Here is a 288,358-nt window from a genome sequence, read left to right on the forward strand (position 1 = left end):
TATCTTATTTCCTCTCCTTTTACTGGATGCCCAGCAAGAACTGTTTTAAGAAGAGCCCAAAGCAACCCTAGTGGTAGAACCCCAGTGGGCTAATAGAAGGGTTCCTGTGAGCAGTGGGGTCCTAACCTGAGGATGATTCTCCAGAAGGAAGCCTCACCTTCCCACCCTCACTGCCCACATCCCCAGCAGGGTGAGTGCTCATCTCCAAGGCCAAGGGTGAAAAGCCAATCCCTCCACTAAGACTTTAGGCCTCCACTAAGCTTTAGTGATGTGTCATTCACACCTGATGGTCAACAGCTTCAACTTAGAAAGGCAGTTTCTAAGAGAAGGGAGAGAGAATGAGGAGGCATATCGCACTTCACATGGTGAAGAAGCGTTTCCATGGGAAGAGGACAAATGTCACCGACAAGTTTTACAAACTTTCATGAAGCCCAGGAGTTTTTCCAAGAGCAAATATTGCCCAAGCTTGAGCAGCACCATCCTTAATTGTTTTATTTTTACCAAATAAGAACTGACAGAAAGCTTTCCAGCAGTTGGGAGGTTGTACTGTCCATGAAATAAGCCCCCCCATGACACTCTAATGAGAAAACAGAGCCTATTTGTTCAGCCAGCCAGAACCAGCATTTACTCTGCTCAGCCCTAATAATGATTAAGAAAGCAAAACTTGCCTCAGAAGCTGTTCTTCCTGATAGAAGAAACACGGCACAGGCCAGCATTCATTGTTTCTGTCTGAAGCTCAAGCAATGGTTCCTTTTTTCTTTCTGCTAAAAGAAAAACAAAAACAAACAAACAAAAACAAAAAAATAATAATAATGGTTATCAACTGTTAATTATATCTTGTAATAGTCATAATCCCAGAGACTTTGATCATTAACATAGTTAATGACCATTTTGTGAGGGTGTTAACTGCTCTCTGCTCCATCCTGGGATACACAATTAGCAAGCCACTCATTAAATACTAGTAATGACTAATTATTCCAGGATTAAAAGCTTAAATATAAATAAAAATGAGACTGAACCTCTTTAAACCAATGGGTTAATGTGAATTCTCTTTACCGTGGTTGTACTGTATATTATGTTCCTATGAACAATGTTATTTCTAGAGGGGATAGGGCTGCTTCCAAGTGGGACTCAATTTATGGCTGCAGCAGATGTTTATTCTGCCACATACTGGCTATTGTTTTACAAGTCCCCGCATTTCCCCTTAATGCAATCTCCTTAACTCACATATTCCTCAGGTCTTCAGGGAGTCGTTCTGGGGTGTTCAGGTTCATATTGGGGTGTTTTTTTGTTTGTTTGTTTGCTTTGGGTTTTTGTTCGTTTGTTTTCTTTTGTTCTTTACTTTGCCCTCATGTTCCAATTTTAAAGTTTTATTCCTTCCTCAAGCTTCATTAGCCTCAGGATGACATACACACAGACACCTCTGCCACATTATCAATGTCATTATTGTCAACCAATATCGACTTCACATAAGCTTGGTCCATGGCTCTCTCAACAGAGCAATATATTACCTTCGGATAGAATTTTCTTTTATCAAAATGATTTTAGGTCCAGTCACATAAATGTGGATTCATATGTCTCCTCTGATCCACAAAGCATATCTGAGATGGAAAGCGTCAGATTTATATTAGCCCCATTTTTTTTTTTAAACAAGAAAGCCAAGGCAAAGAGAGGTCACATGAACTGCCCGGGGCCACACAGCAGGTTTCTGTCAGAGCAAGAGTTAAGAGTAAGTGGTAGAGTGGAAGGAGCCCCGGGCTGGGATCAAGGGACCTGATTCTTTCCTTAGCTCTGTCAAGCCAGAAATATGTGTAAACTTTGAGGGCTCCAGCTTTTAGACTGCAGCTTCCTCACAAGTGAAATGAGGTTTTAAACTTGATAACCTCCCAAGGTTTCCCCCACTGCCGCCTCCGTAATTTACAGGTCTGTCTGGTATTACACCATAAGGCAGTTTAATTAAAACCGTGATAGAACTCAGTTGTGTAAAGGAAATGCATTAAGGTGAACTGAATTAATTGAGGACACATTTATAAAGAAGAAAAGACATGGCCCAAGTCCTAAATGACAGGTTGTGGGGAATAAAGGAAAGCATTTTCGGTGTAGGGGATGTTAAAACGTGGCAAAGGAAACAGGACAAATCCACATATAAGCAAGACAACTACATGATGAGGAAATATCACAACTCTATTTTAGTCGTTTAAATTCTGTACGGCTTCTGAAATGGAGACATCAACAGGCTTGTCTCATAGCCGATGGCATTTCTGTCCTCATCACAGTGTGAGTGAAAATCTTTTTGGACAACTCTCCCTCTTCCTTGTGTTACATTCTCAGCCGGTCAGCTAGCTCGGTCGGCTAGCTTCAGAGCCAAATCGGATCATTCCAATGAAAACTCCAAGCATTTCCAATAGTTCACAAACTCCCTAATTCTGCCCAGAGACACATGCATGCATGAAGACGCACGTTTCTCCCCCCCCCCCCGAAAAAATAATGATGTAAGTACATGGCAGAATCAAAGTTTGAGATAGGAGAGCATCTCATGGATAAAACAGGTTGAGAAAGTTACTGACAAACCAAAGAAACCCAATCATCTAAGTTATTTGGTCAATATTGACATTCTTTCCTAAACTTGTCTGATTCCTAAACTGCTTTATGCTTTTCAAAGCCTTTTTTCAGTGATGTGTCACTGAGTAAGCACAAAGCCCTCTGAGGCTGGTAAATTTAGCATCAGGATTCCTAGTTTATACACATCTCAAAGTAGAGTTGGATGCTCTTCCCAATGAGAACCACACAAATGTGTTCATCTCATCCCTGAAATGTATGGAACCCAACTGAAAAACCTACTTACTGAACTTCTAATATAAAAATATACTTTAAACTGTACCTTTAGTTGAACTAAAAAGAAAAAAAAGTTTCCAGTGAGGTGACTCTGACTAAGCCTAACCAAGGCTATGATTATTTTAAACTGTTGAGTTAGAAAAAAATAAAATGACTGTAATATTGTCAAATCTGAACCCAAGGGGAACTGAGAGTCTGTTTTTGTAATAATCCACTGCAGCCATTGATTCTTATTGACTTGATCCATTAATTCGTGTGGAGTTTCACAATAATATATCAGCTAGAGAACTTCTACAAAGAAACACTTCTATTCGGTAACCCAGGGGTTCCATTTGTATTTATTGTTGTTTTCATTATTTATTGTTGTATTTATTGTTGTGATTTTTATGGTTTTAGTCCTGATAATTAAAGAAGGTAGTTGTGGTCATGCACGGTAGGGGGATGGTTTCTGAAAATCATGGGATAAAATGAGGGCAGTGAAAAGGCAAAAAGATAAATGACAAATTCAGAAAATATAGTTGCAACTTACATATCAGAGAAATGATTAATGTCCCTGAAATATTAATAGCTTCTAAAACCCAAAAACCCTATAGAAAAATGGGCTGGAGAAATGAATAGCCAGCCACAGAAACAGAAATTCAAATGGCTTTTAGGCATATAAAAAGATGCTCGACCTCGTTCCCTTAAAGAGAAATGCAACTTGAAACCACAATCAGGTATCACTTCCGATATATTAGGTTGCCAAAAATCTGATGTTGACTGCACACTCTGTGAGTGAGGCTGCGGGGAAACATATGCTCTCATCTATTCCTGGTGGGAAGGAAGGCACAACCACAATGGAATTTGGGAAAAGGTGCTTTTGCCTTAAGACCTAGCAATTTCAACGCCAGGAATCTGACCCAACATTCACTAATAAAAATGCAAAAAGACGTACGTAAGGTATTCACTTCTAGTCTATTTAGTAATAGCAAGAGATAAGATGCTAGATACTATGCAAATGTCTACCCCTAGAAGACGGATTGGAAAGACCACAGAACATCGGGCACATGACAGAGGACGGCACAGCTGTGAAAACAAAACATGAGAACTCTCTCTCTGTGCCACCGGGCAGTGATAGCCAAGTAATACTGTAAGCAAACAATAGGAGAGAAAGTACACTCCAATTTATTAAGAAAGAGTGGAATACAAATATATAAGTATATATAATAAATATGCAATGCATGTTTATATATTATCTGTTTGCAATTTTAAAATCCCAGTACGAAGAAATGGTATTTAAAATAAAAAAGGGAGGGTGGGGAATCAGGATGAAGTGACAAAGGAAGTGTCAATCTTCTTTCAATATACTTTGTTTTGTTGATTTGACTTTGCAGCCATGTAAATATTCCATATATTAATACAACAGACTTAAATTTTGAAAAAGCAATCCCTAAAATTGAAAATAAAATTAAACAAATGTGCCAGAATGTATATCCAGTTGGTATCATAATAGGAAAATATTCCAAGAGATTTTAAAACACAGTATTTTTACCATATGGCTCTACTCAGATTTTGAAAACAAAAACCAATACAAAATATAAAATAAAACCTCTTAAACAGTTTCCAGGTATTACATTGTTTTGCTGATCCTATTATTGGTCTAGCGTGGGATGAAGCTAAGGAGTCTTAGAATCGAAGAGGTTGCAGATACAAAATGGATGAAATTCTGTAAAATCCCAATAGTTCTGAATTTCATTTGCTGCATTTTAGATTTTAAAGGTAGTCCCAGTTCTGTCCTCAGAAAAGACCTAGAAATAAAAACCAACCTTCTAGCCATGAGTACCTCTAGCACCTAAACTATAGTTTCTAAATACTGTTCTCCATTAAAGGGACAAAAGATCCTAAGGAAGATGTTAAATTTAGATCTGGAGCAAGATGGACTCAAAAATGCATTGATTGGGCGCCTGGGTGGCTCAGTGGGTTAAGCCGCTGCCTTCGGCTCGGGTCATGATCTCAGGGTGCTGGGATCGAGTCCCACATCGGGCTCTCTGCTCAGCGGGGAGCCTGCTTCCTCCTCTCTCTCTGCCTGCCTCTCTGCCTACTTGTGATCTCTCTCTGTCAAATAAATAAATAAAAAATCTTTAAAAAAAATGCATTGGTTTGCTGCACTGGTACTATAGACAAAGAGGGTCTTGTCATAAGGAGCAAAAAATGACTGAGGAGTGGTCAACAGGAAGACATTCTGATCACTGGTAATGGAAAGTATTGGGATGGATCAAAACATGTGTTTCAGTCAATGAGCTCCTAATATTTTTAAAATTAGTTCATTGGAATTCATTAGAAGATGATAGCAGTTTGAATCATTCTTTTGAAAACGGGTCAATGAATCTGACTTTCCTATACAGACTGAACCACCGGGTTACCAAATAGTGTTTCCTTGTAGAAGTTCCCTAGCTGATATACTATTATGAAACTCCACATGAATTAATGAATCAAGTCAATAAGAATCAATGGCTGCAAACATCATAAAAAGAGAGAGCCAGATAGCAAATTTCTCCTGGTGGAAGAAAACACCACTATCTTGAGTTTATGGTTGGGGGTGGGTGGGGGTGGTGGAGATAATGGACCAAAAATTAAAGAACAGAGGATGAAGTGTTCAGTGACATGACAGTGTTGCAATCAGAAAAATCTTGACTGTGGAAAATTCTACAGGACAAATGACCCAATCTCTCTTGCAAATAATATTCAAGGGAAATAAAGGGATGGAAGGAGAAATTGTCAATTAAAAAGGTGCTTATTAAATCTAGTTATCAGTAGGGGCACCTGAATGGCTCAGACAGGTTTGTGTTAGACACTTGATTTCGACTCAGGTCATGACCCAAGCTCAGCAGGGAGTCTGCTTCTCTCCCTTTCTCCTCCCCCTTTGCCTCTGCCACCAGCCATCCTTCTCCTTTCTCTCTCTCTCTCTCTCAAATAAATCTTTAATAAGTAAATACAGTTATCAGAAACAATGCATGACAACCTTATTTGGATCCTTATTCAAATGAATGGGAGGGGAGCCATAATTACGAAACCATTATAAATTTCGATACTGACTGGCTACTGAAGGTCTTTAAGAAACTATTTCAACTGGTTCTACATGTGATAACAGTGTGGTTATGGTTTTTAAAAGTTGGCTTTTAGAGATGCATCATCAAGTATTACAGAAGGGATGGGGTTTCTGGAAGAAGCAGGTCTGGACACAATACTGTCCATGAATTGATACACTTTGAACACAAGGATACACGCAAGAAGTTTCATTGTAGTATTCCATTTTGGTGTATGTTTTAAATAATAAAATGCTTTTCAAAATGTGGGCTAAGAGATAGTAGAATGAGTCTATTTTTATGGTTATCAAAATGTCCCCTATTTAACTTTTCCCATTTCACTGGTTAACCAATGATATGTAGTTATGTGGACACAATCCTAAGCTCTTTATAAACAATTTTTGTTAGACAAATATCTGAATCTCACATATTTTTTTATATACATCACAGAGCTTTCCATGAAAATTAGTACAAATAAATCTCCATATATCCATGTAGTTCCCTAAGCCTGGTAATTAAAACACCCTCATTTGAGCAGCTTCCACCGAGGGGTCCCTGGCAGCCAAAAACGAACTTCATTCAGAATTCCCCCTAAAAGGATTTTGTACAAGGAGGCCTTGGTCATGTTGTAAAGGGGGTCTGAATTTTTTATTTATTTTTTTAATAGCTGATACGCAAGGCCAGACTCGTAAGTGCTTCATGAGCCTCTGAAGAAAGGATAAGGGACAGTTGGTGTGGAACAGAGATTCAGAGCATCGGTTTTGTATTTTGGAGATTGAAGTTTGAATCCGAGCTGCGCTGCTGGGGAATCATAAAATGTAGCCTCGTAGGGGGACTGGGGAACATTAGTACGTGACGGCACACATGCAGGATGCTAGCCAGTGCCATCCGGCAGAGAGGCAATGATACAGATACTGATGTTTCAGAAAATGTCCAAGGAAACGTGACATATATGATTCCCCTGTAGACAGACAGATGAGTGGGTGGATGATGTAGATGATGCCACAAGGGAAGCACCGGAAGACTGAACTTGTGTGCCGGGCAAGGAACTGGATTTAGAACTTGACTCTGCCATGAATTACAAACTTGACATTGGACAAAGCACTTAACCTCACTGTGCCTGACAAAGTTAAAAACACAATAACAGGATTTATTTAAATGCCATGACTAGTTCAGCAGTTCAGTCTTTGGACATGAAATATTTAGCATAAGGCAGATATAGATCACCAGAGCATAGAAAAGTTGCTGCTATTTATGTCTTTCCTAAGCAATAAAAGCACACAGTTAGCTGTAGGACTCGGGTCTCCTAACTGTAGTTTACACATTTTAGTAGGAGATGTTCCTCTCCTGTGAATCACTAGGCCAGCTGACCATGCATGCTAGCTTATATTGCAATGAGCCTAGAGAATGCAGGGAAGGTGAATTAATTGGCATCTAGAAGGCAGGGTGGGGTGGACAGAAATTCTTACTGTAGAAGCCCAGACTAATCCAAGACATCTCCCAAACCCTGGTCTCCTTAGGCTTAACCTGACTAGCTAATGCTACCCCAAAGTGTTGGTCCTGGTATCCAAAAAACATACATGGACAAGAAGTGTAGCTATGAGTTCATAGATATCTTCACAGCCTCTAGTGACAAAGTCCCCAAATCCTCTGTCAGTGACTAGACCAATACAGAACTGCTGAGATGAGCTGGGTTTCCTGTGGCTCTCATTCTGTGACATTTACACATCAAACTGCAAATACCCCAGAGAGGATAATGTCAGATGGAAATTTTAGTTTTGCAGTATTAGCTATGATTTTACACAACAAGGACTCTAGTATCCAAGAGCTAGGCCCTAATTAGATAAAGAACGGGGTTCCCAGGGCCCAGAATCCATGCTGACCTTTCTACTTGGTCCTTCCACAGAAGTTAATTAGGTTGTAAGCAGGCAACTGGTCAGACTATGTCCTCCAGAAAATAGTGTTTTCCTTCTAATATCCTGGAAAAGAAAAATAACTAAAACCTTTTGTTAAGTACTCAGCATCAAATGGAGAGACAGACTAACATCTAAGCTTCAATTCTGGGTCCAGCCCGAGTATTGTCAGATATCCATAGAAGATTCACCATTTTTTTCCGGCCCGCATGGATGCCTGGGGCTGAGAGGCTGCAAAATCATAAGCAGATCGAGAAGCAAACAGGCCCAGCAGGCCGACCTCCTCACAGTGTAGTAGAGAGAACTCTCTCCATTGCCTCTCCCCACAGTAGATCTCTTGGCCTCTCAAGAAGCAGCACCCAAACCTCCAAAAATACCAGAAAAAGAATCCCATCTCAGCGACCCTTTGCTAAGGGGTGGGGGCGTGACTTGTGTGGCCAGTGAGGTTAAGGAGGAGGAACAGAGCAGAGCTGGCCCCGCATCTCCTGGGCTCGCTCACAAGCCAGCGCATATGCTGGACTGGTGTCTGTTTTACTCCTGCCCTCTGCTGGGTGAACTCAACAGGGCAATCGTGCAGGTCTCCCTGCTACCAGGAGGCCGGGCGGTCCTTCTCTCACTGTTCCCACTGGCAGGACTCACAGGGAGAAGGCGGGGATGCTGCAGAAGGGTTTTTGCTTTGCACGCCCATCCTCTCCCTTTACAGAGACTAACTGTGGGTGTCGGGGGCAGAGGAATCATACCAGGACTTTAACGTGAGGGACGCTGTTAAAGATAAGCAGCTCTGACCATTAAGTCTGTACTGCATTCTTCAAACGAGCTTTCCCAATAATATTCATCTCTCTGACACCCATGTCTCATTCTCACTCAGTTCTTGAACTGTGGAAGTAAAGAGAAGGTTCTTATTTACTCCCTCGCCTCCAGAAAACAAACACTAGCCAACAATCTTGAGCAGAGCTGAAGAGTTCACTGCTTTAGGGAGACCTGTCCTGTCGCCTCATTCCATGCACACGCCCAGAGAGATGTAGGAAAACACTGCAGCCAGTACCTAATGCCGGGGTCCAAAGAACGTCTCGCTGTTTGAGGCTGTCAGAGCTGTGTCCCCATGCAAGTCACTGGTTTTCTTCTGAAAAATGGAAGTAAGGACAGACATGAAGCTGATGCAAAGTCCCTCCCAGATCTAACATTCTCCAAATCCACATACCAGAGAGACAATAAGGGGAAGACGGAGTCAGAAAAGACAATGCACAGTAGTCACGGAGGAGCCAGACCTGAAGCTGGCACGGTTGAAGGGGAAAATACAGACACACAGAAAGTCGGGGAAGGTATTTTAAATGGGTGATGCAGCCTGAACAAAGCGGGGATGAAACAACCTCAGAGACCTCTGGCTTACAAGTATCACAAGTGGTCTGTTTTTTTAAACAGATAATTGTTGGGAAATTCATGCTCAGCAAAGTAGAAGGATCCTGTAGCTAGAGAAGTGCAGGGTCAGAATTCGCTCCCCCAACTGCTCCACTACTGACCAGGAGACAGAGGGATGGAGAACTCGCATCTAGAAGGGTTGTAGGGACTGAGACTGATTGAACGGAGCAGAGGATTCAGAGAGAGCAACATGGTCAGATTGATTGCTTCCAGGTCAATCATCAAATGAGGATTCGGAGTGCCTTAGGGTCTATCTAATTCTCTCATTAAGATGACTGAAATAACCAGGCCACTAAACAGTCAATATGGTTATTTCATTCATCTTAATGACCCAATCACATCAACTCTTGGGAGATCTTCAACACCAACCCTAGAGGGAAGAAATCCTACAAACATAACAGCAGCTTTTGTTGTGCTCTCGCAGTTTAATGATGGACTTAGTCCTGGAGATCCCTAGAGGAATGGAAGATGACCATTTATTGCATATAAACAAAGATACTAAAGGCTGTATCTTAAGCAAAAGGAGGACACTGTAATTTCAGTAAATGGACAAAGACAGGAATGAGCAAAATACAGAGGATCGAAGGCACATTTCTTTGACCAGCATAGTATGTCCACGTCACAAAAGTATAAAAAGGTAAAAGAAGGCAGATTAGATGAGCAAGCTGATTGGAGAAGAAGAAGGTCAAATGTATGATGCCTGAATGTATAGTCAACTGAGCTCAGAACCTAAAAACACAGAGATATTTCAATAAACATTGGTTACAATAATATTAAAGATAGTGTGATGATTCTAATTATAGTAATAATGTCATCTATTGGCAAGAAGGAACAAGAATAATCAAAGACCAATGCAAAAATTATGAAAGAGGCCTGGGAAAATTTCTATTAGCAAAAATGAGACTAGTATCAGAGGTAACCAGACCTGTAAAGCAGGTAATGATATAGCAAAAAGAATAAGCAATTGAGAAGTTTGTTACCAACAGAACTGTATATCACCAAAATTCATGTATTGAAGCCCTAACCCCTGATGTGACTAAGTTTGAAGATAGGGCCTTCAAGGAAATAATTAAGATTAAAATGAGGTCCTAGCATGGGGCCTTAATCCCACAGGAATGGCATCCATTTATGAAGAGGAACAGAAACCAGGAGCACGCACACAGAGGAAAGGATGTTTGAACACACACTGAGATGGTGGCCATCTGTGAGCGGAGGAGAAAGGCCCCAGGAAAAACCAGCCATGCAAGCACCTTTACCTTAGACTTCTAGCCTCCAGAACGAGAAGTAAATAGATTCTGTTGCTTAAGCTACCCAGTCTTTGGTATTTTGTTATGGCAGCCCAAGCTGACTAATACAGAGACCAATCCCAATTGTCTCTGAAAACACAAGTTTGTGCAGTTTGACATGAAGAAGTAATCTGCTTGGAAATAGTCTCAGGTAAGGAGAAAGCCCTGCCAGATTTACAATGAACGAAGTACACTAAGTTCCTAGTATCACCATGGCAATCCAGACCTTTTCTAAGAATTTTCTAAGAATTTTAAAGGATACAAACCTGGCCTCCAATATTTGGACAATCTAACACCAAATACAGATGTTCGGAAACCTCAGAATATAAGGCTGGTTTGTTTTGTTTTGTTTTGTTTTTTCCCCTTTAGCTTCTTTATCAATACTAATCCAGCCAAACAGTTGGAACTATACCATTAATGGTTATACATGTGTCAGAAAAGTATAAGACCAAGGCAGAAACGGCCACCAAATTTCAGTTATTTATTTCTATCAAATTTGTTTTTCTCATTCACAAGTCTTCCTTGTACCAAACTCAGGGATATTAGCTAGAGGGGCCAATGTATTGCATTTCTATATCAGAGTACAGGTCTGTGTGGTTGAGAAAATGAAAGGTCATGTGCCAGCAATTACAAGCTTAAGCCGGGGGGGTGGGGGGAAAGCAGAAGAAACCTTAAGCCAGGAAATGGCATATAACACCTGTGTTCTCAGCTCCTTACCAGTAGTCACTGGCTCCGCCTACCTGCAGCAACTGGGGGGAAGCCTCATTCTCCCAAATGCAACAGTGGGTATATCACAACCACTGGGACGGCTTGTGAAACTCAGATCTCTGGGCCCACCCTGGAACTTTGACTCTGAGGGAGAGGACTGAATTTGCATTTCTAGCAAGTTCACAAGAAAGGCTGCTGCTGCTGGTCCTAGGAACCCCCTTTGAGGAGTCCTATTAGATCAATGGTTCTCAATCCTGGCTGCACATAAGAATAACCTGGGCAACTAGTAAAAAGATACATGCTGAGACCCTACCCCTTGACACTGATTTAATTGGACAAGAGTGATGCCTTGCCATCTAAAAATGCCCCTGTACAGCCAGGATTTCTAGTTCACAGGAAGATAATTTAAGTATGGAAGGGGGACAGGTAATTCTTCCAAGAGCTCATACTACAGATGAACAAATTCATTACCACATGAACAGTGGTACCTTCAGGCCTAAAAACCGAATGCCGGGCTCCTAGGTGGCTCCACTTCCCTTAATGGGACAGCACCCAAAACAAGCAGTATTGTTTTAAAATCAATTTACTCCCCACATTTCTCTCACTCTGCTTAAAATGCATCTGCCACTCTCCAGACAGAGCCTGGCTCTCAAGGCAGTAGCTGCTGTGTCTGTATCTGGGAGCAGTGGGTCAGGTCCGTTTCCAGTTCTGTGTAGCAGAGCATGAAGCCCAGGAGAGGATACCAGGGAGCTCTCCTTCCGGCTCTGTCCCATCCGTCAACTTGGCCCACCATGCTCTGGTTCCTGACCCAGCCCCACACAGGCTGCCTCTGCCCCAGGAGCTGGGGGCCAAAGTGGCTGACGCTGGAGGAGGAGCCCACTTCTAAAGAAATGTAAAAGAAAATGAACAAAGCTGCTGTCCGAGTGCCCTTTGGTCCCACACTGACTACATCCAGAAGGCAGCACAAGAGGAATCTCATTTTAAAAAGCAACTGCAGAAGATAAAACCAACCTACCCAACCATCTAAGATTCAGGTCTTCCTCTGCTCCCATTCCCAGCACACACACACACAGTGTTCATTTGCCCATTATGGAATTTTACTGAATTCATCAACTCTAAGTAAAAATAAATAAATAAGAGCTGATCTACCGTGCCTTTACAGATTTTGAGCTGATTTAACAGCCATCTGATAAACACGCCCTGCATCTCTAATGGCCTCCGGCCTGACACCTTGGTATAAAACTAAGAAACATCGCCATCTGCTGGCCAGCACACCCACATGCGTGGAAATTTCCACCTCCGTCACCTCCAAAAGCAGTGCCTGTGGAAGGCCCGGCAGGTCTGGTAATTCTATGAACAGGCTGAAATTAACTGCCAATCACTCTATTCTTTTCACCAAACTGTGAACTAGAACATGAAATTTTGGTGGACTTTCCAGTGTGTTATGTATGTGTATAGAGGAGATGGCGAGGGGAGGCTCTTTGCACATTACTCTATTTGGCTTTGTTTTGTTCCCCTTTTTCTTGAAATTCTCAATGATGGGAATTACACAGGTCCATCTAACCAACATCAACTGAGCTTCTTCCTGCCTTAAGTATCCACTCCAGAAGAATCAAATGACAGAGACCAAGGAGAGGAAAATGGAATTTCTGGGTCTATTGACTGGAAAACTGAGGTTCTGTGCTTTTGATCTCCACACGGCTCTCCAGTGAAACACATAGATCAACACATCGAAAGGGGGCCTTTAGCACAACCAGGTGATTTATCCTTAACAGTGAAAATAATACACTCTTGTGGCTTCTTCTGTACTATATCCTTCTTAGAAAATAGAGGGGGCACTTCAAAGAAGGGTGTTTTGGGGATCCCTGCATGGCTCAGTTGGTTAAGCATCTGTGTTGGGCTCAGGTCATGATCCTGAGGTCAGCAGGAAGCCTGCTTCTCCCCCCCCTGCTTGTGTGTACGTGAGGCTCACTCTCTGACAAATAAAATCTTTGAAGAAAAAAAAAAAAAAGGAGGGGGAAGGCTGTTTTGGTCCATGATCTCTGTGTTCCTGATTCCTACTTCTTTCCCTCCTCTCCCAGTCTTCAGGTAACTCCCCAACCAAGTCTACCTCTCCATTCTCCTTCTACTCGTCAGTCCTGACCGCTGACAGCCCAAAATCAAGTTGTCTAGTGTGGCTGTTCTTGCTTTAAAGCTTATTCTAGTGGAACTTTTTAAAAATGCATAGGATGATTAATAGGGAGAAGTAAGGGAGGGAGTGCCTACACAGCATGCCAGGTAGGGAAGTGGGAACTGTTTTTATCTTCGGTGATGAGGCCTGGGGGCGAGTGAGGGTTTGCAAGCTGATGATGCTTTTATCCCAGGAGGGACTCTGCATACAGCCTCACTGACTGTGGGGTAGTTTCCCCCCACCCCATCTCTTTTTTTTTTTTTTTTTTTTTTTAAAGGAGAGGTGCACAAGTGGGAATCCAAGGTCCTCAATCCTGGCTGTGCAGAGCCCTGGGAACAGCTCTTCCTACTTCTCTACAGCCTCTTCTCTGCACTTGCCACACCTTCTCTATCCCAAACAGGCCAAGGAGGAACCCAGTCTCACATGACTTGAAGCAAGGAACCAACAGGAATATGTAGAATTAATGCCAGGCTCTCTAACAATTCCCTGCCTGGATGAGCTGCCTTAGGGGCAGAGTCACTTGCTTTGTCACTCAGAAATGACTCAACATAAAAAACCGGAAGAGAGCTCACTGGGCACATGCAGGGGAGGGAGAGTCCAAGCCTGCCCATATTGTCCTGTGCAGATGGTTAACTATTCTACCTTCCTGGAACACTGGTCCTGTTGGGAGAAACAACCTTTGAAATCCACAACAGGGGTGCCTGGATGTCGCAGTCGGTTGAGTGGCCAACTCGTGGTTTCAGCTCAGGTCATGATCTCAGGGTCCTGGGATTGAGCCCCCTGCTCAGGATGGAGTCTGCTTCCGGGTCTCCCTCTTCCTGTGCCCCTCCCTGGAGCTCGCTCTAAAATGAATAAATAAATCTTTAAAAAAAAAGTTAAAAAATTCCAAGACTGAGCAAGAAGAAAACAAAGATGATCACACAGATAAAGCCAAGGTCCTCAGAAGGAAGGTAATTTGTCCAAGTTAACACAGTGTATAAGCAGCAGGGCTGAGTCTCCAGCCACTCAAGCAAGATTTTCCCCTATAATCTGCTGCTTTGTCACAAAATGGGGCAATGCCACTGGCCATAAGAAAACTTTGACGCTGATCATCTTGAGAAGCCCTAGACTTTTATTTTTTAAATCACCTACCTTAATCAACCCTCCAACCCCAGGACCTCCTTTTCCTGAATGTCTCCTTGCATCAGAGGACAGCAATTAAAGTAATTCATACTGAAGCTTTAGAGATCCAGGTCACATAAGTATTTTTCAGCATTGAGGGTGGCAATTCTAATAATAAGCACCCAAGAGGAAAGTACAGGGAAATAGGCCATCTTCTATAAAGAGTTGGTATTGTTCAGTGAGCACTATCTCAGATTCTGAAAGCAAAATGCTGGAGATGGTATTCTGGATGGGACCCCTGAGATCTGAGAAAATTATTCAACCTCTGGTAGTGTTGTAGTAAGGATAGCAGAAATTAATTCAGCTACGGTATTTTGAACAGTGTGTGGCACATGGTAAGCAGTCAATATTAGCTTTTGTTTTTATTGTTATTACTAAGTGAGTGATCAGCTATTCATCATTTAATCTCATTTTGTAGCAATACTCTTTCCTTCCAAGGATGATGAATTAAAAAGAAAAAAGCAACCATTAAGTCCTTAGAACTTTTATAAGGAAGTTCTAAAGTAAGGGGCTAACATTCAGAATAAGTATGCTTTACAACCAAACCCAATAGCGAACCCTCTGCAAAACTCTTGTTTCCATTTTCCCCCCAAATTATACTGTTTGTTTTCAGCAACAATTAGGAACATGATTCAAAAACCTGTATGGGTCTCAAGAGATGATCCTAGAATCAGAGCCCAGCCACACAGGAAAGACCTTTGAAATCAAGCTACCTGAAGGTATATGCATTTAAGATCGCTGAAGAGCCTAAAAGTGAGTTCTAATACCACAATCACACCAAACTTTCTATCAAGTAGTTAGTGGACCTCTCTGGGCCTCAGTTTCCTCTTCTGTAAAGTGAACACTGGACTAGGTTATATCTTCAGTCCCTTGGAGTTTTCTGGTTATACCACTCCTGGAAATATTTTTATTCATATAAAAGTATTAAAAGACAAATCTAAGGAAGGGATGAATTATTCAAAGTATTAGAGGAACTGAAATATTGATAAATTATTGGTGACAAATGTCTATCTGTCAAGGTTAATGTTCAACCCAGTTTGCATATTTTCCATAGTATGTGATCAATCCATATGGCCACTCTCTTGTGTGTCTTCCTGGCTGCTTAATGTTTAGCTCATGCAGACCTGCCCTTCCTAGAACCACCCCATTGCCCGCAAATCTGACCACTAAACCTCACAGGTCATTTGTCTCCATACTGCTTTCTCCCCTTCCTGAGCTCAACCTAGTGAGCCTTCCCTGTTTAGTCCTCCAGTGGCATCTGTCAGATCTAGATACATAAGATCCCCTGAAGTTAAAATACGATATGAAATCTGGTAGCATAGACTTAATTTCCCTGGAGGATATTTTTGTACTTGAAGTCTACACCCCCCAAATGCACATTTAATCACTGCTTTTGATACACAGATGTACCCATGATTTGGTATTTGTTTGGCACCATAAACAACATTCTTAAAATGACAACTGGTCTTTGGATGCGATGCTAAACGACTTGATTTTTCTTTGACAAAACCAATAGGGTGGGTGAGTAGTACCTGAGTGTTTCAAGAATTATTCTAACTGTGTGTCAAACTGATCTACCTGAATCCTTTTGTAGGATACTTCATCTTGATAAACTAACCTGGATTTCTGTGGCTTTGCCCAATTTACCTGGGTTAGGAAAGTTATGGTCAACCTGTCTGAGGACATCTATCAGTCTAATCATCTGCAACAATGTGAACCAATGCAGGTGGCTTCACTCCTCAGAAGTCAGCTCACATAGGTCTGTCCTTGCTGGGAATTTTAATCAAACACAATTCTGCAAAAGGCTATTTGAGTCCATCTCAGATCCCGTTTTCACTCAACGATGGGGAGTAGGTGTACAGAAGCTGTTTCACATCCTTGTTGTGAAGCATTTTTTCCCTTACTTTGAAAGGTCAACGTGCATCTTCCCGCCTTTTGGTCTTAGGGAGCACAAGGTGTCCGAATTTTTATGAGCTGCAGCTGGAGTTGTGGGAGCCATCCACTGCAACATCAGTGTGATTTGTGTAGCATTAATAGCCCTTTTGTTCCACGAACTTCAATTCCCTTTGAAATAGAAGAGTATTGAACTCCCCATTTCATATGGAGAATGGAGGAAAACGTGCACCTGGATGTGAGCTTATGTGCTATGATTATTGATACTGACATCAAGATCACACTCCATGCCAGTCCTCGGGCTCCAGGGAGCTCAGAGCATTGATTTGGGGGATGTAGGATGTGTTACAGGTCAGACTGAAAAGCACGAAGTTACAGCACTGCTCTTAATAGCAGGGTTCTGTGGGGTGCTGCTATGCCGAGTCCATTTAACCAGCCACAACCAAAATACTGCACACATATCAAGGTCTCACATGTGAGTAAGTGTTGTAGCAACAAAGGGGTATTCAACTTTGAGCCTCTTGCTACAAAAATAAAAAGCAGTATCTAGTCTGGGTCAGTATTTTTAAAGGAATTTTGTTTTTTATAGCTGCCTCTCAAACCGATCATAGCAGATTAGGAGTGGAGTTCACATGAAAACACACACACACACACACACACACACACACACACACACACAGTTGCTTTGTTTCAAAGTATGCTCTGGAGGAACTGTTCAACAGAACTCAGCCTCCTCAAAGTAATGCCAAAGGAGAACTGTGAAGAATCAAATTATTTCCAGAAAGCAGAAGTTAAAGTAAGGCAAACAATCACCATATGCTCAATAAAGGTGCACTGAGCTTTAAATAAGTGAAGGGGAAAAAATTGATCTTGTGTTGATTGATGCCAGGGTCTCCCCTACTAAAATAACCCTTGAAATTCCCCCCTGCACCAGCCACTCTTTTGCTCTCCAACTTCCAGAGCAACTGCCAAACTTCCACACCGAGCTCTCAAGGGCCTCCTAATGGAGCCCCAATTAATTACCCAGCCTTTTCTTAAGCACCAGGCTGCTCCTCCCACCACCCCCATCATGAAGCCCTTGCTTGTTGTCGACCCCCAGCACACTAACAACTGCTCAGGTAAGCAGCCAAAGGCTATTTTTATTGGGCCCTAACTAAGCCATGTCCTATGCTAAGTGCCTGTTGAGACATACAAAAAAATAAGCTACCATTCTTAAGAGGAAGGGATTTCTAAAAGGAAAATATTCTGGGATAGGGTGATGCTTGTCAAATTTTGTTTAACAAAGACTGGGGAATCCTCATCAATACTCAAGGGCCCTGAAGGAAATAAATAGCGTTTAGGGGGTTTAGTTTGGGTCAAATTATTAAAGGATCTTGAATAAATTGTATTGTTCTTTCAACACTCAACTCAAACACAAACGTTTTCCTATTCACTTCAGAAACCCACTTCTTCCACAAAGAGTTCTTTAAAACCCTCAACACTTAAAGGTGCCATCTTTTTCTTTTCTAATCTCTTAAGGATTAAATTATGGTCTGCGCTGTACATACGCCCTCGATTTTAATGCCTTAAAGGTTTTTCCAGTCAGCTTTTTATCCATTTTATTGAAATAAAATTTATATGCCAGTTATCCATTTTAAGTATACTACTCAATGGTTTTTAGTAAACCTAAGGAGTTGGGCAACTATCTGACAACCTCGTTTTAGAATATTATCACCACTCCCAAAAAGAAAACTCATCAACCATCTGCAGTCACCTTCACCTCCCCAAATGAAGACAACATTATGTTTAATTTCATCTCATGGAACTCCCCTTCTCTGTGACATTTCCTTTGCAGGGGATCATACAATATGTGGTCTTCCATGTCTCCTCCCACTTAGTCTAATGTTCTTGAGGTTCATCCACACTGTAGCATGTGTTGGTACTCACTCCTTGATTGCGGAATAATATTCCCTTGTATGGATACACCGTGTTTAAGTGCGCATTTGCCAGTGAACCGACATTCAAATTGTTTCCCTCTTTGGGCTATGATGAGTGAGTGATGTTGCCATGAACATTCATACACAGATCTTTTGTGTGGACACACATTTTCATTTCTCTTGGGTAGATACATAGAGGAGTAGAATTGCTGGATCATAAAATAAATCTATGCATAGCATCTTAAGAAACTACCGATCTGTTTTCCAAAGTGGCTGCACCATTGTATGTGTCCACCTGTCAGGCATGATGGATCTGTTTTCCAAAGTGGCTGCACCATTGTATGTGTCCACCTGTCAGTTCCTAGATGGATTTTTAACCTAATGGGAATTTTTTATGAAAAAAGTGTTTGACTACCCTGTCAAAAGTATTTTTACCAAAAGCACTCTAAAAATACATATGTCATTTTTCACTTTTCAAAGGGCAAAGATGGGTGACAGGGACCAAATTCCCCACTGTGAGTTGGTCTTACCAAGCCTAGGGAAATGCAAGAGACAAACTACCAAAGTGGAGACCTTATATAGAGTAAATATCTACGTAGGTCTAACCGTTTCTTTGAATCTAACTCTCAACTTGTCAGTGCAGTCCAGGCTCCACAGGAAGATTAATCTTGCTACTTTATAGTCACACCATCTATAATATCACAGGATTGTTGTTGTCAAGAAGAGGTCAATCTGAGCTAGTGAAAGATTAGAATTATAGAATATTTGAAAAGAACTACGAATAATTTTAAATTCATGCAGCCTCCTCAACTAGAAGATAACGCCAACTCCTCAGCACAATGGTGAATGCCATCCACACTGACCCCTGCTCAGCTGACTTTATTTGTTCCCAGGGGCAAGTTTATCAACTGCGCTCCAGATTCCTGAAGGTCTCTAGGCTTCTGCTCATTGTTTTTTGTTTTTGTAATGTGCTCTTTCTTCTTTCCTCTTTTCTAAATATTAATGCATGTCTCACATTTCAAGTCTCCATTCAGAAGCCATCCTTCCTAGATTTTTCCCCAATCTTGGGACTTAATACCTTGCATTTTTGAATATATCTAGTATAAAATTCTTCACCGATATCTCATTTAATTGCATAAAGTGAGTATTATTTTACAGATGACAAAACCAGGGTTTAAGGGAATCTGGATGAGCTGCTATGCATCACACAAAGAAACAGTAGAGTCAGAGTTCAAACCCAAGTTTCAAACCCCAAAATTTCAGGCTCCTCACCAGGGCATTGCCTAATCCTCTAGTTTTACCTTATTTCACTGTTATTTAATCCTTCTTTGGGTTCTCCTGAGTGGTTTATTTCCAGTTCTCTGCTACTGCTTGTCATTGTAAAGGAGGAAGAGTTCCATTTCATTCATTTCTGTATTACAGAACTTTCTAGCACAGAGCCTTTGAATAGTCAAGATTTGGTAAAAATGCACCAAATGGATACAGATGTACAGTCAATAGGCCACCAACCAGACCTTCTAGAAGACCACTTTACTCAACACATTCCCTTGCAGCTAAGTAGTTGATATCAAAGGCTCAAAACAAGTTTTTTTAAATTCAAATTGCCATTTACATTAAAACCCTATCAGAAACAGAATAGAGGTAAGTTTCGTGGAGTTCTCCCCAAATAACCATTATTTCAAAAGTGAGGAGTTTGACATTTCTGAGGCCATGACACGTACATTTATTGTTACTAGGACACCTGCGTGGTTCAAATGGTTAGGTGTCCAACTCTTGGTTTCAGCTAAGATCATGATCTCATGGGACATGAGATTGTCTCAGCTGGGTTCCATGTTCAGCAGGGTGTCCGCTTGAGATTCTCTCCCTCTGGCTCTCCCTGCCCCCCTGCTAAAATAAATAAGTATTTTAAAAGAAGAAAAATGTACTGCTACCTTGAATATAAGAGAAATCCTGGTTCCCAGCTGGTTTTCAAAATAAGAAAACAGAACCACGTAGTACCAGCATACTGCTCTACTTCATATGGCTAATCAGCAGCAAAACAGTCCTGTGACTCACAGCCATTGCATCAGATACAAATGATGTGAGGTTGTGTGAGGAGTCAGGGTGTTCTCAGGACTGTTTCCAGCTCTTCTGCCACTTCTATGACCTTGGCCAAGTCACTGAACTCTCTCTCTCCCTCTCTCTATAAAATAAGGATAATGCAGCTATTTGAAAAGCACTTTGAGTCACTGATTAAAGATGCCATTTAAAGTGCCAGGTGCCTTTCCATAAATAAATGGAAAAAAAAAAAGTAGCAAGAGAAAAACTGCAGTCAATCACCTAGCCTCATCTGTCCCCAGACTCTCCAGGCACCAGGCAAGCACTTAGTCACATGGAAGGACAGAGCTAAGCAGAGGATGATTAACCTTGGATCAAACCTCCTCAGCACAAGATAATAATTAAAATATTCCATTGCAATCTCCCTCACATACTATTTGCTAGAACACATGATTACTTCCAGATCATTATTTTGCCTTTTTCTTTTAATTGGAGAAATGTGATTGAATCATTCTGAGCAGTATATAGCCAATTGGATATTTGACAATGACTTTGAGATTGTGTCTGAACACATGGAAAACTGCACCGTCCCCAGATAAGGAAAGCTGGGCAGTTATTCTGAATGTTGCTAGGATATGTATAAGGAGTGATCCAATACAGTTCAGTTAGGAGAGGACTGTGTGCCTCATACAAAACTCTGGGGAGAATCAATAGGCCAGTTCATTTTCGTTCTCTGTTGTGACACTATAGCAACTATTATCCTGAATGGTTAAAACAAATGTTAGGTAAGTTCACATATAAAATTAGTAAGCAGGACTAACATAGTAAAACCCAGTTTTGACTTTTCCTTTCTCTATTCTTCGTCAGTTTAGTGGTAAGCTCGATAATGGACTGGAAACGCCATTGAGGAGGCTAAGAGAATAAAATACAGGCTTCAAGATCTGACCTACAGTCGCTCATACAATTCATTAATACTTAACTGCGATGCAGGATATTCCGTGGACAGAACCTGGCACAGCACTTGGTAAATGTGAGCACTCAACCAAGATGGCCTAATGAGGGCACCTGGGTGGCTCAGTGGGTTAAGGCCTCTGCCTCCCGCTCAGGTCATGATCTCAGGGTCCTGGGATCAAGCCCCACATCAGGTTCTCTGCTCAGCGGGGAGCCTGCTTCCTCCTCTCTCTCTCTCTGCCTGCCTCTCTGCTTACTTGTGATCTCTCTCTGTCAAATAAATAAATAAAATATTAAAAAAAAAAGATGGCCTAATAAACAAATTAACCCAAAAGAAAAAAACTGTGTTCATTACTTCTGAATCAAGGAATGAGCTACAATTTTTTTTTTTTTTTTAAGAAAACTAATCTCTCTTGATTTGTTTATGTACAGAGAAATTCAACTCCACGGGTTTACTTTTCAGAACGCAAGTTTCAAAAGGATTCAGGTTTACATCTGTGTCCATATAGGACTTCACTGAACTCCCCAATATACCGTGAGTTATTGACCCTCTTTACCTGTAATGTTCCTTCTTCTTTCCTCTCCGCGGACGGGACAGTAGTTGTTCTCTAGGCCCCTGCTTCAAACTGACATCGCCCATGATCCCTCCTCAGAAGTATGGCCTCCTGAACCTCCAGAAGCCTTATTCTGTCACATATATCGCAGCTTTTTTCATTCTTTCATGATCTTTGTGCATATGAGTGCCTGAGGCACAGTGTGTCAATCTTTGATTCAGGACATCTTTTTCAGAAGTCTCCACAACCTCAGGTAACAATGCTGTGCCTCTGGGAGAAACTGGTACGTGACGGAATACAGGGAGGAAGGCAGCGAGAAGGAGGAAGATAAGAGGGAAAAGAAGACGGGGAAACGGTTAGGCCAACACAGCCGCAACATTGTGACCAACTTCACAGACGGCATAACCAGAAAATATTTTCCTGATAGGCAACGGTTTCTAGGTAGTTAAAATAGAGTTAAGGAATCATCTCATGAAGGTGAGGATTGTTAATAGTCCATCTGTATAAATCACATACATAGGACATTTTCCCTAATTATCACATGGTGTTGTCAACATATTCTAGGCCAGTCTGGTATGTGTATGCATGTGTGTTTTGGGGGTGTTTGTGGTGGTGTTTGGAAGGGATGGCACGAATGCTTCCCCCAATACCACATCCTATCTAAGCCCCCGCTCACGAAACAGCATTATGTTACACTTTCGTTGTAGCAAGGAAAAAAAGAAATCCTTGTTTTCAGCACAGCAACAGTGTTTTCAAAGGCATGAGGTAGAGAAGAGAGCTCCCCATCCAGGGGAGGTTTTTTTTTTTTTTTTTTATCTCCCACCAGTTTAGTTATTGATGGGAGATAAAAGGAAGAAAGGATGGAACCAATTTTAGAAAAGCCTTGAGTGAAGCAAAGGAATTTCTATTTTAGTCTATAAAGAGCTATAAATAGTATCTTGCTCAGGGATGTGACTTAAAGAACAATGCCTTGCTTCTAAGAACTAGTTCCCCGGTCGTGGAGTGATGGAAGACCAGCATCATGAAAGAATCCGGGCAGTGGGACTGCGAGGAGGAACCAGTGTTGGGAGAAAGTCCGGGAGAACTGAAAAGAGACAGCAGGTCCCAGAGATATTCTGAGCGAGAAGCAAAAGAACCTAGTGACTGGTTAGATGCTCATGGTGGGAAAAAAGGAACCATGCATGTGTCCAGGTGTGCACAACACAGGCCCTGGCCCGTGTTCTGGGCAGTGGGTCCAGCAGGTAGGAAGTGGATAGGCCCATAGGAGCACAGCCCTTCCACGTGGTTTTCCAAAGGAAAACTAGGATTTCTCTATATGATAGGTTCAAAGGACAGAGAGGGGTCTATTCTAGAATAAACAAAGGACAGAGAGGGGTCTATTCTAGAATAAACAAGAAGAACAGAGATGTGCCAACACAGCCCCTATGAGGAATGGCCTTTGCAATTCGTTTGTTTTCTGGGAATATTTCTCTGTTGCCATTTCCTCTGGTTCCTCCTAAACTTTTAGCAATAACTGTCACTCAACATAGTCTTGGGCCAATGGTGCTCTCAGGACTGAGGTTAATATTCTCCATTTTTCCCATGGAAGCCAATAGGGCAACAGCCATAGGTAGAATGGTCAGCAGCAAGGTGAATGGAGTGCTAAGGGGCAGCAAGGTGACCCTTATACAAGAAGAGAAGAGGAGGGGAGAGGAGAAGTCAAAACCATACTGAGATACCATCTCACACCAGTCAGAATGGCTAAAATTAACAAGTCAGGAAACGTCAGATGCTGGCAAGGATGCAGAGAAAGGGGAACCCTCCTACACTATTGGTGGGAATGAAAGCTGGTGCAACACTCTGGAAAACAGTATGGAAGCTCCTCAAAAAGTTGAAAATAGAGCTACCCTATGACCTACCAATCGCACTACTGGGTAGTTACCCTAAAGATACAAATGTAGTGATCCAAAGGGGCACGTGCACCCGAATGTTTATAGCAGCAATGTCCACAATAGCCAAACTATGGAAAGAACCTAGATGTCCATCAACAGATGAATGGAAAAGATGTGGTGTGTACACACAGATACACACACAAAGGAATGCTATGCAGCCATCAAAACCCCCCCAAAATCTTGCCATTTGCAACGACATGGATGGGACTTAGAGGGTATTATGCCAAGCAAAATAAGTCGATCAGAGAAAAACAATTATCATATGATCTCCCTGATATGAGGAATTTGAGAGGCAGGGTCGGGTGTCATGGCGGGTAGGGAGGAACAAGATGTAACAAGATGCTACCAGGGAGGGAGACAAACCATAAGAGACTCTTAATCTCAGGAAACAAAGTGAGGGTTGCTGGGGATGTGTGGGGGGGGGGGGGGTAGAGAGAGGGTGGTTTGTATATGGACATTGGGGAGGGTATATGCTATGGTGAGTGCTGTGAATTACATAGGACTGATGATTCACAGACCTGTACCTTGAAGCAAATAATACATTATATGTTAATAAAAATAAATATAAAGAACATATATATGAGGGAAAAAATCATATTGTTGATGTCTTTTGGTGAATATGATATTGAAGTGGTCATTTAGGAGGTTGTCAAGCGTGATGTGGTTGGGTTACAAGTTTGATCGTGTGTGTATATTTGTAATCTGGAATTCATTTATCCCTAGAAACAGAATTACAAAGAAACCCTACTGCATCCTGCCTTTGCCTCGGATTCCAGCCACCACAGACACACTAGCAGCTGTCTCCACATGCAGTTGCATGTACCTCCTCCTATGCCTTTGCCCACACCAAGGCTTGATCTGAACCCCTCCTCCCACCAGCACTTCCCCAACCCCTCTTCAGTCTGAAAAACTCACTGAGCCTCAGAAAGCAGCTTAGGTGTCCCCCTAGCAGGAAGCTTTCCTCACTATTTCCTCTGTCCCACACTATTATCAAATGCCCAGTATGTATCCCCATCATCTTCCAGGGATTATAATGAGTTGTACACGTTTTTATCAAATATTTATACAAAAAGAACTTTCTTCATGGTGACACAGAAACCGAATCTAAAGCCAACAATGCTTACTATATTATGCTACAAGACCATTAGATGCTCATTTTAAGAATTTGCTGCTGTTCAATGTCCACAATAGCCAAACTATGGAAAGAACCTAGATGTCCATCAACAGATGAATGGATAAAGAAGATGTGGTATATATACACAATGGAAAACGATGCAGCCATCAAAAGAAATGAAATCTTGCCATTTGCGACAACATGGATGGAACTAGAGCATATCATGCTTAGCAAAGTAAGTCAAGCAGAGAAAGACAACTATCATATGATCTCCCTGATATGAGGAAGTGGTGATGCAACATGGGGCTTAAGTGGGTAGGAGAAGAATCAATGAAACAAGATGGGATTGGGAGGGAGACAAACCATAAGTGACTCTTAATCTCACAAAACAAACTGAGGGTTGCTGGGGGGAGGGGGGTTGGGAGAAGGGGGGTGGGGTTATGGACATTGGGGAGGGTATGTGCTTTGGTGAGTGCTGTGAAGTGTGTAAACCTGGCGATTCACAGACCTGTACCCCTGGAGATAAAAATATATGTTTATAAAAACTAAAAAATTTAAAAAAAAAAGAATTTGCTGCTGTTGCAATTAAAACATGTTTTTCATAATTTTCTATTTCATTTAAGAAGTTTTCTTATAAAACTTCTCATTACTTGCCAAGGAGTTCTCTGGGGGTCACAGTACCTAATTTCTTAATCTATAGTTGAATTAGTTGAGGACAAGAAACTTGACCCAGGATGAGCCCGAGAACTTCAGAATGAGAAAGAGAAGTATCTGGTGGCCCAGACTAACACATGCACAGCTAGGAAGAGTCTGTGCTCAAATTTCCTACCCTGTAAATGAGAGAAGCTAAGAAAGTCAATCTGTGGGGAGACAGACTAAAGCAGCAGACAGAGTAACAAGAGGAAAAATGAGACCCTATCTTTGGTCTCAATACCCAGCACATTTGCACTCTTGGGCCTTCCCAGTAAACTTAAATTCCCCTTTGGGTTCCCCCCATCCCAAGATTCATTCACTTATTTTATAGAGAACACGCAAGCAGTGGGAAGGGCAGAGAGAGAATCTCAGACAGACTCCCTGCTGAGCAGGGATTCCCTACACAGGGGCTCCACACTGGGGCTCCATCTCACGAACCATGAGATCACGACTTGAGCCGAAATCACAACTCAGACACTTAACCAACTGAGCCACCCAGGCACCCCTGAATTTAACGAGTTCTTTGGGTTCAAGTCTGAACCAAGCAGGAGTTGCCGCTCGAGCCACAGTGACACTCCTATACCCACACTCTCCATAGAAACCTAGGGGATATGTCCAGCTGGAACCTGCATCCCAGCCCTCCCAAATCCCTTGTAGGACCTCTTCTTTGTCCTGTCCCCTCAAGGGTGAACCAAGTTGTAGATGTGGATAACCCCAGTCCCAACCCCACCCTTTAAGTGTGGACAACCACAGTCTAGGGAAGCTGTGGCAACACTGTCGGTAAAGCTTGAACTGGGTCATCTATTCATGTCCATGTGTGGTCTCTCATAGTGTAGAACAGAGCTGTGGGTAGGAAATGAAAGTGTGGCCTTAGTCCACTGGGGATATTCAGGGAGTTAAACTCAAACCAGTCATTCTAAATTATGAAAATATATTAGCCAAAGAGGGAGAATAGAATGTGTTAGCATTAATTCACTAGCTTTGTGTGCAACTGTTAAATATACAGACACATGGACTCTGAGCCTCTATTTTTATCTTACCTTGATGCTCTAAATGTCAGGGGCAGGCCTAACACATTGGGATAAAGAAGAACTTGGATTCAACCACAATGAGGTATATATCATGCTCCTAGCACTACACTAGGCTCTGTGCCGGGCTTAAAATTCAAAGTCCTGAAAGATGTGGAACTTCAGATGCTACCTTCCCAGGAATAGTAAAATTCTCATAGATCATACTAAATCAGCGCCAGTTATAGAAAGACCCTGAGTGAAACAAAACTAAGGAGAAAAGTTAGCACCTTGCATATGGATGTAGGTCTCTTGACAGAATAAAGGAATACAGTTTCATATTTTAAGAATTATTCCCATGATCCTTAATTATGGACCAAACTATTAACCATGCAACCTAAATACATATCCAGTTATCCTTATCCCTAGAATCTGATCCTATCAATTTTGCCTGTAATTCACATTTGATAAAAATCAATAAATTTCATTTATCCAAGGCCTAAAATGCCAACTGACTTTAACATTCTGCCTTCAATGAACAGGGCTTAATGTTCTTATAAAGATTTTGATCAACTTCTGATACAGAATGAAATCATAGAAATATAACTGAAATGAAACCAAAGACTACTGGGGTGGGAAGATGCAACCCTAGAATCCTTTAGCTCAACTCCATCACTGCCCCTGTAGAGAGAATAAAGTTGAGCCCCACAGAAGTTTAGTCACTGTCCCAAAGTAACAACTTGTAGCTGACAATCCTTACTGTATTTTTTATCCATCTTTAAATATCACAAGTCTATTTTTAAAACAGTTGCTTTTTAAATTTAAAAACAAAATGTCATCTAAAAATAATTCATAGGACACTAAAAATACTCAAAGCAGCTTGGAAATCAGTTTTCTGCTAAATGACTTTTCAACAAATATTCCTTTAATGGTACCATTTCCACAAACACTTAGCATGAAACTTTCCTCAAATTTATCATCTACATAAGTACTTGTAAGTAGCCTTGAAATATCTTTCTAAAGTAGTGCTCTTTACTCCTGGCTTGGATCATGCCTCCTGCTTGACTTCAGAATCGATAGTACTGTTTCAAGGATCCTATCAGACTTTTTTTCTGCAATCGTTGTACACATTTTGGAAAATATTTGGTGGCCACCACAAAGAAAAAAAAGTGCTAAAAATAAAGAATGTAGGGGGGCCTGGGTGGATCAACTCAGATCATGATCCCAAGGTTCTGAGATCAAGCCCCAATCGAGCTCCCTGCTCAGCGGATACCTCCCATCCCTTGTGATGATCTACTGTCCAGGTTTTGCCCAGACTGAGGGATCTGACAGGATGCAGGACTTTCAGCACTAAAACTGGGAAGATTTCAAGCAGACACAGAACTGTTGGTCACCAACTGGAAAGACATGAGCCCCAAACAGCCTGTGGAAGAAGCCCATCTCCAGTCAAAAAAAAAAAAAAAACAAAAAACAAAAACAAGTTAGGGGGAAAAAAAAAATGGAGCCAGTATACAGAGAGAATACAGGAGAGGAAGGAAGTGCTGATGGGCTTTAGTCTTTAGACTGAATTGTTTTCCCAAACCAGCCACTCTTCTGGTACACTCATGTTTGATCTGACGCTATTCCAGTGGCTCTCCTTATACTACTAGTGCACAAGGCAAACTCCCCAATCTTAGCTATTACTCTAACGTCTGGGGAATGATTTGGGTGTGCAGACAGGTAAACGTCTACTTGGGAAATAAGTTTTTCAAAGTGAGAAACATGATTGTTTATGCAGATTCAAAACCCAGAAGTTCTCCCTGGTTATTTTGTTCATTCAGAATTGCTTGGAGTTGGAAGATAATGTGTCTCACCACCCAAAAAATTATCTGCAATTTTAATTAGTTTCCATTTCAGAATTTATTGGACAATGATTTTCTGCACTTGGCGTACCTGGGTGGCTCAGTCTGTTAAGCAGCTGCCTTCAGCTCAGGTCATGATCTCTGGGTCCTGGGATTGAGCCCCATATCTGGCTCCCTGCTCAGTGAGGAACCTGCTTCCCCCCTCCTTTGTCCCTCTCCCTGCTTGTGCTCTCGAGAACATGTTCTCTCTAAAATCTTAACAGTATCAAGATTCAGCTCTTTCTACATTATTTCCTAACTTGAACTAGAATATTTTCAGAAGAAATTAACTTATCAGAAAATCACTCATCAGAATTTATTTGTAGATGCCCAGTCAACACTTTCTAATCTCTCACTTTCATTTATTGAATTTTTTTAAAACCAGAAAACTTTATTAAAAGTTTTTAATTCAATCAAGTATTTAACAAATCCAACAGAAGTTAGTATGTAGGTGTTCCCAGCTTTCCTTTCACTATCAATTCAAGGAAAGTTTTGGCTTTGCACTTGTGGTTTACCCACTCTCACACCCTGTACCCCGAGCTCTGCCTTGTCAGATAAGTTCTTCAGGGGGCTTATGGTATAAAATGGGAAAGCAAAAACGTAAAAACACATTCAATTAGGGAAGAAGAAGAAGTGAAGTTTGAGAAATTGGGGAAAAGCACAGAAATTAGTTGCTATCCTTTGTGAGAGGAGCTAAAAACAGGAAAAATCAACATTTTAGGAAGCATTATTGTAGGGACGCCTAGGTGGCTCAGTAGGTTAAGTGCCTTTGGTTCAGGTCAAGGCCCTGGAGCCCTGGGGTGGAGTCCCTTGTCAGGCTCCCTGCTCAGTGGGGAGCCTACTTATCCTTCTTCCCCTGCTGGTTCCCCCTGCTTTTGTACTCTCACTCTCTAATAGATAAATAAAATCTTTTAAAAATTAAAATAAATACAAGAAGCATCGTTGTAGACTCTGTATCCTTTTCCATGCATTGGAGAAATGTATGCAAAGGCATTGCATTAGTTCACAGTTATCTGAGAATGAGGCACTTCTTTACTACCATTCAGAGTCAACCACATGAATCAGCTTCCATCAGGTTACTAAGCCCACATTTATTTAACATGAATATGGGTCTAGTTTAGAGTGAGTGTCCATTAGCAAGCAAAAGAGGCTTAGCACCTGGACCTCAGCAGGCAAAAATGATATGTAATTCTCTGGGAATAAGAAAGTTTTAAATAAGACTAAGGGAAAATACAGAGAAATATAACAAGGAGAAGTATTAATCTGCAGGTTTTTCAATATCTTTGAAATTACACAATGAAGTCAGCAAATTCTTCTTCTAAAATTAACATAGCCATCTCCATAAGCCATTTATCAAATATATTTTATGAGTTAGACAATATGCTAAGCACTTCTCTTGGATTATCTCATTTCATTCCCATATCCCATTAGGTAGATGTTCTAATATTTGTTAGACCCAAATAACAAGTAAGCCATGGACTGACCGACTCTCTGGGTCACCTACTACCTTGCCCTCTAAAGAAGGACTTAGCAGTTGACTCCCCTTTGACCAGTCATGACCTAGCTCCTTCCCATCTTCACACATGTGGGCTGGCAGAGCTGCATGTGCATATAACATACAAACTTCCAGAGTGGTTTTCGACTTCAGGAGGGCCCCCCTCCTCATTTTCCAAATTCAAGTATCAATTCCAAACTCCCTCAGTAACTCATTTTGGAGTGAGTTTGCTATCTTCCAGTTACAGCAACTGGGAAGTATAAAAACATTTGGGGCCAACATTTTAGAGAGTGCCCCAGTGACCCAAGTCTACATGTTTTATATCAGTTTTTATGTGGAATGTGTATCATTTAAGAAAAACACCACTAAAAATCACTGAAATTTACACACAGTTAGCAGGTAACAAAACCCAGGCTTTCTTATCCCAGTCTAGCCCCCTTGCCCCTCCTACAACACCAAGTTCAGCGTCAGGTCATAGAATTGGCTTCCGAGGTATTTACAATAGCAATTATCCAAATACCCTCCCTCGACTCCATCTAACACTTAGTAGACCCACGTTCCTCGTCTTCCACCGTCAATCACCACATAAAATCCAGACAGAGAGCTGAAGAAGTCTTGGTAGATGAGCTCTTGCAAATCTGCTTTGTGCCTTCAGGATGCTGCCCAAGGACAGAGTGGGTTTTCCCAGAAGCTTCTTCCATCTCCCTCCTCCCCACAAGTTACAACATGGCCATAAAAAGCATTAGTATTTGAGTAGAGTAGAAAATAGCAATTTTAAATGATTAAAAAAGAATCGTTTAAAAAATTACCATCATCTTTTTATTTGAGAGGAAGAGAAATATATTGTGAATCAATAGAAGCCTTGGCCCCCAGTCTCTGAGCCTTATTTATCTGGGAGTTGTTTATCTCCCTGAGTTCTCCCTCAGAGGAAAGAATAATTATTGCTTAATTACAGCAGAAGTGAATTTTCTCTTCCAGTTCTAAAGATGACTCATAGCTCTTTTACACAAAGAAGTATCTTGGGGTGGGGGGAGGTGAAAATTTTTAAAGTCTAATTATTGAAGGGGCTACAGGTCCCCGTCTGGGACAGCAACATGGCATGCATCTCTTCTAAATGACAACAGAGCCACAGCCACCTGGTTTTAAGTCTTGCCAGTGAGTGATCTTCACATCTCTAAGAAGTGAAGTCACAAGATGCATCTTCCAGCAGGGACCATCTTTCTGCTTCTCATGACCTCACCAGCAAGAAGAAATCCCTCTAGAGGAAACCACTAGTCCCTTAAAACTGTTCCAGATGAGCTACCGAGTTACTACGTTGTAACTATCCTTAGAGCAACACAGGAGCCCATCCAGGTATATTGTGTTCTATAGTAAACTTGCGCTGTACAAGTCAATGATTCAGTTTCTGTTTATGCTCTGTGAACCTGGCCTTAGGTTTGTGTTCTCAACCTCCAACCCCAGCAGGGTCCCTCAGCCCCGCATTCGAGGCCCTGTCTTCCCTCCCTAGCCTCATTAGGAAGATTTAAGGTTCAGCCAGCTCCACTCTAGTCCTGAGTCTTTAGAAATCATGGTGATGTCACCTGCATTCATTTCCAAGAAAATGGAACAAAGACTAAAAGAAAATTCAGCAAGGAACCATGGTATTGGATATATTACTTCCTGAACATCTCATTTGCCAGAAATAATATTAGTGTATTGTGTTATACTGAACTTTCTTGTAACTTCTAATTTAAAATGTAGACTGAATTGGGACCTCTCCTAGCTGCCAGGCTTCCTGGGGTGGTGGCGGGGGTGGGGCGGGGGGATGTGCAGGCACATCAAAGGAAAACCAATGGGAAGATTCAGACGTGATACAGAACTGCCTGTTGACTATGAAGTCCTGAAGTCTAACATTTGCTTTTGGGATCCAGTAAGGAGGCAGACAGGATTTTCTTTTTGTGCCTGAAGGCAAGAACACCCAGTGTGTTGAAGGGCACAATGGTGATTGTACAGTGCCAGCAAAGAAGGACCCTCAGGCCAGCAGAATCAACACACCCATCAAACACTGTACCTGGCAGCCTGGCCTTAGTACCTCCAGGTAAGTATCACTCACCTCAGAATACTAATGAATATCATAGTTTAAAAAAAAAAAAAAAAGTTTTGCAATTTAGACAGTAAGACAAACACTGCTAGGAAAGGTAACAGGTCATCATTAATATCTTAGTGTGATAAATTTAAACAATAATTAGGCACCTACAAAAAGGTATGAAGAAAAAGAAAATTCTAGAAAACGGGGCTGCTGGCACAGTTTGCCTATGTGTTTATTTTACCAAGGACTCAGCCTGGCTCAAGATAGAAGCACTCTCTCCCACCAAAACCAACACAACACAGATCTTGCCCACTACATAACCCACATCTTGAATCCGTTACCTAATCATTAAAGTTGTATAAGTACCCACATGCTAACACCTTTGGGAGCTGGGAAAAGAAAAGTTTACCATACTGATCTTGTCGTCTGTGGCAGGCTCGATTTTAACAGCATTTTCTGAAGAGAACAGAATAATACTCTTTCGTTTTTCTCCCTTGACCTATTTTAGCATATTCTGCCCCACTTACTATTCTCCTTCTTTTGCATTCTCCCTCTTGCGTGTTATGCAAACGAGCTGCTGAGCTGGAGAAAATAAAGCGCATTTGTCTTTCTGCACCCCTCCCTGAAGGGTGGTAGAGAAACCAGAACGCACGCATTGATCATGCCTCCCGCAGTGCATGGATTGGCTGCATTAGGCACACATCTCACAGAAGAGCAATGTATTAAAAACACATTAGGGAATTTCAAATGAGCCACTCGAGCCCCACCATCTTCCTTAGGTCTTCCCATTTCTTTATCCCACCTAGAACAGGCCTACCTAGACCTTGTCTCAGAACATTCATGAGCCCACTTTATACTTGTTTAGCTCTCTCCCCTCCAGTACCTCACTCACGCTCACAGGAAAGAGGATGGGCTGGCAATGTCTTTCCTCTCCATGAAGCTCAGTTTGCGTGTTGGCTGTGGGTCCCCCAGCTCAGAAGGGGCAAAACTGGGGCTCGCGTCAGATTTTATGACTCCTAAATCAGGGCTCTTTTCTCATGATGCTGTTTATCTACTTGGGAATGTGTTTTCCATCAATAATCTGGGTCCTACTTTCTGAAACTTTAGATTTAGAAGAAAGAACAGTTAAGTAATGATTAGTCAATCTACATGACTGTGACAGAGCAAGTCACTGATTTCCAAGATGTCTGATGAAAAGAATGAGCAGGCTTTGAATACTCACTTCTTTTGCTCGTGGCCTGGCAAGATGTGGCTGTGGTCCAGCGGTACTGGTATCACCTAGGATTTTTTTTTTTTTTTAAGAGAAATGAAGGCTCTCAGGCCCACCCAGGAATACCAGACCAGAGCCTACGTTTTTAACAAGACCCACAGCAGATTCATACACACATGATGACAGCTTGAAAAGCCTTAACCAAGTTGCCCACGAAAACTGTTCCTTGTTGTACCTAACTACCTCAATGAAAAACTTACTGTCCAAAGTGTTCCAAGGGGCCACTTAGTAAATAGGGCAGATTCATCCCACCATGGGTCCTGCCAGACACACCAAAAGGAAAGGTGTCTGGGCTTTGTCTTCCAGCTACTGAAGGCTGCTGACACCTGCACCCAGCACTACTCTTCCCAGGAGACACCATGGCATTTAAACAGCACACTGGGTCAGTCCAATGGTTTCCCACTGTTTTTTTTCCTGCACCAAGTCAATTCATCTTCATGTAACTGAACCAATGCATTTGCACCATTCCAAGGACCTAAGCCACTTCAGTAAAGTAATGCTTTTCTCAAGATTTAATTGTGAGCCTTCTCTAGTGCATTACTAAATCACTCGTAAGCTGGTGCACTGATGGTCCTAGAAGTAAATATCAAGATGTCACATCCAGTCACAACGCACTGTAGGTCCACCCCCTGAAACCTAGAACTTCTGCCTTCACCCCTGATGGTGTCTATACAGTAGCTGGCCAGTGAGCTATGTGGGAGCCAGAGATGTTCACGGCACCAGTCAACTGACTACAGAGAGGGCTCACCTAACCCATTCACTTGGGCCAATATCTAAAGAGAAACCATCCTTTCTTTATCCAGTCCAATGATTCACATTCGGCTTCACAAACCTACAGAAAGATTTAAGTAGTAGCTGAAATCAATAATAGCAGGGACATCAAATATCCCAAGCATGGAAAGTTATGCACAGCCTCAAGAGCACGAAAGGAACAGTTAAAATACTTTTCAAACAGGGCTATTTGGTTGAAGTCCAGGATATCTGACTACAGCGGTCTAATTTACGAAGGTTGTGAGGTAGCTAAAGCTGATCTTGGAGGCCTACCGCCTTTTCTTTACCGTGCCCCACTCACCCCAATCCAGGTAGCTTTTCATTTTTATCTCGGATCCTCTTTTCTGTATTTAAAAATTAATACTTAAAAATTAATTAGATCACCCCTCTTTCCTGCCTTCTCAGACAAAAACAAACAAACAAACAAAAAAAAAAAAACACTTCTCAGGAAAGAAAGAATCTCATTCACTTACGTAAGTTACCAACACTAATGCTACCTTAAACTGTAGCGACTCTTCAGAACCCCTAAACTCACCCCATAGGGGCTATGCCAGTTAGCCTATAAAGTCTAGCTTAGATAGGAATATGTACTCCCTAACCTTTCAGATATCAAAGCCCAATACTTTGTTATGAAGAAAATCACTTTTCAGCTAATATTTTTGAGTCATTATTTTTGGTGGTTGCTCTTCTTTGGAGAAGACATTCCAGTGGATTATTATGCAATACTGAGATTCTTCAACTTTCAGTCAACATCTTGGAATTATTGTATCTATTATAGTAAGAGAGAAAGACAGCTACATTATGCCGAGCTCAGAAAGACAAAATCAAGCCCTATCATATTTATAGGAAAAAAAAAAAATCGGGGCACCTAGATGGTTGAGTCTTTGAGCATCTGCCTTTGGTTCAAGTCATGATCCCAGGGTCCTGGGATTGAGTCCCCCAACCGACTCCCTGCAGTGGATTTACTTATTTAAAAAGAAAAAAAAGAAAGATTTAAAATCTTTTTAAAATAAATCAATAAAAATCTTTTTAAGATTTTTATTGATTTATTTGAAAAAAGAGAGAAAGAGAGCACACAAGCACAGGCAACTGCAGGCAGAGGGAGAGGGAGAAGCAGGCTCCCTGCTGAGCAGCGAGCCCAATGCGGGGCTTGATCCCAGGATTCCAGGATCACGACCAAAGCCAAAGGCAGAGGCTTAACCAACTGAGCCAAATAAACAAACAAACAAATAAATAAATAAATAAATAAAATCTTTTAAAAGATTCTTAAAATAAATAATAAAATAAATAAATAAAATCTTTTTAAAAATAAATAAATAAATCGATGTGGAATTCTTAGCAATTACTTTGGGGAAGTGTCCTAACACCAACTGTTAATTCTTTACACAAGAGACATGAAGAATGTCCTGCAGACCTCCAGAAGGTTGGTTCCCACATGGTTCACAAGAGCTGCCATTGCTCGTGCTACCCCGTGATCACCATCTGAATACATGCAAGCAGCATGCATCCAGCCTATTGATTTTATTGCTGAACTTTCATTGACTTTACAGCAAGTCCTATTTTCTTGTTGTGTGTGGGTTTTTTTTTTTTGTTTTTTTTTTAAAGATTTTATTTATTTATTTGACAGACAGAGATCACAAGTAGGCAGAGAGGCAGGCTGAAAGAGAGAGAGAGGAAGAAGCAGGCTCCCTGCCGAGCAGAGAGCCCGATGTGGGACTCGATCCCAGGACCCTGGGATCATGACCTGAGCCGAAGGCAGTGGCTTAATCCACTGAGCCAACCAGGAGCCCTGTTGTGTGTGTTCTGATAAAAGTTACATATTTGGGGGGGCATGAGGGTGGCATAGTCAGTGGAGTATCAATTCTTGGTTTCGGCTCAGGTTGTGATCTCAGGATGTTTGGGATCAAAAGACCCACATCAGATTCTACACTGAGCACAAGACTCTCCTTCTGCCCTTCCCTGCTCCCCCACCAAGCAAGTGCATTCATTGTACCTCTCAAATTTTTTTAAAAAGTCACATATTTTTAAGTAATCCCATCTGGTTATACAGCCTATCTTTCCATCCAGCAACACTCCTCAGAAACATTATCAAAAGTATCTGAAGTTTAAGATAAGTTAATTTTATTCTCTGACTTTGCTTATCAATAGTGGCCTTCCTCTCTATAATTTAGGTTGAATCTCCCTATAAATGCCAGTTGCCAGGACCTTCATGCTATTTCACAATTGAAAACGATGGTGTGGGGCTGGTTCCTCATGCAGTCTTCTGGAGCTATGTACCTCAAGAAGTGCTAAGAGGAGGATTCCTTTTAGCCTAAAGCAACATCCTCCTCCCAAATGCCCAGGTGTGGATACTCTAAGATATCCTCAAATTCCTTCCCTTCTCATCCCTCAAATCCCATTTGTAGTCAACCCCTGATCATTTTCTTCCATTATGCCCACGTCTTTCAACCATCACTTCCTTGTTGTAGGTAGAGTTCCCCGGGGAAACAGACTCCAAGCTGGGATTTGCGTTCATAAAGTTGATTGTGAAGTGGTCTCAGGAACAACATCTCTTGGGGGAAATGCATTAGTTAGAGAGAGCAGGTGAACCATGGTGTGCTCACAACAAAGGCTTTTAGCCAACCACATGGTAAGTGGTAGAGTTGGGATGGCTCAATAGAGATATCCTCAATTAGAGAAAGAGAAGAGGCCTTTCTACTCCAGTCTTGACCCATCATTGAGTGAAGAACAACCTAGAAAGCAGACTTAACCTTAGGCAAGGCCTGCCCTTAGCAGAGGCCTATTTCAGAAAGGGACCCATCTGTGAGCTATCAGGAGCCATTACTCCCAGGAACTAGGCAAAGTCAATGCCTTGGTCTTTAAAAAGGGGTCTGAGAGGCCCACCACAGCACCCACTATTATTTGTAAACTTACAAATCTTTGTTAGAAAAATGTTCTATGAGGAGTTCTTTATAGATCTCGGATATCAGCCCTTTGTCCGTAGTGTCAATTGCGAATATCTTCCCCCATTCCATGGACTGCCTCTTTGTTTTGCTGACTGTTTCCTTTGCTGTGAAGAAGATTTTGATCTTAATGGAGTCCCAAAGTTCATTTTCACATGTTTTCTTTGCCTTTGGAGACCTATCTTGAAAGAAGTTGCTGTGGCCAATGTCGAGTTTACTGCCTATGTTCTCCTCTAGGATTTTGATAAATTCCTGCCTCACGTTGAGGTCTCTTATCCATTTTGAGTTTATCTTTGTGTATGGTGTAAGAGAATGGTTGAGTTTCATTCTTCTACACATAGCTGTCCAATTTTCCCAGCAACATTTATTGAATAGACTTTTTTCTACTGGATATTTTTTCCTGCTTTGTTGAAGATTATTTGATCATAGAGTTGAGGGTCCATATCTGGGTCCATATCTGGGTTCTCTACTCTGTTCCACTGGTCTATGTGTCTGGTTTTTTTGTCAGTACCATGCTATCTTGGTGATCACAGCTTTATAGTAAAGCTTGAAATCAGGCAATGTGATGCCCCCAGTTTTTTCTTTTTCAACACTTCTTTAGCAATTTGGGGTCTCTTCTGGTTCCATAAAAATTTTAAGACTATTTGTTTCAGCTCTCTGAAAAATGCAGGTGGAATTTTGATCAGGATGGCATTGAAAGTATAGATTGCTCTAGGCAGTATAGACATTTTAACAATGTTTATTCTTCCTATCCATGAGCATGGAATGGTCTTCCATCTCTTTGTGTCTTCCTCAATTTCTTTCATAAGTGTCCTGTAGTTTCTCAAGTACAGATCCTTTACTTCTTTGGTTAGGAACTCCTCAAACTCAACACACACAAAACACATAATCATGTCAAAAAATGGGCAGAAGACCTGAACAGACACTTCTCCAAACAAGACCTACAAATGGCTAATAGACACATGAAAAAATGGTCATCATTAGCCATCAGGGAGATTCAAATCAAAACCACACTGAAATACCACTTTATACCAGTTTGGTGGGAATGAAAATTGGTGCAGCCACTTTGGAAAACAGTGTGGAGATTCTTCAAAAAATTAAAAATAGATTTACTCTATGACCCTGCAATTGCGCTACTAGGTGTTTACCCCAAAGATACAGATGTAGTGAATAGAAAGGCCATCAGTACCCCAATGTTCATAACAGCAATGGCCATAGTCACCAAACTGTGGAAAGAACCAAGATGCCTTCAATGGACAAATGGATAAAGAAGATATGGTCCATATATGCAATGGAGTATTATGCCTCCATCAGAAAGGATGAATACCCAACTTTCATATCAACATGGACGGGACTGGAAGAGATTATGCTGAGCGAAATAAGTCAAGCAGAGAGAGTCAATTATCTTATGGTTTCACTTACTTATGGAGCAGAAGGAATAACATGGAGGACATAGGGAGATGGAGAGGAGAAGTGAGATAGGGGAAATCAGAGGGGGAGACAAACCATGAGAGACTATAGAGTCTGGGAAACAAACTGCAGGCTTTGGAGAGGAAGGGGGAGGCGGGTGGAGGGTTGGTTAAGCCTGGTAGTGGGTATTATGGAGGGCACGTATTGCATGGAGCATTGGGTGTGGTGCACAAACAATGAATTTAGAAACACTGAAAAGAAATAAAATAAAATGGAAAAAAAAAGGAAAATGTTCTATAAGCTATAGGATTCATCAAAAGAAAAAAGGACTCTAGTTTTAAATCATTGTTTTTCCACCACTGTTTTGAGGAACTAACATTATTACTCCACTTTGCACATACCTTTTAAGCCATTTCAAATTAAAAAGAAAAAAGGAAATAAAATGTCAAAGTATAATTTTTACCTTAAGGATCTGTAGCTGAACTGCAGACATATATTTTCTAGGAGCATTCCACTGGTCAAATGTCACCAAAACAATTTCCAGGCTATCCTGCCCTCATTAGTTCTCTGAGATCTTGATTACAAATTTATAAGAAACCTGCCCCAGACATCCAGAGAGCACCTTCGAGACAGCCATCCTGTTGGCCCTCAGCATTTCCCACTGGGAACATTAGAAAACTTGCCCATCAACCAAAATAAACAGCTCTTCTCATGAATAGACCCAATAAAGGTCCTATAAATCATAGCTGTCAAAAATGTCAGTAGCATTGCAGAAGACAGAAATCAATCCAAAATTCATTAGTTTGCCTGACAAGAGCTTAATCTCATTGTTTTAATACCAACCATGGCACCTCGGGTAGAATAGGAAGCTGCAAGAGATCATCTTGGTTACCTGTCACAGAAACGTTTAATGTTTATGGCTTCATCTTCTCTTCGGACCATTCCCATTCTGTGGGCAGAAACCCTTGCCCCCTGCTTGGGGTCAAGTTGCCTGTGGTAGGAGACAGGAATCATTCTGGTATTGTTACCATTTTTCACAGATATTAGTGTCATGGTTGGATGGTTTGCAGGCATTTCAGGTAAAAAGGACATAGAGGTGACAGTGTAAGTGAAGTGCTTCTGTATGTACATGAGTCAAAGTTTAAACAGTTTTCTCATTATCAAAAACACTCCTGCTGACCAGAGGGCAGCATGAACACCTTCTTCCCCTTCACATAACCCCTGATAGAACAGCTCTTTTGTGGCTACAATTCTTTTTTGTGACTGCCCAAGTTCATTTTAATCAGATTTCAACTGCATTGCAAATACTCAGGATTAGTAGTGTTGATGGGGTGGTGAGCAGGGGTTGGAGGAGAAAGGAAGCCTACAGATGGATGGATTGTGACCTCACCCAGGTAACAGCCTCCTATGCACAGAAAATGGTCAATTCCTTTTTTTTAAGTACAAAAAGAACCCTACAAACTGGCAAATATTCTGGCTGGGTTAACCTCCCAAATATCCTCCCTGACCTAACCTACATAACTTCTCTTATCAATCCCGCTGGAATGACTTGGCTTCTTCACTACCTGTTCAACACTTTCTAAGGACATAAGCTCCTTAGAATACCTCATTTCTGCTCACATTAATGTATTCCATTAATAACTCTCCAGGGCTTATATTGTCTGTATACCTCATGGCCCTTCATACTCTCTTGTACTGTCACTGTCTTTTCAAAAGAAAAGTGTTGATTACTAAAGACCTTGTTAAATACCAAAGTTGTTGAATCCATTATTCATTTTGACTAAGGATATAGAGATTTCCATTTACCAGCTGAAGTATGATCACCATGAGATGAATGCTTTATTTCACTCTGCAGTTTCCTTTAAAATTATGCAATATTTGATAAACATTTTAATAATGCAAAATGTTTCAAATAGAACCATCTACCCCAGTACACACACTGCGTCAAAAATCTGGAGTAGGAATTGTAACCCCTACCCATGAGTGCTCTACTCCATCATCTAATACATAGAATTTGACAGTATGTTTACTATCAACTATTTTTAGAAATGTTGAAACTCTCTATTTTTATTGATGTCACACATGACTAATTATTATATTAATGTCACATGACTTAAGTTAGAGTAAAAAGAGACATAATGGAAACTCAGTGTGGCTTATCTTCACAAATTGGGGATGCAAGGTTATCTTGGGTTAGGTTTCCAAATGATATTTGTTTAGCAAGTGTCTGTACAAGGTTTCACAAAGTGTGAGTTTGCATAAAAACAGCCCAAACATGGAAAATAGAAGTTCCCAACAGTAATTACTTGAAATGGTAATGCACTAAATTCTCTAATTAACATGACCCATCTATATACTGCCTATAAAAGACTCACTTGAGGTAGAAGGATACACACACACACTCAAAAAGGTGGAAAAAGATATTCCATGTGAAGGAAAACCAAAAAAAAAGTGAAAACAATAGATAATCAGATAACACAGGCTTTAAAACCAAGACTATAGTAAGAGACAGAGGATGGCATTATATAATGATAAAAGGGTCAATCCAATGAGAGAATATAACATTTGTATGTATTTATGCAGCCAACAGGCATACTTAAATATATAAAGCTAATATTAACAGACCTAAAAGGAGAACTAGACACCAACACAATAGGGGACTTCAGTACCCCACCTGCATCAATGGCTAAATCATCCAGACAGGGGAAAAAAAAAGTAAGAAAAAATTAATAGAAAAACTTCAGCTTTGAACATATTAGACTGCAAGGACTTAAAGATATACATATAACATTCCATCCAAAAGAAACAGAATACATATTCTTCTCAAGCGCACATGTTAAACACTCTCCAGCAAAGATCATGTTAGGCCACAAAACAAGTTTTAATAAATTTAGAAAAACTACTATCACAGCCAGCCAGCATATTTTTTTCAACCATAATACTAAAGATCATAAAATACTTAATTCTAGACCAACAAATTTGACATCCTAAGAGATTAATTCCTAGAAACATAAAAGCTACCAAGCTCAAAGCATGAAGAAATAGGTAAACTGAACAAACTGATTTTACTAGTAAGGAGATTTCATGGGTAATCAAAAAACTTCCAATTAAAGTCTAGAACCAGACAGCTTTACTAAATTCTGCCAAACATCCAAATTAGAATACCAATCCTTCTCAAACTCCTCCAAAATAGAGAAAATGAGTGAACATTTTCAAAGTCATTTCAAAGCCAGAATTACCCTGATATCAAAACCTGACAAGGATGCCACAAGGAAAAAAAAAATTACAGGTCAATATCCCTGATGAACATAGATATAAAATCCTCAAATACTAGCAAATCAAATTCAACAAAATTAAAAGAATCACACGGGTGATCCAGAGGTGCAAGGATGGTTCAATTTCCACAAATCAGCATGATACACTTCTGCTCCACAAATCAGCATGATACACTTCTGCTCCACAAATCAGCATGATACACTTCTGCTCCACAAATCAGCATGATACACTTCTGCAACAAAATGAAGGTAGAATCATAACTATTTCAATAGACACAGAAAAAAAGGTTTAACAAAATTCCAGTCCATTTACAATAAGAACTCCAAAGTTGTTATAAAGTAACACCCAACATAATGAAGGACATAAATGACAAGCTCACAATATCAGACTAAATAGTGCAAAGCTGAAAGCTTTTTCTCTAAGATTAGGAATAAGAGAAGAGTGTCTACTGTTACCAATTTTATTCAGCATAGTATTAGGAGTACTAGCCAGAGCTATCAGGACAAAAAAATGAAAGTTATCCAAACTGGAAAGAAATCCTGTAACTATCTTCATGTGACATATTTTATATAGAAAATGTTAAAGACTCCACCAAGAAACTATTAAAATAAATGAATTCATCAAGTTTCAGGGCACAAAATCAATTTATGAAAATCTCATGTTTCTATATTGTAATAAGCTAATATCAAGAGAGAACTTAAGGGGCACCTGGGTGGCTCAGTGGGTTAGAGCCTCTGCCTTTGGCTTGGGTCATGGTCTCAGGGTCCTGATATCGATCCCCATATCAGGCTCTCTGCTCAGGAGGAGTCTGCTTCCTCCTCTCTCCCTACCTGCTTCTCTGACTACTTGTAATCTCTGTCTATCAAATAAATTAATAAAATCTTTAAAAAAAAGAGAGAGAGAACTTAAACCCATTTACAGTTTAATTAAAAAATACTTAATAGGGTGCCTGGGTGGCTCGGTGGGTTAAGCCGCTGCCTTCGGCTCAGGTCATGATCTCAGGGTCCTGGGATCGAGTCCCGCATCGGGCTCTCTGCTCGGCAGGGAGCCTGCTTCCTCCTCTCTCTCTCTCTCTGCCTGCCTCTCTGCCTACTTGTGATTTCTCTCTGTCAAATAAATAAATAAAATCTTTAAAAAAAAATACTTAATAAATTTAAATAAAAACTCAAAAAAACTGAAGACCGATAAATGGAAAGATATTTCACACTCATAAGGAATTCTGTTAAAATGTTCAGACTACCCAAAGTGAACTACAGATTCAATGCAATCCCTATCAAAATTCCAATGGTATTTTTCACAGAACTGGAACAATCTTAACATTCGTATGGAACTAAGATAAACTCCAAATAGCTAAAGCAATCTTGAGAAAAAAGAACAAAACTGGAGACATCATACTATGATTTCAAACCAATAACAAAGCTGTATTAATCAAAACAATGAGGTATTAGCATAAAAACAGACACAAGATCAATAGAACAGAATAGAGTCCAGAAATAAACACACACACACACACACACACACACACACACACACACACGCATATATGGTTAATTAATTTATGACAAGGGAAGCACAAATATACAGTAGGCAAAGGACACCCCATTCAATAAATGTTGGGAAAACTGAGCTACCATGTGCAAAAGATTGAAACCTGGACCACTAACTTACATCATTAAAAAAAAAATTAACTCAAAATGGATCAAAGACTTGAATGTTAAACTCAAAACTGTAACACTCCTAAAAGAAACCATATGTACCAGTCCTGGCAATGTTTTTGTGTGTGTGTATGTGTGTGTGTGTGTATTGGTTGGGGATTATTTTTGGATCTGACACCAAAAAGCAAAGGCAACAAAAGCAATGATACAGAAGACTACATCAAACTAAAAAGCTGCACAAAGGAAAATAACAAGAAATGAAAAGGCAACCTACTGAATGGGAAAAAAATATCTGCAAAGCATATTTCTGGTAAGGCATTAGTATTCAAAATATACAAAGAACTCATACGATTTCTTAGCAAAAAGTGATCAATAAGTGGACAGAGATCTGTACAGACATTTTTCCAAAGAAAACATACATAAAGCCAACAAATACATGAAAAAATGTTCAACATTATTAATCTTCAGGGAAATGGAAATCGAAACCACAATTAGCTATCACCTCACAGTTGTTGAAATAGCCATTATCTAAAAGATGAGAATTAAGTGCTGGTGAGGACGTGAAGAAAGGGGAACACTCATGTTGCGTTTCCAAGACAAAGAATACCAAGGGATGGACTGAAGTCCATAGTAACCTGGATAGGCAAAAACTACCAGAAAACTCCTACTTCTCAAAATATCAGTCTTGTGTACTCCATCATTATAAGTATCATTTTGATTAATGAGTCCTCTTTTTGAAAAAAAAAATTCCTAAAAGGTTAAATACAATTCATTCATTTTGAATTAAAGTAACAAATTTCTTAAGCTTTTCTGCTAATGACTAGCAAGGACCACCCATAGTCCCACTTTATTGCTGTATTAGGTTTCTGTTGCTGCTGTAACACAACCAACCACAAGTTGGCAACTTTCAACACCCATATGTTACCTCAGAGATCCAACAGTATTATTACTCTGGGGTTCACAAGACTGAAATCAAGGGGTCCATAGTGGAAGCTTTATGTATAAATCTTCTTCCATGTTCATTTAGACTGTAGGCAGAATTCCATGCAAATGGAGAAATGAGGTCCTGTTATTCCTAACTTCTAGAAGCTGCTCACATCCCTTGACTTTCAGGCCTCTTCCTTATCTTCAAAGTCAGCAACCTTGGGTTGAAGCTCTCTCATGCTTTGAGTCTTTCTGAACTCTCCTTCAGTAAATGTCTAGAATTTCCTATGTGCGTGCCTCTACTGGGAGACTCATACAGTTTAACTAGACTCACCCAGAAAATTCAGGATAAGCTCTCTGTACCTTAAAGTCAGCTGATTCATAATTCCATATGTAAGTCCCTTCACAGTAGTATTTACCTTAGGGCTTAATTAACAGAGGATATGAATATTGAATTGTATCTTTGGAATTCTGCCTAACATGATTAAGGAAGTCAGGATTAAAGGTCATTTGGTTCTTGGGACGATCTGGTGATATGGGAGGAAAACTTTAGGCCAGTTATCTATGAATGTGACAATCAATTTTAGAAAGTTATTAACTCCCATCAGAATGATCCAAAAAACTTTAGCCTGCTTTGTGTGTTGGTGCTAAACCTCTAAAAATTAAGGTGCTATAAATATTCTCTTTCTACTAAATCATTTTCCTATCATAAGGATATTTACTTCTAGAATTCTTTGGTTTTATCCTTTTTTCCAATGTCTTTGGAAACTAGAGAAATGTTAGTAATGAAAAGAAACGGTCATCGCTTCTCGGCCTTTTGGCTAAGATCAAGTGTAGGAGTCCACTGCATTCAGCCCCTACTAGCCCCCTCCTTGAAATAATGCTATTGCCAGTGCAAAACCTGAGAACTTGAACTGAGAAGGAACGATGAAGTCATTTAACACAACCTTCTCCCATCCACACACTGCCACTGGTAGCAGAGGCACACCCAGACCTCCCTACCAGATGGTCTTCTAACCTAAGTCTGAACACTTTTTAGTAATTTCCAACCTGTAGTTTTCAAAATCACCTATGACCAACACTAACATGATAATCCTTGGAAGGTTGGATCATGGCTATCTGGTCTCTTCATGAGTCTTATATTTTCTAGGTTTCCCCCCACCCTATATACTTCTCCATAAATAGCTACTCAGCTGCACCCCCCTTCTGTCACACAGGACCCAGAGTTTAAAACAAACAAACAAACAAACAAATAAAAAACCTTCAGATGTGCTCTACAATAAAAGTTTATCACAAACTCCTAAGTCCCCATGTAACAATACTAATGTCCCTTTATATCACAAAAACTCCTTGATCTCTTACTTCTTTTCTGAATTAACATTACCTGGCCATTTTTTCTACCTATTAGTCACAATCAACCAAAGGGCTGATAAATATTTACAACCTAATTAAAATATGAAAATATTGAAGACACTTTAAATGAATTTCCCTGATTTCCCTTTAAATTCATTATTGCTAAAGCTGCAATTTCCAATTGAATTATAGAATTTGTAAGTTGCCAAAAGAGGAAAATACAACCAATAATCATACTGTTCATTGGTGAGCTGTCTTCAAACTATTTTCAACCATTGGCTGATGAATTGTCTTACTGATCTGGGTTTTTGCGCCTGAAGGAGATAGTAATTAAAAGATTGTACAATTTAAATAGATCAGAAGCTTCAGAGAAAAACTCCCTTATTATTACTGCCAATGCTTTGTTCATGGGTTTCTGTTTTGTTTGTTTGTTTTTTGGGGGGGGTTCCTTCAAGTGAATTAGACCTGTACATTTCTCCTTATACTCATTCCGGGAAGACTAAATTATTTTCATCATAGCAAGATGTAAGAAGTCTTGAAAAAAGGTAGGAATGTCGTCTTTGCCCCAACTCATCCTGCTCTCCCTAGTGATCTGTGCTTTCCTTGTTCTATTTTGCACAAAAGTTCTGTGCTCTAGTCTTACTTCTTATCACACAACTGTCCTCACTGCCAGTCCACACCACTTCCTTTGTCAAGATTTCACAGGGAATATTTTGGTAATGTCATTTTTTTATGGGACTAAAGCATCTGTAAAATTTCAGTGCATGAGTTTTATCAGCTGATAGTAGGGGGAAACTGTTTGGATCTCTTCAGTTTTTGAAATAAAGGAGGCACAGCTTGAGAATCAGAGATTGGAGTTCTAGTCCTACCCCCATTTGGGGCCTCATTTCCTCAAGGAATAATACATAGTATCATAGGGAATATACAAAGATGTGTATAAAATCTTGGCATACCTCCAGGCACTTAAATCTCAACAGTGTATTCTTTACCATTATTAGTTGCAAAGGAAATGCTAGATCATGCAGTCTGGGGTTAGGAGTCACACCTTCCTGCATGGTTCTTTCTGCTTGTGTAACTAAGTCTAGACTATCTCAGGTGTCTTTAGAAGACCTTTTATGCTCTGGCTTTAGGAGGACTGCTTATTTTGAGAAAGGAAATGGGATATTGGGGCTACAGTGGCAAAAGGAAGCAGAGAACCAATCAGTTCAGGCAATCTCCATACACCCTCAAACAATCAATCAAGGCAATCTTTGTATACCCTTCAAAGCTCCGAGGGCAGTGGCCTAGGTTCATGGGGTCTCGGATGAGGGACCACTCCAGCTCTGGAAAGTGGGGTCCTGTGCAGAGTACAGGCAGAGTGCAGAGTACTATATCCCTGGCGCTGGGATATAGTAACATGGCTGAGCTGAATTAATAAACACGCAGGCCCCTGGACTCATGCGGCTCTATCGCGCTGATAGGCGTCATAAGCAAACCAAAATGTACATCTGAAAAGCCTCAAGGTTACCAAGTCAGAATGCTAAGGATGACTGATCACAGACAACTAGCCTTCAAGTTATGTAACCAATCAATTTCCTTTCTTTGCTTCCACCTCTTATCGGTCAAAGTCTCTCCCTAAGCTCCTGCTGGGGGAGCCCTCCTGACCACTTCTGGTTCGGCACTGCCCGGCTGGAACTGATTTTTGCACAGATAAGCTCTTAAGATTAACATGTCTTATTTTGTTTTTTGTTTTTTTGTTTTTTTAAACAATACAGAGGTAGAAGTCTTTGAAAAACTATCATATCAGTGAGAGGGGAGGACTATAAATTGTTTTTCTCTTTCTCCTTTATCCCTTAGTTCTGTTTCTTCCTTCACAGAAATGACTGGTGTCAGAAATCAAATGCTACTGCTTTCTTGGGCGCCTGGGTGACTCAGTTGTTAAGCAACTGACTCTGGTTCAGCTCATGAACTTGGGGTCCTGCAATCCAGCCCAGCATCAGGCTCCCCACTTAGCCAGAGTCTGCTTCTCTCTCTCTCTGTTTGCCCCTCCCCCCGCTCATGCACATTTTCTCTCCTGCTCTCTCTCACGGCTTTTAAAAAAAAAATGTTTCTATTTTCTCAAACCACAGAACACTTAGAAACAACAATGTTTTCCAAATGCAAGGTAAAGAACAGTTTTTTGTTTTTAAGTTTTTATTTACGTAACCTCCACACCCAACATGGGGGCTGGAACTCATGACCTAGAAATCAAGAGTTGCACGCACCTCTGAGACAGCCAGTGCCCCTCAAGGTAAAGAATAGTTAAAAACAAATGAAACAAACAAATCAGCTCTAATGTCTTAAAATTTACACATAAATTTTGAGATAGAAGTTCCACGTCTCATGTTTTTTATATTGCTGTAATGCTTAAGTTAAAACCACATATATGCAAAATTTTATGAGTAACAAATAAGCTTGCTAGGTGGTTTGACTTTTCTGTATTTCATTAAACAAATTCTCCAGTTGTTTTTCCAATAAGAGTATAGCCATGATGCTAATACTGAAAACATTAAATACTTGCCAGAAAAAAAAAAAAAATGCTATTTCCATTGTTTTCCTTATCCTAAGTTTTTTGCTTAATAAAATTGCTCTGGAAACATTCTTCTCCCCTCAAGTGCCTGAAGGGATGAAGTCTGATATCACAGAAGACCAAGTGCTGCATATTTTCCAGCTGGTCTTGGCCCTGCTGTGTGATCTGATAGGAATGGAGACGCTTTGTACAAGTCACCTGGGAATATTACCTTATGGAGACAGATGTAACAGAACCTCCTCCACTTCACACGAAGCAACAGGAGGCTCCCAGGACTCTCACTGGAGTACAGAACAAATTCAATCCAAATTGTTTCCCATCATTTTCACTTACAATGCAATATCCTGTGGCTCTACTTTGTCCTGTGCCTTCGAGAGCAAAATTCAGCAATCTAAATCTTTACCAAGTTCAACAATACCATTAAGAGATTTCCACAGAAGTGATGGGAGAGAAAAACCAGAGGTTCTAAAAGCAGGGGGAAACGGAGTAATTCCAAGCCAGACCTAACAAGATGCATGTGATTTGAGACAGAGAAAACGTTCTCTGGCTCAGGTTGTAAAATGGGGGAATGAGTTTTCTGCTCCTCCGCATCCCTGGTACGTCATTGCATGTTCCACTTCCATCTCAGGGCACCTTTAGTTTTCTTTTGTTCAACAGAGTTTGGTTTTTCTTGGCATGAATGAAGGGACAAGTCTATACACACCAGAGTGAAACCATTCCATACCATGCCTTTCACAGGGTGCTCAGTTTTACAAGACAGATAGGGGTTGAAGCCAGAAACTAACACAATTCCAGAGAGCAAGCTGGAGAGGGACTCTGAGCCAGAAGTGTTCCAGGACTTCCAAAGCACAGAGGCAACACCATTTCCTACCCCACCCTCCCCCGCAAGATCACACAATCCTCGTTCATATTTTTTGAAGGCCACTGGAGGTCTCATTATTTTTCTAAAATTAGTTTAAAACCAAGCCACCTAAATTTGTTGATCCCTGGTATTTTCTTTGTAGCTCTAAAACATCTATGCAGTTTCCTGCCTTGGCCAGTCCAAAATGGGGGGTTAGAGGAGTGGAAATGGGTTTTTCTTGCTCAAGGTGGAACATCCCAAAGAAACCCCTTGCTTGAACAGGCTTCTTCTATTGTGACCAGAAGTGGAGACAGGATTGCAGTTGGCCGGAATCTCTATTGACCTCTAAGACATAACCATAAAGCATGTTTTCCTTTTTAATAAAGCCCTAAAATAAACTTTAAAACATTTACTCTTTCTCAAGGTGGTTTCAGGGAGAAAGGCTCTATGGGGCAAGTCAGTTTCATCAGCTGGTTTGACTTTAATTTAAAAGGAGTTGCACATTTCCCCTTAGGCTTGTGAGAAATCATCCAATAAAATGTTTAATGTTTAAAGAAAACCAGTGATGCTCTAACTGGTTCCAAAGCAAAGACACTGTTGTACCTATTGAAACTTCCTATAAACCCTCCACTGAAGCCCTCATGAGGAGACAGGGGCAGGTAACGGATCTGGGACATTCTACCTCAGTCCCCTACTGCACTCGCTGACGCATGTTATAAATGGCTTAAGCCAAAAGCGAAACATCTGAGGGAGCAACCCTGCTATTCCTAAAAACTAAGAGCTCCCTTTGTTTCTATTCACCTAATTAGAAAAATTATAAGCATGAAGGGAAAAAATCCTGTTTTTATTACAGAGTGGATGCTATTGATAAAGGTGGAATGAGATACTGGTCATCACAAGTGAGCAGAGTCCGTCAGATCAAGCAACAATGTGAAAAGCGTAAGTCAAGCAGAGAGTCAATTATCATATGGTTTCACTTATTTGTGGAGCGTAAGGAATAACACGGAGGACATGGGGAGATGGGGAGGAGAAGTGAGTTGGGAGAAACTGGAGGGGGAGATGAACCACGAGAGACTGTGGACACTGAGAAACAAAATGAGGGTTTTAGAGGGGTTGGGGTGGGAGATTGGTTGAGTCTGGTGGTGGATATTAAGGAGGGCACGTATTGCATGGAGCACTGGGCGTGGTGCTTAAACAATGAATTCTGGAACACTGAAAAAATAAACAAAACAAACAAACAAAATGCAATGTGAAAAGCATCTGTCTGACACAAATCCTTCCTGCTCTAGCCAAAAGGAGCAGGGCAATTCAAAACAGCATTACTTCCATCCAGCAGCCCTGTTAGAAGCTCCTTTTGAAACCACACACAAGGGAAAAAAAAGTGAAAGGAGCTGCACCGGGGTGGCTCAGTCAGTTAAGTATCTGTCTTCAGCTCAGGACATGATCCCAAGGTCCTGGGATCGAGCCTCACATAGGGCTCCCTGCTCATGAAGCCTGTTCTCCCTCTCCCTCTGCATCCTGCTTGTGCTTTTTCTCTGGCTCTCTATAAATAAAACCTTAAGAAAAAAAAAAAATAGAAGAAAAGAAAAAAAATTTGAAGGAGAAACAGAAGGTCAAAACAGACAAGTGACTTCGATAGTCCAGGCCAGGACTGGGGAGGCGGTCCAGGTTCTGGATTGATTATAAAGCCAGTATCAAAGTGATGACTTACCCCTTGGATTTCATGGTCCTGCATTTAGCTCCTTATAAAACAATCCTTTCTTAAAAACTACAATATTGTTCCTTTTGTTTTCCTTTTCCAAAATTTCTGTAATGCCCAGTGCCCCCTAAAACAATTCATATACATGCTTACAGAAGAAACCTCATATTTCCCTACATTAACATGCATATTCTTGGGGTACCTGGGTGGCTCAGTGGGTTAAAGCCTCTGCCTTCGGGTCATGATCTCGGGTCATGATCTCAGGGTCCTGGGATCAAGCCCCGCGACCGGCTCTCTGCTTGGCACAGAGCCTGCTTCCCTTCCTCTCTCTGCATGCCTCTCTGCCTACTTGTGATCTCTGTCTGTCAAATAAATAAATAAATCTTTTTTAAAATGCATATTCTTGGTTAGTTTTGCATTCCTTTCTCTTCCAACTAGGTAATTCCAATGGGCCCATCTAAGTGCTCTTAAAAATATAAGAGAAATGTAGGATATAGTCCCCCACCTTGGAGCTTATGATTTAGTTAGAAATAAGTATTAGCAAATTCACAACAAAGGAAAGTCACTGCTCTCCACAGGCTGCCTAAGACAATCTGTCACCTGTCCAGGTACCCTCAGCCTTTCTCATCCATAGCCTGGAAGTTTACCTGGCCTCCTCTTTCTCATTTTTCAAAACCCACACCTTTCAAAATGAAACCAACTTTGGCAACATGTGTTTTAAGAAGAGTTATCCAAAACTTGGTAATAAGAAAAAGAATTACAAGTCCCTACAATATTATACTTAGGTAGTAATGGGTCTTGCCCCAAATTATTCAATTCTCTATGATAATGTGCTTGTTTTGATGTAGAATTTGTCACTAATTAGATTCCAGGCCTAAGGTACATGTTATCAACTTTCGTCTGTTAGAGATAAAAGTGGTTTCTGTCCGATAGAGAAGATAAACCCAAACTTAGAGCTAGAGTGTTCTGAAATACTGTCTCCTAATTAGTAACCTTACATCAAAATGCTTTTCCCTTCTAAATACGTAAACACGTGCTCTTCAAATACCATTGAACCAGCTGGTGGTTTACTATCGATGGTTTTCCTCATAATTGAGTTGACATGTGTCGCATCTTTGAGTCATGTTTTTGAGTTTTGTGAAATGTAAAATGGCGGATGTGGTACTATGGTCATGTTCACTGCTGTCCTATTTATAACAACAACAAGAAATAAATCAAGTATCATTAGGCAGTAGGGAAATAAACAATATATATGTCAACCAGGCGACGAAGCAGTTGATGAAACTGATGGTTGTGTCAACTTAATGTTGAAAAAAGCAGCTTTCAAAACAGCATACATGGTAGGATTCTTTCATAACTTCATCAACGTATGCGTATATCTACAGAACGATTTCTGGAAAAGTGTTCCCTAAGATGTGATGCAATAATGGCTTCTGAAAGGGTAGATTTCATATAATGTTTTAAGTTTTTTATTTAAGTTCAATTAGCATATACTGTATTATTAGTTTCCGAGGTGGAGTTCAAGGATTCATTGATGACATGCAACACCCAGAGCAATTTACTTCAAGGGACCTCCTTAAAGCCCATCCCCCAATTACACCATCCCCTCCTGCAACCCTCGGTTCCTGAAAGTTAAGAGGAAAAAAGAGGGAAGCAAATAATGTAACTTTTAAAACGCTATTTGTATGTCTTCTTTTGTAAATATTTTTTCCTATAAAGTTATTTCAATAAAAGGGTCATTTCCTAGGTTGAAAAGGTAGATCTCTACTGAAAACCCAAGTAGAATGGACCCTTCTCTCTTGTGGCCTGCTGGAAGTGGGGTATTTCTGGGAGAGCACCTTTTTTTTTTTAAATTTTATTTATTTATTTGACAGAGAGAGATCACAAGTAAGCAGAGAGAGGAGGAAGCAGGCTGCCTGCTGAGCAGAGAGCCCTATGCAGGGCTTGATCCCAGGACCCTGAGATCATGACCTGAGCTGAAGGCAAAGGCTCAACCCACTGAGCCATCCCGGCGCCCCTGGGAGAGCACCTTTAATACATCAGTGCTCCAACAGGTCTGTCTCCTCCATACTCGACCAAACTGTCAGGAGCCCCAGTGTCCCTATAGTTCATCTTTAGCCATGTCAAATACGTGTTTGTGTTTGGGCCATAGTCTTAAAGTCCAAAAAACCACAGTTCAGTTCTCTACTCTTCCAAACAATTTGACTGGGTACACTCTTGACTTTACGTCTTCCTCTTCAATAGCAATACCACTAAAATTTAGACACTTGCTAAAGTGGCTAAACCCACAATGGCTAGTCTAGATCCTTCTAGCTCTTTACCTCTGTGCCTAGTCTCCTCTTCATACTCTGAAGTTGGTAGGGGCCCCACAACTTATTTTTCAAAGAGACTCCAAATGTTGCAAAAATAGTTTATTAATGTAGTTTGTAGTTGTTCTGCACTGGTCAGACCCCCAACTGCTGAACCCTACCTCATATTAGGCACTGTCGATGAGACCACTTTTATTCACTCACTTATGAAATATTTGTCATCAACCATATGCCAGGCACTTGACTGGGATCTGGAAATTTGAGGTTGACCAAGATGGTTCTTCCCATTACTGAGCACAGAGTCCAGTTAGGAAAACCCTCATTTTCTAAGTAAGTATTCCACAGGGTCAGAGAACAGATTACTTTTTACTGGTGGGTTTGGCCCCACGAGGATAGTCAATCAATCCATGGCTTTCCCAATCGCCATGAGCATTTCATGAAACCAGGTCTCTTCCTCCTTCCCTTCAGCTGTCTTACTGATAGGTTTCCCACATTAACTCTCACTTGAGTCATTTTATTGAATTCCAGAGAGCACGGAGGGAAAACCTAATGTGGATTCACTTCATACCCTCTTCTCTTGGGATTTTCAGGACATACTAATCCCTTCTATAAAGTAAAAAAATTCCTCACATATAAAGACAGAGTTAATGATCCAAATGTCCACCCCATAAGAATTAGCAACCACAGTATGTCAGTCACTGTGCAGAGATACTCATCTGTATTTGCAGGACACACACTTTGAGTTAAGACACATCTACAGTGAAATAGCTCCAGGCTCCCTTCTAGGGTTATCCAAGATCAAAAGGCTCCTTGAGAAAGCAGGAGCAAGGAACAGAATTTGTGGTCCTTTAAGAGAATAAAGTTAACTGAACAGTGTGGAGTCAACTCTAACTCATGACTCGGGTTTTGGTAGTATCATGCTCTATTTATACTAATAATTCACTGAGCTACAAAACTTACCCAAGTCATGCTGACCCCGAATCCCCATATGGACACACTCAAGACTTCTCCATAGTATTAAATCATTAAAACAGAAATCTAGAGCCTTGACACTGTTCTCCTGCCCCAGATCCTGTCACCAAACCTTGATTTTTCTTCTAGACTTATCTCTCTCCATCTCCACAGCTACCATTCCAGCCCAACATACCCTTCTCTTCTCTCTCACCTGGACTACTCAATCAACTACCAAATAATTCTGAAGAAAACCTTCTTAGGCCCCTCCTATCTGCTTTCCTAAATCTACATCAGATGTGTTTCCACCTACATAAAATCTTGCAAGGATTTTGAAAAGTCAAGGTTGTTAGGCAAAGACCATAATCCTTAGAATGGCCTGCAAGATTTTATAACTGTCTGGCTCCTGCCTGTTTTTTCTCAAACACATCTCTCATCTCCCCACCTGTCAGCCCTATCAAGTTAGGATTTTTGATCCTGACCTTAAGGAACCACATTCCTGCCCTTACAAGTCCTTGGATTAAGGACTTACTATGTATTATTTTCACTCATCATAGTCTAATATGGTGAATGGTATCTAAAAGATACGCATTTAGACCTCTTTTACAAGTCAGTATGATATATACACTCACTGCTCAGAGTGAAAGCATTTTGAAGACAGGGCAGTTTTGCTCTATTCTAAAAGATGTTTTTGAAATGTGTCAATTCAGGGCGCTTGGATGGCTCAGTGGGTCGACTCAGGTCATGATCCCAGAGTCCTGGGATCGAGCCCCGACTCGGGCTCTCTGCTCAGCTGGAAGCCTGCTTCCCCTGCTCTCTCTCTCTCTGCCTGCCTCTCTGCCTACTTGTGATCTCTGTATGTCAAATAAATAAATAAAATCTTTAAAAAGAAAGAAGGAAAGAAAGAAATGTGTCAATTCATTTGAAAGGTATAATGAAAAACCCACTGACATTAATTGCCAAGTAGTTGAGTTCAATGAAAATATTTTTCTAGTCTGAAGAAATTAGCAAGTAACCAATCTGGTGAATTGTGTCCCTCTGAAACAAATATTTGAAAGAATTTTTGACATTAAGTAGGGGAAGACCATAAAGAGATTCCTCATAAGTAACGGATCATCCTTAAATTAGGCAATAGCAAATGAGAGATTATACATTTCCAGTCCTTTGAATCAAGTCCATTTGCTGACATAAGACACTGACAAAGTGTCCCCCCCACAAAAAAAAAAAAAGGAAGGGGAGAAACTGTTACACAACTCTGCCCTGAGATATCTCAGAAACTTTAGGCCTTACGAAGCTTACTTGGTTTTATTAACATGCACAGTGTTTATCTTAAGTGTTTTAGCCCTTATCCAGTAGTTGAATTGTACAATTCCACTGTTCCTCACACTAGGATGAATGGCTGTACCAAGCCTTTTCTCTCTTCCTCCTACATAAGGTGTCTCTCTCTCTTTTTTTTTTTTTTTTTTGCCTGTCTTTGCTTTTTTCCCTCAACTACTATAGCATTTTCCTCATTAATCCTTGTCTCCTGCTTGGACAGGCCAGGCAACCAAAAAAAAGGAGTCTAGAAGCCTCGCTGTTTTAGGAGAAATTAGAATTAGAAGTGAAATTGGTAAAAACAAGATTTATGTCACATGGGATAGCCTCTTTCAAATATCTCAACCCTAAAATGGGAGATACACTTAAGGCTAGCCCAGTAATTGCATGAGCTTCTGCTAATGAGACTGAGCCTTTGTTTCTCACTGTAGAGTGTAAAACATCTTTTGGATGAGGAGGTGAAAAACACTAGTTTTGTTAACAAGTTACTGAAAGTGTTTAACAAGGAAGCAGCCTATTATTTTCATTAAAAAAGAAAAAAAGCAACAATTTGTTTTTGCCTCTTCTTGTGAGCAGCTTGCTTCCTTCAATTTCAGGGAAATAACTCAATCATGATCCAAAAATGGGATACTTACCCATGTCAACAGTGAACCAAAAGAAACTGTAGTCTGCTATTGTTCAGGAATATTGAGATGCTGGCAATCACATTGGGAATAGAAAAAGTTAAAGACTAGTTTATAAAATACAGTGCAATCTCACACAGAGGCATTTACTGTCTATAATTTAACCAAGTATGTTTACAAACAAAAGAACAAACAAAAAACAAGAGAGCAGTTTAACTAGTGTGGGCCATCTACCCAGCCATTCCTCTCTATGAACACCAGCCTCCAAGTGCGCTGAGGCGAGAGCCATCGTCTGCTGCTCCTCAGTCTGGTCTTAGCAACCTTAAGTTAACATGACTGTGTCTCCTATCACTTGGGTGAAACTCTAGTGAGAAGGGAATATCTTTTAAATACAGCCGAAAACCCAAGGTGACCCCTTCATATAGAACTCAACCTAAGAAACCGACATGCTTCAATGCTCAAGATGTTATTGTTCTATTTAACAAGAAATGGTGTGCCTACCTCCAATATGGCACCTTCCCTTAGCACCTCTAAAATATCTACTCCCATTCACAGGACTGACCTAAGTTTGTTGTCAAGTTTACCATCCTATCAAGTTGGTAGGCTGCTGTCATCCTTAAATGTCCCACAAAAGAAAAACAAATGTGCTAATTCATATGAGGTCTATACAGTAAGGGTTTAGGAAAAGGGGGATCAAAGAAATAATCATTATTATCCTAGCTTTGTCTTGGACTTATACCTCTAAGTTACTTGCTTCTTCTGGGGTTTTCTCTTCTGATTAAACCTCTCTCCTGTGCTGGTCTCTCATGACCATTGTCTTCCTCAAGATTGTAACAATAATGATGTTAGAGTATAAATATTCTATTCATCTGACAATTCTAGGGAAGAGCATTTTTCAAGGTTGTTACAACACTGTCTCAATCAGTATCAATTTTTTTAAAATGGCTAAATTTTGAGGTTTTTTTTCCTTTATTTTCCCACAAATGTATTTACAGTCCAGTTGTCCAATTCTATGGAAAAACCTGCCAAGACTGTGTTTTGGGATTGCACTGAATCCACGAAGAAGTTTGGGAATTAACCTCTTTACATTACTGTATCTTTCAATATTAGACTCAGTAGTAATATGGTATACTCTTTATTAATTTCTTTTAATCTGTTTTTTTTTAATTTTCAGTACAGGGAAAAGAACTGAATGCCAAGCATCTAGTCATTGATGCTCTATAAAATTATGTAAAGTTGGTGTTGGTTTTATCTTCCATCTATTTTTGCCAGTTGATAGAAATACAATTGGTTTTAACAGGTATACTTTGTATCAATATATACAAAGAAGCATTGCTAAATTCATTTAAGTTTAATAGTTTGAAGATTCTTTCAGATTTCACACATACCTCATTATGCCTGTTTCTCTAAAAATGCCTGAGACCTCCAACAGAATTTTGAACAGAAGTGATTCCCAGTGTTAGAGAAAAGCTTTTAATATTTTACCATTAAGTATACATGTTGTTTGGCAGTATCTGCTGGAACGCAACATACACATACCCTAGGATACAGCCATTCTGTTCCTAGGTACATATGTTCACTGTCAAATATTTCTAAGGCTTATCATTGCAGCATTGGTATTCTTTTCAAACTAAAAACCATGAATATGCCAACCAACACTAGAATAGAGGCAGATAGTCTTTGTTACAATACAGCAAAGAGAACGAACTCACTTCAACCGTATACATCAAGATCAGACTTATAAGAGCAAAAGGAGGCAGATACAGAAAAGTACACTCTGCATGATTCCATTTATGTACAAGATCAAAATGAGGTAGAACTAGTCTATGCTCTTAGAAGTCAGAGGAGTAGTTATCAGTGGAGGAGCTAGTAAATGTAGAGGACAGAAAAAAAAAAAAAAACTTCTGGGGGGTCTGGTAATGTTTTGTTTCTTGATCTAGGTGCCGGTAACAAGTGTATCAGCTTGTGATCATTCATTGAGCTTAACATTTATGGCTGGGGCATCAATTCCTACTTGAAATTGGATAGATGGGGCTCCACTGGTTTCCAGATAAAATCCAAAATCGGAATGGCCTGGGAGGCCCACAGAAGCTCCCCTAACCACTTGCTGCCACCCAACCTTTTGCTTTATGATCAAGCCACATACATGGGGCTCCCTGAATGTTTCATGTACTTTGTTTGCTTTCCACATGATTTCGCCTTAGTAAATTGTATCAGAGGCAGTATATGGTCACAAAAGCAATGACTAGGATAAATTTGCTAGGTTTGAACTCAGGCTCTGTCACTTCTTAGTTCTGTAACCCTGGGCAATTCATACAACTTTTCTGTGCGGGTTTCTCCCTCTAGAAAATAAGGATCGTAATAGAGTTGCCTCATAGATTAGGCTCAAAGGCCAGCTCTCTGTCTTGTCTGAACTCTTAAACTTGGGGCTCCTACTCGGTGCTTCTTTACCACCCAAGGCTAACTTCCCTATCACAACTCTAATTGAACTATTATTATGTATTAGTTTGCTAGGACCACCTTATAGAAGTATCCTCAGAGTAGGGGGCTTAAACAAGAAGTTTGTTTCCTCATAGTTCTGGAGCCTATCTCAAGATCAAGATGTAGGCAGACTGGATTTCATTCCAAGGAAACAGGCCTTTGTCTTTACCTGGTCTTTCATCCATGCATGTCTGTGTCCTAATGTCATCTTCTTTTAAGAATACCTCTCCTATCGGATGAAGACCCACCCCAACATTCTCATTGTTTCTTCAAATAGAGTCACATTCTGAGGTACTCGAGTTTAGGACTTCGTACCAATTTGGTGGTTGGGGGGGCAATTCAGCACATTCAAAGATATTTATTCATTTCTCCCTTCCTCCTAGTTATGATCTCCTAAAAGATTTTTCTTATTATCTCCAGCCCTCACCACAGCCTTTGATACACAAGAGACTCTTAATAGAAGAGCTACAGAGGTAAGGAAGTTCACATTAACACGCTCATGGGAATAGAACTCATCATTTCTTAAAAGTCACCAACCTAAAGAAACCAGGAGAGTTTCATCCAATTAAATAAACTATTAGAGTTGAAAACACAAGCCAGGAATGCAACATACTGACCCAGTTGGGGCTGACAGAGGCAGAGCTGTATTTCTAGGTCAATCGCTCTGAAGTAAAGCTCGATTTGTCCTTAATAACAGCTCTTTAATCCTGATTATCCAGTAACTCCCACTCCTCCTTTCTGGTTATAAGCCAACAGGGATGACCTTCATAATTTCTTTCTTTAATTATATTTAGATATGCAGTTCATTCACTTAAAACAGAATGAGGTAGATACTAAGAAATATTCTCACTTCTGTCCCAGTCTACACTTTTCTCAACTCCACTCACACTCATGGTCTCTCCATGCAAATGAAAGCATATGAAAATATTGTATCTCCTTTTTAAAACAAAGGATAGCATGCTATACAAGCTGTTCTGAATTTTGCCCTTTTTACACTTGCCAGTATATCCTGGCAACACTTCCTGTCCCAAAATAGCCTCCCGCATTATTTTGCTCAGCTATAAGTCCCTCGTTGTACAGATCATGTTTCATTTCACATCCCTCTAGTAATGGATCCTTGGAATGCCTCCTACAGGATACTATTCCAGGCAGTGCTAAAAGTGAGAATTTTGTCCACGTTATCATTTCAAACATGTGCAGTGCGTCCAAACAAACTGTAGCTGTGGCTTTCTGAGGTCAAAGTTTAAACAGCTAAGTTTTAGTATTTCCTGCTCGACATAAAATTATATTTTCACACTGATGCATGACAGCTCCTGTTTTTTCCCACAGTTTCACTAAGGATTATCAAACTTGAGTTTTTGCCCATCTGATAGGTGAAAAAAAATTATTTCTCTGACCTATCCAAACACAGACAAGGCCACATTGTGTTACAGTGTATTTGATCTGATAGGTAAGTCTCAGCTAAGGTTAGATCATCACAAACTAGAAGTCAAGCCAATTGAGAAGTTAGTGATAAGACTTGATGAAATAAGACTGAAGCAAAGAGACTGGAGGAAAGAGATCATGGGAGCTGGAGTAAAAACTTTGCAGGGATCTAGTTCTGGAAGCAGTATACATCACTTTTACCCACATTCCACGGCACAGATCTAGTCCTATGTCCCACAGAAATGCCAAAAGCTAGAAAAATATCCTTAAATGAGTATGCACTTCCCAGAAACAAGCCTCCGATGTGGAAGGGAAGAAATAATGTTTGGAAGACAATTGGCAGGCTCCGCTACCGAGATGCATTACTATGTTTCTATTATTATTTAAGTCCTTTAGCAAACACTCAATCACATATATCACTCTTATAAAGCTGTGGAATTGTATGTTTTTAGAAATGTGTTTACTTCCCAGAACAATTTCTTCAAAACTGGTCATTCTTTAAACACCTTGGCTTCAACGTCCTCCACCACCAAGCTCACGTTACAGCTAGTTCTTTTTTCTATTCTTCCTGGTATATTTCTATCCTTCCCTAGGAATATAACCTCATTTTAACAGGAGCCTAATGTTAGGGAGGCAAAGATTGGTATATCCCCAAGTCTCTCTACACTTCTCAAATCAAACAGATTCCCCATTTACTGAATTATCGTGAGCCAAGATCTTACAAATAAAGGGCTTCAGTTAAACCAAAGAAATATTTATTAAGTCCCATTATAAGAGCTCATAAAGTACCTACTTTTTCTCCAGTACTCAATTGTACTGTTGTTACCAAGACCAACAATACTTAAACTTGCAAGATGTGTATGTTCTGACTGAAGAACATTCAAAGGATAAAGAGGCCTAAAAACAGAGCCCCTGACCCAAACGAACTTAGATTTTTCTCCCAGTGTATCAGGCATATCCACGTGAAAATAGCAAGTGACAAATGATTTTCTGCCAAAATGAGTAAACAGGGAGAACAAATAGTACAAATGGGGGCGGTGAGAGACCTGACCTGAATGGCTTTTCAGAGATCAAGATGATGTCCAAATTCTTTGTAATGTTTAGTATGAAGGAAGCATAAGCCTGAGTAAGCAATTCCCAGCCATGCAAAGCACACTTGTCCTCTCTTGGGGTTCTGCCCTCTAGGTAACCGAGATCAAGGCTCCTTCCATTCCTGCCTGTAATCAGCCCCTTGGTGGAAGATGGGAAATATCTGCTTGTCAATCATGTGTTCTTATCGGGGGGAGACCAAAACCCATGCAGTCCAAGAGAATCTTTTCAGTCATGGATAAAACTCAGAAAGATCAAAGATTATCTGTGCCTTGAATAGAGAGAACTAAGAAAACTTCCATTAACTTCACCTCCATCCTCCTCCTGTTGACACAGTGGATAGTCCAGGGCATGTACCATGATTTCCCATTACCATCTGACTTATAAAAAGAAAGAAAGAAAGAAAGAAAGAAAGAAAGAAAGAAAGAAAGAAAGAAAGACAGACATCAGTTAAGTGTAAATTGAAATACTGAGTCTTACTAAAAACAACAAGCTTAGGAAACTATCATCAACCCTCATCTGTCCCCACCTTCCTCAACAGCCATCAGATAACACAAGTTCTGGTTATGGAGGACTTCAGAACCAGACCAGTTTTGGGAATGAGAGTCAGTCATGTGTAATGGAGTGGTTTCCCTTACTGTAAATAAAGTAAAGGGGGAATTTATAACCTTAGTTTGATAGACAAAAAACTTGAAACATAATTTGGTTACATTAGTAGATCAAAGTTCAAAAATGTTCTAAGTGAAGGTAGGGCTAGAACCCTAGTCTTTTGATTCTAAGTTCGATGTTTTTCCTACCATATCTCACTGTTGGGATGCCCTTTCTTCTACCCTACAGCAGAAAATGCGGTAGTCAACACAACGGCATGTAAAGCAGGTCAATGTTACAACACACAAGTCCAAGGACTCCACATGAGGCCTATTATTTGATCAGTTCCTTTCAGATCTAATTGATACTTAAGCTATCCTGTCCAACCCCCTTCATTTTATGGGTGGGGACACAAAGTTGCCATAACATTAAGGAAATCACACAAGATCAAATTTTGTGTAATTGTCCAGACTTTGCCCTAAGCCATGAACTTGCTGTATATTTTGTCATATTGTTTCCTGTTGCAAGTTCTCCCCTTCCTTGCTGATAACAGTTTAAAACAAACTGCATTTCTCTTGTGGATGTACATAATTCATTCTTATTGACATCTCCCTCTCCTTTCCTCCCTCCCAATCATCTGCCTACCCTTTCTGTTTCCTCATTCAGACTGCATGTAATCCTCGGAGCAAAAACAAACAGGCTCAGGCTTGCAGAAAATCAGGCTAGGGAGCCACCGAGCAAAGGAAAAAGGACAACAATTGGTTCTGGTAAGTAGAAAGTGAGCACAAATGCGTCAACAACAGAATAGACACAGTACACAATGAACAGATCCTTAGCTAGAAGTGGGCTGGCTGCAAAGCATGCATGTTTTAAGGCATCTTGAAATACACCCTCCACTTGGAAGACACTGTTAATAAATACTTCATTGCTATCGTCTTAATAATAAGAGACTCATTTCTTTCATTACATTTTTTAACGTACCTGTAATGATTGGACGGATGGGGTTGGGGGATAGATGTTATTTATGCCTTAGTGGGATGCAATTTAATTAAATTGTTCTTCCTAACACATATTGGAGCTCAGCCCCAGGAGGGGTTTAATAGCTGTAACTGGAAACGTAAGGAAGTAATTTCGAAAGGTGGGCAGTTCTGGAAAGGGCAGGCTCGCACTAGGGAAATGTAGTATGAGGTTTTGGTAATATGCACATGTTGATCCATTGGGAGCTAAGATTTAGAGCTGAGACACGCGAGAGGGAGAGGGTGTCACAGAAGAGGGAAAGGGGAACTGAAGGCGAAGGGAGGTAGCCACAGGTGGATGCTTAGGAAAGGTCCCCAATTTTCAAATCTCAGAGTTTGGGTTGTTTTGGAGGTCTCTGGAACTTGAAGATTTAAGGCCTCCTGCTTCTTTATTTGCCTTCTGGATAAGGTCTGTCAGGCACTTTACCCTCCCACAAAATAAACAGAAAGGTTTATGAGGGGGAGGCCAAGCAATATACTGCCGGCCAAACAGAGCTGCCGGACGCCTACACTCACTAGTCACTCACAGCAGCTGCCAGCGAGGAAGGAACGTTTTTAAATTGTCATTTGGCTCTCTTGGCCTCAACAGATTTTATTAACCCCCTGTAGCATTGAGCAATGGTTTCCTTCCAAGGGCAATTCCTTTTTACTGGAAGAAAAGTGTGGTTGAACCATGGGCAGGGGGTCAGGGGTTTAAAAGCCAACCGAAACCAACTCGGTCACTTTGTCAACTGATTAATACGTGATCGTTCTCAAAGGCAACCTTGATCATAATTCTTCCATGCTGAAGCTTTCAGTGGCCTCCAGTTGCCTAGCTGGAAAGAGCTACACTCCTCAGTGGCCTGATATGGTTCAGGCCTCATGGCTGAGCATCCCTTGCTCCAACCCTTCCCCTGAGCAAAGATCACACCCACCTCACCCTCCCACAGTCAATTTCCTGAATCTCCCCAAAATTGAGTACCCTTGAACTTCCAAGGTTTGACTATCCCATATGCTCTACCCAAAAGGAGTTCCTCCTCTGCATCCTTCAATTCTAAATTCAAAGGTAGCCTCCTCGGTATAGTGAGACACAGGCAGAGGAAGACCACCTGAGCTCCAATTTTAGTTCACCAGCTGGGCAAGCTACACCTTGTGTCTCACTGCTTCCATCCCATCATCTGCAAGGTGGGAATAGTACCTCCTTCTTGGAGTGTTGTGTAGATGAAATAAATTAACCCATGTAGGGACTTAAAGGAGAGCATAAGGTTTGCGGAGTTCTAATTAAGTATTAGCTAGGATTTGGGGGGATGCCTTTAAGTAAGGATGAGCTAATGGTTCTCTGCCACATTTTACATCTATCCAAGTACATGGAAGGTTGGTCCTCAACTGATACCTTATTTCAATCCAAGAAGACACCATTTTAGGTAGACAGTGGTTTCACTTTAAATTTTTTAAAAGTCAGTCTGTCTTCCCATGGGTTGTAAACTCCTCAACAGCGAAGGTTTTAGCTTAGGCTTTGTTTCTTTAGGCCTACCTAGACCAGTGGCAGGCATGTATCAGATGCGCAGTAAATGTCTGTACAGCAGGATAGGATTATTCAAGAAGAATGGGTGGAATGAAGTGGGGAGCTCATTCATGACCTGGCCTCTGATTTTTTGTTTCATCTTAACTACACTTTTCTTGGCCTCATTTTCCTCATTCTGTAAGGGGGGGGGGTGGGGAGTGGAGTCAGGAAGATAGGTCAGGAACAGCTTGGGAAAGATCCTCATGAATTCAACTTATAGAACATTTTTTTTCTATAACACAAATAAGGTCCAATGCGGGACCAATCTATTGTACTCATGTTTAAAAATGAGACTCATATTCAAAGTTCCTGGTATGGTGTCTCATATAGAGTAAATCCTTAATGCATGGTAGCTATGACTACCTATTGTTAAAATCTTATTCTACGCAAACTTTCTAACTATGTAGCTTATTTAACCACATTAAAATCAAGGATTTTTCCCTCCAATTTTCTCTATTTAAAAACATTGCAATGAATCTCTTTGAATATCCATTTTAGTTTACTTTTATAAAACTATTACTTCTGTTATAGATTTTGAAGAATATGAAAGGTTTAAGGTTTTGACACTTATTATCAAACAGCTTCCCAATTCTTAGGAGATTTCCTGCCAGTTCTGTGTGGGTTGTTCATGTTTCTGCATCTTCATCAGCAGTACATTTTATTGACCCTCAAGTTTTTGCCAACTTAATGAGTAAAAGTTCCACTGTTCATGCTCTTTTTTAGTTACCAATGAGATGAAATCTTTCATATTCCCTCGTCATTTATCTTTTAGATTTTCTTCATGTTCATTATGACTAAAATAACATTTGGTTAGCCAAGAAAAAGAAAATGACCAACAGTCAAGCCAAAAAGTTAAGATGCACACAGGTTATCCAGAAACTCTTATCCCACATTTTGATTTTCATCACTGATTATCTCATTCTGTTTTCTCAAACAAAATTAGTTCTTCCCCCTCAATGCAAGCAGGTCTCTGTCTGCCTTTCCCAGGGCTCTCTTCTAGTGCTTCCCGCACCAGGAAACTTTCCTCTTGTTGCTTTTTGTTTCCAACTAGACTGTAAGAAACTTGGGTGCTATATTCTTTATAACTACCCACCTACAAGATCATTGTCAGGGCTAGGCTTGAAACAGGTCTTTACTGCCTGGAAGATTGCCTATTGTCAGTTTCACCGACAAGAGTTCAGACTTGGAGAAAAGCAAGACAAGCATCCACTCTATGGCCAACTCACAGGATTAAATCCATCCCACCTAAGGGCCATGTTGTCTGATGGACTAGAACTACACCATCAATTGTTAAAGACCGATAAAGCATATATTATTGAAAAAGGAGAATGATGATGGCTAGCCTATGTTCAAACATCTTCAAATGAAGATGGCTAGCCTATGTTCAAAACTTGAGAAGCAGGAGCACAGATGGTCCACATCCCAGAGTGAGGGCTCTGATTGGACACCATCACCAACCCTGGGGAGGGCCATCTTCTTTACTCAGTCCACCAACTCAAATGCTAATCTCTTCTAAAACCATTCTTACAGACACACCCAGAAGTATTATTTAACCAGATTATCTGGGCATCCATGACCTACTCCAGTTGACACAGTAAGATTAACCACCAAAGTCTTCTATTATTTGTGACCTGTTGCCCTAGAAGCATGGAAGTGAGGGGGGAAATAGTTTATTTCCCTAGGATCTAAGGATGCCCAAAACCTAGCCATTTATCACTTCTGCAGAAGAACCTCATAACCTTTACAGTGCTAAAAGGCATTTGAACCAATATTGGTATCCTTTTAAGCACCAACTCCAAAATCTGAATGGAAGGAAACTAACTGGACTTAATTTCATCTGGAATGTTTACTGGTGTCCTAGGACCTGGAAGTCAATTTGCAGAGATTGGTTTGGGAACACAGGTGCAGTTAACACTTGGAGCTCTACAGATGCCCAGCCCACCATATAACCTGAGAGCATAATATGCAGCCCAAGCCCAGGTAGGAAAACCACAAAACCTCCAACAACTCCTTGTATGCCCAGGTAATTCCAGATCAGAATGTTCAACTCCACAAAATAGGCAAATCAGAGATGAGAGAAGATCTATAGATGGTAAAACCATCAAGTTTATTCATCTGCAGAATGTAGGATTAGGTCATCCAGGGAGCTCCAACACAGGTAAGTACTAGTTTTAGATTACCAACAACTGATAGAAAAGCACTGAAAGAAAAGGGGATATACATCATAGTATTTAAAAAGTATTAAAAGAGCCTGACCCCTGAAGAGAAATCCAGCACAAAGATGTAGCACAGCATAATTCAGCTGCCAAAGTCAGGAGACACTAGGAGAGCCACATGGGTTTGAGGTCCAACTTCCACTTTCTGATTACATATGTGACCCTGCACAGATTATTTGATCTCTCCTAGCTTCATGACCCTCTTTATATAAATAATCTATACTCTTATTTAGGGTTTGTCTCCATTTAGAATCCCAACATTACATTATTCTAGTTCTGGCTTTAATACTAAATGATCTCTCTTGGTTTTTGTCCGTTAGTGGACTTGTCTATAAAGAAACGGTGGTAAAAACACTTAACTGAAGTGTCATGGGAGATCATGGCTGTGTAAGTGCTTAGAAATGCTCTAAGTCATCCTTGAGCAGCAGGATTGCCACTATTTTTAAAACCTCTAGCTTTTGAAATGACTGGAATTCAAGATTGTCACTTCATTGTGTCTTTCAACCAAGAAGAGTCTTAGTCTTGCCTGGATTTCCCCAAAAAGATAAGGAGAGGAGCTGGCTCAGAAGAAACGTCGGACACAAGACTATCTTCCTACCAGCACAATGAAGATAACATTTATAATTACCTAAACCTTGTCAAAGAGCTTTCTCAAACATTGTTTTATTCGGTCTTCACAGCCCTAAAGATGCTTATCCACATGTTAGTGATAAGAAAGCTGAAGCATTAAGAAGTTAAACTTTTCTAAACTCACCCAGTTCTTTGGAAGACCTGGAAGCAAACCACAATGTCCTAACATATGGCCCACATTGATTAGGAAATGATGGGGCCTGATGTCCACTCTTGGTCACCTTTTAAGTAAGTTTTGTCTTATTTTAACCTTTTTAAAGATTTATTTGGAAAAAATCATGCACACACAAGAGAGTGAATGAGCAGCAGTGGGGTGGGGGGTGTGCAGAAACTGAGGGAGAGAGAGAATCCTCAAGCAGACTCCCTGTTGAGCAAAGAGCCTAAATGCAGGGCTCAAACCCAGGACCCCCAGATCATGACCTTAACCAAAATCAAGAGTTGGCCACGTACCCCACTGAGCCATGAGCAGCCCCTGTCTTACTTCTATCAGCTATGAAGTTTCTCCTTCCTCCCCAGAGGCCACAATAAACCCTTCTTCGTGGACTCCATAATTTTTCTTACAAATTTTTAATAAAACCCATTCACATGGCTATGTGTTTATCTTCTTTCTTACTGGACTATGAGGTTTCTAAGCCCAGAAACCACACTGCTAGCCATAGCTAACACACTGGTTAAAAGGAGCTGGGGCCCAGCAAATGATCATGGAATAAATGACCAACAAAAAGGCCATAAAAAGTTTAGGAGAAGGAAGAGAAAGAAACTGGGGCAGGGAGGAAAGAAGGAGCCGGGGGGAGAGAGAGGAGGAGGCAGAGAGGCAGGCTGGCTGGTTCTATCTGACCATGTTCCCACGCCAAAAAGCACACTGTAAATGTTTAGCTACTGAGTTTGCCTACCCACATTCTGTTCACCACCATTAATGAGAACAGTTAAGAGTTGGTGTATTTGCAAACATTTCCACCCAAACACAACAAAAACTGGCAAAAATGAAGAGGGTGTCCCAGCGTTTGTGTTAGTCATTTACCACGACTGTCCAGAAAGCCCTAGATTTTCCAGAGCTAAGATATGGGGAACTTTTTTCTGGGGTCAGAACAAAGAAGCCCAATAATTTAACTAGAAATGGGGAACATGGGACAAAGACAATGTCTGTCATCTTGCTCCACAGAAGAAACGCAGTTAGTTTTATAGACACACACACACACACACACACAGGCTTAGTAAGCTGAAATATACTCATGAAAAATTATGAAGTACCTCATTCACCCACTCACTCTCCTCCATCTGTGCCTCATAGCACAGTGCCTGTCATATAACAGGCACTCAAGAAATAAGTGACTGAACTCAATTGGGCACAAAAGAAATAGGAACAAGTAAGAACATTGGGTTATCGGAGTCTTCTTGTTATTTCAATGTCATTACCCTTCATACGTGAAAACTAAAGTAATGTCTGTTTTCCCAAAATGATCAGTCTCTACTAATAGCTCAATAGGTCATCTGAAGAAGAAGAATGAAACAAACAATTTTGTGTGCATTCTCACACAATTGTCAGGTACACCCATAATTACAACTCAAGTATAAACAGTTAACCAGCCTTCCATCAGTAGGTGTTTTTTTTTAATTATCATATATTGAAAATCCACGTGTCAGAGTCTGTGTGGGGTGTTAGGAATAGAGGATTAAGACAGATGTGATCTCTACTTCTCTTTAAGTGGAGAAGATGGAGAACAAAAATCCTAACTATAAATGACAAGGCAAAAAACAACAAATGTTGGAGAAGTTGTGGAGAAAGGGGAACCCTCTTACACTGTCGGTGGGAATGAAAATTGGTGCAGTCACTCTGGAAAACAGTATGGAAGTTCCTCAAAAATTTAAATATAGAGCTATCCTATGGCCCAGCAATTACACTATTGTGTATTTACCCCAAAGGTACAGATTTAGTGAAAAGAAGGGCAAAATGTACCCTAATGTTCATAGCATCAATGTCCAGAATAGCCAAACTATGAAAGGAGCGGAGATACCCTTCAGCAGATGAATGGATAAAGAAGATGTGGTCCACATATACAAAGGAATATTACTTATCCATCAGAAAAGGTAAATACCCAACTTTTGCATCAACTTGGATGGGACTGGAGGAGATTATGCTGGTGAAATAAGTCAACCAGAGAAAGTCGATTATTATATGGTTTCACTTATTTGTGGAACATACGGAATATCATGGAGGACTTTAGGAGAAGGGGAAAATGAAGGGGGAGAAATCAGAGTGGGAGATGAACCATGAGAGACTATGGACTCTGAGAAAGAAACAGTTTTAGAGCAGAGGGAGGTGGGGGATGGGTGAGCCTGGTGATGGGTATTAAAGGAGGGCTCGGATTGCATGGAGCACTAGATGTGATACACAAACAATGAGTCATAGAACACTACATCAGTGACGAATGATGTACTGTATGGTGACTAACATAACACAATAAGAATAAATAAGTAATAAAAAAAGAAATTGTTAAATTACAACATCATTTAATTCACCTTATATATCCCTTTGTACTGCACAAGTATATTATACATTACCATAATTCTTTTCCCTTACATGAAAAGGAAAACTAAATTCACTTCTCTCTCAATAAATACATCTTGTGTTTCAGGGAAGCAAGAAATTACATTGTTCAGCCCTTGTCACTCTGGAAGCATTTACATCACTGTCAAATGCTCTAGAAGTTCTATTTTATCCCCTTTCACTCTGGAGAGGATACTTTGAAGAGCAGGTCTCCCTCCTTACAAGGTGGAGGACACCAAACTTTACTGAATTAAACTACCTTAATACCTAAAAACCACCCACGAACCAGCCTACACTCTTCTAACACCGAGAATCACCCAGCAGCTTTAGCGAGTGCTCAATTACCAAGTGACATTTATCGTTCAGGTCACAGACACAAAGTGATACTTCAACTGGTGAAGATGAAAACTCACACAGTAAAAATATGTGCCTGTTCTTCAGAAGTGACAGCTTTCCAGAATACTAATAAATTGGTTATCTCATTTCCCAGCCCACGTCAGATTAGAAATAGCTAAGAGGGAGGTACAAGAGGAAGCAGCCAGATGTAGGCACAATCAGAGCAGAGAACGTCAAGAGCCTCAACAATCATCACAGGCACAGGCCGTGAGTGGTTATGTGCTAAGCACTTTACTAAGTTATCTATTCTCATTCTCTCAACAAGCCCGTGAGGCAGCTGCTCTCAGAAGTTACCTACTGTATGCCAGGAGTTCCGCACAATTACTCTAATCCTTAGAACAACCTGGCATTATTGTCACCCAATTTGCAAGTGAGAAAACTGCGGTTCATACCATCTAAAGGACTTGGAGCAAGACTCTTTAACTAGCAAGTAACTGGGCCAGAACTTGGACTTGGTTCAAAGTCAAGTGACCCTACTCCCTAGCCTGAGGCAGCTGCATTTTGCTCCATTGTCCTGCTTAATTAGAAGTCATGTCCCATTTCACCCTCTAGAGTGTCCTGCTTTGAATGAGGAGTTCTATGGTCCCCTATGCCTAAGGGACACACCCTCTCCTTTCGGCCATACCTTCTCCATACCTAGAGGCTTGACACTGAGGCAAGAGAAACCTACTATGAAAAAGAGGCTCAAACATTCAAAATGCATGGCAATTTTAAGTCATTTGGTGGGGGAGCAAATTATTCAGTTTAATTACTCCCAGGCACAAGAATCAAAGTAATACTCTCAAAATGATGCTGTCACAAGAAAGTTTTTGTTTTGTTTTGTTTTTTTAAAGATTTTGTTTATTTATTTGACAGACAGAGATCACAAGGAGGCAGAGAGGCAGGTGAGGGGGCGTGCAGGGAAGCAGGCTCCCTGCTGAGCAGAGAGCACAATGCGGGCCGATCCCAGGACCTGGAGATCATAACCCGAGCCAAAGGCAGAGACTTAACCAACTGAGCTACCCAGGTGCCCCAGAAAGTTTTAAGTTGAATGTGAAAAGAAAAATGTTTAACATGTCCTAAAAAATTTTTATCTTCAGTTGTTAAAATTTTCCCTTTTGAGCCCAAAGAGAATAAACTTCAGTTATCTAGAAAATGCATTGGTTTTTTTTTTTTTATTTTTAACTTTTCCTTCATCATGCCAGAAAGAGGAATCACTTTTATTCCTTTTCCTCCTAGATATACCCACCAAGAAAAGCAGCAGTGCTTCCAAGCCTGGTCTCAAGTATGACAACTTCAGTTCAAAAACTCACTATGCACTGTAAGACCTTAGATGGGTTACCTGCCCTCCCTGCCATTCATCTCGTCTAGAGAATAGAAACAATCCATCATCACTGCAATGCGGGGACAGCAGCATAAAATAATGCCCGTGAACACTTCAAAGGGTGAGTAGTGTTGGCACACAAATGCTGAGTAGGTTTACTTACAATATTAACATTACTAAGATCATTTAAGTCAACCCTAGTTCAAGTCCTTCTCCCTTTGAAAAATGAAGGTGTAAGTAGAAGAAACAAGATGGAAATCTAGCCAAAATGATGTATTCAATACTCTTTATAAGTGATATTATTGTTACTATTAGAATTAGACTATTCGTAGAGGACATCTGTAAGATCTACCCCAAACTAAGCTCAAAACTTAAAGCTAAAGGGGTCCTTAAAATCATGCAATCCAACAAGATTTTACAGAAAAGGAAAATGGAGCCAAGGAGTTGTTGGTCACCCCTGAGCCAGACCTATAACCACCTGAGGGCAAAGCCAGACAGGGATGTTGAATCTGAAAAGTCCCGACTATGGACACAGCATGGGACTGGGTCATGAACAAAGCTCATCCTTTGTAGTCGTTAAACTTTGGGCAAGTTTACTTTCCATCTCTGAAGCTTGTAATTCTCAGTTGATGAAAATAAGGATTAGTTCTTTTTTGTCAGAGTCTTCTGAGAACTAAAAAAGTAACATGCAAAGAGCCTGGAGTCGCTGCTGCACTCCCTATGGTGGACAGATGAAGTGGGAGGACTGCCTGAAGGGAATCTGTGTCTACCAAAACAAATGCACAGATCCTTCAACATTGGAATTAGACTCTGAGAAGTGCATCCTATGGGCACATGTATGCCTAATGATGTTCACTCCAGTTTTACCTGTGATAACAAAATTAAGTCTCTACATCAAGAGGGAAATGCTAAAAAAAAAAAAAAAAAAAAATGTTTTCAATAACGTGGCAATAATAAACCTTTCAAAGCATGTTAAAATAGAAGGTCATTGAATCATAGGTGGACTAGAATTTTGAGCCAGTTTTTGTCAAAATAAGAAACTATAAATACATATTAGCATATACAGATTGAGTTCTTATGAAGCCTCTTACAAGGCCAGTGGTGTTTGGAGGGTTGTTAGGGAGGGAAGAGGGAAATCAAGATAATTTTCATATTTTATTATATACACCCCTGTCTTTTAAAATGTTTATTACAGTAATGCATTCCTTTAAGAGAAAACTTAGATCCTCTAGCACATAGCTGATACTGAAGTTTCTTTCTGTCCACAGACCTCTATTCTTAGTTTTAAAATTTGATACGAGATTGCGCGTCCTATTATGGTCATTGTAAGTTCAGACAGTTTTAAAAAACAAGTATTATTCCAGGGACCATTCTGCCCCATTAAAGAGCTTTTCCACAGTGCTTCAGATCTGGCTGTTCGTTTATGACTGTACTAAAGGCCTACATCCCACAACCTGAGCTAGGAGCTGACAAAGGTTAATAAAAATACATAAAGGAAAGGCAAGGGCTGTCTGCCTCATCTCTGTTTGCTGTGTCATTTGTCTCCCTGTTAAATTGCAATAAAGACAATAAAAGGAAATCGGCTGTGAAAAATGAAAGAGCCCTCTATTCATAAAACAGTTCAAATGAGAAAAGCCTTTTAATGGGAAAAGGACCACTACCATGCAAAGCAGTGAGTGGGAGAGTGACACATAAAACCCTTCAGACAATTCATTAACCACAAATTATTGTAGGCAACTCAAATCCTTTCCCCCAAATCAGGTTTATGTTCTAACCATCAGAGTGATGGATATCTTCACGCAAATTCTAGGACTGAGGTCTATATAGCAAAGAGTAGGCAATGGCAGTATGTTTGATTATAGGATCGGCCCTACTGATAGGAAAGAAAGGTGGCCCCATAATGGGCATGGAGACGATGTGGTGTCCATGGCAGGCCAACTGGCTGACAAACAGATCCGACTATTCCCTCCATTTAAACCAAGTCATCCTCCTGAGTGAATGTATCAATGATCCTACAAAAGCTAACCACCTCATCCAAAATAAGGGTAGTAACATAGGTCTCACCTAGTTCTCAAAGCTGTTATGATGCTTAGATGATAAAATATCAAGACTCCAAATTGCTCTCCTCAAACTATGCCAGCCACCCAGACCCCACATTCAGCACACACTGGAAGAAGGGGGTTTGTTCGCAGCACTAATTGTGGACTCCTCCCTTTACCGCCTCTACCTTCCACCTCGTTCTTCACTTGTGACTTCCCAGGATTTCCGATTAAGTAGTACGCTGAACACCTATGTGATGGGCACAAAGACAACTTTATATTTTTATTCCTCTGTCCTAAAGTACTAGCCTCAGATAAAACCTCTGGCAGACTCTTTTCCGCCCAAATTGATTCACGGCAAATCTGCTCTTAGCCTCTGTGGGACTAACCCTGAAATCATCCCAGTGGTCTTCTTGGAATTGGATTCAGTTAATGTACTGATAGATTCAGACTCATCTTCTTACCCTGCCTTCCCTCCGTTCACGAACCACACTTTGCAAGGTGAATGAAATCTACTTTCAGTAATAGGACCCTACCATTTGGCATGGGTTTGAACTGACAAAGAAACACTTAGTTGTGTTTGATTAGACTGAGGCATGAGGGAGGGTTAGTCGATTGGAAAGGACTTTTGTCAAAGGTAGACACCACTGAGCTCTAGAAGACCATCTCTACTCTGCCACTAACTAGACTTCTAAGAACAAGAGGTTCCCACTCAGACATCTATTCTCTATAGCTACAGATTTTACTGAGTGAATGGGACAAAAATATATGTCTTTCCTACTACATACTGCCCCCCACACACATCCACACCCTGAGGTTGTCGCCCCTGAGCCAGATCAGATTTCACTAAGTCATCTTTCCCATTCACGCTCTCCTTAAGCAGTTTTGCTGTTGACTATCAAAGTGACACCAAGAAGATCAACTGAAAGTGTCTGAGATGCTATGTTAAGCCAACAGGCAACCTTCCTAGGAGAGAAAGTAAAGCTTATTTTACAAATAAAGGATTTGAATCAGTGAGCTGTCAGACAATGCTTTGGAGGTGGGGTGGGGGGTGGAGGCAAAAATAAACCACAGTAGCTCTGCCTTAGGCATATCCGCTTTATAGATTCAGATAGCTCTCGGTTGGTTATGACTAAATGCTGGATCTACCATGAGTATCAGTGGCCTACTTGTAAAATGACTAGGAGTTTTATCTTCTCTAAGATTGTTTCCAGATCTAAAATTCCATCACTCTGTAGGATGCAGATTTTTAAAATTTATCCTGCAGTTTTGTAACTGAAGTACTTGTTCACCTACAGGAAAATACATGATCTTCTGCCCCCCACCGCAGGTTTGGATGGCTAGTTCTTCATGAGAAGCAAGGGTCAGGTACCATAAATTTGAGAATACACTGAAGAAATCTAAGGGATGCCACAGGAACAGTAGGTGCATGTCCTTTCCCTCCTATGGGCAATATGCTTTATTTTCCCCCCCTCATTTCTAAAGGTCTTTTTTTTTTTTAAGATTGTCACTAGAATGCAAGCTCCATGAAGCCAAGGGTTTTTCCTTCTATTTTCCGCTGTCTCCTTTTTTAAAAAACCACTGAGATATAATTTAAAACTCAATTTAAGGGCACCCGGGTGGCTCAGTCAGTTAAGCACCAGACTGGTGATTTTGACTCAGGTCATGATCTCCTGGGTTGTGAGGTGGAGCCCCTTATCAGGCTCCAGGTTTAGTGGGGAGGTCTCCTGGAGGTTCTCTCTCCCTCTCCTCCTCTCTCACTCATACTCTCTAAAACAAATCTTTAAAGAAACTCAGTTTAAAGTGTACCATAATTTCTAGTCTAGTCAGTGTTGTGACAGTCACAAGGTCTTTGCCTGGGGTCATAAATTCTGGGTTTAGATAGCAATGGTTGTTGTACAACACCATGAATATTACTGAATTGTACCCTTTGAGATAGTTACAATGGCAAATTGTATGTTATTTGTATTTTAACACAAAAAATGCACAAAAGCTCACTAAAGCACTTTAAACATTATTTGTGTTTCTACTTTTCAGTTTAGGTATCACTGTTTATGGTTCTATAAACTTTGGAAGAGAAAACAATAACATCAACACACTTGAAATCACTTGGACATTGGTTCTCTCCAGGCAATGGAATCACCTCATTTCCCCCCCACTTTTTCTTATCTGTCTCTATTTTTTAATAAGCATGTGTAACTTTTTGACAGACCATTATGGTATTTTTAAAAACTATACTGACAATGTATCTGGTTATATCTTTTGTACAAAGGACCTCAAACTTTAAGTTTGAGAATATTAACTATTTGGGAATACTGCCTTGGGTATATTTTCTTATGACATTCCAGAGCCTGTTTTTGTTTATGGCTTTTTCATGATGTGTAACATTTTGAATTTATCCTGCATTTCCTATACAAAGTATACCACTGGGTTTCTAAAAATTCCACTTAGAGGTATATTTCAGAAATAGATCTTTACACACAACTATATATATATATCTAATTTTAGACCCAGTGAGTTACAACAGTCCCATTTTGTAACTTTTAACGAATTAATGGATCAAGTCATGGACCATTAACAGCTAATAAAAGAGAGACATCCAGACAGCAACTGCCAAAAGGTTGGGGGGGAAAAAAATCATTTATCAAGTAGCACTGCCTTAAAAAATATATTTACCTAAATCTGATCACTCAATTCTCAATTTGCAGAAGATACAGAGACCAGAGGAACATATTAAATACACCAGAGGAACATGTTAAATATAACAATGGGGGATACAATCCTCAAAATCCAGACTGAAATTCTGTAGGACAAGTGGCCTTGTTCCATCAACAAGGCAAAATTCTAAAATTTCAGACCTAGTTCATACACATTATTTAAAACTTATGATACATAGGGGAATTTAAAGTTTGAATAAGGACTACTTATTTGATGATGTTAAGTTATTGAAAGGGGGTCCAAAATGGCAGCATAGGAAGATCCTAAACTCAATCCTCCCATCGGACACACCAGTCTATAGCTACATAAGGATCCTTTTCTTTTGAGTAAGATCTGAAACTACTAAAACTGCTCTCTACAACAAAGGAAAAAAAGGACCACATCAAGATAGAGAGGCAGAAACAATCTCACAAAAAAAATAAATAAAATAAAATAAAATAAAATAAAATAAAATAAAATAAAAACACAACAACAAAAAACACTCTACCCTCAGCATAGCAACCCACAATGGGAAAGGATCTCGCCAGAAAGACTTTCTCCCAGAGGAGTGAGGGATTGGCACCCACCACACTGAGCATTCCAGGCCCTGGGACCTGCCTGTATCAGAGAGGGGAGTCCCCAGAAAATTAGGCTTGGGAAACCAATGGGGCTGAAGTCCAGGGATCCATAGTACAAGAGGAACCATTCCTCTCTTTGAGGGTTCATGTGTGGGCTCACACACCCGTGGGTGAGGAAGGAGTGGTAAAAACAGCAGTCTGAAAAATACTTCTACTATATATAAATGAGTCTTGTTTGCTGATCTAGGGGTATGGGCTGGAGGGGCAGCAGACAGCTAAGACACTCCCTAGAGAAGGAGGTGCTGCCAGACACAATGGCTGCATTCTCCACAGTTGGCTAGCACAGGCAGGGGAGCTCAGATGCATCTCCTGTTGCCTTGCTGTGGTAGGCTGGGGCAAGCAGCCCCCCACACCTGCTAAGGCAGAAGAGCACAAAGTCACCATACTCCCCCGCTCCCTATCTAGCACTGGTAAAGGCAAGTGGTTCTGGCTTTCTCCCACCTCCAGCCTAAGCCAGGGCTCCTGTACAGAAAAGGCACTCTGTCACTGCACTGCTGAAGCCCAGGGTGGGTGAGGGTAATCATCCACCTCCCTGCCTTTCCAAAGAGATTAAGACTGTTAAACATCCTGCACTGTCCAACTGTCCAGCTAAAGCCAGCAAACACACACAATCCACACAGGGGACACCCTTTTCTCTCCTGGTCTTGGTGGCCAAGACAGCTGGTGTGCCTGAGCTCCAAAGGACTATAATAATCATAAAGATAGTACTTGGCAAGCCAAAACCCCAGAGCCCTGCACGGACAGTAGAATAAAACACAACCCCAGTCTTCTTGTGAAAAAGGCTTATTTAACTGGCCCAGAGCTTCTACCTGAGGATTCAGGTTTCCACGTATCTTGAGACCAAGGAGGCACTTCCAAGGAATTTAAGCAAGGAGATACCATCCTTGTACATACCCTTGGCTTCACCTACAGCTTGAGCACACTTTCTAGAAAAAGTTTCTGGAGACCCACTTTTTGCCAGTCATCCAGGGAACACATCCAAATCTCCTGGTCTGGAAGCGCACAGGGATTACTATTGCTGCCTGTGCCACAAAAAAATATTTACATACTTTAAAAGCTGCTGCCTGAGGATCTGGCTTATCGTCACTCTGAAACTAGGTGCTACAAGAGATCTCTCCCCTTGGATCAAGGACAGGTTGTGGTCTATCTTCAAAAATTGAGGCATATCAAGAATAAGTCAAGCAATTTAGACAATCACAAAGGTTCAAGAGATAAGCAAGAGCTAGGGCAAGTTTGAGCAAGAAGGATCATCTCCTACCAAGACACTCCAAGACAGAAGCAGTTGTCTTAGAAACACAGAGTTAACCAAAATAAGGAAACAAAACATCTGCAACAAAAGAATAAGACAAAATTTAAAAGACATAGATGATAGGAAAAGAAGTAATCAACCTGATAATGAATTTGAAGTAATGGTCACAAAGATGCTCACTGAACTAGGGAGAGGAAGGGATGAACACAGTAAGAACTTAAAGCAATGGAAAACAATTAAGTACCAAACAGAAGTCAGAGCTGAAGAATATTTTAAAGTGAAAAATATACTAGAGGTGTTCAATAGACTGCGTAAAGAAGAATGGCTCATCTCTATAAGCTAGAAGACAAAGCGATGGAACTCTGAGCAACAAAAAGAAAGTCTTACAAAAATGAAGATAATGTTTAAGAGGTCCCCTAAGTTAAGTAGCATAACGTTTGTATTACAGGGGTCCCAGAAGGAGAAGCAAGAAATAAAGGAGAGAACTTACTTGAAGAAATAATAACGGAAAAGTTTTAACCTGGTGAAGGCAACATCCATCCAGGTCCAGAGACCAGAGAGTTCCAAATAAGGTAAATGCAAGGACAGCCACATGAAGACACATTATAATTAAAATGTCGAAAGTTAAAGATAACCTTAAAAGTAGTGAAAGAAAAACAAATTGTTATATACAAGAGAAATCCCATAATGCTATCAAATTTCTTGGCAACAACTTTGCAGATCAGAAGGGTGTGACAGAACATATTCAAAGTGCTAAAAGAAAACATTTTCCAACCAAGAATATTCTACTCAGCAAGTTTATCTCTCAGATTTGAGGGAGAGATCAAGAGTTTCCCAGACAAGCAAAATAATAATAATAATAATAAATAAAAATAAATAAATAAAAGTCCATCACTATTAAACCTGCCTTACTAAAAAATATTAAAGGTGCTTCATTAAGCTGAGAAGAAATAGCACTAGTAATGTAAAAAGTAAAAATCTCACTGGAAAGGTAAATATAGAGTAAAGATAGTGGATTAATAACCTAGGAAGCTCCTAAAGTTAAAGAAAAAAATTGTAAAATTAAGTATAACCTGAAGGGATAGATAAAAATGTAAAAAGTGACATCAGCAAAAAGTGGCTAAGGTGGGCAATAAAAATGCATGGTTTTGAAGATGTTCAAAATTAAGTTGCTATCAACTTAAAATAGACTCTAATATACAAAGAACAATATATGTGAAACTCAGAGTACTCCAAACAAAAACCTTAGAAAATACATTAAAAAAACCAGGAATTTAAACACAACGCTCAAGAAAGTTATCAAAGCAGACAAGCAAAGAGAAAAAGATATGGATAACTATAAAAACAGAAAACAATTAGCAAAATGGCAATAATTACATACCTATCAATAAATTAAATGTAAAAGGACTTAATTCTCCAATCAAAAGATAATACCTGGATTGTGGATTAACACACACAAGACCCATCTATATGCCACCTACAAGGGAATCACTTAAGAACAAAAGAACACATACTGAAAATAAAGGAATTGGAAAACAGCTTATGCAAATGGAGACTAAAAGAAACCCAGGGTAGCTATATTCACCACACAACATAGAATTTAAAACAAATACAGTAATAGACAAAAAGGGCCACCACATAATAAAAAAGGGTCAATCCAGAAAGAAGATGGAACATATATAAACGAACATGTACCCAACACATGAGTATCAAAATATATAAAGTACTAACAGAACTAATGGGAGAAGTAGCAATACAAGACTGTTGGGGGATTTCAACACCCCACTTACAAAATAAATACATCATCCAGACAGAAAATCAATAGGGAAACATCAGACTTAAATGACACATGAGGCCAGATGGAATTAATGGATATATAGAATATTTCATCCAAAAGCAGAATATAAATTAAAGTATACGTAGAACATTCTGCAGGACAGATCCATATTAGGCCATAAAGAAATCATGTTCAAGAAGATTGAAATCACCTCAAGCATCTTTCTAGATGATAATGGTATCAAACTATACACATAAGAAAACTGGAAAAACCACAAATGTGGAGATTAAACAGGCTACTGAACAACTACTGGATCACAGAAGAAACAAAAGGGAAAAAATTATCTAGAGACAAATGAAAGCAGGAAAAACAAACCAAACTATGGGACACACAGAAACAGTTGTAATAGAGAAGTTTATAGCAATATAGGCCTACAAAAGAAATAGGAGAAATATTTAATTTTACACTTAAAGGAAGTAGAAAAAAAGATGGATGAGGCCCAAAGATAGTAGAGGGGAAAAAAAGTAAAATCAGAAGTAATGAAATATATACTAAAAAGATAAAATATCCATGAAACTAAGCTGCTTCTTTGAAAAGATACACCAAAATGGCCAACCTTTAGCTAGCCTCCCCCAGACAAAAAGTTTCAGATAAGTTAAAACTTACACTACATAAATAAAAAAAAAAAATCAAACTATGAACAATTATATCCCAAATTGAGCAATCTACCAAAAAAAAAAAAAAAAGTAGATTCCTAGAAATTTACAACCTTCCAAGACTGAATCAAAATGAGAATGTGAAGAGTGATTACTGATTTAATTACTAGACAAAAACTTCCCAAGAAACTGAAGTCCAGAACCAGGCGGCTTCCGGATGAATTCCATCAAACCTTCAGTGCAGCATTCATACCTATCTTTCTCAATCTTCCAAAATATTTAAGTGGAAACGAAGCTTACAAATTCATTTCACGAGGACAGTATTACCCCAATACCAAAAATCAGACATGCACACACCACATTGCCCCACCAAAAAAAGTGACAGGAAGTCATCATCCCTGATGAATAAAGAAACAAAATTCCTCAATAAATTCAACCATACATTAAACAAACCATACACCATGATCAAATGAAATTTATTTCAAGGATGCAAGCATGGCCCATTACCTGCAAGTCAACATGACACACCACATTGACAAAATAAAAGAAAAAAACTTATCAACTCAATACATGCAGAAGGGGCGCCTGGGTGGCTGAGTCAGTTAAGTATGACTTCGGTTCAGGTCACGATCTCAGGGTCCTCGGATACAGCCCCACATGGCATCTGGCTCCCCACTCAGTTCTTCCCTCTGCCTCTCCCCCCACTCATGCTCCCTCTTGCTCTCTGTGAAATAATAAAATCTTTAAAAAAAAGATGAAGTTCTAATAAGATTCAAAGCCCATATAGGATAAAAGAGATAAAAATGTCCATAGAGGAAACACATCTCAACATAATAAAGCCATATATAACAAACCCGCAGCTAACATCATACTCAATGGTGAAATACTGAGAACTTTTCCTCTAAGATCACGATCAAGACAAGAATTCCCACTCTTGCCACTTTTATTCAACTTAATATTGAAGTCCTAGCCATAGCCATCAGGCAAGAAATAAAAGGCATACCAATTAGAAGTATGACTGTCATAATTTACAGATGATACCACACATATACCAACCCTTAAAATTCCCCCCAAAACTATTAGAATCGGTTAAGTTATAGGATACCAGATCAACATACAAGAATCTGTTGTGTTTTCTATACACTAGTGAACTATCAGAAAGAGACATCAAGAAACCCGTTTACAATTGCATCAAAAAGAATACACCTAGGAATAAATTTAACCAAAGAGGTGAAACACTGAAAGCTTTCAGATCTTGATCAAAAAAACTGAAGACAAATGAAAGATTTTCCATACTCATGGATCAAAAAGATTAATATTGTTAAAAGGCCCACAGTACCCCCAAATAATCTACAGGTTCAAAGCAATTCCTAACAAAATTCCAATAAAATTTTCACAGAACGAGAACAGACAGGTCTAAAGCCTTTAGGAAACCACAGAAGCCCCTGAATAACCAAAATAATGTTGAAGGATAAAAAGTAAATTCAAGGTTTCACACTCCCAGATTTCTTTTTTTTTTTAATTTATTTTTTATTTTTATTTTTTATAAACATATAATATATTTTTATCCCCAGAGGTACAGGTCTGTGAATCGCCAGGTTTACACACTTCACAGCACTCACCCCAGCACATACCCTCCCCAATGTCCATAACCCCACCCCCTCTCCCAACCCCCCTCCCCCCAGCAACCCTCAGTTTGTTTTGTGAGACTACAAGTCACTTATGGTTTGTCTCCCTCCCAATCCCATCTTGTTTCATTTATTCTTCTCCTACCCCCTTAACCCCCCCTGTTGCATCCCCACTCCCTCATATCAGGGAGATCATATGATAGTTGTCTTTCTCTGATTGACTTACTTCGCTAAGCATGATACCCTCTGTTCCATGCACGTCGTTGCAAATGGCAAGATTTCATTTCTTTTGATGGCTGCATAGTATTCCATTGTGTATATATACCACATCTTCTTTATCCATTCATCTGTCGATGGACATCTAGGTTCTTTCCATAGTTTGGCTATTTCAAACAATACTATAAAGCTATAGTCATCAAGAGTATGGTATTGGCATAAAAACAGACACTTAGGTCTAGAATATAGAACCCAAAAATAAACTCATGCATATGTGGTCAATTCACTTATGACCAAAAAAAGCCAAGAATATACAATGGGGAAATGAGAGTCCAATAAATGCTGGGAAAACTGGATGGCTACATGCAAAAGAATGAAACTGACCCACTCATACCATACACAAAAATTAACTCAAAACGCATTAAAAACTTGAAGACAAACCTGAAAGTATAAAATCTCTATGAGAAAACACAGTTGGTAATCTCTTTGACATCAGTCTTAGCTACCTATTGGATCTGACTGGAAGCCAGAGGCAAGAATAAAGTATTGGGACTGCATTACACTAAAAAGCTCTACACAACAAAGGAAATCAACAAAATGAAAGGCAAATCATATCCAGGAAAGGGCTAATATCCAAAATACAGAAAGAATGTAGACAACTCAACAGAAAAATAAAAACCAATTTTTTTAAAAAGGCAGAGGATCTGAAAGGACTCTCTGTCCCCCTCCCCACCCACCCAAAAAAAGAAGACCTCCAGGTAGCTAATAGACACAGGAAAAGATGACTGACACCATTAATCAGGGAAATGCAAATCAAAACCACCTATTACCTTACACTGTCAGAATGACTATTATCAAAAAGACAAGTACTAGTTGTTGGAAAGGACACAGAAAAAAGGAAACCCTTATGCACTGTTGGTGGAAATGTAAGCTGATACAGCTACTACGGAAAATAGAAAATAGTACTATTTTCCATAGTAGCTCAAAAAAATAAAAGAACTGTCATATGAACCAGGAATCCCACACCAGGCATCTAAGCAAAAATGAAAAAACTATTCCACAAAGATATGTCCCTATGTTCACTGAAGTATTAGTAACAATAGCAAAAATATAGGGAGAAAAAACCTAAGTGCCCATCAATGGATGAATGAAGATGTGTATGTATACACAACGGAATACTAATCAGCCATACAAAGAAATCTTGTCATTTTGAGACTATGAATGGATCTTAAGGGTAGTATGCTATGTGAAGGCCGACCAAGGAAGAAATGTGTTTTCTTCTCTATGTGGAATCTAAAAACCAAACAACAACAACAAAAAAAACCCAGACTCCGATTCAGAGAACAGATTGGTAATTACTGAGGGGTGGGGTAGTGTAAAATGGGTGAAGGGAATAAGTACAAACTTTCAGTTGTAAGTCACAGGAATGTAATACACTGAACGAGGAATGTTGTATTACATTACAATGTAATACACTGAATGAGTCAATGTATTAACGTTGTAAGGTGACAAGTGTACCTAGAATTACTGTGGTAACCATTTTGCAATGTACACAAATGAATCATCATGCCGTACACCTGAAACTAATGTTTTTGAAAACTGTACTTTTTTTTTAAGCTGTGACAATATTTTGAAGAAATAGAAGCATAGTTGCATTATCCTTTGGCAATACTGAACAATGTTTACAAAATTTGGTATCCAGTGTTGGATTGAAACAAACTGAATGAAGGTCAGTGGATGGAGGTCTTAATTAAACAACAGTTTAGGATTTCTGAAGGTGCACAGTGAGTACATGGGAGTTTATTTTTACTATCTCTATTCCTGCATCATTTAAAATTTAGGGAAAGTTCAAATAAAAATTTTCCTAATTAATAAAAATTTATGTTGGACAGGGTCACTTGTAGGTTGTTTTTATTCTTTTGAATTTGGAACAAGGTATAATTCACTCGAGTAAAATTCTGTAGCTATGATCCTCCACCTACCACTGTCATGTATAGAAACCAAGAGTCCTTCATGATCTGCCTTCCTGGAATTGCAAAGATGTGATAGATCCATAACACTCTAAATGGTCTATATTCCAATGCCATGCGGCTCACATACATGGAAAGCTATAAAGGGGCACAAAATACCCAATTTTACAAACTACTTTTGAAAATCTTTAATATTCAGTATTCTAAAAGTACATTAGTACATCTGACATAAAGCTGGAACATAAACTCTATCAGGTTTTGAGAATTATGGTGTCATAAAAGTGTGCAGCAAAACTGGACAGTGGAAAAGCTCTCCAAATCTCATTGAAATGTGTTCTGCTATCAATCATGGATATAAAACAGCATGCTTAAGAATTTGGCAAGATAGAATACACAGATTTTTCCCCCCTAGGATACACAAATATATCCTGACTCATGTAGCAAATACATATACAACAGGAAAAAAATTAAGTATCGGCCTCTGGATTTTACTATAAAAACATACACTACAGTGCAAAAAAAAAAAGCTATTTTAAGTAACTGTATTTTGACCCTGTTGGTATTATTCTGAGACAGGTACATTTATACTGTGAGATAAAGGAATTATGTTGGTGCTATTGAGAACCATACTTTTAGCATAGGAGAGAGAACATATAGATGTTAAAATCAAAGATTACATTTTTTAAAACCCCATCATCCTACATTTGAATTGGAAGTGTCAGTGTGAACTTGATATACTATATGCATATAAAAACAGGAACTAAACCGATAGCGGTATTCCCAGCAAAAAGATGGTCTATAACTTCCTAATAAAAAGATTCTAGGAAAGGAGCCTTACAGCTATAGAGAAGTGGTGAGTTTTTGTTTGTTTATTTGTTTTTAAGATTTTACTTATTTGACAAAGAGAGAGAGCAAGAGAACACAAGCAGTGGGAGCTGCAGAGGGAGAAGCAGGTCCCCTGTTATGCAGGGAGCCTGATGCATCAGGATTCAGGTCCTGGGATCATAGCCTGAGCTGAAAGCATTCGCTTAACCAACTGAGCCACCCAGGCAACCCTTGGAAAACTATAGCTTTAGAGGCCAACAATTCCTTTCCCTACCCCCACCAAAAAGGATAAAATTGTTTAATAACTATTTGGGACTCAGAAAAAAACTAGCCAAATGCAAACAAGTAGAAATTTATGGAAAACTTGCAGTCCTTCAACTAAAATCAGTATGCATCCTCCTTGTCTGGGGCTAAAACCGACCGCCCACCTTCAGTTTGGTCAATGATAATGGCAACGTTGGCAATGCAGAACTAGCCAAGACATGAGTAGCTCTCTCTACCAGAAAGAGTGAACCTAATTCCAGACAAAAATTTGACAGCAGACAGCATTGTGAGGATAAAAATGGGTAACTGACAGATCTACTAGCCTAAGGATGTGGTCCTGGTTGGACCAAGAAGTGAACCAGCCAGAAATGTAGAGGAAAGATCTTGCAAATAACAACCATAGGAGAGAAACTTCCCACACGTCCATGACTGGCAATGTATGCACATGTGCAAAACATATCCGAGAGAGCTGAATTGAGAGTAGAAGGCACCTCTTCTCAAATTAGTATTTTCATTTTCTTTGGTTAATTACCCAGTAGTGGAATTACTGTATCATATGGTAATTCTATTTTTAACTTTTTTTGAGGTAGAATTTAAAAAGCAAAAATTAAAGTAAAAAAGACAAAAAGAAAAAAAAAACAGACTTCAATGTAGAGAACAAACTGGTGGTTGCCACAGGGGAGATGGGTAGGAGGATGGGGGAAATGAAGGGGATGAAGAGTACACTTATCCTGAAGCACATAGAACTGTTGAATCATTACACTCTACACCTGAAACTAATATAATACCATGTTATTTATACCTGAATAATTACTGATAAGCTAAAAGAAAAAAAAAAAAGTAAAGCTAAAGACAACTTGAGAACTGGCACAACACTGAATGTGCTCCCCATCCCACCCTAAGATGAGCAGGAGGAGGAAGATTCGCTGGCTTAACATAATTGAGCACCACTTATTCCTCAACCACTGGCTGACCAATAAGCTATACAGATGCTGGGTGACTTCTAGGAAGCCAGGAAAAATAAGACATCTGAGCAGAGACATCATCAACTACAGACTGAAGGGGTCATAAATTCTATAGCTTAAGTCCAGGTAAGTTAGAGAAAACAAGACAAAAAAGAAAAAGTAAAATTAGAATATAAAATTTCTGTAATATACGATCTGAACTGTTTAGTTTAACAAAACATTACAGGATAGGCAAACAAAAACAAAAACAAAACAGGCAAGTGTGACCCATACACTTATGGAAAAAAATAAACCACTCCATGAGAAGGAGTAAACTAGATAGAAGTTAGCAGCCCCAAACTTTAATGCAGCCATTCTAATGTCCAAAGAGTTAAAGGAAGTCATATTCTAAGTACTGAAGGAAAAGCTGATGACAAGACTCAAGTAGCGCATCTAACTAAAGAGCAAGTTCAAAAAAGATCCAAATGAAAATTTAAATTAAAAATACAGTACAAAAATGAAAAATTTACCAGATGGCCTCCACAGATTTGTGATGGCAAGAGAAAGAAATTAACCTTCCTGAATAGAACGATTAAAGAAAAACTGAGACTCACCATGAAATAGCAACAAACTTGTAATGTGACTTCCAGAAGAAGTGGCAAAAACGAACAAACAAAAAAACCTTATGTGATGTGAACGTCTAGTTTCAGCTCCTGCAGAAAAAGATCATAGAAATCATTACTCCCATCCTTATAGAAGAGGAGATTTAAAAAAAAAAAAAGAAGAAGAAGAAGAAGAAGAAGCTTTAAAAAAGTGAACATCACCTTTTCTAGACTCAGAACTGTTTTCAAAGGGCAAATTACTCTGCATCTGGAGAGACAGTTGAATGTAGAGACTTACAGAAATATCTGTTGACCTGAGCAGAAGCCACTGGAGCTATTAACTGGTTGGAATATTTAAATGGTGATTTAGATGAATTCTAGAACCTAGAGACTAGCTTGAGAGTGACAGACTCCTGGGGATCTGGAGAGACAGTTGAATGTAGAGACTTACAGAAATATCTGTTGACCTGAGCAGAAGCCACTGGAGCTATTAACTGGTTGGAATACTTAAATGGTGATTTAGATGAATTCTAGAACCTAGAGATTAGCTTGAGAGTGACAGACTCCTGGGGATGCATCAGTAGAGGAAACTTTATTCCTTACTATCAGGAACCCAACCATGCTTTTAGAGTGAGGAACTAACAAAGACCTCGTGTGGCTCTGGCAGAAGAAGAGTAAAAGTAACCACTGTGACATGTGCCCAGAGCAGTCTCCACTACAAAGATGCACTCTACAAAGGGAGAGACTATCCGACTTTCCCACCTTATCCACCTGGGAGAAAGTCATTTCCACAACTCGAGCTCCATCTGGCCCTTCCCCACTCTCTTAAGTGAACAATAAAATCCCAACAAGCTCTTTGGTAATATTGACAAGCAGATTCTCAAGTATGTTATCTGAAAGGGAAAAGGTCTAGAATCACCAACACAGAATTGAAGAAGGTAGTCAGAATTAAGGAACAGTACGCAATTTCAAGGATCATTACCCAGCTGCAATAATCAAGATAGCATGGTATTGGCAAGAAGATACATTTATCATTAGGATATGTGGCTCAGAAGTAGACCCACCCAAATACAGTCCATTGCCCTTTGACAAAAGAACAAAGGCAAGCCAATACAGAAAGGATAGTCCTTTCAACAAATGGTGCTGAAACAAGTAGGCATCCACATATGAAAGAAAATTTATACAGACCTCCTATCTCACAAAGATAGAAAAAAGACCATTGATCTAAATGTAAAATGTCAGACAATAAAATTTAGATGAAAACATAGGAGAATATCTAGATGACCTTGGCCTGGCAATGAGTTTTCAGATATAGTAGCAATAGCATGATCCATGAAAGAAAAAATAAATTCGACTTTATTAAATTCTCTTGGGGCACCTGGTGGGCTCAATGGGTAGAACACGTGACTCTTGATCTCAGGGTTTTGAGTTCAAGCCCCACATTGGGTGTAGATACTACTTAAAATCTTTTTTAAAAAATTCCCTCTTGGACACTTTAAATGAAAACACAAAACAGTGGGAGCAAATATTTGCAAGACACACATTTGATAAATTGCTTGTATCCAATACATGAAGAACTCTTAAAACCCAGCCCAAAAAATAAAATCCAGCTACCTTTCTGAAGAAATATAGATGACAAAAATATGGAAAAGATGGACATTTGTCATTAAGGAATTATGAATTAAAACAGTGAGTTACCACGACACACAGATTAGCCAAAATCCAAAAATCCACCGATACTAATTGCTGGCAAGTGCATAAAATAACAGGAATTCATTCATTTCCTGGTGGGAATGCAAAAATGGTAGAGCCACTGTGGAAGACAGTTTGGCAGTTTCTTATTAAACTGGACATAGGCTTAGCATATGATCCAACAACCTCATATCTAGGTGTTTATTCAAATGATTTGGGGTAAACATGACCATACAAAACCCTGCACCTGAGTATCTATAGTAGGTTTATCCATTATCAAGAACCAGAAGCAACCAAATTTCCCAGAATAGGTTAAATACTCAAATAGTGGTAGACCCATACAATGGAATATTATTCAGTGATAAGAAATGAGCTATCAAACCATGAAAATGCCTGGATGAATACTAACTGCAAAATGTTAAGTGAAACAATTTGAGAAGAATCTGTAAAGACTACATACTCCAATTTCAGTTATTTGACATTGTAGAAAAGGCTAAAGTATAACAGTGAAAAGATCAGTGGCTTTCATAGGTTCAGGGAGAGGAGCAGGAGGGTTGAGGAGGTGAACCACAGAATTTTAGAATTATGAAATTAGTCCATAAGATACACCAATAGTAAATACATGACATTATGCATTTGTCAAAAACCTATCAAACTCCACAGCACAAAGAGTACACCTTAAGGTATGTAAAATTTTCAAAGTCATTGAAGGTATTGGGGGAATCCCAGTATGGAATATAGACTGTGAGTCAACAATCTGTGTAACAAACGTAAAATAAAACCTCAGTGAGTGGGGTCTGGAAAAGCATGCTGCTCTAGGCAATTCTGGCAATAAGTCTGTAAAACTAGTGGCAAAAGAGATTATACATAAGCACTGCACTTTAATTGATAAAAGTGGCTCCCATGGGAATAGGAGTTAATTCCAGTAGAAGACACACACACAGACACACACACATATGTATATACTGGATCTGAACAATTAAGAAAGTGGATGCTGGGAGCCAGGTCCCCTATTATTGTAGTCAAAGTTCACAAATAAGCATGTGGGAAGAAGCACGTAAAACCCACACGGCAATGGATTGGAGTCAGAGACGTCAGTATGAATTCATGTTTAGCTTAATATACAGATGATTACATAGGGAATTACTTCTAGATATGTGCATATAAGGGAACTAGTAAAAACACATGTATTTCCTTGCTTCATTAGCTGAGAGGACCTACAAGCAATGATACTCCAGTTAAAAAGTACAACTAGTAATTAAATCTTAGTTGCTAATACCATTCCTAAGTACATGCATGCACACAGGTCTCCTTGGAGGAATGGCTGATTCTATGATTGGGGAAGGAAACAGACAAGGGGAGCCTGAAGCACAAAGTGCCATAAAGTAGGAAAATGAAAAACAAACAGCAACAAAACACAATGAGGAGGTATGTCAAAAGGACATAGGATCAACTGACTGAGTTCCCAACGGCAAAAACTGGAAGTACTAGAGAATGAAAATAAGCATAGGATTTGCACTCTCTGTAGTCCATCTGAAAGGGGCCTATGGCTCCCAATGCACATAACCATACACTGGAGAAAGAATAACCAGGGATTTCCAAAGAAGCTGCCTACTTAGAATATGAGGTGACACTGAGAAGCAGGGACCCCAAGAGTCCTTATGCTCTCCTGTTAGTCCTTATGCTCTCAGCACATGGGGCTCACAGAGTAAAAGAAAACTGACCCAGATCCATTTCAGTGTATCCAATATGCCTATGAGCACATCTGGTAAGAATTTCTCAGTTCCAAAATGTTTATTAAAGGGATATGCATAACAGTTCAGAAAAGCAACAGCTAGTATAGTAGAAAAAATCAAACGGAAGTACCTGAAACTTCTCTCTTCAGTCAAGACAGGAATCAACAGTATTATATCCTGAAGGGAGATGTGATCAGTGCCACTTTCAGAGACTTCTTTTAGTAATGGTGGTGCCATCTTGCCCTATTCAATTCACCAACGAGGCTCCTCCAAGAAGCCCAGTGAAACACAGAAATAGAGTAGACCACTGCACACCTAATCAAGTAGCAGTCCCAAATATAGCTGCTATAGCAGATATGTTATCTTTGGTAGAACAGATGAACACATCCCTGGTTATAGGATAATTTTATGCCAGCCAGGAATCTCTACGAATGCAATCATTTAGTATCCATCAGAAAGAAAAATTAGAAGCAGTTTGTTTTTGCTTGGGACCAGCCATATACATTTGTGGTCTTGAGGAGTCAACTTAATTCCCCTTTCTGTCAAAATGTCGTTCAATGGGAATTGAATCATCTGGACATTCTGCAGAACATCACACTGCCCAATATACATATTCGATATTTATCAAACCTGGTAATATTGGCAATTACAGATGCCTTGGTAAAATAAATGCATCCCAGAATGTGAAAGATACACCTCAGAGGTTTAGGGACCTGCCACACCGATCAAGATTTTAGGGGTCTGGTGATCCAGAGCATTCTGGAACAGCCCCTTCAAAGTAAAGTTACTGCACTGTGCAACTCCTACCATTAGCAGCTCTTGGTAAGCCTCCAAGTTTTGGAAAACACACTTAGGAATATTGCTCAATCCCATTCATCAGGTGGCACAGAAGACTAGAAAGTTTTAAGTGAGGCAATAACTCATCATAAGGCAGAAACAATTTCAGGTATCAGGTTTGGGCTAGTCCAGAGCATTCACACGTATTATCTCATGAGACATTCTCAATCACCAACTAGAGGAAGAGGAAGACATCTAAACTTGGTTCATAGGTAAATCAGCTTGGTTTGCGACTACAAGCCAAAACGGACCGCTACCTAACTACAGGCCCACTCAGGTAGATCTTTGAAAGATGACAGTGAAGAGAGATACTCCCAATGGCAGGGATTCAAGCGGAACAGTTGCTGTTCACTTTGTGGAGAAAGTAAGGTGGTCCCAAATTAAGACATACATGCACTTTCATGAAGTGGTACATGACCTATCTCATTAGAGGCCTTGAAGTTGCAATATTAGAAAACTGAATGTAAGAATATCCAAGAGGCCAATGCTGGATTTAGAGGAGTGGGCACAAAATGTGACAATTTTTGGATTGCACATAAATGCCCAACAGAAATGATCAACTGTGGAATAGGTCCAAGCAACCGACTGGACATGTCTTTATCAGGTGTCAACCAGTTTCTTTCCTCCAGAAAGGCCTTGCCTGATGTGATCAAGACTGAATTAAGCCAAGTAACAGACATAGGGGCTGTGGATGGCCCATAGTATTCATGTCACTAAGGCTGATATAGTCACTGCTCAATGTTTAATACCTGAGCAACAGAAGCCAATGCTGAGAGCCTCCAATAAGATACCAAATCGCAAGTAGACCAGTGTCTCAGTGGTAAGCTGATTTACTGAACACTTTTTTTTTTTAAGATTTTAATTATTTATTTGACAGAGATCACTTATTTATAAGTAGGCAGAGAGGCAGGCAGAGAGAGAGGAGGAAAGCAGGCTCCCTGCCAAGGAGAGAGCCTAATGTGGGACTCGATCCCAGGACCCTGAGATCATGACCTCTGCCAAAGGCAGAGGCCCAACCCACTGAGCCACCCAGGCGCCCCTATTGGACACCTTCTAATTTAAAGAGAATGTTTTGTTTTGGCTGGCTCATATTCTAGATAGTTCATTTACCTTTTCTACCCACAAAGCCTTAGCCAGCATGACCATCCATATTAGTTTCCTAGGGCTCTCACAGACTAGAGACGTCAAACAACAAAAATCTATTCTTTCACAGTTCTAGAGGCCAGAACATTGAAATCAAGGTGTTGGCAATTTGGGTTCTTTCTGGATGTTCTGAGAATGAATCTCTTCCAGGCCTGTCTCCTAACTTTAAGGAACTAGTGACAATCCTTGGCATTCCTCAGTCTGCAGGCACATCACTTCAAACTGTTTTTGCATTGCCTCCTCTCACTAGTCTTCCCTTCACTTTTCCTACAAGGATACTTGTTACTGGATTTAGGGTCTACCCTACTCCAAGATGATGAGTTCTGTCTGATCATTTTGGGCTCTTTAAGCCAAAGAGCTCATAGGCACAAAATGGAGTCACCTTGCTGACAGTGGTAATTACCCCAATCATTATAAAAAGGTACAACTAATACTACATAATGGAGGAAGGAAGAAATTTGAGACTCAGTGAATCCACTGGAACATTTTGGTAACTACACCCAACTATAAATTTTTTAAGATTTTATTTATTTATTTGACAAAGAGAGAGCACAAGCAAGAAGAGCAGCAGGTAGAGGGAGAGAAAGAAGCAGACTCTCTGCTGATCAGGGAACCCAGTGTAGGGCTCAATCCCAGGTCTCTGAGATCACGACTTGATATGAAGGTAGCTGTTTAACTGACTGAGACACTCAGGCACCCCCTACCCCCAATTCTAACTTTATTATTTTTTTTTAATTTCTTTTCAGTGTAACAGAATTCATTGTTGATGTACCACACCCAGTGCTCCATGCAATACATGCCCTCCATAATACCCACCAGCTGGCTCCCCCAACCTCCCACCCCTCTCCCCTCCAAAACCCTCAGATTGTTTTTCAGAGTCCACAGTCTCTCATGGTTCATCTCCCCCTTCCAATTTCCCTCAACTCCCTTCTCCTCTCCATCTCCCCATGTCCTCTGTGTTATTTGTTATGCTCCACAAATAAGTGAAACCATATGATAATTGACTCTCTCTGCTTGACTTATTTCACTCAGCATAATCTCTTCCAGTCCCATCCATGTTGACACAAAAGTTGGGTATTCATCCTTTCTGATGGAGGCATAATACTAACTTTAAATGGGCAAATTCAGAGACTGTAGTCTAATAAGGATATGGTAAAGGGACTAAGACACCAGAGTAATGAGGGTCTGGGTGTCTCACCCTATTAAGCTAGCCATGGACGCCAGAAGAGATAGCTAATTAGGAGGAAAACCTAGAATGAGTAACGGGGAAGAAAGAGAAGTTACAATTCAGTTTCAAACTTAGGACCAATTTAATCCAACTCTTCTCCTTGCTTTTTAAAACAAGATTATCCAGAAATTGGGACAAACCACAATGCTGACAAAGTTGTATCTCAATAAAGTCATCTGAACATGAGAAGGGAACATAATTGTGCAAGGACTGTACTTCAGTGGAACCCCTTGGTGGCTTGAGCCAAATCCCCTTCACTGAGCTGGTACACACAGTCCCACCCATTGTTAGTGTTGGCTGATAATCACTCATAGCTGCCCCTTTCTCCAAATTTTCCTTGACTAAATGCAAACCAGGAGCAGTCTCATTCAAGAGATTAAGTCTTGCCCCCAATGGTGGTCAGGGACAAGATAGGTACACAAGGCTTGTCTCCTTCAAGTAGGGACCAGATCTCTGGTGGGATTTGTGCTATAGAGTTTAAGACCAAGATACAGCTAATCTTTAGCCAAGATTATTTTTCTTGCTTGGTGTTTCTTCTCTTGCTATGACTTTCCTTCCTCAAAAATCTTGAGAGTAGGGGTGCCTGGGTGGCTCAGAAGGCTAAAGCCTCTGCCTTCGGCTCAGAACATGATCCCAGAATCCCAAGTCAAGTCCCAGATCAGGCTCCCAGCTCTGCAGGGAGTCTGCTTCTCCCTCTGACCTTCTCTGCTCTCATGCTTACTCTCTTTCTCTCTCTCAAATAAATAAATAAAATCTTTAAAAAGAAAGTAAGTAAGTAAGAAAAAGAAATGGTATCCAGAGCCCACAGAATAGAAGGATCCTGGTAAAGATTTCAAGCTTTTACTTAGGACATTAAAGAGCTATACACTTAACTTCTAACTAGCTCAATTCCTAACTGAATTAAAGGGATCTGCCACTATCTTCTCTGTAGTGAGACTAGAACTTCTATCATTTTTCATAAACAATGTCTAGTTTTCAATGACTAGGCACAGGGAAAAAAAAAAAAGGACCAAGAGTTAAAATAACAAGTAGAAATAGACCCACAAATGATCCAAATTTTCAAGTCAACAATGAAAATATTATGGTCAAGAAAATAAACAAGATATGGTATTTTTAGTCCACCACTATTTTTTAAATAAAGTGAAAATTCTAGAACTGAAAAACAATTGAAATTAAGGAGTTTAACTAAGTTGACAATGATGAAAGGAATAAAAAATGGGATTACGGGGTAAACACAAGCTTTCAAACTGAAATGAGAAGAGAAAACCAGAGGATATATGGAATACAGATTTTTATAGGTATAATATACATATAATCTAGTGGTTAACTTCAGTTTTGCCCTCCTACCCTAGAGAATATGTGGCAGTATCCTAAAGTTTGGTTTTTTGTTTCTGTTTTTTCCAATAACAACTTCTCCAGGTTGCTACTGGCATCTGGTAGGTAGAGACCAAAGATCCTGTTAAACATCCTTCAATAAACAGGACAGACTCCCAGAAATATGAATTATCTGATACAAAAATATCCATAGAGCTGCTGTTGACAAGATAAAAAGAGTCCAAGGAAAAGAGGAGAATCTGGCAGAAGCAGTATTTAAAGAGATAATGAATATTCTTCCAAAACTAACAAAACATAACACAACTGCTTAAAAGAAGCCTAAGTCTCAGGTCGGCTCACCACAACACATGGACTTATCTGATTCTAGACCAGACAGGCCAAAGAAAAGTCTGTCAGGGAAGTTTTAACACTGGCTAAACCATGGTTTAAAAAATCATTTTTAATACTTGCCTACCTAATACAGTCATCATCATGACACCTGCTTTGAAATTCAGCAGCTGGATACACTTCCAGTCCAGACCACCCACCTACTTCCAGACACCCTACCAAACTACCCTGACTGCATCTTTCAGTCACATGGACTGAAAGCACAGTCACCAAAGATACTGAATTAAAGTATTAGTACATCTGAGTGAGACACAGTGTCCCATTGGCTCCTACCTCCCTAAACACTCTCTAAAATTAGGCCTTCCCACACCAAGTGCTAAGCACATATGCTGGTGCTAAGTATGTGCTAATTGTGACTAGCTAAAATTTTGTGTGAACAACTGTAAAACCTTATACTGATATGTCCAATTATTTATACAATTATTAAAAATAATTCTTTAACCCTTCTTCATCTTCAACCCTTATCAGACCCTTTAATTACCCTTCTCATGCATATTGGCCATCCTCATTTCCAGGGACCAAATACCCTCCCATTGGCACACAATCGCCCATGGTCCTCATGATCAGAGTAATCCTTCCCATATTCTCCAGAAAAATACAGACTATTTCTCATTTTGAAGGGATCTATCCCCAGCTCTTTGTCCTTTCAGTGTCCACTTATCCATATTTAATCTCTTCACTATCCATATTTAATACTAGGTAGCACAATGCTATGCACACACATTACTTGTTAAATACTTGTTGAATAGTTGAATAAGTAAATGAATACACAAATATGTGAAAGTATTTATGTCCCTCCAAAATAGAAGGGAATTATTCAGTATAAATTAATGATGTCAAATCATTGCCCCACAGAGTAAAGGACATGAATTTGTTAAATTGATGTTCTACTTGGATGGAGGCCACTTTCCAAATGAATGTGTCCAAATTCCCATTATGAGTGCTTGTATATGGTGCCATGCTGTGTTTTCTGTAGAAAGCAATTGTTAAGACTGCCAAAAAAGAACTCCCGTGAAACCTGGTGGGACCTTCATTTTATCCAGTTTCCAGATTGTAAAGTGATTGCTTTGGGTTTCTACTATTTCCCATTCTCATTACACTCTTTGTCACCAGAATGGATTTATGTGGTGCCATATTCCGCACACATTACAATGTTTGTCAAGATAATGAATAGTCTGAAAATTTGAATTTCCAATACAGCCAGTGAATTATGAAAGTGTGTCTTAAACTACTTCCTCATTCTGCTCACTCACCCAATAGGCTCAGTTCTCCCTCCTCTCAAAAACCTAACTGTTGCCAGGAAGAGGTCTAAGAGGTCAGTGAAGCAAAGATTAGAATACTGAAAAGGTCAGTGTGGCATGGCTACTTCTTTAATTCACACCACATATCAGACATTAAAATTCTAGGTTCTCACTCTTCTGACAAATGAGAATAGAAAAATAGCATAAAATTAATCGGCAACACTTTTTAAAGTGACAAATGGTTATTAATTCCTTTGGTATTCGTTACAATAACATTAATCATAAACTCTTTGAACGTAAAAGTAGCTGTGTGCAGTTCCATAGGAATTTGGTGGTAATTTAGCATTTATTAATGTCCATTTACAATGAAGTGTTACTATATTAATCCTCTTTCCTGTGACAAAACCTGTAATAGGCAAAAGACAAAGTCTGCTCCCTCTGTAGACTTTCCATGTCAATTGTGAAGCCAACTTATGTCTTTAGTTAAGACTCTAATTTTAAGTGGTCTCTTATTATGGTTAGCCCAAGTCCAAGGTTCAAAGAATGTGAAAAATTAGGATACCTCTGGATATCAAGGAGCAGAATACATTTTTTTAAATTTATGTCCATGAGGTTTTGTATTAGCTTCAAGTTACTCTAGCAACTCAATGACACTAAATATAGGATTCAATCTTTTTAGAGGTAAGTAGCTAGTCCATGCATAAGCCCTAAGCTTAATTCTGCCTTGTCATCTTGCTGCCAGTTATTAAAACGGAAGGATAATGTCCATTCTGGTTACAGAGCATGTAAAGTAAATGGAAAATAGAAACCCAAAGCAAAGACTATGGTCTAGTAATTGGTTAAAGCTAAAATCCCTTCAGATTCATTGCCATTGTTTATTCCCCTGAATCCAACTCCACTTAAAAAAAAAAGACACCACCAGTCTACTGGAGTACTAGTCAGCTTCTTAGTAACACCTATAACATCAGCTTGTTGTTATTAACAACAATTTATCATCATTAGTGAATACTGGGAGACACTACACTAGGCACTATTTCAAGTAAATAATGTGCATTAACTAAGTCCATCCCCTCAACCCTAGGCAAACAGCATTATCGTCATCAGCCCTATTTTATACAGATGAGGAGAGGAACACAGCCTATGGAGCTAGCAATGGGCTGAGATTTGGAACCTGTCAGTCAGGCACTAGAGTCTACCCTCTGAGAAATTACACTTTGCTGCCTCTTGTCTTCCCAAATGGGTGGTTTGCAGGAACCTCTAGTATCATGGTAGACTAGGGTATAGAAACATAAAAGGAAGATCCATTTCCTACAAATTCAGAAAGAATAATAATTACCCCTCTAAATTAGAACTTTCAATATATAATTTATTTTTATATATGTATATAAATTTTATATATATATAAATAAATTTTATATTTATATATATTTACTTATATATAATATATAATATATTTTTATATATATCAATCAATCAACAGGTACCAGGAGTTACTGATCCTTTCAGCTCTGGGGCAGCCAGATGAGGTTTCGCATAGCCGAAGCCAACAGGCCAGTTTTCAAGCTCCTTGGAGCACAGCGGAGAAGAGCAGGGTCTGAAGGACCAGGTACCTCCCAGCCACTGGCAAGGTAAGTGATGCCAGTCCTGTGCTGCTGTGTGCACCGTGAGGCTGAATGTAGATGGAAGGTGCTGTGCTATTTGGCAATATATTTCAGGAGGCCAGGTGCAGAGCATGGCCCTGCTATTGAAGTGAAAAGCCAACAAAACTGGGAAAGGTCCTATTCTGGGTAAACACGGAGCATTTCCATCTGTAGTGCCCAGTGCAGCCACATGAGGGTGAGGTGGGGGCCCAGGAGGAAGCGCCCGGTTCTACAAGTCTCAAGGCAGCATCCTGAACCCCTGCCTTCATAGATGTTCAGAAGCCTCTCAACTTGCAGCTGCTGGGCCCTTTTATTAGCACCCATGCTATCTGCAGAGTGACAGCTCTAACAATCCACGCACGTTCTGCAAATTGGAACTGCATTATTATTTCTAAATACTTAACGTCAGAAAGTTCAACTACATTTTCATCTTTTCACATTATCACAAGAAATGTCAACATTGAGCCCATGAAAGAAAAGACCTGTTAGAGCCTTACATGTAATTTCAGCTGTTTTAAATTGTAAGATAATTGCAAAAATTGTTTTAAGTTTTTCCTGAAACCATTTGTGGCATAAAATGTCTTTGTTGACAAAGGCAATTGACAATGTAAAAGGCGTCACTAAAAAATCTTCATCAGAAATTGTTTGTGGTCATTGCAAACACTAAACCTTATATTAAAAGCTGATGTGAGCTCAGATTTCTCAACAAAACTGAAAAAAGTATGTGGAATTTTATAAACACGTAATATTTACTATAGTTTAATTCTTTTTCTCATAGGAAAGCAGAACAGATAATGACTGTTTTTACCATTTCATAGACAATTCCCTCAAATCATCTTCAATATACCCCAGAATACCATACAAATATTCCCAGCAATAGGTGGGGAAGAACTGTTCCAGAAGGTACCTGCTAATGAAGACACAGCAGGAGCGAGCTCATAAAAACCTGAAGCAAAATCATCTTAGGAAGAAAGGAGCTTTAAAGTTCCCAACTTTCTAAACGTTCTAAAATATTTATCATGCCCATGAAGACCTTAAAAGTGATAAATTCTCACCAGATTCAAAAAGTAAAGCTGAGAATAGGGAATCAGGTTTTGAACTTGACAGGTCAGGGAATGCTTCAGGGAGGCTGACAAACACCTCTCTTTGAAGATACTTGTGATGCACACACAAGCGGCTGGCACCATGCACTGGGGAAGAGACATTCGTTTTCATTCTGATTCTGACAATTCTGCCCTCCTGGAACTCAGCTGTGCGCCCTCAGCATCTCCACTTGGTTACCCCTTTTGTAACAAAGCAAATGAACACGCGTTCTGATGCTGCCTGTGGAGCCCTGGGGGTCTGGTGACATGTGTCTTTGGGCCATCCCAAACCATCCGGTGATCCTGCCTCACATTCCCACCTCCCCTAGGTGGGCAGAGGCCATTGCTGAGGACACAGTCTTCTGGATTGAGAGCTCCTTGCAGGGAGGTTTATCCCCTACTCACTCCCTCCCTCCCCCTGCCCACCACCCCACAGCCCCCCACCAAAGTTCAGATGGCATATGGACTCCCTCTGCCACACATTAGCAGCCTCTCATTATACAAAGTACTTAACTATATTGAGATGGGTATAACTACCTATGTTAGAAGGCCTTTGAAAGATGAGGGAGGTACAGTTCATTAGACCTAAAACTGTAAAGAACTTGATACATTTTAACCAATATAAGGACAGCTATTAATGGTTGTTGAACTGAAGCGTTAAAAGGTATTATTTGAAGTACTAACTAATGTCAAAAGTTCTATTCCTACCTGGCATATCTTCACGAGATAACGGGGATAAATTAAAGTGAGGATTTTGTTATCCAAGCAGCAGGCTCTGTAACCCTCTAACTTAGGTCTAAAAATCTCAGGTGAGTTTCAGTTTCTGATTCCCTCTACTTCATGCCCTGACAGGAGGTGGTCACAAGAATCAGCCCACGCTGGTTCCTCTTTCTGCCACACCACGCCTCGCCACGCCATGTCATGCCTCCCGCAAGGGGTTTGGATTGGACACATCTGAAGCCTATGACCCACCTTCCATCCTGAAGTCTCCACTTTTTTTTTTTAATATTTTATTTATTTGATAGAGAGAGACAGTGAGAGAGGGAATACACGGAGGGGAAGTGAAAGAGGGAGAAGCAGGCTTCCCGCCGAGCAGGGACCCCAGTGCTGGGCTCGATCCCATGACACTGGGATCATGACCTGAGCCAAAGGCAGACACTTAACAACTGAGCCATCCAGGTGCTCCTCCACTGATCTTAATATTCAGTGCTACCCCAACACTGACCCAGGACCAGCTCGCTTTTCTTAAATGTCTTGTTTTTTTTTCTTTCTCTGAGCTTATGAATACTCAATCTTCCTTGCATCAGCTAATAAGTTTAATTTACTGTTTTCCCTGATTCACAGTTCTCCACTTATTAGCAACCCCCTTGTCATTCATTCATTGTCCTCATTTCCTGATTTCTTCAGCCTAGCATGCCCTCAGTTTTGAGGCCTCCAAGGCCTTATGCACTAGTCACCAGACTCAAACATTCCCTATGCCCACCATCAAGGTACAGAACTTGTCACCCTGTCATTGGAGCCACTTAGCACTTCACCGTTCTTTGGCCCCCTCTCTTCCACCGGCCCTCCCTCCACCAGGAGAGCTATAGGGAAAACTTCAGTTCTTTCCTACAGAGGAGCAGATCAAGCTTAAACTGGAAGCCAGAACAGTGACTTCTCCCTCTTGTCTTTGCTTTAGTCAGCCAGCATGGAATTGCAGGAAGCCTGCACTACAATGTTCATTGAAAAAGCAAGATAATAAACTTACAAAATTTTCTAATTATGTAAAATCAGCTGCTTGCCTGTGTTTTTCTTGTGCCTACCACAGTTGCCTACACACTGAGGGTATTCCAAAATTGATTTAAAAATTAGTTAATGGATGTATTGATAAAATACTGGAAATATGCCAAAATTATTGTCTTTGATAGGAGTAGGAATGGTCTTTCCTTCTTATTTTTCTATACTTTTCAAATTTTCTATATTGAACAAGTAGGATATAGAACTATAAAAAGCAATAGCAACAAATCTGAACAACAGCCAAATACAGATCCTTGTTGGTACATTAGAAAATTTTCTTTAGAAAATTTATTTTTGGGGGGCACCTGGGTGGCTCAGTGGGTTAAGCCTCAGCCTTCGGCTCAGGTCATGATCTCAGTGTCTGGGGATCGAGCCCCACGTCGAGCTCTCTGCTCCGTGGGGAGCCTGCTTTCCCCTCTCTCTCTGCCTACTTGTGATCTCTATCAAATAAATAAAAGCTTTTAAATAAAAAAAGAAAATATACTTTTTGAAGCCCAACATAAGAGTACATACTGAATTATTACAGAAATTTCAAAACCAAACAAAACTAATCCATGGTACTATAAAACAGTTGTTACCTTTGTGGGGACAGGGTGTGGATACTGATGGAAAAGGGCACTAGAGACTTCTGGAACTGGACATTTTTGACTTTCACATGGTTCTGGTTACAATAGGTCTGTTCACTGGGGAAACGGAGATGTACATTTATATGTACCTTTCTGCATTAAACTTTAATAGAAAGTTTACTTTTAAAACGTAGAAACAATTTTAAATGAACTCAGAGGAAAAAAGTTTAATTTTGAAGTTTGGATCAGATTCTAACTTCACTCTGTTTGTATAAGGAAAATACAAGTATGAAAGGAGTAAGTATCACAGCAGAGTACTGAGTAATATTTGAAACTGAAAGCTATTAAATGGGTCAAAGAGTGCTTATTGCTATATCAAAACTATAGTTTTCAATCTTTAAAATTATGCAATCCTCGGGACGCCTGGGTGGCTCAGTTGGTTAAGCAGCAGCCTTCGGCTCAGGTCATGATCCCAGCGTCCTGGGATCGAGTCCCACATCGGGCTCCTTGCTCAGCGGGGAGCCTGCTTCTCCCTCTGCCTCTGCCTGCCATTCTGTCTGCCTTTGCTCACTCTCTCCCCCTCTCTCTCTCTGATAAATAAATAAAATCTTTAAAAAAATAAATAAAATAAAATTATGCAATCCTCTAACATACAAATACACTAAGAATAGGTATTAAGTAATATTTGTTGTGGTTTTTTAGTTACAGGATTTAGCAGGTATCTGATCCCTCTCCTTGTCTCTCCCAAAACCAAAATCCTTCTATTATCTGCATGTTAGAATTAAGACTTTAACACCTTCCCACAGCCTCATTAGCACCAAAATGCTCTTGTTGGGGTCACCCAGATCTTATCTTGTCTAGCGCCTTACATTTACAATGCTTGCAAGTCCCTTCTTTTATTTGGGTCCCGTGGATACACAAGCATGTTCTCCAATTAATGATGCCCCCACTCTGGAAACATTACCTAGACAGCCTGGTAAGAAGTAAGCTGGTGCTGGGGGTGGGGGGGAGGTCCTTCCAAGCAAGGCAGGTGATGTACCAACCCAATTTCTCACCAAGAAAGCAGGTGCCAACAGCCAACATCTAAGGTCAAAGTGCTTGGGGCTGAGGTAGCCTGCTTGTCTCCAGTTGCAAAAGCCATTCTAATAATCTCCGTATTAAAAGGAAAAGCAACAGATGGTCAAATCCCTGAGCAAAACTCCATGGAAAGTCCAGCTAGATGAGGTTCAAATACTGGCCCATGAGGGCAGTGAGGGAGTTCACCTGAGCCCTTTGCATACGAGACCTCCTCCACTCCCACACACAAACAACCACGTAGAACATAGAGAATTATCCCCTTTTAGACAGACTCGGTCTTAAAGCTAATTGTAGCATCACCAAGAATACAAGCTGTAACCTAAACTTCATCCATCATCGGGAGGAAGACATGTTTGGTAGGTAGACATCAAAAAATTTCAAAGGTAGGTAAAGCAGTAAAGAACAGGGAAAAGAAGTTTATGAAGAAATGCCAAAGACATCGGTAAACAGTTCACTTTACCAGTCATGAAAAATGACAATAAACACATGATACAACTTTGCATCAGAGTCAAAATAATTACAAAATAATTAGGCCATGACTATATTACTATAAGCTTGCCACATGAAGACAACCCCTTTGGAATGCAATATGGATACACCAGCTTCTCACACAGCAATAGGCCTTTTTTACCCAAGTTTCTGGAAATTAATAATAGTTTTTTCAATAGTAACTGTGGCACCTCAACTATATACTTCTTAAATACATAAACCATTACACACAAAATATAATTTTTAAAAAATGACAATGAACTCTAAGTAACTACAAGGGAAAATGTTTTTAATATACCATTAACTAAAAAATTCAGGTCAGAAATGTATCATTCCTATAATTATAGTTACATAAAACATGGATATTTATGAACCAAAACTAAAAATATGCTAAACTGAAATCAACCCTTCGGTTGGAGCTGTGAAATAAGAGAATTTCTTTCTTTTTAAAAGCCATTTAACGCCATTTATTTATGCGTGTGCAATAAAAATACATTTAACTAGACAATTAGCTCTTGGGCATTACTGCAAATTCTATAAACAGTAAAATACAGCCTATTTCATTACACGCCAAAGACAATGAAATCAAAAGGTATTTTGTTTAAATACTTAGAAATTATAATGATGATGGCTGAGTCACCTACCCTTTCTGGGTCTTTATTTCCTCATTTACAAAATGGATAGGATAATGCCTATCACTCTTATCTCCTAGATCTTACACAGCTCAAATGAGTTGATACATATAAAAGCACTTGTTAATCATATTATCTTAGTCCACTGGGCTGCTATAACAAAATGTCATAAATGAGGTGATTTATAGACAAAAACATCTATTTCTCACCATCCCGGAAGCTGGGAAGTCCAAGACGGAGGCACCAGCAGATACCCTCTCCACACCCTCACGAAATGGAAAAAAGGGCAAGGAAGCATGCTCTCACTGCTTTTATAAGGACACTAATCACATTTGAGATGACAGACAACACCTGGCGGAGCCAGAATTCAAGTGAAAATTCCCAGTTGATCTCAAGCCCAAAATCAACCAAGTAGGTGACACTGGTTTTCTACAGCTTGTGCAATCTTAGCTAATATTAAAAGTGGAATATTTTAAGCACAGGTGACAGTATTACCACCATCCTCCGTGCTCACCCAAGAGCTAACATGTGGAAGCCATTTTTTGAGAAGACACAGCAATATACAATAAAACCAGAAAAGCAGACATGATAGTAAGGTGTTTGGAAACCAGACAAAAGAAGCAGCAGTTGGAGGAACAGGGGACCGTTTGGTAATGAGAAGAGAAAAAGAAAGATGTAATTACAGGGTTTCCATCTTGAAGTGAACATCTGTTGTTCTTTGGGCATGAAGAACTACGAGATGGTGACTGGCATGGGAGATCGCATTACCTCCTTTCTAAGAATGAAAGATGTCTTCTTAGTCAGTGAGCTAATAGTAAAAGTCCTTGTTACTGATTGCAGCCCAGCTTAAACTCTGAACTATGGAACGGACCAATGCAGGACTTCCTGGACGAGCTCGTGTGTGCATGTTTGTGTCCATGTGGGAATGGTCAGCGCAAGACACTAAAGACTCAAGACCTTACCCACCAGGTAAATTAGATTTAATTACACGCAAAGAAGGTGGTTTATGAAACATAAAGGGAAAGAGTAACGGGCCTATAAATACATTGTGAAAATGCATGCGCCCACCATCTTAAAGATCATGTGAACAAGACAGCATATATAAAAGAAGAAGTGAAATGAAATAGTACATCCTTTAGAGGAAAGAGAACTCCACAACCAACCCAGGAAACTTGCATGCGGGAATTTGCCTGTACGTGTACTAATGCTCTGTCCAAATTCCCAGGCTGAACGTCATCAGACGGTAACTAATCTATACTTAGAGGTTTTACACAGACGCTGACATACCTACTGCAGCGGAGAAAAATGCCTGCAAAGGCCTAAAAATGGACTCACAGCACCTCAAAGCTTTCAAACCTCAATACACAGTAATTCAGTGATTTGGATATTTTCAATTATTTTCCCCTTCCGAAGAAGGTACACATTATCCTCACAGTTATTCCAGGTTAAACCAAGGTTGCCTGAAGTCTGTGTAAATAAGGGTTGGGCCGGAGATCTGATGGAACAGACACAAAAAATAGAGAAACGGGGGCATTTTTTTTTTTCCATTTGGATCCGTTTCTTCCTCAGCTTGAATGATCTTTCTCAGTCATTTCATTCGTGTCTCTACTGCCTTCAACACAGTAAGAAATACTTTAAATCCAACCTGTACTGCATACAGCCAGTTCAGGAGCTAGTGCAAAAATCTGTATTAAACAAGAATACCATGTATACTTACAGAGTAGATACGTGAATGAAATGGCAAGACAACAAGTATGCTTGATTTCCCTGTTTAAAAATATAAATGTTGGGACGCCTGTGGGACAGTTGGTCGGGCAACCAACTCTTGGTTTCAGCTTGGGTCGTGATCTCAGGGTCGTGGGATTGACCTGTATCAGGCTCCACACTGAGCGGGAGGTCTGTTTAGGATTCTCTCTCTCAAATATATATATATATATATATACACACACATATACATATATCTAATTATTCATATATTATATATATATATCATTCCTATTTTATAGTCATTATTGCCTTCATAAGTTTTCAATTAAGTTACATCCACCTGAGGGCATGTGGATGGCTCAGTTGGTCAAGTATCTGAGTCATGGTTTTGGCCTGGGTCATGATTTCCGGGGTCATGAGATCAGATGGAGCCCCATGTGGGCTCTGTGCTCAGGGGGGAGTCTGCTTGAAAATTCTACCCCTCTGTCCCTCCCCCTGCTCACACACACACACACTTCCTCTTTCTCTCAAAGCAATAAATCTTTAAAAAAAAAAATAAATTATATCTGCCTGAAATTCCTATGTTGAAGCCCTAATCCACAATGCGAAGGTTTCTGGACAGAGGGCCTTTAAGGAGATAACAAAGGTTAAGTGTAGTCAGAAGGGTGGGGCCCTAATCCATTAAGATTGTTATCTTTAAAAGGAGACACCAGAGACTGGCCTCTTGCACACACAAAGGAAATGTCTTTACAAGACCAGTGCTCTAACCCCTGAGCTATGGAGCCTAGGAAATGTCTTTAGAGAACACAGCAAGGAGGGCACTTGGAAGCCAGGAAAAGAGCTCTGACCATGAGAGACTATGGACTCTGAAAAACAATCTGAGGGGTTTGAAGTGGCAGGGGGGGTGGGGGGGTTGAGGGAACCAGGTGGTGGGTATTAGAGAGGGCGCGGATTGCATGGAGCACTGGGTGTGGTACAAAAATAAGGAATACTGTTATGCTGAAAATAAATTAAAAAAATTTTTAAAATCACTGAAAAAAAAAAAAGAGCTCTGACCAAAAACCAACGCTGAGGGCACCTTGATGTTGGAGGTTTGGCTTCCAGAATGTGAGAAAATAAATTTCTGTTGTGTAAGCCACCCATCTGTGGTATTTTGTTATGGCAGGCTCAGCAACTAAGACACCCAGCTACAAGATTTCAAGATCATCCTTAGAGTTGGGGATGAAGCGGGCAAGCATCTCCACAGCATTGTTAAAAAGTGAAATGTTCTTGCAGAGCTTCATAGGCTCACAGGAAGATGGAGCAAGAGATTACATACAGGGTGTAATATCAGAAGCTGGAATCACCACCCCTGTCAAGTATTTTAGAACTGTTCTTCTCTTCACTTCTCTTTCCTTTCCCTATTAAGTTCACTCGTCCAAGTAGGGACAGACTTCCTGGTCCCATCAACACCATGTTCTGCCACTGACGGACCTTTCAGCGTGCCCTCAGTGTACAGACGTGTATCTTCACACAGCCTCCTTCCCCACTCTGCCTGTGTAAATAACTCTGCTGAAAATACAATTACTAAACAAAGAAAGGCATATTGTCATGTGTTTTCCCTTCAACTACATGTCTTGAGTTGTAAGCAAGTCTTTAAATCCTGCCACAACACAAAAATATGTGTGTCATCATTTAGAAGCTATAATTGCTGGTTAGTCTGAAGCAGCACTTTTACTTATGAATGAGCACAAAACATTCTATACAATGGCTGGTGGACTTGGAACTGCTTTGAGGCTTCACACAGAGCTGATTTTCTACTGAGGAATCATTGAATGCACTACAAGCAACCCTCAGAGGCTTAAAGTAGAGATTCTCCCTCCAAGAGCCCTTCCCAAATGTAATGACGTGGGATTTGTTGATGTCTACGTTGGCCTTCCCCTCACAGCAGCTGCGAACAGAAGAAAGCTGGCTGTCAAATATAACCCTCCTTCTTGACATCTCTGTCTGCGGAAGTGCCCTGTTTGATAGCATACCACTTTAGTCCTTGATAACTAACACCCGTCAAGGTTTTAGGGAGTGATTCTCCCAGGAACATGTGAATCCTAATAGAAGGCTCCAGAGAAAGCATCGCTTCAACTCATAGTTCACAGGTGTGAACTATGCGTACATGCCCACAAACAAGGATCGTGAGAACAAGATTCAAGTGCAATAGTTTATTTGGAAGGTGATCTGAGAAAACATTGGTATGGGTGTGGAGAGAGGTGACAGGAAAGAAAAGTCCCAATAAAAGGCTTGTCAAGCAAGTCATGGCAGCGGACAACTGCAGCTTAATTCATCCATATTACTGGAAAATCATTTAGAACATGGGTCTCAGATTATTCTATGGGGGAAGGAGCTGGGCTATTTACTACCCACCTGAAGGGGAGCGAGGAATGTCTGAGCAATTCTGCCTTGTTCAGTGGGCAGCCAAAGCAGGTGCCAACAGCCAGAGAGACCACCCAGGCAGAGTCACAGGTGCTGCTAGGTGGAAATTTGGAAGGCACACATAGAAGAAGCATTATTGCCACAAGCATGTGCATAGGGAACTGACAGCATCAGCTACAGGGTCCTACTGCTTATTGATTTACTCATGGTAGCCTGTCTCCTTTTAAAAATGATTTGAATCTCAAAAATTTACATTTAATGAAGAGATGAAATTGAATAGCATGGTTATTACAAGCCTAACAGCCTCCAACGAATGAGAAATTTTAAAGCATATATGGATTCTTGAAGAGGTTAATATCCTTGAATATTTTAAGGAGCTCCATTAGAATCACAGCACAATCTGCTTAGCTATTTTGAAGGAGGATTTTCTAAACAAATGGCAAACTTCAGTCCAAACATGATTTGAACACAAATTCCAAACAAATCAAAACTGAATTTGTGGTTTTTAAATTTGTGTGTTGGCTGTTTGTTTTTCATTATGACAGCCACATTTCAAGTAGTCAGTAAATCACGGCTTGCAGAAATTTAGCTGCTTTACATTTTTTTCAGCTAAGAATGCAGCTTTTAACCAATGGTCTCTGCCTAGCCTACAGCCTGCTGTATCTCCTTGCTGCTTTCCTAGTAGTATATAAAGGACTTTCCATCAGATCCAATCAACCCTTGGGAAAAAAACAGCCTTTAAGTGTCAACCACAGCTTCGCAATGCCTGAGGCTATCAGAAAACATTTCTATGGACTTACTGAAGACATTTAAAAATAGCATAGTTGTACTCTTTTCCCTGTAGCTTCCTGGGCTTTCATATCAGACTAAGGAGGCAAAAGGAACCGTTTGAAAGCAATGCCATCAACAGCACATTCCATATGGAAGAGTTTCTTGAGGCCTAAAGAAGATATTTGCTGTTGAATACCTGAACATCTGCTTTATTAAATTAATTAAACCTTTTTTTTTCCTGGATTAAGGAAATATGCATTTGGACAAATTCATGACTGAACTTTCCAAATAATTATGTTTTTCCCATGCAAAAATTCATAATAGAGAGTCTCATTTTATGATTAAATCTTAACTGGTTGCTTTGCGTGTATGGGGAAGTTCACATTTCTATAAGTAACTTCTATAAGTACTGAATATATAATTATTTTAACAGTTACATTACTCCAATGTGCTCTAGTTACATGTACTAGAAGTTTGCTCTTATTTCATGCCAAGACTTAAAAAATGGGATTGGAGGGATGCCTGAGTGCCTCAGTCATTTAAACCTCTGCCTCCAGCTCCGGCCATCCTAGAGTCCTGGGATCGAGTCCCGCATCAGGCTCCTTGCTCAGACGGGAGTCCGCATCTCCCTCTCCCTCTGTCCCTTACCTCTACTCCTATTCTCTTGCTCTCTGTCCCTCTCTCTCTGACAAATAAACACATAATCTTTTAAAAAATGGGGTTGGAAAGTTCTTGATTCAGTGTTTTAGACTCCTTTACGAACTGGACCAAAATAAGCAAATGGTGATTGATTCCAACAACAGGATTTATTGAGCACTTCTGACACGAGTGCTTGGCTTTGTAGAGAAGACAGAAGAGAAGGGAAGTGATCCCATGGGATCACTGTGTTGGCTGCTTCACCAGCATCATGTAACCTTCCCATCAGTCTTCTTTCTTTTTTCGAAAGAGAAAACTAAAAAGTTCTGACACTCAAAAGAACTCACACAGGGCCCTCATCTGGGAAGGCGCAAAGCAGTGGTATCAATTCATATCTACTTAACCCAGGAGCCCCTTTTCTTTCTATGACAACATCTGCCCTCCAAACAGAAACCAGCAGATTACTTTGAAGCTACAAACCAGAGGGCAAGTATATCATTTGGAGAGAATATCATTTGGAGAGTCGTTTCTCTTAACAGTTGTATTGAGCAATTTGATGTATAGTAAAATATATAAGATTGAAGCGTAGAATTCGACCAATTTTAACATATATATTCCCCCATGAAACCATCATCACAACTAAGAAATGAAAACCCTCAAGTCACCATCCCCAAATTTGCCTCATGATTATTTGGAATTCCTTCCTCCTGTCCCTCCCCACTCCCCCAAGCAATCACTGATCTACTCTTCTTCATCATATTTTGGCTCACAGTTTCTAGAACTTCACATAAATCAAATTATACAGCATATATTCTTTTTCGTCTGACTCCTTTCAAGCAGCATAATTATTTTGAGATTTATTCAGGCATGTATCAATAGTTTATTCTAGTTTGTAGCTAAATAGGGATCTTCAGTAGGAATCTACTATGAGTTGTGTACCTCTTCTTGTCCTTGTTTTGAGCTACTGAAAATAATGCTGCTGTGAAAATAAGTGTCTAAGTCTTTGTGTGAATGCATGCATTCTTCTGTTTCCTTGGATAAATACCAAAGAGTGAACGTTTGGATCATATGGAAGGTACATTTTTAACTTTTTGAGAAACCATCCAACAGGTTTTCAAGGTAGCTACACCATCTTACATTCCCAGCAGCAGTGAGCATATGAGGACCCCAGTTGTTCCACATTCTTGGTACTGTCAGTCTTTGCTATTTTAATCATTTTAATGAGACTGTAGTGGTAGCTTCCTAAGGTTTTAATCTGCATTTCCTTGATGACTAATGACTTAAAACATCTTGTCATGTGTTTATTTGCCATTTGTAGATTTGTACATTTTCTATGGTAAAGTATCTTTAGACTCTCTTCCTCTTTTTTTTTTAATTGTGTGTTTTCCTCTTATTGAGTTGTAAGAATATATATTCTAGATACAAGACCTGTATTAGACATATGCTTTGCGATACTTTATCCCAAAGTGCACTTTGCCTTAAGTGTCTTAAGTGTCTTCTGAAAAGCACTTTTTTCTTAATTTTGATAAGGTCGAACTTTTTTTTACTTCAATGCTTTTGCTTTTATGGGTTGTGCCTTTCCCATGGTATCTCAGAATTACTAGCCAAACTCAAAGGCACTAAGATTTTTCCTCTGTTTTATAGATTTAGTTATTGTATCTAGGAATATAATCCATTTCAAGATAATTTTTCTATACAATGTTAGGTAAAAGTGAGGGTTCTTTTTTGGCTTGTTTACATATAGCCATCCAATTATTCTAGCACTATTTGTTGAAAAGATTACCAGTTCCAATGGAATTTCTTTGGCGCCTCTGTCAAACATAAATTCAGCATATATGTATACATCTGTCTTGAAAAAGAAACTCCAGGGTTCTCTTTTGTTTTTTATCTTCTACACCCCCTTTATTTTAAAAAAGTACTTAAGGTGATACAACAGCAAAAAAAAAAAAAAAAAAAAAAAAAAGAAAGAAAGAAACAAAGAAGGAAATCCAAGTAAACAGAATGACAAACTCACTAAACAGTGGCAGCTGGCTATAAACCAAGACATAAAGAAAGAGTGAGAAAGAAGTTGAGAACATGGAAGATTCTCTGTCAAATTGCAAAATCAATCATCACGTAGAATATTGTTCCTCAACAGGAAAAAATTTTGCTTTGGGACAATTTGGCAATGTCAGGGAACATTTTTGATTTTCACAAACTCAAAGTAGGGAGTAGGTTATGTTACTCACTAGATGCTAATCTAGTGAGTAGAGGTCAGGACTACTGCCCAATATCCTTTAATACACAGGACAGACCGCAGTAACAAGAACAATCTGGCCCACAATATCAAGAGTACTAAGATTGAGACACTCTTAGGTAGAATATTACAGTTTTTTTCATCTCGGATCAAGGCATACTGATTAATTCTATATAAATGACACCTAATAATTATAGCAATAATATCAAGAGTCCCTGAGATTCTTTTAGTGTAAAAAAACAGACTGAAAATATCAGTTTGGCCAACAGATATTTATTTATTTATTTATTTATTTATTTATTTATTTATTTATTTGGCAACAAATTTTTAAAAAGTATTTTGGGGGGAGTTGCCTTGGTGGCTCAGTCAGTTAAGTGTCTGACTCTTGATTTCCACTCAGGTCATGAGGTAAGGCCCTGCCTAAGATTCTTTCTCTCCTCCCTCTGCCCCTTCCCACTTGTACACATGCTTTCTTAAAAAAAATAAATAAATAAAGTAAAATTCCCTTTTTTCTGGCCTAATTCTATTCTATCATAACTTTTGCTTTGAATCAGAAATGTTCATTAAAAATTTCACAAATTTGGCACCAAAAAATTGTCAAAAAGCTCAAGTCTGGGGCACTGGGTGGCTCAGTGGTTTAAGCCTTTGCCTTTGGCTCAGGTCATGGTCTCAGGGTCCTGGGATCAAGCCCCCCATTGGGCTCTCCGTTTGGCAGGGAGCCTGCTTCTCCCTTTCTATCTCTCTGCCTGCTTGTGGTCTCTGTCTGTCAAATAAATAAAATCTTAAAAAAAAAAAAAAAAAAAAAGCTCAAGTCCTATCTTCAAGGGATTCACAGGCCAGAAGAAATAGGAGATGTACTTATGCATGCTTATCATATCAAGTAGAAAGTGAGAAGATGTATAGCTAAAAGTATTTAAAGAGATTAAGGTAGATGAGAGCATATTCCCACTGAAGGCAATCAGGGGAGTCTTCCCACCAAAGGAGGATTTGAGGTAGACCTTGACAGACTAGTAGGATTTGGTTATACAGTATCGCCCTCGACCCGCAAGGATGACAAGAAGCCCCAGTTCAGATGTATCTTCTCTCTCTTTATTTCGGCAAGTCTACACACTTATATACGTTTACATGACCAATCAGCGAGCAGGGTACAGGAGGGAGCGAATCAGGCTGTGCACCTAAAGGAACAACTTCGCTAGCAACCAATGCTGTTTACTTCCTCTTTGGGCGTTCTGCTTAGTCTCACGAGGCAATCCTAACCTGGCAACTAGACAGGTGCCATCTTTTAATGGCGGAGGCCGCCCTGGCCAGGGGCCTGCCTCCGACAACACAGAACTGCAGAAGAGTGAATTCCAGAAGGACTAGAAAGCAGATACATGAAGATGAAAATGCATGAGACACATTACAAGAATGGATATTTAAGCTGAAGAAAACATGTGAGGTATCGTATGTTTTTCATTCCAGATGTTCTGTACAGGTAAGGATGTTTAAAGTGCTGCATAAGTAATTAAATAAATAAATAAATAAACCGTGTTGACTTATCAGGGAGAAAATGAACTGAAGAACAGAATTCCAAATCCCAATATCCCAACCCAACCCACCATACGCATTCAATTAAGCAACTGAAAATTAAAAATTAAAAGAAAATAGCTTTTTTCCTTAAAGCAGTTAATTTCAGGTAGAATATATACAAAACTAAATACTCAGTCAAAGCACCTTTCTCCACCTTTCTCTGGATTTTTTCAGACCCTGACAACTCTGTTCTCCTCTGAACACTACCTCCATTCTAGTGACTTTCAAGGAAATACCTCGGACCATTAGCCACCCTCCTGCATGTTTATTCTTGCCTCCTAAATAAATATGTCTCTTCCTTGTTTAAATACACATTTCCTACTTTCTGACTGATAAAATTTCTCACAGTATACCCTAAAATATAACATATATGCAGGGGATATTTTTGTTTTGTGATCCATCAGTAAAACCTGGATGCTGTTAGAATTAAGGTTATTTCTTGCAGACTCGTCTGTGTGTGGTTTGTCTTGAACCACATGCTTGCATCCTTTTTATAGCTCCACATCAGGTTTATGTATAATTCAATCAATACCTTGGGGCACACTATTTGATGATTACAATAAAAAAAAAAAAGATCTATTTTGTTGTTCTTTGTGAGGGTACTTTCATTATCACATGTCACTCGGTTACAAGAGTTTATGGGACCATTTACACCCAATGGACACTGTAAACATACAGTTTTTATGACAACTAAATGCCAAGATAAATGAAAACATTTTAGAAAGATATTAGGATCCTTTCCCTGGTCTTTGATTGATATGAATTAGGGCAGTAAAAAGGGTTTTCTTGTGTATTGTCCTGCCTGATACAAGGAGCTAGAGAAATGGAGCTGAGATGAAGTAATCCAAATAGCTCATGGCCCACACTTGCTCACTCATTATCAACAGGGCCTCCAAACCTAAGAATAAAAAATATGAAAAACAAGCAAATGATTTGTTAATAAATGTTCAAATACTTTGGGTCAATTAAACAAATATTTTTTGGACACTTCCCAAAAAAGTAGGCATTTATCCAGTCAATGGTTACCCCTCTTCTCCCAGATAGCAGCCCCACAACCTGTAGTTCTGCAACACTCTCATTCTTTTGAGTCATAGACTGTTTTGGTTTCAGCAGAGTCATTTGAAAAGCAAGCCCCTGCACTGGTAGAAATCTGAGCATGAACTACATATTAGATGGTACAATTACATCAAAGTTAAATTTCTTGACTTTGAGACCTGCACTGTGATTATGTTAAAAAAAAAAAAAAAATGCCTGTATTCTCGGGAAGCATGTGCTGAAGGAAAGAAGAGTCATGACTTCTACAAATCACTTCAAACGGTTCAGCAAAATGATATGATTATTATAATAACTATAGGGGCACCTAGGTGGCTCAGTCGGTTAAGTGGCTGACTCTGATTTCAGCCCGGGTCATGATCTCAGGGTCCTGGGATTGAGCCCAGCATGGGCCTTCTTTGTTTGAGGATTCTCTCCCTCTGCCCCCCACCCCCCACCACACCCCCGGTTCATGCATGCACAATCCCTCTAAAATAAATAAGCAAATATCTTTTAAAATTCATTATAATTACTATAAGAATGATACTTTGGATATCTTATCTAAGAAAGAGATAAGAGAAAGCAAATGTGACCACATCGGTTGAATTTAGGTGAAGGATTTATGGAAGTACAATGTAATATTCTTGAGACTTTTATGTAGATTTGAAAGCTTTTTAAATAAAAATTTAATTGACTAGGATTAGAGATCTGTCTGATCAAAGAAGAACCCATATAAAATGGTGTCCAGATGGTATCTAAAGGAACAAATGACCCTGCAATGCTCCTTGGCAATTTCTTTCTTTATACTAAGTCGTTGCTGTGTTGCATTTCTTCAGTGGTTCTAAACTTCTAGAATCCCCAAATATATCCTTTCTAGTCACTCCTATTTCATGCCTTAGTGACGTTTCTTTACTTCTAGGTTAACCTATTAATAATATCTATTCTAACTTGCTGCCCCCGCCCCCCCCCCCCCCCCCCCCCCGGCAAAGTCAAGCACATATTCCAGCTTTCTTCCTCCAGGAGCTGCTCCAGGTGACAATCAACCCTCCTCTCCTCGGCCTCTTCCTGGGTACCCCCTCCTCTTGACCCCCCTGCCTCCCAGCATATATACACGTATAATCTCCTTTCATAGTTCTTAAGGCATCAAGATCACAATGAGAAGCTCCTCACCGAGAACCTGGGCTGGAGGGGCAGGGGTGGAGAGATGAGTTATACTAGGATCACATAAAATTACATGTTACGGGTTGAAGTGAAAATCTACAAAACTACCTGAAAGAGACACAATGGCTCTAAGGTCACAAAGACTTGGAGAATATGAGATTCGTAATATTAACACAGATATAGAAACTACGTAATTAGACTGTGATTTCAGAATTACAGCGGAAAGGAGAAACAGAGGAAACTGCGGTGATGGAGAGCAGACCCGGGGTTACAAGGAGTCCGGTGGGGGGATGGGAATAGAGTGCAGGGAACATTTTAAGGTGATAGAACTGGTCGACATCTTGATCTTATGATATATACAAAGCTATATACATTTTTCTTTTTTTTTTTTAAGATTTTATTTATTTATTTGACAGACAGAGATCACAAGTAGGCAGAGAGGCAAGCAGAGGGAGAGAAGGAAGCGGGATCCCTGCTGAGCAAAGAGCCCAACATGGGGCTCGATCCCAGGACCCTGGAATCATGACTCCAGCCAAAGGCAGAGGCTTTAACCCACCGAGCCACCCAGGCGCCCCCACATTTTTCAAAAATCATCAAATTCTACTTGAAAATCAGTGAAGGTAAATTATAATCCAACCAAGTTCATTTTTTAAAATTGGGGTCATCCCATACACATACACGAGTGTCCGTTAGCAGTAACAAAACTGGGAGAACATATGTCACAACTGAATCACTACCCACCCGTGGGACGACACCCTGCTTACGATGCCAAGTATTGAGAATGGGTGCTCCACTCTGCTCGGCCCCCACCCTGTCTGTGGCAGTTGCTCTGAAACTCCTTTTCTCTGGGAGCTTCTAGTTCTGCACAAAAGCCTTACTACATGGTATCACGATAAAATTATCCTTACTTTATCTGAATATATTGAGAATCTCCCTCCTGCACAGAGTGTACTCAGGCATTACAGCTTTTTTTTTTTTTTTTTTCCAGAGAGCTAAAAGGACACACACTAAACCTTTTATTTGTTATCAGATATTATCCATCCATATTGGGCTTAAAATTACCAATAACAGCAGTAAAATTCTGTCCTTCACATTTTTTTCTTCTATTTGTCTGGGGGGAAAAAAAGACAACGAAAAATGATCTAATTGCATCCAGGATGGATTTTTCCCTTTTGTTACGCTCAAATAACAAACCTAGGAAATTCTAAATCCTAGAAGCCCGTCTGCCAGCATCTAGCTCCCCAGAGACCAAAAGAATGCTTTCATTTAGCTGAAGGCTGCTATAGGCAGTCACCTGCCCGCCTGGGAAAATACATCATTTTTTGCAAGTCTGAAAATGACTGCTAAGGGGACCCGGAGCCCTAGTTACATGCCCCATTGCAGAGCCTTCAGCCCCAGCTTCGGGGACCAAATAGGACAGTGATTCAGAAATTCCATTTCTGCTTGACATCTTCGCAATCCCTAAGCCACATGGAAGGAGAAATACTTCTTTCACCAGCTCAGAAAAATCATCGATGGCAGGCATGGCTCCGAAGGAGTCACTGTCAGCCCCTCACTCAGCTTCCCCAGGCTGGATCCCTCTGAGAACTAGGGATGCTCTCATTAAAGGTGGTTCTAGACCCAAAGTCTCTCCTCTCTCCTCAGCATCCAGCTAAAGCACCCAGGCCATCCTGGCTGTTTCTCATTCCCTGGCCCTCCATCCCTGACCCTCATCTGTACTCTCAGTCTCTGCCATCTCCCTCCCCAACAGCTTCTCAAACCCCCCTACTTAGCAAGACTGAACAGGCCCAGGCCCGACAGGATTCCACGGCACCTCTGATCATCTAATTATGTTCACAGATTTTGACGACTGCCTGGGTTTGCAAATAGCACTTTAGCATATCGTGTCTGCCATAAAATGTAGTCAATTCTAAAGAGAAAATGTTCCGTACCTCCTTCAGACCTTTCACACAAATCACTGTCACAGGATAAGGATGAAAAAGGAAACACTCGGCCACGGTGAGTTACAAATACCGGGTAGTCATCCGGGTCCACACGGACGCAAAACTACAATGACCAGGCTTTTTGCACCTGCTTCTCAGCATGTACAAACCAGGTGCAAGTGGCCAGAGAGCTCCGAGCCCTTCCTAAACAGAGAAGGCAGGGGCTCTCAGAACCCTGAGAGCCCTCCACCACCACCCGCTGTCCTCTGGCAGGCCCATCCCAGCTCCAACTAGAGAGTGGCAGCCTCAGCTGTATCAAGTTCCCACCATGACCACTGGCTCCTGAGCCCACCCACCCTCCTGCTGAAGGGGTGCCCAGCTTTACATAAAGGCAAACAAAGCTGGCTGCGATGGAGATATTCCAATGGAGAAGCCCTCACCACAGCCAGAGGTACCGCATTTCCCTTTCCTGCAGGTTAGAAGTTTGCCAGTTATTTCCAGTCCTGTCTTGTGATGGACTGTTATTAGTTTCACTGACATTTTTCTCTGCAAAATCGTGTTTTCTCTCCACGTCCTCCTCTTAGGCCAGTCCTCTAGGATGGCCTCTTAGGCCATCAAGTCATCACTGGATTATCCTGCCAACCCTTTTGGGGTTTTCTTCCCACTCTCAACCCCAAAAGCCAGATGTATCCTAAAGCATCACCTTTATCTTTTATATTATTTTTGAGAAACATCGGGGGATCCCTTTGGTCTGAAATATCAACTCCAAATATCTCAGCCAGGCTTTTGATGACTGCCAACATCTTCCTCCCCCCCCCCCACTTCCCAGCACTTCCCTGCAGCTCCTGCCAGCCATATTTACTTCCCTGTTTCCTCTCTTGTTACCTCTGGAATCGAACACACCCATTTCTATGGGACAAGACTTGGTTTCTCTATAAAGCTTCCCTACAATTTCTTCAGCTAACACTGTCCTTCCCTCCCTTTCTGGGGCCCTAATGCAACTGGAATGCGCACCATATGGGTTTTCATGTTACTGTTTGCAAATTATTTCACTTGTGTGCTTCTGTATACTTTGAAACTTACCCTCTATCTCTCTAGTACCTGGAAAACTGCTGGAAATGCATGAAAGCCTTTCCTACTGATTTCTAAGCTGAAACACTTTGAGAAAATTGTTGCCAGCTACTTCCTTGTATCTTAAAAAAAAAAAAAAAAAAGAATTACACCTAATCCACTCAGAGTGATGCTCAAAATTCAATAATCACCCTGTGAAATATTTCCATTCCCCATGTGATTTGACATTTTTCCCCAGGAGAACATCTCTCATCTTCTACGCTGCTACTCTATGGCTTTGACAAATAGAATTCACCTAGAATCTCCCTTCAAACCATATTTAAACCTCCACCCTTTGAGCAACGTCTCCAGGCTGGATCTTATGGAGCCAGTTGGCTTTGCTAATTTGTAACCAATTTTTGATTTACTAAATGCCAGCGTTCAGCTGGAGGACAGATGGAAAAGCCCCAGGTAACTGCTGACCTTCTGATTAGAGGAGTAAGATAACCATAGCCGATTTCGCATTCAGATATCTACAGAGATGGGATGTAAAAGATCTTTCCCAGGGTTAGAGGGAGGAAGGAAAGCATATGGCCCCAAAATGGCATGTGGTTAAAGGATTTATGAATTAACAGAAGAAGGGATTTATTTTAACCTTCGAAGCTGATAAGAAATATGCTGGTGCTGGGCTTTTCTGAAAACTTAGCATTCTGTAGAGGCTCGCTCTAACAGGGGGCTTTTGCTTTATGCCGAAGTGGAATATACTACTCACAAGAAGGGGTTCTGCCCTTAATGAGAGGGACGGGTGGGGAGAGGAACACCTGTGGCTGCTGTGTGGCAAGCAGGGCTAGCTCAAGGCAAAATCAGATGACAGAAGCCATTCAGTTTGGTTCTTTTCTGCTCTCTAGGTGTGTGTACCTGTCCCAAACCCTCTCTCCATTCCCTTCATGGACATCTCCCATATTAACCACCTCACCGCTGTGTACCTTTTTTCTCCCTTTTGGGCCTACCACAAACTTAGCCCAGCTCAGTGTGAGATTCACGCTATTGAAAATAGATGGCTGGACGCGCGTCCTCCCCAGGAGCACGTGCTTTTGAACAGGGAGAAGACAGACATCACCCAGAGAAGTAACATTTACAGCTGCATTTCAAAGGTATTTTGGCTCGAAGGCTCTCTAAACACAAATTACACTGCGCACCATCTGGGTGTACGACAGCTCTGGAAACACACGGCAGGCTCTTTTGCAGTGACCCTGAGGAGCAGCACCCAATGTACTCCGGGGACAGCTGCAGCTGGGCTGAGTCAGAGAAGGCTGCGGGCCACACAGACCAGCTGGCTTGGGGACAGCAGCAAGGAGGACTCTGGGGAAGAATGAGTGTTGTCGATGTCACATCTGACTCACAGCGGGGAGCAGGGGGAGGGAAGACCTCTGCCTATTCCACAGAGGCCCCGGGGGAAACCACAATAAGGAGCAGCACTGACTCATCACAAATAAATTTCCACCTCTGTGGGGAACCAAGGCTCTCTGTATGGTTCCACAGCCGGCAGAGTGACAGAAACATTCCTGAACTTCAACATTTTTTAAAATAGTAAGTATTTCTATTCCTGCATGTCCCAAGGAAATGCAGAATTTCATCTTCAGTCAGGTTCAGTCTTTCTTTTTGCTGAGTCTATTTTTGTATCCAGCACGGACTAAGAATGTTTCTACTTCAGAGATTCTCTAGGAAGATGGCACTGTCATCGGAGGTTCCAAGATGGAAATAATGTGGAACGAGTACAGGAATGGGACGATGCCAAGGGTATTCTTGGACTGGAAAAGACAACAGTGAGTAGAAACTGTGTGAACTGCGTTAGGGAGACGTAAGAGACGAGCCTGGAAGGCCATGTCTGAGTCTGCAGACCAAGAGAGTTCACTGTTGAATACAGAGATTGTTACCCAGCGAAGCACCTTCCCTTATTACTTTCTGTGACCCACAGAGCAACCTCACAGGACTGGTGTTTTGCTTCTTCTCACTTGTAGATTCAGAAACAGCCTCAGAGATACTAAGCGCCTTGCTCAAGATTAAGAGAGCAACCCAATGACAGATCCAGGATTCGAACCCACTCCCACACACCTCACTCCAGGATTCGAACCCACTCCCACACACCTGACTCTAGCCAGTAGGTCTCTGAACAATGGAGAAACTGAAAAAAGTGATTTGGAAACATATAAGGGGAAGTTAGTTGAATAATGGGAAACCATATGCCCAGGGAGGTGCATTAAGAACCACCTACTTATCTGCTATTTTAGGGGAAAATTTTAGTTTGACTTACCAACAAATATCTTAAATCCCAAAAGACTGAGAGAAGGAATTTCATACTCTTGAATGGTAATGCTTTCTTATTTTTCTGTTGTTCTGATTGCTCCTTAGTCTCACCTAAGTTCTCCTAGGTATAAAAGAATTGCTACTGCTTAACTGAATGCTAAAACAAATGTTTTTGCTGCCATTTTTACTTACTGTGCAATCTACTCAGTTCCTAAGAACGTGCCTTAGACTCACTGCCTTTTCAAAATATGGACCATCTAAGTTTATATATGCTCAATAACCCTCTAAGTGTGTTTATTCAAGCACCCTTCTCCTAATTATTAAGTTTGGGTGTATTTCAAGGGACATTTAATCTATCTGAGTCATTTATTTTTGAGCTCTTTCAAACCATTCGGAAGTAGACCGCAGGTATTATTTGTATTTTAGGTAGGATGAGAGCCACCACATACCTTAAAACTTGGTTCACTGGACCAAGATAAAATGAAAATGTCCATTTTCAAGCAAAATTTTTAATTTTGAGGTTGAAAGAACAGGTTGTTGGCAGACAAATACATCCTAACTTTATCTTCTGTGCTAAAATCTATAGCCCCTGTACAACATCAAGAAGCGTGCAAGAGGCAAAGGAAGGAGTTAATTTGTGTTGGTTGCTGACATACTCGTGGCATCAGCTCTCCTGCCCTGTATTCATGTCCCTGGGTCAGTATTCATGGTTTTGCCCTGAGGCCAAACTCTGTTCTTTTTTTTTTTTTTTTCTATGCAGCACATTTCCACATGAACCTCTTAGGAAAAGACAGCATTTGATAAAGAAAAGCCAAGTCAGAAATAAATCATAATATTAAGTTACAGAGGAGCAAAGCTGAATACTGAACAACTGGTATACCAGGATAACACAATTTAGGGCAGCTATAAGTAATATCCAGGTCAGCATCAGGAAGTCATACAGGCTGTTCCTTGCTGAACACAGAGTAACTATGTAAATCAGAAATCAAAGGAAGACTACATGTAGGATATTTTATCCCATCTGAAGATCAACTTTCCCAGAGCCGCATAAATGATATTTTTCCCTGTGATATTGGACTGGGAAAGAAAAATCAGTGATCTCCCAACTAGGATGGGTCTTCCAAGTTTGTTATTGAAATGGTTCAGAAAAATACAAAATCCCTCAGCGGAATAATGCAATGACCAGGGCTGGATCTTAAGATGCTTTAGATGTGGGACATACTGTGACCTGAGTTTGCTTTTTTCCTTTGGGTTTATGGACAACCACAGACTTCCTAACTGGCAAAAGTGATCTTGTCGTTCCAGGTTTGAATCTTCTGTCGGCCATACAATTCCCCCAATATTCAGTTTGACCTATCGGGTCCTGAATGGCCTGCCCCTCCTTATTTCTCATACTCTCCTCCAGCCACTTGGTTTCAGGCAGACCAAAATTTCCAAAACAGACTATGATCTTTTTGGATTCTGTGGCACATCCAACTAGGAAATCCTTTTATTTCCTTTATGCCCCCCAAAATTTTACGAATCTAATCAGTTGGACTGATTGAACAAAGGACACAGTGTAGGTACCTTCATGCCTCTAACTCCAAATAAAGGGCCTGGAACCCTCTAGGAACCCTGCTAGATATAAAAAATAAGGAGGAAAAAAAAAACAGTACTAGATATAAGCTGAATAAAAGCTCCCTCATATGACCTCATAACCAAGACTTTCCACAGCACTCTCAGCCAAGAGGAATCTCATACTTTTAAGGCTTTGAATAATAACTTACTTTGCTACTCATTTTTTTTTTAAGATTTTTATTTATGTGACAGAGAGAGAGAGAGATCACAAGTAGGCAGAGAGAGAGAGAGAAGAAGGCTCCCCACTGAGCAAAGAGCCTGATGCAGGGCTTGATCCCAGGACACTGAGATCATGACCTGAGCTGAAGGCAGCGGCTTAATCCACTGAGCCACCCAGGCGCCCCGCTACTCGTTTTATTAACATTCCTATTATTTGGCTAGAGGTGAGGTCAAAATTGTCTACATATTCTAGAAATATCACTGCAAGTCTGTAAATGGGGGGAAATAATTCACTGTGACCTCAGAGCTGCAGGCTGGTTGATGACTTCTCAGTTGATGGCCATGTTGGATGTGAGGGGGAGCTCAGAGAACCCCCAGTTAAGAAATGGATTCTGTAGTTCTACTGTTATACTTATTTAGGAAATAGATTATGTTAAAGATCAAGCTCTAATCACTTATTGTAAATGGGACTGTATTGAAATGACTCATGGGGGAATTTTAACGTTTCATCATGGCAATGTATCCACAAGTTGGCAAAAAGTCACTGGATTCTTACTACGTATCTGGTGCAGTAAGGGGCCAAAAGTCATTTTTTTCTTTTTCCTACACTGGTTGTTCTCCAAATTCCAGAATTTCAATTTTTTAGTAAAAATAGGAAACAAATTCTTTTTCAGAACACACAATTAAGGTAAAGAGACCAAGTTGGGAGTCTTCAAATTTTGAGAATATTATGGAGAACAATCTATGCAATTCTGAAGTAATTTACAGACTTTGTGCTACAAGACACACTAATCATTGCCCTCTACTTAAAGAGGGAAAATCAATTCTCTTTCCCTGAATCTTGCCTTCCTAAATCCTGCTGAATGCATGTGATAGCAATCCTCTTTAGAGAGATTTTATCATGGTAGAAGAGCATTGCCAATACAGTGGCATTAATAACTATTAAAGAAATGTAAGCTGAGAGCTCAGAGGGAAATCTATTCTGACAAGCATCTCTGGAGAGGAATTATCATTCACTTAGAGAGTTAAAATCCTCCCTCACCACTTCATCCCGCACAGGTAGCCTGGTCTTGAGGAACCCTCCATAAAGAAGGCCTGATGGACTGATTAGGGCTTTCTCCAAATTAATGGCAGATTCTCTAGGCTTTGCCTTTCTGATAAGCAAGGGAGGTTGCAACCCAATTCTCTCCTGGAATAGGAAAATAAAATTGGCTTTCTCAATGATGTGCATCCCCGGGGCCTTTGTGATGAATCAGCTTTCATAGATTCCTTCTTTGACCTTATTAAGGACAGGCACAGCAGATAATTTTAATAATGCAGCCTTCAATAGATCAAGAGTATTGCTTCCAAAGACTGCATAGCTGAAAAGACTAATTAATGTTGTTTCTTTGGGGGAGGGAGCTGGGAAAGTAGTGAGAAGGTGGGGCCATTTAACCAGAGCTTAGACAATAAAATGCTGGCCTTAATATTCCTTTTTCTTATCTGGCTGCCTCACACTATGAATCGAAAGCAGCACATTTAGCCTGGCATGTGGAACCATAACCAGCCCACAATCAATGGATTCCTAATGAGAACAGCCAGCTGAGCACTCACAATAATCACCTTTTGGACAATCGATACAGAAGGAAATGTGAAAACAGTTTGATATCAGGTATTCTCTAATCACCCCTAATCACCCCTAATCAGAGGGGTATGGTGCGTATTCCAGAGACCTCTGATAAGTAGACAACATTGGAATCTTTTCAAATAATTGCATAATTAAGATGTATGGACTACTTGGCCTGAGACACATAAAACAGCAGGGGCCGGGAACCACATGCCGTCTTGAAGGCAGAAGCCGTGTTCCTTCCCTGAGGCTGGATAGGACAAACCAAGTGCCCAATCTGACTTTACCAGAAAAGAAGATCTGAAAGAAGATGCAAATGCAAATGCATTTGGTCAAATATCAACCCATAACTACAATGAAAGCAACCATCAAAAACCACCGCCAGAAAACGAGCCAGCGATTGATGGAGGACACTTTCAGCCAGACACCCAAATATCCCAGGACGGCTGCAAATCCCTGACGCTCCTCAGTCACCCCGCCTCAGCGCATTCTTTTTGAAGCAAGAACTCTGGCTTCCCCTCACCAGCAAGAGCATCAAAAATCAGAGAGTGATGCATGCTTTGCCCGCAGTCTACTGCGGGAGTTTGTCTTCTGCAGCTGTGTGACTTTTGACCAGTCACTTAACCCCTCTGAGCCTCAACTTCTTCATCACCAAAATGAGGATGTGACAAGCACCCAAGCTTTTCTCAGATTTACAACTCAGGATCTGCAGAAATGTCTATCTGAACAGTCTGCTTATGGCTTCATTTTCACTCCAAGAGTAAATTCTCTTCACCATGAGCTGCAGCTGAACACTTGGCAGGTCTGGCCCTGCTGCCCCTCCAGAGGAAGCATGAAGCCAGATGAGTACTAGTCATATATGGTGAGGGAAAAAAATTAAACACTGGAAGATGAGAATGTTTTGGCTATTTCCAATCCCACATCTAAATGACAGATGCCAGACACACAAACCATCCAGATAATTTAATGAAGAGTTTCTTTTTTTCCTCATTTTCTCATATTGTACAAACAGGAACAACCTGGATTACACTGTTAGCCCTCATTTCTCTCACTATTGCTCTTGTGCTCTAGTGAAAACCAGCACTCTGGTTGATGCAGAAAGTCACAAGCAAGTGAGAACCGAGGGCATCACTAAGACAGTAGGAACATACCACTGCTTCCAGCTGCTCCATTTCTGTTTGCTGTCCAAGAAACTAGAACCAGACCATGTACTTTGGAAGAACCAAAAAGTGGTCAAATGACATAAATATTTTCATTTAAAAATCCTTGTAGATCACTTTCCATGAGGCCAGCTTAAGGAATGCAAGCCGAAGGATAGCAGAATATGTCACCCCAAAATGTGCCACTTTAAGAAATGATTATTTCGGCTGTAGGCATTTGAAATGCCTATAGCAAATGCTGGGAGAGGCCTTCTCTGAACTCTCCTTAACTGCCTAAGGACAGATCCTCTGAAAGGAACACACCTGTCAGAAATCCCCTTCCCAGGAGTTTTACCAACCGGGAAGGACTGAGTGTTATCAGAGGAGAGAAGACTAGAAGTCAACATCACCCCCTGATAAACTTTGCTAGACACGATCATATCTCCCATCTATTCTTCTAAGGGTCCAGCCACCTCTTTGGGTTACTCATTTTTCCTAGGTCTCTCTCATGGATACATGAGGTATCCATATTAATAAACTTTGGTTTTTCTCTTGTTAATCGGGCTTTATCGCAGGAATTTCAGCCAAGAACTCAGAAAGGTTATTATTTCTCTCTCATACAGAGCTGCGAGCCCATATTTCACAAAAACAGCAAAGTATTAAGTCAGCTAATAGTGACCAGTGTGTGGTTCAATGCCAACAGATCCTGTTTTCCACATCCCCTTTCCTAGGATTGTCGTATACAGTGCTCCCCCTCCCCCACCCCCTACCTGTGGTTTCATTTTCTATAGTTTCAGTTACCCTTGAAGTTCTAGAAGCAGATGATCCTCCTTCTGATTTCTCCTTAGGTCAGTGGTATCCTAACACTACATCACACTGCCCACATCGTCTCATCACTCAGACGTTTTATCACCTCCCATCCTCACAGGAAGGGTGAGTGCAGTACAGTAAGATATTCTGAGACCAAGAGACCACCTTCCTATAACCTTTATTACCGTATATTCTTATTAGTTCATTCTTAACCCTTATTATAGCATATTCTTATATATTCTTTTTTTTTTAATTTTTATTTATTTGTTTGACAGACAGATTACAAGTAGGCGGAGAGGCTGGCAGAGAGAGAGAGAGGAGGAAGCAGGCTCCCCGCTGAGCAGGCAGCCAGATGCCGGGCTCGATCCCAGGACCCCGGGACCATGACTCAAGCTGAAGGCAGAGGCTTTAACCACTGAGCCACCCAGGTGCCCCGCATATTCTTATATATTCTTAATCTTTATTATAGTATATTCTAATAATAATCATTTCATTAGTCATTATTAATAACCTCTTACTGTGCCCATTTTACAAAGTAAACATTATCATAGGAATGTATGTACAGGTATATACAGGGCTCAGTACTCTCTATGGTTCCAGGTATCCACTGAAGGCCTTGGAACATACTCTGTTAATGGGGAGGGGGTAGAGAAACTACCGTAATTTGTCTGCCAAATCAGGACACATTTGAGACTGAAAAGGGACACTGGTAATAATTATACCCGGTCAGTAAGAGTAAATGAGGAATGAGCCAGACAAACCGGACTATAAGTCACACTACCCATGTCCCATGATCTAAAGGCTCTGAGTCACAAACAATATCCCCATCTTCTCTAAAACATTTGAAGAGTCTCAACCAAGAGCTCAAGGACTACAACTGCACTGTACTTTCTGTATTCAGTCCTTCCTCCTTCTCGTCTCTTCCTTCCTTCCTTCCTTCTTTCTTCTACCAGTATGTACTTAGCACTACTATTTGCTAGTACCTGTGCAGAAACCGGGTATCGGTCAGGAATGGTCTCTGCATTCAGGTGGTCAGAGGGAATACAGCAGTTGTAAACTAAGCACACACATAAAAGTTGAATTATGAAAGGGCCACAAGTGGAGGTTTAGGAGCACAGTGCTTAGGACATGCATATGGAACACATATGTGTGCTTAAATGCTTCTGGAAGTAAGGGGTCATGCTGGCCGTCTCCATGAAAGTGCCTCCTTCCTGCTGGTTAATGCCACAAGGCAGAATGAACGCTCCTCAAGAAAACTTCATTTTCCAAACTTGTTTTCATGAATCCCAAGAGTGTTATGGAGGTTATGTCATTTGATCTTCAGCTTAAAATAATGCTATGATTTCAGTTATCTTTATCCCCAGCATAACTCAATGACTTGGAGACAACTGATGGTTTCTATCCCAGAGGCAAAAAAAAAAAAAAAAAAAACAACCCCAACCTGCTCTGTTCATAATATGGTTGGGGAGATAAAAAGATAAAAATACTTGGCTTAATCTTAATGTCTTTCCTCCTTAGAAAAAGGAAGGACCCTATAAGTATATGTATGTGGATACTGTTCTATTAATAATGCAAATGGGGCTCACAAGAGAGAGAGCTAAGCAGAGTGCAAAAAGAGAGAACAGAAACCCTGCCAAGACATTCCATTAGAAGCCTTCTCTCTCATCACCAGGAGTAGCTCCTCACTGTTTGTTGGCTTAACCCTAAACCAAGCCTCAAAGTTCACCAAGACTTCTGTAATTTGCATTGTATCACTTAAAATCTGAATAATTCTGACTGAGGCTAAAGTCTCATTCTAAGCTGCCTGTCAAGGGACTCTTTTTTTTTTTTTTTTTTTTTTTCTGACACAGAGAGAGAGAGAGATCAAAAGCAGGCAGAGAGGGAGGCAGAGAGAGGGGGAAGCAGGCTTTCCGCCGAGAGCACAGAGCCCAATGTGGGACTCCATCCCAGGACCCTGAGATCATGACCTTAGCCAAAGGCAGAGGCTCAACCCACTGAGCCACCCAGGCGCCTGGGACTTTTGATGAGTAATTAATATTGCAACGTAAATTCTTAGGGCTAAAGTAAGAGATATTTAAATCTATCTATAAATGATTTCCAAATATTTCAGTGGCCTTCATTTACTTATAAACAACTGTGAAAATTAAAAACCATTCTTTTATCTCTTTTAAAAACTAGTCTCCTGTGGAACACTTGAAAATATTTAGTTTAAATTTCTCTTCAGAGGTAATATAGTAAGCCTGAAGTTTATAAAAAAAAAAAAGTCTGCGTTTCTGATTTGGCACTAATATCTGGATCTTATTGTATCTGCCAAAATATTGGTCATGAGTGGGTAACTCAGCGTGCTAAGCCACTGTTGCCATGGAAATGTTTAATAATGTCTGCGGGAAATGTCACTGTGCTCATGCTTCTGCACAGAGATGGAACTCATTTTTCAACCAAGACTTTAAGAAGGAAGGAGGTCTTTCTGCAAAATAGAGTGGACCATCCCACCCCAAGACCCAAGCACCACAGTTAATAGAGAATCTACTTCTCCAAGACCCAAGTCACAAAAAGTTGCAGTATCACAGAGCTGAAGGCAGCAATTCTGAGACACTGGGGAGGCAAAAAATCCTTCACCAGACCTAACTAAAGGCTTTATTTTGAGTGTTTAAGCACAGACTATGCCTTCATAATAGTACTTTTGAATCAAAAGCAAGAAACACTGTCATTAACTCATAGAAGAATGTGGAGAGCCATCCAGCAGATGCAAGGAGTCACGTAGACGAAAATGCCTGAAGATTAAGGAAGTGAGAATGATTGGCTAGGTAGGGTATGGGTGCGCTCGTGGCTGATGCATGAACAGCACCAGGAGCCAAGAGAGAAATGCATGATTACTGCTTGAGAACAATAGAGCCCTCTGTGGTTACATAAGGGTTCACGAGAAGACCGAGTGCACAGGGCAGTGACTAGATAACTGGGCTGGACCGCCTACATGTATATATTGCCAGAACTTGCTTGAGAGAGAAGTAGAAGTAAAAGTAATACTAGAAGTAGAAGTAGAAGTAATAGTAGAAGTAGAAGTAATAGTAGAAGTAGAAGTAGTAGTAGTAGTAGTAGTAGAGACGCTAATAGAAACCCTAATAAAGAAGTTTGCTCCTCATCACGTTTGCGGGTCGTTCTTGCGGGTCGAGAGCGACAACTGGTGCCGACAACCCGGGAAACTGTCCGCATCGCAAAACGGAGATTGAGATAGAGCAACGATAAGGTAAGGAGTGCACCTATTTCTGTCTAGTGAGTGACAGGGAAAGTTCCTAGGATTAGGACGATACAAGTGAAAGTTCCCTCGGCAGGGACGATACAAGTGAAAGTTCCCTCGGCAGGGACGATACAAGTGAAAGTTCCCTCGGCAGGGACGATACAAGTGAAAGTTCCCTCGGCAGGGACGATACAAGTGAAAGTTTCCTCGGGATGGGGAACGAGTTTAGTAGACGTAGAATGGAAGATCCCCTAAAAGACGTTCTCAAGATGAACGGTACCCCCTTAAAGGCAAAAACAGCCGGAGCCTTTTTAAAAGAAGTAGCAGAGATTGCCCCCTGGTTTATAGAAGAAGGGCTCCTAAATGTGCCACAATGGGAACACCTGGGCGAGGACTTAAAACTCTGTCCCTCTACATCCCCGGGGACTCTCGCCGTGTGGTCCCTGGTGAAAGTATGTTTGCAATCCCCCCGAGAGCCCCTGCAGCGAGCAGTACTACAGGGAGGGGAAGTTTTTTTGCAAGTGAAAGAAGAATCCCATAAGGGCTCCTCCCGAGACTCTGACCCCGCAAGCGAAAGCTCAGAAGGGATGTCAGAAAGCGAGTTGCAGGAGCTAGGAAAGATAGAGGCAAACAACAAGAAGGAGGAATCTCCCGGTCTCCAGATAGATTTGGAAGCCATGAGGCAACGACTTAAGGATAAAGAGGCGGAATTGCAAAAGGTATTAGGAGAGTTAAGAGTGCAGGGAGAAGTAATGGCGCAGCTGAGAGCAGGGGCGGAAGCCGCAGTTGTGGCACAATCGAAATTAAAAACAAAAGTTACGCCGCTTCCGCATTCTAGCTCCACAGCGCCACCCCATGAGTGGCCCCCGCCTTATAAGCCCAGCTGCACCAAGACGTGCTATTGTTCGGGCTGCGCCGCGGAGAATTGGAGAGAGGTCCTTGGCCCGGGAAAAGGTTTTTTTCCAGTGTTAGAAGATCAGAATCAGCAGAGGTACCACCAGCCACTAGATTTTAAGTTGGTAAAGCAGCTGAAGGAGGCAGTTAGCAGCTATGGGCCCCAGGCAGCCTTTACGGTCTCCCTTGTGGAGTCGCTGGGAGCACTCTACCTCGCTCCCGAGGATTGGGCCAACTTGGCCAGGGCGATATTAAGTGGAGGACAATATCTAGAATGGAAAATCCAAAATCAGGACAATTGTCTGGACACGGCACGGAGAAATGCAGCCGCAGGTAACCCGCAGTGGAATTTGGAAATGCTGACAGGCACGGGGCCATATCTCGGGGCCCAAGTGCAGAGTACATACCCCCCTGCGGTGTATCAACAGATAGCCACGGCGACCCTCAGGGCTTGGAAGACTCTGAGAGGGGCAGGAGACTTGCAAGGCCAATTATCCAAACCCGACCCGGTGCTTAGATGGCACCGAGGTTCCCTTTGTGTTTTTCCACAGGATGCGCCTGCTCCACTCTGGGTGCCGGAACGCCTCACCAGGTTGGTGGCCGTGGAACCTGTGGAGGATGCTGCTAATGATGATGATAGCAACGACGACCGTCCTGCAACCTGTCCCCGTGAAGGCAGAGTCAATTCAACTGTGGCCGAGAACAAGAGACTGCCCAGCTTCAAGCCCTTCTTCAAATGGCTCAGCATAGAGTGCAATCTTCTCACCCTAACTCATGTTTGTTACTGACGCTTAAAGCTTTGTGAGCTCTTTATTCTCTCACTTCCCTTCCCTGACGCACGCATGGTATGTTGTAGTAACAATTGTAGGAGTACTAGTGGTAATTGTTCTTTTCATGTGCCTCCTGCCTTGTGCACTTAAAATTATACTCGCAAAAGTTTATAAGGTAAAAGCTATCGTATGTAACCACCAGTTAATTACTCGCAATAGGCTCAAAGTACCACCTTGAATGCCACTCAAGTATCTCTTGACTCCGTCAGCAATTGGGTTAGTATGTCATAACAATCAGTCTCATTCCTCAAAACCTGGGCAGGCATAAGAGCCCTGATCATGTTGATGATTCTGGCTCAAGTACTCCTTCTAATATGCATCTGTAGAATTGCGCGACAACAGCGGCTATAGCAACGGGCTTTGGTCTAAGCCATGATGGCTCTGGAGGCTGGTACCTCCCCCCAAATATGGCTTAGTATGCTGGATCGGTAGTCAAAGACGGGTAAGACTGATCCCACACCATAGCAACCTAAGACAGGGGCTCTTCGACCCGGGAGAGTACCCGATGACGGGTAAGCATGTGTGCTGAGGATTGGCAACCTAAGACAGGCACGATCCCTGCCATGTAAACAAATAAAAAAGGGGGAGCTGTGGAGAGCCATCCAGCAGATGCAAGGAGTCACGTAGACGAAAATGCCTGAAGATTAAGGAAGTGAGAATGATTGGCTAGGTAGGGTATGGGTGCGCTCGTGGCTGATGCATGAACAGCACCAGGAGCCAAGAGAGAAATGCATGATTACTGCTTGAGAACAATAGAGCCCTCTGTGGTTACATAAGGGTTCACGAGAAGACCGAGTGCACAGGGCAGTGACTAGATAACTGGGCTGGACCGCCTACATGTATATATTGCCAGAACTTGCTTGAGAGAGAAGTAGAAGTAAAAGTAATACTAGAAGTAGAAGTAGAAGTAATAGTAGAAGTAGAAGTAATAGTAGAAGTAGAAGTAGTAGTAGTAGTAGTAGTAGAGACGCTAATAGAAACCCTAATAAAGAAGTTTGCTCCTCATCACGTTTGCGGGTCGTTCTTGCGGGTCGAGAGCGACAGAAGAATACTATGGTACAGCAAGAAGAAATCCAAAGATGTATCCACGGGTGGATCCGAACTGTCCTCTTAAACACACCAGTTCGGATCATTACCAATTTCTTATGCCAGGTGAACTGGGTGCCAATTTCAGAAACTTTTGCCTTTAAACAGGTAGTAGATATTACAGTTAGTAATTTTCCTCTACCCTCCCCCCAAAAATATTTTTATTGTCTCCTGAGTCTTAGCTTAAAAAAGACAAAAGTCCATTTGGTTTAGTTGAACTAGGAAACTCCATGTTAATATTCGAGGCAAGATTCTGATACCTGGATACCCAGGTAAGAAGACCCTTGACAAATTCTGTTTCAACCTCTCTAATGTCTCCCTGGATATCTAACAAGTTGCAATAACCCATATCACATTGGTATTTTATTAAACAATTTTCACAAAATCATTCTGAGAGAAAAAACATATATGTGTGTGTGTGTATATGTGTACATATATATGTGTGTGTGTGTGTACATATATATGTATGTATAACTATTTATATTTTTATAAACCCTTTGTGAGGTGTATTTTTGTGTAAGTTTCATAATGTTCAGATAAGAGTGGCAAAGTGTTAGGAATAAATAAGAATAATTGGGATGAATGATGAAAAGTGTTAAATGCTGAGGTATGAGATTTAAAACACAAGGGGAACACTGTTCTATACGAGAAGATCCTTCAAACACAATTATATCTTATTCTGTTTTATGTATTCAGACCCTAGCTAAGTTGCTAGAAAATAGTAGGCAGTCAACAAATGCATGTTGAATAAATTAATGAATAAATGAACATGGCCGAACTTGGTATTCCTATACTCTGTATCAGCCCATTTTCATCAGTTAAGACAAAACTTTAGGACCTGATCACAAGGAACAACTTCAATGAGACCAACCATCAGACTCCTTCAAACAGGAGATACAGTCTGAACTCATCAACTTTTCATCGGTCATCAGATCCTTTGGAGATCATGATGTTGGTTGAAAAATGCTGGCCCTTCTCATTTGCAGGCTTACCACAGCATGAAGAGCTTTGTACCCTAAGGAGGACTCAGGTGTTGGAGGAAGCGTTAGCCCCTAATAAGGTAGGTAGCTATCTGCTATGAGCTGATAAAACATTATCCAGCCTTAAACAAGCCCTTCTTCCTACCTGGCACAAACCTGGACTTTCCTACTCTGCCTTGTCTTAGGCCTTAAGTTGATGCCTCCAACCAACAGGGTTTGGCTTCTGCTTTCCTAACTCCCCTTCTTCTTCTTCTTCCTTTATTTATTTATTTATTTATTTTTGATAATAAAAAAAATTTTTTTTTCTTTTCAGCATAACAGTATTCATTGTTTTTGCACCAAACCCAGTGCTCCATGCAATACGTGCCCTCCTTAATACCCACCACCTGGCTCTCCCAACCTCCCTCCTCCCGCCCCTTCAAAACCCTCAAGATTGTTTTTCAGAGTCCATAGTCTATCATGGTTCACCTCCCCTTCCAATTTCCCTCAACTCCCATTTCCTCTCCATCTCCCTATGTCCTCCATGCCATTTGTTATGCTCCACAAATAAGTGAAACCATATGATAATTGACTCTCTCTGCTTGACTTATTTCACTCAGCATAATCTCTTCCAGTCCTGTCCATGTTGCTACAAAAGTTGGGTATTCATCCTTTCTGATGGAGGCATAATACTCCATAGTGTATATGGACCACATTTCCTTATCCATTTGTCCGTTGAAGGGCATCTTGGTTCTTTCCACAGTTTGATGACTGTGGCCATTGCTGCTATAAACATTGGGGTACAGATAGCCCTTCTTTTCACTACACCTGTATCTTTGGGGTAAATACCCAGGCGTGCAATTGCAGGGTCACAGGGAAGCTCTATTTTTAATTTCTTGAGGAATCTCCACACTGTTCTCCAAAGTGGCTGCACCAACTTGCATTCCCACCAACAGTGGAAGAGGGTTCCCCTTTCTCCACATCCCCTCCAACACATGTAGTTTCCTGTCTTGCTAATTTTGGCCATTCTAACTGGTGTAAGGTGATATCTCAATGTAGTTTTAATTTGAATCTCCTTGATGGCTAGTGATGATGAACATTTTTTCATGTATCTGATAGCCATTTGTATGTCTTCATTGGAGAAGTGTCTGTTCATATCTTCTGTCCATATTTTGATATGATTATCTGTTTTGTGTGTGTTGAGTTTGAGGAGTTCTTTATAGATCCTGGATATCAACCTTTTGTCTGTACTGTCATTTGCAAATATCTTCTCCCATTCTGGGGGTTGCCTCTTTGTTTTCTTGACTGTTTCCTTTGCTGTGCAGAAGCTTTTGATCTTGATGAAGTCCCAAAAGTTCATTTTCGCTTTTGTTTCCTTTGCCTTTGGAGACATATCTTTTTTTTTTTTTCTTAAAGATTTTATTTGTTTATTTGACAGAGAGAAATCACAGGTAGGTAGAGAGGCAGGCAGAGAGAGAGAGAGAGAGAGGGAAGCAGGCTCCCTGCTGAGCACAGAGCCCGATGTGGGACTCGATCCCAGGACCCTGAGATCATGACCTGAGCTGAAGGCAGCGGCTTAACCCACTGAGCCACCCAGGCGCCCCTGGAGACATATCTTGAAAGAAGTTTCTGTGGCTGATATCGAAGAGGTTACTGCCTATGTTCTCCTCTAGGATTCTGATGGATTCCTGTCTCACGTTGAGGTTTTTTTATCCATTTCAAGTTTATCTTTCTGTACGGTGTAAGAGAATGGTCGAGTTTCATACTTCTACATGTAGCTGCCCAGTTTTCCCAGCACCATTTATTGAAGAGACTGTCTTTTTTCCACTGTATATTTTTTCCCGAAATTGAAGCAGTGATCAAAAACCTCCCAAAAAACAAGAGCCCAGGACCTGACGGATTCCCTGGGGAATTCTACCAAACTTTTAAAGAAGAAATAACACCTATTCTCCTTCAAAAATTTGAAGTAGAAGGAAAACTTCCAGACTTTTTTTATGAAGCCAGCATTACCCTGATCCCCAAACCAGGCAAAGACCCTACCAAAAAGGAGAATTTCAGACGAATATCACTGATGAATATGGATGCTAAGATTCTCAACAAGATCCTAGCAAACAGGATCCAACAGCACATTAAAAAGATTATCCACCATGACCAAGTGGGATTCATCCCTGGGTTATAAGGATGGTTCAACATTCACAAATCAATCAATGTGATAGAACAAATCAATAAGAGAAGAGAGAAGAACCACACGGTCCTCTCAATCGATGCAGAAAAAGCATCTGACAAAATCCAGCATCCGTTCCTGATTAAAACGCTTCAAAGTATAGGGATAGAGGGAACACTCCTGAACTTCATAAAATCTATCTATGAAAGACCCACAGCAAATATCATCCTCAATGGGAAAAAGCTTGCAGCCTTCCCGTTGAGATCAGGAACATGACAAGGATGCCCACTCTCACCACTCTTGTTCAACATAGTATTAGAAGTCCTAGCAACAGCAATCAGACAACAAAGAGAAATAAAAGGTATCCAAATTGGCAATGAAGAAGTCAAACTCTCTCTCTTCGCAGATGACATGATTCTTTATATGGAAAACCCCAAAGACTCCACCCCCAAACTACTAGAACTCATACAGCAATTCAGTAACATGGCAGGATACGAAGTCAATGTACAAAAATCAGTGTCTTTTTTATACACTAACAATGAAAATACAGAAAGGGAAATTAGAGAATCAATTCCATTTACTATAGCACCAAGAACCATAAGATACCTGGGAATAAACCTAACCAAAGAGGTAAAGGATCTGTACTCGAGGAACTACACAACACTCATGAAAGAAATTGAAGAAGACACAAACAGATGGAAGACCATTCCATGCTCTTGGATCGGAAGAATAAACATTGTTAAAATGTCTATACTGCCTAGAGCAATCTATACTTTTAATGCCATTCCAATCAAAATTCCACCGGTATTTTTCAAAGAGCTGGAGCAAATAATCCTAAACGTTGTATGGAATCAGAAGAGATCCCAAATTGCTAAGGAAATGTTGAAAAACAAAAATAAAACTGGGGGCATCACGTTACCTGATTTCAAGCTTTACTACAAAGCTGTGATCACCAAGACAGCATGGTACTGGCATAAAAACAGACACATAGACCAGTGGAACAGAGTAGAAAGCCCAGATATGGACCCTCGTCAAATAATCTTCGACAAAATTCCCCTTCTTCTGCTTTTATTCTCCCTCTCTGACTTGTGATGGTCCCCTAAGAAGGAAGGATTTGCAAGTCAAAAAAAAAAAAAAAAAGAAAGAAAGAAAGAAAGAAAGAAAATGATGACAATATTCATGTAGCCATCTGGAAAGACCACCCATAAATATAGTAAAATAACAAAAAGAGAGACACAGAATGATGTGCATAGTCCATGGAGGGGAAAAGATATGTAAAAAAGAAATACTGGAATGATAAACAGGAAACTATTGAGTACATGAAATTGGTGAGGGGGAAACAAAAGCAAGACTTCTGTGTATATATTCTGTATTGCTCTGACCTTTGAATTATGTTGATATAGTAAATTTCCAAAAAAATTAAATTAGGTGAAAAAGCCTCAAATTGAAAGAAATAAAACTAAACTACATTTTATTAAACTGGTAACAGTGGAAAGATTTAATTCGAAAGATTTGAAAACACTGTATTTTGACTGTGAAGACTTAGTACGAGATAGTCTAAGGAAAAAATAACCACATATACAAAAATAAAACTTCCTCAGTAATTATACTGTCTGTTACAAAATTGGTGTTGGTATTTTCAAATTATATTTAATATAAAAGCAAGTAACTATGTTGATGATGGTTCAGGGATCTAAAGTTTCAGTGTAAAAAGAATACAAGTATAAAATTAAAAAGGGTAAGTGAAAACACGACAATGTTAAAAGTTGAATTTAAAGTATGAATATGAGCTCATGACTTTTTAATTATATATTTAAAGCCCTGAAAAATTCCCAGAAGCAGTGTAACCTCACCAGCAATGAACATTCCCCGACCCCAGATTATGGCCTCTATTACCACTCTCCACGGAAAGAAACCAAGGCTTCCAGAAGAAATGGCTGATTCGTCTGGGGAGAAAAGAAACAAAATGAGCCTGGTATCTTTTATTGTATCAAAAAACAAGGGAGCCTGCGAAGATTAATGGGACTGTGCCAAACAGATCCAGGAGCCAATGTGAAAAGGCTACTACCCCTGGTCAAAGTTGTGACCATCTGGACCTCAAAGAGAATAATGAGTTTAGTGGATTGAAACAGATTGAATCAATGAAAAATCAATGAGTACATAATGATACTATAAAAGAGAAAGTCATAGAAATCACATTTGTCACCATTTGAGGTAAGTACTTACACAACTCCTCTCTTTGAAAATTGGAAAATAAAGAAAAACAATTGATCATTTATCTGTCTTTCTGGTGGCAACTTGTTTCAGGGTAATAAAAAGAACCCACTTGGTGAGGGGAATGTGTTCTTTACCTAGAAATGTCAGCCAACAGATAAAGGAGGAGAGGCAGAATTTTAAAAACATTTTAGAAACTCAAATTAACTGCTTCAGGGAAGGATTATCAGTTGGGGTCAAAACCAGTAGGTGAATGGTTTATAGTAAGAAATTCATTTAGTGCCAAATAATACCACACAGATTTCTTCCTGGTCCCAGGAGGAAAAAAAAAGTAATTTTTACAATGGAGAGACTGAATTGTCCTTATTTTAACCTAGGATCAATGTTAGTATCAACAAATATATGTTTTCTGGCATACTACAATATTATATAATCTAAAATCAACTAAAATAATCAGAATGTTTAACTGGAATGCATTTAGCTTTTTGACCCAACTTCCAGTATATGGGAAATTCGGAGGACAAGAGACGTGTGCCAAATGACACAAGCCAGGCAGACAAGGATCGTAGTACATTCTGTCCTACTTGAACAAGTCAGTGGCATAAGAAAGAAAGGGTTGGGGAAGCTACACTAGATTAAATGAAACCAGGGACAAAGGAATGCCGGCAAATGCTTCACAACGAGAGTGAAGGGAAGCCCAATATGCACTATTTACCAATTTCGATGCTGTGAACACCCCCATGATGATGATTTCAAGCTACCTGTGTGAGATCAAGCAGCTCTCACAACTCCTTGTGCACAGTACAAGACAGCTGTAGTTCGTATACCACCGCGGAGCGGACGTAACACCTCGTGACTGCAGTCCCAGACTGATACAGGAGAAACCAACTAACTACAAGAGTCATACGAATGTCCTCTGGGAGAACATATGACAAGTTTGTAATTCAAGAAAACGGAAAGGTGGGCATCACGACTGCAAAAAGAAGCAGGTTGGGCGCCTGGGTGGCTCAGTCATTAAGCATCTGCCTTCAGCTCCGGTCATGATCCCAGAATCCTGGGATCGAGCCCCGCATCAGGTTCCCTGCTTCTCCCTTTCCATACTCGCCCTGCTTGTGTTCCCTCTTTTGCTGTGTCTCTCTCTGTCAAATAAATAAATAAAGTCTTAAAAAAAAAAAAAAAGCAACAGGTTGCAGTTAAGTGTGTACAATATGATCTCGCTTGGGCATCAATACGCACAGACGGATATACAGTAAGGTGCGGGCCGTGCTGACTTCTGGGTGATGAGAATGGACCATTGTTTTTTGTTTGTTTTCTCTAAATGTCAGTGATGTACCTCCACTGGGGCTGTAATACTGGGTTTTCACCTTATAGGAATATTTTTAAAAGAGAAATGATGAATGAGGCAAAATGGACATATCCGAGCACTGCAGTACCATGATAGATGCTGTTTGAGGAATTGATGTCTGTTCTCATCCTTCAAAAAGCTTTTTCTTTTTCTTTATCTTTTTTTTTTTTTTTTTGCCAGTAGGCCCTATTTGGGGCCCCTGGAAAAGAAACGGGCTGCACCTGGAGCATTTCACAGATGAAACAGAAGTCACAGCTCATTAAGTCTTCCTTTTCCTTCCTAGAGTTCTCTGTGAGCCCTGCAGCCCACTCCGTTTTGAGCCCTCTCTCCGCTTCAGTCTGACAGAGCAGACTGTCAGACTTTCATTTGTTTATTTACTCCGTCACCCCCTCCTTCACTCTGCCAGCCGTTCTGGATCCCCTGCCACTGGGCGGCTTTGCCACAGACACTGGGCGTGGAAACTCGAACGCATGTTTGTGGCCCTTGGCAACTTTCCCGGGACTCAGCAGATTCCTCTTTTCCATTATGGGGGTGTTTTGAGGGTGGAGACCATCACTCGTGTATCTTTGTTTCTATTGCAAAGTTTAGCACAGGACTGTTCACATACTCCTAAAATAATTACTGACTATCAGAGGGGCCGACTCTGTTTTTGTAACTTCCTAAGACAAAAAAAAAGCATACCAACCAGTATAGGCCATTGGCTGGTTACACTCCCTCAGTACAAAAGTACACGAATAAAAACTGAGCATCGTTTCTCAAAGTATGGACATTTCTTTATCTATGAAATACAAGTTATATACCACTATGGTAACTTAATATGTCTAAATTTTCTTATTTTGGTACAGTAAAAGTATTTCCACATGTTCTCAAAAACACTGTGCTAAAATAGCCTTCCTTTTGTCCTTTTTTTTTTTTTTGTCCTTTTTTATCCTCTCTGCCCTTTTTCCAAAATCCACAAGGACAGGTAGCACAAAATTCTCATTTAAGGAAGGAGGGATGTGGGAATCACCGCCACCCCGAATTAAAAGCGGGCCCCCAGCCTCCTCCACCTCTCGTCTGGAGGAAATGTCACCCAGTGGGTCTTGCTCACGTATCTCCCACTCACACACACCCTACCTCTTCAATCTGGAATGTAAGCCAAGTAAATATAGCTTTGTTACCCACTACATAAATAATACCAGCCCCGAGAAGCTTCCAAAGCGCTCCAGATGTGCTCTCTGCACACCGCCAGAGAGAAAATAACTTTGAGCGAGTGTCATTTCCGCAGAGAGCTAACTCAGTGATTTTCATCTGGATGAAATAAGGAAGAACTATCAGGACTTGTCTATTACCCATGCAGGTGAGATAGGAATAGAAACCTTGGCTCCGTCAAATTGAACGGCCTCGTACTTTAGCACTCTTAGACTCTGGTTTAACATCAAGATGTCTCGGGCTTTAAATGAAATGTCAAATATAATTTGGCTCTGGATTCCCAAGATATATAGTTGCCCTTGGAGAAAACTTGATAACTCAGCGTCCCTGTGTCAAATGTGTATCTACCTGATAGGGCACTCTGTAAAGCCGGTCCCCCACTCTCCCTCCGCCACATAAAAACCCTCAGCCAGCCTGATGAGCCAGACTCCACTCCTTGCTTTAACGGGCATAAGACTCCACAAGGAAAATGTTTATGCCCACGAGGCAAAGGCCACTGTTCAGAGTTCTCTCTGGGACTCCAATCTGCACGGAATATGACAGCCTGGTATTAAAATGCAGAAACTTGTGAAGTCTTTGGACACAGCTGGCCAGGCCAACAACAGCTTATCACCCATAGTACCTTCCCTTCACATCTCCTGAGTTCTGCATTTCACTGCCTTTAGTTTGGCATTAATTTTCTTAATTTTTGGGAGAATCAGACTTAGTCCCAAAATCCAAATGGAAGAAAAAAAATAAAGAAGTGCGCACACACACAAGAGCGCCTGGGTGGCTCAGTGAGTTAAGCCTCTGCCTTCGGCTCAGGTCGTGATCCCAGGGTCCTGGGATTGAGCCCGGCATCGGGATCTCTGCTCAGCAGGGAGCCTGCTTCCTCTTCTCTCTCTCTACCTGCCTCCGCCTACTTGTGTTCTCTATCAAATCAAATAAATAAATAAATAAATAAATAATCTTAAAAAAATAAAATAAAATAAAGCAAAAGAAACTCAGACTAAATTTGGTAGAACTGAGGAGCTGGTATTTGCCCAGGACTATTAGATTACTAGATACGAGAGATAGGGTAGTGAATGAGATCAAAAGCGTGGTCCAAAGCGATTTTTGAAAACTAACATAATAGATAAAGAAATGTGACAGCCTTAGCCTTGAGAGTACATAAACATTTTAGTGGAATTTGATCTGTAATAAAGGGCCTTTCTCTCACTGATACATTGGCATGTCAGAAATCCCAAACTACAGTCAGTGTGCTGAGTGTAAATATGGCCGAGAACTGTGTCTCTGGGCGGGACAATGAGCCATCCTATTATGAGCATACTGACCACTCCTCATTAAGCATTGAAAATGATCCTGGTGGTTTAGATCCATTATCTCTAATCCTCAGAACAGCAAAGGATGATGCTCTGATTTGAATTGTGTGCCCCCCCCAAAAAAAATTGTGTTGAAGTCCTACTCCCAGTACCTCAGAATGGGACCTCACTTAGAAACGGGGTCTTTATAGAGGTGATCAACGTAAAGTGAGTTCAATGGGTTGCAAAGTGCTAATCCCATGACAGTGTCTCTATAGAAAGGGGAAGTCTGGACAAGAGACACAGAGGGAAGATGAAGGTGATGTGAAGATACAGAAGATGGAAAATCTGTCATACGAAGATAGAAGATTGGAGTGATCCATGTAAAAGCCAAGTAATGTGTGAAGCCACCAGAAGCTAAGACAGAAGCATACGGCAGATCCTTTTCTGGTGTCTTTAGGGGGAAGACAGCCCTACAAACACCTTGATTTCAAACTTCTAGCCCCCAGAACTATGAGATAATACATTTCTACTGTTGTAAGTCACCCAACTGTTAGTATTTTGTTATGGAAGTGCTAGCAACTAATACAGAAGGTATCACCATGACTGTGCTACAGAGGTGGAAACTGAGAGAAACTTGAATTCAAATTCAGCTCTGTCTGACTCAAGCGCATACTTGGGCAACCACAGCAATGTTTCCAAACTGGTTTTCGCAGGCCTAGGATTCATAGGTATCTGGAATTCAAAGCTTTCAATCCAAAAAATTCCTAATTTTCTATTTGTACTGCAATGGTTTTTGAAATGGTGAGTATATATGGGCTTGTGTTAACGGCCATCTAATAGCCAAACGCTACCCCATGATTTCCGTGTCCAAGCTTGTGTTTGGGTTGGTAATGGAGCTGGTTACAACTGGTAGTACTTTAATTGTCACAAAATAATGAAAAAGGAGTACAGCATGTTTATTATGTAAATAATGATTTTGGCACAATGTGAAGTCCAAATAGCATCACAGGTGATTATGTGAAAAGAGGTCACAGTAGCTACAACAGTTTCCGTAGTGTAGTGGTTATCACGTTCGCCTCACACAGTAGCTAAAACAGAAAAACTGGGGGCAAATAGGGTCATCATCACACAAAACATAAGAGGACACTCATGCTGACCTCCAAAGGCCCAGGCCACAGCAGCCAGAGCCACGGTGACACCTTCTGTGGTTTTTTTTTCCCCCCCAAATACCATCATTATATATGAGTAAATTGTTAATATAACTTTTATTGGATTGTGCATTTGCTCCTATTTAATAAATAACTTTATTATGTTTATTACTATGTAAAAAGCCAGAGGCATTAAAAACCATATAACCACTTCTATGACTGTACAAGAGGTAAAAGGATTTACCAAGATATGAAATTGTGTTTTCTGGTCTGTATCAGGCACTTTGTATTACCTCACGTCAGGAGTATTTGTGGGGTCCTACTGAAGCTGGGCTCTATGTAAAAACTTCACTTATTGAGGAAATATGTTGAGTATATCAGAAGGGGATGTAATAAGGCAAAGATCCTTGCTGGAGAGGAAGAAGTAGAAAAAGTAATGTTAGATCTACCCAGCTGTGGAGGGGGAAAAAAGCCCTGAAGTTCCCTCAAGTAGTAGAAATCCGTGTCTACTCCGCAACAGGAGTAACATAGAAGTAGAAGATGGGATGAACGGCTGCTTCATGCCCCTTGGAGAGTTGGATCCTGGGGATTCCTGGACCCCAAACATGGTCTAGAGGGGGCACAGCAATAGACTGGAAGTTGCCTTGAGAGCTTGGACAAGACCACCTCATTGATAAGTAGTACAACTAATGGCTTACAGGCTTTGTCACTGCCTAAGGATCTCCTAAGAACTTTGCACAACCTTTAGTAAACGTTAGCTGAGACACAGAGAACAGTAATAAGACCAAGATTCAATATCTTGCTGGCCTGATATTAAGAGCTCAGAGTCTTATTCAGTCTGAATGAAAATACATAAAGTAATATAACATAGCCAGTACACGTAAATGTTCTGCATACCTACTGAATTGATGTTATAACTCAAAATTATCTAGGTTATTACTTTGGGTCTGAAACGCTTTTTTTCTTCTAAATGAAAACTGTATGTTACTAGGTTTAAAAGGCTCGGCATCATTCAGAGTTCCCTCCTATGGTATCAACTAACAACTCCGCATAGGTTAGTCTACCTGCTAGCTAGCTGTCACCGTGGAAACCGAGAAGCAGAATCCCGAGGGATAGGATGAATGGATTTATAGACTTAAATATCAATTCCATATAACGAGAAGAAATGTCACATGATTGATTGCCAAACGAGTTGCACAAATAGGATCTGCTTAAAAATAAGAGCTCCTTAAAAAAAAAAAAAAAAAAAAAAAAAAAAAAGAGCTCCTTACATATTCTCAGGTTAGAATTTATAGAACATTTCCGTACACCTACTTCACTCAGTCTTACTGAGCTAGCTAAAAATGGGCTATCACCATATGAATCTGCTCCACCACCACCAAATAAATACTCTGCCACCCACTCACCCGTATTTGTCACGCCCCTGGAGAAGAACACAGAAGGTGAAGAGACTCAAGAAAACACAAGACAACTGGGTATCTCAGGAAGATGTAAGAAAGTAAAATTTTGAAGGTACCTGCTATTACTGGGGGACCTGGACAAGATTTTACCCCCTACCCATAGCCCCGAGTTCCACACAGCTAGTCAGCCACTAGGCCCCATCTGAAGATCTTTCTCCAACCAGCCCTCCTCTCCCTGTCTATCCTGCCTACAGCCCACCTTCATTATCCTTCATCTACACATGGCATAAGTCTCCTAACCACTTTCTCTGCTTCCTTTCCAAAGCCCCTTCTGACCGGCAAATGATATGGTAGTGCCACATACCTACAGCTTGTGGGAAGCCCTCCACCCACCCCCCACCCCAGTGTGATTGGCCTCTGCAGTCCTGACGGCCACTCCTTCCTCACAGACCCTACCTGCAGACTTGCTGTGCCGGGATGGGAGTTCACCACCCTCGGTCATCAAGCTTGTTCTCCAGTCTCTGCCTAGAATTGCCTCCTTGCTGCCCTTCCTGACAAGACCCCACTGGGCCTTCTAGATCTCTCTCTTTCTCCATGCTTGACGCCTAAGGCACTCCTGCCTCTCCCTCCCGTTGGACTTGTTTGGTGCCCAGCTCCTGTTAACAGTTAACAGTGCGGTTAGGAATAGTTTGTATTTAACGAGACATCTCCCATTGTCTTAGAATCTGGGCTAAAACTGAGGACAAGAGATATGTACCTACACATTCTAGTGAGAAGCTGAAGACCACGTCACCATCCAGGCTGTGTGAAGCAGGAATTGTGAAAAGGGGGTTCAGTGAAGGAACAGAAAGTTCTTGGTTTTTCTCAACCAAGGAGCTGGAGGAAGGACTTGAAGAGCATCATTTTCAGATCCTGGGGCAGCTGCGAGAGGAGGCTGGAGTCCCACCCCCAGAAGGACACTCACTGGGCCACCGAGTTACAGGCTTCGCAGCTGGCTTCACAGTCAGGGATCCAAGTGAAGCACAGAGTATTCTTGGGAGAGCTTGCGTTAAGGAACACATGTAGACAGGGAGGCTGAAAACTGCTTCCCACATGGAGGATCCTGGAGGTATAGGGCTGGCCAGGGGAGCCCAGGATGGCAGGGGGAGGCCAGCAGGATGCGGTGGAGCAGTGTTGGACTTGACCTGTGCCTGTAAGTTTCCTGCAGACCAAGTATATGGCACAGAAGATTCACAGCCGAGCTGGAGGCAACGTGATGAGATCCTGCCCAAGAGGGCTGGGATGCCTCTGGACTGACCTCAGAGAATGGGAGCTGGAAAGGGGTTGCTAGGAGTCATTTGGAGAATGTGGCCCCCACATCAGGAAAACACACTGCGGAAATCCTCATGATGGAGGTGGGTGGCGGTGCTGGGCAGCAGCTGGACACCTGCTACAGGGAAGGCGTGGGTCCTATCCTACAATCCATTAATCCTGTGAATCACTGCCTCCCCTACCCTTGCAACATCTGATGCCTGACCTCAGCTCTCCTACACCACCCCCAAGCCAAGCCCTGAAGGAAAATGAAGCCGGAAGAGGAAACATGGAAACAAAATGAAGAAACAGATCACACTGGTCCCCCGCCCTCCTCCCCCACAACCGTCCCTAAGCCACCAGGTCAACCTGTTCTGAGAGAAAAGAAGCTTTAAATTAGACAAGATCTTGAAGTTTTAAAAACAAGAAAATTTGGCTTCCAAATACCTGAAAGGGACTCTACATTGTCAACAATAAGGGAAAGGAATGGCATTGCTTTGGAACCGCCCTTGATGCCATCAAGAGGCAAGGAAGGGGGCGCCTGGGTGGCTCAGTGGGTTAAGGCCTCTGCCTTGGGCTCAGGTCATGATCCAGGGTCCTGGGATCGAGCTCTGCATCAGGCTCTCTGCTCAGCAGGGAGCCTGCTTCCCTTCCTCTCTCTCTGCCTGCCTCTCTGCCTACTTGTGATCTCTCTCTGTCAAATATATAAATAAAATCTTAAAAAAAAAAAAAAGAGGCAAGAAAGGGAAGTGAGATAAAGCATGCTGAAGGATATAAGCCATTCCTGTTTATACTCTCCAAAGTTCAGCCCAAGTAATAACTCCATTTTATTTCTTACATATGTACGTGTGCACGTGCATGTATGTAGGGACAAATGTGTATGTGTCTATAAACGAAATGTATATAAATAAGTACATATGCACACAGACATCCTTTTAGTCTGTAGCTTTTCGTAGAAAAGGGCACATTTGTTCATTTGTAGGGCCCTAGCCCGTAGCACAGCACTTACGGCAAGATGGAGATGAAGGGGCGCTAGGGGAAGAAGGACACGTGCTGTCGGACGCACCCCCAAAATGTCAGGCTGCCCGACACAGCATCTGGGTCCCGCTTCACTCTCTCTTTCTGCAAGAGTCCCTTCTGATCAGCGCTGCGACTCCAGGTGGAATCCTAAGAGGGCCTGCGGTCATTACAGAGACCTCTTCCATCCTTCCAACTCTACTTGTCTTCTAAAGGCCCACTGTGATGGGGCGATAAATCCCACGGCCAGGCTCATATACTCCCCCGTCATTCACCCCCTTGTCGGAGGGTTTCTGCCTGTCGGCTGTGTCCAAATGACAAACGCATTCAATATGAAAACGGAACCGCCCAAGCCCTCTTTTACAAAAACGACTTCTCTCACAATCAGGCTTGTGTGAGGTCTCAGCAGGAAATGAAATTTCTGTGGGAGAACCTGAAGAGAAAGTGGGCGGAGAGGAGGCTGCAGCTCCGGAGTATATTTCCCAGGGAACTACTTAAAGGTGTTGTTCTAGTGACCCATTGTCGTGCCACAAACTACCCCAAAAGGTAGTGGTTTAGAAATATATACATGTATTTTTGTGTGAAATTTAAGTACATGACTGGACAATATTAGGAAGAGGTAGACATATATAAAAGCAAGTATCGCTCTCTCTTGGTTGGATTTAATTATTCAAATCCAGAAAGATAAGGGTATTCGTGCCTAATAAATTGTCAGAACCTCAAAAAAAATCCCAATTATTTTATTTGCCTCACAATTTTGTGGGTCAAAAATTTAGAAAAGGCTGGAATGAGGAGTGGAAATCTGAACCATGCAGCATCAGCTGGGGCAGCTGAGGAAGGACGAGTCACATCCCACGGGGCATCTGCCCTCACGACACTGAAGACTGGCCGCGTGCCTGCCAGCTGATTCTGGCTGACGACTGGGAGCCCTGTCGTCTCTCCATTGCTCAGTTTCTCACAGCAGGTGGCCAGGCTCCCCAGAAAGCATCCCCAGAGCAAGGGTATCCAAGGGCTCAGGCAGATGCTACAAGGGTTTTTATGACTGATCTCAGGAGTCTCAGAACATTGCTTCTGCCACATTCTTTTGGTCAAGCAAATACTAGAAGAGCAAGATCAGAGTCCATCTCTCAATGAGAAGAATAACAATCTGTGGCCATTTTTTTAAAGATATATTTACTTTGAAAGAAAGAGTTCAGTGGAGAGGGGTAGAGAGAGCCTCAGGCAGACTCTGTGCTGAGTTCAGAGCCAGATGCAGGGCTTGATCTCAAGACCCTGAGATCACCACCTGCGCCCAATGCTTGACCAACAGTGCTACCCAGGCGCCCCTCTGCCATTTTAAATCCCCAAAGGGATGATGAGATGCGTTCCACTGGAAGGGAGGGTGACTCCCTCTTCAGTTACTTCTTTCTTCACCTCCTCTTTATAGAAACGGGGCACAGCATGGATATGACAGCAAGAGAAAAGCTGGGTCTTCCTTAGACCCAGAGTCAACTAACTGTTCTCACCTTAAGCAAAAGTTATGCAAGCTCTTCCTGCACATCAGAAAAGGTGCTGTTTCCCCAGGTTTCGGTGAGGTTAGAAGCCACATGCTTGCAGAGCCTGCGAGCCGAAACTCGCCTCCCAGTTTGTTTGGTATAACCACTGCTTTAACAGACATTTACACACATTTATATTAAAGCATATATTTGCTTAACTGACACACTTAAAAACTGGACGATGCCACATACCATTCAGAAACGGCAAACAGGACGCGCATTCCAGCACGGCCAAAACCATTCAGAACCGAGGGTCAGTTCTGCAGAGCAGCAGCCCCTCTCTGGTGCCTGCATCACTGGGGCACAGCCCACACCGGGGCCAGAGGGCATCGGGTCTGCTTCTCCACCACGTGGGGTGATGGTTAAGAGCACACCCATGCTGGCTTTGGGAGGCAAGTACGCAAGTCCCGGCTCTGCCACTTTTAAGCTGTGTGACCTTAGGGAAGTTGCTGGACTTCTGGCTGCCTTAGTTTCACTGTCTGTCTTATAGAGATGATGACCTGCCTCCCAAGCTTTGGTGAGGCCTGAATGAATTTACATGTACTGTATTAATAATTGATATAATGTAATAATTAATATATTAATAATATATGTAGAACAGTGCTTAGCCTGTATTATTATCACTTTCACAGTATGATAATCACAGTAAGAATCAAATGAAAGGATTAATGTAAAATTACTTTGAAAATGTGTAGGCATATACACATACCAGATTATTATATTTTTACTACATGCAGCACAGAGTTTTTTTTTTTTTCAAGTTGTTTTGTCTTTTGTTTTAATTCAGGTATAATTAACATGCAGTGTTCTATTAATTTCAGGTTGACAATGCTATACAGGTCTCAGTGCTCATCAAGATAAGTGTCTCTTAATTCCCTTTGTCAGTTTCACCCATTCACTCACCCCTCACTTGCCTCTGGCATCCGCCGGCTTGTTCTCTGTATTAGAATTCTGGTTTTTTGTTTATTTTTTGTCTCCTTTTTCCATTGTTGCTCATTTGTCTTACTTCTTAAATTCCATACGCGTGAACTCAAAAGGGCTAAAATCAAAAAACACAAGAAATACTAAGTGTTGACAATGCTGTGGAGAAAAAGGAACCCTCAGGCAATGTTGACAGGAATGCAAACTGGTGCAGCCACTGTGGACAACAGTAATGGAGGTTCCTCAAAAAATTAAAAATAGAGGAACTCCTGGGTGGCTCAGTCAGTTAAGTATCTGACTCCTGGTTTGGGCTCAAGTCATGATGTCAGGGTTGTGAGACTGAGCCCCACGTAGGGCTCTGAGCTGGGTATGGAGCCTGCTTAGGATTCTCTCTCTAGGGACTCCTGAGGGGCACATTCAGTTAAGCGTGGAACTCTTGGTTTCAGCTTAGGTCCTGATGTCATCAATCTTGAAACCGGAGCTTGGGAGCTTCGGGAAGGGCTCTAACTCAGCGCGGAGTCTGCTTGAGCATCTTTCCTCAGCCCCTCCCCCACTCACTCGCTCACTCCCTCTCCTCTCTCTCTTTCTCTCTCAAATAAATAAATCTACAACAAATCTACAAAAATTCTCTCTCTCCCTTTCCCTCTGCCTCTCTCTACCTCCCCCTCTAAAAAACAAAAACAAAAACAAAAAACAAAAAACAAAAACAAAAACCAATTACAATATGGTACAGTAATTCCACTACTGAGAATTCATTCCTTGGTTAGTAGTTCTATTTTTAGAAAGCTCTTCCTTATTAAGCCTCCGTGAAAGCTGTCATAACACCTTTCCATAGAACCAAATTTCCTTGCTCCTATGAACTTCTGTAGAACTTATTTTCTGTACTTTTCCTCTGGCATCAACTTCCTTATTTCTTCCACCATACATCATCCGTCAGACACGGTGCAGGGAACCAAAACGACCACAGTGAACAGCACCCAATTCCCACGTGAGAGCAGCTCCCAGATGAGTGCACCTGTCTACAAGGTTGGGGGATGCTCTATGCAGTAACTATTTCTCTCTTTTCTGCATGAAAGTAACACCACCCTGATTTCTCTCAGGGTTACTATTTATTAAGTGCTTCCACAGACCTTATAGCAATTGATTCTCAGAAGAACTCCGTGGAATAAACACTATTGTTCCAATTTTAGAGCAGAAAACTGAAGTTTGTGCTGTGCTCTCTCCACACCATCCCCTGACCCACTCCATGGCCTGGCACAGGGTTGGCCCCAGAGCACAGTGGAAAAAACAGATCAGTAAATGAATAAACCACACCAGAGCCAGTGAGGAGCTGGAGTAGTCCTGGCCAACACTGTTTCCAAAGCTGAGCCGCTAATTCAGTCCAAAAGCAATGTAGCCCGTTAGAAAACAACCCATCTAGTTAGGAACAGTCTGAGAACAGAGGGCTCTGGGAGGCGCATCTCCAAGAAAACAGAGATCATGAAATGTCTGGTATGTTTAACTCTATAAAAGCCTTTAAAAAAGTCACTGGATTTAGGGGAAAAATTAGCAACAGACATAAGGAAAAAAAAATGACTACATTTTAAAATGAGGCAGTTATAAATCTGGACAAAACAAAAACATATATGAGAAAGAAAACATAATTTATGTATAATCCTTGGCTCAGAGGTAAATGACACGAAGCATGTGTGTGACTGTATTGGGAGATCAGGAGGAGCAGAAGACAGTGGCAGCACTGCTAACTCTTTGTCTGCCAGGACAAAGCAGGGACAGAAAACCAAGGGTGCTTTGCCAGGGACAGGAGGGAATGGGGAATGGAGAACCTCTGTTTCACGGGTACCAAGCTTCCCTTTTACATGACGAGAAGAGTTCCAAAGATGGGTTGCACAAAACATGCTTGTACTTAAGGCCACACTTGAACTGAACGCCTACAAATTTGACCTTAGGGGTACTTAACCACGATTAAAGAGTGTTTTTAAAATAAAGCAACAAACAAAGATATCACAATCCGAAATGTGATGGGGTGATAACCAGACAATATTCCAATACTTCCCAACCAGCCTGGCATGGCTGTGGGATAGTCAGAAGGGACACGTACGGTTAAACTGTGAAAAAGTCAGCCACCAACTGCAGGCTTACTCCACATTATTCAAATCCAAGCTTTGACCTTTTATATCTATAGGACGGCTTCATGCTATGAGTACACAGTGTAATTCTGGAGGAACCGAGCCAACAGCAGAAGTCAAGAGACCCGGCACATGATAAAGCAGAAAGATCAGTGAACCTACAACCAGAAGGCGCCCGTCTAAGCTTTGTTTCCTCCCTGCTTAGCTGAGTCACTAACCTTCAGCCGATCTGTAAACTGTAAAGCGATCTTTACCTACAGTGCCAGCAACATAATAGGAATTCAAGAAATATTTGTTGAATAAATCATCAGAAAGAAAGCTTTAAAAGGAGCATAAATATGAAAGAATACTGTGGCCGTGTGTGGTGATGGGTGCTGACTAGATCTGTGGTGATGATTCCACAAATTATACAAACATCAAATCATTATGCTGTGCTTCCGAAACCAAGACAACATTGTATCCAATTATGGCCCAAGGGAAAAAAAATGTAAAGCAATGACCATCCCCACCCCCCTCCCAAAACACAGAAAAGAAATCTGACCACTGATATTCTTCCCAGCCTACTCCAACTTGTTCAAACCCGATAAGCCCTCCTTAATTACCAAATTATTGAACAGAGGTGGGATCAACACTCTAGGATTTTCCTCAATCAGCTCTCCATGCGAGTCACCCACTGAATTCACTCTCTCATGAAATAAAAAATAGAAATTGTACAAACAAGAAGGTGGGCACTAAATCTTGAGTCCCCTAAAGCATAAATCAGAAAAATAATACTGCCTAGAAGAGTTAGCTTCAGTGGGATACAGAGTGGGAAGGAACTGCATAGGATGATGACATTTTTAAAGGGAGGTCTTCAAAATGGAGAGCTAAGGGCAACAAACAAAGACCTTCTGAAATTCACTCCTGTATCAAAGGAAAGCCCCAAGGACAGACCGTCTTGGGGGTTCCTTTGGCTTTCTCGTTCTGCAGCCTCCTCCCAGAATTAGGAACTGGAAAGACATTTACACTGGTAAGTCCAGACTCTTGGATTTAGTGATTCTGGCATTAACTACTTGAATGAGCCCAATGCAGCCCTTTTGATCTTTTTGAACATCAGCAGCTGCATCCCTTAAGACAATGGGATGGTTAAGATGGCATCTCACGCCCCTTTAATTCTAAGGTTCTTTGAATCTGTCTGTTCCCCTGTCGTATCCAAGAGTTTCACTATGAGCCAAACTTGGTGACAGCCACTTCTAAGAAACCGCTGGGTAGAAAGGAGAACAAAGTGGAAGTGAGGCCATTTGGCTCAGTATTTTCTCCTGTTCTCAGGCATGGGGAGGGGCTGCCACTGACAATCTTAGGGTTCATGAATAGTGCTCAGTGACTATCCACACACTTCTGGGGTCAAAGATGTGCCTGGAAGACTGACATCCAATAAAAGGCAAAGGGGAAAGACAACCTAACCTCCACCAATGAGGAAATGGGAAAAAGGAGGGTTTGAAGAATTAAACAGGTTGCAAGAGCTCCAGCAGATGTGGAGTGTTTAAAAGACCCAAATCACTCATTCATCTCTTCATTCATTCTTCCAGCAGATAACTATTTCGTCCCTTCCAAGTAAAAGTAATTAAAACAATGTTGAAAAATACCTTTCTATCTGAATGATGCTTTGTAATTTTAAATGAAGTCTTGTTTTGTAGTTTCACCTGATTATCTTAACAATCTTTTTGGGATATAAATGGCAGGTTAGCATTGTTCCTGCTTAAGAAGAGAACAAAACTTAGAGAGGTCAAGTGAGTTTAGTGAGTATCACAGAGATAATTCACTGAAAGATCAGAGTTTAAATTCAGCTTTTCTTATTCTTGCTTTTAGGTTCCTCCTCTAACACACAGACATGATCATGTGTTCCAACAAGTTTTACTCTTGGCCTATCAAGTGGATGGCCTTGGGTCTCACCATGTTAAAGCCCTTCTTTTCCTTTATTTGGTTACTTGAGAACAACAACAACAACAACAAAAACTGGAGATAGAAGACATGTAAGAGTGAAAATATTATCCAACAGGAAATAAAAATGTACATTTTCTTTCCAAGAGGTAACGGACTTGTATTCTTGGACCATAGATGGGCTCCCAGCTCTGACACTAGCTCTGTTTTAGCTTCTCTGGACCTCAGGCTTACACCTCCCAAACCGGTGATCACATTTTCCCAACCCAATATAGAGACTAGTTTCTAGTACTGAATCAGGTAGAATATGTAGAAGTCCCTTGAAAAAAAGAAATGAAGCCATAAATGTGTGGTGTGGTTATTATGGTTGCTAAATGAGAAGATATAATAACCGAAGTTGGCTTGACTTCAGGCTTGGAGATCAAGCAAATCCAGAGGAGAGGAATTTGGATGCAACTCCTATCCAAAGGAGCAAATTCCATAAGCAGCTCAATGCCTGGAAAATAAGGAACAGTTGGTCTCACAGCCTGGCGAGGCAGGAGAGTTGGCACGTACCCCCGTATCATTGTGCTCTGCTGGTGAATCAAGTGTGCCTCGCCAGGGGCTGGACATTAGCCTCCTTCTGGCCGGAGAGAAGCAAGGGAGGTTGTGACCACCTGTTCTGCTCAGGATGACACTGTACCTCTTGCACATCTTGCTGCAAAGGCAAAAGGAGTCCAGGCCAGGTCCTAGGCAAAAATCACAAAGCAGGAATCTCCTGCCGTCATTCTCCCCCATTTCTTCTTCAACATCCTTGTTTCCTCACTTCACAGTCCCCTAGAAGTGCCCAGTGGACCCTAATAGCTCACGCCCCCGGCTCTAGGGGCCTGGGGAGCCAGCATTCTGTGCTGCAGATATTTCGGTTCCCTACCCCCAAATTCACTGAAACTGCACTGCTCCTTCCTTGTCCTGCTCTCAGCAAGCTGCCAGCTAGAAATCAGAGCTAATGAGTAGCTCACACTGAAAAGCTTCTAAAAGATGACCAAATGTAAAAGTAACTCTTCTCAGGATCACTAGTATAATAATAAGCTTTTGAATAATTTTTCCCAAGAGAAAGAATTCATGAATATCAAATGGATTATCTCCAGGAAAATCAGCGGCATCACAGGGCTGACATCTTGAGGCTAAGGCTTGAGGAGTAAGGGGAGGATTCTGCTTACTCTCCTCTAAAAAGCTTGCATTTCAGGTCCTGATAGAGTTCTCCTAAAAAAAAATAGAATCATTAAACAAAAGCCAAAAAACAAATATGAAGCCTATTTGACAAAATAAAAGCTTTCATCAGTTTAAAATGCAGGCATGTAGAGATTATATTTCTCTTTTTTTTAATTAAAAAAAAAAAACAGACATTGAATTGGCTCTGGAAACATCAGATGGATAGTGCAATGTTAGTAAGTCAAGTGGTTTGCTGTCTGATGTCTGCCGAGGGCTCAGAGTGACACACGCCCAACTCTGGTTGCGCACCTTGATTCAGCTCGTTTTAACAAATTCTTCGCTCTTCAACACATTAAGATCTGAGGTCACTAGGGGTTTCACTAGCCGTTGGGAATACCAGTATCCTCTAGAAGACACCTGAGGGTCTGAAACCTGCCTACCTGCTCCCTACGAGCACTTGTTCTGTATCCTCTCTATAGAGTGACCCATACTGGAGAGAGACCCAAAGACACAGTCTGTAGCAGGCATGTGTTTCTTTCAAACACCGGACATCCTTCCCTCCGTGAACCACTTCCTCTCCATCCCATATGGTTCTAGTCTGCATCAGTCAGATCCTCCAAGAAGTAGACACCAGGTCTGGATGAGTAAGCAGGAGACTTTTAGGAGGAAACTCCAGTGAAGGATTGAGAGAGAAGAAATACATAGTGAGAATCTTCATTTTAGACCCTGATGGAGGTTTGGCATCTATAAGAGAAGAAAGGGAAGGAATAATTGGGTGGAAAGGGCCTCAGTCTACAGGGCAGTTCTGAGAGTCTCAGTTAGACCAATGGTGGGGGTGGGGGAGTGCCCAGAACTCACAGAGCCCATTAGAGGAATCAATCCATCCCCCTCACTGGGCTCAGTCATTGGCTGGGAGCAGCCCAGTGAAAATGTGGCCTGGCCTGAATGAGGCAGCAAATCCAAAGAAGCAGCAGCTGCAGGCACTCAGTCAGCTATGCTCCCTGCAGCAGGTGCTCTAGACGGGAGATCCATCTAGAACATCTCCATCTGGTGAGCTGTCAATCATACCACCCAACACAGCGAGAGAGGGACAGAGCAGCCAAGTAAGACCCCTTAGAGTCCATCTCTGGAGCTGATACACAGATATTAGAAGGAAGCAACTCCTGTTCCCACTGAGGAATCCACGGGGCCACCAACTTTTCTTGGCAAATACTGGAAGCCAAATTGCAGACCGGAGAAAGTAAGACCAAATCACAGATGAAAACAAATTCAAATTGGGAAGCTCAGAGTCATTAAATATCTTCTTTTCACTTTTTTCCCATTCTAGTTTGAGTTGTATTTCTGCTGTAGTAATAATAGTTATTTGCCTAATACTGGCATGTTTTCCCTGTCGTTATCATCATAGATCAGATCTTGAAAGGCCCTTGAGTCACCTAGCCCTTACTATACATTATAATAATTTATGGAATTTTGTTTTGTTTTTAAAGATTATTTATTTATTTATTTATTTGACAGACGGAGATCAGGAGTAGGCAGAGAGTCAGGCAGAGAGAGGGGGAAGCAGGCTCCCCGCTGAGCAGAGAGCTCAATATGGGGCTCCATCCCAGGACCCAGAGACCATGACTGGAGCCGAAGGCAGAGGCTTAACCCACTGAGCCACCCAGGCGCCCCTGGAATTTTGTTTTGATACCTACATTGGACCCCACACTAGTCCAATTTAAATCAGAATCTCTACAGGTAGAGCCCACCTATCAGTTTTGTTGTTGTTGTTGTTGTTGTTTTTAATTTCTTTCCAGCATAACAGAATTCATTGTTTTTGCACTACACGCAGTGCGCCATGTAATATGAGCCCTCCTTACTACCCTCCACCTGGCTCCCCCAACCTCCCACCCCCTCCCCTTCAAAACCCTCAGATTGTTTTTCTTTTTTTTTTTTTTAATATTTTATTTATTTATTTGACAGAGAGAGAGAGATCACGAGTAAGCAGAGAGGCAGGCAGAGAGAGAGAGAAGAGGAAGCAGGCTCCCCACTGAGCAGAGAACCCAATGTGGGGTTCGATCCCAGGACCCTGAGATCATGACCCGAGCCGAAGGCAGAGGCTTAACCCACTGAGCCACCCAGGCGCCCCTCAGATTGTTTTTCAGAGTCCGTAGTCTCTCATGGTTCACCTCCCTTTCCAATTTCCCTTAACTCCTCAAGTGATTCTGATGTCTACCTAAGGTTCAGAACTACTGGTCTTATCAAACCCTCATTCTGAGAATGTGAAAACTGAGGTTCAAACAGAGAAAGTGATTGGTTCCAAATCCACAAGTTCTTGGAGACAGAGCCAGGAGTTAAACACAAATTGCCTTATTTGTAATCTGATTTTTTTAAAAACATGGTATGTCATCTTACCTTTGTTCTTTAAGAAGTCTATGTTACTCTGTCTCTCCTAGTGCTTAGAGTTATTTATTTAAGTATCAAAACAGGAAGAAGTTACCCTTCTCTGAAACAAGACCCAACTACTAAATAAAGAGTGCATTACTCCATCATCACAAGTCACTCTCTCACAGCGCCATCCTCCCCTTCACAGCCTTCAGATACCCAACACTGGAGGAGAGAATAGGAATTCTAGGAGGAGCCACGCCATCATAGAGAGAAGCACGGAACAGGAGAAGATTGTTGGTTTTCACAGTGGCTGTACTCACACACAACGGTCATTTGTTCTATAGCCTGACGTAAAGATGCATCCCCTTCACTCTTGGGAAATAATGATTCCTACCACTCAAAACCCAATTAACATGTAACATGACTCAGGTTTTTGTCTTCTGAAAAGCCACCCTATTTCTGAGTCCTCTAGCTACAGGCATTTCAACATCATTATTATAAACACATTATTATTTAAAATGTCAGTAGAAGGAAGAATGCAAATTTGCAGTTGTCACTGCAACTAAGCAAAATGAATTTAAAAAAAAAGCATGAGTTAATGATGACCACGTCTGGATGATGGGGTTTTTGGGATCTAACACAACATGGCAGGGGCCAAAGTAAAGGAGACCGTAACCAAAAGTCTAGGCAAGCTGAAGGATGAGATAATAGTCCATAGTCCGAGGACAGTTACCAAGTCCAAGGCAAAGGTGAATGGATATAGGGGGAAGACCCACAAGGCCTAGGGAGATCAGGAACATATCACATCCCTGGAAAAGGGATTTATGTTGTTGTTGTTGTTTTTAATATGATATATTTCTTTTTGGCTTTATTATTTTTAAAGATTTTATTTATTTATTTGTCAGAGAAAGAGCACAAGCAAGGGGAGCAGTAGGCAGAGGGAGAAGCAGGCTCCCTACTGAGCAAGGAGCGCAATGTGGGACTCTATACCAGGACCCTGGGATCACGACCTGAGCCCAAGGCAGACACCTAACTGACTGAGCCACCCAGGCACCCCAGGGGATTGATATGTTAAGGGAAAATGGTTTCAGTTGCCAATGCAATAACAATTGTACCAAAAGTTTTTTTTTTCTTCAAGGACAGAGTAGAAGCACTGTATGTTATGACTTAGTACCAAGAACTCCTGATTCTGTCACTAATCAGTTTTGTGACTTTAAAGATGGCATTTCCCCATTCTGGGCCACACTGAAGCAACAGTTTTCAGTACACAGTAGACTGTAAGATAAAGCAGTGAACTAGATCAGTCAGCAAATATTTTTTGATACTTGTTTGCATGCTAGCCATAGGACTTTCAGTTCCCTGTTCTCATGGGTAATGGCTTTTAAGCATTTTGATATGACCCACTGTAAGAAATATACAAATATATTTTAAATCATATACCTGTATGTGTGCATAAAAATAAAAATTCCATGAAAATTCTACTAATCTTATTATATGCAGTACACTTTGCTGTACTGCTATGTTCTAATTTTTAAAAACGCTGTCATTAAATTGATTTCATGCCTGACTAAAGGGTTATGACCAGTGGTTTGCAAAACATCATTCTAGAGGACAGTCTCTAAGATTTCTTACAGCCTTTTAAATCAATGATTCCATCACTCATCTCTCATCTCTTTAAGCTTCTCCAAGCAAGTGACCATTTATTTAATTTGTGTTTAAAGCTGGGCCCTTTATAATCATGTGGACAGTCAAAGTGACCTTCTAGATCCAGAAAATATCCACATATGGAGTGATTTTGGCTAGAGCACATAATATTATTTCTAACATGCCCTATCTACTGACTTTCATGAGTTTCCTGATGTTGAGTAGCTGTGAAATGCTCTTTTATCCCGTCAAATTTCATGATCTTTTATTATTATTATTATTATTATTATTATTAGAGAAAATTCACATTCTCCCAACATCTCAGCTTTACAGAAAAAAGAAATACTGCCCATGGCAGAAGGTAAATTCAAAAACAACAGTATCAACCAGTATTTCCAGGAGAATGCCTTTCTTCCCTTGTCATTTTGACCCAACAGAGCTGGGTTACCTAAGAACACAGTGCTTGCAGCAACAGGAAAGGTACTTTTGAAACAGAGCTGTGCAACAGGATGAAAAAAAAAATTTACTTTCTGATAAAGAAACTGTGCTTTTCTTGTTTTACAAAGAACAAGTTGGGCCAAAGATGATCCTCCAATCTGGTGTTTGGTCAATTGCTTGTTAGTTCCCCAAAGAAGGGAATTTCTAAGAACTGGAGAATAAAAGGAATTTTTCGAATGTGTGTTATTAAGAATGTGACACACTCACGTCCAAGAGCCCCTGACAGTCTCTGTTCTTTAATTGGGCAGTGTGGTCTGATGGAAATACCATGGAATCAGAGACGGAAGATAAGAATTTGAGTCTGGCTTCTCTTACGAGTAGGTTGATACAAATAACGACTAACCGCCTTTATTCTTCCCACTGAGAAATCTACAAAAGATGGGGTATTGTATAATATAAGAAAATAAATAGGTAGATCAAAGAGTTTTTGTAAGACTTGCGTAACAACTGTGACATCTCTTGCACCTGGGAACTCCACAAATGTCAGCTCCTTCTCATTCCGCGTGTCAAACAGGTGCTCTGCCAACTAACAGAGAAGCCGGAGGTCAATGGGGGCTGGGGGAGGGCGGTGAGGTGGAACCATTATACTGAAGGCTTGGGACAATCCGGGTAGATGGCCAGGATTTCTAGAATCCAAGGAGAGGGGACTCTGGCAATCATCTCACTATGGATACAGCGAAAAATCATTCCGCTGAAGTCATCAATAATGATTTGAATCCTACATCCTGTGCTTTCTAACTCAGATCTTGGCCAGATTCCATCCCATGCGAATCTCATCCTTTCATGTATTTAAAAAAAAAAAAAAAGTTAATGTTGCCTGTCCTACCCATATAACCTCCTTGCTTTTGTTAAAAGAGGTGGTTCTGATAAGAGAATTTTATAAACTGTGTTGTGTCTTAGAATTCAAATTAATAATATTCTTTCCCCCAAACCAGCATCGAGGACCTGGGCTGGAGTCTTCGGACATAACTGCCGGTAACCTGGCTGCTTTTCTCCAACTGCCTACAAGAAGGTCAACGGGAGGCGAGAGCTAGGTGAGGTTTCACCAACAGTTGTGGATAAGCAGGTTCTTGAGAGATAAAAAGTAGCTCACTATTTCAAGCCGGCAGTAGGGTTGGGGGAAACATGGCTGGAGGCAAGACTTAGGAGATGATTCCCGAAGAAGAATAACCTGAGCGGAAGTCTGTGGTTAGTTCAGCTGAATCAAATATACAAGCTTCACACTGGGAAACCAAGATGAATGTGCCATAGGTTCTCCCCGCTAGAAAGACAAGGTCAAGGTACATCCCACGCGAGAGGCATGCCTGGGATGCCACAGGTGAGTCAATCAATGCATAAAAATGCAGCCAGGTGACCCAGAGAAGTAGATCACCTCTCAGAACAGGAAACCAGCCTGTATGAGCACACGAGGACATATGAAAGTGTGTAGCATGCAGGGAAGGAAAATGGCCAGTTTGGGGGAGAACAAAGAAGCCAACCTATCTGGTCTGTGTTTGTGATGACAGAACATAAACATGGCTTGCACACAGCTTTCAGGAGACAGCTAATGAGTCTTGATCCTGTCAGTGGTGGGGCACACAACAGTCTTTCTGAGCAGACAGATGATAGTATCAGGGGGAATATTTCCAGCAGCAGTGACCTGGACATATTAAGGTGGAGAACTAGAGCCAGAGAAGACCGGTTGCAAAGTAAAGGCTGAAAAAATAAACCAGGCCTGGTGATAGCCCAGACCAAAATAGTGGCAGGGGAAATGAAGAGCTTGGACAAATTTTTCTCATCTGTCAGGTGGAGGTAGAGTTCTTTCATAGTATCAGTTGACGATATTAACGTGGATTTCTTTCATTTTAAAATTCTGATGCCAGGATATTTTCTGCTGGTTATTCCTCAGCATATATTTAAAAAGATCAACAGCCAAACCATTAACGCTGCAAGCCCAGCCCTGAATGGGACCAATGAGGAGCCTGAGGCCAGTAAACAGAGAGGACTGTCTTAAATCAGCCAGTCTTGGGGACCAGTAAAGGGGAACAGCTCCATTTCTGCAACTCCAGCGTACCTCTTGTCACACTCACATTTCTCTCTAGGAAAGATCCATCATTTTCTCGAGAGACCAATGTACACAGGGAGGGTTGCAGCGGTGGAGGAGGGTGGAAGATGCTCTCGGCTCTGGATTCTCCCGGTTACTCCAAGTGAGAGGCGGGAACTTCCCACCCTTCAGGCCCTGCAGTCGCAGATCACACGTTTACCATCGAATAGTTAATTCTGAGAAGCAGCCCTGATGCCTGAGGGTGGAAATACAAAGATAAACACAATCCGAGGCCTGTGAGTGTCTACAAGGAGTCCTTACGAAGATGAGCAGCACTTTGCTAACTCCAACAGCCAATGGGATCTGGAATTCCTTCTGTACGGTTGGGTCCGGAACGATCAATGCATTCACTAGGGCCGACACATAGATTTGAATCTCAGTCTCCCTTGGATGATACCCCCTCAAGCCTGCCTTACCAATCCCCCTCACTGGAACCGAGGCTATGCCCCCGAAATCTTTAGCTCCTGACCGGGATCTGCCCTGCAAGCAAATGGGCACCCTGCCATGGGTCTGACTTTGAGCATTCCTACTGCACAAAGACACCCCCTGCTATTTCACCTGTATTGCAATCTCTTGGCTTGTATGGGAATTAAATCTCAATTTGCCATGCACGTGTATCCAAACATTTTTCACTACAGATGCCTCCTTTGGGGTCAACGTGGCCAGTTTGGTCAGTCCTCATATTGCCTGACCCAAGGTACCCAAAGTTACTCCTCTTCACATGCTCCCTACTGCAAACCCAGATACGTGTCAGAGCAGAACCCTGTGGGGCAGGACAAAAGCAACAGGTAGGGAAGACAGCATTTCCCAGAATCCCAGAATAAAACGGGGCTTTCCCTAAATACTGTCAGCAAAGTACCAAGAAGTAGAAAAAAAGAAAGGGTAGGCACTACGCAATGCATTGACCCTCCCTGAGACTAGTGAAACCCAGATATATGGCTGTTTGGACATGGCTTCATTCTTAATCCAGGCTCAGCTGACCCAATTAAACTGTGTAGGTTATTTACATGGAAGGGCTGGGCTGTGGTAGGGATTCTTCACCTACAGCTCCCAGGTTTATGTGTGTTCCAACCGTTCATTACAGTTCTCCAAACACGATGAAAAGTAAAGCAGAAATAAACCAGCCAGAACCATCAAAGGGGGCCCCCCTCCCTCCGCTAATGAGCCACCACAGCCAAACAAATGATGCTTTCTGATAATGCACATATATTGCCGTAGCCATGGAAACATACTTAGCAACAAAGAAACCTTGACCTTTTCCCATCTGTTTAGAATCTTCACAATGACACATTAATTTCAACATATGAAAACAAAAAAAAGAAGGGCACAAATGTTACATTTTCTGTAATTCCCAGGCAGCACCTCGCCAGTGTGGATACATCTCATAGATGAGGAAGGGATGTCGCTGTTAGTTCTAGCCCAACACCCCGAGGTGGGACCCAGGTGACATTTTACTGGCATTAAGCAAAATGACTCAAAAATGCTCTGCAGCTTACTGAGAGATTCCTGGAAAGGCTCCAAAATTGGGCCAGAGATGGACAGCTATGACAGCCAACACTAGCCAGTGTAAATATTCCCAAGAGACAATAATGGAGATCTCCAGAATCTAATATTCTGTGAACACTACAGCTCTCTTTCCATGCAAGCTATCGTTAGCAGCCTAAGGCTGAAGACAATTGAGACAGATTCAGTTCAATTCTATCCAATCCAATAAACATTTCAGGAGACTGTCTCTATTTTCATTGACGGATAAGAATTGGATATAGAAGAAGTATACAACACAGGTTCTTCCTCTAAAATAGTACACTTTTTGTAAATAAAGAGATTTTAACTCACTTGAATCGATTACAAAAACTCTGTGAAAGGCAAGATGGATGCTGCGGAAAGAGTAAGCGAAGGTTCCTGTACGAAGTGTCGCCTGAGCTAAACTTGAAGATATCAGAACATTTTTCAATAAGGTAACTGTCATATGAGTAGAGAGATGAGTCAAAGATGTATTTAACTCTTTAATAAAAGGACCAGCAGGATGGCAAAGCCAATTGGAAGGAGGTGAGAAACTGATATATGTCAGTGGAAAAAAGAAGATTGCAAACTTCGATTGAAAACCGGTTAATGTCCTACAGGACAATAAAACCATAGCCTCTGGAGGGATATTTTCCACCTAATAAAAATCATTTGCAACACATAAATCTTCCACAATTTAGAATCCAGTTTCAGAGAATCTAAGCCTTAATCAAATAATAAATAATAAACCAAACAAAGTCACTTTCCTCCAGTGTGTGAGATGACCCTTGGGTGAATTTGTTACAAAATGCTCGAGGATGACACTGAAAGGGGCATGCCAGATACCGGCTGCCTGATTTCCAAGTGCTGGATAATCTTCCTTAACAAAGACAGAATATAAGTAGAGAGCAACAGTGGAAAGGAACATCTTTAAAACTAAAGGAAGAATTGGGATGACAGGGTCATTATTCAACTCTCCACTCAAGTGCATTGTTACAAGAAAAACATCACTCTCAGCTATGGACTGAATAAGAGCAAACAGAATTCTGAGAAATATAAGATTGAGCAGATAATCTTTACAGGATTAGAAAAATGTTGAGAATCCTTTTTTTTTTTTTCCATTTTCTAAAAATCCTTGTGGGTAGGTTACAAACAGACTAATTAGAATTACTAACAATTAGTAATTCTAATTCTAATTCTAATTCTCTCTTCTGAGAATTACTGACCTCCTAGGGGAAAAAAACAAACAAACAAACAAACCAAGAGCTACATACAAAAAGGATTTTGACTTGGTGCTGTTTCCCTTAGAGAAATATGAAATACTCAACACCTGCTATTTTTTCAAGATTTTATTTATTTATTTGAGAGAGAGTAGGGGGAGGGGCAGAGGGAGAGAAACTCAAGCAGACTCCATGTTGAACATGGAGCATCGAATTGACGACCCTGAGATCACAACCTGAGCCAAAATCAAGATTCGGACACTTAACCAACTGAACCACCCAGGTGCCCCAACACTTGCTCCTTTTAATTAAGAGCTAATACTAATACACTCAATATAAACAATGTGTGCTGAAAATACATATCGTCCTTCAATTTCATGTTTATGCAATGTGGATGGGAAGAAAGCGGGGGGATAGATAGGAAAAGGCAGAGAAAAGGAAAAGCAGAAAAGAGATCCATGAGCCAACTGTCAGACGGGAATAGAACAGACAAGGAAGGAGGCTGGTTGGAATAGGGGACGCGAACAGTAGAGAGAGGGAGAATCCGGAGAAGTCACAAATAAGGAGGAACAGATGGAGAAGAAGACATTTAAAAGGAGGTGAGGTTAAAAGAGCAAAGTGGGAAGGGGCAAGCAAAGAGAGGGCGGTTCGGGAGAACAGTAAACAAAGGCAAGTTGAAATTTCCACTTGCCCTCTGATGTCAGAAGCAGGGATCCCTTGACTGACCATTACTCAAGGTCCTTTAGTCACTCTTTGCCTTAACCCCCGAGTGGGGAAACTGCACTCTATTCCACAGGAGAACATCACACTGCCTGGATGAACTCAAGCTGGAGTCCGAGACTGATTCCCGGAAGTAAAAGGTTTCTGCTCCCAGTGAAACTGAGCAGCTCCCAGGAAGCGACCCATGTCCATGGTCCCGCAGGGCTGTCACCTGACTCTGTGACCTAAGCAAGACCCGGGGCCCTGGCCATCTTCTCATGTGGCAATAGGAACAGGGACTGTATATTGCAAGGACATAATCAAGTTCGAGTGAAACAACAGAAGAGAACACGTGGCTGGCGGCGGGGGGCGGGGGGGTGGGGGGTGCTCCAGTCCCCAGGCATGACGGCCCCTGTCTGGACAGAGTGGGCCAGGGACCATGCTTTCAGGGGACAGGACACACACGATGATTCCACAGCCACCTCTGTGCTCATGCTTCTCTGACTAAACCTTCTTCCACTTTACCCTGGGCTCCAGACACAACCGACCCTGCCTTTAAGTGGTTAATACAAGTTAGAGACTGGCTACTTGGAAGTTTTCTGCTTTTAATTTCTGTTTAATGACATATTGGCTGGGGCGCTATCACATCGTCTTACTTAACAGCCTTTCCTGGACAATAAACTGTGCTTGGCACCCACCTCGGCCCACAAACCCCACAATTAAGTGATCGTCAGTCCTCACAAGCCTGACAGAAACAGGAGTCTGAGGCGGGCTGGGAGGAACCCAGATTTATTAAAGTAATAAATAACCTGGAAGCCCCCACCAAGCCGCTGACTCCCCCTTATTTACTTCCTTTTTGCGGCTTCTGAGATGGGGAGACGGGGGTACTTAATTGCTTGGAAAGAAAGTTGCCTAAAAGCTGTGTAGCGCTCTCATCCCAGAAACAATAAAATAAAACTGGGAGGCTTTCGGGCTACAGCTTAATAACGGCTCTGCTGCTGGCTGGGCTGGGCTTCTTGGCAAGCACTCACTCATTCCATGTTTCTAGAAGAGCAACACTCACTCCTGCCCATAAATGCGCTCACTGAGGCAGACGGCCACCGTGCCAGCCAGGGGAAGGGCCTCCAAGATGAGGTCCTTATTCACCTTGTCATTTGTTCCAACCCCTTTATTTTGTTGTTAATGACAAGGTATATTTTTGGTTTGGGGTTTTGGGGGAGGGGTATTTTGTTCGTTTGTTTTTATTTTTGTTTTTCTCAAAAAATCATTTGGCAAATGAGATCTTAGATGTAGAAATTCCTGGTTGTTATCTTGTACTTCGTATTTTTAAATGTCATTCTTTCCCTCAGATGTTCTATCTCATTTGATCACAAATTTTAAAATTATCATCACAAAATGTAGGCTCCTGGCCAGAACTCATCTTTGTAGGATATTCTTGTATCCACAACTTTATAACATTATATATTTCTCCTTTTTAAATTCAATTTAGTTAACATGGGGTGCATTATTAGTTTCGGGGGTAGAATTCTGTGATTCATCAGTTGCATGTTCATACCCAGGGCTCATTACATAGAGCATTACATAAAAGTCTTAAGTAAACAAAGCAGTTTTCTAGAAAGTCAAAATAATATCATACATATATAGTTGTCTATCTATATATCTATATCTACACACACACACACACACACACACACACACACACTGCTCTTTATTTTATACAGAATTCTCACAAATGTATTTGCATATTTTCTGAGTCCCCAATCTAGAAAGTAATAATCCTTCCCACAGGCACATTCTTAGAGACAAATCACTCCTCTTGCTACCTTCCTTGTCCAAATTAACTTTGTGAAATTTACATAATGTAAAATTTACCACTTAAAGTGAACAATTCAGTGGTATCTAGCATATTCACAATGCTGTATAATCATAACCTCTGTCTTCTTCCAAAACATTTTCATTGCCCCCAATTTTGACAGTAAGAACCTCGACTCAGTGACATGTGTATCAACCACAAACACGGCCTGAGCCTCCAGCATGTCAGTAACACTGAATCAGGCACACAGGGAGTCAATGATTAAATCTCACGGCCAATATAAATCTAGTAAAAGAACTCGAAGAAGCAATCTCAAGAATGTTCTTCTCTGGAATATTACCAAAGGAAATATCAAACTTTTGAATCCTTGAGCCCAAAGAACCATAAATTGATCCTAAGATCATTTCATTATTTAGAATTTTTCTTTGCTGTTTCCTCTTTTCCAAACCATTTGCTCTGACGGCATTACACCCGGCCAGGACAGAATGTCAAGTGTGGCGGCTGCTGTGGACATTAGGAAACTTCTCAAACACCAGGGATCTGGAATCAAAGCGGGTTTAATTAGTAGTTTTCCTCATGTCCTGCCAAAGTTTTTTTCTTTTTTTTTAATCTATTAAACAGAGACATCTAATTATAACCTGTAATTCTTTTCTTTTGGGATGTTTTACTTTCATCTTTGGCCCTCTCATACAGTTGATATAAATTATCAGGTATCGTGTCTTTTAACACCAGCCAAGTCTATAGATGTTGCCCATGAGAAGGAGGTCCCAACTGCATATACTTGTACAAAAAAGTCTAGAAAGGCCCCACTCCACAGTTGTGTCTATAAGGAACCACCCAATGCAACTATCTGAGTTAAGATTACATAGGACAGGTGGTTGCAGTATACTGAGGGGTTAAAACTGGAAGGGGATATGAAATGTTGCAGTGGAGAAGAGGTTTCCTCTTATTGTATAAGCCTTGTTCATAATTTATATTTCAGAGATAGGAGGGAGACGTCCACATCTGGCTTCTGCATCATAATATGAATTATATGAATCAGAAAGTTCTTTGACTTCTTACAAGTTATTTCAGGGCTACTGCAAAAGGAGTCCTCATTTGAGGATCAGAAAATAGCAGCTCATTTTTAAGGAAGGACTAGAAGTATGAAAACACACGCAGACACCCTTGACGTCCAAACGACCCAGCTCGATCACCTTATAAAACACTGATAAGTCATCTGGTCTTTATAAACCTGGATTTCCCAATCTGTGATATATGAAAAGTAATTCCTTTCTTGATTATTTCACTATATTTTATTTAATACTAACATTCCACTGAGCAGTTCTCTGAACCTCACTTTTCTGAGAGATTTTTTTAATCCCTAAACATCCTTCCAATTATAATAGTCTCTACATCTGTGAAAGTAAAATTAATCACTCTGAGCATTGGCTACATGAGGAGGAAGTTAGCTGAGCTTCAGAGAAATTCCAGGAGCAAGTGAATTTGTCCTTAGAAAAGAGGTGGGACTTAGTGGAAATGAGAGAAAAGAGTTGGATCATTTTCATTGGTCCTGGGAGAAAGCTAAGACTAGACATTGGACAGTTAGTTATTGTAGTTACATCTTTTAGCACTGTTGGCATTAAGTATTAATTATAATACAAAACTAGATGTAAAAGAAATATATGTTTTTGGTTGCTTGGTAATAAGTATTTCTTGAGATTATCATGAATACCTCTAACTTTATCTGAACCTAGTCTTTTCTCATTTCCTGACATCTATATTCTAAACTTCATTTTCTTATTTTTTTGTGATTTATCCCCTTTTGAGGATGTTCATAGGACTTCTGTTTCTGGCCAAGATAGAGCAGCAAGAACCAGATTTACCTTCCCCTGGAACCAATTTTAAAAAGGTAACGTATAAACAATTTTTAAGAGGTTACACATCAAGCAATGAAAGAGAGCGATACGATACCCAAGAAACAGAAAACATTTGACTGTGTCAGATTACTGCAAGAGTGCATCTAGACAAAATGCTATTCTGGTCCCACCTAAAAAAATTTTCAAAATTATTCCCAAAAGGATCAAACTATTTCCAGGCAATTTAACTATTAACTACAACAGCATTTTAAAATATTTATAAGAATACACAAATATCTACCACCCCCCAAAATAAAATTCACCATGTTTGGCATCTAATTGTTAAAGCCAGAGAATACAACCCCTAATAAGGAAAAAAATCAAGCAACTGAACTAACCTAAAACTAGCACAAATGTTATAATTAGCAAACAAGAATATAAAATAATTATTATACGGACCCTGGGGTGGCACAGTCCATTAAGTGACCAGCTCTTGATTTCAGGTAAGGTCATGATCTCAGGGTCCATGAGATCAAGTTCCATGTTGGGGTATGCTCAGTGCAGAGTCTGCCTGTGACTTTTCTCTCCCTTTCCCTCTACCCTCCTGCTTCTGCTCTCTCTCTCTCAAATAAATACATAAATCTTAAAAGAATATATAGCTCTTATAACAAGTAGAAAATCCCAATATAGGAAGAATCCGAAAGGTAGCAAGAATACAAGTACTTGAGATAACATGGCAATGAGTTCCCTGGGTTTCCGTTTTGTCTTCCATATATCCAAGAGAAGGTGATGGGGAAGCCTGAAACCTTGAACTCCAAAGAGGCACAAAGCTCCAAGAAAAGTTTACTCTCTCTAGCTAAAAGAATGGGAAAAGAGCAACCTCACAAAACAAAAAATATTTTTGACAATACTCACCCTACTCCAGTCAAACACTGATAGAAAACAATGGGAAAATGCACTGTGGTATCTGCGGGGTCAATCAGGTGGTTAATCATCCAGCCCCCACCCACAGAAGTCAGTGGCACTCCAATTCCCCCATCAGAGTGCTGATGGCACAACCAACTGGGGAGTTGGGTTTCCATGCCCATTCATCACCAACAAGGAAGTAGAAGTTCATGCTTCACTTTCTCCAAAGAGACATCAGCAGGGCCCAACCAGAAGCTTAACACACACCACACTCCTGTGCAATAAGGCAGTGTTAAATCAGTACTTCTCTTTTGTCAGGGTAGTGTCACCAAGACCCAGCAGGAAACTGAACATTCACTCCCCAACCTGGACCTATCCTTTGTACCTAAATAGAATGAGTGCCAGTTAAATCAAAGAAGAAGAAGAGGTTAAAAAGGATCCAAAGTTTCATAATATAATACCAAAAATGCTAGGATACAACTGAAACCCCTCCTCATGCCAAGACCTAGGACAATCACAAACAGATTGAGAAAAGACAATCCATAGATACCAACACTGAGAAGACTCAGATGTTGGAATCATCTGACAAGACTTTTAATGCTGTCATCAAAAATTCATCAATTAGCAATGATAAACAGTCTTACAACAGATGAAAAATGGAAAAATCTCAGCAAAGAAATAAAAGATATATTAAAAAAATAAAAAAGAAAAAAATGTAGAGATGAAAAATACAATAATCAAAATAAAAAACCAAACAGGCTCAAAAGTAGACTGGAGACAACAGAGAAAAGAATGAATGAAATTGCAGACAGATTAATAGAAATTCCCCAATAGGAACAACAGAGAGAAAGGAGATTAAAAAAAAGAAGAAGAAGAAGAGGAAGAAGAAAGCCTCAGGAACATCTGGGACATTAATAAAAGATCCAGCATCTACATCATTGTCTATACAAAGAGAGAGGAAATACTTGGAGATTGAAAAAAATAATAATAACAGATACAATGGATGGAAAATTTCCAAGTTTAGTGAAAGGCATAACCCAATAATTCACGAAGATAAGTAGCCCTAAATAGGATGAAGCCAAAGAAATTCACAACAAAACATATCATAATCAAACTTCTTTTTTAAAGACATGTGTATCAACCACAAACCATAGAGACCACAAGTAGGCAGGGAGGCAGGCAGAGAGAGAGGAAGGGAAGCAGGCTTCCCGCCGAGAAGAGAGCCCAACACGGGGCTCGATCTCAGGACCCTGAGATCATGACCTGAGCTGAAGGTAGAGGCTTTAACCCACTGAGCCACTCAGACACCCCTTAATCAAACTTCTTATTACCAAAGACAAAGAAAAACCCTTGAAGAAGTTAGTCTTTTCTTTAGGGGACAAAAACTTTTCAAATGACAGCAGATTTCTCAGTGAAACCCTAGAAGCCAGGGAGATGGCATAAAAGAGGCACATTTTCCAAACTCTGCAAGAAAGGAACTGTCAACACCAAATTCTGTATCCAGTGAAAATATCCTTCAGCAATAAAGGAAAAAATAAAGTATTTCTCAGGATAAATAAAACTAAGACATTTTTGCCAACAAACGTACTCTTAAAGAGTGATCAACAGGACTTCTCCAAACAGAAGAGAAGTGTTAAGAGAAGGAGACATGAACATAAGAAGGAACAAGAGAATGGGTAAAATAGGCATAAATAGAATAGACCCTCCTTTCTTTCCTTTATGAGTGTTTTGTATTATATGTGATGGAGGAAGCAAAAATATAACATTCTCTCGTGTGGTACTCAGTGTACACAAAGGAAATACTCAGCAACATTTCTCAGCAACATTTATGTCTTAAAACAGGGAAACAGAAAGGACCTAAATGGAAGTAAGGTTTTTACATTTAACTCAAAGTAATAAAATGTTGATACAAGTAGACTATGCTATGTTACCTGTGTATATGTAAGAAACTATGCAATGTTACGTTTAACAACACTAGAGGGAAGTGGAAATGGAATTCTAAAAATGTTCAAATAAGTTACCAGAGAATCAGAAAAGGTAAACAGAGGAATAAGAAAAAGAATTAACAAAGAGAAAAGATATAATAAAACAGCAGACACAGGAACTAACATTTTAAAAAGTTAACTGTATTCCAGATGTTCAAAAAATAAAAATAAGTAGCACTATGGATGATATGAATAAAGGTCCAATAAACATCTACAGTTGAAAATTACAATGTTTGAGGAGGAAAAAAAAAATACATAGTACGTATCTAGTGTTAGATTAGCCATGGCATATAGGAGATTAGTGAACTTCAAGACACAGAAATAAAAACTCCTCAAAAGGGAACACAGCAAGAAAAAAAAAAAATTAAAAACCTAAAAATTAAAAAAAAAAATTAAAAATTAAAAAGGGCTGTGAGCTGTGCAACAAGCACTCTAATAATGTGTAATTGGAGTCCTTAGGGAGAGCAGCAAATAAATAAATAAATAAATGAAATACCCAAAACTGTCCAAAACGTGATAAAAACTATAACAGATCCACAAATTTGAACAAATCCTGAGCACAAGAGTATAAAATTAAACCAGGGGCTCTCATAACCAATTTTCACAAAAGCAGCGATAAAAAGAAAAAAATACTTCCTCTGACCTCAGTGGAATATAAATTAGAAGTAAAAGAAGGATATCTACTCCTCCAATATTTATGAAAGAAGTAGTACACTTCTGCTTAACCCATGAATTAAAGGAGATCAAAGAAGAAATTAGAAAATATTTTGAACTGAATGAAAATGAAAAAGTAACATATCAAATTCTGTATGAGATAGCTAGATCAGTACATAAGAATTTACAATAATCATGGGAAAGACAGGGAAAAAAACAAATAAGGCCTCAAATTAATGACCATCTTAAAACACTATAAAAATAAGAATAAGTAAAACACAATGTCAGCAAAAGAAGGGAAATATTAAACATGGGAATGAAAATCAAGGAAAGAATTCTGATATCTGAGAAGTGCAATGGGTCCCAAGCAGGACAAAACAAAACAAAACAATAAATCCACAGTAGCCGTCTCCTAGTGAACCTACAGAATGTAACCGAGAAAGAGATATCCCAACGGCTACCAGAAAGAAGTGACTGCTTCTCTAAACAGGAATGACAGACTAATAATATAGATTTTCATAAGCAATAACAGATGCCATAAAACCAAAGATTGATATCTTCAAAGTAGTGTGGAAATTAATGTCAGCCTAGATTTTGACAGGGAACTAAAAAATCATGCAGGAACAAAACGCACAATAAAAAAATGTTTTCATAAATACAAACACTGCAAGTGCTCACTGTTTGCAAATCCTGAAGCAAGTAACTATGTGAGAGAGATACTTGCCCAAGAGGAAAACTAAACCAAAGAGCAGAAGCAGAGTGCAAGGAGCAAGAAAGAAGATGGCAACCACTGGGAAGCAGAAACCTGTGTTGAGCATTAAAAAAAAAAGGGCAAAAATAAGAATGAAACTTCAGAGGATGTTTCAGAGAAGAAAAGACACTCATTTTAACCTTTTCAGAATAAGTGTACATGTTTAAAATGTAAGAGCAACTACCAGAAGAAAACAAATTATATGGATAACTTACAAAGCAGTAGAAGTAAAAAGAGAAACTTAAAAATCTCGGTCATTGTATAATGGACCTTGGGGAGGGTATGTACTATGGTGAGTGCTGTGAAGTGTGTAAACCTGGTGATTCACAGTCCTATACCCCTGAGGATAAAAATATATGTTTATAAAAAATAAAAAATTAAAATAAAATATATCTCGGTCATTGTAACAGAAATTAGAAATGAGGAGAGGAAGGAAAAAAAGAAAGGAGAATGCTGTCTACTTTGGATTGAGGGGGGTCAGAGAACGCGTCTCTCCAGGAAGTGACACTTGGTTGAGAGGTGAATGACAAGTCTCCAGGCCTGCAAAAAGCCAGGAGAGAACAAACCTCATAAGCTGAGTTAAAAGCTATAGTGAAAGCCTGAAGACAAGAATGAGCTTGATTATTTCTGGGACAAGCGCCTAGTCCCTGGCAGGAAAGCCCAGCAAAATATGTCAAAAAAGGAAGAGAGATATAAAGTGCATTTAGGATCTCAGGGAAATTAAAACTCTTTTTTTTTCTTCCCTGAGATGGAAGCAGTAGTTTTGGTGGAGGAGGACCTGGTGATGATACATGGGTTGGAGGTGGGTGCCACCCAGGCAGAGGGAAGAAAGGCAAACAAGCTCAGAAGATAAGTTAAGTCTAATTTGGGGGCACACTCAGTGCCAACTGAGATCAAATACCCTGTCTACACTGGTGGGTCATCCTTTCTATGGCTTGGATTCTCCCTTTATGGCATGTGTTCCTGTGAGTACCACCCACCCCAAAGAAAAATGAGTTCTCCATGCCTGACGTCAGCATATGTGAAGACTCATCAAAGTCCTCAGGAATAACATCCACGTAGAGAAAGTAAACTTCAGAAAACTTCCTGCCTGCGTGCAATCAATCTGCAGTCATCAAAGAGACTCACAGAACATTCAAGCTATGTGCAAACTTAGAGACAATTCACTTTTACAACTTTGTATTTTACATCTGAGAAAATTGATGCTTAGAGACGAAACAGTCTTTCCTATCTAGAAGCAGAAACTTCCTTGAAATCCACACACTTCTTTTACATGCAGATGCCCTAAGAAGCAAGAGGAGAAATAAGCTTTTATGTCAGTACAAGATAGTTTTAAAATAGGTCCAAAACAGCAAGTCCTTTAAAGAGAATTTAAGACAAACAACAGACTGGGGGGAGGGGGGGAATATTTGCATAAAGACATATTTGATAAAGAACATATATCCAAAATATACAAAGACCTCTTAAAACTCAACAGTAAGAAAGCAATCCAATTTAAGAAATGGGCAAACAACCTGTATAGACAACTCACCAAAGAAAATAGCACATAGCAAATAGATATCAAAGATGCCTAACTGCGGATTAAATGAGATACTGCTACTACACTCCCGTGAGAATGGCTAAAGGCCAAAACCCTGACACCACCAGTGCCAACAAGGATATGAAACATCAGGAGCTCTCATTCACGCCCATGGGGGTGCCAAGTGGTACAGCCGCTCTGGAAGACAGTTCGGCAATTTCGTACAAAGCTGAACATACATCTCTGTGACTAGCAATCATGCTCCCAGGTATTTACACATGACGCGGAAACATACGCCCACATAAAAACTTGCACACAGGGCGCCTGGGTGGCTCAGTTGGTTAAGCGACTGCCTTCGGCTCAGATCATGATCTTGGAGTCCCAGGACCGAGTCCCGCATCAGGCTCCCTGCTCAGTGCGGAGTCTCTCTCCCTAAATGACCCTCCCCTCTCTTGTGCCCTCTCATTCTCTCTCTTTCAAATAAATAATAAAATCTTAAAAAAAAAGAAAAAACAACTGGCACACAAGTGACTAAAGTAGCTTTATTCATAGTGGCCAAAATTGGAAGCAATCATGATGTCACTCAGTAAGTGAATGGGTAAACAAACTGGTACATCCAAGTAATGGAATATTATTTAGTAATTTAAAAAAAAAAAAAAAAAAAAAAAAAGAGCTACCAGCCATGAAAAGACAGAGAGGAATCATACACTCATACTGCTACGTGAAAGAAGTCAGTCTGAGTCAGCTAAGTACAATGATTCCAATTATAGGGCATTCTGGAAAAGGCAAAATTATAACAACAGTAAAAAAAATAAATAAATAAACAAAAAACCACAACCCACTATATATAGATAAAGTCAGGGGTGATCCAAGGTTGGGGGCCCGGGGAAGGAGGAATGAACACTTTGTGGAGTGCAAAGTAGTTCTAAGGGGTAAAACTATTCTGTATGATGCTACAATGGTGGAAACATGACACTACACATTGGTAAAAGCCTGTAGAATTGTATGACACAAAGGGTGAACCCTAATAAAAGAATGGTCTTTAGTTAAGAAAAATCTGTATCCATATTATTTCCTCAGTTACAACAAATATATCACCCTAATGCAAGTCATTAATTATAAGGAAAATTGGCACAAAGAGTGATCTGGGAACTCTCTGCATTTTCTGAGCAAGTTTCCTGTAAACCTAAAAATACTTTAAAAAATAAGTCTCTTAAATAGAAAAAAAAAAGGATATTTTTTAAAAAGCAAATCACAACAGTAACAAGGACAGAAGTATTTATCACGCAAAATATCAACAGAGATTGCAGTGCAACAGCTAAGACTAAACCCAAGCTCAAGGTCAGGGTTTTCTTATATTTATAAAGTTAATATTTTTAAGAGAATAGAACAGAGTGTATTAAACAAAAGAAACTGGAACTCCAACCCTATTACGGTATCTCTTGGGTATCTGTAATTCAAAGAGAATGAAGTTTCAAGATAGCATTTCTCCTTTTAACTTATTCTGTGTTATTATTACCAAAATCTTATCCAAATGATATGATTTTCTTTTGGCAGTCATTCTTTAATTGTTGATCTTCGTTTCTCTCTAGCCCATATTTTGTCTGGGATGTCACATTTATTTTCTTGATACCTATCTTGACGTTAGTCATGTAAACCAAAGTTCTAAAAAGTGATCCAATCTTGAAAGTTTACTTTATAAATGCTGCCTCCAAAATGGACAGCTACTTCAGGAATACCGTGTTCAGATCTGTACCTCGACACTAACCACACTAAATGACAGCTGAGCTGAGAGGAGTTAAGAGTGACCCCAGAGGGGCGCCTGGGTCGCTCAGTGGGTTAAGCCTCTGCCTTCGGTTCAGGTCATGATCTCAGGCTCCTGGGACCAAGCCCTGCATCAGGCTCTCTGCTCAGCGGGGAGCCTGTTCCCCTCCCCCCTGCCTGCCTCTCTGTCTGCTTGTGATCTCTTGTCAAATAAATAAATAAACTTAAAAAATATATAAAAATTTAAATTTAAATTTAAAAAAAAAAGAAAGACCTTAGAAAGGGCGCCTGGGTGGCTCAGTCAGTGAACCCTCTACCTTCGGCTCAGGTCATGATCCAAGGGTCCTGGGATGGAGACCGGCATTGGGTTCCCTACTCAATGGAGAGCCTGTTTTTCTCTCTCCCTCTGCCTGCCACTCCCCCTGCGTGTGCACTAGGCTCGTTTACACTCTCTCTCTCTCTCTCTCTCTCTGTGTCAAATAAATGAATAAATAAAAACTTCTTAAAAAAATAAAAATAAAGAAAGACCCTAGAACATACAGAGAGGCTTTCTTCTTTTAGTTATGTAAGGAGAAAAAGCTCTTTTGGCCTTGTTCCCTGAAAAACAAGGTCCCTGGACTGCAGGCAGTACGGCACCAACCGTCTGGTGGGCAGCGCCATCTAGTGGCAAGACTTTGTATCTAGTCCCAGTTTTACCAGCAAGAGGGTGGATGGCTTCAGAAGTCCTTCATCTGCCTCAGCTGTCCCCTGCATAAAACTGGAAATGGCAGTGGTTGCTCTGTCAACCTTCTCAGCTATGGGGATGATAGTACAAAGTAATGCAAAGCCTTGGGGTCTCTGTCCTAAGTTCATAGCTTCACTTCAAAGATGAAAGTTAATTTTTGCTCTAACAGACAGTAGAACCCCTCAAGGTCTTGTGAATTTGGGGCAGTGTGGCTGAAAACCATGTGTTTTCCCTCCTTTCGGGACTGCGGCACACATCAACCCAATTAGTGCATCTGAAAATTAATGAAGTGACTGTGTAGAGCCCAATAACCTTTACGTCGCATGTGGTCCACACAAGCCAATTATGTGGGGGAAATTAGAGGCCCGGTTCTGAAGCAATCCTGGTAAATCTCACAGGAGGGTGTGAGAGGACCTGACGCTCCCTGAGAAAGCAGACAAAACCAGATGCCGACTTCCACCCGGCTTGGCCACAGTGTCCTGCCTGGGATCCTATGGCACTGAGGTGCTCAGGCCTGAGCCCTCTAATTGGCTTTTCTGGCCTCTGCGCCTCCTTGGTGGCCTCCTCTCTCATTTATATTCAAGACCATGGGAGGAAGCCTTGCAAGGGTATGCAAAGTGTTTTTTAAATGTAGACAATTGAAATATAAATGTTCCTCCCATGCGTTATTAATTAGTTTACAGCGTTCCCCAAGCACCCTTTGTATAGTTAGTGACTTCAGTGCTGACCACAAAATGTGAAGTGAATTTTCCCCCAGTTTTTCTGCCCCTGCTTCTTAAGAGGCCTCTTGGGTCTACACCCAACCTTCCCCTCTCCCCTCTTAGATTTCAAGGAGGAAAATCTGCATCAAAAATATGCTATGCCTTTCTCTCTCTCTCTCTCTCTCTTTTTTTTCTTCAGTGAGATGGTAAAGAGCCAGAAGCTCTTTGAGTACAATCCCTGCTACTAATCACCTCTGTGACCCGAGTGAAGCTGCCGCTCCCTTACCTTCACCTGTGGCACGAAAAGAGCAGGAGCTGACTGCAGAAAAGCATCAGCACTGCCCAGCACACAGTAAGTGCTCATGGACCAATATTTTAACTAGCTGGGGATGGAAGCATTTTTAAAATAAAAAGTGTGGCCGGTTTCCTGGTAAGGGAGAATGAGTTCAGTCCCGAAGACCTATCAGTGCTCTCGCAGGAGAGAAACTGTGGAGGTCACTAGGGAGGAATCTTCGACTCCAAGCTATTCACTGACTTTTGTCACTGACCCCAGTGCCTAACACAGAGTAGGTTCTCAGAGAAATCATCAACGATGAATGGGCATGCCACTTATGGGGAGACAATCCTCTGTGGGTCTTTGTTGTGCCCCGTAAAGCAGAGGCACCGACTCTATTCTGATCTTTATAAGGATGTTTGTGAAGCAAATACTCTTAGAAGATCTCTCTCCAGAGCCGACAACAGGTCTATATCCTGTACAGTAGCATAAAGATGACTTCTGAGGCACATATTGGAGAGTCTATTATAAAATGTGAGGGTTTCCTAAATTGGGGAGTTCTCAGGTATGATACAAGCTACTAATGTACGCAGCATCTACTTGGGCTGCCCATGTCTTTTCAAACTTGAGGGCCAAAGGGAACTGATATGAGGCTACAGCTCACGCTGTTTGCTGTGCCATGAGCAATGAAGTCCTTTGTTTTTGACTTGGGAGATGTATGCCTTCCACCAGTGCCCAGGAGACTGGCCAACTGGCTAGCATGCAGTGTTGGGTAAAATCATCAGACCCTGAGGTGCCTGGGTGGCTAGTCGTTAAGTGTCTGCTTTGGCTCGGGACATGATCCTGGGGTGCTGGGATTGAGCCCCTCATCGGGCTCCCTGCGCATCAGGGTCCCTGCTCCGTGGGAAGCCTGCTTCTCCCTCTCCCACTCCCACTCCCCCTGCTTGTGTTCCCTCTCTTGCTGGGTCTCTCTCTGTCAAATAAATAAATAAAATCTTAAAAAAAAAAAATCAGACCCTTCAGAGTGTTGACATCAGGGCTTTAAGTTCGTTTTCTAGTCCCCAAAATGAGTCCTCCAAATGGGCATCTTAGGCAGGCAACTGTGAGAACTCAATAAAATGAGACTCCATCTCCACTTAAAAACCAGTTTGGAAAACCCAAACATGACTGAATCAATAAGCCATTTCATTTAGATAAGTCATTCCTTATCTAAATCAAACCTATTTTCTACGTGTATAAACACTTCTATGTGTACCTTGAACTATTTTCATTTGCGTCTTCCTCATTCTCCAAAAAGGAGAAGGTCAGTGTGAGGTATTAAGAATCTGAAATATCAAGTCTTGCTTATTAGCTCTAAGCCTGGAATATTAGAGAGACATATCTCAAGTTCTCACAACACTGTTCGGTGTTTTTCCATTTTACAGAATGTCAAACTGGGGTTTCAGAGATGTTCAGTATTTTGTAAAGAACACACAGCTAGAAAGTTGCAGAGCTGGATTAAGAACTGAATTCTGTCTGATTCCACATGGGTTTTGCTCTACCATATTATTTGTCGGGATGAGGAAGAACAGAGGGCCATCCTCAAAGGGATGAGTAAGCTTCTCTAGCCAAAAAAATCTCACTTCCTCTTCTATCCTACCACCTGAAACTCCATTACTAGAGAAGTCAGGCAGTTGGGACCCCTGGGTGGCTCAGTCGGTTAACTGTCTGCCTTTGGCTCAGGTAATGATCCCAGGGACCTGGGATGAGTCTTGCATTGGGCTCCCTGCTCGGTGGGGAGCCTGCTTCCCCCTCTCCCTCTGCCAATCACCCTGCTTGTTGTTTCTCTCTCTCTCTGACAAATAAATTAAAAAATCTTAAAAGAGAGAGAGAGAGAGAAAAGACAGGTAGTGCGTGTCATGGAAGGAAAAAGTACTTGTGAGATGCAGTGAATCCTCCTATCTTTGGGCTGAGGCTTACTGTGGCTTTAAATCTTTTACGTCTCTAAATACCAGTTTTAGCATCTGTGGAATATACATAATAAAATCTGTCCTTTCTATTGAATAGGGCTTCTGTAATTTAGAACGAAAACCTAGAATAAGATATATGCAAAAACAATCTTTCAACTAGGTTTGCTTTCACTGTCGAAATTCTTAAAGCATTCTGTGTTTTTAATCTTAGATATCGCAGGTCTTCAAGAATGCCCACTGAAAACTCAATAGAAGGAAAGTGCATTTTAAATGATAACTAGTGAACATCAGGACTCCAAAGAAACCCTTCAGGAGAAAGACACGCTGTAGGTGGGTGGTAACAGAGGCCGGGCAGTGGGAGAGGTCCTAATTCACTAATTTGCCCTACACCCAGCATTAACCCCCAAAGGTCAAACATCCCAAGGGTACAAAGCACTTAAGACTGACAGTGAGTCAGATCCTCTGAGCTTTTCATCTTCATTTCAAATATTAATTCATTTTCCAAACAGAAACTGGAACACTAAATCAACTAAGAGCATCCATCTGATAAAAGATATGCAAATATCTTTATAAATATACAGTATCATCTATAATGTTGACAGGTCAGATAAAGGCACCAACCTTCCCTTAAAACTTTAAATTCCAAACACAGGATGAAAATACAGAGATTTTATACAGACGCACACACAGTCTGTTTTACGTTCAGCTCCACAGATGGTTACAAATTGCATATATTATTCATAAACTTCCCAATCCGAACCCACCTTCACATACAACCCAGATTCGAACGTTGGAGGAACCTCCGACGCCAAGACTTGAATTTTAAAAACCACAGGTTATCAGAATTGTCAAGAAATGATCTAGAAATACAATTAGGGCACCTCTCCTCTCTGGATGAGTTTAATAACGACAAAAACCATCCGAACAGAATAAAGCTGGTTGAACCTTTGAGAAGCCCATCCTTACAGCCAGAAGCCATGTGCTGCTCTCCAACCATGGGCTCCAGCAACCATTCCTTTTTGTCTCCTGAGTAAGTAACTGGGATGTGAAGCCGCCGAAGGCAGCAGGAGGGCCCTCATGGGAAAGGCAGGGTGACCACACAGAGGTGGCCCTAGGGTATGACAGGTGACTGCCTAAACAGCTCTCACTTGGTCCAAGCCGGCCCTGAGCCAGGAGTCCTGGAAGATGATGGATAGTTCCTCACTGACTTTCCTAAGGAAGGCGCCTGTGAAGAGAGGTCCCAATTGGTAGTTCTTTTGTTCTTGTGTTTCTGTGAGCACTGACCTCCTACTCCCTCCTCCTTGATTCCGTCCGCCCCCCCTCCCCCTGGCTCCCCTTGTCCACATAATTCTGTAACACTAAGAGAGAATCAGAACAAGAAGAAAGAATAATCAGGGTCAAAAGACCAGAGGGCCCATCTCTGATCTGTCTCGTGCGGCTGACAAGGCCACAGGCTCCTGGGTCTCTGACAAGACATCGATGAAATCAATGTGGCTAAATTAAAACATGCAGAACATCCTGTGTTTTACATGCAGCGTTTGGGAGAGAGGAGACACAGGCAGCCGGAGCGGAGGGGACATGCGAAGGCTGCACTGGTCACCAAGGCTCCTGAAACCGGCCGATGGGGAGGCCAGCAGGAGGTGATGAGAACCAAAGCATGGAGATACACAGAAAGAACACCCAGAGCAGGGGACACTGATCACAGTGCTAATTTGTTCAGGTGGGAGGGATCTTTTATCTGACTATAAAGAACGTGTTAATTTTATAAAATTTGGAAAACCCCTAAAGGACCCCCAAAACAAGGCAGAGCACGTTGAATGAATGAAGGTCCCTGGGTAGGCCAGTGAATGAGCTCTCTCTGCGAGGCATTCCCTGTGTTCAGGATGCATGCTTCGCGCCTTTCAGGAACCCAAGAACAGAGAAGACACGGAACCAACCCAATGTCTAAACTGGACAAGAACTCAGCTGCTGACAGGAAGATAGTGACCGCCATGGGCGAAGGAGTTGACATCTTAATTCTTATTGGGCTTTGAGGCTGTCTGAAACCTTAGCCAAATCATTCAGACACTGTTTGAGGAGTAAACTGAGGTTTTAACGTTTACCTGGCTCACTGAGTCGCACATTACTTATCATATACATTTAACAAGGCAATATGTCCCATCAATTGTTTCTTCCAAGCCAGTCAAATGCAAAATTCTAATATATCACTGCCTGAAGCCAAGCTCAAAGAATTTCAATAATACTGTATCTAATTAGCTACTTCCTATCCAGAGAATAAACTGCGTGGACATAGGTCCCCCCACTCCTAGTCCCACGTCTCCCGTGAAGACTAATCCTCTCGCTTCCCCCACCTCTGCCTACACCCTCTGCCGCAAGTCGGGGGGGAACTAGACGGTTCAGCCACATGGCATTGTAATTATGATAATAGCTGATACTTACATGGCAATTACTATGTGCCAGGATCTGGTGTAAGTGCCTTATACACATTAACTCATTTAACCTTCACACACCCTCTGATGTAGGAACTATTATTATCCTCATTTTCCATGTCTGGAGGGTCTCTGGAGTGGCCCTGCTCTCAGAGGGAACTGCAATCTAAGGAAAAGAGAAGAGAAGAAACTTTCGGTTCAAGGACATTTGCTCAGGACTGAAAGGAAGAAGAGATTCAAAGCCTAGCCGTATTTTCCACTCAGCATCTCCATGGTCCAGCTTCTCCTGTGGTCCGGCCCTATAACGAAGTGTTAAGGAGGAGACCACAAGTGAACACTCTGTGGGAGCCCTTCAGTAAGGAAGTGCTCAGTGGACTGGTCCCCAACTCCAGTAGAAGAAACGCGACAGGACAGGAGGATGGCTGGTGCACAGCTTGGGAGGGAACATGAAAGAGAGTCACTGTGTTGTTGGGCCAAAATTGCACAAGAGTTTCTCCTGGACCAGATGTGGTCCAAACAGAGAACTGGCCAGAAGCCACGATCAATCCCACACAAAAAAAAACTGGCAGGAAGGAAGATGGGTTCCAGCAAACAGAGTGTCTTTGAAGCAAACTGCCAAAAAAGAAGGGTTGAGAGCAAAGCAGCCAGCTGGAGGAAGTCACTGGCAGTGTGGTCCCTCAAGAAGCCTCCGAGAAGCCCACTAACGCCAGCACCTGAGAAAGAGACAGCTGTCAACAGCAACTGGTCCAGAACGTTGCAAAGCTAGCTCAGGGCAGCACCATTCGAGCGATGACTTTCCAGACCCCCTGCTCACCTCCTCCCCCTCTCCCTACCTTCAGAGTCAGAAACCTACCTGAGCGAGACGGGAGAGCAGAAGTGTGGAGAGAAGAGGGGTGATGTTCCCACTGCCTACCCCTTCACTGGCTATGGGGGTCTTGCCTACATCAGACTACCAGAGAATGACTCTCACAGTCCAGCTAACACAACTCCAGGACATATCTGCACTGGGGAGACAGACATCTAGAGGGATGGGGGGAGGAAGGGGAGAAGGGGAAAAAAGCAATATGCTACATATACCACACCGCCACAGCCAGCCCTCTGCAAAGCACAGTGGAAGGAACAAAACCTTCTCAGAAATGAACCGAGAGAATCACTGCTTAAGGGCTGATGTTAGCAGCGGTACAAGTCCCTAAGCAGCAGGTAATACAATAAAAGCATCCTGGGCTGCAAAGGGAAATCTCCTAGACACAACAAAGCTGCCCCTTCAGTCACACCTGTTACAGGTTTTCACTCCTTCCAGGAAGCTCTCCTTATAAATTCTTTTATATCAGCGATGCACACACAGGAAGGTGTAGACAGACTGCTCTCCAGAGCACCGGTTAAGTTATTCCCAACACATCTCCTGGCTGCACTGGAGAATTTCTCTAGGTATTACTGCACAGGGGGGCAGCTGTATGGGTCACACCTCACCACCAGACAGAAGGTTCTATGCAAAATCCTCCTGGAGCACCACAATGGGGCCTTCCTGCCCAGGGGGGATACAGACCGGTTACACGCCTTAGAAGAAGCAGGTGTGAGGTGTGAATCGTGCACTGCAAGTTCACAATTTTTTCTCTGAGTCATCACAGGCAGAGGGGAGCTGGAGAAAGGAACAAGTGCTTTTTGCACCCTGGCAAGGACTCAGTGAAGTGATCTGAAATACCACAGGAGGAACTCCTGATCTACTTTAGAGAAAAGAGAAACACATACCCCTGCTACCTGAGCCCTGTCAGCCCCTGCCAGCCAGCAGACAACAGCTGTTTGATCCGGACAAGTCCTCAGAGCCCGACAACGGAGGTGGCAGCAGGAACATTCTTGTCAGCAGCAGGCAGGTCTTTTGTCAGAGAGTAAGAGTGAGGACCAAAGTCCCCTGGCAGCGGGCAGCCAGCCTAGAACCGGATCTGCTCGCTGGGCTGCACTGAGGGGGACCCGGCCACAGGTGTCCCCTGAGGCAAACAAGAGCTCCGATCACAATGTCTGAAGAGGGCAAATGAGTAAGACAAACACAAACCAGAGGAACGAAGATGAGGGCCTGGACTCAAATTGGAGTCCTGGAAAATGAAGGGGTGGCGAAGCCACCAGAGGAAGGGGGGTCCGGGGGTTCCATCAGAGAGTTTCATAGACTCCAACCTTGTGAACTCACTGACGTTGCTCTGTCATAACCAGGTTACTACAAAGAAATATTACTTTTCTCATGTAGTCGTCAGATGTCATAGACCCTTCATTAAAAATGACTGAATCTCAAATTTTGCCTTCTCTTCAACTAAGCATTCCTAGGTTACCCCTGACCCAGGATTGGAGACATGACCCCAGAGGAAAACCTCTCTAAAACTTTGCCAATGGAATAATTTGCAGATTTTAGAACAAGGCTCACATAATCACCAGTTCTAAAGGAAATTCATCCAAAGGCTGTTCCCATGCTTCAAGCTTTGTGTTTTCTTGGTTTTTTTTTTTTTAATCTTCCATGGAGCACTTTAATGCCAAGACTTCCGTTCTCCCCGTCACTGTTAGCTTGTTCTGATTCAGTCTGTAGAAAGTTGTCACTGCTAATTTGTCTTTTTTGTGTATTTGAACATTCTAAGAAGCAAGCTCAAAATATCTCTCTACGGGGTTTTTTTCTGTATTCAGCAACATTAAGCAGCTTATTTAGATTCACAAACCTCTGCTAACTCTTGCTTTTTGATTCTTTCCATCAGTCATATTCAAAGAGAAATGCTTCTTCTCCAGTAACCCAACCAATTTTTCAACTTGCTGGAGACAGGACGATGGGTATCTGTTGTCCTAATGAAGCCCCCGGCAACTCCTCCTCCGGTTTCGTCGCTGCTTCTGGGTTTCACTTGCTCTCACGCTCAATGATTTGTTTCACCTGGGCTCTGTTTTGCATTTCTCTCAAAGTCAACAGCAAAGGGACAAAGTCAGTGACCTCCCTCTGAGAGGATACCTCCACCTCAGCTTACGACCTCTTCTGGCCAACTTGATGAAGTCATGGAATCTTCCCTGACACCCGCGTGCTCACCTATTGTCAACCCACTCAGGTCCAAAACCGCCATATGTTGAAATGGACTTTAAAGGTCATACATATTTATGATATATATCTGATATTTATAATATATATATATACATATTTTTTTTTAATTTGGCTTTTTGATATTTTACCTTTCTAAGCCCATGGCGAGGTCTTTTTACTGACATCTCCTTGCTTAAAATTTCCTTTCAAAACAAAATCCACCTTGCCACTTAAAACACTGATGACACAGGGCACCTGGGTGGCTCAGTCGGTTAAAGGTCTGCCTTCAGCTCAAGTCATGATTCCCGGGTCCTAGGATCGAGACCCCACGTTAGGATCCCTGCTCCGTGGGGAGCCCACTTCTCCCTCTCTTTATGCTCTTCCCCCCTGTTCAGAGTCCCTCTCTCTCTCTCAAATAAATAATCTTTAAAATTTTTTAAAAAATAAAATACTGATGACATAAAGCAGGCACAACAGAGAGCCCTCCTCATTCTATTCCCTCTCTCCTCAACCCCCAGTAGAAGAGGCTGCCCCCCTCACCCCCAGATCTCTGCTTCTGCCACTTCCACTTCCTATCAGGATGTCCATTTATCTTCCATTCACCCAGCCCTTCCAACTTACCATATGTTGGTTATGTTCAGGTTTCTTATATTTTTCTATTCTTAATGCTTAAGTTTCTCTTATTATTTTCTTCTAATAAAAATTACGCACACTTACTACAAAAATACTGTGAAATATAGACAAGCAAAATGATACAAAGAATCTATTCATGACACTTGAGTACCCAGAGTCACCTGCTGATAATACACTGGAATATATCCCCTTATAAATCTTTCAGTAGGCACATGCGTTATTTTATTCAAAAGTAGGAATATGCCATCTATTATGTTTTCCTAACCTACTTTATTCCACAAACCCATCAGTGGTTGTGCAATTAGTATACCAGATTTCTCTATTACAAATAGCACTAAGAAAGAAAGACTTATTTAGAAGCAAAAATAAAGAGAAAAGCCATACAAATTCCAAGCCGAAAGGAAATGCTTAAAAAGTTACTAAAATACTCCATGGTACATCACAGTTATGAATACTAGTAAATCCTTGCTAACGAGATATTCTTTTTTTTTTCCCCCACCAAATCTTTAGTTCTAACGACGTTCTTTTCAGACCAAATCATCTGGAACCTCGGTATCCCTGGGGGTCCTCACCCTATCTTGGGGGCCTTCCCCAGATTCTTCAGCTGATCTTGACTCCCCTTTTCCACAAGCCATGGTTCTTAAGGTTGGTACGTTGACCTTCTCATGTTCTGACCTGCTCCCAAGCTTCATTTTTTGCCCTGTCCTCAGTTTCCCTCCCCCTAAGTTAGGGTGCTTTGCATATGCAAAGTGCTCAATAAATGAATGAGTAAATAAAAATAACTAAGGATTGTGGGCAGTCTTACCCACTATCCTTGGGATTTATTCTGAAGCTTTTTCCTGACCCAGTTTCAATTCCCCTATTGGGCATACATAATAGCATTTGTCAGGAGTCTTTCAGATAAAGGTGATAAAAAACCAATTCAAATTAGCTTAAGCAAAAAAGGAGTAATTTCCTGCTTCACATAATTGGGAAGAGCAGGAAGACACTTTGGGCATAGATAAGGCCAGGACTCAAATGAACGCCCTTGCCTCTGCCCCTTCCCCGCACTCACTCGCCCCTTCTCTCGCTTGTCATATTTCCTTTACAGCAGGAGTTTGGGAGCGAGGGTCAGAGTTGGAAGGTTGGGACTACAGACCCACGGAGAGCTCCAGGATTCTATCATCCCAGCTGCTAACCCCACGGCAAAGACTTCTTCATTGCCTGTCTCAGTGACAGCCCATAAGCTTCCACTTGTATATAACACAATACATGGGTCCTCTGATTAGGGCAGGCATGAATCGCACAGCCACCTCTGTTGCTGGGGATGCTATGAACCATTAAGCAGAAGGTCCTCTAGAAGTACACAGAATGATACAGAAATGTAAATAATTTCTATATTATTATTTTGAAGAGAAAAACATGACTGAAATTTGCAATGGTGTCAAAAGTCCCATTGAGCACATTCTTTTCCTATCACTCGCATTCCTTTTTTTTTTTTTTTAATATTGTATTTACTTATTTGACAGAGATCACGAGTAGACAGAGAAGCAGGCAGAGAGTGAGAGGGAAGCAGGCTCCCCGCCGAGCAGACAGGACCCTGGGATCATGACCCGGGCCGAAGGCAGAGGCTTTAACCCACTGAGCCACCCAGGCACCCCTCACATTCCTTTTTATCTAAATTCAGAGATTACGATCATCTGGTTTTCTAGCAGGCAGAACTCTGAAGTTGTAATTCAAGTCCTTTATTAGACAGATGAGAAACCGGGATCTCATTCCACTTCAGTGAACCACGTGGCATTGGGAAAGTCATGCAGGTGCCTCACCACACGGAGGAGGAGCTAGTGTGGGAACTGGGAAATCAACCCACAGCCTTAGCCTCACACGCATTCAACTGTGACTCAGAACACTCACTTGCCCTTTCTGGGCCTCAGTTTCTTCCATGAAATGAAGAGTTTAAACTCTGTGATTTCTAAGCATCTTGTGATTTTAGGCATTGTAATTGTGAGTTATAAAGATTCATTTTTTATGGCTTCAAACCACTGCCATCCTATAAAATCTTGAAAACAGGGCTTTTTAGATATTTCTCATAACGATGAACACTCTACCCTGCATTCCATGAAAAATGGTGGAAACCTCCAGTCACGTGTAAAGAAGCTGAAGATGCAGTTACAAGCAACATGAGCAAAACTGTTTGCCCTGGTATTTGCCTTATTCTCCAGATCCAAGGTACTTGTGAATTTTAAAAATGTAAAATCTCACAAATGCTATATATAAAAATCTGTATGGGAATGCTTTCATAACATGATACGTTTCGATGGCAACATTCATTTTTAGTTCCGCACTACGTATTCTCAACTAAGCAGAAACACGTGGAAGTGGGAATTCCACTTCGGTTAACTTGAGGAAGACTGAGGATGGGGAGGGTGAGTGGGATGTCTTTTACATCGTAAGAGTCCCACAAAGCACAAAATGAACTTTTATTTTGAAGTCCAAAGGGAAATTAAGATGTAGGAACCGGAGCACCATGTTTGCAAACCATAGTTACAACTCCTTTCCTTTTTACGAGAATGGCTAGGAATGGGGTTGCAAAATGAGGTCATTAGAAAAGTTGAGAAGATTACCAGTCGCCATTTCCTTGGCTAAGCTCAATTCTTCCAGTGCCAAGAAAATGCCCTGCCTGGGCCCGTGAGCAGAACTGCTTGCTTTCTGACTGACTGAAATGCTGAGGAGGGCCAGCTACCCTGGCTGAACATTTAAATGACAGGAGGGCTGAAGTAAAATTTAAAAAGATATTTGAAAAAGAAGAAGGAATTTTTGATCATGAGAGGCAGCTTTCAGACCATCCCCCATACCAAGAGGAAAGAACCCGAATCTCCTTTCCTCAGCAACCTGCATATCCCCAGGAGGAGAGTTGGGGAATTTGTTTAATGGCTGTGATTTGGAATCAGGGCAAGTAGCTTCCAGCAATAAGTTCTTGACACCAGATTTCAGAAATCCTTCAATCCTGAAGACTTCAGTGACACATATCCTAACACAAGACTACCAAATGTTCACTCCAAGACATTCTAGGTTCCTTGTCTTAAAATGTTAAAGTTTAGAGGACAAATATATCAAACAAATCAAACAAGACAATGCTAAGAAAATAACTTCAGGGGCACCTGGATGGCTCAGTGGGTTGAGCCTCTGCTTTCGGCTCTGGTCATGATCTCAGGGTCCTGGGATCGAGCCCTGGCATTGGGCTCTCTGCTCAGCAGGGAGCTTACTTCCTCCCGCTCCCCGCCTGCCCCTGTGCCTACTTGTGTTCTCTGTCAAATAAATAAATTTTAAAAATCTTAAAAAAAAATCTTAAAAAAAAAATCTTCAAGAGTAATAATTATAAATGAATCTGGGCAGGTCTAGTGATGTCAGCAAGACAAAAACATGTGACCATTAGGACCTTCAGTTCCTAATGGTGGATCATAAAGCATTTATTAATGTACACACTACAAACTTCACCAGCACAAGAGAATTACCAAGATATATAAGAAGTGACCATACTGTGTACACTACTCTACCGTCTGTCACACCAGGAGCTCTAGGGAGGGGGGTCAGCTCTAGAGCTTGTGCCCCAGAACTTGCAGTCCCCGCACATTCCTGCTACAGAGCATCCAAGGACTAAGAATTTGTCTAATGAATAAATAGACAAATTAGAAAAATATAGAACTAGAGAGGCCCACAGAGCAATGGAATGTCCTTTCGGATATGGAGTAATAAAATTGTCCCACAAAGAAAACCTTTTAAGATTTTTCTAAGTTTTAAATGAGAGTGCATAAGGATCCTTGGTACACACTTAGATATGACCACCAAAAGTGATTTCCCATGTGTAAGTGAGTGACAGTGATTCTCTGTAGATAGATGTTGCAAGGTGTTCTCTATTCAAGTCACACTGAGGTGTCATTATAAAGTAGATTTTGAAAGCAAAACAAACTACTACTACCATGAGTAGTTTAGGGGACCATCATTTTCACTCTCTTCTATATGCACACAGACAGTCCATCCAATGCCCAGGCCTCTCAACTGAATATTTTAACATTTTTAAAAACATTTTGTTTATTTATTTATTTATTTATTTATTTGACAGATCATAAGTAGGCTAGAGGCAGACAGCGGGGTGGGGAAGGAGGTTCCCTGCTGAGCAGTGAGCCCTATGCGGGCTCGATCTCAGGGACCATGAGATCATGACCTAAGCCAGAGGCAGAGGCTTAACCCACTGAGCCACCCAGGTGCTCCTACATTTTACCTTTTTTTTCCTCATCCCTTTCTTAGCTATACATTTGCACTGCCCTGTTTAGCACAGACTACGTCAACATCAGAAATTCCATTATCTACAAAATCTCAGCTTCAGCTGTCCGACTCGGCGACTATCACCACCTACCTTTCTGTCTTACTTGCTCCCCCCATGCCTACCACATTTTCAGTCTCCTAAAGACCTCCAATGCACTGCCTCTATCATTTCCACAAGCTACTCCCTCTCCGTCTTCACATCTCTGTGTGAAGCATGGACGTCAGGCCTCACCAACTCAAGCATCCCCTGAAAAAGTTGTAACATCTTCACATTTGTGGAGCCAAACCCAAGCTCTGGATACCTCCAATAATCTCACTTTTCCAAGCCTGAAAATGGAGACTGTCAGGAAAAAGAAATCACCCAACGCTCTTCACTTCATTTCATGACCACAATCTTGAAATGGGCCAACCGTGCTGTCAATTATTTACTGGGGTAATCATCCTAGCCAGAGCGATCAAGCGAGAAAAAGAAATTAAAAGGATCTGAAATGGAAAGGAAAATGGTCTCTGTTTACAGATGACATAATCTTATATAAAAAATCTTAAAAACTCCACCAAAAAGCCATTAGAGCTAGTAGGCAAATTCAGGGAAGCTGCAGGATATAAATGCAACATACCAAAATCAACTCTTTATACTCTTTATACTAACTCTTTATACTAACAACAAATTATCTGGAAAAAAAAAAAAAACACAATCTAATTTACAATAGCACCAAAATTACATTACAAAATTACAAATACAAAATTCACTAGCACCAAAAACAATAAAATACTGAAAAATAAATTCAGCCAAAGAGGTAAAAAAAATCTATACACTGAAAACTATAAGACATTCATAAGAAAAATTAAAGAAGACACAAATAAATAGAAAGACATTCTGTTTTCAAGAATTGGAAGAGTTAATATTGTTAAACTATCCATACTATCCAAATCTACAGACTCAATGTAATCACGATCAAAAATCGAAAGGCACTTTTTCTCAGAAATAGAAAAAAATCCTAAAATTCATATGGAGGCCACAAAAGACCCTGAATAGCTAACGTGATCTTGAGAAAGAACAAAGCTGGAGGCATTTTACTTCTTGATTTCACACTACAGTACAAAATTATGATGATCAAAATAGTACGGTACTTGAGTAAGAACACATGGAACAGAATCAGGGGCCCAGAAATAAACCCACAGAGATACTCTCAACAAATATTTGCCAAGCAATTAAGGAACACTCAATGGAGAAAAGGCAGTCTGTTCAATCAATCAATGGTGCTGGGGAAACGGGACATTCACATGCAAAAGAATGAAACTGGACCCCTACCTATACCACTCCTACAAATTAACTTGGAATGGATTAAAGAATTAAATATAAAACCTGAAGCCATAAATCTCCGAGAAGAAAACATAGGGAAAAAGCTCCTTGACATTGGTCTTGGCACGGATTTTTTTGGATATGACCAAAAGTGCAAGCAACACAAGCACAAATAAACAAAAGGAACTAAAACAAACTGAAAACCTGCATAGAAAAAGAAATGATCAAAAAACTAAAAAAGGCAACCTACAGAGTGGGAGAAAATATTGCAAATCAGATATCTGGTTAATCAGATCAATTAATAAAATTCTTAATGTATAAACTTATTAATTATTATATTTGTTATTATATTTGTTAATTATGGAATTAATATGCAAAATATATTAAAAATTCACACATTAGCAAAATAAATAATCTGATTTTAAAAAGGACAAAAGACCTGAACATTTTCCCAAAAACATCCAGATGGCCAGGAGACACATGAAAAGATGCTCAACATCACTAATCATCAGGGAAATGCAAATCAAAGCCACAATGAGATATCTCCTCACATCTGTTACAAAGTCTATTCTCCAAAAGACAAGAGATAGTGTTGCTAAGGATGTGGAGAAAAGGAAATTCTTGTGTACACAGAAACCCTTATGTTGAGAATGTAAACTGGTGCCATCACTATGGAAAACAGTATGGAGGTTCCTCAGAAAGTTAAAAATAGAACTAATAATATGATCCAGCAAATTCCACTTCTTACGGTATATAGCCAAACCAAATGAGATCACTACCTTGTAGAGGTATCTTCACCTCCATGTTCACTACAGCATTATTTACAACAGCCAAGACATGGAAAAATTTACATGACTGTGGATGGGTAAATGTATAAAGAGAATCTCTCTCTCTCTATCTCTCTCTCACACACATACACACACACTGGAATGTAATTCAGCCATAGAAAGGAAATATTACCATTTGCAACAGCATGGATGGACCCTGACAGACATTATGCTAAGTAAAATAAGTCAGAAAAAGACAAATACCGTATGGTCTCATTTATATGTGGAATCTAAAAAAAAAACCAATAAAGAATTAAAAAAAAAAAGAACTAGAAATAGGGAGTAGATTTGTTATTGGCAGAGGTGAGGGAACCCATGAAGTTAGTCAAAAGATACAAACTTTCAGCTATAACATGCATAGTCTTCATGCAACATGAAGACTATAGTTAACAATATTGTATATTTGAAAGTTGCTAGGAGAGCATATGTTAAATGTTCTCAACACACACACATACAACACCATAATTAATTGAGGTGATGAATATATTAAGTAATCTGTTGTAGTATTCATTTCTCAATATAATCTCTCCCACCCAACCTCCTACACTTTCCTCTTCTATCACTCTCAACTAATAACGTTTCCTACCGTTGCACTGTACAGTTGAAAACTCAAATTAAAACTCCCTCATATTTTCAACTTTCTTATATCTCCCCAGGTCCCACCACTGCCTCCCACCCTTTACAATGGGAAAATCACTCTCCTTCCATCAAAAACCAATTTCTCCACCTGCCTGTGGGATGACATGCCTCCTCACTTTCCTGGGAACGTCACTCTTTTACTTACAGCCCCCTTTCCATAATCAGCTTCCTTCCTCCAACTCATCACCATCTTCTTATGGCTCTATTATCTAGTTCTGTGCTTTTTTTTTTTTTTTCTTTTTAAATCATCCCTTCCCCAATATCCTCTTCTATCTCTCTCCTCACCTACCTGCTCCGTCAGTAGTCTGGAAAGAAGTGTCTACAATTATTGCTTCCTGTCCTTCACCTGCCGTCCCTCTACATCCCACTCCAGCTGGCCCTGGCTCTGCTGTCCCATACAAATTGATGGTCTTATCAGCTTGCCTTCAAGGGACTTACAGTCTAATGAGACAAAGATGATGTTGCTTGGTCAAACATAATGGCCATTTCCTCATACTCAATTTGCTCGCCTCTCAGTAACATTCTAAGACACTCTTCTAACTGGCCTGTGTCACGCCACACACGCATTTCTCTTACTTCTTGGGCCATTCCGTCTCAGTTCCTCCTCCCCTCCCCAATCTCAAACATGGAAGTTCCTCCCAAGTCAGACTGTGTACGTTCTGTTACCCTTTTATATTTTTTTCAACATTTTCTCCCTAGGTAATCTTACCAAATTTTACAGCAGTTTTATTGAAATATAACTCACAGACCATAATACAGAGTTGTACAATCCTGACCACTTGTGAGTAGTTTCATCATCCACAAACGAAATGACATACCCACTAGCACTCACTCCCCGTGCCCCTCCTCCACCCACCCCTTGGCAACCAGTAATCCGTTTTCTGTTTCTATAGATTTGCCTACGCTGAAGATTTCTCTTTTTTTCCAATTTTTTTATTTACTTATTTGACAGACAGAGATCACAAGTAGGCAGAGAGAGGGGGAAGCAGGCTCCCGACTGAGCAGAGAGCCTGATGTGGGGCTTCATCCCAGGACCCTGGGATCATGACCTGAGCCGAATGCAGAGGCTTTAACCCACTGAGCCACCCAGGCGCCCTGAATATTTCATATAAATGGAACCATACAATATGTGGTGTTTGTGGCTGGCTTCTTTCATCTAGCACATTCTCAAGGTTTATCCATGTTGTAGCATGTATCAGAATTTCAATGTTTTTGATTGATAGATAATTTCCACTGTACTATATACCACAATGTTTTATCCATTTGTCAGTTCATGGGTTTGGGGGGTGCTCCTACTTTTTGGCTATCATCAATAATGCTGTTATGAACATGTGTGTACCAGTGTTTGTGTGGACGTATGTTTTCATTTATCTTAGATATATATATCTAGGAGCAAAACTGCTAGGTCATATGGTACCTCTGTGCAACATTTTGAGGAAATGCTAAACTGCTTTCCAAAGTTGCCTGAACTATTTTACAATCCTACCACCAGTGCATGAGGGTTCTGCTCTTCCTACATCCTTATCCACAATTATTGTTATTATTACGCCTACCCTAGTGGGTTTGAAGTGGCATCTCCTGAGTGACTAATAAGGTTGAGCATCTTTTCATGTGCTTAGTGGCCATTTGTGTACATTCTCTGGAGAAATGTCTATTCAGATCTTTTCCCATTTTTCAATGGAGTTATGTCTTTTTATTGCTGAACTCTTAGTGTTCTTTATATTCATGTTTATTTATATTCTAGATACAAGGCCATCATCAAATATATGATTTGCAAATATTTTCTACCAATAAGGGAGCTATGTTTTCACTTTTTCAATGGTATATTTATAAGCGCAAAAGTTTTTTCATTTTTATTTAGTCCAATTTATTTTTTTCTTTTGTTTATGGTTTTGGTGTCAGCTAAAAAGCCCTGGACTAACTCAAGGTCACAAAGATTACCTCCTATGTCTTTTTCTTTTTCTTTTTCTTTTTTTTAAAAGATTTTATTTATCTATTTGACAGAGAGAGATCACAAGTAGGCAGAGAGGCAGGCAGAGAGAGAGAGGAGGAAGCAGGCTCCCCGCTGAGCAGAGAGCCCGATGCGGGACTCGATCCCAGGACCCTGAGATCATGACCCGAGCCGAAGGCAGAGGCTTTAACCCACTGAGCCACCCAGGCGCCCCTCCTATGTCTTTTTCTAAGCATTTTAAATAGGTTTTAGCTCTTCCATCAAGGTCTATATCTATTTTGAATTGATTTTTGTGTGTAATGTGAGGGAACAGCTACAACTTCATCCTTTTACACAAGACTATCCAACTGTCACAGCAACGTCTGTTGAAATGACTCTTCTCCCCAGTCCCCACCACCAATTGGATTTTCTTGTCAAAAATCAATTGACCATACATTAATGATCAATTCTGTATCCTGAATTATATTCCATTGACCTGTATGTCTTTATGGCAATACTATATTGTCTTGATTACTAGAGCTTTGTGGTAAGTTTTGAAACCAGAAGCTTGAGTCCTCTAAATTTGTTCTTTTCCAAGACTGTTCTGGGCATCTTTGGTCACTTACACTTCATCAATTCTTATCCCTTAAATATCATTTACTAATAGAAAACCTATGAGATTATACCCCTCCAAATCCTTCACTGCAGCTGTGGCTCGTAATGAAGCTGAGCCTTTGATGGGGAGCCCCAGCTGACTGTCTCACAGCTACCTCCAAGTGTGCAAACTACACTGAGAATTCACCCTCGTAACTCCCCCCCCCAAATCCCACTTCTTCTTCTGTTCCCTGTACTTAATCACTGCAGGTGTCCACATGATCCATCCCATGCTCAGGCCAGAAACTGTTCTTCATCCCCACCCCCTTCCCAGGCAGTCTATCAGTAATTCTCATCTGTTCTTCCTCCAAACCAAACTTCAAATCCATTCATTTGTCTCTATATTCACTTTCAAAACCTTAATCCGAACCACAATAATTATCTCCTAGATGACCAACTGCTCTCTCTGATTTTTCCCCAAAGGTCCATTTTTTATACCAGAAACTAAGTATTAATTTAATAACTTCAAAGAGACCACTTTGGTCCCCTTCCTAAAAGTTTTAACTGATAGGCTTTACACTTCAAAGGAAATCTCCAATCCTCCCCATGGCTTATAAGGCACTGCAGGATTGGATTCCCACCTGCTTCATCTTTTGCTGTCTCCCCTTGCTTAAAGGTCCTAGACAAACCAACTTTCAGAATCTTGCACAAAGCAACCTTTTCTCCTGGCTTGAGGTCTTTGCACATGCTGTTCCCTCTGACTGTAATGCTCCTCCTGCCACGCTGACACCACACTCTTCCACAGAGAGTTCCTTTGGTCCACCATTTCTTGGCTTAAGTATCATCTGCTCACAGAAACACTTCTTTGGTGCCTTTATCTAAATTAGGTCTTTCTCCTGTGTCCTCTTTCACCGCACACAGTTGTTCCTTTAAAAATATTTATTCGATTTTAGACATTCATTTAATAGCCTGTATGCTTGCTTATGGTTTGTCTCGAAGATCCATGCAGTAGGAACCCAATCTGCTCCGTCTAATACTGCATTTTCAGTGCTAAGCATACAATAAGTACTGCTCAAATAAATGGTCACTTGAGTAAATATCTCCTTTTTAGCCATTTTGGAGAAATTAAGAATACAGAAGAATTTTATAATGTTTAGTTTAAGCCAAGCAGTATTACACATGCTTCACACAGAGAATTTATTTAAACCTCACAACAATTTAATGAGGTAATTAAATTCTTTTTTTTTTAAGATTTTTTTTTTTTTAAATTTCACAGAGATCACAAGCAGGCAGAGAGGCAGGCAGAGAGGAAGAAGCAAGCTCCCCGCTGATCAGAGAGCCCGATGCAGGTCTCAACCCCAGGACCCTGGGATCATGACCTGAGCTGAAGGCAGAGGCTTTAACACACTGAGCCACCCAGGTGCCCCGAGGTAATTCTATTCTTACCCCATTTTTTTTTTTTCTTTTGGAAAAGGCAATTGTGGCACAGAGAAGATGAGCAACTTCCTCAGTGTCACACAGGAACACATAAGCAACTGTGGAATTAGAACCCAGGCACTCGGGCTCTGGCGCCTATGTTTGTAACTGCCGTGCTACGCTGATGTACATCGAGAAGGCACAAGACCTACAGAAAAGGGGGAAGTGGGCTTTTGGTTCGACTTAGGGAAGGTAGCGTCTTGTCCCTGGCCCTCACTGTGTGCAGACTTTGGAGACAGGATGGAACAGCTTGCTCGACAATCCCAAAGGACTGTGAGGTAGGAAAAAAAAGCACTTGTTGCAACTCTGAAATTCTGAGATCATGGGAGTATCACAGGATGAAAGTAGGTGCCTCCTAAAAGCCGCATGGCAGGGAGGGTAGCAAGGACCTCAGAGTAAAGTAGACTTGAAGGAATCAGAAATCTAGGCTGGTAACCTAGGGTCAGTGCACAATACAGGACGGGTGGCTGAAACAGTGAGCTCTTTCAGGGGAAGCTGTTGGTCTTAGGAGAAAATGACTGAGCCCACCCAGAAGTACGGGAAATTAAGAGTTGCAGGTGAATCAACACCACAATTAGCTATCACCTCACACTTGTTGGATGGCTTTTATCAAAAACACAAGATAACAAATGTTGATGAAGATGTGGAGAAACAGGAACCATGGGAAAGTAAGTTGGTACAGCCATTATGGAAAACTGTACAACAGTTCCTCAAACAATTAAAAACTGAACTACCATATGATTCAATGATTTCATTACTGGGTAAATGTCCACAGGAACTGAAATGAGTATCACGAAGGGATACCTGTACATGCATGTTCATCACAGCCAAGATACTGACAGAATCTAGAAACACATTATTCACGATAGTGCAGATAGGGAAACAATTTAAGTGTCCATCAGCTGATGAGTAGATAAAGAAAACATGGTATGTCTATATATTTATATATAATGGAACATTATTCAGCCTTAAAAAGAAGGAAATCCTGTCATTTGCAACAACATGAATCTACCTGGAGGGTATTAAGCTAAGTAAGGTAAGTCAAACAAAGAAGGATAAATACATCACTTTTTTGTGGAATCTTAAAAAAAAGAAAGAATTTATACAAAACAGAGCAGAATGGTGATGACCAGAGGCTTGGGTATGGAGGAATTGGGAAGATGTTCTTTACGGGTACAAATTGGTAACTGATAGACCCCTAAGATCTGGAGAGCTAATGCACAACAGAGTGATTAGAGTCAACAATACTATATTATAAATTTCAAAGTTACTAAGAGACTAACTGTTCTCAACAAAAAAAGATTGATGGAGACATGAAAAGAATGTTAGCTAATGTTACTGTGGTACTCACATTGCAAATAGATAAATGTACCAAACCAACACATTGTACACCTTAAGTTTACACAGTGTCATATGTCACTTTTATCTTAATTTAAAAATATTTTTTAAAAGAGTTACAGATGAGGGTACCTGGATGGTTCAGTCAGTTAAGCCTCTGACTCAGTTTTGGCTCAGGTCATGATCTCAGGGTCGTAAGACCAAGCCCCAGCCTGGGCTCTGCACTAGGCATGGAGCTGCTTAAGACTGTCTCTCCCTCTCCCTCTGCCCTTCCACCCCCTCCCCAACATGCGCTCTCCCTTTTCCTCCAAAACAAAAAAGGGGGCGGGGTTGGAGAGGGAAGCCTCCTAACAGGTGCTGCTGTGCTGAGCCTTCACCTTCCCACTATCATCCTCACGTCCCACAGGGGGCACACACACACAGAGTTCCCGACCTTTCAGGATGTGCATAGGGTTTCTTGGTTATTTGAATTCTTAGAACACCACTGTTTTCTTTCTGCTTCCAAAGTAGGTTCTGGTTCAAATGAAAGAGTGGTCTCTTAAAGCTGTCAGTGTCCCCACTTTCAGTCACAGATGCCAACACAATGATCTTGTTCTCCCTTTGAGCTTCCCTGCGTCCCCCCGCCCCTCCGTGGCCTGTGGGCCTCCCAGTGTTCTGTGCTCACCCCGCACTGTAAATGCTGATGGAGCAGCAAGGGCATGGGACAGTGACAGATGCACAGATAACCCATCTCCTCTGCTCCTGCGCAGGCGCCCCTGTCTCAACTGACTTCAGTTAAACAACACCAGCTCCAAGACGAAAGTACTAAGGCTCTTACCACAGCAACAGCAGAGCATTCAACTAGCCCGGGGCCCTTCTGAATGTGGAGTTTTGTGCAGCTGCAGAGCTGACCCACCCACCAAGCTGGCCCCAGGCATCAGCACGTCACTCGTGTCTAACTCCACGGGACTGGATGGGAAGTGGAAGTGCGGACAGAAAGCACAAAGGGTCCCAGGCATAAGCACTGTGGTGCTTCAACATCTAAAGGTTGTTCAGAGGAGAAAGTACCCACAAAGGGTGCTGAGAAAGAGCAGACAGGAAGGTAAGGACATGACAGTTAGAAATATCTGGACTTGGTGCTGTTAACTGTGTTTTCTGGGCCTTTTGTTCTGTGACAGACTAAATAGGATGACACTGATGTCTGAGGGGCTCACTACTGAGTTTCTGGTGTAAGGACCAGTACTGTGGTTGGGTGTGGTGGAAGTGAGTCATTGCCTTGCAGTGGGGCTGGCGTACAAATGCTCTCGCAGGAAAGTGCAGTGACACTGGAGAACAAGTTCTAAGCAGTTTTTGGATTCAGAGAGAGGCTCATAAGGAAATTTGAGTTAGGTGCCTGTACACATGCACCAGATATTTGAGGATTAATTTTGCTGACTCAGTGGCAGCAAGGTATATGTGGGGGGCTTTTTCCTAAGGAAAGACAAGCCAAACCCCTACCTGTCAGTGGATGTAGCTACTACAGCAGCAACTCTAGGAAATGGATTCAGATGGCTGAAAATTCCCAGCATGTATTTTGGGAAGGGAGAGAAAATACCTCAGCTCCAGAATACCAACTTGGGGTTTTCGTCTCATTACTTAAGCATCAGTTTGCGGGGGTGCCCGGGGGGCTCAGTCTGTTAAGCATCTGACTCTTAGTTTTGGCTTAGGTCATGATTTCAGGGTCATGAGATTGAGCCCAATCATGAGATTGACCACGTCGCACACTCAGCAAGGAGTCGGCTTGAGATTATCTCCCTCTCCCTCTTCCCCTCCTCCCTCTCTCTCTCTCTCTCTCTAAGAGATAAATTTATTAAAGAAGCAGCAGCACCAATTTACAGAACTGAAGTTGCCACTCACCAGGAACTCACCACCCACACTTGCCGTCTATAAAAGGACTAACAGGGGTTACCTTTTTAGAAGGGAGGGCAGTGCTCAAAGACAGGTTATTCTCCTCGTTGCGGCAAAAGAGGTGGTGCTTCCTCGCTCCAGACCAAGGCAGCAAGGCCCCCAGAGAACTGCGTGGACGTTTGGAGGTGTCTGCTTACATCCCCTGCTTGGCCTCTCAATTTGATGGTCTCCTACCCTTTTCTCCCGTCTCCAGGGTTTTCTGAACCGAAGATTCTCCATATCAAATAACGTATAGACTTCAAGCACCCCACTGTGTTTCAAGATCTCAGTCTCCTTAGCAAAGCGAATGTGTCATCTTGCACGGGGTTGGGCCGGCTGGTCAGGATCCGGCGCCTGTGGGTGCCCGCGACCTCGGCGACCTCGCACCCAGGCCTCGGTTTCCAACTTCGCTTCCCCCGAGGCAGCCTGGGCTGCTCCTTCCCACCGGCGGTGCTGGAAAGCTGGAAATATGCAACCTGCCTGTTTCCGGGCCTCAGAGCGCGGACTGGAAAAGCTGGCGTCCAGCAGGGTCTTGGAGGCTTAAGACCTGCAACGACAGCCTGGGCGAAATCGGAGACCGAGGCGAGGTGCGGGTAGACGCTTGCTGGGAGCCACGGGCTGGGGAGGAGTCGGGGCGGGACCGCCTTCTCCCGCCGCCCAGCGGGTGCGGAGGCGGAGCTTCCCACCCCACCCAGCAATCTGCCGCCTCCTGGGAACTGGAAAGCCCGCGTCACCTTACCTTAGACCTTGAGTTGCCTTGGATCTCTTAAGGCAGGTTTCACTGAGGTGCCACTCAGCGTAATTCTGTGGTTTTTAGTAAACATAGTTGTGCAACCGTCACCGAAATGGTTTTAGAACATGGTTACTGCAGCAAGTTTCCCTCACTCTCCCTTTGTAGTTCATTCCCGTTTTTACCCCCAGCGCCTGGAAACCTCTGATCTGCTCTCTGCCTCTGAAGACTTACTGTTGGTGGAAATGGAAGCTTATAGTAGGTGGTATTTCGTGTCTGGTTTCTTGCACTTAATGGAACATTTCTGAGGTTTGTCCATATTGTTGCCCTGGGAGTAGGGTTTTTGTTTGTTGCTTAATAGTATTCCCGCCCTTGTATGAATGTATCATGTTCTGTTTAGATAGTCATCGGTGGATGGACCTTTGAGTAGTTCTACTTTGGGAGTTATTATGAATCATACTAGAGACATGTATTTACTTGTATGTAAAAACAAGTCCTGGGGTGGACATGTTTTCAATTCTCTTGTATATGTCTAAGGGTGGGAGTACAGTTTTGTAAGCTAAGCTTATGTCCAGCTTTTTTTTTTTTTTTTTTTTTTTGGTCCAGCTTTTTTTTTTTTTAATGCTAAGCTACCATCTCTTTGTATTAGATTTAAATGAGAGATCAAGAATCTAAATGAAATTAAAGTTGGTGTTGGAAGTTCTACTATCTTGTTAACTGAGAACCATTATTTTACTCACTTTTGAAACACAGAGCTAGATAGACATTGTACTAACCATTCAGTACTCAGTATAGTTAACTAAACACGACTATTTTCTTTGATGACTTGTAATCTTATGAAAGATCATGATTATGAACGTAGCAGTCATGGTTCAGCGTCATTGAAGAGAGTGAAGCTGAAGGTACAGACACACTTGGATATGCTCAGATTTTTTTTTTTTTTTACTTCTTACTGAATTCCTGAAACTTGGTTTTACTTTTTTTTCTCCAAAGGTCTGGGAGATGGGATTGTCTAAAGCTGTATGGAAACGACAGACTCTGGTATAAGGAAATGACTTTAGGGAGGTCTGAGTGTCTTGTGGTGACTAACATCATCAGAGATAAAGAGCATAATAATAAGACTAGTCCTCATGGTCTCAAGGCAGATGGTGATGATCTAAAGCTGACAACTGAAAATACAGCTAAATTCAAGTTAAATTCTGTGGTTCATTCATATATGGATTACACTGTTCTGAGCTTATTTATATCCATATCACCCTATTCAAACTCGAGTTTTAGAATGGCAATACTGGGCTGCTAAATTAACTTCTATTTTAGAAAATATCAGATCTTTTATTTGGGGAGTTATCTGCTATAATCAGACCAGGAAAGAACCAGGGCTCCTTGGAGAAGTAGCTGACTTCAGGGCTGAGGCAGAGAAGCTAGATGATGAGCCTGGAACATCTTGTGCAAAAAGTAAAAAGGGACTCAGAGAATATTGGGGCTATGTCAGGAGACACAGGCACCAGCTTGAAGACAAGTCAGTTCTGGGGGAACTTTACCATCAAAATAAATAATATAGGAATGCACTGTATAATAGATAAAAATCCATTTTAATATAAGCAATTGAATGCTTATTTTTTCTAATGCAGAAAGGAGAATTCTATCTTACAACAGAACACTAACAAGTATAGAAGCACAAGAGAGTTTAAAAAAAACTATTTAGTTTTCACCATAATAATAATTAATTCAGGCAGGGATCATCAATCCATGCTAAACTTGGTGGGTAAAAGTGTGGTAAAGAACAGGATATTTACATAGTTTCAAAATGCTTCCTCATAGAATTTACAAATTACTTATTTTATGTGTCAAATACAAGTTAACTTCAGGATGGAGAAAGCTGGAAACTATCTTAACCAAGGGATAACAGCACCACCAGGAACCTCTTGTGCCTGCTGGTAAGATGCCTTGAGAACGTGGCACTACTTAAGTATCCTTACCAAAAATGAGTCAACCTTGAGGAAAATTAATATCACAAGTATCTGCTTTGTACTTTTAAAAAATGTCAAGGTCAGAAAAGATGAGAGGGCTGAGGAATCATTTCAGGTGGAAGATCACCTTCTGATGCAGTTCACTTTCTCTGGTGGTCACGCAGGTGGGACATTCACTACCTTCTGAGGCTACACATTCCTTTTTTTTTTTTTTTTTAAACTACTACTTAACTTATATTCCTTTAGTTTTTAGCCAATGTCCTTTCTCTTTTCCAGGATTCCATCCCAGTCCAGTAGTATGTATTTTTTATGGTGAAATGTTAATATATCAAATTATTCATTTTGGCAAACCAATATACTTTCTATATTTAATTAAAGATAGTCCATGCTGTTTCTGCAATTTATTTTTTTAAAATCCTTTTAAGTCTCAATCTGGCTTTTTTTTAATTGCAATGTTATGTCTATGTGCAAAGATATAAAGTATATCATGATTGTAGGTTAACAGTTGCATGGTTAAGATTTATATAACCTTATGTTTTTACTGAATGATATATGCCAAGGCAAGTATGAATATGTGGTATGATGACACAACTCCATTTTTATAAATTTGAAATTCACTTCAATTTATTTTCTCAGGAATTTTTAATTTATTTTATTGATTACTGCCTATATCTTTGGTAACCCTGTTCATGAAAGTAAACAAAATCAATAAATGAATGAAAAAACAAATAAATGGAATTTTGTTTGGGGGATCCCAGTCTAATGGGCCACATTCACACATGTGTACATACTAGAAGACAGGGCTGTCACTACTGACTCAGTGAGAAATGAAGACCAAGAGAATTTGATGGTCAAATGTGGTCACTGGAATCTGAGTAATTCAACTTCAGATCCCAATTCTGCTCTCAAGTACAGTCTAACTTTGGGTCGATGGTTCAGTTGTCTTAAAATTCTGGAAAACGGGGACACAATTCTATCTCATAGGACTGTTATATAGAATAATGGGATAAACACATGAAGCAATTGGCAGAGTCCTAATATGTAACCGTAAGGCCTTATAATGTCGACTTTTGTTAGTACATTACACACTCAACTGAAAACTCTGTAATATAAGTGAGCTGGGGAACATCCATCCCTGGTGTATAGAGAATGGCAGAAATCAGGTGGTACCAACACTTTAGCTTTAGGAATGTGAATCACACTTTACTTCCTTCTTCACCTTTGCAGCCCTACTCTCAGCGGCTGCCATCAACATTTTTTCTCCCCCATTCAGAACTGTCACTCTGAATACTTGAAGTACATGACTAGGGTACCCACACTTTTGGATTAAAGCACCATGTCCTCACACAGTTCTCAAAGTCAAACATTGACAGAATGTGAAAGGCAATGACAATCAAGAGACATAAAGACCACACGGTAAAGAAAGATCCCTGAACAAGAAAAACAATGGAGTGTGGGGAAAACAGTAGGAGCAAAGAGGTTGCTTTGAGCAATAGAAACTGGGACTGATAAATCACTTTTGTTTCTGATGTAGGCTCACCACCCGCAGCCAAAATGCTCTCAGCAAAACAATGGCCACTGTCTGTCTTCAAAGATGGTCTTTCCTTACCCAATACTCATCTTCCTCCTTAGAAAACATTGTCTCCCATATAATTCTTACCTAGTTTGCACTGAATACAAGGTTATTCATGATCAACTCTCCTTAACAACTGTGTTATAGAGTTTTGTATTGGTCCAAAATAATTCATAGAGGCATACTATAAACATACTACTATCTATGCAAAGTGCAGTGGAGTTTATAAAGGGTAAGATGATAAGTTTTTGCCTTATACTTAGTTCAAATGGATCAACAGATTAAGGCCCAAGTGTCAGATCTGACCAGGCCCATTTGCTTATAGGTTGTCTCTGGCTGCTTTTTCTTCTCTAATAGCAGAGTTGAATTGTTGTGATGAAGATTATATGCTTTCCAAAGGTTAACATATTTACTACCTTGTCCCTTTACAGAAGAAGTCTGCCAAACCTCTGAAATGGAAGATGCAAGTATAATAAAAACACCCACCTTTACTAAATGCCAATTAAAAAACTATAAACAATTACAAGACGGACGCGAGGCTGGCACAGTCAGTTGATCACTGGAGTCTTGGTTTTAGCTCAAGTTGTGATCTCAAGGTGCTGAAACCGAGCCCCAAGTCAGGCTCCACATTCAGCACGGAGCCTGCTTGGGACTCTCCCTCTCCCTCCACACGTCCCTCCTCGCAGGCATGTGTGCGTTGTTTCTCTCTTTCAAATAAAAAATACATCTTAAAAAAAAAAAAGGAATTTTAAGAGTTCAGAAGGTTGGCCACTTTCAACGGGGCCATTTCAGGAAAATTTTTCAAAGCCAACCGAAATAGAGAAATAGAACTCAAAGAATGAGAATGCAGATGGGTTCAGAACTTCTTGGCAACAGAAAGTGATATAAACATGTCAAGCACAGAAAAAGCAAGATAGAGAATGGAGCTTCCAGCTCATGAGGGCATCACTCTCTTATGATGCTTTGCAGAGATCTTTTCATCTTTTCTGGTTTTCAAATCAGCATGTATGTTTCCCACAAACCATACTCCATGAGCCTCTAGGTCGTCTCCTAATTACGTACTTCCTATCCAGCTGGGAACCCCACTCTAAAAAGGGCCAAACTCCCAGATACAAGGATGTGGTAACAAACAAACACTGTAATTAAGGGCATTCTTTGAAACCGTGCCTCCATTTAACTTTCTAATCTTTTCTGTTATTGGATATTAATATTCAGCACCAAAAGAATGAGATACTGTTTTTCTTCCAAAACAAAATCACATGACTATGCCACACATTAATATGCAAGGATTAGGATAGTGTTACTCTTCTATTTTTGTATGTGCTCTTTTCCTAAAGTTCCATGAGGCAAGGAGGCTAGATGAATTAGTAGGACTTTTAGTCTTAAAAGATAAGAAATCATATTGCTTAAATCAGAAAGGATGTATTACATTAAGGTCTAGTAAAGCTATTTCAAAAACCTTTTGAAAAGTAAGTTTGCATCAAAAATGTATTTATTGCAGAAAGACAATTTATGCTTACATGTATATGTAAAAATATCTTGGGCTCAACACTAAAAGCTGCTGTCATTATGACCTTTTGGCAAGTAATTCAGATTGCTACATTTACATATCCTGCTTTATGTACTTACAAGGTAGGAGAACTGTAAACTAACCATAGTTTTCAAATAAGATTTATATTTAAAAGTGAGAGAAAATGACTGTCTTATTTGACGTATATGTAGTAATTGTTGAACTGTAAAAGAATGAGCCACAATATGTAAAACTTCAAGTATTACAACTTAAGCAAAAACAAACATGAGTGGGGAGAGAGAGGGAAATGGCGGAGGGAAAGACAAACCAAAAAAGTCTTCTTGACTGAGATAATCCAAACTCATAACTACTGTTCTGATGTGAAGAGATTATTTTTTTTTAAAAAAAGGACATTCCAAACTCAAAGACTAAAATATTTTACTATTTCAACATAAAATTCTTCCAGAACTCTTATAATATGTACATGATCCTGGAATACATTTCTCACTTCTTAGCTTATTAACAATGTGTATATTTGAAAATAAATATATACAATATTTCAAAACAAACCCTTCAAGACCATATTTAAGCAATGACATCCAAAGAAACTGAATGCAGGCACCATGTAACATTTAGGATATATGGTATCTTGAATATCAAATGTTCTCTTGTTACTCAGAAGTCTTCCTTATACAGAGGTTGCTTCTAAAGTAGTTTTCTTACAGAGCCAAACATCCTGATGTGCCAAGTCCAATTTCATTTTCTCCAGTACTATAAAAAAAAGATAAACAAGTAGAAAGCAATTAACTTCAATTTCACAAAGAAAGACAAACAACAGAGTCTATAGTTCTAAAAAATGCTTAGTTCTTGGCATGACATTTTTAGCTACTGAACAGCTGTTAACTTATTCCACAGAGTGCACCCACTTCATTCCAGAACCGATCTGGAATCAAATCAAAGACAGCAGTCCTGAAAGAACAAGGAGGCCCAGTCATGGACTGTGTGGGGGCCAACACAATAACAGTGTTTGATATTAAAATATCAATTGGAAATGAAAGAAACCAATGTTTGTAGTACCTATTTTATGCTAGGCACCCCCACAGTTACCTCAGATATTGCTTATAAAGAGATGTGGAACACTGTACCTCTCTTCATTATTTCTCAAAATTAGCATTCAGTGAAATTCAGAGAATGCTACCCATTACTTCTGAGAACTGGCTAATATAAATTTAATCTGCAAGGGTTAATGGTTGTCTTTAACATGTACGGATGCTGCCAGTCACCACTCCCAGTACGGACAACTCTTTTTTTTTTTTTTTTTTTTTTTTTAAAGATTTTATTTGACAGACAGATCATAAGCAGGCAGAGAGGCAGGCAGAGAGAGAAAGGCTCCCTGCTGAGCAGAGAGCCTAACGTGGGGCTCAATCCCAGGACCCTGAGATCACAACCCGAGCCAAAGGCAGAGGCTTTAACCTACTGAGCCACCCAGGCGCCCCAGTACGGACAACTCTTAATTGTTTGCGTGAACATAACTGAGTCATCCATAACTCATGTGCCACCTTGTTCAGTAAAATATATGCTGGCAACATCTTGGAGGAAATAAGAATGCTGGACATGGGCAACATAATTTTGTTTCCATTAACTTTACCTCACTATTACTCTAAGAAAAAACAATGAAGTGGGAAAAAAAAACCTCACTGACAAATATTTGTGGGTATGTGTGCATATTCATGTATATGTGTCAAAATGTGACAGATACTGACTGATTTTAATCTGATACAATTTAAAGTGATTCTAGCAATAATATGGTAAGATTCAGCTTTAATGCTTTTAAAAGGAATATAATTTCTGATTTAAGAAGTTGTTTAAATATCTTCTAGAAGACAATATCAGAGAAAATAAAAATAAACTTCTCAAATATAAAATCACATACATTTATTTGTTGCCTACTATGTGCCAGGAACAGCTCAGGTTTTGTGAGAGTCCCTGTGATACTCAAGACAAAAAAAGCCTGAAGACCTATACGGCTCATACACAGGTCACCACTCATACACACACAAGTATATCCAAAAGTTGGGCAATGGGTGGGGAACTCATTCCAGGCAACAAACAGAGGTGGATTGTTTGTGGGGGGTTGAGGGAATTATTGGGTATGAGAAAGAGCCATGGGGGTAAATCATCAGAGCTACAAAGACGACTCTTTTTCTTTTTGAAGGCTGGTGAAAGATTACTGAAGTTGAAAATGCAGGTTAGAGCCAAACTGTGGAGGGTTCTCACAGACATGCTACGAAGTCTAAATATCCTGGAAACAAGGAAATCCACACATGTGGATACGTATGTTTGTATGTGTGGGAGAAACACTACTACTGAACACTCTAACAGGTCACCTAAATACTTGTGAGCGTCTGTCTGCGGGGGGGGGGGGGGGGGGGGGGAATCAGTAATACTATGTAGCAGAGTCAGTCCCAAAACATTCAACTCCCTGATGAATTTATATAAAAGGGTTTGATACAACAGAGGGGCAGGGAAACAACAGCATGACAACTAACTTTCCTAAAAGCAGTTAATGAAGCAAACAGACAAATCTTACCATGGATTATACTCAAGTGTTTGAAAACTTGCCCCCACACAAGACAAGGAAATTAAATCTCTACAGATAAAAAATAAACTGTAGGGCATTTTAGCCAAAAATTATGGGCACTCTGCTGACTGCTGCTATTATAGTAATTACTCTTAAGACTTTGAAACATTTGTAATGTCACAAGTGCCTGTATGCTGTTTTTAAACATGGTGGGTTCTGATGGCTACTTGTGCAGCAGGGCTGACTACACAGACACCCGAGAGCATGTGGGGGGCAATAAAATTCAGGACTGGCTTATGGCCAATGTGCAAAATAAATGTTACCCCACATTTATCATATTTATCTGGGATTAACTGGTTCCAATGACTCCTTTTTATAGCACACTCTCTTAGCTGTTTGCATAGCTGTTTTTTTTTTTTTTTGTTTTTGGTTTTTTTCCTTTACAGGGGCAGATGAAACATTAAGGAGAGAAAAGTTAAAGATCATTTTCTTAAATTTACAAGTATATTTTTTAAAACTCACAACTCACAACAAAATCCACTCATCTCTAATAATTTAAAGCTTAAACATATGTATCAAGAAAAACATGATATAGAAACTACTATTTCTACAACCTATGGTCTGGGTTTGAATCTGTACTTTTGTCCCACATTAACCCTGAGACCATGAGTTACTTAATCTCAGCCTTGGTTTTTCTCTTCTGTAAAACAGGCCCGGTAATTCACGCACAGGTGTGAGGATTAAAAAGGTGATACAGAGAAAGTTCTTTATGTAATTTCTCATACTTCTAAGTGTACAGTAGGCTGTAATTATTACTATTACTATTGTTTCTTTGTTGTTAATTTTATTCCTCCCAGGATAATTCAGATAAATGAGGAATAGATCTGGGACACAAAATGATACAAAATACTTTCATATGATATAATGGTATTGTGATAGTTATTTATTTAAGCCACTGGCCTGGGAATCATCTATGTCTTTAGAAAGTTATTAACTAAATTAAAAAGAAAAGCTTGGTTTTTGAGAAAAATTTCTCTTTGGCTAAAGAATTCAATACTTTTTGTTTTGTTCAATTAAATATTTTATAGTTTTTTTTTTATTCCTAATGATAAAATAAGGTACATAACATAAATTCAGAAATAATGCTCTATTCTCTTCTCCTAGGTTATTTTTTGCATCTATGCGCTCTCAAAGTAGATCAGAGAGTACAGCAGTTACAGACCAAACATCCTACATGGGGCTGAGGTGTTAGGGTCAGCACATAAAGGTAAAACAGGAACATAAACAAACAAAATTACTCAAATAAAACAAAACAAAAAAAACTCCTCAGAAGGCAACACATTACATATAGTCATCTCTCCAAAAGTTCAGAACAGGAAGCTTTTCCCTTAATACTAATGCAAAAAAAACCCCTAGGGTTTCTTTGAGCAGCAGAAGGGGCAGATGGATGGCCTGCACTTAGAAGCCCCCTTGTACAAAAAAACGAGAATCCCCAGTAATTGGAGTCACACTCAGCATGGCAAGGTGTCATGTCATAGGAGACACCTGGGATCTGAAACATCCCTGAAGAAGCTCTTCTCACCTTTATTAGGACATATGCTGTTTAAAAAAAAACATGAGGCAGAATAACCACACTGTCTGTCTCCTTTCACTGTTTGTTTGTCTTTGAAATTACCACAAATATATAAAGTTGAATTCTCTTCAGTTAAAGGCACATGATATATGACTGCACATTCATGTGCCCCTCTGCTTGGATCTGAGCTTTTCTCCCCTTGAACACCACGGGGGTTAATTAAGGATTCTTACCAAATGTAAAGCAGTGCTCCCAGTATCTTGAGCTGGAACTTCGGTAAACTTTCTGAATGCCATCTGTTCTTACTGTTTTACTCTGTCTACAAAAAATACATCTCTAACCCTGGTTAATCTACCAAGATTCAATTAATTAGATCAGTATGTACCAAGATGAAAGGAAACCACACCTCGCTCTTCAGCCTTCTCTCATCAATCAGTGGAGAGAGAGAGAGAGAGAGACAGGAGAAAGCAGAAACAGAGAAGAAACGGGCTGTCATGTGAGAGATTACCAACTAAAGGCTAGTTTTAGAGCAGTAAATGACACAAACTAAGTGACCTCTGCCTTTCTGTGCGGACAAGAGTAGAAAGCCCTTTAAAGATCATTTCAGTGGGGACAAGAGTTCTGATGATGCAATCTCAAAGACGATGACCTAAATAAAAGTGTTTTTCAGTGGAAAATTTGTATCACTAATAGGTGGGTGTTGCTAGGCAACAAATATTGCAGTGTTTAATCTCTACCCTTCCTTCGGAATGGTACGATGGAAGAAAATAAGCCTTTTCAGCATGCAATATAATAGTTGTATGTGGCAATTTTGTAGTCTTCTTTTAGACTATAATTTCTTTTATGCTGAAACAACTATAATTTTTGTTAACATGTATCAATTACTTTACCTCCATTTTTAGAAAAATGTCCTAGAATCCACAGTGATTAACAGAAGTGCAGTAAAATTAGTCTAAATCAATTAGCAGTATACATCCTTATTATAAATGTTTTGAGTGACCAAAAAAATAGATGTTGATCATCCAGATTTGCACGTGCATGTCATTTATTCTAAGTATTACTTAGAAAATATATAGTCACTACTTAGAAAATATACAGCATCTAGAAGTGTCAGTTCAAAGAAAAAATAAACTGCAGAGATTAATTAAGAAATAGGTAAGCTTCAGGGTGCCTGGAAGGCTCAGTCAGGTAATCGATTCTTGATTTTGACTCAGGTCATGATCTCAGGGTCCTGAGGGTCTCACTGGGCTCTGTGCTCTGGACAGAGTCTGCTTTTCCCTCTCCCTCTGCCCTTCCCCTCATGCTCACTTGCTTGTTCACTATCTTTAAAATAAAATAATAAATAAAATCTTTAAAAAGAAATAGCTATGCTTCGTAATTTCTTAATTTGAAAAGATTTACATGAGGTTAAAATTGTATTTAGTACCTCTTGTAATCTTCAATGCCTAAACAAACTCCAGTGAAATTAAACATCCTTGGGTTACTCTGATTTTGATATTGTTTCAGCTGCACAAGAATATAGGCACAGGTAATGAGTACAGGCAGTGGTGACTTATTTAAGGAAACCCAAGCATTGTCAAGTTCATTTCTTAGGATGTAGAATATTATGGATATTCTGGTAAAGACTTGAATTTGGTAAGCTAGGAAACAACTTTTTATGTGGGTCAGCCCACCCATCTTTAAGCAGGGAAAATGTTAAAACTCACTTTTGTGGTTACAGTAGAGCTTATATAATGTTAAAAAATAGTGAAGTACTGTATGAAATACACAGCTCAAATAAATAAGGGTATTGTCCCAGATACGATTATCTCTCACTGTAAAATGGAGCACTGAGATATGATGATGTAAAAAATTTTGTCTATATAAATACTCATGCTGTATTAAGTCTCCACTATTACCTATCTAGGATGACACTGGTGGTCTCTACATTGCTGGTATCATCCAGATAGTTGCTCTTAATTCATATTCATGCTGCTACGGCCTTGATTTTTTTTCTTTTTTTAAAGATTTTATTTATTTATTTGACACAGAGAGAGAGAGAGCACAAGCAGGGGGAATGGCAGGCAAGGGGAGAGGCAGAAGCAGGCTGCCTGTTGGGCAAGAAGCCCGATGCAGGACTCAACCCCAGGACCCTGGGATTGTGACCTGAGCCAAAGGCAGATGCTTAACTAACTGAGCCACCCAGGCACCCCCCCTTATTGGTCTTGACTTTAGATAAAAGGTACTATTTTGTTATTAAGAATCTAACCTAGTCCGAGAGAATTTGTAATGACGAAGGCCAAAGTAATTTAAAATAACTATTTATCCAGGATTACTACATCTTATCTACCATTTTAATGAAGAACTAAAAAATGGAAATCTAAGAAAGACTTAATATTTCTTTCCAGTAAATATAATCCTCTGTTAGTTCATCCTTATAAAATTATCTTTCCCAAGTCTAAGTTAAGAGTACATCCACCTCTATTACCAATTTATTAGCCATATTCTTATTTTCTCTATGAATAGAAAAGTTATATGCATTAACTCTTGGTTCTGAACAATCTTCGTAATTTAACCATCGGTGCTGAGGGTTTCATTTACTTTCAGTCTTGGCAATAGTCAAGATCAGCTTTATATGCGGAAAGCAATTAACCTTTGTGCCTATCTCTGACAAGAGATCAAATTTAGTTTCTATCTCAATGCCAATCACTTTACAGATGTGGAAACTGAGGCCCAGAGACATTGGTAAAGAAAGGTCCTTCTGTTACTACCTCCTTCAAATAAAAATGTGGTCCCTTTTTAATCTAGCCTTTTCTCTCCTGTATTTTTAATACAAAGAATTTTAAAAAGTAGTCCTTCTGGGGCACCTGGGTGGCTCCGTCAGTTAATCCATCGGACTCTTGATTCTGGCTCAGGTCATGGTCTCAGGTCATGAGCTCAAGCTCCACAGCAGGCTCCCTTCTCAGCAGGGAGTCTGCTTTAGATTCTTTCTCTCCCTCTCCCTCTGGCCATCCCGTCTCAGTCCCAGGCTCGCTCGCTCGCTCTCTCTCTCTCTCTCATAAATTGACAAAACAATTTCAAAACTAAACTAAAGTATACCACTAATTCAGGGGCACCTGGGTGTCTCAGTCAGTTAACCATCTGCCTTCAGCCTGGGTCATGACTTCAGGGTCCTAGCCTCAAGCTCCACGTCAGGCTCCCTACTCAGTGGTGAGTCTCCTCCTCCCATTCCTCCTCCCCCTACTCACACTCACTCTCTCTCTCACTCGCTCGCTCACTTTCTCTCTCTCTCAGATTAGTAAATAAAATCTTAAAATAAATAAATAAATAAAGTATACCACAAGTTCATTCACAGACCTTGCATGAAAGCTCAAACTTTAAGCTAGAATGTATTAGATGAGTGGCAGTTGAGTTTTCAAGGATGCCATACTTAATCCCTCTCCAGAGTACACACTTCTCTTGTCCCTGAGAGCCAGGGCTGGCCTCCTGACTTGCTCTAAGAGGCCTGCTGCCCCGCTTTCACATTCCTTGGGGGAACAGCCATCATCATGCAGAATAGCAGCCCTGGCTAGAGTAGGGAACAGTGAGAGAAGCAGAGACAGACCATCTAGAGCAGCTCCAAAGTGAAGGTGTGTGAAACCTATTGGATCCTTCAGAAAAACCCAATCACCAGCTGAAAACCGCTGAATGAGTGAACCTACCTGACATAACAGGAAACAAAAGAGCCATATAGGTGGGATATGGCTGAAATCCTGACTGAAAAATCATAAATAATAAATCATTATTGTTTTTTGAGCTAGTGAGTCCAGGTTTGTTATACAGCTACAGATAATCTGAAATGAGGTGTCAGGCAGCAGTGTTAATTTTAAGTGTGGAGTTTTAGCTCTATTATACAGTAAATGCTGAGGAACTAAAGAAGAAAACTGAGAAACTTGAAGTATGCAAGAATAAAAACTCTTGGAGAGAAATTTGTTCAGCTGTAATAAGGACAGAGCAAAAATGAAATATAAATGACCAACTCTGAAGGAAAAGGGAAGACACAGAAGTTAGCTAACCTCAAGCATATTAAAACTATCTGAGTTTTAAAAAAGAAAAAAAAAAAGAGTGTACACACAAAAAGGGAGAGGGAAAGTAATTGGATTATGAGGGCTATGCCTGGGAAAGTTTCAGTAACTCCTAACATAATATAGCAGTAAGCAAGACACTGACAAGAAAACAAGTTTCAAAAATACTAGATATGGGAGTCAAAAGATTTGGGTTCAAGTCTTGATTCTGTTCCTTGTTAGTCACATGACGTTAGCGAAATCATTGTGCCATTCTTGGTTTCTATCCCTGATTGCTCCAAAATATCCTGCTGTGCTATATGGAGACTCAGATCTACCATTAGCTAGACAAATCACTGACCATCTGAATCAGTTTATTCCTTTGAGAGGTGACCGGTTAGGAGTAATAACCTGGGAAGCAATCCCTGATTGGTCCCTGTAATATGACAGGACCCAACTGGTGTTCTGGGAGAAGAAACTTTTGTTAAGCCAGAAAAAGAGAATAAGCTAACATTTACAGGAAGAAACTCCTTTACATTCCTTGGATATTTTTTAAGTAGATAAAGCACTGTGCTAATATGTGAGTAACAGATAGAGCCCCATCTTCAAGAAGTTTGTATTTTAGGAGTTATTAAAAAAAAGTATCCAAGTATCTATAATAGAAGCAAAATATAAGTGCAACTCATAATAAAGATAAAAGTCCTATAAATATCCAGAGGAAGATCAAAGTGGCATTAAGAATAGATCTTAGACAACAACTTAGATTTGGTAGGCAGAAGTTTACCAAAGATTCACTGAAGAAGATGGATATTCTATGCTGAATAAATGGCAGCTGCAAAGTAATCACAGAGATAGATAAGAACAAAATATTCAGAAAGGTTATTAGGGAAACACCTTGGAGAGTAGCTTGGAATACAATATCCTAGAAAGCCTTGAGCTGCCAGAGAATGGACTTCACTGTTAAGCAATGAGGAAACACTGTACACCTTGAAATTTAAAAAGAAAAAAAAAAAAAAAAAAGACATTATTTTTTGAAAATATATCTGACTGGGATATTTAGAAGGATAAAAAATGCTTGGAGAAAAAACTACTACAGAAGAATTATAAAGGGTTTTAGTTATCCAAGATATCTTAAAGAACAAAAAATGGATTAAGATGTTAGTTGGAGGGCTCCTGGGTGGCTCAGTGGGTTAAGCCTCTGCCTTCAGCTCAGGTCATGATCTCAGGGTCCTGGGATCAAGCCCCGCATTGGGCTCTCTGCTGAGCAGGGAGCCTGCTTCCTCCTCTCTCTCTGCCTGCTTCTCTGCCTACCTGTGATCTCTCTCTCTCTGTCAAATAAGTAAATAAAATCTTGAACAAAAAATTTTAGTAGTCAGAAAATGATAGAAAAGGATAATTAAAGAAATGGTTAAACTAAAAAGGAAATGGTAAACTGAAAAGGCTTAGTGACTCAGTAGTACTGGGTGAGGAAGAAGGCAAAGTAGACAGGTGATTAGTAAAATTAGATGATTAGTAAAATTATAATAGAATAAGCAAAGTCAGGAAGGAGTGTGCAAGAAGAAGGGTGTGAGTGTGTGGGAGGAAAGAGGCCTAATTTTTCTGTTTGCTTACCATTTTCATAATCATCCTCATTAGGAAATTCATAATAAAACCAGGTTTTAAACCTGGGGTTTACCATCACAGGCTAGTGTGAAAAGGTCTCCCTCAGACATCTGCATGCAAGATTCTACTAACAGTAAGTCTACAGATAGACTTTTTCAGTGCGTGGTATGCACTGCTTTCTCAGCTTCTATACTCCTTTCCTAGCACTTCTCTGTTTGTCAAAACCCAACAAGAGTTCAAGTCTCACTTGCCAAGGCCTCTGCTAGACTCAAGATCATTCTCAAGAAAGATTTACAATCACCACTGACTACAAAGAACAAATACCTATGCTGATACTCCGCAGTCTGGTTAACAACCATGAAAATTTAAGTGGGATGATTCAGAGTTAATAATGTATGCAACACATTCATATCAGCTGGCTGATGTCAAAAAGTCTTGACAAAATGCAGAGAAGACATCACTAGCAGGAGAAAAGCATGACTCCCTTAGGACTCTGGGGTAGGACACAGAGAAGCTGAGATCAATTGCACTGCCTTCAGAGAACTTACCTGGGCAAACTTGTGAATCTGCTCCACCACTGCAGCAAAGAGAGCATGGACACTTTCGTCGATCAGACTCTGCATGTAATGCACCGCCTCTTCATCAGACAGGTCCAGCCGGAATTTATCCTGAACCTATGAGGTCACAGTAGGTTAGTCTTTTGAATGAAAAATAAGGACTCAATTTAAAGAGACAGCATCAGATTGATATAGATGTTGTTACAATACATTATGACCTATTTCCATGACAAAGAAGTAATCCATAAAGTACAAGAAGTTCTGAATATTATTATTCTTTTGAGTGAAGTTTATTGTTTTTGCTATATGCTCTTTAATCACCCTTTCTTTGTTGGTTGTTAGATATTTTTTAAGAAAAAATAAACAGTAAACATGATTCTTCCAGGTGCTGCAGATATAAGACAATAAACATAAATTGTCCTCTAATTCAAAAGTGTGCTTTACTTTTTTGCATTTCTTTTTTTTCTCAAGTTTTATTTATTTAAATAATCTCTACACCCCACGTGGGGCTTGAACGCACAACTGAGATCAGTCCTATGCTCTTCTGACCCTATTTTTTTTTCTTTGCATTTCAAAGCTAGAACTATTGTATAAAATTTAAAATGGGGCATATTTGTTAATAATCTCCTTCACTTTATCCCTGTTACTTATTATTAAATGAATATACCAAGGTGAGATTATAGTAATATTCTCCCACACCGTTTCAATTCCTCTATAAGAACAGGAATCATGTCAATCACTGGCAAAATTAAGATATTCCAGAATGCCTCCTTTCCTACAGCAATTCCTTATACTTCTGCCAAGAACTACTTCAACTGGTCTGCAATTTCCAGAGAAGAATTTTCCTTTATTTCATATTTAAAGTTACAGATGACTCCCAATAACAATAACTAGAATTTTTATAAGAATAACTAGAAAAATTAGTAGAGACATACATGAGAATGGTTCCTAAAAAATAAAAGCCAATGTAATTGAATGACTATTCTGTGCAAAAAACACTTCACATGTAGTATTCCACCGGACTCTCAGGTAGACAGTATCTCTACCTCTAAGATGCAGAAACAAAGGCAGAGCGAGTTTATGAAGCCAACCAACCCAGAGTAGAGTCCCTTCACTGATGGCAAGGGTCTCATGCTGCCAGAAAATCTCATGCCACTGCACATAACCATTATAACTCTACTCCTTTCTCCTCTTGTAAGTGACCCAAATATACTTTTGAAAAAGCAGGCAAGGAGAAAATGTCTCTATGCAATTAAAAAGTAGTCACATTTAGTACTTCCTTTTAAGTACAGAATTTAACTACTAGGAAACTAAGAAGGACACAGTAGAACAACCCACAGCCCTGATTTGCACTTATTTCTTCACTAGATTGGGAGTATGCCAGATGATCCAACAGCTCTGCAGCTTCAGGTTGGGGAAGTAAAAAAGATGTGGATAAAAAAGATGTGTCCTTCACTAAAAAGTGAAGGACAGTTCAATGGAGGGATGTCTTAAGGAATATCTTGAATGAACTAGCTCTCCCACTTCTGAATCCCAAAGGTGCATCAGTTCCTTGAGTTTAACCCTTTATTTTCTTTGATTTAAGATGTCTGACAATGGGGCGCCTGGGTGGCTCAGCAGCTTAAAGCCTCTGCCTTCGGCTCAGGTCATGATCCCAGGGTCCTGGGATTGAGCCCCACATCGGGCTCTCTGCTCACCAGGGAGCCTGCTTCCTCCTCTCTCTCTGCCTACTTGTGATCTCTGTCTGTCAAATAAATAAATAAAATCTTAAAAAAAAATAAAAAAAGCTGTCTGACAAGTCTGGAACTAGTTTTAAGGACATGAAAAAACTATAGGGCAGGAAAATCAAAACTTTAGCTTAATTTATCAAAACTTACATGCTTCTATAAGTGCTGCAACACAGACTATATGTATTTTGCATAGAATATTTATATTTATATTTCATATTTACCAAATATGAAAAAACCATCCTTAACTACATATAAATGGCTGATTTGGCATCATATATACTGACCAGGCTACTTGTTACTGTTCCATAAATCCTTAAGGTTCTAATCCTTTTCTTCAAGATACCTTCTCTCTGCTCTTCAGGTCAAAGTTTAGATCTATTCATGTGTGTGCGCACACATGCATACACACACACACACACACACAGTCTAAAATTCCAATTAGTACTAAATATTAAATTTTGTCTTTAATAGCATTTTGATGTATATTCTTCTTGCATCCACACTCTCAGATGTGTATATGCCCCACACAAAAACCCTGCAACACATTTCTAGACTAAACTATACTGTCTTTCCTAAGGAACACAGAGATTTCATTTATATGTAATCTTTACCCTTTGTCTTTCAAGGCTCAAAATACATCATTACAAGATTAATTTAACATTCATTAATAAAAAAGACTCTTGCTTAAAATAATTTAGTATTTAGCGTCTCTGAAATAAGAGTAACTTTCCTTAAAATAATAAAGCAGATATTCCTTATTAAATATTTTTAATTCCAATTAGAATTTTAAATTTTTTCCTTGTACTCATTTCCTAATAATTTAATCACAGAAGTGATTACAACAAAGGAAAAATTTTCACTCATCAGAGTAAAAGGAAGAGTTTTAATGTAAACATTATTTCCTTGCTGAGTTCATTTGATTATCTGAGCTGCAACAGAACAAAAAAATTCCATTACTTGAATAAAAACCAGAATTTAAAATAAAGAATAAGGGGTGCCTGGGTGGCTCAGTTGGTTAAGGGTCTGCCTTTGGCTCAGGTCACGATCCCCGGGTCCTGGGATCAAGCCTGGCATTGGGCTCCCTGCTCAGCAGGAAGCCTGCTTCTCCCTCTCCCACTCTACTTGCTCGTGTTGTCTCTCTCTGTCAAGTAAATAAATTAAAATCTTTAAAAAAAAACAAAAATTATAAAAATTGAACCCCTATCCAACTACTGCTAAAAGAGAATTAATGCTATAATTGTTTGTAATAAGACACAGGAATAGTAGAGAAAAATAAAACCTACGTTACAAAAATTCAATGTGCATGGATGTTATGGCTTATATATTTTTTTTAATTTTTAATTTAATTTTTTTAGAGTTTCTTAAAATTAACATATAATGTATTATTTGTTTCAGAGGCACAGGTCTGTGACTCATCAGTCTTACACAACACACAGTGCTCACCACAACATACACACTATCCAATGTCCATCTCCCAGCCACCCCTTCCCTCCAACGGATTGTATGTTTTAATAAACAAACTTTGTATGCACCAAAGGTAATTTAATTTTATAGTTCATTTGAAAGAGATCTTCACACAATTTGTAGCTGCTTGTAATATATATGTTTGTTTTAAAGTTTAGTCAAAAATCAATTAGAGAGGGGTGTTTGGGTGGCTCAGTCAGTTAAGCATCTGTCTTTGGGTCAGGTCATGGTCCCAGGGTCTGGGGATCAAGCCCAGCATCTGGCTCCCTGCTCAGTGGGAAGTGTGCTTCTCTCACCCTCACCCTCTGCCTCTTCCTGTGCTCATGCTCTCTCACTCTCAAATAAATAAATAAAATTAAAAAAAAAATCAGAGAAAGAACACATCCATTTATTCTTCAACACAAAATAGTATTACCTCATTAAATTACTATGAATAAATTCATTACCACAGTTTAAAAGATTTCCTTATTACTGATTTAAAGAAAACACAAATGAAAAAGCACTATCAAGTAGTTATGTTTATCCATTAAACTATTCTATTTCTCTCCCTCACCCCATTTTTTTAATACAGATTCACCTATATCAGAAGCTAAGCAAATTTAAAACTCTCTGAAGATAGGCAATTGTCTTATCAATACACTCTCCCTAGTAACAAAGTTAATAATATGCTAGGAAATACAAGTTTTCTTTTCTTTTTTTAACTGAAGTATAGTCAACATACAACGTTATGTTAGTTTCCAAATACGTAGGTTTCTTATCTCAAATATTTTAACTTCCCTTTATTCACTAGGACAATCTACAGGAGTTGACTAAACTGTTTTATCCATACCACATGTTCATAAGCTATCTCCTTTTCATTTATTCAGAAAAAACTGACACACCCTACTTCGTGAGCCTTTCCTGGCCACAAATTTTAAAATTTCCAAAATCAATGTCAACTCAACAAATAATTTTCCTCTCTCATTTATCTCTAAACACTAATCATGATTATTATGTTATATATTTTATTCATTTTACCCTGTTTCTTTTCTGTTTCCCTTATTAGAAGGTAAGCTCCATGAAGGCAGAAAATTTTGTTTTATTATTACTATAACTCAAGCACTAAGACAGTGCTTGACACTTAGTAAATAGCTAAATAAATACTAGTAAGTATTTATCAAAGTAAGTAAATCTTTAAAAAAAGAAAAAAACTAGTATGATCTATTTGCTCATTTTTGGAAATTAGTCTTCCACCATGCTTTAATTATACTTGTACATACCACTTTGCTTTATATCAATATGCATTATTTTTATTAGACTACTTGGGTAACTTTGTACTAAATTATTAAAAGGATTCAAGCAACTTATGTGGAAGCTTCCTATGGCACAAAGCAAAGAGCAGCACACTAACCTACTACTACCAGGTACTTGATGTTTGTGATTCATGATCATATGTTTTAAATTGTGATTCCACCTCATATTTTTGGGCAATTGTGTTTTCTAAGAAATAAATAAATCTGATTTGAAAATATCATGTATTTCATATGTAAGTATGCAATTTTCAAAAAATTAAAACTAAACTGACATATACTAAATTAAGTTATGGAGACAAGAAAATATTGTTGTACTTCGTTATGATGACTCAAGTAATTTAAATAATCTGTACTACTCTCAGCTTCAAATATGCTACCCTATTTCCGTAGTTAGTTTTCATTCATGAGGTCAACACAAAAATTTTCCAAGTGGTAAGACTTTGAAGTAATGTTAGCAACTATGATTTCAACAAGGTATAAAAATCTGTACCTTATTTTTAAAGATTTTATTTATTTATTTGACAGACAGAGATCACAAGTAGGCAGAGAGGCAGGCAGAGAAAGTGGGGGAAGCAGGCTCCATGCTGAGCAGAGAGCCCGATGCAGGGCTCAATCCCAGGACCCTAAGATCATGACCTGAACCGAAAGCAGAGGCTTTAACCCACTGAGCCACCCAGATGCCCCTAAAATCAGTAATTTTCTAAAAGAGAAACAGAAATAGAACAAAAGATCTAATAAGAACAGCGTAACTAGCAGAAGAAATTGGAAGTCTCAATTTAACAAATACCACTAGAGAACTTTCATAATTGACCTCTGAACTTGAGTGGAATCAGGAAAAAGTGACTATATGACCAAAGATAAATGGATTTAAAGTACACATCAAAAAACAAGTCCTGAATAAATCAATGCAAAAAAAAGGAGGGCCCAACAATATTTGGAAGCTAGTACACCTATTAATTAGTCCATCTGGGCTGCTATAACAAGGGAAATTTTCATCAATCAATTAGATTTCTCGATGAATGAGCTTTAGCCAATTATGACAAAAGGAAGTCATGCTAAAAACCAGTGTGATAACTAGTCTATTTCCTGTGGGGAGAAGAGAGTTTACTGAAACAGTGCTTGCTGGATAAAATAATTAGTGAAGTCTTAAAAAGAGCATAATTTTCTTAAATGGCTCAATAATGAAGTATTTCCATTAAAACCCCCTCTCAAAAAAAAAAAAAACCTCTCAATATTTGTGATAGACTTATAAAACTAGGTAAAAGAGTTTCTTATTTGTTTGCAATGGTATGAATACTTGTGCTCCTTTCCCCCCAAATACAAGTTGAAATACTAATGCCCAATGTGAAAGATACTGGTGTAGAGCCTTGGGAGATGCTTAGGTCATAGAGTGGAACCCTTAAAGAAGAGATCCCATAGAGCTCCCTAGGACTTCTGCCAGCTGAAGATACAAGAAGTCTTCACCCCAAAGAGGGCTCTCATCTGACCACACAGGCACCCTGATCTTGAACTCCTAGAAATAACTGTAAGAAATAAATTTCTGTTTTTTATAGGTTATCCATTCTCTGGTACTTTCTTATAGCAGCCCAAACGGACTAAGACAATGTTCAATCTCCAGAGAAATCTTTTTTCTTTTTAAAAGATTTTATTTATTTATTTGACAGAGAGAGAGAGATCACAAGCAGGCAGTGAGGCAGGCAGAGAGAGAGAGAGAAGCAGGCTCCCCACTGAGCAGACAGCCCTATGCGGGGCTCAACCCTAGGATCTCGAGACCATGACCCAAGCTGAAGGCAGAGGCTTAACCCACTGAGCCACCCAGGCGCCCCAGATGAATTTTTAAAATAATGTTCAGAGTCTACTATATCAGAAGTTAGAGCTTTTTGGTCCCAATTATTACTTTCATCCCCCATAGAGACTCTATCTCTGAGACTGCTACTGTCCTTTAGTAATTATATATTTCTGTAAGGCAAAAATCTATACTATTTTTCAAGTTCAATACTGATAATCACACCGATATTGAAGATCATCTTATGTTATCTTTGAATTTTAAAAAAGTCCTTACAGAGGGCAAGTACTATGATGAACACTGGGTGTTATATTCAACAATGAATAATAAACATCATATCAAAAACTAATGATGTACTGTACCTTGGTTAATTGACTTTAAATTAATAAATTAAAAAAATAAAAAATTTAAGAAGTACTTCTACTTACCACCTCCTACCCCACCTCCCCCACCAAATCAGAGAATCAGAAGCTAATTCAGACAAAAATCTTCAAATCCGCTGCCCTTTCTCCCATCTCTTGTTAGAATTCATGATACAACAACTCTGAATCACTGTTCATCTACACGAAGACTACCCTTTTTTCTCTTCCTTGTAGGCCGAATTAAAAGGCAGGTCTCTACTCTGCTGACACAGTAAGAAACCCCTGTAACCAAGGATATGGATGGGAAAGATAAAGAAAGGGATTTTTCTTCCTAGTTAGAACTATAATAGTTTGTCTTTGATCTTTAGCATGCATAGCATAGGAGTGCCAGGAATCAAATATCCTATCAGGAGTATTAAAGAAGAGCTAGAAAAAAAAGAGCAAGGGCAGTAGTAGTAAGCTTTCTCTGTAGATACAATGACCTAGTCATGTGACTGTGGGTATTAACAGAACTGGCTTGACTGCAGGGACAGGAGAGGCTGGTACATTCTGGAAGGTGAAAAAATTATATAAAATGTTTCTTTCTTAATTTATGTTACTTAAGAGTCTAGAGTCAGGGACATCAAGGGGAAATCGGTTATTAAAACCTTAACATCCTTTACATATGAAAAGAAGACTATGATACCTAACATTGTATAAAAATTACCTTTTTCACAGTTTTATCCGGTTCAAGAGCAATATCTGGAATGTTTGCATCCACCATCAGGGAAAACAAGTTCAAAATCAGGTTAGAATACCTATAGGAGAATGAGAAAGAAAAAAAAAATAGTAACGCGTTAGTTCTGCAGTTCTTTCTTCTGCCAAGCATACTCCTAGAAGTAGTTGTACTTGGATCTTTATGATGACTCCTATAGATGTGCCATTGTCAGCTGTCTCACTGAAAAGCAAGCCTTAAAGAAATATCTTATTCTGGGATGTTGATATAATGTCCTTTCTAGGTTCTACACTATGGGATAAACTTTTGGAGTAGCCATCTAATGGCATTCTTTTCATTTTTACATTAAGGATATTCTTTTTAGGAGAAATCTAAGGAGAATCCACTTTATATCTAATTAGCATTTACTAAACACTGGAGATCTGTCTTTGCTAGATGATGTTAAGAATCTGCTACCTTAACGGGGTGCCTGGGTGGCTCAGTGGGTTGAAGCCTCTGCCTTCGGCTCGGGTCATGGTCCCGGGGTCCTGGGATCGAGCCCCACATCGGGCTCTCTGCTCTGCGGGGAGCCTGCTTCCTCCTCTCTCTCTGCCTGCCTCTCTGCCTACTTGTGGTCTCTGTCACATAAATAAATAAAATCTTAAAAAAAAAAAAAAAAAAGAATCTGCTACCTTAAGACTACCTCAGCGTGTCATGACTAAAGGAAAGAAAGAGCTAAACAGTCATCCCACTAATCATTCAGGAATATTTCCCCAGGGATATTAATCACCATCTTGAACCACAGTGGCTTGTCTGGATATAAGCAATCCTAAATGAAGGAGAAAATAGCTAGTACTCTACTATACTAAGGATAGGCTAAGTATATCAATAATATCATCTCTGGACTATGCTGTTTCCTATAGAAACTAAAGGTTTATCCTCACCAGTCCTCAAACTCTTCCACTTCCTCTCCCTCTAGAAAGAATGGTGTTATTCCAAATCTTCATTTCCAGAGGTGAAGCCTTGTGGGGAAACGTTTAAGTGTATACTGGGGACAATTCACCTCCTCCTTCAAAACCCTCTCTCCTTAGAGAGTTATAATTTTTCTGGATGGCCCTTTCTTATCAAACTTAGTGATAAGTTTCTGGATGGCCCTTTCTTATCAAACTTAGTGATAAGTTTGACTTTGGGGATGGAGGTGAGCAAACGAAGCTTTGTTTTTAATGTAATAAAGCCTTTTCGCTGATCTCAGTAAAAGTTTCAACAAGTACCTTGCATGTCTCCTTTAGGGATGGAGGTTGGGCATTAGGTGATACAGCACCTTTACTCTAGCCATCTACTTATGCACTATATAAAAAGGTACAACTTTTTACCTGAAAACTGGTTACTACTGAACTATAATGATAATGGAACCTGAAGACAAAAATGATTATTCATATAAACTTCAAATTACCTATTTTATCAATATTTTTGAATTTTATATTGTCCATAAAAATCAAGAGGGACTGTAAGTGGGAAAAAAAAAAAAGAGGGACTATAATAAAAACTTATACCTTGAAGTCATCTTCTAATCAAATTAGGATAACTCACTTAGACTCGTACAGTAATAGCTAAACAGCCTTAACTTAGCTTTAAGTTATTCATTTCCTTAAGGGAATTTATTTTTAAAAAGCATTATCCCAGATGTCATTCCATTTCTACTCATACAGTAACTGTGTTTATTCAACCAACAAATATTTACTGAGTATTCACTCTATACATTGTTTTAGGCACAAGGGATATAGTGGTGAACTGAACCAACAAGGTCCCTACATTCATGAAGTTTACATTCTCGAAGAGAATGGGGACTCACAAAATAAAATGATAAACAACATAATTTCATATCTGACTGACTGATAAAAATGTTTTTTTAAAAAGGAAAACTGAGGGAAATAGGTCACAGATTGATAGGTTAGGGAGAAGAGCCATCTTAAGCAGGTATGATTTTATTCTAAATGAGCTGGGAAGCAGCAAATGAAGGTAAAGTTCGGAGTGACATACTCATATACATTTTTGTTTTCTCTTTTTTAGGGGAAATATGAACACACTCCCCCACTACCACAAATTATGCGGTCAAGTTTCCCACATTTGGGGGAATTTCAGGGGTAAGCATATCCAGAGTGCAATGAATAAGGCTTGCTGTAGGAAAATCACCTTCGTGATCATGGTATCTCCCCTGCCAGGTAAGTAGGAGATGTATCAAAAGCTTGCACTGCCCATCTTGTGGGAATGGGGAATGGAGGTAGGGAAACTATTACACTGATATCTGGGTAGAAAAGAAACAATACAGATGTTCCCAGGCTGTACTTTGGAAATGGACTGGAAGACAGTTGTTGATGGTTTCAATGGAGCAGGGGAGAGAAGGCAGAGGAAATGAATATCACCAAGGATTCAGCCTAAGCAATGGGAAACTACTGTTGATCATCACAGTAAGAAAGAGAATGAAGAAAGAGCAGAATTTGGGACAGGGAATCAGTAATATTCTGTTTTAGACATACTGAGTTTGAAGTGCCTACCAGATTCTTAGTCAGGATGTCAAGTAGACAGAGAACTCAGAGGAGTTATCAGGGCTGATGGCATCAGTTCAAAACACTGGCATCTGGATCCTAATTAAAGTCACAGGTCTGGATGAAAATGCTGAAAGAGAGTTTGGGGGGAAAATGATCTAGAACAAAAAGGTTTATACTGATAATGGAACTTCTAGACAGTTGAATATGTAAAGGTCAGAGAGAAGAGGGAAGAAATCAGTAAAGCAGAAGTAGCCAGCAAGGCAAGAAAAAAAAAAAAAAAGGAGCAGGTTGCACCAAATCTAAGAAAGGTTTTCAGGAACAAAGGAGTGCTCAACTGTGTCAAAGATGTTAGGAAGCAAAGTGGCCACTAGATTTGGTTTAGGTAACTGTTTACTTTGATAAAATTAGTTTTAATAGCAGACAGAGTAAGGCTAGAAGTCTTCCTGGAGAAGGCTGAAGGAAGAAAAGGAGCCAAATCAGTGGAGACAGTGAGAACAGGTCTTTTTAAAGCAGATGGGCTGTGAAAGAGAATAAATAATTGGGCAGGAGTACAATGTCTAGTAATACTCCTGACTTACCCCACTAGACGCCAGTGGCGCTTACCTAGCTGTGACAACCAGAACTGTCTCCAGACATTGCAAAATGTGCTTTGGGGGAAAAGGAAGTGTAAAAGAGCTCCGGTTGAGAACCACTACTTAAAACCAATGGTGATGGAGCGCCTGGGTGGCTCAGTCATTAAGCGTCTGCCTTCCGCTCAGGTCATGGTCCCAGGGTACCAGGATGGAGCCCCATATTGGGCCGCCTGCTCCATAGGAAGCCTGTTCTCCCTCTCCCACTCCCCCTACTTGTGTTCCCTCTCTCACTGTCTCTCTGTCAAATAAATAAATGAAATCTTTTTAAAAAATGGTGAAAACACCAAGAATGCTGGCTTTTCTTTAGTGACATATAGCTGATGCACTGCAGGAAAAAGAAGACACACAGTTCTGATTAGAGATAAAGTATCAGCAGGTGAGGTTACAGGACTGGATAAAAATTGTGCAAGAAAGTTCAGAGAAGGGCAGTGATCATAGTTTGAGGCCATAAAATTCAATGGGGAAAGGAGAAAAGTGAGACTGTAAGGCAGATTTTATATGGTGGAAGGGTGGCAAGACTTGGATGTATGAGGTTGCAGAATTCCAGGAATGAGTATAATGCAAAAATAAGCTGTAAGAATAGAAGATGTTGGTAAGAGAGTGGAAAGCTGGTGACTGAAATTTTGGAGGGTTACATTAATGGTACTGATGAGAAGGAGTGGACAAGTTTGGCTCTACATGAGGAGAAGAAGGCCCCCAGAGGTCAGGTCGTGGCTGGAACATGCAACATATGAATGGTGAAGTCACAGCAGTAGTCACGAAGAAGACAATACAAGTTTTCAAGGAACATTGGGTGATGGGGAGATACATGATAGGTAGCAGTGGGGAGGATATCTATTGGTGTGATCTCATGGTGTGTGTGCTATCGCTTTTCTTTAAGCAAGCAAGGAAAGACAAGGTTTGGAAGTTGCAAGAGGGAGCATGGAAGGCACCAAGCTTTGGGACATGTAGGATACGGAAACCAAGAAGAACCACTTGAAAGGACTGCAAGGACCATGGCATCAGCAAAGTACAGCCAGCTGCTATGTATTACATCAGGGAAAATTTTCAATGAACCTTCAATTACTTGCATTCTACTCTGTTGACTATACAGGTTTTCCCAGTCTTGCCATAGGGAATCTCAGAATATATCACTGGGTAGATTCACACAGTAACACAGGGAGGGGAAAACAAGGCTCGGTTTTGAAAGAGACATTTCAGATGTTCTAAAAACGGGTTGCCCATTAGACTTACCTGGGAGCTTCTTAAGAATATCAGTGCCATGGTGCCTGGGTGGCTCAGTGGGTTAAGCCACTGTCTGCACCTCAGGTCATGATCTCAGGGTCCTGGGATCAATCCCTGCATCGGGCTCTCTGCTCAGCAGGAAGCCTGCTTCCCTCCCCACTCTCTCTGCCTGCCTCTCTGCCTACTTGTGATCTCTCTCTGTCAAATAAATAAATAAAATCTTTGGAAAGAAAAATATATCAATGCCCTAGCCCAATCCCAGACCAAGTAAATCTGACGGGTCTCAAAACTATTTTTCCCCCTAAAGTTCCCCCAGGTAATTCTAACGGGCATCCAGGATCTATGATAAAATGTTTGCCTTCATGGAAGCATATGTGTGTTTCTTTTCTAAAAGGCAAACATTAATGTTTTCTGGAGTATCTGTTGGTTTTAATTAAGCCACCCACACTGCTATTATTGTAGCAAAAGAAAACAAAATGTAAACAAATGTAAAATGGATATTCCATAAGAAGTTTAAACATCCAATTATTTTGTAGAAAATCTGTCACTACCTTAACTGAATTAATCTTTTACATCTGTTGCTATGAAGCTGAATTTTCCATTTAAGATAGGACACATGACCCCCCTCAAAAGAAAGTATATGTATTAAATAGTATAGTCATTCAATATTCTACACAGAAAAATAGATTTAAAAGTTTACTAGACATCTTTAAAACCATTATCAAAAGAAAATATAAGGTCATCCAAAGATGGTCTAAATTGTTCACTGAAAACCTTCAATACTAGAAAGAGAGATGCATTTAAGCACATCAAGTGAGGTTTCCTATAGTGTAGACCCTATAGGGTCTATTTCCCCTACAATATATCCACTTTGCATGCAACAAATATCAAGAATCCTACAACAAAGATTTATTTCGTAAGTGTAGTACTTCAAGGAGGGAGAACAATGAACATAATGATGAAAGGAAGTAGGATCAATAAAGCCACGCCCATTTGGTAACTATGCAAACATTCTCAGACAATGTAAAAACTTTATTTGATACAGTCAAATGCATTCCTAATTTCAGTATTTTTACCGGAAAACTTAGGCTGTCTTTGTATCCTAAGTGTATTAATGTTTGGTATATATGTGGGTTAAGAGAAGGAATTACGTTTTCCTTGGACACTTAAAATGTTAGCATTACTCTTGCCACAAAACAGTATTCAAAAACCAAATTTACCAATAATTGGTGTGTTAGGTATTGATTAATAGGAGATGACAATGTATTCTGTTATATGGAAATCAGAACACCATAAAATGTATTCTGACATCTATACAATTGTAATCATTCATAAGTTAGTTCAAAAGGAACTGCTCTGGTTACAAGGTCCAATGTTAGTGAACGATTTCCTGCTGCAGAAAATGATCAACCATCCACAAGAACCAAGAAAAGAAGGTGGTTTGTCATACCTACAAATCCTAATTTTAAAAAATGCCAACTAACCTTAGCTCTAAACACACTTTTTTAAGTATCAGGTTAACTCTTATGGTATAAAGGCAAGTCTTTACTAACAGAACCATGTTCCAAAAAACAGTATTAAAAAATTAATGTTGGGGCGGGGCGCCTGGGTGGCTCAGTGGGTTAAGGCTTCTGCCTTTGGCTCAGGTCATGATTCCAGGGTACTGGGATCGAGCCCCGCACCGGGCTCTCTGCTCAGCATGAAGCCTGCTTCCTCTTCTCTCTGCCTGCTTGTGATCTCTGTCAAATAAATAAAATCTTAAAAAAAAAAAATTAATGTTGGGGGCATAAGTGTCCAACTCTTGATTTCTGCTTAGGTAGTGATCTCAGGGTCCTGAGATCTAAGCCCCACATCAGGCTCTGTGCTCAGCATGGAGTCTACTTGAGATTCTCTCTCTCTCTCTCTCTCTCTCTCCTTTTGCCCCTCCCCACCACACTCTCTCCTTCTAAAATAAATAAAATCTTTTAAAAAATTGAAAGTATGAAAAATAAATGTAGATTAAAAGATTAGGGTCCCTTGATCTTAACCGAAGTACAGGGAAATCTAAAAAAATAAAAAAGCAGTTTTCATGAAGACTTAACATAAAACTATTTAATCTCTGATTTTTCTTAGTAGTGATGAAAGTTAACTTTGGCTCCACATTAATAACCTGCCTGTTTTTTCATTCTACTGAATTGCTACTAATCCATTATCAATGACAGTTTATAAAGCACATTGTTTTCCTTCTGCTTTTAGTAAGATAGAGCATCTTTGACATTTCTCTAGTTTTCATATCATTCTGTCTGTCTTGTCACTGAGAATGCCATGGTCCCATCTAGTTTTCAGTAGGCTTTGACTATTTTAAATTAAAAATTCCAGATATTAAAGTGGAACTCTGATCTCATTTCTCTGAAAGTGCTTCCGCATCAACAGACAAATCAAAGAGCACGGATCTCATTATTCTTTCAGCTTCTGTGGTAAGTAAAACTGAGTCACTCTGCCACCTAAAGGATAAATAGTGCGGCCGTTTGTAACATGCACGTCAGAGTTCTTGACACATGGTACAGACTGAGTTAACAATGAAGGCCTAATGAGTCACTGCAGAGATGAAATCTGATTATTTAATAGAGGACAGCCATTCTCCTAGGACAAGCAGCATCAATATCACCCAGGAACATAACCTCACCCCAGGTATGAGGCAGAAATTCTGGGGGTTCTCATTTAATAAACTCACAGAGTGTCTATGTTCTAACCACTGCATGAGTAAGTGAGGTTACAATGACACAAGACAGAGCTGATGTGCACAGGCAACTTCCTGTCTACTAGTTATATATTTTCACTGGGAAGAAGTGAAAGAAGGTGTGCATCCTGGGCTGGGAGTTTCCACATAGTTAAGTTGGGTAAAGTGATCCTGCCATTTTTGACTAATGACCAGAGCCATGTCCTAAATTTAACAAACATGACTTACTTTTTTTTTCCTGATGATATATGTTAAGTCCTAAGTAAACTAGGATGGAGAAAGCAGAGATGGAGTGGCACTGGAGAAAGAAGAAAGGATAGAGAAAAATAAACTTTTTTCCTTTAGCAGGATGACTGATGAGGTGCTAAAAGACACAAAATCATATGTAACATTTATTCTTCCATCATTTAACAAACTTCTAAATGTTCCTTTAGAGCAACTGAAACTAAGGCTGATAAAGTTACTACAGAACAAAAATGAAATGATACTTTTATTTAAAGTATCACTTTAAATAAGCTTAATGCTTCATTCTGTGATAAAGAAGTAGGGAGAGAGCTTGGGAGAAGGAAAAGAACTCAACCTCGTGATTATAATCCTTCAAGACTGGCTTCAGGGAGATGTGAATGGTTATGAAGCTTCTTAATCTTTTCTCCATCCCAACAATGTCAAAGTATACAGAGTGTATTTTACTAAAATGATTTTAGCCCACTGATTTTGAAGCCTCCATGTGTGCCTAATCTTATGTAATGTTAGCTTCCTATTTGGTGGCATTTAGCAATCAAATAATTCGTGGGAAAGCAAGAAATTCTTTTTTCTTTTGCTATCAGTTTATCAAAATAGATACCATGCATTAAGAAATACTCTGCCTGTGTCATTCTGGAAAAGAGTGATGCTAAAGAACGTATGCATTTGAACAACTCCTTTTCTTGCTCTATGAAATGAATTTATTCTTTACGTCAAGCAAATCAACTTACCTTCGAAGGTGGAGAAAAGCCGTGTAACACTGTTTACGGAACTCTTGGTACTGCTCACTCTGGGTGCCCCCCATTCCTTCTACCATTTCTTTATTCAGCTTCATGGGAGGAGGAAGAGGCTTCGGATCCCGACCCAAAATATATCCGAAGTCTATGTGGAAGAGTTTGCCTGGATGTTGATAAGAAACTCATTTGTTTCCAGAAATGTCTTTAAAAACTGAGAAGGGAATATGTCATATAACTGGTATAAACAGTATCTTTTGATAAAGAATATTAATTCATGATGAAGTCTAGTAAATTGTTTAATCCTCTAAACCCAGGCTTAGGAGTGGTCTTCAGAGCATTTTGCAGTTCATTTTAACTTACATTTATTTAGATGAAACTACAGTTAAAATAATCTCAGGGTAATATTAATTTATATTCCACTTTTAAATCTTCAGAACCAAAGACAGCCAAAGGCTAGATAACTTTTAAAGGTATTAGCAGAAATCAGTATCCTGTAACAAATTTCTCATGCTGAAGTTTTACACAAATTCCATTCATAAGCAGAAGATCTCTTCTTTTAAATATTACTGAAATGAATCCTTTAACTTATCACTATTCCCCTTACCAAAACAAAACAAAATCCCCCAAATTTCAAAATTATATTCTTAGCTTCATCTGAACCATTTTTAACTAATCCATGTCACTTGGTAGCTGCAGACTAGGAAGCCACAGTATTTATGTCTGCCGAGAGCTGACGACAGATACAGTGCCCATGATGACAAACCCTAGGACAGTTACCTAAACCCACAGACAAGATATATAATAAGAATGTGACCGATCATTCACTAGAGAATGACTCATCATTTGAATTCATAAAGCATCCTGTGACTTACAAGTAGGTAAAAAAGAGGCATATATTTTAACACAAAAAGTAGCTCCCTGGATCCTACAACCCACGCTCTATCAAGGAAGGGATTTAGGCCTGTTTTGCGTATCCCCAGCCTCAGAATAGTTTCTGGCACACAGTAGGCACTCACTGTTGAATGAAGGAATGAATTCATTTAAAAAGCCAGCCAGGGGTGCCTGGGTGGCTCAGCCATTAGGCATCTGCCGGCCTGGGTCATGCTCCCAGGGTCCTGGGATTGAGCCCCCAAGTCGGGCTCCCCGATCCATGAAGAGCCTGCTTCTCCCTCTCCCACTCCCCCTGCTTGTGTTCCCTCTCTTGGCATCTCTCTCTGTGTCAAATAAATAAATAAAATCTTAAAAAAATAAAAGCCAGCCAAAAAATTTCCCTCATGCAATCTGCCCACTCTTATTTGTCTTGAAATACATTATATGACCTATTTTATGTGAAAACCTATCCTCCATCATGTATTTGGGAAGCTCAGGTATCCGCCTCCTGCCTCTTCAAGGGTAACAGCCAAAAACTTTTCTTCTTCAACTACATGTACTAAGTATGGGTATACTTCTGGCATCTTGCAAAATATTTTTATATATCAATTCTACCATTAACATGTTAGCTAAACTCTCTACCTCTTGCTCTGAGCATTATTACTATTATCTGTGAATGTTATGCTCCACCTTTGGGTCACTGTTGGAAATAGAAAATGATGAGGTGCACAGAATGACTCCAGGTGTGGCCACGAAGTCCCAGGTGAACAGTGATGCACTGGGATGTTGTGTAACTGCTCTTTAGTACAACGGACACTTTCATGTTTCACTTAATCAGGTATGTGACCCTGACAAAGCACCTTAATGTTTCCAAGCCTCACTTTCTAAACTGCAAAATAGGTGATTACTGCTAATTACCTTATAAGATAGAAGTAAGAGATAATACATTTAATATTTAGCACAGTACCAGGTACACAGTCTGGTACACAATGTCTGCTGTCATTGTAACTATTTCCAAATAAGCTATAGATGAGTGTGTCAAGCAAAATAACTAAAAAACCTCAATTAAATCAAGAATGATTACATCCATAGCCTTGTCCCATTTTGGAAGATATGACCCCTGAGGAAAAAAATCATTTTAGTCTGAATGTAAAGCCAAAGCTATCTAATATCTATTTAATAAGATAAATTAAGCTACTTAATATCTAATAGCCAGGTCTTTTAAAGGTGTTTACAAATGTTAATCTTAAATACTTCAAATACCACTTTAAAAAAAAATTGTTAAATACTACACTCTGTTCAAAAATAAATATTAACTGCCATCTTAAAGATGTTTAAAATATACTGAATTGGTATTTATATCCCTTATATCTGAGACCACAACTGCCAGGAATTAGTAAAATTAAATATTAAAGGGATAAGCAATCTTATTATTTGCAACTCTTCCCAGGCACTGTTCTTACAATGAAAAACTAAATAATACATTAAGTTGGAAATTCTATACAATTTTGAAAATGAGAAAGAACTTCAGGTCTGCCAAGGCCAAGTAATTAAAAAAAAGTCCAAATGTAAGGCAATACTGATACCAAATTTAAGTAAAATTCATAGATACTGGTGCTATTTTCACACAACGGTAAAGAAAACTAGGCTGAAAATGATCGGCAGTAGAGAGCAGACATTGTACTACATCTAGGACATGGAGTTCATAGATAAAGAAAAAGAACAGTTTATACATGAATATTCATATTAACAAGTTTCCCAAGTTTTAAATACTATCATCACCCAGTTATGGAATAAGTGGCCATTATCAGTGCAACCACTGCACTGAAAACCAGTTTTCCATTTATCCATATCATCTCCTTGCCTTTTTTTTTTTTTTTTTTAACATACCAGGTTTAAAATGTTCTGTTCAAATTGGGGGAACTGATGGAAGTCTCATAAGAACTTTTTAAACAAATGTTTATCTAACTAGTATAGTAAATGACAGCTAGGAGGTGAGGGGAGAAAGAATTACAATTAGATATAGAGAGCAAGGGACCTGCAGAGAATTGAAAAAGGGTGTTGTTTCCTCAAAAATAACAAGTAGAAGCTAAGTGAAATGGTTCCTCTAGCTCACACCGGGGCTACCTACAAGGCATCCATCTGGCACGCATCTGGTAAGAAGTTACTAGTGAGGCTCTTACCCCACCTATTCACATCAAAAGAGCTCAGCGAAGTGTGTAATGAAATTATTTGTTCACTTAGCTTTCTTCCCCAAACTAAACTCTTCCTGAACCATTAAGAGTCTTACAATCAAGAACCTTGCTTTATTTATTTTTGTAGAGCACTGAAACCTAGGATAATGCCTACCAAGCAAAGGCACCCAGTGAGACTAGTTTGCATGTATTTAACCGATGATATCTCAATTTCACATTTACAGCTTAGACAACTTTTATAAACATTGTTAATACAAGAAATTTCCTTCTAGAAACCAGAGAGTTCTTGCAGGAAGTTGTTTTGTTTTAAAATTTTTGTATCTTTGTTTCCATGAACACCTACAAAAATTAACAGAGGCTGAATCTGGATCACCTAGATCCTTGCTACTTAGTACTATACTGTAATTTCACTGTTTTTGATTGGGTTGGTATTAAACAGCAAGGCTACTTCAATTGTTTCAGGCTAATAGTAATAAAAGCAGAAGTGGTTGGTTATATCTTGAAAGTACATGACACCATCCTGAACAAAGGTTATAAAGTAGTTCAAGGAGAGAAAAGCTGTATAAGCATATTCACATGGGACACAATATTAATAGCACCCTGACCTCAAACTCACACTATACTATCTGCACCATATTCACCCTCCAAATGACAATTTAGTTTCAGCATTACTTCATCCGTCACAATAATGTTGCTGGATTACATCTTGCTAGTCTGTAACATGATTTAATTTATAATCTGTTTTTACCTTATAGTTATAGAAGAATAGATGCATAAGAAGTTAATATCAGGTTTTATGTTGTACATAGTTTAAATTATAAAATGTAATTATCAACACAATGGGTTTTACTTCTATTTAAAACAGTTCTGTGTCTTACTCACAACTGAAAAACACCGTTTCTGAATTCCAAAATGTGCTTCAGAGGTTCCCAACCACAAATAAAATTGATTTTTGGAGAAATCCATAGACTTCACCAAATTCCCAAGGGAACTCCATGATTCCATAAAGATAAGAAACTACTTTTAGAGTAAGGAGTTTGATAATTGTAGGACTTACTGGGAAAGCTTCATCTCCTAATCCTTTGAAGTTCAAGGGAGTATGCTATCATTGAATTTTCCGTGATTTGGTAAAAAGTCCCTGATCAACTTCTGTTAAGGATTTCACTGCCTTCAACTACACAGGTATCTTCTGTTCCGTTAATCTAAGCTCTTCATTTTGTGCTTTACTCTGAGTTCCCATTTGTCTTCTACAATTTGTTGGACAAATACCATTCTACCCTTCAAGGCTTAAAGAGATGAGAAGCTTATGATATTATAGGTACAGATAAAGTTTCCTTGGTTTTATTTAATTATTTAAATAATGTTTTGTTTTGGGGTAACTGAGTAGCTCAGTCAGTTAAGAGGCTGACTGCTGGTGTGGTCTCAGGTCTCAGGCCATGATCTCAGGGTCATGGGATCCCGCCCCCTGCTGGGCTCTTTGCTTAGAGGAGAGTCGGTTTGAGGGATTTCTCTCCTTCTGCCCCTCCCCCAATCTGCACATGCTCTCTCTCTGAAATAAACGAATCTTTTAAAAAAAATGTTTTGTTACCAATATAATTTCTAATGATACTCAGCACTTGAGCAGATAACTTATCTGACCTAACTTTGATTCAAAACTGATTTTTTAAAATAAATCATGCTATCCTAATATCAAACTGTATTAGCCATCACACAAGGCTTACTTAGTGGGATCCATCTCTTAATAGGAAACCTAACCACTTTTCTCCATTTCACTACAGGCATTACTGGAACGCCAATGTCAGCTCTGCGTCACTGCTTGCAAATGGAGAGTATCCTTCTTAGAAGAAAACTCTCAAAGAACAGGATTACTGCTTAATTATATGGCATAAAAGATTCAGTATCTAACAATGAAACCATTATTATGCTTTGCAAGTTCAAAGAGTCATGTATTCTGAGAAGAGGCTATTAATGTTTTAAGGAAATTCATCCTCGCTGGTACCAAAGGGAATGGCTCTTTCAAACTTAATGTCTAAAGTGAAACTTGTAATGATTTTAAAAACGCACTTCATGAAATTAAAAAAAAATGTTTAATTAAGAAGTTCAGAAAGTACGGATTTACTCAAATCTATTAACAAATCTATTAATCTTAAACAGTCAAGAGATAAAGTGTACATAAAACAAACTGAATGTTGATTGTAATTACCTCCTTTTGTCCCTGACTTGCAATACAAAGGGAGTAAGAGGTGCTAATTAAGTTTCCTTGTTATCTGAATAAGTGACATTAACTTATTTCTAAAATTGTGGTTCAAAGCGTCTGTAGTTCTTGGATTAAAGAGAACAGATACTGCTGAAATGAACAGTATTTCATAGGAGAGCTTTTTTTATATTTCCCTTTTGTCTATCCAATAATTACAAACAACCAATCTCAAAATTGTACTTATTTCATTTTTTTACACCTCTGCTTAATCCTTCTACCTGACTCTCTTCTTCTGTTCCCCATAATCCAAACTCTATTTTTGAAAACCCTACACAATACTCAAATTGAAATATTCTTCCCTGCCACTCTATATTAAGTTTCCCACTCTTCAGTTTCTTTGCATACGACCTGACATTTTACTATTTTTCCACAAAATGCCTTTATTTCTTACATGAATGTTGTATTTTTCTTATGTGAATATCTTAGCATGAAACCCAGGAAAAAAAGAAGGTGGTGAACCACCAACCACTTACTGATGCAATGGAAGCTATATTTTTGGAATTAAAAATACTCCCTAAGCTACACTCCCAATACTCCTACTTAATAGTTAGTTAAGCCCTTATAATATTAGTTAGAGCTATTTTCACTTACAGTTAAAAGCACAGTAGTAATGAAATATTTTTCAGTTTTTCAGTTTTTGAATAATGAAGAACAATAAGACATACCTAAGTACAGATCAGTACAGACACTCCAATTATCTGCTAAGTATTTCCTATAATTTTTTTCGCATTCAACTGTTAAGATCTTAGGTTTCTTATGAATAGGGACGAAATTAAGCTAACTAATGAAAAGGGGGCAAACTATTCAAGAAAAAACAATTTTTAAATGCTATGTATTTTCATTTTCCCTGTAGTCATTAAAGTATTAAAATCAATAAAGGTTTCTCAGACCCTACCATATGTACTGAGTGAGAAACTGAGCCTAAGGCCCAGCAATCTGTAATTTAACTTCCTCTCTAGGTGATACTGATACAAGCCAAAGCTTGAGGACTTCTGACCTACTTTATACTGACTAATGCAACTCTCAACTGCAGGTAAGTCACTATAGAGGGGACACTGGCTAGGAGAATTACCTCAGTGAATTAAAATTCATATTCAATACTAATGGTTACAGTTTCCCTGTGTTGTATAACCCCATTACTTTAAAAATTGACACATTTTTATGTTCAAGGGTTACTAAAAAATGTAGTAACTTTTTATTAATCTAATTTATGGTTGCTAGTCTATGGTAGAATTTGAATGCTTTAAAGTACAATTTAACCCTGTCCCAAATCATTCATTACAAAAGAAAACAAATGCAGTATCTACCCAACTTTAAGAACTATATCACCTAATAAGAAAACTTAAAAAAAAAAAAAAGGAATATCTTAATCTACAGTTTTACTTCAACTTTTAAGCTTTGTCATGTTAAAGGTGATACAAAAGGAGGTAGACTGATTTGTCTCCACAATGTGACCTTCAACCAATCTACCACAGGTAACCTGTGCTACCTGCAAAGGCATTGCTTATTTCAGCTTCTGGGTATTTTTACTAGAATGTGTGCTTTTTTCCACTTATATCCCATAGAAACCCAACACATTCTTCATGACTCAGTCTAAGTTACTTTCTCCATGAAGTAATTTCCAGCCCCTTAAGCACAAAGAGTGTAACACTTTATCACTCTTTATTACTTCTAATGAGAAGAAACAATGACCTTCTAAAATAAACTTATGCAAACAAACAAACAAAAAAGAAAAACAGGACCCTTTACAACAACCATTAACATTTTCCCTATGACAGGTTTCAGTAAACATAAGAAGGCTGACTTCCTGATACTGAATATTCAAGAACCTTTCAAAAACTCAGATTTTAAACAATGTCTAAAAGAAAACTATTCACATGAACATAAGTCCTTCTCATTATCTAACCATCTAAAGTAATGATTAATAAAGACTATAAAAGTATTTATAGATTAAAAGGGGGTGGTCTCATGCACCTGGTTCTCTTTTGCATACATGAACTGAGAAAAAACAATCAAATTGGTAAAAAACAAATACTATGCCCATAGTCTATAGAAAAATAAGTGTAGGCTGGAAACAGATTATCCCAGAAAACCTAAGGATGGTTAAAAATACATGAAAAACTTACTTCATTTATTCCTTTTAAAAGCATTTACTGGGTGCCTACTAAATGCATAAAACTTTTTATGCCCCCTTCTCTCAAGTCCCAGAGAATAAATAAGCACATTAAGAAAGTAAGTCTATATAGATTTAGATTTTACAGTGTATTTTATCTACCAAACTAATTAACTTAAATACAAATAGCTTAGGAAGTGCCACCATTTGAACAGTTAACAAAATTCTTTCTAGGTGAGATTTTGAACTACTGTGTTATGCCCCATGGTGAAGAAAGAAAAACAAAACACAGAATCAAACATGTTTCTTTTCAAAATCTCAAGGTTTACCTTAAAACACAGAAAGAATAAGATAAAATCAATGATCAAATTGGCTGTTTCTCTTTTATAAACCTTCCAATACTGGGGCACCTTGGTTGTTCAGTCTCTTAAGTGTCCAACTCTTAATTTCGACTCAAGTCATAAACTCAGGGTCCTGAGATCAAGCCCCACATCAGGCTCCATGCTGGGCATGGAGTCTGCTTAAGATTCTCTGTCCCTCCCTCCCTTTGCCCACACCCCTCTCAAAAGTAAACAAATAAAACAAGCAAATAAACTAATAAATAATAAACAAGTAAATAAACAAATAAACCTTCCTATACTACCAAAATAAAAAGCCAGTCAAAACATAATTTAAAAGGCAGTAACCTTAAAAGAGTTTGGATTTTATGATGGGAAAAAAGGAATTTTTGAAGGTTTTTTTTTTATGTCTAAATTTATGACTCCAAATAAAAGCTTCGTAAGCCAAAAAGGAAAATATTCTTTTTTCCTGGTAGTGAAACAAACAAAACCATAACAGTTAGCCAGCCATGAAGGAATGTTTACTATAAGCTCCAGACACACAAAAACTCTACCACATTATCTTACTCAACCCTCACACTACCACCAAAGAGAGGTTCTGTTATCTGCACATTCAGAAAAGTGACTGAGTCACAGATGTAAGTCACTTACCCAAAGTAACCCAACGGTGGAGGGACAATTTAAACCCTAAGACTTTTACTTTAGAGCCTGAATATTAACTCCTATGTGAGAATGTTCCTCAGAATTAAAAAAGAAAGTAAGTCAATTTCATATAAAATTAAAGAATGATAAAGAAGAAAAGTGCCCAATTAGGCTAACAACGACTTTCTTAACTTCAAGCTTTCCGACAAAAGATTCATAGTATTTATTACTCTGAAGTGCTGAGACAGACAAAAAGCCACCAACTCCTCTCATTACACAAAACGACAACTCCAGATTGGATGAGCCATCCTTGGGACGTACAAAGAACTTTTCCATTTACTACAGACACCAAGTTCCTTGTTCCACTTGTGAATGTTTTTCAGTTACTTAAATACTAATATTAAAAGTTAATCCTATTATAAAGTCTGTATATCATAAAGAACAAAGTTTTTCAGTTATACTGGTCTTGTTTTTTCCCCTCAAATCTTAGAAAAATAAAAAGCAAAAAACAAAACAAAACTTTCCCAAGAGTTGAGATAAACTCATATTATGTTCTATTTGAGCCCTGCCACAATTGAATTACCCTGGATAAACTTCTGAAAGCTTCCTCAAAGGACACCAACTCTGAAAAAAACTTTTTCAATTCCACTGTAGAGCCTAAATTTTTAATTTCTTGCCCAGAAAATGCTACATCACTGGATTAATAAGTGAAATACCATTCACTCCAAATTTGCTTCAGGAAAACAATGTTGTAAGGGACCACAGGGCAATACACTGACAAAGGAATGTCCAGACTTTCACTTCTAGGATGGACACACATCGCCCTCTGCTGGACAAGCTAAGGATACTTCAACTATGCAAAAGTATCCACAAACCAATAAATACAGTAAAACAAAACAAAAAAACTTCTGGGAAATCTGGAATCGAGACTCACATTTTGCATTTTTGCACATTATTGTATAAATTTTACAATTATTTCTATGTTGTGAAACACTTTCCTCCACACACTTCTAAAGTTACCAGTCTGACCTTTTTGTGTCTCATCTAAATTTATAGGTAGAACAGTGTGTTGGGGGTAAATCCCTAAGAGATCCCCAGTAAAATGAAATTTAGCAGTCTTCTTCCTCTCTGTTCCATCTCTCTTACCGGGGAACTAGAAATAGATCAATCAGTGGAACTGTGATTACCATTTCAAACCACTTTCATCCCGAAGAAGAGACATAGACACTGTATCTATTCAGGCTGGTAAATCAGAGGACAGAAGGTATTTTGTTTTGAAGAATGAGAGAAATGTTATTTTTCATTAAAAAAAAATTTTTTTTTCTCCTCCAAGACTGAGATTGGAGGGTTATAGAAGAGAATCTCAAATTTTAACATGTCATAGTCGGTGTTGAAGGCATAAGGGATCTAAAACAAATGAAGGAAAGGCTTCATGATATTTGAGGCATTTTAAATACAAGTACTGAAGTGTATTTCCTGCAATGAACCACATTCAAAATTCACTTTCAACATATAATAGTTGTCTAAACTATACAAAGTCTAATTACAACATATATGTAATTAATACAACTTAATATCCCTTTGAAATACGGACTTTCAGTAAAAAATGCATATAAACACCAAAAAACCTCAAAATAAATCATAAATTCTTAGAAGTCACAGAATGCATTTTATTTTCATTTGTCTTGACATATTTGGTGTTTCCTTACATATATCATTCAAACTGAACTTGAAAATTAAAAACATTTATGCTAGTAAGACTTAACATGATAACTGTATGATATAAATGGATGAAATAACAAAAGATGAGTTAAGAAAAAATAACTGAAAAAAACGCTATTTCTTAAGAGTGTGTGTCTCTCATCTAGCACGAGGTAAGGTTTGGATTTTTAAAGTCAAAGTTAGAGCACCCTCTAGTGGAAAACTGGTGACAAGATGCTTAAAACCTGATTCTGAAATTTTTATACTTCTAATTCCATTAAAACAAGTAACCGTGATAAGTAACTGACCACAGAAGTATATTAAATTGACTCCACTTTCCAAATCTTATTCCTAAAATATCCCTATCAAAATATACACACACACAACAGAAGAGTTCTCAAAGTTCAAAAGAAAGAGGCCTATTATTTAACAATTTCCAAATGAAGAGACAACATAAGTGAAAATAACATTATAAACGTAATGCTACTCTATACAGCAGATAATTCCAACGTAATTACCAAATGATTACAACACAAAAACAAATGGAATCACTCTGGCACTCTGATTCTTAACCCACTGAGCCACCCAGGCGCCCCAGGCACTCTGATTCTTATGATTAAAAGATTTAACTGAAAAAGGCAGTTAAGGGACAACACGACAACTTTTTCCAACTTACAGTTCTCTCCAAACACACTGCAATATCTTATAAATATCGTTTGCTAAATTGGCAAATTTGGCAAGAACCTCTATGGCATTCCTTAGTCCTGGTTAGTAAAACTGCCTGGCCTTGACAGAGACATGGTTTCCACATGCAATTTCTTTTTTCTTCTTTTTCTTTGTTTAAAATAATTTATTTGAGAGAGAGAGGATGAGAGAGACAGAGCATGAGGGGCAGAGGGAGAAGCAGACTCCCTGGTGAGCAGGGAGCCCGATGAGGAACTCAATCCTGGGACTTAACCCACTGAGCCACCCAGATGCCCCCCCCCACATGCAGTCTCTACCATAGATAATTTTTCACACTAAGCAAAACGAAATATATGAAATTCCAGATGATGAAAATTAATAGGGTTAGTCGCATATAATTAGACTAATTTGATGTATGAAGATACATTTGATGCGTTAAATTCTTGGTATCACATTTTGAAGGAATACTAACAAAACAGAAAATGTTCTTACCTAAGAGACCATTTTAAGAGTAATTTAAAATCTATTTTCTGTGGAAGGTTTGAGGTACTTGAATTATTTAGCCCAGGAAGAAAAGACTACACAGAGAGTGCAATATTTACTCATTCATTAAGTCAACAGTGATTTATCAATCACTTTAGCTAGGTGTTGTTCAAGGCTCTGCAGGTACAGGAGCAAACCAGATGGACAAGGTCCCTGCTCTCATGGAACCTGCGTCCTGAATAGGAGATGATGATAAGAAGTCAACAAGGCCCACAAAGACCTTGATTTAGCCTATTCTCTTCTTTTTGGTATCCCCAATACCTAGAACAATACCCGACACACAGGAGGTGCTCAGTAAATATTTGCTGAATTATACAAAAAGAAGGGCTTTGGCTAGTGGTTAAGTGCTTCAAAGAAAACAAAACTATAATAGAGTAATGGAGAAGGGCAGTATCCACCTTTTCAGATAAGACAGTTAAAATGGCTCTTCTTAGGAGATGCCCCTGGAATTTAGGCTTACTAACCAAAGATGGACTTGAAATGATTTGAGAGAAGAGCTTTCCAGAGAGAAAAACAACAGGGGCATTTGCCTGAGGCAGGAATAGTCTGACATTCACTCATTCAATCTGGTCAGTATGGGGAAGCCACAAATTTACCACAGTGAAGAGCTCAGATTCTATTCAGATAGTTTGGGCAAAAGGCGTTGGTGGCTTCAAATGGGGTCAAGGCAGTGGAAATGAAGAGAGTGGGTAACTTAATGATCCATTTTGGAGAAGAGTAGACACGATCTGCTAATACGTTTAATAATGAGACGATGCCAAGAGTAAAATTAAAAATGACTCTCAAGCCTGGGGCTTAAACAACTGGGTGGATGATGTACAATTTCCTGAGACAGAAAAAATGAAGTGAGGAGCAGGTATTATTATGCAGGTAATGGAGGAAGGGAACAACTTTTACAACTGGCCACCTAACTGGGATGTCAAGTAAGTGGTTGGATATTTCAGGCTGAAGCTTCACGAAATGGACTGAACTACAGAGCTGTAAGTTTGGAAGTTGTGTGCTTAGAGATGGTGTTAAAGCCACGGGCTCAAGAGTTAACAGAAAGAGAGGGATTAGAATGATTATTCCATGGAACTCCAAGGGGAAAAGCAAAAAATTAAAGATAAGGGTTAATGTGAGTTAAGTACAGTTTGTAAGTAAGAGAAAGAACATTTTGACACTCTAACTAGAGCTTTACAGTAAGAGACTCAACTGCATGCATACATTATGGGCCTTCTACTCAAGGAGGCATTTTTAGAAGTAAGGGTTAGATGACCACCTGTTATTACTAAGTGATTCTTAAAAGGGATGAGAGTTTCCTTCAAACGTTACTGAAAGATCCCCTTCCTCCTTGGTAAAGGAAAGATCCCCTTCCTCCTTGGTAAAGGCTTGTTTTAGCAACCTATTGTCCCCATAGCCTGATGGCAAAACATTGTCTGTGGTCACCTGGTCTGTCAAAAGGAAAGACAAATGAGAAACCAAATGTACCGGGACTTTCCAGAGTGCTGTCCCAAGGAACCGCCAGAACGCCCTGACCCCAACGCCCAGTCATGCCTGAATCAAATTAATCAATTAGACTCCTGTAACCATGCATACCTGCTTCTGTAGGATCGCTTCCCGCCACCGCTTCCCGCCAGAACAAACCGTTATGTCCTTGCCTTGAACACAGTGCCTGACAATGCTTGATTTAAGTTAACCAATCAGATCCCTGTAACCAAGCATCTGCTTCTGTAAACTCGCTTCCCGCCACCCCAACCTTGCCCTATATAATCTGCTCCCCAACTTAGCCCGGCGCGCTCAGCCCACAAAGGCTGATGCGTCCGCAGGCTCCTGTGTACCTCTTGCAGTTTGCATCCAGTGGAGGCGTGCTGTTTGATTCTTGGGTGTGGCTCCAGAGTCTTTCATTATCATATAAAGGAACTTTTAAGACATATATGATTTATTTCCACTTATGTAACTTATTTTGTTACTAAGCAGATTCCACAGTAAAAATCACTGGCATATAAAATGTATGTATGTGCTAGTAGCCACTAGTTGTTACCTGTTTTTGTTAGCAAAAGGTTATCCAGATGTCTGTCTCCAACTCCAAGTATGTATGTAATCACACAATATCCAGCTGCAAAGTAACAGTTCAAAACAAAAAATAGTGAAAAACACATGCAAACCAGGTTAAAACACACAAATGAATATAAAAGCAGTCTGTGTTACTTTAATTTCAATTTGAGGACTACTTTTTGATACCTCACCTAAATTCACAAATATGGCATCTTCTTTGATTCTATGAAGAGTTTATCACTTGAAACTCAATATAAATTACTATTTGCATGAGAAATAACATCCTGTAGAATTTTGTCAAATTACAAAAGTCACTTGTATCAAAAGTTAATTCAGGCTTCAGCAGCCTTAATTATAACATGATTCTCCCACTTCTCATTTCAAATTGGACACATGTTACAGTTGACAGCAAAAAAGAAGTATCTACAGAAATACACATAATGAAATCAATCATCCCACTACCCTATTATCTATAAGATAACAAAAGTAAATGCAGGGTTTAAAAGGAAAATCTTTAGAGAAACAATTGTGAAGTGTCAGCAGATAGAAAAACAACAGAATTCATGTGAGTGGTTAACAGCACTTAAGAAGTTCAAAGCATAATCCTCTTAAGTACTCAGAAAAATTACATGAGCAGAGCCAGGGGCAAAGTCACTCACTGACTCTAGCTTTATTCTTTTATCTTTCTCTTCTAAAAAGTCTGGAAACCTGTCATGTGTTGAAAATGCTCAAACAAAATAAAGCAAATAACACCTTTTTGAAGGTTATTTTCTTCCATTCTATTGCCTGAGAAGATATACAACTGGCAAACATACAGATGACTATACCAGTATTTACAAAAACATATTTATCTCAGTTAGTATGTAGAAAAAAAGACTGGACCACCTGTTAATGACTAAATTAATTTCACTGGGTTAATCTTTAATTATTAATTAACTAATCACAGTTACAACTTATGGAAGGTTACTTAGGTACGCACATTACATCCATTATCTCTAACCCTTATAATGATGCCAATGAAGTACTACACTACCATCCAAATGAAAACAACTGAGGTTCCAGAGTTAACAAGACTGCGCAAGGTCACTGGGCTGGAATTTATTCTAAAGTTCTTGCTCAGGCCACTTCCACACTATAAAGCCCATGTTCCCCAAAATGGCTATTTAGATAGGTGTAATACTGCCCAAGATATTTAAACTCAAGTTTATTTGTTCAGAATAACTAACCATGTTCTACAGATAAAATTCTATAGTATATGTATTTGAAACTATATCCATATGTACAGAATGTAGGAAAGCATACTATCATTCAAAAAAATGCTTCTACTAACACTTTTCACTTAACTGTAACAAAATCAGTTACTCTCAAAATAGAGCCTGTGGTGTGACAGGACCTAGTCATTCGCCCATGCACTGTCCTCTCTATGCTTCTTCCTTAACACAAAACCAGGATGTGGGGGGTGAGACTGTGCCTAGGTAACAGAATGTGTTTCCCAGCCTCGCCTGCACTTAGGCATGCCCAGGGAACTAAGTAAATGTAGCTCTGTGATGAGTGTTTTCAAAGACAGAGCAGACTGAGTCAAGGAGTGGGCCTTTTAGGCTTTTTCTCCAGGCTAGCTAGACCGCAAACCTGATGACTGTGTTGGCAAAAGTCATTTAGGACATAGGGAAAAGGCCAAGAGAATCACAAAAACCTTGGCTGGCCCTAACATCTATAAGCAGCTGAAACAACCACAGTGGCTGACATCTGGGATTCCTACAAAAGATAATGACCTGTGTGTATAAACCACTACAGGTTATGTGAACTTCAGCTGAATTCAACCACTGACACACTGAGTGATCCACTGAGGAACTTGAGGGTCACTGACTTAAAGGATGAGCAAATATAGCTTGATGGCCAAAGTTGGACCCCTTTTTTTATAGTTTATAAAGAAAGTTTACTGGAAGTCAGCCACACCCAGCCACATATTTCTTTCTTTCTTCCTTTTTTTTTTTTGTAAGATTTTATTTATTTGACAGAAAGAGATCACAAGTGGACAGAGAGGCAAGCAGAGAGAGAGAGAGAGAAGGAAGCAGGCTCCTTGCGGAGCAGAGAGCCCGATGTGGGACTCGATCCCAGGACCCTGAGATCATGACCTCAGCTAAAGGCAGAAGCTTAACCCATTGGGCCACCCAGGTGCCCCGCATATTTCTTGAGCACCACAATGACCTGGTCGAATGGCTGCACCAGAGACCACGTGGCCTGAATCTGGGCTACAGTATTTTCTACATGGCTTGTGAGAAAAAGTGGTCTGACTCTTGATCTGCAGAGCAGCTTATCAAAACATGAGACACAGACTGGAAGCATCACCCTCACCTAGAAGCTTGATAAAAACACAGATGCTTAGGACACACTTCAGTCTTGCTGCATCAGAATTTCTAGAAGCAGTGGTCATACACAAGAGAAGGTTGTTATATACAAGAGAAGGTTGGAAAGTCCTCTCTAGTGCTTTAATGTACATAAGAATCCCCTGGGAATCCTATTAAAATGAAGATTCCAATCAGAACATGAGGGGCCAAGCACTGGGATTCACCAACACGAACACGCTTCCAGACGAAGCCGAAGCTGCCGGTCTGTGGCTTGGACGTGCAGCAGCGGCACGCTCTAACACTGCTGCCAAATGTGCAATTCCGCAAGTGACTACTGGCTCCCCACAGAACACCCAGTAAGTGACTTACCCAGGGATGCTGAGTCTGGTATTCACAAATAGAACTTATAAGCACTGAGTACACTGAGCTCTCTAAGATGTGAGCCATTTGGAAATCTGGTTTGTCGCTCAATACTCGGGAAGGATACAAACTCCTACTGATAATGTGCTTACAAGGACAACTGAACCGCAATTTTCAAAAAGTACATCACTATGTACCAATGCACTTGAGCTACTATTTGGTACAATGTCCTTTTTTGTTAATTATAAATTAGCTTTGTTTCAAATTGTTTAGCTGTCCCTACAGAGTAGTAACGATTCATATGTGCAGCAACAGTACTTTTGACCTAAAAGTTTTTATGTAACTTGACATGCCATAAATTTTGCCTGTCTCTATTGATAGGGCAAGATGTTTTGATAAACTACTATCACTTCATTTGCTTTCACAATAACATTTCGTTGTTATTACTGGATTATTTTCTAGTGGAAACGGGAAATGTATGGAAAAGCACCTTATACCCTGCCTCAGTGGGCTGGGGCCATAAATGTTTTCGATGGATATTTTTTTAGGTCAAGTGAGATACCATATGATCTTCCCTCTTTCACATTTATATACATGGTGGGGGTGTGAATTCAGAGTGTTCCAATAATTCAAACTGTCAATGCTTAAGAGAAAGAATACATACTGAAAAAGACAATTAAGAGTGGGATGATCTCCAGAAATTTTTAGGACACAGATAATAGATTCAGAACACCTAGGATGGCACAGTGTAGATCAAGGGATTTTTAGAGGAACTGAAGCTATTCTTTAACTTCAGTGGAAATACTATACCTGTCCAAGAGAATCTTGTCCAAAGGATGCTGTCCATTAGTATTACGACCCCATGTGAAATGTATTCAAATTAGTTTTTAATACAACTTTGATTTAAAGTAAAATACAGAGAAATATTAGACAACTAAGCAATAATTTCCCTTTACTTAGTAAAGATATGTGTGTGAGAGTAAGTAGCATTCTCACATTTACTAGCATGATATAGACTTGACACCTTGCATAATCCGGAAATGTCACCCTAACTATTATTACTTTCTTCTTACACTCTGCCCACGACCCAAAACTTTACTTTCTAAAATGAAAGTTACACATACATCTATATGATAGTGTCCAATAACCAGATTCTAGTACAAAGTAGCTAACAACTTATTAATCACTAACTCCTCTAATGAAAAATTAAAGTAATGACTTTCAACCTCTGATATAACCTGGAATGCTACCAAACTCACTGAAACACAAATGATGATTTTGTAACACAGCAAGATATATATGAAACAGAAGGCTAATCAAAATAAGATGAAGAGAAGACCTACCATCAATCAATTATCAGGGAATGAATAAATGTGTAACACTGGGGAAAAAAGACAGGAACAAGATCCAATTTGAATTTAAGTGTCCAAGAGGTATAATTTAAATCGCTATTTTTTTTTTAATGAAAAAGCCAGTCATATTTTCATTAGGTCTTGGGAAAAAATAGAACACTATATAAAAGGTACAACACTCTGACATGTATCCGCAATATACTGTTCTAGTAATTTTATTAAAATTTTCAAATTTTAGTCAATATTTATAGATGACATGTGTGTATATATATTTCAACTAGAAAAAGTTAGCATTCTTTATCAAACAGATTTATGATGTAAAAAAGTTTACAGTAACTATCTAAAAGTTCAGTAAGAAGACACAAGGTAATTGTTGGAAAGCATGTGAAATACCTCATGTAACAAGATACTGAGAACTGGATAAAGATAAAGAGACAGGGGCACCTGGATGGCTCAGTGGGTTAAAGCCTCTGCCTTTGGCTCAGGTCATGGTCTCAGGGTCCTGGGATCGAGCCCTGCATCAGGCTCTCTGCTCAGCAGGAAGCCTCCTTACCACTCCCCCTCTGCCTGCCTCTCTGCCTGCTTGTTCTCTGCCAACTAAATAAATAAATAAAATCTTTCAAAAAAAAAAAAAGAGAGACACAAATTCTTTTTTTTTTTTTTAAAAGATTTTATTTATTCATTTGACAGACAGAGATCACAAGCAGGCAGAGAGGCAGGCAGAGAGAGAGGAAAGGAAGCAGGCTCCCCACCAAGCAGAGAGCCGGACATGGGGCTCGATCCCAGGACCCTGGGATCATGACATGAGCCAAAGGCAGAGGCTTCAACCCACTGAGCCACCCAGGCGCCCCGAGCCACATATTCTTTAACATACTTTTCATTCAAGGTAGGAACTACAGCCCCTCCCTTTGGGTCCAGGCAGGCTCTGTGACTTTTCAGTCCAGGCCTTCAGAAACCAACAATTTCTACTTCCTGTCTCTTAGAGTTCCTCTTGGAACCCAGTTCTGAGAAGCCCAAGCCACAGAGAGGCCATGTACAGGAGATCTGATCAGCAAGCCTTGTTATAAAAGACAGTATGATCTGTCATGTGAGTAATCTTAGATGTCCAGCCTGTCTTTAAATAATATGTAATTTTTTCAGAAAAGAGAAAACAGAACTGAAGGTCTGAAAAAACAGGAAAGAAAAGAAAGAGGAAAAGGAAAGAAAAGAATGAAAGCAGGGAAGGTAGGAGAGAAAGATAAGAAAAATCCAGAGTGGGAGAGCAAAGGTAAATAAAAAGAAAGAATACATTTTCTCTGGAATGTTTTGATTTTTTTTAGTTCTTAAATCTACACTGTATGTGGTCATTTTTACGGATAAACACAGTTACATGTAACATGTTATATTCCTTCAGTAAAAGTAAGATCAAAACCGTAAAGGATTTTAATATACATACATATTTTATTTTGGTGCTTCTAAAGTTCCCAGGAATATTACATGTTCTTTATACTTCTAAGCCAAACCTACAACATCAAGTATAAATTTGGGGAGAAATTATGTTGTCTAAAATAATCTAGAGTACTACTTCACAGGAACATTGTGAAAAATATTTTAAAAATGCCATGTATAAGAAGCAGTTTACAAGACATAAAATGACATGAAAATTTAAATGTAATTGTTACATGTCTATTAAACCCCTTACTTGCTTCCCCCTAACTTAAGGATAGGTATAAACAGGAACATAACCATAAAGTTTTAATAAAATAAGAATGACTTATTATATACCATATCCCATCCAGGGCTCAAATCTAGTATCAACTCCTTTATTAACCCTCCCTTAAACAATCCAGTTACTAAAAACAAACAAAAAACAAAAAAACCTCTTCAGAAAATCTTGAAAAAATCCTCTAGAATATAAACTTCATGAGGATAGGTAGGCATAAATGATCAAAACATATGAATTAATCTCTATGGCATTCTACCACTTACTTATTTCCAGGAAGGCACCATAAAATAAAATATCTTGAGAGGCATCCTTCTAACACAGCTCTTGAGATTTATCTAAACCATAATTATTGCTGAGATTTTTCCCACAGTCTACTAACTGCAGTTAAGCAAACACAGGGAAAATCTAGGGGAAAATTAACAGCTTCCAGGAAGAGATAACTTGTAATTTTAGCACAGTTAACCCATTAAAGACTAAATAGACTTTACACCTTGTTACTACTATTATGTCAAAACATTAATGACTTCTTTTATCAGGATTTTGTATCTTTTAATCATCTTCTTATAGAGAATTTTAATCTGCCATGATTGAAATGTCTACATCCTCCCAAAATTCACACAATGAAATCCTAATGCCTAGTGTGATGGTTTTAGGAGGTGCTGACCATCCTAAAAACTCAAAAACGAGAGCCCACAGAGCTCTCTATCCCATTCTGCCAGATGAAAATACAACAAAAAGTCTTCCATCCCAAAAAGGCTCTCTCCTGACCATGCTGGTATACCCTATCCTGGACTTCCAGCCTATAAGCTAACCTCTGGTATTTTGTTATAGCAGCCCACAAGGACTAAGATAAAATCCTACAAAGTGCTAAATGTAAATGTGTATGAAAACGGCAACACTGGGATAGCCTACTTCCTTGACTCCACCGTACCAATGGAAAGCAGAGTTTGAAAAACTTACCACAGCTTTTAACATATGTGTCCATAACTTCAGCACTAATGCCATTTGGCCCATTCTCACTTGGTGCATACTTTCTAAAGAAGTTCTGAAAAGATAAAATTTACATGTTTACAAATTCAGTATAATCCTTAAGCAAATCAGACATTTTGAAATTATAAGAAATGACCAAATGTGTAATCTAAAGCTTAGTCAGTAATTATAAAATGTGGACTTTAAAAAGTATACTCCAAGAATAAGTCTTATTAATATGCTTACAGACAGTTAAGATAAAAAAAAAAGTATGCTGCTACTTTCATATCTTAGGGAAAACATTACATAAAATTAAATAAATTTACTGCTATTTCTTTATAGTCAATTTATCCTTTTCTTTTACCTTTCTTCCGAATGTAAAAAATGAGGGTTTTCTGGTACCATATATTCCCCTTAAAATGAACATGAGTTATTAAAATTATCTTTTAAGTATAACTTCTGTTAGCATTAAAAAACCTCCAGTTATAAAACAAATAAGGGGATGTAAAGTATATCACAGGAAATATGGTCAATAATATTGTTAATAACTTGGTGACAGATGGTGATTAGTCACATGGTGACCATTTCATAATTATATATTGCTAATCACTGTGCTGTACACCTCAAAGCAAGATGATATTGTTAATGTCAACTATATGCCAATAAAAAAAGCTCAGTAAAATTACACCCAAAATTGTTAATTAATTAGAATGCAAATGCTAATTTGTAAATTAATTAGAATGCAAGTGCTAATTCTTACAGAAAATTAATGGAAAGATAAATATAAGAGAGATGTGAACTGAACAAAAGAATTACAGGGGACAATAAATACACTAGAGTGTCGAAAGAGTCTGGAATCAATGTGGAAAACAGTGTTTTGCTTTGTTTCTGACTACCAACTGGAACTATTCCCTTACTTATTAAATGTTGAAGAAAAACAGTATATATTATTAAAAAATACAAGTAACATACTGCTAAAAAAAAATTATCCTATGTTTCAGCTTTTCTGAAAGTCCTTTCACAAAGGACTATGTCTTGAATATATAAAGAATTCCTATACATCAATAAAAACACAAATAACCCAACAGTAAAATGAACAAAAGTTGTAAATAAGCATGTCACAGAAGAAATAAATGACCTAAACATATATATATTAAGTGCTCAACCTTGTGAGTAATTAGGGAAATGCAAATGAAAACAAAAATAAAATACTAAAATTCAGAAGTCTGACAATACAAAAAAAATTTACAAATTAAAAAAAATAATAAAAGTTTAACAATACCAAGATTAGGCAAAGATGTATAGCAACGAGAAATGGAACATTTTTTTCCAAAAACAACCATTTTGGAAAATAGCTTTTAATTATCTACTGAAGTTGAACATGAGAATAACCCATGACTTGGCAAAACTATTTACAGAGATCAGATATGAAAACCAAGAATCAATATACAAACTACCACTGGCCTTATTTTATTAAGTAATAATTGCACAAGGCAACATAATAACTGACAATTTTATTAAACAATTACTTCAGTTAGAAACTATATTAAAGATCTACCTATACTTCACATCATCTTCAAAACAATTCTAGAGGTAGGTACTATTAATTATAACCCAAATTTTACAGATGAAGAAACTGAGACCTGAAGGGTATGTTAGGGGTTCAAGGCCTCCTACATGTGTTACATGGAGTCACAGACTCAACATATGGTTGGTACCACAACTGACACTTAGCACACACAGTAGATCCATCACAGGACAAGTACACATGCAAAGTCTGGAGAAACCCACGTGTAAGCCTCCTGACTCTCTTCTGTGAGGGGATACACTGATCATATTTATTACTTTTCTTCAACAATTAAAAAAAAGGCAGGAATATGGGTGCAATATTTCTCTCCAGGAAAGCCTACTGGAGGTATTACTCAAGGTTTTTATTGGGAGCTGGTCATATAGGTACCCTCTGTCTAGCAACTGCCAAAATTCTAGAAGGAAAGCAAGTTGTTTGCTATAAATCACATATCACAAACAGTCTAGGCACACTGAACTACTCTTATCAGTTAGGGAACAGAGGAACAACACACTGAAACCAAGTTCACAGATACCAGGCAAAGGCTACCCTAGCAAGTGGGCTTTTCCAATGATAAGACCCTCAAATCGGCTATATTAACTCTTCTTTGCACAAAGGGTTAAGAAGCCACTCAAGGTTTACAGTTGAAAAGCTGCATGGCCAAACTCCAACCCCAGGCAGTTCCATGTTTTGAGCACAAACTTTTTTCCTTTTTTTTTTTTTTCCCATTTCCTCCCCACCCTACCTCCTCTCCAGTAACCATCTGTTTGTTCTCTATAGTTAGGAATATTTTTTTTGTCTTTTTTTCCTTTGTTCATTTGTTTTGTCTCTTGAGTTTTACATATGAATGATATCATATGGTATTTGTCTTTATCTGACTGGCTTATTTTACCTATCATTATACCTTTTTTTTTCCATTATACTTTTCTAGATCCATCTATGTTGTTGCAAATGGCAAGATGTCATTCTTTTTTACGGTGGAATAATATTCCATTGTGTATGGTGTGTGTGTGTATGTGTGTGTGTGTGTGTATCCCACCTCTTTTTTACCCATTCATCTATTGATAGACACTTGGGCTACTGCCATAAATTTAGCTACTGTAAATAAAGCTGCAATAAACAAAGGTGTATATATACCCCTTCCCTTCAATTTAGTGTTTTCATTTTTCAGTTAAACACCCAGTAGTGGGATTACTGGATCGTAGGATAGTTCTACTTTTAATTTTTTGAGTAACCTCCATACTGTCTGCCACAATAGCTCTACCACTCTGCAATCTCACCAACAGTGTACCAGGGTTCTATTTTCTCTAACTCCTTGCCAAGACTTGTTACTTGAGTCTGATTTTAGTCATTCTGATGGTGTGCAGTGGTAGCTCACTGTGGTTTTGGTTTGTATTTTTCTGATGATGAATGATGTTGAGCATCTTTTCATGTGTCTATTGGCCATTTGGATGTTGTCTTTGGAGAAATGTCTGTTCATGTCTTCTGCCCATGTTTTAATTGCATTGTTTGATTTTGGGGGTATTGAGTTGTGTAAGTTATTTATATATTTTGGATATTAACCCTTTATCAGATATGTCATTTGCAAAAATCTTCTGGTTGTCACTTAGTTTTGTTACTTCATAGCTGTTACTATGAAGAAGCTTTTTGTTTTGATGTAATCCCAACAGTTTATTTTTGCTTTTGTTTCCCTTGCCTCAGGAGATGGCTCTAAAAGAATGCTGCTATAGCTGATGTCAGAGAAATTAGTGCCTGTGCTTTCCTATAGGATATTTATGGTTTCAAGTCCTTAAGCCATTTTGAGTTTATTTTTGTATGTGGTGTAAGGAGTGGCCCATTTTCATTCTTTTGCATGTAGCTGTCCAGTTCTCCCAACACCATTTGTTAAAGAGACTTTTCCCATTGCAAATTCTTGCCTCTTTTGTCAAAGATTAATTGACCACATAATCATGGGTTTATTTCTTTGGTTTCTATTCTGTTCCATTAATCAATGTCTATTTTTGTGCCAGTACCATACTGTTTTGATTACTACAGCTTTGTAATATAATCTAAGGTCTGGAATTATGATACCTCTAGTTCTGTTTTTCTTCTTCAAGACTGCTTTGTCTATTTAAGATCTTTTGTGGTGCCACAGAAATTTTAGAATTGTTTGTTCTTGTTCTGTGAAAAATGCTGTTGGTATTTTGGTAGGGATTGCATTAAGTGTGCATACTGCTTGGATAGTATAGACATTTTTACAATATTTGTTCTTTCAATCTGAACATGGATTGTCTTTCCATTCCTTGTGTCATCTTCAATTTACCAGTGTTTTATAGCTTCTAGGGTACAGGTCTTTTTTAACTCTTGGATTCCTAGGTCTTTTATTTTATTATTTCTGGTGCAATTTTAAGTGGAATTGTTTTCCTAATTTCTCTTTCTGCTGCTTCATTATCAGTGTATAGGAATGCAACAGATTTCTGCATATTGATTTTGCATCCTGTAACTTTACTGAATTCATTTATCAGTTCTAGGAAGCTATTATCTCTCATGAACATAGATGCAAAAATCCTCAAAAAATATTAGCAACTGAATTCAAGAATACATTAGAGGGCACCTGGGTGGTTCAGTTGGTTAAGCAACTGCCTCCAGCTCAGGTCATGGTCCTGGAGTCCCGGGATCGAGTCCCACATCGGGCTCCCTGCTTTGCAGGGGTCTGCTTCTCCCTCTGACCCTCTCCCCTCCCATGCTCTCTCTCTCACTCTCTCTCTCTCTCAAATAAATAAATAAAATCTTAAACACACACACACACAATTAGAAAAATCATGCACCACAATCAAGTGGATTTATTCCTGGGATGTAAGGGTGGTTCAATATTCACAAACTGATCAACATGATATGTCACATCAGTAAGGGAAAAGATGAAAATCCTATGATCATTTCAAAAGATGCACAAAAAGATTTGACAAAGTACAACATTCATTCATGATAAAAACCCTCAACAATGTGGGTTTAGAAGGAACAAATCTCAACATATATAGACCATATGTGAAAAAAAACATAGCTCACATCATACTCAGTGGGGAAAAACTGACAGTCTTTTTCCTAAGGTCAGGAGTAAGACAAGGATGTCCACTCTCACCACCCTCGTTCAAATAGTACTGGGAGTCCTAGCCACGGCAGTTATACAACAAAAATAAATAAAAGGCATCTGAATTGGTAACAAAGAAGTAAAACTTTCACTATTTACTATATATTTGGGAGACCTTAAGGACTTCAGTAAGCCTGAGCTTTTAACCACTGCATGTGACTGTTCCCTAAACCAAAGAACAGAATAACCACTTGCTTTGCCAAGAAATCAGAGTAATGCTTTTCTGCAAATCTAAACTCCATACTGAATTACTGTGACATGTTAAACTAAGAAAGACAAAAACACACTGTAGCAAATATCCTGTCAAGTCCTTCTCATATTATCTTTCATCTCAGGTATATCGGGTTTTCTGTGCAAATTACATACTTTTTTCCCACTGGAAGAAAGAAAAATCGTATTTAAAAAACAACCAAAATAAACTATTGAGATGTGATAAGAAGTAATCCATGTATTTAAAGTGTAAAAAATTTCAAAGACACACGTGTCATGATTCTAGAAACTGCTTACCTTTTCTTACATTAAAGGACAGCAATGAGGCTGGAGGGTCATTTTTTTTTATTAATTATTTTTATTAACATATAATGTATTACTTGCCCCAGGGGTATATGTCCGTGAATTGTCGGGCTTACACATTTCACAGCACTCACCATATCACATACCCTCCCCAATGTCCAGAACTCAACTCAACCCCTCTCCCCTCAGCAACCCTCAGTTTGTTTTGTAAGATTAAGAGTCTCTTATGGTTGAAGTCAGGGTCTTACAAACAAATGTTCGAACCATGTAGGAGCAATACTATGTAGTACTGTTCTGAATGACAACAAAAATTGGAAATAATCAAATGTTCAATTAGGATTAAAAAATTATAGAATTTTCCTAATTTGGAATATAACCATAAACGAATATATTTTTAATTTAATTAATTCCTGCTTCCCTATTACATGCCAGGCACCACTGAAGGAATTGAGTATCTGTATGTACTAACAAGAAAGAATTTCCACCTGTTAGCACTGTTTACGTCCAAGGAAAGGAAAACAATGTGAGGGGAAAATGGTGATAAAAGGAGACATTTAACTGTATTTATTTTTTATAAAGATTGCAATTTTTAGGAAAGTAATATATTCAAGAATTATATAACTCATTTAAAATTAGTTCTGTACCTGAATGCTTCCTTCTGTATCAAGAACTTCAGCAACAGGAACTGACTGGATAAACTGCATGAAGCCTGCACAGAAATATATGCATTGAATTAAGCACAACTATTGATTAAGCAATAAAAATAATGGTTCTACTAAGAATAACCCTCATTTTCAAATGCATACACTACATACCTGAACAACTTAAAGAGGTCTCTAAACAATATACTTAGACTGGCATTTAAGTCACAGGAACTGTAAGAAAACTTTTATTTCAATAAAGCTGATTTATCTGTATGTTTCTCCAGGACAGTTTCCATTACTGTATACAAGGAAGAGAAAAGAATAGCTAAGCTTCCTAAATTGGGCACAAAAATTTCTTCTTTCTGTACTTTTGTAACATATACCAATTAAAAATATTCCTAATTTAAAATCACTTTAAGAAATCTTAAGTTATGTAATATCAATTGCCTAAGCCTAAAACTGAATTATGTAGTTTGGCTTTTTTAATCTAATATTCCATTTTCTAACATTTCCTAGAAATGATAGAAGAAGAAAGTATAAAACCCTTATAGTACCAAAAAGAAAGAGAAGAGGACATTACATGGGAGAACAAGAAGGAGAAAAGGTAAGTGTAGTAAGTCTAGAGACCACAACAGTAGTATAAAACAACAAATCTATGAAAATATCAAAGTTGAATGAAGGAAACTACTGTATACTCCTTTAGAGTAAGGAAAGTCTCATTCATTGCTGAATTACAAACAGGGAATAGTCTGCATTAATTCACTTGAAAGATATTTATTGTCTTTCTCCCATGTAGTAAATACTTGGCCACATAAAAAGCATAGCTTTGACCCTGCCTTTACAGACTATATGAGCCTGCAAGTGTTACTGGGATAAATACTAGGAAGAAGAGGGTTCTATGAAAGAGAAAAGTGTAGGGAGACATAAACCACCACAGAGATCAGAGGGCATCAGACATTTGGGCCATGTTTTGAAGGATAATGAAAGTTAATAGGTAAAGCTGTGGAGGAATGGATGCTAAAGATGATGACCAAATCATACATGAAAACTGTAGGCTGAAAAGAGCACGGTGTGTTTGAGAAAATGGAAGGTGGCCCGTGTGGCTAACGCCTGGGAAGCAAGGGGGAGACTGGCCAAAAGAGAGGCTTGAGAAACGGGCACACGAGCGTGTCACAGCAAGCCAGAACTTGTGAACCAAGCTAAGGCTTTTGTGTTTGTCCAAAGAGCAAAAGGAAGTGAATAAATCAATTTATGCAGGACAGTCAAAGAACATAAGTACACTTTAAACAAGATCATTATATTTTTTAAATTTTTTTAAAATTTATTTGAGAGAGAGAGAGAGAATGAGAGGGAGAGAGGTCAGCAGGCGAAGCAGACTCCCTACTGAGCAGGGAGCCCGTTGTGGGATTCGATCCTGGGACTCCATGATCATGACCTGAGCCAAAGGCAGATGCTTAACCAACTGAGCCACCCAGACACCCAACAAGATCATTCTGAGAGAAAAATGAGAAGAGGAATTATCCCACCAAAAAGATTTGAGGGTGGCCCCGGGAAGACCAGGAAAACTAAAACAGATACTTTTGTTGTTCCCAGTTACCTAAGGTAGAAGCTCTGAGAGGAACAAGACTAGGGAATTTACAACGGGTTTTAGGTAAGCATTCCTAAGGAATCATCTATCAAAGTTCCAGAGGTTATTCCATCCTAGAAAGACTTAGATGCCATAAATCTATATTAAAAAAAAAATTAGTTAGGAAGGCATCATCATTTGCTGAATGGCTTTTTTAAGCAGAGCACTATACAAAGCCACTTTGCATCATAGTAACTCTCAAATGATGATTCAGGACAAAAATTACTACGTAAGAAACTACTGTGAACTCTAAGTGGCTTTGAAGGCAAATAAATACAGTACAAAGGTGTTAATTTTTCCTTACAGATACGCTGTTTAATGTTTTTAAGAGGAAGCAAGGGAGAAAAGAAGAGGCACAATCAGTCTTCAGTGCTACAAATTAATTCAATCTCTAATGTTCTCCACTTTCAATTAAAAGAGGAAAAGCAGCCTCATTGGATGTTGAAATAAAAAACCATGGTGTAACGTAAACTTACCATGTTTTGTACTGGTGGCTAATACCTTGTAGGGCGTTAACTTCAAATCCAGATTTTCTTTCCGTAGCAGCTTTTGATCAAAAGATAAAATATGTTAACCAAATATAAAGACTGTTCTAAAAAGTTTTGTAGGCAAGTATTGTAATAGCTTAACGTAAGAGATTTAGGCAATAAATCTAAATTGAAATTTAACTAAATTCATCAGTTAATTTTACTTAGATCATTGAAATAAACTTATTAAGCACTTACTTGATGGTATGCCAATTTTTTTTATCTTATTCTAAATCACTGTTGATATATTTCAATGAACAGTAGGTTTCCTCCAACTCATTTAAGCAGTTCTCTCTAGTCACTAAGTATTTCAGAACTCACAAAAAGGAAAATGAGGGCAAGTATTTAAAGACGGGCAGGGATGCAATTTAAAGAATAAAAAGAAAAAAATAAAGAACAAAAAGATCTAGCAAGAGAAAGGGAATTACTAAACATGACATCAAAAGAACTTAGCTGAGAAGAAAGTTTTAATAAAAAGAAATGCATGCAGTTTCATTTAATACTCATCACAAGAGTCACTCTGCAGTGTACAAAAACAACTACACTTGGTCAAGGTCAAGTAGAAACTGCTGAGCTTCCTAGGATTGTACCTGAATGTTAAAAATACTTCTGAGTCCATACACAGTGTATACACTAAACTACAGTTTTCCAAAATTAAAAAATGTTCCCTGCCAACATAAGGTTATATAGTCACCTTGTCCATGAGTGAAATGATTTGAAGAATAAGTTGATCTTGCCGTAAATCATCCCCATGCTTAAATATAACTGGGTATTTGCCTCCATCTTCCGTCTTAAAGAATAACTGCGCAGGCATAAGAGCACTCTGGAAATAAAAATATTGTTTTCAAATTTGGATATAAATCAATGCACAAAGATTTACTATACACAGGAGGAAATGGTGACCTGTAAGGTAAACAAGTAAGTTACCAGAACCTAAAGAAACCAGATGGGCTGGCAGCAAGATGTAATCAGATACCTTGGAGAAAACAATCAGCGAGCTACCAGACAGAAGATTATACGGCTTAAAGAACAAGAGCTCTAGGGTCAGTGACAGAAATCCAAGTTCCACCAGATACTAGCTGGGTGACCTCTCATGTGTTCTTTAACCTGTCTCCTCACTTGTAAAATAAAGATAACTTTTCCTCTGCACAGTTCCTAAGACATGTGACAGAGCAAATACAATAAAATGTTAAGAAAAGTCAAAACAATAGGTATCTATCTAGTTGTTCACCATGTAATTCTTTACTCTTTGCTGTATGCTTGAAAACTTTCCTATAAAATGGTGGGGTAAAGGTGTCAAAAAAATGCTTCAGTGAATTTATGTTCAGAACTTACAACCTCGTTTGGATTAAAACTCTGAATTTTAAATTATCTTCAATTTAGAGTATCCTTTTATCACCTCAAGCAAAAAATGTATTTTGTAAATTACCTCAAAAGCATTTGCGACCCCAAAATGATTAAGAATTACTATGACAGAGTTATGTAGTAAATGACCTGGAACCATTAATCCTAAACTCTAACCCAGAATTTTTAAGAATGCTTACATACTTTAAGGATTGTAAGAAAAACAGAAAGACTGGCAATCAGGATCAAAAATATGTCTCATGATAGTTTACTGACCATCCACTTTGTGCATTTAAGACGTAATTATAATACTCCACATTTAAGAAGAAAATGGGTCCAGAATCCACCTAACAATAGTGGCAGATGTACACTCCTATACCACACTCTTACAACTCCTATTCTGTCTTAAATATTTTTTCCCATCTTGTTTCCAAAAAATGGTATAAAACTACCTTTTTGATATAATGCTCTTGATTAGTCCTCAGGGAATGAGAATATTAGAAGCTGGTCTTGTTTGAGACTTCCAGCCCAAAGGAATACCAGTTGTACATATGTATACCAGTTGTTACATGTCTGTGTGTACCTTTTAAAATCTCAGCTTCCAGTGGGTTTTAAGCACAAGCTAAGAAATATTTGCATTTTATCTCCTGCTCCAGTGCTTTTCAAATTGCAGGTTATAATCCATGAATGAGTTTTAAAATAAGTAAACAAGTTGCAAGTTATATTTAAAATGTAATACACCAGAATAATTCCTAAAAGAATAGAAACTATCAGAGTCTATAACATGCAGAAAGGTTCAGTGCTACTTTAAAAACTTATGTTTCAGTTGTGTGAGCTGGGATGCCACAGGTTGCCTTTAAACACACCCTTGAAAAAAAAATCCAAACTACTTCTTACTATAGTCACATCCCTTTTTATTAAAAAGTGTAAGTAGTTGTCCTATGAGCTCTTTCATTTCTGGTACAAAGTAGTATTACAGCGCAACATATGCACTTCCACCACTAGAATCACAAAACGTAAAACACCATGTCTCAGAGACCTTTCTTTATGATGCCCAACAGAAAACGATGCTTCACAGATAGTGATGCCCACCGAGTACTTTGGCCCAACTGGAGAGAGTGGATACCATCAGGTTTTTCTAAATATCCAAGCTGTGGCCAACCAAAAAAAGTCTGGCATGCTATCAAGAACTAAAGAGAATTACTACTTGAAAGCACAAGAAAAAAATTTAAGTCACAGTAATAAATATCAGAGCAAGAAATGTTAAAAAGGCTAACCAAAACTATAACCATATGAACTTATGAACAGAATAGGTAATACAAGTTTTGCAATTTAAAATTTTTTTTTAAAAGCTTACATTGAAAAAGTAGGTGTGGGTCTAATAAAACATTCAAAGAATTAAAGATTAAAAACAACCCACAGATAAAAAAAATATTTGACACATTTCATATAAAAGTATCTACAGGGAAATCAAAACACAATGATTAGAAAAAGGTAATTTTTTATCTAGCACTTACTATATCAAACAAAATTACAGATATTATCTGCATTGTAATCATTTTGGAAGGGAGTACCTCTGTTTTTGCTTTACAGAATTAGGTTCCAATCATATACTTTAGAGATCTATCACAATTACCTTAAATAGTGTAGCTGTTTCTGGGATTATTCCTCTAATTTTCACCTGAGGTTCTAATGGCAATGGGATAAGTTCCACATCTGACAAGTTCATCTTTTCATTGTCTCCAAGCAATGCCTGTAGTCTCTCATTCTAAGAGAACAAATCAGAAAGAACTGATTACATTAAAATGAAAAAGGAGTTTATAAACACATGATAAAGAAATAAAGACTACTCCTATTAACTTAAAATATCTCCAAAGCACCATAAAAGTAACACAAAGCAGACAGTGCACCCCTAAAAGACAAGCACTCACACTCGGAATCTGCCTAACAAGAGAGAGCAGTGGCCCACTTCAAGAGGAGCGACTTGACTGTGAAGAACCAGATTTACACAAGGTTAGGCAATACATTTCTCTTGCTGCAACTGAGAATAAGGAATACACTCATGCCAGATTTTAAAACTCCATTTCTGTTTTCAAAGGATGTGTGAAGCCACAAAGAGAAACTCATTTCATTTGAAGCTTAATTTTATGTGATGAAATATTAAGCAAGAATTTCAGTATGTTGCTCCAGGGCATATTTCAGGTTTAAAAAGTAAACAATTCACTTGGAGGAACTTGAACCCTACATTTTATTGTTCATTGGATCTGTCTGATCAACTTTTCCTAAGAATATCATCATTTATTTTCTTCAGCTCACATGCATACTGCCACTGAGTCAAGAATTCAGAAACTGAAAATTTCAAGTCACATGGCTTTGTCATGTAGCAGCATCTATACTGCATAGATCAAGTCCTTCCAGTCAATTTCAAAAAAACAATCCACTTGAAAGCTTCGAGAGTCTTGCATTCTTTTAACAGGTGTGTTTGTTCTTTAAAGGGGAAAACCTGACCTGCCGATCCTAGCATCATAAAGCACTTCAACTATAAAGCTACTGAGAGGATGCGGTGTCACAGGAGCAAACTCTGCAATCAGTAAGGTGGAAGTTCAGAAATATGTTCCCGGGACCACTAAGACAGAAATATTCTTCACCTCCAGTAATATTCCAATTCTTCCTCTGAATTGCAGAAAGTCCAAGTTAAGGTCAACTGAAAACCGGTACAAACTTCTACAAAGCCCTTATAAAAATCAGTAAATCTATTCCATAACCCAATGTATGATCAGATATACAAATAAGAAGTAACGTCGATTAACCTGAATTTCAAGTTATCCTATTATGACCAATTTCTAATTGACGTACTAATAAACAATAAAATAACCAGAAAACAGATCAAACAAGGGTGAGAAATCCAGCCACTTCTCACCACGTCCACTGCTCTAAGCCCTGGGCTGCAAGCTGCCCTCACTTCTCAGCTTGACCACTGCAGTAGCCTCCTGACAGCTCTTCTTCAACTTTGCCTCTTACAGTCTCTTATCAAAAACAACTAGAGTCGGTTTTTTTGCTGCTAAAACCAAAGTCCGGTCATGTCACTCTCTTCTTCCAAACCCCCCAAAGCTTATATGTGAACTCAGTGTTTAAGGTAAAGTCCTCGTGATGGCTTACAAGGATATATACTCCAATTCCCTCTTATCTCTGTCCTCAGTCCTCTTCTCCTACTTCTCACACTGCCCATCCTTCCTCCACTCCACATACACTGGGCTTCCTCTAGTTCACAAATATGTCATGCACACAACACACATACGCTCTCACATCAGGCTTCTGTCCTTGCTATTCCTCTAGCTGGAATAGTCTTCTCTAGATATGCCCATGGCTTGCTCCCTCACCTACTTCAGGTCTTTGTCCAAATGTCAACTTCCCAGTGAGGCCTTCCTGACCACGCTACTGAGAGGTAAAACACTACCTTACTACCCAAACCCAGCACTTCCTGCTTCCTGTTTCTGCTTTATTTTTCTCCAGAGTATATAACAGTATCTACTCTATATTTCACTCACTTATTCCATTTAATGTCTCCTCAAAAGCTCTGTTAAGAACAGAATTTTTTTTTTAAAGATTTTATTTATTTGACAGAGAGAAATCACAAATAGACGGAGAGGCAGGCAGAGAGAGAGAGAGAGAGGGAAGCAGGCTCACTGCTGAGCAGAGCCCGATGCAGGACTCGATCCCAGGACCCTGAAATCATGACCCGAGCCGAAGGCAGCGGCTTAACCCACTTAGCCACCCAGGCGCCCCAAGAACAGAATTTTTAAAAAGATTTTATTTATTTATTTGACAGAGAGATCACAAGTAGGCAGAGAGGCAGGCAGAGAGAGAGGGGGAAGGAGGCTCCCCACCGGGCAGAGAGCCCAATGCGGAACTTGATCCCAAGACCCTGAGATCATGACCGGAGCCGAAGGCAGAGGCTTAACCCACTGAGACACCCAGGCACCTCAAGAACAGAATTTTTATATTCACTGCTGTATCCCCAGAACCTGAAGAAGTATTTGGATGCAAAAGGCATGCAATACATTTTTACAAACAAACGATTTTCACCTTAAGAATCAAAAAGTGAAAAGAGAATATTTAACAACATTTAAAATGAAAGCTTTAACTAAAATTTTTTAAAAGATTTTATTTATTTATTTGAGAGAGAGAGAGAGCTCATGTCCATGAGTGGGGGGAAGGGGCAGAGGGAGAGGGACAAGTAGACTTAATCCCAAGACCCTGAGATCATAATCTGAGCCAAAGGCAGACACTTAACTTACTGAGCCACTTAGGTACCATAATTAAATTTTTATAAAGTACTGATGGAAATGCATTTTTATTGAACTCCAATATCTAGACTCAGAGACCTCTTTCAACAGAATTCTCCCTAAACTAGAGATCAACAAAGGAAAACAATATTGCAAAAACTTTATCATTTGTTTTACCCATGTTACTAATAACTCACAGATAACGTTCCTATATATCTAATGCTGCTGCATTCAGCATGACATTTTTTTTTTTAAGATTTTATTTATTTATTTCACAGACAGAGATCACAAGTAGGCAGAGAGAGAGGAGAAAGCAGGCTCCCCGCGGAGCAGAGAGCCCGATGTGGGGCTTGATCCCAGGACCCTGGAATCATGACCTGAGCGGAAGGCAGAGGCTTTAACCCACTGAGCCACCCAGGCGCTCCCAGCATGACATATTTCTCCCAAACTCACTACGGAAATGGGAGGATGGAAAAGTGCTACATGTAATTTCAAATTCTTAGCAGTAGTGAATTCATCATTACTAGTAATAACACAAACAAAAGTAGCAGACAGCCATCTTGGCATTTCTCCATGGTGCCAGGGCTTGTTTCTAGTAAATCTACATTAACAAAATTGTCCTTTAACACATCATTAAAAAAAAAAAAAAAAAAAGTCTGAAAAGATCTTTAGCCCAAAGATTGAGACTATATTTAGGACTGTCTGGTTTAAAACAGGATGTGTGGCAGAAACAAAATTTATTTTGGGAAGCTTTAAGTGATACCTTAAATGGGTATACAGCTAAAACTGAGGTACAGCCAGATTCATGTGAGTGACAAATAGAAGAGCATGTCACACTAACACAAACTGGTTTAAACACGTGCCCACACTGACAGTCGTGGGGACCGCACTGCTGCTGGTGGATGTGTGGGATCACACTGCTTCCTCACACAGGCACCTAATGGGGAGAGGGGCTCCAGAATGAATAGCAATAGGGATTTAGTTATTTAACCATGGTTTCTGATTTTTTTCCACAGCAATGACAAGAAAAGTCATCTCAATAAAAATGTGTTTCTCTTCAGCCTATTTTCTCCTTCTTAACTTTGTGAACATTATTTTTGCACATTCATCTAGTAGTATTTCTCTTTAGACCTGATCCCCTGCCTTTGAGCTCCTGACTCCATTCTTCACTTTTTTTTCTCTCCACTTTCCTCTCACAAGTCTGGAGAACAGTAAAATGTGTTGTGCTCTTTCACAAAGGTCACCAAGAAAGATCTGCCTATGGCAGGGTTAGTTAAAGAGAAGGTATCAAGTGAATTCTTTATACCATTTGGGCTAATGATGAGGGAGATGACATATGAAGAACAGATACTAGGCAAGCAGAAGCCTTATTTGAGAGAAAGATCCATGTCCTCGCCATTAGAACAGAAGCAAAACCAGTGCTGTTACTAACAATTAATTGTGCCACCCTGGGCAAGTCACATTGGACCTTTATTCTCTCAGAGTAGTTCCAGTCTCCATGATCTGCAGAGGTCTTTCCACATCAAACACATTATATACTAAGACGCTAAAATTTTAAAATGAGACCCAATAAAGCATTACAGATTAATAATACGGATTTAGAATGCCTGGGACCAAATCCTAACTGTAATACTTTCTAGCTGAGGACACTGGACAAATTACTTAAACCCTCGAACCCTCATACACTGTTGGTGAGAATGCAAAATGGTGCAGCCACTCTGGAAAACAGTATGGAGGTTCCTCAAAACCTTAAAAGTAGAACTACCTTATAACCCAACAACTGCCCTACTAGGTATTTATCTAAAGGATACAAATATAGTGATTCAGAGGTGCACAAGCATCCCAACGTTTATAGCAGCAATGCCCACAATAGCCAAAATATGGAAAGAGTCCATCAACAGATGAATGGATAAAGAAGATATGGTATATGTGTGTATACACACACACACACACACACACACACACACACACACACACACACACACTAAGTCATCAAAAAGAATGAAATCTTGCCATCTGCAACATGGATGAAACTAGAGGTTATTAGGCTCAGCAAAATAAGTCATTCAGAGAAAGACAAATACTGTATGATTTCACTCACACGTGGAATTTAAGAATCAAAACAGACGAACGCAGGGAAGGGAAGGAAAAATAAGATGGAAATAGAGAGCGAGGCAAACCATAAGAGACACTGAACTCTAGGAAACAAACTGAGGGTTGCTGGAGAGAAGGTGGGTCAGGGGATAGAGTAACTGGGTGATTGGCATTAAGGAGGGCACCTGATGTAATAAGCATTGGGTGTTACATGCAGCTGGTGAATTACTAAATTCTACCTCTGAAACTAATAATACAGTATATGTTCACTAAACTGAATTTAAATAAAGAATTTTCAAAACATTACTTAACCTCTTTCCCACTTTTTTTTTATAATTGAGATAACAGCATCTAACTTACAGAGTTGTTGTGAGGATTAAATCAATATACATATATGTACATACACAAATTCATAAAACAGGATCCTGTATGTAATCAGTGCTTGTAAGTCTCCCTACTGCTATAGTTACATAAGAATTTCATAAAACATATCAACCCAGAGAGACAGTACCAAAATTCAGTATTTTATGATACTGAAACATCATTACTAATAAACAAAAAGCAAAGCCCATAGGTTTACCTTTTTCTTACGATTTCCGCTTTCACGCTGCACTGCCTTCATTAGATGCACCAACCGATCTACAAACGTCTGCTGTGCAGCCAGCAAAGAACGCATAACTCTGACAGACTTATCACCCTGAAGGGATTCAAAGGAAAGGAAAATTAGTTCTGTGTAGCATAATGATCAGGGTTTCTTTAATAGCATGGGTGATCTTTATTTATTCTTCTAATAGCTACAAACTTCAGTACAAAGTGAAATTGAAAAAGATTAATTATCTTGATTCAGAGATAATGAGAAAGCTGCTGGCTTATTTAAACACTGCCAACTCTTCCACAGCTGAAAACTATCTGAGCCTTCAGCAAACACTGATCTATCAAAAACAGCACTTTTTTTCACATACAACCATGGGAGAAGAGAATTCGTTCACCCAAAATGTATTCACTCATTCACTCAATAAATATCTGGAAGCCTATGATGTCTTCAGAAATGCACTAGGCCTATGGCAGAAACAGTATCATCTTCAAGGAACTAAAAAATCTACTGGAAAAAAAAAGAAAAGCATTCTCAAATAGTACCATAATGCATGCTTGCTTAGTAAAATATAAGTCATAAAAATTAAATGCCATAAAGTCTTATGCAGTGAATTCCCAGTTCATAAAATATTATAAAATACATTTTTTCACTTAATCTTCCCAATTACACTGATAAGGGTGGCTAGGCAACTGTTATTATCCTCATTTCAAAGGTGAGGAAATTTAAGCTCAGAGAAAATAAAATTTCTTCACAGTATAACAAAAACTGTAAATGCAGAATTGAAGTTAGAAGAGAAAACCAACTACTTTATCTGCCAATAGGTGAATGCAGAGAAACTCTGAGCTCTGAGAACTATAGAAAAGTTTAGTCTCCAAGATTTCAATAAGATGAGATTTAAAGTAGTAAAAACATGAAACATGTTTATCTGCAGTTGCAGATAAAAGATGCTATGAAGTTAATTATTTCTGTAGCAAATCACAGATCAGTGCTGTGAGGGTCCTCACTACCCATGCACCCTCTGCTGGCTGAACTGTGCCACAGCACTTTAAGAATCACGACACCAAAGAGGAAAAAATGGTTTTACACAGATTCTAAAAACTGTTTAAGAAGCAAAATATGTTACGTAGTAAGTACCTGCAATATGAGCATTGTCAGATTTCTGAAAATGTACCTAGTCTTGATAAACCAAATGAGAGGGAAGAAATAAAAGAGCAAAGCTTTGGAATTTGTTCCATATATAGGTTTATTTCATTAAATAAGAGGTCAACAAACTTCCTATAAAGGGCCAAGGAATAAATACTTTAGGTCTTGTTGGCCATGCAGTTTCCATTTCAATTATTCAACCACTACTGCAGTACATAAGTGGCCATAATATATGAAAACAAATGAATATAAAATTTTATGTAGGAATACTGATATTTGACTTTCATATAACTTTCATATGTCACAAGATATTCTTCTTCTTCTTTTTTTTTTTAACGATTTAAAACATAAAAACCACTCTTAGCTCATGGGACATAACAAAACATGCAACAGACCAGATCCGGCCCATGCCTGGTGTTTTTGCCAACCCCCATACGAAATGGTTACCTTCAACAATGCTTGGCTAAATCGTCTCATTACATTCAAGTACATCTCATGGGTCTTCGGGTCTCTTTGCTGAGTGTCTTGATCTTCACATTCCACAATCACGTACCTTAAAAATATGTTAAGTCATTCATAAGAGGTGAAATAAGAGTCAGATTCATTTTGTAAATATTTCTACTTTTCCACTCAATCAGGCTAGTTCACATTTGCAAAAATAAATAAATGGAAGTAATGAAACATATTTTTCATCACTCTTTTAAACGTGAAAAATTAGGGCGCACACACAATCATTTATAAAAGGTAAATTAATAATAATAATGCCTTAATTTGTATAATATCCTAGAGTCTAGCTGCTGTTTAAAGCCCTAGAGTTGTATAGCCTAGAATTCTCTGTAAAGTAGAATGAAGAACTGAACCATGACACTATTTCTACCATATCATGTTCCCAACAGAAGTTCTAAGTCAAAATTTCAAGAAGGCATTCTTGAATCTTGAATCAAGAAAGTGTTCTAGAGGGGCACTTGGGTGACTCAGCTAGTTAAGCATCCAGCTCTTGATTTCGGCTCAGATCATGATCTCAGGGTTGTGAGATCAAGCCCTGTATCAGGCTCCACACAGGGCATGAGAACTGCTTAAGATTCTCTCTCTCCCTTTCTCCCCACTCTCTGAAGGGAAGGAAAGGAGGAAGGAAGTATGGATTAAGGAAGGAAGGAAGGAACATATGACTATTTAAAATAAAGTTAAGGGGTGCCTGGGTGGCTCAGTGGGTTCAAGCCTCTGCCTTTGGCTCAGGTCATGATCCCAGGGTCTTGGGATCGAGCCCCGCATCGGGCTCTCTGCTCAGAGGGGAGCCTGCTTCCTCCTCTCTCTCTGCCTGCCTCTCTGCCTACTTGTGATCTCCATCTGTCAAACAAATAAATAAACACTTAAAAAAAAAAAAAGGAAATAGAGGCACCTGGGTGGCTCAGTAGGTTAAAGCCTCTGCCTTCGGATCCGGTCATGGTCTCAGGGTCCTGGGATTGAGCCCCACATCGGGCTCTCCGCTCAGCGGGGAGCCTGCTTTCCTTCCTCTCTCTCTGCCTGCCTCTGTCTACTTGTGATCTCTGTCTGTCAAATAAATAAATAAAAATCTAAAAATAATAGTAATAATAATTTAGTTAAAATTAAATAAAAATAAAAAATTCAGTTTTTCAATCATACATTTTATATTTCAGGCACTTAGTAGCCATATGTGCAGCATTATGGATAATTTCCATCACTGCAGAAAGTTTCATCAGACAACTCTATTCTAGATGAATAAGCTAAGAACAGTTAAGAGAAACTCTTATTTCCTAGTTGCGGTATTCCAGAATATTTGGTCTTTTCAGGATACCACCTAGGAATGTTAAATAGACAGTGATTCCAAACAATGAAACTGTCAATATACAGTCCTATTCAAATCCTATTCAGACCTTTCCATCCTTTAAAGTCCTTGACTATCTCCATTACCTTAGTATATTGTCCTTTTCTGTGTTTACACAGAAATTCAGTTCTAAATGGGTAATAGAGATGACCAGAACATACAGGCTCTACTGCTTTTGTTCAGGTCTCCCTGAATGACCATGAAGTTAACATAATGGTCACAGCTATTTCCTGTGACTGAGGGTCTATACTGATGCTCATGGTAAAGGTCAAAAAATCTTCCAAGCCAAAGTTCTGCTGCATAAAGAAAAGTCCACCTAAAAATACAAATGACAATGTCATCTCCAAATATGAAGGACAAATTTAGAACAAGACTAAAAGACCTAGATTTGAATCATTTCTGAATTCTCAGTTCACAGCAGTAAGTAGATTCTACAAAGCACTCTAAGATATTCCCTTGAAACCTATCATCTTCAAGTAGAAATGAGACAGAACTGTCCAGGTACCCATTGTAATGTGACTGCAGTGGGCTACCTGCTTCCTGGCAATTCCATTTTGTGGGGTAAATAACCTTTATTACCTTGAAAAGGTCTTAAAAGTTATAGAAAAACATGTCAAAGCACCCAAAGTTTACTTTCAATTTCAACATACTGGAACAGCTATAAAAATAAAAAACTGGAACGATTTATAGATCCTGATGCCCAACACTTTACAGATTGGAGACTATAACTCCCCTCTGTGGCTTAAAAGGTTGACACTCTTCATTTTAAAAGGATTGTCTGCACAACTATAGGCCCCTAAGGATTCAGCTATAGCAGGAATCCCATTTAAATCAATGGAAAGGGAACAAATGAAAAGGGAAATTCAAAGGTTCAGAAAGAAACAGCACAATCAATTAAAATGTGTATTTTAATGCATTTGTTATAATAAGAACACTCTTAGAATGAGAGCCCTTTAAATTGTTACACTTAATTAATATTTTTATACTACTCTGTCCATGTTCAAAGGAAGCGAATGATCATTTTAAGCCAACTACTGAAATTATTTTTCATATTTTCACCGGACACTCACAAAAGCAGTGTCTACCAATGTCAGAAGCCCACGCCAATAGCTTTTTTCTCCCCATGAGTATTTCTGAATATGTAATATGCAGACTGTAAATACAGGAAAAGCAATTACTCCTCAGAGAAGGAGCAGACATAGCACATGCTATTGCTTCAATGAATCAGAGATATAGTGGGAAAACACAAATCAAATCTAAGTTTGATGGAATGCTTATAAGTCTGGGAGTTGGAGCTGCTCTTTGTTTACTGTCTATGGAGAAAACAAAGCACTCTTTCTGAATGGAAACCGTTGCCTTGCTGGAAATTGCTCATCTACTAGGTTTCCTACTGTTTAGCTGCTTTCAAACTGGTTTTAAAACTCTTACCTACTTGAAATAAGAGATCAAAGGTTCTATCACAATTTCAGATTTTACAATGAAATCTCTTCTACAGTCAAATCTGGAAAATACATAATTTTTTTTTAAAGATTTTTTAATTTATTTATTTGACAGACAGATCACAAGTAGGCAGAGAGGCAGGCAAAGAGAGAGAGAGGAGGAAGCAGGCTCTCCGCGGAGCAGAGAGCCCGATGTGGGGCTCGATCCCAGGACCCTGGGATCATGACCTGAGCCGAAGGCAGAGGCTTTAACCCACTGAGCCACCCAGGTGCCCCTGGAAAATACATAATTTTAAAACACCACATAATCAGTATATGCACACAGAACTCCTACAGTAATAACTACTCTAGACTATAAATTCTGAGCCAGAGAAAACTTTTCATGAATATTGCAAGAAAATAAAAATACCTATAAAGGAATTCTCAGAAAATGATTTTTAAAAATATAAAATCTTAATTTTAAAATACTAAGAAGCTCACCCCAAAACTTGGCAACATGCTTAGTGCTATATTTTTTTTAATTTCCTTTTAAATATTTACTTAAATGTTCATGAGTAAATATTCCATAACACCAGTGAATAGACATATACTTACGAATTCAGACTAGAATATGGAGAACATTAGGAAGCAAGAAATTACATTAAAAGGAAATAGTAGCTATGTGGTGCTATGAGAATTGCCAAGTAAACTTTTCAAAGTAAAAAGAGTGATTAACAACTAATCAAAACACTCTGTGGGTCTTTTTCAAGGACAGACTGACATTTACTGTGAGGGTAATGTAGTTTTATGAATATTATATTAAACTGCTAAAATAAAGAGATATTTTTCTTGCCATTACCAGGACCAATAGGAAAAAAAAAATTACAGATTCCAAAATGACAGATTTAGTTAAGACTGTTGATAGCAGTTTTCTTCACCATAGAGGGAACCATAAAGGTTGAAATGAAACAATTATTTATTGTGTATGTACAAAATAGACAGCTGTGTTTGTTAAAAGAACCCTCTGATTTAGTTACATATTTCTTGGCTACATGGGCAGTATCCAGAAAAATGTTGTTTGGAGAGTAGGAGAATGAAATTAATACCTGATTTGACCTGTAGGACAGTTTTCTAAAACTCAGTCTAAAACAAGATAGTTCTTTGATTAATTTCTTCATGAAAAGCAAAATGCCTCAAATGAGCTTTCAGAATGGGTATCTATCTATTCATTTCTATTGTTAAGTAAATCCAATAAATCCGGCAGTATTTTAGATCAGAAACAATTTCCACAGTGAAACACTATCAAGTATGTTGTAAGTTTAAAAATGTTTCCAAATGTACAGAGGCTTCAGGTAGCGAATGACCAGCTGGCTCAGCTCTTCCCTTGCTCTACAAAACTAGAGGAGGCTCTCTTGTCTAGTGTTTAATCCTAGTACTTTCTCTTATTAAACCAAAAATATTGCTCATTGTGGCTTAAGCTAACTTGTCCTTTACCCTTAAATATTCTGTGACAGATAAAGGGAGCTGAGCCAGGCTTCGTACTACTTGTGTCTCAGGAAGTCAGTCAGCCTTTCTATGGTCTTAGTTGCTTTTCCCTTCCCCTCACTCAGGAAATCTTCTCATGTAAAACAGAGGCACTTCTACATGCCCCATTTAACTTCATGAGGACAAGGGAGAAGAGGTCACTGAAAGTACTCTGAAAATAGCAAAGTGCTAAATAAACGATCTAATTCTTTTTTTTTTTTAATTTTTTTTTCTTAAGATTTTATTTATTTATTTGACAGAGATCACATGTAGGCAGAGAGGCAGCCAGAGAGAGAGGAAGGGAAGCAGGCTCCCTGCTGAGCAGAGAGCCCGATGTGGGGCTTGATCCCAGGACCCTGGGATCATGACCTGAGCTGAAGGCAGAGGCTTTAACTTTAACCCACTGAGCCATCCAGGCGCCCCAAAAGATCTAATTCTAATTGAGATTTCAAGTTCACCTATATCATGCCTCTGCCTCAGTTTCCTCATCCATGAGAGAAAGACCTTCAAATTCCAGTTTCCTGCTTTTGCATGATTCCAATACCATGGTAAACAATGTAAAACCACACACTGCTAAAGGATTGTGAGGAATCATACTTACACTACTTAAATAGCATAAGAGGCAAATAGATATCAAACTGTAAAACCTATTACCTTACTCAGTTTTATCTTGGATCCTGGAAAGTCAGTGAAGGGAAGAGAAACCACAGTGCTAACAAGCATTTCCATGAACACAGTGGTAAAGAAATACAGCCAGATAGATGTAAATACTACATTCTGAGTTTTGATGACTTCTCATACCTTATTTTAAATTACCTTTATGTTTACAGTATGGGAAAAAATAGTCCTAACCAGTACAGAAAATTAAATACATACCAGTATAAATTTCACATACCAGTATAAATAATTAGCCAGTGTTGAGTTTTTGCAGGCCCTTGATATCAAGAAGGTGCAGAGATCTTGCTGAAAGAGTTAAAAGAAAAGTATATTTATTACCATCTGCTATTCACAAGGGGAAAAGAGTCTACATTTGTCTATCAGTTTTCATCTATATATCTCGTCACAGAGCAGATTTTTACACATCCATCTATCCCTCCATACTTACATCCAATATGTATTCTAAATTAGGCACTATATGAGAGGCTAACGACACCATGGTTCAAAGAGATACTTGCCCTACTGAAGTTTAACATTTAATGGGGAAGAGAGACATCAAAGAAATTCATGGAAATAATTTAGATCAGGAGGTCACAAAAGGCAGCGATGGGAATGTGATATTAGGCAAGACCAAAATGACACTATGGACAGAGGCCCTAAACTTGACAGTTCAAGAAATTTTAAAAAGGCCCACTGTAGCTAAAATACGGTGAACATGAAAGTAAAGGAGGCTAAAAAGGTAGGCAAAGCCCAATTGTACAAGACCTTTAAGGTCACACTATTGAGTATGGATTTTGTTTGCAAAGCAATGGATACTGAACAAAAGATCTTAAGCAGGAGAGTGAGATGATCTGATTTCCATTTTATGAAAACGACTCCAGCAGCTCTGAGAAGTAGAGGCCGGAGATCAGTTAGAGGGCTATTACAGGAGTCTACAAAAGTGAACCCGGGGAACAGAGAAGGAGAGAAATAGACAGATTTTTAAAACATTTGGGAAGTATAATTAGTAAGACTTGCTGATGTTGAAGGAGGGAGGAAGGAAAGAAAGAAATTGAGAGCAACTCCTAAATTTATGGATTTAGCAAATGGGCTGATTTGCTATGTCATGGATGGAAAATTCCAACTGAGGAACAGGCTGGAGTGTGGGGAGAGAGTTGTATTTTGAAATATTAACTTCGAAATGCCTGTCAGTTATACAATGGAGATCAAGTAAGGGTTTTGGATATATGAATTTAGAACTCAGATGAGAGAAATTGCAAGACATATAAATTTGAGTTTATCAGTGCAGCCTTGGGCAAGAGTATAAATTGAGAATAGAAGAGGACCTTGAGGAACATTAAGATGTCAGGTCACAAAGAAAGTGCTGACAAAGGAAACTGAGAAGGCACAGCCAGAGAACTGGGGAGGAAAACACAGGCCTTACGGTAACTTCTTAACCATGAGAAGAGTCCTTCAAGAAGGGAGCCATTTACTTTGCTGAATACTGCAAAGAGGAACTGAGTATACATAACTGCAAACATTAAAGTCATTTCCTACTTTAGCAAAGTAAGTTTTCAGTTAACAATGGGAGGCAAAGACCCGAATGATGTAGCTTGAAGACTGGGGGAAAAAAAAAAAAAAAAAAGGAAGACGAATCAGTATGTACAAACAACTCCTTTTAGAAGATTGATCTTATTTAAAGGGAAGTAAGAAAATAAGGTGCTATTTCAAAGGATGTGGTGTCAAGGGGGAATTTTTGTTTTGTTTTGTATGTTTCTGAATTTTATTTGAATATTTCTACCAGGAGAAGAGAGCATATCTTTGAAGACAGTTATATTTCTTCTGTATAAGAAAACAGATAGAAAGAATGAAAAAGGATTAGGTTCCCATCTGGTGATGGGAAACAGACCATTCTTACCTAGTGACTTCTATTTGTTTCCATTAGTATGAAGCAGGGCATGAAGGACAGAACAGAAAAAGGACGAGAGAGTCACTACAGAGCAGGGAGAGCAACCCACCCAGAGAAATGTAAGATGGCACACAGTGTTGAGTATCCCCCTGATGTCTACGATCATGAATTTACAGTGATGCCAACATACTAGGCTATGTGCTTCCTGCAGCAATAGTCAGGCATAGAGCAATTAGGTAATTCATTAGGCTTATCAAGGGCTGAGATTTCACCAGGGGAACTGAAAGTGCTTATAAAAGAATGATAATAAAGCTGAGCCATGGGATTAAAGCTATATTCAGAGGAAAGCAAATACTGAAGGGGGCTGATGAACAAAGAAAGGGGTAGAGATCAATGGATTAGAACTTTCTATGTGGTGGGGGTATTTCAGAAGTAAGCTAAAGTAATAAAAGGTTATTATCACAAAGCATATTTGCCAGTGCTTTCAGAAGTGGCAAGAATCTTATCTCTAATTTTAGAGCTAAAACCTGAGCACTAGATTTTAAATGTGAAACATTTAAAAGCCCAGTAGGGAGATGCCTCAATCAGAAAGCCATAGTAATGAATCCATAAATTTAACAGGTAGAATCTAAGCCTAAAGTTTATCTTTGACTTTATGAGAAGGATATTACACTTTTATATAATTGTATATATAATATATATTTAAATAGAAAACACAGATAGCATTTGATACTATTTTTTATTAAATAACTATTTATAGAGCATAGACAGGGAAGAATTAAATGTAAAAACACTGGGGCACCTGGGCGGCTCAGTCATTAAGTCTGAGCGTCTGCCTTCAGCTCAGATCATGATCCCAGCGTTCTGGGATCAAGGCCCACGTCAGCAGGGAGTCTGCTTCTCCCTCTCCTACTCTCCCTGTTTATGGTCCCTCTCTCACTGTCAAATAAATAAAATCTTTAAAAATAGTAATAAAAAAAAATGTAAAAACAACTGTGAAGGAAGCCTGGGTGGTTCAGTCGATTGAACATCTGACTTTACCTCGGGTCACGATCTCAGGGTCCTGGGACTTAATCCCATGTCAGGCTCCCCACACAGCAGGAAGTCTGTTTCTCCCTCTCCCTTTGCCTCTCCCCCTACTCATGCTCTCTCTTTCTCTCTAATAAATATATAAAATCTTAAAAAAAAAAAAAACATATGTGAAACAAGAAACTTGTAATATAATTTTTTAGATTCAATTTGTGTGAGCAATTTTTAAAACTTTAAAACAACCAGAAGAAAAAAAGTATGTTTTAGGAAAAAAGAAAATGATCTCATATTGAAGGTCAGAGATATAAAAAGAAATGGTAAAACCTCTAAATAGTTACTGATGGTATACAATAATATTATCTAATTAGGGAGTTAAATAAGCTAGAACTAAGTCACTGGGTAAAAGTGACATACAAGTAGAGAGGTATACTGTTTTGGTAAAGGATAATACTTCTTACACCAAATTTAAAGGATGGATGTGAAAATATCTAGCACGGCCAATAAAAGAATTGATAGAGACAATATAACCTCCAAGCTGAGGAGAGAGACAAAGCATAGGGAGGGGATCCAGGCAAATACAGGCAGGAGAAAAATAGATAAGACTAGAAAGTACCACCATTTATGATGATGAAATCAATCCAAGTATAGCTCTAATCACAATAAAAATGGGGAAGAAGTTTGGTTAAAAGAGAACAGTGCTGGGGCACCTGGGTGATTCAGTTAGTAAGGGTCAGCCTTTGGCTCAGATCATGATCCAGGGTCCTGGGATGAGCCCCACATCAGGCTTCCTGCTCAGCAGGGAGACTGCTTCTCCTCTTCCCTCTGCCCCTTCCCTTTTCTGAGCTCACACTCTCATGCTGTCTCAAATAAATAAAATCTTAAAAAAAAAAAAAAAGACAACAGTGTTACACTGTATTAAAGATAAACCTAATATATAAGATTTTATATATATATATATATATATATATATATATATATATATATATAGTAAGAGATAACCTACATATAAGGCCCTAGAAATACTGAAATGAAAGGACTAAAAAGTTGGGGCACCCAGATGGCTCAGTGGGTTAAGCCTCTGCCTTCACCTCAGGTCAGGATCTCAGGATCCAGAGATCGAGCCCCACATCAGGCTCTCTGCTCAGCAGGGAGTCTGCTTCTCCCTCTCTCTCTGCCTGCGTCTCTGCCTACTTGTGATAGCTCTCTCTGTCAAATAAATAAACAAAATCTTCAAAATAATTTAAAAAGGACTAAAAAGTATATCAATGTATACTAACCAAGACAAAATTCTATTACTATCAGACAAAAGACTTTAATGCAAAAAAATATGTCAATATATTATACTAATAAACAGTGATAAAAAATTCAATTTACTTGAATGCACCTAATAAAATAGTTTCAAAATATTTAAAGCAAACATCAACAGAAAAAGGAGGAGAAACCGACAATTCCACCATCATACAGGGGGAATTTTACCCTAATTCTTAAGAGATCAAGCACAGAAAAACATCAGGAAAGGGTTCATTAACACAACGAATGAGCTTGCCCTAGTGACATATGTACAATGTTGTACCCAACAACTGGGGAATATATCTTCTTTTCAATAATCCAAGGAATTTATGGAAAATGACCATATCTGAGCAATGAGACTTGAGTGTCTATCTTCTTTCTAATATTTGGCCACACATGAACAGTGGTTTCTTAAAACTCAAAGAACAGGGAAAGGAAAGGAGAAAGCAAGACAATCCTCAGATGTCAGAGAGGAGACAAGAATGTTGGTATTTGCAGTGATAAGCAGGGGAATTTCAGCTTGGTCAGATGCCACCTGATTATCTCCAGACACTGAATTGTTTACAGGTCTCTTAAAGGTGATGACTGCTTATACAATATTATTATTACTCTGCTGGGGGCAGTGGGGGAAAAAGTACTCAAAATGAATCCCAGTGCTTTCTCCAATAGCTTGAATTACTTAAACCCTTTATAGAACTATTCAGCTGAGAAAAGGCAAAATGGCTTAATCATTGAGTAATAACAGGTTCAACAGTCACAAGAGAAAAGTAAGAAATAAATAAAAACTTTTTATTTTTAGTCTAAAAGTTCTGAGTCACACTGTGTAAAACTGTATTCTAAATATAACACTCAGAATCCAATCACTTCAGACAATCTTCAATGTAAACTACCCTAGTTGAAGCCACCAACAAGTCTCACATAGATTATTTCAACAGCTTCCAAGTAAAAGCCATTTGATAACATGACCTCCAAGACTCTGCTTGACTCCTACTGTCTCTGACTCATTCTTTCACCATGCTCCCTTCTGCCACTCCCCAGAGCCAAGCATCCTCTGCTGTTTCTCACACTTAAGCTCTGGTCCTCAGTCCTCTATATTTGCTGTTCCCTCTACCTAATATACTCCGTTCCCCAGAGCACTCACATGGTTATTCTCTCACCTGTATCACCTTTACAAAAGATGTCACTTTTCCAGGGAGGCCTTCCCTCACCACTTTTCAAAAATGCAACTGTCTAACCCCACCCAATACCCCCATCATCCTCTGGTTTATTTTTCTCCTTAGAAAGAAGATATCATTATGTCTCCTACTATATATAAATATTATTGACTACTATCAGCACAAACACTAGAATGTAAGCTCCAGGAAGACAAATATTCTGACCATTTTGTTCTCTACCTCCAGCACCTTGAATATTTCTGGCAAATAATAAGAGCTCAAAACATATGTGCCAAAGAATGAATTACTGAATCGGTATTTTCATACCTTAGACTTGAAAAGGTTAAACAATTAAACTTGAGCTGAATGTCTTAAAGAGTTCCTTTAAGGATTCTATGACCCTATAATTTAAAATTCTTTTTTCATTATTTTCTCCTGTATCAAGAGGTAGGCAGATATTAAACTCTGGTTAACAGTTAGTGATAAAAGCAAGAGTCATTCAGTCATCAACATTAACTTCTAAAATTTGACTAAAAGCAATACATATATATATATATATTTTTTAATCCACTTTACCTTCTAGTATCAAAGCATATATTATTTGTTTTCAACATCAGAGGTGAGAAAAGTTCTCAAATTAGAAGTCTTAGGGAGAAATTCAAGAACATACTCTATCAGCTTCTGCAAATGTACTTCCAAATGTATCTCTCAGAGTAGTAATAGCCTATTTGACCTGTACCCTCAAAAATAAGTCTAATTATTTAGAAAGCTTTCACTTAATTTTTCTCTATGAGTTAAAAACAGCTACTTAGTATATAATCCCTAGTATGAAAGTCATACATTTTCTACAGTGTAATCACAAACACCAACAATTACAGTAATGTTCATAAATTTGCTAACAATAAATATTCTGAGTTTCCTTAATAAAATATTTAAGCCCAGTTTATTTTCATATTGCATTTTAATCCATTTATATGCCCAAAGCACAAATAAAATGCTTTGAATGAAGATCATGGCACTTTTTGCTGAGAGGAGAAGTCATAAACATGTATCATAAAACAAGTTATTTAATAAAGTTGTAATATTTAGTTTATTAATCAAAATCAATTTTTAAAGACCAAGATAAAATGTTATCTGTTAAGACAGCTCCCATAGGAGAACTTTGTACTCACCTCTAGATTTTCGCCATCTGAACTGTCCTTTGTTTTAGCTGCAGGAGGAGGAGAAGACACTGGAGGAAGAGGGCTGGTTATAATTTGGGAGCTGAAAAGATAAAGGAGGTATCATTGATATGTCAAAAATTCTTTGTGTAAAAGAAGATACACTTTTTTTTTTTTTTTTTAGCACAGTTCACCTCAGTTGTATCTGATTAAAACATCACTTCTAAAGCATGTTCTGTGCAACACTAGAGTCACATTATGTCCTAGAAAAAGCCTACAATCAAAATATACAGATAACAGCCTCTCGGAAGATTTTTGTGCAGCCTGGTATATTATAGGTTTTTGATAAGTACTGCAGTTTTTTAATTTAAACCAGCATCTCCCAAACATATCTGGCCACAAGACCATCCCATCTCTTTTATCCTTTTAAAAAACATAAACTAGTGACCAGCAGACCATAATTTGTGAAATACTGGGTTACATTTCACATGTTATCATAAAATCTTAAAAGACTTCTAGTAAAATATTCTTGATGGCATAAGGGAGGAGGAAGGTAAATAAGCAAGTATGACTAGAGAATGAAGGCTTCCAATGTATGGTGGGAGACAAAGTAATGGGGTATCTTCTCTTAAAAACAGAAAAATATAGGGGCGCCTGGGTGGCTCAGTGGGTTAAAGCCTCTGCCTTCGGCTCAGGTCATGATCTCAGGGTCCTGGGATCGAGCCCCACATCGGGCTCTCTGCTCAGCGGGGAGCCTGCTTCCCCCCCTCTCTCTGCCTGCCTCTCTGCCTCCTTGTGATCTCTGTCAAATAAATAAATAAAAAATCTTTAAAAAAAAAAACAGAAAAATATAAAGCAGCCTAGAGAAGAAAAAAATGGTATTTCCCATTTTTCAGTTCTTCATCAAATGAAATAGATGATAAAAAACAGCAGCATCATAATAATAATGAAAAATTCAGAAATACAATCGAGCTCATGTGATAATTATAATAGTTGGAGTAATTTAGGAAACCTGAATTCTAGACCTCATCTGTCATTAACAAATCTCATGACCTTCACAACATAATTTTTTTATTGAGCCTCAGGTTTCTCACCTAAAGGTTCCTATTTATCTCTAATTTTAAGACTTCATGAAAAATAAAATGGCAATACATAAACAACATGAGCTTTGGAGTCAACTCTACCATTTGCAGGACAGAAGACTCTGGACAATTAACCTCTTGTTCAGTCCTTCATCTCTAAATTAGGGATATGAACACCTACTTGAGAGGATTAGTAAAATGAGTTAATGTATGTGTACCACCTCACAGTGTTTGCTACAGAGGTGTGAGTTCTTAATTGTTGTTATTATTGTTAACAGCTTTTAATCCATGTATCATGATAATTTTTCATTGTAACTACTAAAAGGTGAAAAGTAGCCAATAAAACATACAGTAAAATATTTGAGCCCACTAACGTGCCCCATCCTCTTTATTTCTGCTTGAATGATAATAGTATCTAACCCTGAGCAGTATCCTAAAGGCTTCATGTATGTTAACTCATTTAATCTTCCAACAGTCCTCAAAGATCAATTACTGTTATTATATACCCATTTTTAAGATGAAACTGGGGCCACCCAGAAAATATGCACCTTCCACAAGTTTACACAGCTAGTAAGTGGCAGAGTGAAGATTTTCACTTAGCTATTCTGACTCCACAGCCTGCAAAACACTGCTGTGCAATATAGTAATCTGTGTTCTCTAAGTGCACACACTACACTCATTGGTAAAACTTTAAACTTAGTACCAACGAGTGTTTGGTACATCTGGGGAAAAAGGAAAGGAGAAGAAATCTGAAAAGGGGGGAGACTATTAGATTTGAAAATAAGTCCTCCTGGATATCCATACCTATCTATTTCTGCAGAATTTATTCCAGAATTTGACACACTCTCTGACACTGAACCCTGACTATCCTTCTTGGTAGGTTCTAATCCATTCTTTATGTCATCAAAATTTTCATATTTGAGAGCTTGGACCAGCTGTAATAGGTACATCAACAAATCCTGGAAAAAAAAACACAAAAAATAAGCTAATATTAGAAAAACAAATGCAATAGGATTATAGACATCATTTATTCCTAATCAAGAGAACAGTTTAGTTTCATCTACCACTTATCAGCTGTGTTACCTTTGGCAAGTTATAGGTTATTTAAGCTCTTGGTGCCTCACTGGGTCCTCAACTATAAAATGGAAATAATTATATATACCTTAGAGGTCAGTTGTTAGAATTAAATCAGTTAATAGAAGAAAGTCATAGAATAGTGCCTGGCACAGAGTAAATGACCAATAAATGCCTTATTTTTTTTTTAATTTTAAAGATTTTATTTATTTATTTGAAAAAGAAAGAGAGTAAGAGAGCAAAAGCAGGGGGAGAGGCAGAGGGGGAGGGAGAAATAGGCTCCCTGCCTGAGTTGGCTTGATCCCAGGACACTGAGGTTATGACCTGAGCCAAAGGTCCACACTTAAGAGACTGGGCCACCCAGGTGCCCCTAAATGCTTTGTCTGAAGTAATATGCAAAAAGCAAAGCAAAAAACAAAAACAAGGATTAAGATGGTTCATGTAAAATTAAGAAATTAAAGACGAATCCTTTTCTCAACAATAGATCAGATAACAGCATTTTATGTCTATGATTTCGTAAGGAACTCCAAATTTTCAAGTTCTAAAAGACTATTTCATATGCTTTTCTGGTTAGGATTCTTTTGAATCTTGAGATCTTACTTCCCACCCCCCTTGAAAGCTCAGGTTTTGGAGAATTTGGGTTACTTCTTAAGTGAAAAATCCGAAAAAACAGACATTTTAATTTTAAACACTCTTGCTTAAGGAAAAAGCTTACTTTTCTGCCAACTAGCAATAATGGCTTAAAGAAAATAAAACCTACGACTAAATTTCCCATACTGCTATTGACAATCAATGGGATAATTAGGACTCAAAGTGTTAACAAAGTATTTTTTACTTTTCTGAGTTTTCCTTTAATGTAAAAAGACTCTTCAGGTCTAATATTTTGGATGGAAATGCTTCCTGTCATACTCTCTATAAATGTCATACTCTCTTGGCCCTTCCCAATGACTGTTAAGAAAATTCCAAAAATCTGGGGCGCCTGGGTGGCTCAGTGGGTTAGGCCGCTGCCTTTGGCTCAGGTCATGATCTTGGGGTCCTGGGATCGAGCCCCACATCGGGCTCTCTGCTCAGTGGGGAGCCTGCTTCCCTCTCTCTCTCTCTCTCTCTCTGCCTACTTGTGATCTCTACCTGTCAAATAAATAAATAAATAAAATCTTAAAAAAAAAAAAAAGAAAATTCCAAAAATCTCATTTTAAAAATAATTACAAACTGAAGAAATTCACAAAACTCAAAACATGTCTTATAAGTATCATTACTGTTAGGTTTACGTTGTCACTCACCGAGTTAGTACCTCAAAACTCATAATTCAGGGCGCCTGGGTGGCTCAGCAGGTTAAAGCCTCTGCCTTCGGCTCAGGTCATGATCTCAGGGTCCTGGGATTGAGCCCCACATCGGGCTCTCTGCTCAGTGGGAAGCCTGCTTCCCCCTCTGTCTCTCTGCCTGCCTCTCTGCCTACTTGTGATCTCTCTCTGTCAAATAAATAAAATCTTTAAAAACAAAACAAAACAAAACAAAAACCCCTCATAATTAGATAATTTTTGAGACTTGGTGACCACACCTCAATCTCAGTCTCCTCTTTAAGCCCACAAACCAAATAAAATCCCGTCAAAACTTGAGGGCCTACACTTTCCTTCACTAGAATTTGTATTTATTTGCTATATTATTTACTCTTGGTCTTCTCCAGTTTATTACAAATGTCATGAGGACAAAGACTACTTCCAACAACCCATTTCCTTTACTTAATATCATACTATAAACTTTTAACAACTTTTTTCTTACATTAATATAGTCAACATTTTTATCACTTTCTAAACACTGCAAAGAATAACATGCAAGATTTCAGCATTAAATATGATTTTGTCACAAAAAAGTTAAATGAAAGGTTAACAGATTTATTCATCCATATTCAAATATACTGATGTCGGTGGCCAGAAAAAACAAAATTACTCTGTATCAAAGCACCTCTATAGTGTTCTGCTTCTAAAAACCATTTTTTAATTGAAGCATAAACATCTGATTTCTTACAATTCCTCCGAGACTTATGACATCTAATAGCAATAGGCATGCTTTTTCTAAGAAAAAAAATGAATTAAGTAACAGAAAATTGATTAATATATTTAATAACAAGTATCCTTCTCAGGAGATATAAGTAACTAAGTTTCACTGCTAGCCTTCCTTACCAAGGCATGCTTCAAAAATGCTGCTGAATATATTACCTGTTAAGTTTTCTCCACTGTAGAAGACTTAATCACATGAAATAAAAAGGCTGTATCATTATTAAATTCCCTAGGAAGGGGGAATTCAAAAGAAAACCTTCCTCTTCTTAAGTCACTCATTACTATCTGATTTGTTGGCATGGTATTCTATAGTCAAACTGCTCTTCGCTTCATTTGTATAAAGTCTGTTTGCTCATTATACAGTCACATCTTGAAAAACATAAAATTCTTCTGAGCATGAAGGACATAAGCATCCGAGTAAAACAAAAGAAAAAAATCAGGTTTCCGACTGAGGCAATTCAGTAAAAATTTCCCAAGAGCTATAGAATATTATCTAGATAGTGATCACCATTCTTCTTAATAACATGTTAATTCTAATGCTTCAGAGCGCACAGGCAAAGTTCCATGTCAAAAATCACTCACTTACTTCTCATTTCTTATTGAATTAAGAGTAATTCTTCATATAGGCATTTACAGTTAGAAGGACATGGGTTCTGATCTTACTTCCTGAACAGCTAGCTACATACAACCCACAATCCTGTTAAAGTAAAATACTTTCTATTTTTCTTCTACTTTTCATTCTCTTTGCCTTTGCTCATGCAGGTCTCTCCGCTTAAAATGTAAATTCATGTCCAATGGTGAAAATTTATTCTTCCTTCAATATCTATCTTAAATGCCACTTCCTCCTCAAATTCTATGGGGTATCTCTCTTTTTGAGCCACAAAGCAGTAAGAAATATGGCTTTAAAAAATTCCTAAATAGAGTATCAGCAAATTAAATTCAGAAAAGTATTCAAATATTGGGTAAAATTTATTTTACAAATGTGTGGCTGTACAACATTAGGAAATTCACCAGCAGATTCCATATTTAGCATATATTGTATGCTGATGTTTTCCAGATAGCACAATGCCATACCCACAAAATATATTAAAACATCCAACATCTATAAAAACTAACAACAGAAATCAGTGAAGTGATTAGATAAAAAATAAATATGAACACACAGTTCTGGGGTGCCTGGGTAGCGCAGTTGCTAAGTGTCTGCCTTTATCTCAGGTCATAGTCCTAGGGTCCTGGGATCAAGCCCCGAATTGGGCTCCCTTGCTCAGTGGGGAGCCTGCTTATCCCTCTCCCTCTGCCTGCTTTTCCCTCTCCTTGAACTCTCTCAGTCAAATAAATAAATAAAATATTTTTTTTAAAAAGCCCACAGTTTTTCATTTAACTAAGAAATAAAAGGGGTGAGGTAGTTCATAACAGTAACAATAACTGTCAGGGAATAAACCTATTTTTTAAAATGTGTAAAATTTGAAAATTTCAAGACTTAAATGAGTACAAAAATCATGTCTCCAGGAAGGAAGATTTAACATCATAAATTTGTCAATTTTTTGTAACATAATATATAAGTTAAATATAATTCCACCAAAGATTCTGGTGGAGTTTTGGGGCACCTGGGTGGCTCAGTCATTCGTTAAGTGTCTGTCTTCAGCTCAGGTCATGATCCCAGGACCATGATCCCAGAGTCCTGGGATCAAGCTCTGCATCGGGCTTCCCTGCTTCTCCTTCTCCCACTTCCCCTGCTTTTATTCCCTCTCTTACTCTCTCTCAGTCAAATAAATAAATAAAATATAAAAAAAAAAAAAAGATTCTGGTGGAGTTTTAAGAAAATGAAAAAATTATTCTTAAATTCTTGAAAAGAATAAATGTATAAAAATTATAAAGAAAATTATAAAAAAGAAAAAACAGGAAAAGGATTTGTCCAATCATACTTAATGTTATTGTGAAGAAACTGTAATTTTTTTAAAGTATGATACAAGTCCCAAAAAAAGATTTATAGAGGATTATCAGGAAAATGTAAAAGGAATGTGTCTCTTGGCCTAATAACTCCAATATAGGCTACTTCTTCAACAATACAGAGAAATATATACATAAATCTGTTCACTAAAATACAGTATAGCAAAAGAATACAAATAACATACAAATCAAAAGAAGCTGACTGGTTAAATAAATTATAAATTAAATTTGCAATAAAATACTATGTTGCTGTTTAAAAAAATAAGGTGAATCTTTAGGTGTCCATAAAATCTAGAAACACAGTGGTTTTGTTTTGTTTTTTTGCAGATTAAACAAGCCCTTGACATCATTTGCCTTGATATTTATTTGCCTATGTTTCCAGACTTCATGGAACCAAATACATTGTTGATAATGAGAAAATGTCCAAGATTATACTGCTCAGTTAAGAAGGTGAGTTTTTAACAATATAAATGATTTTAGTATAAAATTTACATAATATCAATATCATGCAATCTTTCTGCATATGTGTATGAGTACAGTTTTCAAAACTATGACCCACATAATCTTTCCTCATAGCTGTCAAGTGACATAAGCAGCAATTATGATTATTTTTTTGGATAGGAAACAGAATAATATAAGATGTTCCCAAGGACATATATTTAGGTACACAGAGTCAGAGAAAAGACAAAATTCATCTTAATATACATCAGTAGTAACAGAATTAAAAGACCTTTATACAATTTATTACTGAACTAAGTTCAGAGAAAAGAAAATCAAGAGATAACTTAACCATCATACTATTTATGCTATCTAGATCTCTAAAACCTCAAAGGGCACCTCGGTGGCTCAGTCAGTTAAGCATCTGAGTCTTGATTTCAACTCAGGTCATGATCTTAGGGTCATAATGGCGAGGCTCTGGCCTAGTCCCTCAACCTGCTCCATTCAGCCAGGAGTCTGCTTCTCTCCTTCTCCTCCTCCCTCGCCCCCGCCCCCGCCATGCTCTCGCATGCAAGCTCTCTCTCTCTCTCAAATAAATTAATAAATCTTAAAAAAAAAAAAAGACTTCAAAAAACTACCATATTCTGCAATTTAAAATGTACACAATGCTTCTACCATTATCCTCTATCTCATAACAAAAATTATAAAATGGTCTAGAAATAGTTCAGTACCTACACGAATATGGCTATCACTACAGACAATCAAATATTTAGTTTATAATCCTGTGAGGGAACTTAAGACAGACAATAAAAAATGAGGACTTAAATTTTTCTATTTAAATTCTGAAACCACATTGAGAAGCTGTCTTGACTATAGCCCAAAGGCTTTTAGCTAAACTCTATGACTCATGTCAAACATAGAGAATTAATGATTTTAGTTAAATTTTGAATGAATTTAAAAATAAATATTTCAGTATTTCCACATTTCAATTTTTACTTGTGATACGGTAAAGACAATGAGGAAGAAAGATAATATGCTGAATCACAATGCTTAGGATTGCTCTTTAACAGGAAAGTGAAAAACATCCTATTCAAATAAAATTATACAATATCTGAGATTTGCCTCCAAATAATCCAGTGGAGGGTAGGGAATGGACAAGAGAAAATAAGTGGTGTTACAGTTGAAACAAGACCAGCTGTGAGCTGGCAAATGCTGAAGATGGGTAAATTATATGTGAACATTCACTGCACTATTAATTGTTTACATTTTACAATAATTAAATACAGACATACATCAACCTTACCGACCTTAATAAATGCTGTGTTTGCCACTATGAATTCAAAATGATTTTTTTAAAAAACGATCTTTGATGGGGGCACCTGGGTGGCTCAGTGGGCTAAAGCCTCTGCCTTTAGCTCAGGTCATGATCCCAGGGTCCTGGGATCGAGCCCTGCATTGAGCTCTCTGCTCTTTGGGGAGCCTGCTTTGTCCTCTCTCTCTCTGCCTGGCTCTCTGCCTACTTGTGATCTCTGTCTGTCAAATAAATAAATAAAAATCTTTAAAAAAAAAAAAAAAGATCTTTGATGTTACTTGTTGTATGGGGTCAACATTCACATATTTTATATTATATATCATATAAATATATATATATAATAACATATGAAATATACATATAACTGATGAGATATATATACGCACACACACACATATATATCTTGAGGCTTGAAAAGAGTTATCTCATATCCATAAGTCCTGCAGCTAGCATAAACTATTAGGTTATGCTTGGAAAAGACATCCACCATACAAAAATTAATAAGTAAAAACAAAACTGCTAGATTACTCTATCTTATTAGCAATTACTAAAATTCAAAATCTAGCAATGC

The 288,358-nt window shown here is 39.6% G+C and overlaps 1 protein-coding gene, 5 long non-coding RNA genes and 1 other non-coding gene across 14 annotated transcripts in view; 4 read left to right on the forward strand and 3 right to left on the reverse strand.

The window, feature by feature from the left end:
- Positions 1 to 673: 673 nt before the first annotated feature.
- Positions 674 to 175,017, reverse strand: LOC116572425. Its single transcript, XR_004278313.1, has 3 exons — positions 174,982 to 175,017; positions 148,209 to 148,344; positions 674 to 764 (listed from the first exon to the last, which is right to left on the reverse strand). It is a non-coding gene; the product is annotated as an uncharacterized LOC116572425 (long non-coding RNA).
- On the forward strand, positions 22,499 to 36,028 carry LOC116572426. The gene is made up of 3 exons (XR_004278314.1): positions 22,499 to 22,510; positions 31,516 to 31,520; positions 35,974 to 36,028. It is a non-coding gene; the product is annotated as an uncharacterized LOC116572426 (long non-coding RNA).
- Positions 175,018 to 204,527: 29,510 nt separating the features above from the next.
- PIK3C3 (phosphatidylinositol 3-kinase catalytic subunit type 3) overlaps positions 204,528 to 288,358 on the reverse strand; it is a 140,405-nt gene continuing 56,574 nt past the window's right edge. The window contains exons 11-25 of one of the 6 annotated variants that reach the window (XM_032310044.1): positions 281,761 to 281,915; positions 279,887 to 279,977; positions 273,592 to 273,659; positions 268,356 to 268,461; positions 266,751 to 266,867; positions 261,427 to 261,558; positions 259,141 to 259,269; positions 258,396 to 258,465; positions 256,293 to 256,357; positions 250,433 to 250,517; positions 243,694 to 243,768; positions 230,325 to 230,493; positions 222,239 to 222,329; positions 214,890 to 215,015; positions 204,528 to 205,334 (exon numbers count right to left, since the gene is read on the reverse strand). In XM_032310044.1, coding sequence (XP_032165935.1) covers positions 205,320 to 205,334; positions 214,890 to 215,015; positions 222,239 to 222,329; positions 230,325 to 230,493; positions 243,694 to 243,768; positions 250,433 to 250,517; positions 256,293 to 256,357; positions 258,396 to 258,465; positions 259,141 to 259,269; positions 261,427 to 261,558; positions 266,751 to 266,867; positions 268,356 to 268,461; positions 273,592 to 273,659; positions 279,887 to 279,977; positions 281,761 to 281,915 — 1,494 coding nt within the window. In that variant the 3' untranslated portion in view covers positions 204,528 to 205,319. Of the gene's footprint in view, positions 205,335 to 214,889; positions 215,016 to 222,238; positions 222,330 to 224,781; positions 224,903 to 228,745; positions 229,649 to 230,324; positions 230,494 to 243,693; positions 243,769 to 247,749; positions 247,797 to 249,214; positions 249,270 to 250,432; positions 250,518 to 256,292; positions 256,358 to 258,395; positions 258,466 to 259,140; positions 259,270 to 261,426; positions 261,559 to 266,750; positions 266,868 to 268,355; positions 268,462 to 273,591; positions 273,660 to 279,886; positions 279,978 to 281,760; positions 281,916 to 288,358 lie in introns of those variants that run through there. The other 5 variants (XR_004277973.1, XR_004277974.1, XM_032310045.1 and 2 more) reach the window with 5 other exon arrangements.
- On the forward strand, positions 220,811 to 226,615 carry LOC116571743. Of its 3 annotated transcripts, none has more exons than XR_004277975.1 (3): positions 220,811 to 220,909; positions 224,297 to 224,448; positions 226,292 to 226,615. It is a non-coding gene; the product is annotated as an uncharacterized LOC116571743 (long non-coding RNA). The 3 variants fall into 3 exon arrangements; XR_004277976.1 differs by having other exon boundaries at positions 224,297 to 224,370; positions 226,288 to 226,615; XR_004277977.1 differs by having other exon boundaries at positions 224,297 to 224,370.
- On the reverse strand, positions 224,293 to 224,456 carry LOC116572576. Its single transcript, XR_004278423.1, has one exon. It is a non-coding gene; the product is annotated as a U1 spliceosomal RNA (small nuclear RNA).
- Positions 231,590 to 248,943, forward strand: LOC116571744. Its single transcript, XR_004277978.1, has 3 exons — positions 231,590 to 232,038; positions 235,174 to 236,685; positions 248,908 to 248,943. It is a non-coding gene; the product is annotated as an uncharacterized LOC116571744 (long non-coding RNA).
- LOC116571745 lies at positions 249,005 to 258,380 on the forward strand. Its single transcript, XR_004277979.1, has 3 exons — positions 249,005 to 249,034; positions 256,809 to 256,896; positions 258,226 to 258,380. It is a non-coding gene; the product is annotated as an uncharacterized LOC116571745 (long non-coding RNA).

The sequence above is a fragment of the Mustela erminea genome, chromosome 13 (assembly GCF_009829155.1).
Source record: "Mustela erminea isolate mMusErm1 chromosome 13, mMusErm1.Pri, whole genome shotgun sequence".
Classification (NCBI taxonomy): Eukaryota; Metazoa; Chordata; class Mammalia; order Carnivora; family Mustelidae; genus Mustela; species Mustela erminea.